At 47.8% G+C, this 275,849-nt stretch overlaps 14 protein-coding genes, 2 long non-coding RNA genes, 1 other non-coding gene and 1 pseudogene across 60 annotated transcripts; 12 read left to right on the top strand and 6 right to left on the bottom strand.

The window, feature by feature from the left end:
* Positions 1 to 2,787: 2,787 nt before the first annotated feature.
* Positions 2,788 to 5,311, bottom strand: LOC111755257 (uncharacterized). Its single transcript, XR_002789831.2, has 2 exons — positions 5,178 to 5,311; positions 2,788 to 5,021 (listed from the first exon to the last, which is right to left on the bottom strand). It is a non-coding gene; the product is annotated as an uncharacterized LOC111755257 (long non-coding RNA).
* LOC101788503 (uncharacterized) lies at positions 5,015 to 16,220 on the top strand. Its single transcript, XR_010046465.1, has 3 exons — positions 5,015 to 5,331; positions 8,550 to 8,640; positions 12,608 to 16,220. It is a non-coding gene; the product is annotated as an uncharacterized LOC101788503 (transcript).
* A 3,071-nt stretch (positions 16,221 to 19,291) lies between these two features.
* On the top strand, positions 19,292 to 36,764 carry Ptprn (protein tyrosine phosphatase receptor type N). 6 transcript variants are annotated; one of them, XM_063245602.1, is made up of 23 exons: positions 19,292 to 19,316; positions 20,799 to 20,849; positions 21,075 to 21,188; positions 24,356 to 24,452; positions 24,802 to 25,060; positions 25,147 to 25,501; positions 25,909 to 26,043; positions 26,756 to 26,790; positions 27,624 to 27,898; positions 28,026 to 28,112; positions 28,389 to 28,468; positions 28,773 to 28,837; positions 29,380 to 29,598; positions 29,983 to 30,186; positions 30,286 to 30,433; positions 30,576 to 30,649; positions 30,863 to 30,940; positions 31,035 to 31,154; positions 32,144 to 32,310; positions 35,046 to 35,099; positions 35,675 to 35,739; positions 35,928 to 36,001; positions 36,228 to 36,764. In XM_063245602.1, exons 3-23 carry the CDS (start codon positions 21,179 to 21,181, stop codon positions 36,297 to 36,299), a joined length of 2,673 nt encoding a protein of 890 aa, XP_063101672.1. In that variant the 5' UTR covers positions 19,292 to 19,316; positions 20,799 to 20,849; positions 21,075 to 21,178; the 3' UTR covers positions 36,300 to 36,764. The 6 variants fall into 6 exon arrangements, with proteins under 6 accessions (XP_063101672.1, XP_005001099.1, XP_005001098.1 ...); XM_005001042.3 differs by lacking the exon at positions 19,292 to 19,316 and adding an exon at positions 19,323 to 19,528 and having other exon boundaries at positions 25,912 to 26,043; XM_005001041.3 differs by lacking the exon at positions 19,292 to 19,316 and adding an exon at positions 19,323 to 19,528.
* Positions 36,765 to 38,736: 1,972 nt separating this feature from the next.
* Positions 38,737 to 45,897, bottom strand: Dnajb2 (DnaJ heat shock protein family (Hsp40) member B2). Of its 4 annotated transcripts, XR_001199908.3 has the most exons (10): positions 45,773 to 45,897; positions 45,365 to 45,457; positions 44,770 to 44,879; positions 43,480 to 43,533; positions 43,189 to 43,311; positions 42,268 to 42,360; positions 41,963 to 42,065; positions 41,749 to 41,819; positions 39,815 to 40,947; positions 38,737 to 39,606 (listed from the first exon to the last, which is right to left on the bottom strand). XR_001199908.3 is itself a non-coding variant. In XM_003463998.5 (9 exons), exons 1-9 carry the CDS (start codon positions 45,427 to 45,429, stop codon positions 39,596 to 39,598), a joined length of 837 nt encoding a protein of 278 aa, XP_003464046.2. In that variant the 5' UTR covers positions 45,430 to 45,766; the 3' UTR covers positions 38,737 to 39,595. The 4 variants fall into 4 exon arrangements, 2 of the variants coding, with proteins under 2 accessions (XP_003464046.2, XP_063101679.1); XR_216175.4 differs by lacking the exon at positions 45,773 to 45,897 and having other exon boundaries at positions 45,365 to 45,766; XM_003463998.5 differs by lacking the exon at positions 45,773 to 45,897 and having other exon boundaries at positions 40,741 to 40,947; positions 45,365 to 45,766.
* Positions 45,898 to 49,582: 3,685 nt separating this feature from the next.
* Positions 49,583 to 56,142, top strand: LOC101788538 (large ribosomal subunit protein eL29-like; annotated as a pseudogene).
* Positions 56,143 to 65,833: 9,691 nt separating this feature from the next.
* On the top strand, positions 65,834 to 70,220 carry LOC100734500 (tubulin alpha-4A chain). The gene is made up of 4 exons (XM_003463999.5): positions 65,834 to 66,005; positions 67,707 to 67,929; positions 68,231 to 68,379; positions 68,635 to 70,220. Exons 1-4 carry the CDS (start codon positions 66,003 to 66,005, stop codon positions 69,604 to 69,606), a joined length of 1,347 nt encoding a protein of 448 aa, XP_003464047.1. The 5' UTR covers positions 65,834 to 66,002; the 3' UTR covers positions 69,607 to 70,220.
* Positions 70,221 to 70,991: 771 nt separating this feature from the next.
* Positions 70,992 to 74,057, bottom strand: Stk16 (serine/threonine kinase 16). 3 transcript variants are annotated; one of them, XM_005001045.4, is made up of 8 exons: positions 73,945 to 74,057; positions 73,457 to 73,696; positions 72,973 to 73,192; positions 72,579 to 72,712; positions 72,287 to 72,407; positions 72,066 to 72,161; positions 71,556 to 71,677; positions 70,992 to 71,440 (listed from the first exon to the last, which is right to left on the bottom strand). In XM_005001045.4, exons 2-8 carry the CDS (start codon positions 73,540 to 73,542, stop codon positions 71,302 to 71,304), a joined length of 918 nt encoding a protein of 305 aa, XP_005001102.1. In that variant the 5' UTR covers positions 73,543 to 73,696; positions 73,945 to 74,057; the 3' UTR covers positions 70,992 to 71,301. The 3 variants fall into 3 exon arrangements, with proteins under 3 accessions (XP_005001102.1, XP_013001616.1, XP_013001617.1); XM_013146162.3 differs by having other exon boundaries at positions 73,457 to 73,645; XM_013146163.3 differs by lacking the exon at positions 72,066 to 72,161.
* Positions 74,058 to 74,113: 56 nt separating this feature from the next.
* Glb1l (galactosidase beta 1 like) lies at positions 74,114 to 84,896 on the top strand. Of its 4 annotated transcripts, XM_005001049.4 has the most exons (18): positions 74,114 to 74,305; positions 74,414 to 74,507; positions 75,566 to 75,702; positions 75,876 to 76,042; positions 76,291 to 76,441; positions 76,615 to 76,675; positions 81,179 to 81,273; positions 81,369 to 81,543; positions 81,632 to 81,690; positions 81,781 to 81,902; positions 82,000 to 82,040; positions 82,220 to 82,338; positions 83,004 to 83,078; positions 83,160 to 83,249; positions 83,370 to 83,483; positions 83,764 to 83,895; positions 84,121 to 84,336; positions 84,481 to 84,896. In XM_005001049.4, exons 3-18 carry the CDS (start codon positions 75,634 to 75,636, stop codon positions 84,745 to 84,747), a joined length of 1,953 nt encoding a protein of 650 aa, XP_005001106.1. In that variant the 5' UTR covers positions 74,114 to 74,305; positions 74,414 to 74,507; positions 75,566 to 75,633; the 3' UTR covers positions 84,748 to 84,896. The 4 variants fall into 4 exon arrangements, with proteins under 4 accessions (XP_005001106.1, XP_023418297.1, XP_003464050.2 ...); XM_023562529.2 differs by having other exon boundaries at positions 74,114 to 74,507; positions 76,348 to 76,441; XM_003464002.5 differs by having other exon boundaries at positions 74,114 to 74,507.
* Positions 84,853 to 92,621, bottom strand: Ankzf1 (ankyrin repeat and zinc finger peptidyl tRNA hydrolase 1). 4 transcript variants are annotated; one of them, XM_003464003.4, is made up of 14 exons: positions 92,472 to 92,621; positions 91,776 to 91,953; positions 90,312 to 90,424; positions 89,963 to 90,065; positions 89,665 to 89,858; positions 88,922 to 89,034; positions 88,673 to 88,820; positions 88,015 to 88,243; positions 87,478 to 87,630; positions 86,223 to 86,715; positions 85,963 to 86,074; positions 85,667 to 85,834; positions 85,346 to 85,431; positions 84,853 to 85,176 (listed from the first exon to the last, which is right to left on the bottom strand). In XM_003464003.4, exons 2-14 carry the CDS (start codon positions 91,921 to 91,923, stop codon positions 85,053 to 85,055), a joined length of 2,184 nt encoding a protein of 727 aa, XP_003464051.2. In that variant the 5' UTR covers positions 91,924 to 91,953; positions 92,472 to 92,621; the 3' UTR covers positions 84,853 to 85,052. The 4 variants fall into 4 exon arrangements, with proteins under 4 accessions (XP_003464051.2, XP_005001105.1, XP_005001104.1 ...); XM_005001048.4 differs by lacking the exon at positions 92,472 to 92,621 and adding an exon at positions 92,273 to 92,427; XM_005001047.4 differs by lacking the exon at positions 92,472 to 92,621 and adding an exon at positions 92,216 to 92,368.
* Atg9a (autophagy related 9A) lies at positions 92,533 to 102,916 on the top strand. Of its 14 annotated transcripts, none has more exons than XM_013146165.3 (16): positions 92,533 to 92,713; positions 93,651 to 93,708; positions 94,121 to 94,252; positions 94,353 to 94,396; positions 94,937 to 95,001; positions 95,867 to 96,028; positions 96,220 to 96,361; positions 97,542 to 98,290; positions 98,372 to 98,525; positions 98,631 to 98,810; positions 99,288 to 99,536; positions 99,723 to 99,901; positions 100,005 to 100,122; positions 101,089 to 101,311; positions 101,452 to 101,597; positions 101,881 to 102,916. In XM_013146165.3, exons 3-16 carry the CDS (start codon positions 94,150 to 94,152, stop codon positions 101,884 to 101,886), a joined length of 2,520 nt encoding a protein of 839 aa, XP_013001619.1. In that variant the 5' UTR covers positions 92,533 to 92,713; positions 93,651 to 93,708; positions 94,121 to 94,149; the 3' UTR covers positions 101,887 to 102,916. The 14 variants fall into 14 exon arrangements, with proteins under 14 accessions (XP_013001619.1, XP_005001110.1, XP_005001114.1 ...); XM_005001053.4 differs by having other exon boundaries at positions 99,999 to 100,122; XM_005001057.3 differs by having other exon boundaries at positions 92,535 to 92,641; positions 93,654 to 93,708; positions 99,999 to 100,122.
* Positions 102,917 to 103,273: 357 nt separating this feature from the next.
* On the top strand, positions 103,274 to 110,425 carry Abcb6 (ATP binding cassette subfamily B member 6 (LAN blood group)). Of its 2 annotated transcripts, XM_003464028.5 has the most exons (19): positions 103,282 to 104,099; positions 104,372 to 104,509; positions 104,870 to 105,050; positions 105,217 to 105,318; positions 105,482 to 105,665; positions 106,441 to 106,562; positions 107,039 to 107,148; positions 107,270 to 107,335; positions 107,505 to 107,630; positions 107,765 to 107,841; positions 107,927 to 107,990; positions 108,074 to 108,159; positions 108,353 to 108,410; positions 108,626 to 108,730; positions 109,112 to 109,286; positions 109,429 to 109,541; positions 109,766 to 109,860; positions 109,943 to 110,011; positions 110,150 to 110,425. In XM_003464028.5, the coding sequence occupies exons 1-19, from the start codon at positions 103,551 to 103,553 to the stop codon at positions 110,259 to 110,261; spliced, it is 2,532 nt and encodes an 843-aa protein (XP_003464076.1). In that variant the 5' UTR covers positions 103,282 to 103,550; the 3' UTR covers positions 110,262 to 110,425. The 2 variants fall into 2 exon arrangements, 1 of the variants encoding a protein (XP_003464076.1); XR_010046445.1 differs by lacking the exons at positions 109,766 to 109,860; positions 109,943 to 110,011; positions 110,150 to 110,425 and having other exon boundaries at positions 103,274 to 104,099; positions 109,066 to 109,286.
* A 97-nt stretch (positions 110,426 to 110,522) lies between these two features.
* Positions 110,523 to 113,860, bottom strand: Zfand2b (zinc finger AN1-type containing 2B). Of its 2 annotated transcripts, none has more exons than XM_003464004.5 (9): positions 113,694 to 113,860; positions 113,337 to 113,431; positions 112,969 to 113,100; positions 112,685 to 112,836; positions 112,373 to 112,462; positions 112,236 to 112,296; positions 111,802 to 111,869; positions 111,116 to 111,188; positions 110,523 to 110,917 (listed from the first exon to the last, which is right to left on the bottom strand). In XM_003464004.5, the coding sequence occupies exons 1-9, from the start codon at positions 113,746 to 113,748 to the stop codon at positions 110,873 to 110,875; spliced, it is 771 nt and encodes a 256-aa protein (XP_003464052.1). In that variant the 5' UTR covers positions 113,749 to 113,860; the 3' UTR covers positions 110,523 to 110,872. The 2 variants fall into 2 exon arrangements, with proteins under 2 accessions (XP_003464052.1, XP_013001622.1); XM_013146168.3 differs by having other exon boundaries at positions 110,523 to 110,813.
* Positions 113,861 to 114,012: 152 nt separating this feature from the next.
* Positions 114,013 to 140,655, top strand: LOC106026298 (uncharacterized). 2 transcript variants are annotated; one of them, XR_001199911.3, is made up of 5 exons: positions 114,013 to 114,151; positions 115,142 to 115,233; positions 120,641 to 120,750; positions 135,676 to 135,793; positions 140,504 to 140,655. It is a non-coding gene; the product is annotated as an uncharacterized LOC106026298 (long non-coding RNA). The 2 variants fall into 2 exon arrangements; XR_001199912.3 differs by lacking the exon at positions 135,676 to 135,793.
* Positions 140,656 to 142,598: 1,943 nt separating this feature from the next.
* Positions 142,599 to 148,014, bottom strand: Retreg2 (reticulophagy regulator family member 2). 2 transcript variants are annotated; one of them, XM_063245534.1, is made up of 9 exons: positions 147,617 to 148,014; positions 147,236 to 147,342; positions 146,347 to 146,377; positions 145,849 to 145,984; positions 145,522 to 145,627; positions 144,959 to 145,102; positions 144,725 to 144,819; positions 144,446 to 144,581; positions 142,599 to 144,247 (listed from the first exon to the last, which is right to left on the bottom strand). In XM_063245534.1, exons 1-9 carry the CDS (start codon positions 147,877 to 147,879, stop codon positions 143,610 to 143,612), a joined length of 1,656 nt encoding a protein of 551 aa, XP_063101604.1. In that variant the 5' UTR covers positions 147,880 to 148,014; the 3' UTR covers positions 142,599 to 143,609. The 2 variants fall into 2 exon arrangements, with proteins under 2 accessions (XP_063101604.1, XP_003464053.1); XM_003464005.5 differs by having other exon boundaries at positions 145,522 to 145,606; positions 147,617 to 148,013.
* A 74-nt stretch (positions 148,015 to 148,088) lies between these two features.
* Positions 148,089 to 153,837, top strand: Cnppd1 (cyclin Pas1/PHO80 domain containing 1). 6 transcript variants are annotated; one of them, XM_003464006.4, is made up of 9 exons: positions 148,089 to 148,267; positions 149,416 to 149,500; positions 149,931 to 150,039; positions 150,647 to 150,728; positions 151,005 to 151,125; positions 151,210 to 151,338; positions 151,854 to 151,915; positions 152,254 to 152,371; positions 152,592 to 153,837. In XM_003464006.4, exons 2-9 carry the CDS (start codon positions 149,435 to 149,437, stop codon positions 153,132 to 153,134), a joined length of 1,230 nt encoding a protein of 409 aa, XP_003464054.1. In that variant the 5' UTR covers positions 148,089 to 148,267; positions 149,416 to 149,434; the 3' UTR covers positions 153,135 to 153,837. The 6 variants fall into 6 exon arrangements, with proteins under 6 accessions (XP_003464054.1, XP_063101633.1, XP_063101630.1 ...); XM_063245563.1 differs by having other exon boundaries at positions 148,160 to 148,267; positions 151,040 to 151,125; XM_063245560.1 differs by lacking the exon at positions 148,089 to 148,267 and adding an exon at positions 148,941 to 149,216 and having other exon boundaries at positions 151,040 to 151,125.
* Positions 153,838 to 154,881: 1,044 nt separating this feature from the next.
* On the top strand, positions 154,882 to 162,405 carry Slc23a3 (solute carrier family 23 member 3). 2 transcript variants are annotated; one of them, XM_013146171.3, is made up of 12 exons: positions 154,882 to 155,657; positions 155,779 to 155,936; positions 156,050 to 156,147; positions 156,353 to 156,426; positions 156,607 to 156,788; positions 157,091 to 157,214; positions 157,348 to 157,462; positions 158,802 to 159,055; positions 159,531 to 159,636; positions 159,912 to 160,079; positions 161,524 to 161,619; positions 161,705 to 162,405. In XM_013146171.3, exons 1-12 carry the CDS (start codon positions 155,541 to 155,543, stop codon positions 161,995 to 161,997), a joined length of 1,785 nt encoding a protein of 594 aa, XP_013001625.1. In that variant the 5' UTR covers positions 154,882 to 155,540; the 3' UTR covers positions 161,998 to 162,405. The 2 variants fall into 2 exon arrangements, with proteins under 2 accessions (XP_013001625.1, XP_063101600.1); XM_063245530.1 differs by having other exon boundaries at positions 155,506 to 155,657; positions 155,741 to 155,936.
* Positions 162,406 to 163,044: 639 nt separating this feature from the next.
* Positions 163,045 to 245,268, top strand: Nhej1 (non-homologous end joining factor 1). Of its 5 annotated transcripts, XM_063245574.1 has the most exons (9): positions 163,086 to 163,183; positions 166,694 to 166,828; positions 167,034 to 167,210; positions 167,856 to 168,068; positions 173,882 to 174,020; positions 174,602 to 174,660; positions 243,479 to 243,596; positions 244,166 to 244,284; positions 244,754 to 245,268. In XM_063245574.1, the coding sequence occupies exons 3-9, from the start codon at positions 167,034 to 167,036 to the stop codon at positions 244,826 to 244,828; spliced, it is 900 nt and encodes a 299-aa protein (XP_063101644.1). In that variant the 5' UTR covers positions 163,086 to 163,183; positions 166,694 to 166,828; the 3' UTR covers positions 244,829 to 245,268. The 5 variants fall into 5 exon arrangements, with proteins under 5 accessions (XP_003464055.1, XP_063101644.1, XP_063101646.1 ...); XM_003464007.5 differs by lacking the exon at positions 166,694 to 166,828 and having other exon boundaries at positions 163,045 to 163,183; XM_063245576.1 differs by lacking the exons at positions 163,086 to 163,183; positions 166,694 to 166,828 and adding an exon at positions 163,249 to 163,782 and having other exon boundaries at positions 167,034 to 167,192.
* Positions 245,269 to 259,892: 14,624 nt separating this feature from the next.
* Ihh (Indian hedgehog signaling molecule) lies at positions 259,893 to 266,352 on the top strand. The gene is made up of 3 exons (XM_003464030.5): positions 259,893 to 260,619; positions 262,949 to 263,210; positions 264,896 to 266,352. Exons 1-3 carry the CDS (start codon positions 260,308 to 260,310, stop codon positions 265,549 to 265,551), a joined length of 1,230 nt encoding a protein of 409 aa, XP_003464078.2. The 5' UTR covers positions 259,893 to 260,307; the 3' UTR covers positions 265,552 to 266,352.
* The last annotated feature ends 9,497 nt before the right edge of the window (positions 266,353 to 275,849 follow it).

The following is a 275,849-nucleotide window of genomic DNA, read 5'->3' as shown; positions in this document are numbered from 1 at the left end:
AGCTCCTTTCTTTCACCACTTTATTTTTTATTTTTTATTTATTTTTTTGGTACCGGGGATCGTACTCACAACCCTGTGCTCTCACCACTTTAAAAATGTTATCATATTTCTTTCTAGTCCCCATGACGTATAAAGAATAATTCAGCCATTCAAATTGTCTTTCCCTTCTTAGTGATGTATTGTTTAAGATCTTTCCTTGTTTTTAGTTTTGAGACGACTGATTATAAAGTGTCATGTGTGGATTTCTTTGGGTTTATCCTCTCGAATCTGTAGGTTGTTCTGGGGTTGTACTATGGTTTGTGTCTGGATGTTCCCCCAAAGCTTCCTGTGGTCACCGGGTGGGGCAAGCTTTTCGGAGGTGGTTACATTTAGAGTTTGCGATTGATTTGTGGGCTCATGGTGGGATTAAGGGCCTGAGTGCTACGCCCACCCTAAGGCAGGAAGACTGTGCAACGTAAAGGACAGAAAGCAGCTCGCTCTCTTCCTGCTTTGCACCACCAAGAACCGTTGCCTCTGCCACGCCACCTGCCTAGAGCCAGCTAATTATGGACTGAGACCTCTGTAAACCGTGAGCTAAGTAAATCTTTCCTCATTTATGCTTGGGTGTTGGGTACTTTATCTCAGCAATGAGAGAAAAGTAACTAAGACAAGTCGGTTTGAGTTTTTGTTTTGTTTTAATTTCAGATTTTGTCTGCTTGTGGTACTAGAAATTAAACCCAGGGTCTTATACTGAGCTACATTCCCAGCCTGGTTTTTTTTAAACTTTTTTTTTAAGTCAGGGTCTCCCTAACTTGCCAAATTGCCCACCTTGGCTTGAATTTGTGATCTTGCTGCCTTGACCTCCCAGAGAGCTGGGATTACAGGTGTGTGTCCCCACCTATGTCTAACTGATAGGTTAACACCTTTCACAAACTTTGGAAAACTTCAGCCATTATTTCTTCAAAAGCTTTTTTGTGTGCTGTATTCTCCCTAATTCTAGAATTCCAGTGACATGAACATTAGACCTTTGGTAGCCCACAGGTCCCTGATGTTCTGTTAACTTTTTTTCTCTAGTGGGTTTTCTTTCTGTTGTTCAGTCATTTTTTTTTCTTGTTGTTCAATCTGAATCATTTTTATTGAGCCATGGCCACATTAATGAACTATTTCTATCTCTCTCTCACCTTCTCTCTCAAAAAAAATCCTACTATTCCCCTGAGATTATCCAGTGAGATTTTACTTTAGTGACTGTGTTTTTTTTTTTAATTTTCTAATTGTTCATTAGAGGAATAAACAGAATAACCCGTGGTAGGAGATAGGTTGGCAAAATAGACCCAGAACTGAACTTTCAGGGTCTTGCATGTAATAGTGGAGAACCCAAAACTTACTGCAAAAATGCAGAAGAAAATCACTGGGGTAACTGGGCATAATGGTACAAGCTTGTAATCCAATCCCGAGCACTTGGGAGGCTGTGGCAGGAGGATTGTTGTGAGTTCAAGACCAGTCTGGGCTACAAAGTGAGCTCAAGGCCAACCTGAACTGCACAACAACACCCTGTCTCAAAAAGACCCCTCCCCACAAAAAGGAAAAGTAATGTCCTGCATGATTTTAAATACTGCCTTAGCACTGTTAGGGCTGAATCCAGAGAGGCAAGAATGCTGTCCATAGCCCTGTGAGGAAGTACTGTTTTGGCTCAAGAAGAGACTTCAGAGACTTGCAGAGACTTCAACTTGGTAATCCCAGCAGTTCTGAGCACCTCTAGTGGGTCCTGAACTCTGCCTGGAAGAGCCTGAATCTGGGTGTGGGGTGGGGGGTTAGCAGGGGTTCCAGATCCTCATGCTTTCCAAAGAAACTGCTTCTGACTCCCGTCACTGAGGCAGCTGGGCTTCCTCCTGGGTTGGTGGCTACGGTGATATCAGCAGTAAGGGATGGATCTCCACAAGAACTGTTTGTCACGCTGCTACTGAGTATAAAAACAAGAATCTGCCATTCTCCTGCAGGTCAGGGTTCTTGAGTAGCTTTACATCTAAGGAAAAAACCAGGAAGCATGTGATCAGGGGAAGCTTGCTGAATCACTGAACCTCAAGATTTGCCCAAGTCTGGGCTGGGGATTTAGCTCAGCGGCATAAGCACCTGCCTTACAAGCAGGCAGTCGTGAGTTCAATCTCTGATGCCGATTAAAAAAAAAAAAAAGATTTGCCCAAGTGGAGACTGCTGTTAAAGCTTCCTGTGTACTGGAGGGGGCATCTCGCAAAGGGGGTCAAATTTGCAATCCCAAATCCAGTTTTGGAGCTTCTTAGAGCTGTTTTCCTTCTCTGAGAAAAACATTGAGCAGATCGAGACTTCCCTGCCCACCCCTTTACCTTTCTTTACCCTACAGGTAGGCAGTGCGAGCACAAACTGCTACCTGATCTTAAAAGTTGGTTTTCATGGAAGCTCTTTATTTGAACGTAAGGGCCTTGCAGATAACAATGAAAGGTCTCAACTTGATGCAAAATGCAGAAGAAAATCACTGGAGACAGAACAGTGGGCTTCAACTGGAATTTCTAATGTTCAATACTCAAAGCCAGAGCAGAGGGGACATTTGAGGAGGGAATAAGGATAGTGTAGCTCTTTGGTGCAGGAGGAGCCCAGGTTCCTAATTCCCTCCTCTCTCCAGATGTCATTAATAACATGAATGCAAGGCCCACAGCTGTGCTATAATCTTTCCCATCAACTTCCCTCTAGTCATACTTCGTGATAGTTTTTTTCCCCTTTGGGGGAAGGAAATTCCTCCTTGTGGATCCTAGGTTCAACAGATTTGAAGACCTATTTGCTTTTCTGAGGGTGTTTCAACATTATTCAATCTTTATTAAATGAGTACCAAGAATAAGGGCATTATTAGTGTGGTACACAAATATCATTTTGATAATTATACCTCTGGTAGACTGAAGTCTTAAATGGAAGTCATGGGCACCCATATTTGTGCTTAACTCACCGAGGGTCCCTTAAGTTCCCTTTTATCTTGGAGCTTTATACTTCTTAAAGCTGCATCACACATACATTATTTCTATAAAGCATTTAAAAATAACACGTGTAGCACACAGTCAGTGATGGTCATATAAGCTTACAATTCCTGGACTTCTGGGGAAATGGCAGAGTGGCAAGCAGAGAAGCAGCCTCTTTGAGATTCGATGTGCAGATGCTGAAATATAGCAGCATGAGGAAGAGAAGTGCACCCTGAGGACCCAGCAAGGACCGGAAAAGGGAAATGAAGCCCACGGGGAAAGCAAAGAAGACGGGTCAACACAGAAGAAGGAGCGACAGGTGTCCCTTTCTCCCTGAGCTCTGACTCATGGTGTGGGAGAGGTCAGCTCAAACCTGCAGACACAGGCCGACTACTGGCAACCCCAGAGGCCTCCATGGAGAAACGCACCAGGAGAATGGACAGCAGATGCAGTGGGCTGCAATGACTGGGTTATTTGGATTCAGATGACCCCCTGGAGAGGGCCATTGGCCAGTAGCCATCTTGGAGAGGGGCCACCCGAACTCTGAACTCTGAGGAGCTATGGGTTGGCTCCATTTGGTGGCTCCCAGTGTCAGGGACACCTAGTGAGGTCCATACTGGACAAGATTTTTCCCTAAAGATATTCTGCAGTCCATTATAGCGTATGGGGGGGGGGGCTTAGTAAGTGGCAGTCTTGCTGGCTGAGAAGCAGAGTTGGGAGTTCAGAAATGTCTGAGCAACCAGAAATTGAGGAAGAAATTTGGGAAATGAGAAATCTAAATCCCCACACATTCCCTTCAAAACATTAGCTATGTTCTAAATACAACTTGCATATGGTGAGGTATCACGTAACCTAATGGGAAAGCCAAATGTCTGAACAGGGATTTTGGCAGCCACTACAGTTTTTGGGGAACCAAGCCTGGAGTTCAGAATCCGCAAAATTAGAGGGCCCTGGTAAACGCTGTTTACACTGAAATCTTCAGAAGACTATACCTTAGATGTTAAGTACCAAGTCCAAGGACTAAGCGGTATAGCCAATGATTAACACAGAAATGAAAGACTCCTGCCTTAGCCAGGCTTCCATAGGGGCACGGATTTCAACAGAAAGCTAATTGTCTGCCAAAACAAACTGGACACTCTTTAAAGAAAAGTGATGATAATGAATGTGGAAAAGCGCAGAGATGCACAATATGTTTTGTGGGTCAGCTCCATATGATTGGAAAAGGTTTCAGTTGTATGGGGATACAATGAACACCAAGAATAATAAAAATCAGCTAAATTCCTTGAGTGCCTACTGCTCTTCACAGTTCACATTTAATTCTTAAATCTGTGAGGTAGGCGCAGTGCCCGCCCACACCTTACATACAGCTCACTTCTCCAAGCTTTGGGACTAGGCTCATGTCAAAAAAGCGGAGGGCCTGAAATTCCAAAAGGTGTGGGTGGAAAGTGGCCTAAGGGAGGGGGAAATTGAGGAGGCGTCCCAGGGGCAGGCCCCGCTGGCTGCTGTCCAATGCGGAGGAGGGCTTTGCAGATCCTGCTAGCCAGCGGGTGGAGAGCGATCGCCCGCACAACCATCCGGCTTCAGTAGCTACGTTCCCAGAGGCCAAGAGAATGCAGCGCCTGCTGTGGCCTGGGAGCTTCGGGGGAGCCTCAGGCTAATCCCCACTTTCCTAATGTCAACAGCTGCCCAGGGGGCTGCAGCGACTTTAGTCTCCACGGTCAGAAGGAAATGGGGGGGGGGGTGCGGGTAGGGTCAGAGAGCATTTGCAGGAGAAGTCGGGGGGCCTCAAGGCTAGGTGTCTACGAGGGAAAATAATGTGTTTGTGGGAATAAGGACAGATGGGGGGCAGCGTCCCGAAGAGGCACAGGTCTCGGCGTAAGTCGTCTGAACCTAGGAGGAACCAGGCAGCGGAAGATTGGATATTCGGGGGAGGACGGAAGCACGAATGGGCAGAGCGCGGCCCCAGGAGAAGCCAGACGCGCTGAGGGTCCCCGGGATGAGAGGGCCGGAGCCAAGAATGCGCAGGGGACGGAGCGCTAGTCTTCCCGCATCTGGGTCCTGGCGGGTGAGAAGAGAAAGGTTAGTTGTGACCCGATTCCTGATAAGGAGAGAAATGCTAGGCTGGAGTAACGCAGAAGAACAGAGTGGAAAGGGGCCACCCTCCTTCCTCCCTCTCCGCCCTGCGCCATCGGGGTTGACCTGGCGCTGACTCACTTCGGAACGGTGGGAGCCGATTGCGCAGGCTCCCGAGTTCCTGCGCCCACCATTGAGGAGCTGAGCGCAAACTCGTGCTCTGACGCCTACTCTCCCCACCAAGTCTTGGGTGCAGACGCCAATGCAGAGGATTCGCAAAGAACTGTGGGAGGAGGTGAGGAGGGGCGGAGGGGACCCGACGGCCACGCCTGGGGGGGAAGGTCCGCGCGCTCTCAGCACCACAGACAGCGCCCCTCCCGTGACCGCTGCCTTTGAGAACTACCCGGCCTCTGCGAGGCTCTTTTTCTTCCCAGCAGAGAGCTGAAACTTCCACTTCTGGAGGGCAGGGAACCATTCACTTCACTAGAGAGAATCTCTTCTTTTTTTGTAGGTGGGGGTACCTGGAATCGAACTCACAGCCTTGTGCTTGTCAGGCAGGCGCTTATGCCTGCTGAGCTATATCCCAGGCCCAGAATTCCCTCTTCTTGAAACCTGCCCAGACTGACAAGTGGTAATTCCACTGCAGAAAAAAATAGACTCTCCTCCAGTCTGGCCCTGTCTATCTGGAACAGGGGAGGTGTGCTTCATAGTAGGGGCCACCTTCCTTGATCCCCACTCTTCCCCTATGTACAGCAGGGCACTGTGGCTTGCAGAAGACCTACCCAGACCCTCAAGCCTTATAAATAACCATACAGTCTGCCTTCTGCGACCACGGTTCCACACGAGGGAGCTCTGTTTCCTCGAGTTCAAGCAATTAAAGATAAAAATATCTGAGATATGTACAGATGTTTTTCCTGTCACGATCTCCTAAACAATACAGGAAACAACTGATAAGATTTACATTGTGTTAGGTGTTATAAATAGTAAGAGATGATCTGAAGTATATGGGAAAATGTTAATAGGTAATATACAAATTACTCAGCTAGTTTGTATAAGGCACTTGAGCACCTTGGATTTTGGTACGGGATGGACAGTCCTGGAACCGTCCCTTGCAGATACTGAAGAGGTGGTGCTTTCTCCTGAGGATTCCAGTCCTGCTCCATGACCCTCCTGGCTTCCAAGTCGTCCCTAAGCTCAGCTCACCTGCTTCCCTGTACTCTGCGGTGTCCATCTGAGTATCCATCCCACGTGGGTAGCTTTCTGAGCCACTGCTCGCCCAAGGTTGGTTCTTACCTGCAAGCTGACACCAAGGGCGAATGGAGGCTCAGAGGCTGACAGGCAGGGCAAGGGACCACAAGGGAAGAATCAAGGATTGGAAGATGGGGAAGGAGCTCAGTGCAGAGAGCTGAGACCGAGGAATCCAGGAGTGCTGGTGAGGCGAAGTTAGCTCCTTTTTTTCAGCTGGGATACAGCAGGTTCTGGCCAAGGTCTTTCTTGAGACCACTGTTTTGTACTTAGATGGCCAGGGCCAAGCAGATTCGGGGCAGCTCTGGCCCCTAAAAGGATTTGCTGCTCCATTCTTCCATCACCTACAAGTCCTACTCCACCAGCTTATATCCCATGGTCAGTAAGGGAGGACAGAGGATGAAGCCTGCTTTAGAGTAGAAGACAGTTGTGAGGAGTGCTCTATTTTGAGGACAGTTTTTTTCTTCTTTGGATGTGTCTACCTGAAACTTTCTTGCCACTCACCTCAGTGGAGAAGGGAGCAAAAGAGGATGGTGCTACAGGCTAGGTAGGCTGTTTGCCCCAAACATGGAAGAGCCCATCAGAAGCTTCTAGAAGAAATCTCTGGAAAAGGCTAGCATCCAACTCCTTGGGGCTAGTCCCAATTCCTGGCACTGTGGAGTGTTTTCAGAGTAGGCACCAATTAAGTTCTCAGCCAGAAGAATATGTACACATCTCAGTCTCTAAGTAGGAAGCTGGGAAAATTTTATGACAAACAGAGGGGAAGAATAAAAGGGAGTGGTGAGTCTATCAGAGACAGATGGCTGAACCTTCCTTAGAGCAGTTTAGTGAATGAGGGGGAGACTTGGATACAAAATCTGCCTCGAGTTCCTGTTCCCACTCCTAATGCCTAATACATGTCCAATGCCTTAGATCACTAATTCTAAAAGAACACCCCCAACAACACCAGTATCAACAGAGAACTTGTTAGAAACATTAATTCTTAGTCTTTACCCCAGACTTACTGAGTCAGAAACTCTGGTTATGGGGAACAATCTGTTTCTACAAGCTTTGCAAAATATTGTAGTGCACACTGGAGCTTGAGAATTGCTGCCTCAGAGTTTTCTGAGCACTTTGCATCTCTGATTTCATTTAATCCTCACCATACCATCAAGTGAATCAGCAGAAACTGTCACCATCATGTGTATTGAATACGACATGCCAAGCACTATGCTAAGCAACTTTCATACACCATCTCATTCAATTATCTCCACAAAATATGATCCTTCATGCACTTGAGCAAGAAGTTGCTTGGGTGTCAACTCGCCCTATTCTTTCATCCTGGAAGTCTGTTCTGGAAAGATGACATCGTTCAACATCTGATGACCCAAAATATGGAGCACATGAGCAGACTCTACGCCCATGATCCATACCTGAAGGGCAGGAAGTCAGTTCTCCCTACTAAAATGTATATGAGGCTTGTAGTTGGTCCGTGCTCTCCGGAAGATGGAACAGGAAAGGAATGAATACAAAAACTGCAAGTCCTTGCTACCAGGAGCACGAAACAGAATGTTTCCAAGGTCCTATCTGGGGTCAGCTGGTACAATTCTGTGATGATCCAGTAAACCTGCTAGTGCATGTGTTAGTAAGTCATCCTGTCTTGTCATCCCTGTTGATAGAACTGTGGAGGGGAGGAAGAGGAGGAGGAGGAGGAGGAGCGGCGGCGGCGGCTGAAAAGATAAGAAGTATAAAATATAAGTAACCTTTATTTTGGGAATGTGGGGAGAGACACCCCCGACCCCCTGGGGCGTGGCATCTCCACCCCAGAGCCGGTGATCTCTCCGTGGAACACGTGGAGTGAGACACATAAGTAGCCTCGGCCTGGGGTGGAACCCAAGGGGCATTAGGGATGCACAGGTAGCCCGTTGGTCTTAGTTTGGTGCCAGAGGTAATTCCTAAGGGTGAGGGGAGATAGGAGCTCCTTGGCTTTCCTGGCTACAGTATCCAGCCTGGGCCAGCAACCCTTTCACCTGTCTCTTCCAGGGTCAAGCAAGAGTAGAAACTTTGGGCCTGGGGATTTAGCTCAGCGGTACAAGCGCCTGCCTTGCAAGCAGGCAGTTGTGAGTTCAATCCCTGGTACCGATTAAAAAAAAAAAAAAAAAGAGTAGAAACTTTGACTTTGCCCAAGGTGGGATTCATGTGTCTTCCCAAGAACTGTGAGGTCCTGATTGTGTAGTTCATTGCTTTCCCTCATTCTTTCCTGCCTCCTTCCTGTTTCTCTCCTCACAGAGCCCAGTGCCCAAGGTGAATAGAGACCAGTGCTTTTTCCTCCAAAGTGAATGCAAAGGTCCTGAAACAAGAGGTGGCCAACACTGCCAAGGTGAGGAGGACTTGCTTTCTCCTGGGAGGGTGGAATCACCAAAGACCTGCTTAAATGAGAGAGGCAGGGATGAAAATGGGAATGGATTCTGTGGTGAGAACAATTAACAGAAGGGTCTTTAAAAAAAAAAAATTTATTAAGAAGAGTCTTTTCTTTCCCAGCCAAAGAGTAACTCTGCTTTCCTGTATCTCACAGAGTATCCATAGGTGTGGGAAACACCTCCAGTGACTCCCCTTGAATGCAAAACAATTACTGTGACTATTTGGAGACTCATTTCCTTATATGGATATGTAAAAAGCTGGCTAGGGTATTTCCTTCTCCTGCAGTTGGCTCTAAGCATTGCAAATAAGGCTAGCCAGGTGCTAACATGCAATCTCTATAACCAACAGAAAGTTCTGTTTCCTCGCATAATCAATACAGATGTGTACAGGATATGAGCATGTGAAATGTTAGAGCAAATAACTCCGGGAATGTCAACTGGGTAAGAGCCTCAAGATAAGAGGCTATGACTCCCCAGGGCACAAGAGTTAACCTATCAGAAACTGAAGTAATAGCCCCCAAAACAATTGCACTGCTACCTTAACTGGATTATGTAAATTGATCATTCTGCATTTCTTTATCTCTGCAATTTACAGAGATGCCAATCTTGCACCTGGCCAGTCAGCTCAAGTTACTCATGTAATTCCCACCATCCTCACTGTCATTCATACCTGAGCCACCCCTTTCTTCACAAGATAATAAATTCTGGGAGAGGCCTAGGATGAATGCCTTTGTCTACATGTCCTCACATGCCCTTAACTTGGAATATGTCTTGGTATCTTTACTCTTGCCATGGGTTGCATTGGTGGTGGTAGATTGGAATTAATTTGCTGGGATTTCAATAATGTCTCAATGAAATTACAAATATAACATTTTGGATTGTGAGGAAACTAGAAAGAGGATTACAATACTTGAATCTTATTCTTGAAACCAAAAAAAAAAAATCCCTAGCACCTTGGAGATCAGAGCTGGAACGGTTAGAAAACAAGAACCAACTGGATAACATTGATAAGTCCCTTGACTCAGTAGGAAGCCAGCCTGGATCCCCAGTTTCCAGAGCTAAGGTAATCCACAGACCGGATGGCAATGGGCCTTAAGTATTATAACAGACAGGATCCGCTAGAGGAACAGAATCAATAGAACACACATGTACAATTATGCAAGGGGTTGTATTGTGCAGGCTTACAGGTTAGAGGTGGGAGAATCCACACTAGTCATCTGCATTCTAGAGAGACACAGAACCCAGTAGTTGCTCCGCCCAGGAAGATGAAAGCCACAGACCCAGGGAGGTCAGTGACACAGCACCAGCAGGAGGTGGAAGGGCTGGCAGCTCTGTAGAGCCACTGGTGCAAGTGACCCTTAAAGGCTGACGAGGAGACCAGTGTCTCCTGGCAATGAAAAGACCATAACCTTTCAGAATTGGTCACACTTCCTTCTTCTTTCCATTTGCATTCCACACAGGCCAGAAGTCTATTGGTTGGAACCACCCACATGTGGGATGAATCTCTGCTCCCCACCCCCCAGACGCACCCAGAACTAGGCTTTACTCTGATCTGCTAGGTATTTCTTTCTTTCTTTCTTTCTTTTTTTTTTTTTTTTTTTTTTGTCTTTTTCCTTTTTATCGGTACCGGGGATCGAACTCATGACTGCCTGCTTGCAAAGCAGGTGCTTATGCCACTGAGCTAAATCCCCAGCCCCTTGCTAGGTGTTTGTTAATCCTTTGAAGGTGACATATTAAGATTGACTGCAAGAGGGGCTGGGGGTTTAGCTTAGCGGCATAAGCACCTGCCTTGCAAGCAGGCAGTCGTGAGTTCGATCCCCAGTACCGATAAAAAGGAAAAAGACCAAAAAAAAAAAAGATTGACTGCAAGGATCTAATGCTGTCTACAGGGTCAATTGTGCTGAACCAAAAGATATATACAAACACTCTAGCAGAAACTGTTCTGAATAGAGGGTAGTCCATGGAGATCTAAAAGCACCACTGTGGTTCTCATGGATACCAGGCGGTGAAGGGAGTGGTGGCTACTGTCTGTTTTATAGTAGTCTAGTGAGATTGTGAACCCACTCTCGAGTTGTTTTCCTCAGTGTCAGACAGTGTGGTGGAAATAGATATAGTTAGCAATTGACGACAGTATGTCCTCTGAGTTTCTGACTGTGGAATAAGTTATTCTGGCAGGAAAGGCCCAGTGAAAACACCTGGTATCTGCCATGGTTTGAATGTGATTTTTCCTTGGTTGAAGACTTGGTCCCCGGCCCCCACCAAAAAAAAAAAAAAGACTTGGTCCCAATTTGGTGATGTTGCTATTGTGGAACCTTTAAGAAGCAGATCCTACTGGAAGCTAATTAAGTCATGAGTTTCCATCCTTATAAATGGATTAAAGGAATCTTTTGGGAGTCAGGTCTCATTGGAATGGATTAGTTCCTGTGAGAGATCAGCTAGTTACAAAAAAGAGCCCCTCCCTGGTGTGTGGCTTCCCTTTTTCCCATGTACCTACTTCCATGTGTGCCTCCACCATCAGGATGCTATCTACATCCCTGTCAAAGCCAAACAGATGCTAGGGTCATGGTCTTGAATCTCCAGAACTGTGAGTTAAACAAACCTTCTCTCTTTATAAAGTATACAACCTTGGGTATTTTGTTATAGAAATGAAAAAATAAGTTAAAATGTTTCCCCTCCAAAAGTATGTATCAAAATTAATTCTGCATCCCTAGAAGAATATTAGAGATTTATAACACCATCAAGGACTTGGAAAAGGTAGCTATTCTTATCATGTCTTCATTGAATTTTCCCATTTATCCTTGAAATGGATGGATCCTATGCAGTTGTGAGTTCAATCCCTGGTACCGATAAAAAAGAAAAAGGAAAAAAAAAAGGGGGGGCTGGGGATTTAGCTCAGCGGCATAAGCACCTGCCTTGCAAGCAGGCAGTTGTGAGTTTGATCCCTGGTACTGATAAAAAAAGAAAAAGGCAAAAAAAAAAAGAAAGAAAAAAGAAATGGATGGATCCTGAAGAATAACTACATGGCCAGTTGATGATGCTAACTACAGTTCTATTTCCTGATGGTCATTATCTAGAGCAATGGAGAACAGCTGGAGGTATAAGAGGATATGACTTTCCTCCAAAATCTCAGATACCTGCACTGTGACAATCTAGCTAGGGCTTGCCAGAGGAGTCTCATGACTTCTTGGTCCCCTTGGTCTGTCCAATACGGTGACCACTAGACACATGTTGGTACTGAGCCCTTGAAAGATGACTAATGTGGGCTGGGGATTCAGCTCAGTGGCATAAGTGTCTGCCTGGCAAGCACGAGGTTTTGAGTTTGATCCCCTGTATGGCCAAAAAAAAAAAAAAAAAAAAAAAAAGATGACTAATGCAAATTAAGATGGGCTGTAAACATAAAATGCACAATAACTCTGATTTCAAACTCTCAGTATTAAAAAATAAATACGTGGGGCTGGGGATTTAGCTCAGCGACATAAGCGCCTGCCTTGCAAGCAGGCAATCGTGAGTTCGATTCCTGGTACCGGTAAAAATACAAAATACCAAAAAAAAAAAAAAAAAAAAAAAAAAAAAAAAATAAATACGAACTACCTCAATAATTTTTTGTAATGAGCATATCTTAAACTATTCTTTTTGCTATTAGGTTAATAAAATATATTGTTAAGATTAATTGCTCCTGGGGCTGGGGATTTAGCTCAGCGGCATAAGTGCCTGCCTTGCAAGCAGGTGGTCGTGAGTTTGATCCCCAGTACTGAAAAAATGAAAAAGACAAAAAAAAAAAAAAAAAAAAGATTAATTGCTCCTAGGGCTGGGGATTTAGCTCAGCAGCATAAGAACCTGCCTTGCAAGTAGGTGGTCGTGAGTTCGATCCCTGGTACTGATAAAAAAAAGATTAATAGCTCCTGTTTCTTTTTAACTTATGACTAGTAAACAATTTTAAGGTACATGTAGAAGACAGAGCGAGAAGAAAAGAATCTTACCACAATTAGAAACAGGCAATATGACCGGCGCAGCCCCCCAATGAGACAGAGGACGCTCTTGTGGGTAACAGGTAACTGCCGCTTTATTTACGCGGGCTCTGGTTTATATATTCGGCCGTGACCAATCACAGGCTGCCACGAGGAAGCAGGGCGGGAATGGGACGCAGGCTCTGGCTAATATATCCAGCTGTGGCCAATCAGGGGTTGCCACAGAGTTGGCACGGGGCGAATACGGAGTGAGCACGAGGTGCGCACAGGGTGGCTAATTTAGAGAGGGACATAACGCATTGCGGAAGCTGACGTGGTCTTATCGTCCCGGGCGGGGTGTGTTGAGCGCCTGCGCCCGACAGCAATACTCTTAGGAAAGAATGGGCCTCCTTAGCTTTTGAGGGAGAGTCTAACACATTTAAATGTGCTACTGTGAGCAGTTTATCAGTAATTCCTCAGGCTCCTAGGTCACCTGAAGGAAGAAAATGTTCTGTAATAGTTCTGTGGGGATCTTGGCGGGAACCTGGCCCAAGATCCCCACTGCCTGTATGAGGGGTACGAAGCCAGTGAAAGGATGAAATAAGAGGCCGAGACAAATTTAGTAATGCATGGAGAGATGGGAGGGTGATCTTCCCGCACACCTGGGTGCTCATCTCATTGGCCGAAAGGATGGTGATTTTCACATTCCAAAACTGGCCCACGAGGCAGATAGGGTGAGGAGAGCCTAAGATGCACTGTGTCAATTTACAATTCACAGCCCCAGCAGACCCAGGTGGCAAAGCATGTGGTCCTCTCATGGCACTGCCATGAATCAGCATTCCCGGTGGCACTGGGAATGTCCTGTGTGGCTCAAGATGATGGATGACTCCTCTGGCATGCCTTAGTAAAATTATAATTTTACTAAGACTGACTGGTGAGTGTGGGAAGGACAGCACAGGGTCTATCACTTGTCCTGGGGCTACAGGTGGGGATATATTTGACTCCACAGCCACTGGGGATGAGCCCAACTCAAAAGTCTGTGAAGAAATTGTTTCTGGAGAGAAATCTTCTCTGCAGGACTTTTTGCTGGTCTGTGTGGTTGTCCACTTAGAATTGAAGAAGAGATGACGTCAGGTGTAGATCTATTTTGGTGCAACTCCTCTGACTAACGGGTTGGTGGCTGATCAGCAGCTTGAGTAGAATATTTGAAGATCTGTGATGAGGTGGTGTGGGATGGACCACTGGGGATGGATCCTGTAAACATAGGGATGGTTTCCTGAGTAAATGGAAGACGGATTACAGAAGACCTGTTCTGCGGGTATCCATCGCTCCTTCTCGCAGAGGTCCTGATGGTTTCTCAGTGGGCCCATGAACTAATGCATACGGTATCACCACGGACACAGCATGCATTTCCCTCTCCAATGGTTACAGCCCCCCTGGAGTTAATTTGCCAATCAAATGGCAGTGTCCAACTCTGAGTACCACACGTCATCAACCTGGCAGCAGATTTCCCCTCTCCGTCCCTTTCACCATGCAAAGGGGCAGTGTTATAGTCTGGATATGGATTTGTCTTTCCTGCCCGTTAGGCTTAGGGCAATCTTCACTTGTCATCACTGAACTTACAGAATTCTTTCTTCATTTTCAAGGGTTCTAGAACCACGGAGTGAAGGGCAGAGTGACCCCTCATTTCATACCTTAGCATGTCTAAAGGATTCCTTTCCATTGCTTTACTGACTAGTTTTCAAGGCCCTCTTGGCTAAAGAAAGTGCCGTCACCACAGTCCTGGGATAGACTGGAAGCCAAGACGACTGCCACTTGGCCACTCGCAGCTCTTTACACCACTGAACCTGTATGCAAATGTGGATGTCATCATGTTAACCGCAGTGACTGACAACAGTTACCAGGCTAGGAAGCTGAGCCATTGCTGTAAAGTGAAGGCAAAGATTTTCACTGCGACTAAAGTGATTCTCCTGAATCCTTTATATTTCCTTTCCTAATGGTACTGGTTCAGTCAGAAAACTACAGTAAAGCCAGGGAGACATCAAATACTCAGGCCTCTCTTTTTTTCATCTCAAATATTTTAATATTTTTATTTGGCAAAGAGAAGGCTAAGAATTTTTGAAAAAACATCTGCAGAGGCAACGCCTTTTGCCATAAAATAAATTTATGTGATTTGGGAGGACAAATCTCAAATGTATGTTTTTGTTTATGTGCCAATTTTATAATTAGTACCAAAATCTTTGTTGAAATATTTTAAAAATGTAAAAACCAATCTAGGCAACATAGTTATACAAGCTTGCTGTAAAAGTACGTGTATCAAATCTGCCCAAAGTATTTTTGCAATATACTAAATTTCATTCCTCAAGTTCCTCTTCACTGCCAGCTGGCTTTTCTACTTTCTGTTGTCTCCATCCTATGTCCATCCTTGAGATCTTGAAGTTCAGGCCTCTCTTACAGAAGCAAAATTTGTCTCAACCCACCAGTTTAAAAATCTCATCCAGTCAAAATGCAGATCAAGGTAAAAAAAGACCATGATAACCCAGGATCAGGATAATCCAAAATCTACCAACAGTCAGTAGTGTATGTTTAGGTTACAAAACCATAAAGAAAAGCAAAGAAACATGATCAACAAAAAAATAGATAGGGCTGGGTATTTAGCTCAGCAGCATAAGCGCCTGCCTGGCAAGCCCAAGGTCATGAGTTCAATCCCTGGTATCCCACCTTAAAAAAAGAAGAATTGTGCTGAAGTGATAAAGATGCCAGCGAGAGTTGTAGAAGGGCAGACAAGACATCCCTGAGTAGATCTTATTATTTAATTTTCAGTTTTGACAAAAACAATTGTTTTTGAATTTTGAATGAAACTCAAAAATAAAATTAGTTAAAAAGCAAACCCTAAAACTGAAAACAAACAAACCTAGTTATATATCAAATCGATAATCATAACTAAAGAAACAAACTGCTTGAAGTGACTTCAGAACATAGTATTTTGTGGTGTGTTCCCAGGCATTATATTCAAGAACAAGAGAAATTCCCAGAAACCTACACTTTACTCTCTGCTTTATTGAGTAGAGCAATATTTGTATCACTACTGTGAACTGTTATCTGTATGCTGTAGGATTAAACACACATGTGCTCCTGTCAGTGTCATCAGGAGCCAAATCTTTCAATATAAGAACATGTATAAAATAAAAAATCCCATTCAATTAAAAACATCCTTAAGTTTTAATTGAGTATCTCATTGTGTGTCTTAATATCCTAGCTCTGTTTACTGAAATCAGCCATTATCATCCCTAATACTCCAGTGATGGTCTCTAAAATTAGTCCTTTACCAATTATCTTAGAAGAAACAGCCACTTCTGTATTTGGACAGTGAATAAAAACAGTGAACCCAGAGCCCGGGGTTTAGCTCAGGGGCATAAGCACCTGCCTGGCAAGCACAAGCCGTGACCTCGATTCCCCCAGGTGAACCTGGTATGTCTTGGGGTGACAGAAAGTCAAGGAGATTTTAATGGTTAATGGGATGTTTCAAAAGGACATTGGAGCCAGTTTAAAGGATGTCTCACTGGATTATTTGGGATAACCTGAATATCAGAAAGAATTGTTACTGGGATTGACATATATATCAGATATATACATACTATACTCAAAGAGGAAAAATTATAAAATTTTTTATTAGATCTATTTGGGCATGTCTATAATCCCAGCCCCTTGGAAAACTAAAGCAGGGAGGTTGCAAATTTCAGGCTAGCCTGATTAAGTTAATGAGATAGTGTTCCAAAATAAAAAATAGGACCAGGGATTTAGCTCAGTGGCATAAGTGCCTGCCTGGCAAGCATGAGGTCATGAGTTCAATCCTCGGTATCTAAATAAATAAATATATAAAAAGAGCTGGGGGTGCATCTTAGTTTGAGGCCCTGGGTTTACCCCGCATATTTACTTATTTGTTTATTTATATATTTATTGAACCAGGGATTGAACTCACAACCTCATACTTGCCAAGCAGGCGTCTGTGCCACTGAGCTAAATCCCCAGCCCTCCCAGCACATTTATTAAACACTACTAAAAATTACTATTACAACTCATTATTTCACAGATAGGTAGAAGATAAATGTAACAAGGCATGAAGGTACAAGCCTGTAATCCCAGCACTTGGGAGGCTGAGGCAGGAGAATCATTGTGAGTTCAAAACCAGACTGGATTACAAAGTGTGCTCAAGGCTTTCCTGAACTTCTGATCCTTCTGCCTCAATCTCCCGAGTGCTGGGATTACAGGTGTGAGCCACCACGCCTGACTCAAGGCATTTTTCTTTAAAAATGTTTAAACCTGACCTAATAAAGATTCAAATGTAACTTTTGGTTTACAGTAAACATAGGAGATGAACCAGCTAAACACACAGGGAATACATCAAGGGGAAGCAATCAGACAAATCTAGAAGGTGGGGAATTCTAAGGAAAAAGTGACCTGGACACTCAACAAGATCATCCTACAAGGTGTGTGTGTGTGTGGGGGGGGTGTCTATGCTAATAACAGAGAATTTTTAAAACATAATTAAGCTCAATGTTATTGTTCATACTGTGTTCTCAGCACTCTGGAAGGCTGTGACACAAGGATCACAAGCTTGAGACCAGCCTGGAAAACTTGGAGAGATTCTGCCTAGAACAAAGTGGGGAGGAGGTGGGAGCTGGGGACATAGCTCAAAAAAATGCTAGGGCTGGGGACACAGTTCAGAGGCACAGCGCCCGCCTGGCAAGTGCAAGGTCATGAGTTTGATTCCCAGTGACAAAATGAATAAATTAAATTAAATTAAACATTTAAATGCTTAAAAAGGCATTTTTGAACCATTTGAGAAATTTAAGTACAACTTTAGCATTAAACTATGGTAGGGATTTATTGTGGTTCTGCCTCATTTCCTGGAGATGCGTACTGAAATATTTATAGAAGCATTATGATATCAACAGTTTTTGTTTAAATACCAAAAAGAACCAAAAATAGCAAAATGTCAATAATTGTTAAGCCTGGATGATGAGTGTATGAGTATTCGCTAAGTGCTTCTTCTGCTTTTTTCTTTTTACTGGAAAGCAAGAGGAAACAATGATCAAATCTGAACCCTAGAAAGCTCGCTTCCTAGTTTATTAAGTGACAAAAGTGGAAGCAAAGACCAGTCCAAAATTACTGAGTGGTCCTGACAGAACCCAGCTTGAAAAGAAAGGGGTTGGGCTGGTTGTGGTGCTGCATGCCGGGCATCCCAGCACTGGCAGGCTGAGGTAGGAAGAGTACAAGTTCACGGCCAGCACAGGCAAGGCAGCAGGACCCTCTGGGTGGGGACTGATGTGAGGCAGACTTTTCAACGGAAACTATAAGATTATTGAAAAACTTTAGAGAGGAGAGAGGAAGAGAGTCAAAACTAATTAACAAAAGTTAACACGTACTGGGGCATGGTGGCACGTGCCTATAATACCAGTACTTGGGAGGCTGAGGCAGGAGGGTCATCACGAGTTCAAGGCAAGCCTGGGCTACTTAGTGAACTCAAGGCCAGCCTCAGTTACACAGCCAGACCCTGTCTCTGTCTCTCTCTATCTCTGTCTCTCTCTTTCTCTCTTTCTCTCTCTCTCTCTCTCTCTCTCTCTCTCTCTCTCTCTCTCTCTGTCTCTGTCTCTCTGTCGCTCTCTATATAGGATACATATAAATATATATATAAAACACTATGTATAGTTAATATGTAGGTGGGTGCAGGAAGAATAACTCATAGCACAGTACAATAGCTACGGTTAACAACGATTAGCTGAATACTTCAAAATAGCTAGAAGAGAGGATTCGGAATGTTCTCAACACAAAGAAAAGATCTCTGAAATGAACTGCCCACTGATTATCCTGACTGATCATTACACATTGCATGCTCGTATGGAAACGTTACAGTGTCCTATAATCGTGTGCAACTACTGTGCATCAATTCAAAGGAAAGAAATATTTAAAAATAAAGAAAAGAGTTGGGGGATGGAGGTTTAGCTCAGCGGCATAAGCGCCTGCCTTGGAAGCAGGCGGTCGTGAGTTCATCCCCGGCACCGATAAAAAGGAAAAAGACAAAAAAAAGAAAAGAAAAGAAAAGAGTGCCAAAAACGAACGCACTGCAAAGAGAAAGCCGAGCCCACGCGTGGAGTGTTTAGGACGTGCCAGCCCACCCTCGTTCCCGTGACGCACAGGGCTCTAACTCACTAGGACTCACAATACCCTACGAGGTTGAGAAGCTCAGGCACACACAGGGCGAGCCGTTGCCCGAGGCTGTGCGCCCAGTGGTGGCACTGGCATCCTTGCTCCCAAGGATGACGCCAGTTCCGTAAGCGAAGACACCTTAAGGGCCCCTGTTCTGTTCACGTCTGTGCTTCGCATCTCAAGGTTATACCCCTCGATCTAGGTGACTTTCCGGACCCCGGGGGGCTGTACCCCTTTTCCCCAACCTTGGGACCAGGAGATAGAAACAGGTCAAAAGCGGCGGGTGCCAAGTGGGAAATCTAGAGAGGCGCCCACTATTCCGCCGAGGAGGAATAGGTTGGGTAGGTCCCCCGCAAAGACGGGGTTCTTACGCCAAGTATGACGCAAATGGGCGCAAGAGCTGGGGGTGGAGATGTCGTCACCGCCCGCCTGCGGTTGGAGGACTCGCGTGGAGAGGGGCGCATAGACCCGCCTCGAAGGTGGGTGGGGAGCGGCAGGCCCCGCCTCGGCTCCGCCGGCTGCTCGGGTCGGCGCCGCTGCGACTCCGGCGGGCAAGGAGCGCTCGGAGCCGGAAGGATGCGGCGCCCGCGTCGGCCCGGGGGCTCCGCGGGAGCCGGGGGGCTCCGGCTGCTCTTCTGCCTCCTGCTGCTGAGCAGCCGCCAGGGGGGCTGCAGCGCCATCAGTGCCCACGGTCAGGAGGAAACTTGGGGGGCGGGGGGACCGGGAGCAAAACCGGCGGGGGGTGGGGAGCGGCGTCCCAAGGTAAGCGCTCAGGTAGAACAGGTGCGTGAGATGAGCGGGAAGGCGCTGGGAGAGCCGGGGAGAGGCGGCCGGCAAGAAGGGAAAGGGGCGTAGGCCGGAGGTGGGGCTGCAAACGGCGGGCGGGACCTGCGAGAAGTAAGATCCGGGTAAGTTGTGGATTCAGCAGGAGGAATGGAGGTGCGTGTGGACCGGGGGACTGAGAGACGGGGTGCATGACTAGGGACAAACCAGTCGGGCCGAGGCGCCAGGGAGGTGGAGGCCCGCGCAGAAGAGCGAGAGGGGAGAGGAGGGGAAGGGAGGGGACCCCAGACCTCGGACAGGAAGGGTCCAGCTCCCAGCAGGGACTGGGCTAAGTGGGGCCAGGTTTCTCTTTTAAGCCTACAGAGGCCAGTTGCTGCGATCTAACAGGGCCACAGCTGGAGGCGGGGACAGAAGACGGAGAGGGGAGGGTCCTCCCTGGTCCCCCTCCCCACAGCTCGGCCTAGTGCTGACTCACATCTGTGCGGACCGAGGCTGTCAGCGCTGACTCACGGGCCGGGGGTGGGGTGGGAGGGGAGCGCGTGGGGGAAGGGGTGCAGCCTCGCCATCTGGCGCCTTCTTTCCCCACCCGGGCTTGGAGGCCAGTGCAGGGAATTTCCTGTGACGCTTTGGGCTAGCCGGCTCGAGTGTAAGGTCCGGTCCCGCGGAGATTTCGCCTCCTGTCCTCCAGTCACCCCTCCTCTCGTAACGGCGAACAAACCCTTGGCCCAGCCGGGCTTTGGCTTCAGCACCGCGGACAGCGCCAGGCTGGGCCCGCGGTGGAGGGGGCGCGGCGTAGATGCCCATTCACACCCCCACCCCTGCTCAGGAGAGGCCAGCTAGTTTTCCCCTCTTCTGAGTTCCACGCTGTTACAGTTAGAATGCTACCGAAGATTTGAAAGTACCCAGGCCAAAACCCCTCCCACAGTCATTCTGAGGTGGAAGCGTAGGCCCCCCAACATTGCTCCCTCCCCTCTTCCACACACCTGTAAAGCTTCTTCTTAACTCTCAGTTAAGCAGATTGTGGCTTTTAAAGCTCCAGATTCTCAGATCTTCCTCCCATGCTTTCTCCCTGAGGCCTTCCTCTTGATGAAGGACTGGGCCTCCTGTTTCCCAGGGTCCAATTCTGGCCTGGCAGTCCTCTGACCTGTCTGCACCTCTGTCCTTCTGTCCCTCTGCAGGCTGTCTGTTTGACCGAAAACTCTGCTCTCACCTCGAAGTCTGCATTCAGGGTGAGTTAGGCCCAAATGTGAGGCTCACAGGATGGAGCACAATACAAAGCAAACAAGGGTCCTACAAGTCAGGAAGGGGGCCAGGCTTGGGAGAAGGGCACTGGCCTGGAGGGGCAGAGCTCTAAGACCAAGAGAGGAAATACACAGAGTGCCGTTCATGTGTGACCTAGATTTTGGACGGCCTCTTGTCCAAGACCCCTGATAACTCCACTTTTGTGCTCTTAGATGGCTTGTTTGGACAGTGCCAGGTGGGAGTGGGGCAGGCCCGGCCCCTTTTGCAAGTCACCTCCCCAGTTCTGCAGCGCTTACAAGCTGTGCTCCGACAACTCATGTCCCAAGGTGAGGTCTGCATGCACTGGAGGACAGAGATGGGGATTTGGTTGGGGGTACGTGGGGAAGAGAGGGCCCGCAGGCCCAAAGTGGGATCACACCCACTGGTGGAACCTCACCTTCCCACTTCTTGCTGGAGGAAGGGACAAGAAGTGGCGGCGGGGGGGGGGGGGATGGGACCCTGGAGATGGGCTGCTCACATTAGGGCACCCTGAAGGGGTCCTGGGGAGGCTACAGATGAAATCTCTGGGGGAGGGCAGCCCGGCTCCCTGCCACTATCTGAGTGTTTCAGAGCCAGGCAGCCTAGGAATCTCAGATAGAACAGCCTACTCATCCAGCTCAGTCATTTAGCAGGTCCTTGTGGAGGACTTCCAGTGTGACAGACATAGTTTTAGGAGCTTGGGATATGTCAGGGCACAAAACAAAGCTCTCCACTTCCTGGCATTTATGTTTGGGGGACAAGAGAGAAAACACTAAGTTAAAAGAGACGTCATATGTTAGAGGATTACAAGTGGTGGGGGATATTACAGCAGGGTCAAGTGACCAAAAATGGTGAGGTGGGACTCTGCAGAATTACATCAGGTGACCAAGGAAGACCTTGGTGAGGCTACAAAAGTTTAATAGACTTGTAGGAAGCAGAGCTCTCCAGGGGGAGGAGTGTTTCAGTAAGACCAAGCAGCTAGGACAAACCAGGGCAAGAGCAGAAGTCTGAGAAACATATAGAGACCAGTGTGACCACAGAGGAGTGATGAGGAGACATATTATACAGTCAGGAAAGTAAAGAGAGGGAGGTGCAGATCACTGTGGGGACCCACGGAGGATGCATGGGTAGTGGCTTTACTCTGAGTAAGACAGGAAACAAGGTTTGGAGCTAAGGATGCATGGTCTAACCTCTATAAAATGATCACTTGCTATTCTGTTAAGACTAGAATGTAAGGAAGCAGGACTGAATCTCAGAGACTGCTCGAAACCACTATGGTACCTCAGATAAGAAATGAGTATAACTAGAGGCTTATGGGGCATGCTTGTATTCCCAGCACTCAGGAGGCTGAGGCAGGAGGATCCCTGTGAGTTCAAGGCCAGCCTGGGCTTGAAAGTGAGTTCAAGGACAGCCTGGACTATGTAGTGAGACCTTTTCTTAAAAAAAGAGAGACAGAGACAGAGAAAAAGACCAAGGTGATGATTTCATGAAATATTGGTTATGGCTATAAAGAGAGTATTCAAAAGTGACACCCAAGTCTCACTGCCTGAATGAAGGAGTCCATGAGATGTCATTAACCATGATAGGAAAAATTTCAAAAGAATCAACTTCAGTGCAGGGCAGGGGTGTTCAGCTTCGAATATGTTGAGTTTAAGATGTCTCTTCAAGTAAAGTAGGTTGTCTGGTATATGAGATTGAATTTGGGGTGGGGATCTGGATTCTTTGGCATATAAATGGTACTAAGGGTCAGGGATATAGTTCAGCACCACAAGCACTTGCCTGATAAGGGAGGGCCAGGTCCCGAGTTTGATTCCTGGTTCCACAAAAATGGCATTAGATCCATAAGGCAAATAACATAACCAGAGGATTGATGTATATGGAAAAGAAGACCAAGGCTTGAACCCAGAGAATTCTAATATCAAGCCAAAGCTTTAGCCCTAGAGAATACCGATATTAAGAGGATAAGGAGAGGAGTCCAGGCACGGTGTCTCATGGGTCTCAGGCCTCAATCCCAGCAGTGTGGGAGGCTGAGGCAGGAGGATTGAAAAGGTTTGAACCCAGCCCAGGCATGTTGGTGATTTAGCAAAACCCTGTCTCAAAATAAAGAATAAAAGGGATTAGGAATGTAGTTCAGTGTGAAGGGTTTCAATCCCCTGTACCAGGAAAGAAAAAAAAAAAGGAGGAAAAGAGAAATGAGAGAAAAGGCCAGTGAGATAGGAGGAAAGAAACCAAATGAAAGTGAATCAAGCAGAAGGGAGTGGCCAGCAGTGTCAAACCAGAGTGGCAGAGTAAAAACAATGAGACCTGAACGTCGACTGCCAGATTTATACGTGCAGAAGTTGCTGGTAATCTTTATGAGAGAAGCTTTGGTAGAGTAGTTGGAAATAAAATACTGAACAGGGTGGATTAAGAGTGGCTGGGATCCTGGGTAACCTCAGCTACTCAGGAGGCTGAGACAGAAGGATAGCAAGTTGCAGGCCAATGCGGGCAACTTAGCAAGAGCCTCTCTCAGAATAAAAATGATAGAAATGGTTAACGGTGTAGCACAGTGGTGCAGCACTTAACTAACACGGGTAAGGTCTGTGGCTCAGTCCCCAGTGCCACAAAAAGAAAGAAAAAAAGAAAGGAAAGAAAGAGAGGGCAAAAAAAGAAACAGACAAGAATGATCCAGGAAGTAGGGGAGAATTATGGGAAAGATGTTCTTGAGTACATGATAACAGACCCTTCATCTGCTGCTAACAGGCAAGATGTTGGCAGATCCCAGAATATAAGGTAAGCAGCACAGATTATAAACCCAGATCAGGGAAGAAGGAAGGGGGTGCAGAGTGAGAGATTCTTTGGGAATAAATAGGTGACTGACCTCTCCAGAGAGCAGCGTTTCATGGGGCTAAGGCCCAAACAGATCTGCCTCAAAGCCAGGCATGGTGGGCCATGTCTCTAATCCCGGCTCTCTTGGAGGCTGAGGCAGGAAGACTGCAAGTTGAAGCCCAACTTGGGTAACTTAATGAGAACCTGCCTCAAAATAAAACTTAAGGGTCAGGGGCATATAGTTTAGTGTTAAGAGATACAGAGAGATATGGATAAAGATATAGATGAGGTTCAGGATCAATGAAAACAATAGTGATGATTATGACAGCATTTATTGGAAGTTCTTTATGTGACAGGCACTATTCTATTTAATATGTCCCATTTTAATTATCACAGTTTTAGGAGGTATGAAATCCCGTCCTGCATGAAAGGGAGTTGAGATGAGAAAATTGAGCCTCAGTTCTCCAGCGGAAGAGGCAGTCTAACTCCAAAAGCTGTCCCTGAAGCTGGGTGGACCAGAGCTCAGATCACCCAGCACATCTTCAGGCCCCTCCATGGCCCCTCTGCCTCTCCAAACCCAATGCCCTGCAGATTGCAAAGCTCACTTCTGATCACTGCCTTGCAGTACTGGCCAAGCCAATCTTACCCTGCCTTTTCCCCTCAACAGGATTGTCCTGGCATGATGACCTCACGCAGTATGTGATCTCCCAGGAGATGGAGCGCATCCCCAGGCTCCGCCCCCCAGAACTCCGCCCAAGAGACAGGTACTAGAGCCTTTCTCAACCATCATAGGGCATTGAGGCTGATAGTCTTGGCCTTCTGGTGGGTGGAAAGAAAGGCACACCAAGGCCAGCAGGCTGGGGCCCAGGTAAAAGAGACTGAGGAACAGGGGACCTAGGGACGCTCACCAAGGAGGCAGATACCTCTGCCCAGGCACGGCCCTCTGGCTGATCTCTCCTGCCCTGAGGCCACCTCAATGCTGAAGAGGTCAGGCCCACTCCAAACGGCTGACCCTGTCTGATCCACACCATCTCTGCTTTGTAAACTGTTGTCCGATGTAACCACTACGCACGCGCGCGCACACACATACTCACGCTTCGCTTTTCTCCCCAGATCTGGCTTGATGCTCAGGAGACCGGTTCCTACTGGGGAGTTGTTTTTACAGGGCATCCCCACCGGCTCCGCCCAGGCTGCTCAAGGGCTTCCCCGACCTGCAGTTGGTGGGGGCGGAGCTGGGGCGGGCTCCCCGCTGTCCTCTCTGCAGGCTGAGCTGCTGCCCGCTCTCCTGGAACATCTGCTGCTGCCCCCGCAGCCTCCTCACCCTGCCCTGAGCTATGAGCCTGCCCTACTGCAGCCCTACCTGTTCCACCAGGTAAACCCTGCTCCCTGGCCCTGCCCCAACCCGAATCCCCCAGGCCTGACTTACTCCTGATCTTACCCGAAACTGGTTTCCTACAGTTTGGCTCCCGAGAAGGCGCCCGGAGCTCAGACAGCTCCCCAGGAATGGTCAGTGTCAGCCCCCTGCCCAAGGCCGAAGCTCCTGTCCTCTTCAGCCGAACCACCTCCAAGGGCACGTTTGGAGCCCACCTGGGTCATCCCTATGGGGACCTACCAGAGCCTTCACCTGCTCAGCTTTTCCAGGACTCAGGGCTGTTGTATCTGGCCCAGGAGTTACCAGTGCCTGGCATGGCCAGGGCACCACAGCTGCCAGAACAAGGGAGCAGTAGTCCGGCAGAGGACTCCTCAGAGGGCTACCAGGAGGAAGCACCAGGGGGACCTGGGGAGAAATCCCCTTCCCCAGCAGAGCAGCCTGGTAACTTTCTTCACCTCCACTGCCCTGCTGTGGGGGCTGCTCTGGGAGTGACTGAATGACTGCATGTGTTTGTTAACTTGTCCCAAAAGCCATTTGTACATTTAATTAAAGTCTGCTGACAGCTGATCCATAAGGCACCAGCATAGGTGGGGGTCCAGTGGGGTATGGAGCTGACAGGACTTTTCTTCAAGTGGGGAACCAAGCTGTTCTAGGTGGGCCTGGAGTTTTGGTCTTGGGCCCAGGGAGTTCTTTCCCCCAAAGGCACAAGGGCTGGGAAGGAGAGAGAGAGCATCCATAGCCTGGCATTTGAGAAGAATATATGCACTAGCACCCCCATCCAGCAATCTGCGTCCCCACAAATCCATCCCACCATCAGCCCTAAGATCTGCCTGTGGCTCTGCTCTCAGCAGATGTGACTCTGCAGAGACTGGCAGCTGTGCTGGCGGGGTACGGGGTGGAGCTGCGCCAACTGACCCCCGAGCAGCTCTCTGCCCTCTTGACCATACTGCAGCTGCTGCCCAAGGGTGCAGGGAGAAACCTAGGTGAGTGCCCAGCAGAGAGACCAGCATCTCCCAGCTCTAGCTCCACTCCTTAACATCATGTGGAGTACCCTGGAGGGGAAGAGTCAGAGTCAAAGTCAAGAAAAGAGATGTTTCGTCTGGTTTCATTTTGGTTTGGTTTGGTTTTTATTTTTGCAATGCTGAGCATAGAATCCAATACCTCACACATGAGAAGTGAGAGCTGTGCCTCTGAGCTACATCCTCAGCCCAAGAGGGCTCTTAGGAGCCACGAGATCAGACAGTGAGCCGAGAGGTAGGCCAGGAAAAGACCAGAGCGCGAGGCACCAGAAAAAACAGCCACCAAAACAACAAAAATGAACAAACAGAAACAACCACCAGAGGGTGTGAGCAGGGAGAAGAGGCATCAAGTGGTGGGGCCGCGCTAATGATGACCCAAGGGGGACATGGCCCATGGGGAGGAGACGTCAGTAACTATGGGCAGAGGACAGACTGCACAGGGAGGAGCATAGAGAGCTGGGCCAGTGACAGGAGCAGTTAAGAACACAAGGCTCTACAGCGGGGACAGAGGAGTGAGGCCGTTCATAGTGGGACCAGAGGCAGGGCCTTGATCACGGAACTAAACAGAGGCCACAGCGAGGGGAAGAAGCCCAGGGCCCTGGCCGATTCGCCCGCTGTACTGTGTGGCCTTGGCCTTGGCCCTGTCCCCAGGTTCCTGTTCTTCGTTTCTTTGCAGGTGGAGTAGGAAATGTTGGAGCCGACATCAAGAAAGTAAGTTCCAGCCCCTTCCCGAGCTGTAATTCCACCGTGGTGGCTCTTTCTTGGAACCTAGATCTTAGGGTTCAGGCCCAGAATCTGTATTCTCCAGACCTTGTTTTTGGGTAACCAAGTCCCCCAGAATCTTCACAGCTTTGCCTGTGCTCTTGCGACAACTTGATGGCACAGCTGGGCGTAGGAATGAGAATTTTCGTTTTCTTTTCTTTTCTCTCTTTGTTTTATTTTTTGGACACAGGATTTCACTATGTAACTCAGGCTGACCTCGAACTCACAGCAGTTCTCTTGTGCCTCAGCCTCCTGAGAGCCAGTTACAAGCATGTGCCACCATAGGCGGCTCTAGAAATCAGAATCTTTGGCTTACCCCTCCGTTCACCGCAGACTTTCTGACCCTGCTCTTACAGCAGGAGAGCGGTGGAGAGCAGTAAGGCTGCTGAGCCCCTGTAGCTGGCAAAGCCCTGCTTCTCTCTGTCTTAGGTGTTGGACTTCTAAGGTGTTTTTGCTGAACAAAAGCCTAGAACCCTTTGCCTCCCCATCTTCCTGTCTCACCTAGCTGTCTGATTCCAGAAGCTTCTCCCACTCCAACGCCATTCTGTGACTTTACAACCTGTGGTTCACTTATTCAGTTGTTCATCCATCCATCCATTCATTCATCTGTTTGGCATACATTTCAGAGCTGTGCTGTCTGTACCCAGCACTGCACTGGACCTTGTGTGTAGAAAGCTAACTAGATTTTAAGCCCCACTGTGGAGCACTCTGAGTCCAGCATAGGCTTTTTCTCCAGCCCCAGCACAGCCAGAAAGCCACACCTCCATTCTCTCTCCTCACAGGCAGTGGAGGAGCAGACCCAGGGCGGAGACACAGCAGAGCCCGCACCTCCTATACCCTCCCTTCCAGGACACCCCACTGCCAACCCCACCTTCAGTAAAGTCCAGCCAGTGCTGAGCCCCGGTCCCTCTCAACCCCCTAAAGCTGCCAGTCCCCCGGCCACACCCATCCTGCTGGAGAAGAAAAGTCCACTGGGCCAGGGCCACCCCACAGTGGTGGGACAGCCTTCATCTCGGCCATCAGCAGAGGAGTATGGCTACATCGTCACTGACCAGAAGTAAGGACTCCAACTGGGAGACCTTCCTGTGCTCCAGGGGTGGGGCCTGGTGGGAAGCAGAGAGTGGAAACCCAGAAGTAAAGGGACGGGGAAAGTGGCTGAGGGTCCCCACTTCCCCTCCCCCCAGGCCCCTGAGCCTGGCCGCGGGCGTGAAGCTGTTGGAGATCCTGGCTGAGCACGTGCACCTGTCCTCAGGCAGCTTCATCAACATCAGGTGGGCTGGCGCCTTGGCGGGCGGCCACGGGGATCTGGAAAGCAGCTCCATGAGGTGGTGGCTGAGGGACTCAGGGGAGGAAAGGAAGACAGCTCGGGGGTCAGAGAGGCTCCAGCTGTATGGAAGGCTTAGTCACACGTAGCCTGTGGCCTGCTCCATGCAGTATCTCCATGCAGTATCTACCTGTCACCAGAAGCCCCTGTACTGTGTCACTGGCTTCTCTGTTACTCTGAGTGTTCTAGGGAGCACAGCAGTAACCCAGCTCCTGTTTGGCAGTGTGGTGGGACCGGCCCTCACCTTCCGCATCCGGCACAACGAACAGAACCTGTCTTTGGCAGATGTGACCCAGCAAGCTGGTAACTGTCGCCCCAAGAATAGGCCTGGTCTATCCTTACTGGCAACCCCAAGTCTGGGCCTGGTCTATCCTTACTGGCAACCCCAAGTCTGGGCCTGGTCTATCCTTACTGGCAACCCCAAGTCTGGGCCTGGTCTATCCTTACTGGCAACCCCAAGTCTGGGCCTGGTCTATCCTTAATGCCCGGGCCTGTCACTGATGCTGCCTTGAAATATTCCCGATCCACATAAACACTGCCAGGGCTAGCATAAGAGGGCGTGGACACCTCATAGGGCTGCAGAGAGTCTGACGTGTCTTCTCTGCAGGGCTGGTGAAGTCTGAACTGGAAGCACAGACAGGGTTCCAGATCTTGCAGACAGGAGTGGGACAGGTATGCACTAACTGGAGAGCCCGCGAAAGCCCCAGAGACCCGACACCACCCGCAGGAGATGGAGGCAAACCTAAGAGGGAAGCCAAGCTGAAACTGGGCCAGCCCCTCCCCTGCAGTTCTCACTTTGACCAGCAGGTGGAGCTAACGGCTCCTCCCCGGGGGACCTGCACTCAGTAAGAAGGGCTGTGCTGGGAAGGACCAGCAGCGATGCTCTTGGCCCCCTGGAGCAGTTTCTGGATTCCAAAGGAAAACCTTGCACAGCAAGGGCGTTATCCTCACAATAGGTTTCCACTCTGCACCCACACTGGTACCTCACACTCTCAGATTCCATCCCTTGGCTTCCTTCTCTATAACATGGAGGTCCTCCACACCCCACAACAATTCTGGCGTTGGAGTTGGTCCAGTGGGAACAAAGGAGAATCGGAACCCTTCTGCCAGTTACTGCTCACAGATCTGCCCTAGATGTTCTAGCAAAGATGGGCCATGGGTCAGGGTGCGGAGAAGCTGCTAAGTCTCCCCCGATTCTGGTGTTGTCTCCACAGAGGGAAGAGGCGGCGGCAGTCCTCTCCCGACCAGCCCACAGCGCTAATCCCATGCGCTCTGTGCTGCTGACTCTGGTGGCCCTGGCAGGTGTCGCTGGGCTGCTAGTGGCTCTGGCAGTGGCTCTGTGTATGCGCCAGCATTCGAGGCAGCGGGACAAGGAGCGCTTGGCAGCTCTGGGACCTGAGGGGGCCCATGCTGACACTACTTTTGAGTATCAGGTGTGCAGCCCCGGAAGCTTGTGAAAGGAGGAAGTGCAGGAGGCTTGTGAATCTGGGTCCTTCACAAGGCGGAGGTGGTAATAGCACGGGGAGCGAGCCCTACCCCTTGGAACATCCAGGCGGAGGGGAGAGAGGCCCCATCTTGGAGGAGCACTTTTGAGTGGATGGAAATAAGGATCAGAGGGTTATTGTGAGTCCTCCCAGTGCTCTGGTCCTGGATTCCAAGGCACTGCCCAGTAGCAGCAAAATTGTCACAAACACCCAGCAGAAGGCCCTGAAAGGGCAGAAGGTCCTGCCCTGGAGGGGATGGGTTCTGTTCAAAGTCAGCCAGGATTGAGCTGAGGGGCCCAGACCCTCAGGCCCCACCTGATTCTCCATCCGCAGGACCTGTGCCGCCAGCACATGGCTACCAAGTCCCTGTTCAACCGGGCTGAGGGTCCCCCACCCGAGCCCTCACGGGTGAGCAGCGTGTCCTCGCAGTTCAGCGACGCTGCCCAGGCCAGCCCCAGCTCCCACAGCAGCACACCGTCCTGGTGTGAGGAGCCTGCCCAGGCCAACATGGACATCTCCACAGGACACATGATTCTGGTCAGAACAGGGCCTGCATCCAGAGTGGGGAGGGGACAGGATGGTGGGAGAAGCAGGACTGGCAGTACGGGCCAGAGCCAGGCTGTGGTGCCCCTGTAGGCGTACATGGAGGACCACCTCCGGAACCGGGACCGCCTGGCCAAGGAGTGGCAGGCCCTGTGTGCCTACCAAGCAGAGCCGAACACCTGCGCCATCGCTCAGGGGGAGGGCAATGTCAAGAAGAACCGCCACCCTGACTTCCTGCCGTGTAAGTGAACCTAGTCGCCAGCCTGCCCCTCCACCTCCCACTGGGGCTCTGGGGGGCCGCAGGGGAAGGGCTAGGTGCCTGTTTCAGGCAGAGTGGCAGAGGTCCCAGAGGCCATCTAGGGTGCGATGTCTGGTCTGTGCAGATGACCATGCCCGCATCAAGCTGAAGGTGGAGAGCAGCCCTTCTCAAAGCGACTACATCAACGCCAGCCCTGTTGTGAGCGGCTCTGACTCCAGCGCCCTCCTTTCCCGCTTTGCGTCCTTCCCTGTGTTCACCCCTCCCCCCAAGGGCCCTGGAATTTGGGGCCTGATATCCTAGCATGGAAATGGGGGCTTCTCAGCCTTCCCTCATCCTGCCCACTGCCCTTTGCTTAGCATCTCCGGCAGGCATTTTGCATTCTGGCTCCTGATGCATCTTCTCTGCTCCCAGATTGAGCATGACCCTCGGATGCCGGCCTACATAGCCACCCAGGGACCGCTGTCCCATACCATTGCAGACTTCTGGCAGGTGGGCTCCTGAAGGGAGGGCTTCCCTAGGGACCAGGGGCCCTCGTGGCCGGGCAGGTCCCACCTAGGCAGCTTACCTGGGTCTCTGTCCCTAGATGGTGTGGGAGAACGGTTGCACCGTCATCGTCATGCTGACCCCACTGGTGGAGGATGGCATCAAGCAGTGTGACCGATACTGGCCAGATGAGGGCTCCTCCCTGTACCATGTGTATGAGGTCAGGAGGACCCTGCAGCAAGGGGACAGCGGGAGCGGGGAAGGTGGTCGATGGTCTAGTTGTTCCTGTGTTTATGTGAATATACACGTGCATAACGCATATATGCATACCCTGTGGGTATTCACCTACCCATGTATGCGTGTGTTCTTGTACATCCCAACTCAGTCACAAAGCATTAGTAAGGACTTAAATGATAAAAGTACAGAAACGAAATCGTAAGACCACTGAAATGCAGATCAGGTAGGCAGCAGGAGTATGTGAGACGGGGAAATAAGTGGGCCCCAAAATGGAGAGTAATATTCCAGTTTTTCTTCAGGCCAGATAAATCTTTCATCTTTTACAAAGTGCAGATTAAGATGTCTTTAACAGAGCATAGCTTAGCTCTGAGTTTCCTGGTGACCAAAGCAAAGAAAGGAATACCAACAGGCACATATGCTGCTGCCTTAAAATAGACGCAAACCTTTTCATTAGGAGGGAAGATGGAGGGGGTGTGCGCTGGCAAAGGCAAGGCTGGGCAAGGAGGGAGAGATTCCAGATAAATGGCAGGTGACCCACCCCCCTGTAAGACAGGAGAGTGTAAGAACCATCAGAAGGGTCTCATCAACACGTGACCCTGGATAGTTAATTCTTTTCATCACCAAGTGAGTACACACTTTCTTTAAAGCTTTTTTATTGATGCTGTTGATGAGTGAAGAAAAAAAATCAAACAAATATTACGGCATGTCATGAGCGTTTAGGGAACATGTAATCCACCTGCATCTGTGAGGAAGAGGAAGGCGACACGACACGGGCGTCTGAGTTGTAAAGCTATCAGGTGTCACAAGCAATAAATAAGCCACACAGATGGCCAGGGTCTTGGGGACAGCTAGGACTGGCGAGGGCGGGTGGGAGGGTGAGGCTCCCCCAGGGCTTAGCTTGGAGGCATCCGGGAGGTGGGGGTCAGCGCGGGCGGCCGCGGGCACGCGCTCAGGCCGGGCTGGTCCGCGCAGGTGAACCTTGTGTCCGAACACATCTGGTGCGAGGACTTCCTGGTGCGCAGCTTCTACCTGAAGAACGTGCAGACCCAGGAGACGCGCACACTCACGCAGTTCCATTTCCTCAGCTGGCCAGCAGAGGGCACCCCGGCCTCCACCCGGCCGCTGCTGGATTTCCGCAGGTGAGCGCGCGGGGGGCGGGGGGGATGAGGGTGCACCCCCACGCCGGCCCCTTAGCTCCTCTTGGGTCGCGGGGTCTGACCTGGGGCCCCGGGATCTGGCAGCTGCCCCCGCCACCTCAGCTGCCCCTGCGCCACCCCGAGTCCCGCGATGGGTCCCGCTCTGCTTTTCCGCCCCGTCCCTGGAGCGCCCACCTTTCTCGTGGCCTCTCCGTGTCAGATCCGCGCGTTCGCAGCTTCCCTGCAGGGGGCGCACTGCATTCCTAGCGCGCTCCCCCTCCTGAGCCCCGGCTCCCAGCCTGCGCGCCGCAGGATCCCGCGCTGCCTCCACGCCCTCCCTCGGTCCCTGCCGCACGGTATCCGTTGCTCTCGCTTTCGTGCTTTTTCCTTTCTTCTCTGTTCTCCCGCCTCCATCTGTTACCCCGGTACTCTTCCTTTTCCCTCCCTATCTGCATGTCTCCCTCCCTCCCACCTTCCTCCTTCTAGCCTCTCCTCACTTTTCTCCACCTCCCGCCCCTCTGCGCCTCTGTCTCTCTGTGCCTCTGTCCCTCTCCTTCCTCTGTCCCGTTGTCCCTTTGTCTCTCCCTCCTGTCTTTCCCACTCCCTCTTCCGTGTTCCTCTCTCCCCACCAGTTTCCCCTCCTCCTCTCCCTTCCTCCCTCACACCTACCAGTGTCATTTTTATCGTCTGCAGCTAACATTCGCATTCCACTTAGGTGGCAGTCACCTAAGTGGTCACTGGCTGGTGTGGCTGCTGCTCAGACAGGACGGGACACGTCGGTGGGGACACCCCCAAAACTACCGGGAGGGCTGGGGGTGTACAGTACAAGACCGAGGCTGTCAGAGGGAGCAAGAGAAGAGCTCTGGGTTCCCAGACCCTTGTGCAGGGTGGGAGCTGGGGCAGAAGCTAACCAGGGACTTAGCCTATGTGACACTGAAATCAAAGCCAGGCCGGGCCTCCAGCCACCTCTCCTTTCCCCACGCAGTCCTTGGGCAGCACCCATGGCGCTGCAGCTGCACCTGCTGCCACTGCTGTGCCCCTTGCCAGGCCGGTCTGGGGTCTCTAGGCAGAGGAGCGCAGCTGGGGGTGGGGACCTGCATGTAGTTTCCAAACCTCAGAATAATATTTGCTAACTGGGGCCTTGGAGCCTGGAGCACATCTTGAATGCAAAGCCAAACTCTTGAATCATATTTTCAAAATTGTCAGAGCCAGGCGTGGCAGCGGTGTATGCCTGTTATCTCTGCTGAGGCAAGATGACCATAAGTGCGAGGCCAGAATGGGCCACTTAGATGCTCCTGTCTCAGATTACTAATATTTTTTAAAGGCTGGAGCTGTAGCTCAGTGATCTGTGGGTTCAACTTCAATACCCACCCCCGTCATGACATGGTAGCTCAGTGCTAGAGACTAACCTAGATGCACAAGGCCCTGAGTTCCATCTCCAGCATCTCACACACACACACACCACATCACAGAAAATAAAAATCCTGACAGAGCTACCATGTAAATGTTTTATATCTCTGCAGGTAAGCTAAAAAGTACTTGTTCTGTAAGCTAAAATTAGATAAATTCAGTTGGATGAGACATCCAGGCAAATTAGTTGTTGTTTAATTAATGCATGTTGGTGAAACTCCTCCAGCAGAAGGCAAATTAATACAAGAGGTCCTAGAAAGTGGCCCAAGCAAGCTCATTTACCTCCCTGTGTTCTGTTGCCTGTGAAATGCAGATGATAATACATCCTCTAGGGGGCTTTTATAAGACTTAATAGACTAAGGCATGGTCTAGTTTCAGTGCCTGCCACACCGCAAGGGCTCAGTTAATTCTAGATACTGCTCATTATCATTATTACTAAATGGCTGCAAACCACCAAATGCTGGGACCACTGCTCAACTCCAGCCCTCAGCTGCACTCACCAGTGTGCTTGCTAAAAAGTCATGCAGATTGCTGTAGCACCAGAGTCATCTGGCCCTCCAGCTAGAGGACCACTAAGCCCGGAGCCTCCCCTGAAACCATCTGATAGCTGCTAAGGTCTTCTCTCGTCCTGGCCCCCAGGAAATAGCAGGACCCTACAGGTGACTCAAACCAGCAGGCATAAAGGACAACGAAAGGGTAGGCAAGGCCACTGAGGGAAGGGGAAATGCCCTGCTCCTTGCTGAGCTCTGGTCAGGGGCAGCAGAGAAAGCCCAGAGGCCCACGTGGCCCCAGGGCTGAATATAACGCAGGCAGTGTCAGCGGCCAATGTGCAGAGCTGGGATGTGGTCCTCCCTGGCAGGACAGCTCTGTGCCCAGCATGAGCTGTGGTCACAGCTGGGAGGACCACCAGGAGCCTGAGCAGGGAGAAGGGCTGGGGTGGTTGTAAAGGCCAGCAGAGGGACAGAGCAGACACACACCTTGAAGTCACCAGAAAGCCCATCCCTCTGGGGCTTAGCATCATTCTTAGCTCCCATCCACTGAGCACCTATGCAAGCCACACATCTTTACAGGGTCTTAACCTTAAGGAAAAGGTTAGTATACCCCTATTTTACAGGGAAGAAGAGTGAGGCTCAAAGCGGGCAAATCAGCTATCCCAGGCACACAGCCGATACCCATGCCAGCTCTGGTTCTTTCCCTCCAGCCCCAACTCCCTTGTTCACCCCTCTCCCCCTCTGCCTTGGCCACATGTGAGAAGGGCAGAAAGCACAGCCGAGGCATGTGTTCAGCCCCCTGGCCTCTCCGGTCCTCACATCCGTTTCTCCTTGCAGGAAGGTGAACAAGTGCTACCGGGGCCGCTCCTGCCCCATCATCGTGCATTGCAGGTGGGTGGGAACTGCAGGTGTCAGGCAGCCCAAGCCAGAGGACCCGGCTGGGCCTTCCTGATCCCACCACTCCTTGGTCCTGCTCCTCTCCCATGCTTACTCCTGGGCATGCTGCCAGCCCAGTCCGTTAGCACTGGCAAATGACATTCCACTGGCCAAATGTGGCATGGCTGGTTTTAATGGCCGCGCTAAGAATGGTTGAAGGAAAAAAATGTGTGACAGAGACTTTCTGTGTCCCACAAAATTGGAAAGATTTACTGTTTGGCCCTTTCTTTAGAAAGTTGACCCAACAAAAGCCTGGCCCAGGATGGAGGGCCATTCCCATTCTGTCCTGCTATGCCCACCACAGGGCTGTCCTTTATGGTCATCTCAGGGCCCAACATCTCAATCCCTGTGAGCTCTGCATGAAGGCCCAAGTCCCCAGGCTGGATGTTGGGCATGTTCTTTCATCCAGGGCTCACACGCCCCGCCCCAGCCAACTTTAGGGATTGACCAGTGCTGTTCCCAGCCCAAACCTCCACGCATCTGCCTCTCTGCTGGCCCTGCACTAAGCCTGCCACCAACTCCTGTTTCAGTGATGGTGCAGGAAGGACTGGCACCTACATCCTCATTGACATGGTATTGAACCGCATGGCAAAAGGTAAGGCCCCTCCCTCCACTACCTGCAGACCCCCAGCCCTTGCTAGAGTTTCCCCACGGCCCAGGGGCCACCAAGGAGCAGGCTGTCACACCTCTAGGCCTTGCTCAGTCACCAAGCAGCCCATCCCAGGATGCACCAAGTCTTCCTCTGGACACCCCTGAACATCCCCCTTCCTGACCCACCTCCAGGGGTGAAGGAGATTGACATTGCTGCTACCCTGGAGCACGTCCGCGACCAGCGTCCTGGCCTCGTCCGCTCCAAGGTGACCATACTTCCCTCTCCTGCCCCCAGCTGCCACCCCTCCCTGGCACCCACTTCTCAGCCACCCTGGGAAACCAGCAGCCCTGCCTCTCCCACCTCCCCGCTGCCTCTGAGAGGTACCCCTCCTTGCAAAGGACCTGCACGGCACCCTGACCCTTGGAAAGTCCCCCTTGGCAGGGGCAGAGGTCAGGCCTTCCCATGACCCTCCTGCCACTTCCCTTCCTTAGGACCAATTTGAATTTGCCCTGACAGCTGTGGCAGAGGAGGTGAACGCCATCCTCAAAGCCCTGCCCCAGTGAGCCCTGGAACCCCACGGTGGGCAGCCCAGCCCGTTCCCACTGCCTGTGTGAGCATCTATTTGTGTACCCGCTCCTCCACACCTGCCTATCACTTTGGTCCCACTTGGACACGCCCAGCCCTTCCAAGAGGGGCGTAAGGAAGTGGGAGCAGCAAGCACAGGCTGAACCAGCCTCCTCACACGTGCGGGAACCCAGGCAACCCATACAGGAGGCGAGGACGGGGCAGCATGACTGCCCAGAGCCTTCGCCTGCCTGGGCTCCCGGCTGCTCTCCGAGGTTCCAGCTGCTCCTCACCTGTCTGTGCCCCTTCGCTTGCCTGCTGTGTGGACAGGCACAGCCCCACCCCAGGCCTTCTCCTGCCATGTGCCACTTAACCCCTCTGCCCTGGCACGAGAGAACATTTCTAGAAAACTCTACTTTTGTATCAATGTGAATAAAGTTAGTGAGTTGTCTGTGCAGCTGCAACCCGCACTCCCACTCTTCTGTCTGCTCTGCCTCCAGCTGCAGTTGCAGCCGCAGCTGCAGCCTGGATGCAAGTGGCCCTGCGGCCCCCTGGATCCAGAGAGCCCTGGCAGAGGGACAGGCCACATGTGGCCTGGGGGCCACCTCCCTCAGGTTCAGGTAGCAGTGCAACAGTGAGGCGGCCCAAGGCACCTTGTGTATATTCACCCATTGAATCCTCACAAAGCCACTACCAATGATTAACCCCATTGTATGATGAAGAGGCCTCAGCCCAGCACACGGCCAGGTCACACACTTTGGAACTGGTGGTTAGGATTTGAACCTGGGCAGCCTGACCTTGACCACCTCTCCGGTCAGTGCTTGGCAGCCGCCTCAGTTCCTTTAGCCTGAGGAGCAACCTTCATATGCAGGATGGCGGCTGGGACCTGTGGAGGTGCCAGCCACACCTCAGGGGACACTACAGCAAACCCGTGATGCCAGGCCTGGTCCACCAGAAAGCACACTTTCTCCCCGTCTGTACCTCTGTCCTTGAGGGTATTCTTCCTCCCAGAAAGAACCTTCATCTGCTGGTAATGAGGTGTCCTGTGACAAAGGGCCACAGAAGCAAAGCTAGAAAAGCCTTGGGCCTTGGCTGCTTGGAGTCATTTACCCATGTGCCTGCCAGCCTCAGCCTCAAAGGAAAAATGAGGTGACTATTATCTGCGGGAGTGGGGAGTGAAGGGACCAGCCAGCCTCCCACGGGCCCCCTACCAGGCACCACTGGAGCCCAGGTCCTGCATGCACAAAATTCCACAGGCTACAACTAGAGAAGACAATTTTTCTGTGAAGTTTCAGCAGCCTCTCTCACACCCTCCCTCTCTGGGAGGGGACAGAAATCCTTCATTCAGGGCAGGCTACTGCTCTGTACTGGAGAGCTGGGTATGGCCACACAAGCCTGCAATCCCAGCACCCTGGGAAGCTGAGCTAGGAGCATCAGTCTTGAGCTCAGCCCAGGAAATTTAGTAACTCTGCAAAACCCTACCTCAAAATTTTAAAAGATGAGGATGAGGATATAGCTCTATCTGAAGGCCCTGGGTTCATTCCCCAGTTAAAAACAAAACCAAAAAGCCACTGTACGCTGGGTATGGTGGCGCATGCCTGTAATCCCAGTACTCAGGAAGCTGAGGCAGGAGGATTTTGGTGAGTTTGAGGCCAATCTGAAATACACAGCAAGACTCTGTCTCAAAAAAACATTGTAGGCTCTTTGGCTACTAACGGTGAGGCCAAGAGCCTGTCCTAGAATCAGCAGATGGCAGGCCACACCATCCTGCAGGACAATGCAAAGACATTTTTCCGTGGCCACAGATACAGGGGGAGTGGCCTGGCTCTTTTCTCCCTAGGCCCTGATGAGCTTGGGGTGTGTGTCCAGCCTGTGGGCTTACTTGTGCTGCAGCCATGTGCCCCTGACTCACCTCTGGCTGCAAGCTGAGATGCTTACTTACTCTAGGAGTCTTTTTTTTTTTGTCTTTTTCGTTTTTATCAATACCAGGGATTGAACTCATGACTGCCTACTTGCAAGGAAGGCGCTTATGCCGCTGAGCTAAACCCCCAGCCCCTACTCTAGTCTTGGGGTACCAACTTTTACCCTGTCCCCAGCTTTCTGCGGTTCTTGTACTACAGTCATCTGAACTCAATCCGGTCCCACCTGTGCTGTGGGGTTGAGGGGAGAGGGTTTTAATGATCTTACGGGCATGAACTGGCTGCTAGGGGAAGGCAGTTATGGGGCCCCCCTGAAGTGAGGGCCAAGAGTGGAAGCCCTTCCTGGGGTTCCATAACATAACTGGGGAGAACAAGCTGGTGAAAAGGGAGACTTCCGCTGCCCAGTGACAGCTGCTTGGGCATAAAGGGAGGTGTTGACGCCTGGCATGTCACCCACTGGTCCTGTAGGGACCCTCCCAAGTTACCCTGAAGAGAGTAGGACAGGGTACCACTGAGCTCTTGCAACTCAAGCTTTATTGAATACCAGTTTCTCCCTTGGTCTGAGCCAAGCCTGGTTGGCTTTGCTAGGTCTCTGGGGCTCTGTGTTCCAGGGATGGGTAACACCCTACTGCACCAGACCCCCTCCCAGACCCTGGGCTCCCCAGGTAGGGAAGAGGAGAGGCAGCTGCCTGTGATGTTGATGAGAGAGAATGGACAGCAGGGTCAGAGACCAAAGAAAGCCATTCAAGCAGCAGCATGCCCTTTGTTTCCAGCACACGCCAGTGCCAGCCACATGCCTCTGTGAGGGGTGGCTTTCCCTTCCAAGCTGTGCCAGCCCACGTCCGTCAGCCTTCCAGGGCCACACCCTGCCTACTCTGTCTGCTGGCCCACAAGAAAAGAACTCCCAGATGTTGCAAGGTCTTGGCCTGCCCAGTCCAACCCTGGAGCTAGCAAGAAGTGTCAGGGGAACCCAGGCTCGGATCATTCCCCCTTCATCCACATCCTTGCTGCTGTGCCAGGGACAAATCAAAAGACAACAACTCTCCATCCAGAGCAAGTGACAGGCTGGTCAGGGCTGGAACTACATATCCCAAGAAGCACAGCTCCATAACCAGGCACCAATTCTCCTGGGTGTGTCCTATCAGAAATTCAGCTGGGTGTATTGCATTATGGGACTTGTAGTCCTCATGAGACAGCAGCAAACACCCAGGGAAGAGTACACCAGCTAAGACTACTGATGCCCCCCACCCACTGCCCAGACCCCAGCTCTACACTCAGCATGGGTGAGGGAGGAATGGAGTATCCCCTCCTATCACATGGGTGAGGGTGCTGTCCTGTTGGAACTGTGAATCGACTCTGCATCCTGGACATCCAGCTCAGAACACATCTGGGGAGAGAGCAGGGGTGGGTGAAAGGAGAGAGGGTCAGCTGCAAGCCATGGAGATGGAGCCAAGCATGCACACCTAGGCTGGCTGTGGGGCCATTCCCTGAACCCTGATGCATGGTGGGGAAGTAGCATGGGATACAGTCCATATCTAGGCCTCCCCCTGGGTTGCCCTGGCCTTAGCCCCCCTCTCCAGGTTAGTCAGCCTCACCTCTGCCTAGTCCTGCAGCTGGGGCAGGCTGAGGCAGCAAGAGGAAGGGAGGAAGAGTAGATCCGGCTCCGAATCTGGATGGCTGAGAGGCTCCCGCCCCACCCAGCTAGCCTCCCCTGAAGACCTCATGGCCCCACCGGCCCCAGCGTCTTCCTGGGAGCATTGAGGCTTCTCGGGGAGAGAAGGAGAAAGGAGTCCTAGCCAGGTGGCAGTGAAAGCAAGCGATGCAGCCTGCAGAGAGCTGCAGAAAGCAGAGTGGGAGGAAGGAGAGCAGCACCAGAAGGGAAGCACAGAGACAGTCAGAGCTCAGCACTGCACAGAATCCAGGGTCTGCAGCTGGACAAGGAGAGTGAAGACTCCACTCAACCTGCACTGCTCCCCAGAGGAGCTGCCAACTCGGGCTCAGAGCATCACACCCCAGGCCAAGTCCTCCTTCCTTGACACCCTTGGTAATTCAGGTGGCAGAGAACCTGAGCACAGAAGTCTCAACCCAAATCACTCATGCCCCTCAGGCGGGTCAGGGCTGGAACTCCCACTCTGCAAAGTGCCTCCAGCTTCCACACACCCCTCCGTGACCCAGACACCCCACCCCCCTCAGGGACCTATCAGCTGCACCCAGGGACCTATCAGCTCTGGCTGAGCACAGAAAATCCAAAGTCCACACTGGAATGTGGCAGGCATGGAAGGGGAACTCGTAGAGGGACTTGGAGTTCAGGCTCCTGCAACTCAGCCTGCTCAGCTCTGAGTCAAGACCTGAATCAGGTCGGGCCGGCCTGGCGTTCAGAGGATGAGGCACCGAGAGACTTTCTCCTCTGGGGACGGGCTGGGTTTCACCGCCTCACCCCGGGACCCTTCGTGGGTTCCCCCAGGACCTTGGTGATGGGCTGTGGGCCGTCCCTGCTGTTGCTGTTGTACCCCCCGCCCACCTGCCGGCTTTTGCCCAGCTGCTTCCATCTCTGATAGGCTGTAGGCCATGGCAAGCTGCAGGTCCTCATCCACCTCAGAGAGGTCGCTGTCGGTGGGGCGCGGAGCAGAGGTCTGCCGCATCTGCATGCCCCCCGACCTGGAGGTGACTGACTGTTGCTGCTCTCGGCGGCTCAGCTCCAAGCCCAGTGCCAGGTCATCTGGGACACCTGCAAGAGCCACAGCCACCCTGAGGCTCCAGATCGAGGCTGAGGCATCCTGCCAGGACACCACACATGAGGACAACCCTGACCACTTACAGCTTCTCTTTGGAACAGACACTCATGTATGAGGCCCCAGGATACGGTTAGGCACCTGGGGACGTATTCAGCTCTAGGAAGTACTGTTCTTTCTCTGTGGACGTTACTCTACCTCCCTACACCTCCCTTCCCTCCCTTTCCTAATCTATGAATAGGACTGACAGTGCCTATACACACCAATCATCCCACTGGTTAAATACATCGACCCATGTAAAGTGGGTCACCACACAGCACTTCATTGTTAGCAACTAAGCAAGGTTAGCCCAAGTGACAATCCTGGGGTGGGTAGTGTGGTGGAAGAGTTCTGGTCCAGGAATCCTGTACCCTGATCTGGATTCCTGGCTTAACTTTACCCCTTAATTGATAGGAAGGACTCTCAAGCCAGGGGCTCTTTGGATGTCAAAGTCATTTAAAATATTAAAATAAAAATGTAAATATTACCTACCTGCATATTCTCTAGATGCTTTAAGAATACAAAGGTTACTAATATGTGCAAGTGCTTTGCAAATGTAAGGACCCCCCACTGACAATGGGGGTGATGGGGTGGCCCTGTGAGACCCCTCTGTTTGCTTCCCCCATGGCCATCCCGATCCTGGCAGGCTGGCTTGCGGCTGCCATTCTGAAGGGCCCACTCCCAAGGGGGTTCAGATGGAAGTGTAGGGAGGGGGCCCAGGGTTCCCCACCGTGGCCCATAGTGGAATCATTACTCACCATTGATTGAAACTGACTTCAGCTGCCCGTCCTCCTCCACTTCCACCCGCTCCTGCCCGTTCTCCATGATTCTGTGGGAGACAGCACAGATCGGTCAATGAGCAGTGACCCAACCAGGCTCCAGCTGCCACAGGGCAGATTTTATATCTAAGCACAGCTCCCACCTCCACCCCTTGCTTCCAGACCCCTCCCGAATGCCCCTAAGAGGCCTCACCTGCGTGTGGTGATGCGATGTCCCTGGACATAAGAGGTGGACGTTGAAACAGAGCGGAAGGCACCAGCTCCGGGACTGAAGGAGAAAGATGAGGAGGAGAAATCTGGCATTGGGACAGAGGAGGTGGAGGAAAGACCATTAGAGGGGGGCTCTGTGCTGCGTCCCAGGCAGCAGAAGTCAGGAGCCTCAGGGTCCCCAACAGAGCTGGCCAGAGGCAGGGTTCCACATAGAGCACACAGGCCTGGAAAAGTGACAAGAGAATCCAGAACTCAGGACTCACAAAAATGCAAAGGGACCGTGCTTACCAGCGTGCCCAGGAAAGGAGGAGGAGAAGGTAAAGAAGGGGCCAGAGTGTCGGGAACCCCGGTTCTGAAGCTCTGAGAAGGGGCCCAGGTCATCTGCAGCAGAAAAGCAGATTCACAATCATCAGTGAAAATACCCCACTCCCTGCCACATGTGAACTTTGTTTTTAACTCTAGAAACATAAGCTGCTGAACAACTGGGTACATTTATGTTTTTGACATTGCTGTCCTTGGCCTTTACACGTTAAATTCATTTTCAGCAGGGCTGGGGATTTAGCTCAGCGGCATAAGCTCCTGCCTTGCAAGCAGGTGTCGTGAGTTTGATCCCTGGTACCAATTAAAAAAAAAAATTTGTTTTCAGCACTGTATGTGAAAATGCCCACAATCAGGAACCAAAGGGGAGACAGACAGAAGGAAGGACAGATGGCCCCTTTCATGGAGGCAGACAGCATGATAGGACCAGCAGGAGAGCAGGCAGCCCTACCTCTGCCATTTGCTTCATGACTCTAAGCAAGTCACCTGTGCCTCAGTTTCCTCATGTGTACATGGGCATTAAAGTTAGTCACCTCTCAGGGCTCACAATACTTGTCAAATACTTGACAGAGGATCATTCTAAAGCCGGGCATATGTCATTATGTGTACCACGACCACTCCTGTCACGTGGTGCTTTGAGTCTTGCTCTCATGGCTGTTTTTGTGGAGCTCTAACAATGTGGTATTGTTGCTGTCACTTAACAAGGCCAGTCTGTAAAGTGACACTGGCAGGTCATGTGTGAGGTTCCATCCCAGCGCTCACTGCACCCACACACACCCACAAAATCTTCCGCCTGTGGATCCCATGCCCTTCTCAGCCTCCTGTGCAAAGGCCTCCCTGAGAATGGAGGACAGGCCCAAAGTGGGGAGCTGAGCCCCTAAGTCCACTCACCAAAGAGCTCCGCAAAAGGGTCTCCGCTCCCAAAGAATTCCCGGAAGACTTCCTCAGGGCTGCGGAAGCTGAAGGTGAAGCCAGGCCCACCACCACCAGCTTCTGCCCGAGAGGGGCCGGCTCCTAGAGGAGAGGCAGGATGAGAGGGGCCCTGGGGCGTCCATCTCGCCTGAGCCAGGTGATCCACCTAAGGCACTGCCAGGAGCCTCAGAGAAAGCAGCCGCAACAAGGACCTGCCTTGCCAACTCTGCCCTGGCCCACTTCCATCCTGGGGCCCTGCCGTCCACCTACCTGCCCCAGTCAGCCCTTCCCGGCCGTATCGGTCATAGATCTCCCGCTTATGCTCTGAAAAGAGAGATCCGGTCATTTCTCCCTCCCTCTGACACATGGGTGTCCCCTCCCAGGCTAGGCCAACCCTCAGAGGACAGCCTAGAGCCTGATACTGGGGCACAGCAGGGTGTTCAGGGGACACAGACTGGGTTTTAGTAGCTGCTACGCCCTTCACTTGGCTGGTTTTTCCTCATCTGTAAAATGGACATAGTAAGGGCTGGGGATTTAGCTCAGCAGCCTAAGAGCCTGCCTAGCAAGTGAAAGGTCATGAGTTCGATCCCCAATACCAAAAAAAAAAAAAAAAAAAAAAAAAGACACCACAACAACAGCCACATCATAGAACACCACAAGGATTAAATGAAATAATCTACATAAACTGCTTAGCAGCGCAGCTGGCACATGATGTTTGGTAAACACGAGCTGGGGGTGTAAATCAGCCGCAGAGGCCTTACCTGCCGTGCACAAAGCCCTAGGTTCAATCCTCAAATAAATGAATTATGTTAGCTAATCATGGTCTATTATTAACCAGGGCTTGTCTCTGAGGGACTTTCTATAACCACCAAAGCCAAATCGGATGCCTAGTATTCCCTGTCAAACCTCCCTGTTCCTCTAACCCTGTCACAATCTGACAGCTCTATGCGTTACCTGGTTAGTGCCCACCTTCCCCACTAGAGCAGGATAAAAACAATGTCTGCTTGTTCTCCACTGCTTCACCAGCATCCAACAGATGCCTGGCACTATAACCATTCAATAGCTACTTCCTGCATCAATGAATCAATGAATGAATGAATGCAGAAGACACAGACCTGGGATGGAGGCTGCAGTTCAGCGGTGGAGCACTTGGCTAACACATGCAGGGCCCCGGGTCCAATGCCCAGCACCACAAAACAAACAAACAAAAAAGGCAGACTCTGATGCATCATCCAGCTCTGTAGGGTCTCTCAGCCTCAGTTTCCTTGCCCATACAATGGGGGCGATAACACTTTCCTCACAGGAAGGCTTGAAGGAGATTACTAAGGTCTGGCACAAGGGAACTGAATACACATTTGTTCCTGCCCTGCTCCCTTCCCTTGTCTGAACCCACACTGCTCTGCAGACCCTGGGGGGCAGCGCTGTCCCTGTGGAAGAGGGCATTTAAATGCCAGGCTGAAGAAAGCATGGGGATGCTGGTGGAGGTTCGGCTCTGGGGAGAAGTGAGACAGGGCATGACCCCGGAGATGTGTTGCGCCCTGCATCGACCCCGGGCCTTACTGTCAGACAGCACTTCATAGGCCTCTGCCACCTCCTTAAACTTCTTCTCAGCAAACTCTTTGTTATCGGGGTTCTTGTCTGGGTGCCACTGTAGAGCCTTTTTTCGGTACCTGCAGGAAGGCGAGTACGGAGGGAGGGTCAGGGGACAAATGCTGTCTCGTCTCACCAGGAAACCAGGCCACCCATTCTGCCCTGGCCCACCACTGTCCTTTCACGGGCAGACCCGCCCACCCCAGATGCTGGGGCTGCTCTCGGGCTGCTCTTTTCGTGGGACTCTTCTCTCTTCCCTCTGCACCAGGGCTAGGACTAACCTAGGGGCCCACAGTGACCCCACTGTCAGAACGCTCCCATCCAGGCCACATGTGGCCACAGAGGGTACAGGGACCCTGGCCTCCCCCTCGCAGGGCTCAGACATCTTTGTGTTGCGTGTAGAGAAAGCCCGCGTCTAGGGGGCTGGCAAGGCCCCACGGGACAGCTCCCGGCATTGCCTCTTCCTTCCGTCTCTGGATTTGCTCTTTCTCCAGGGCATCTTTCCCCCCTACAGGCATCACTTTTCTTGGGAGCAGAGGGTGACAGGTCTCCTGGCGGCACTTACGCCTTCTTGATGTCATCGGCAGACGCGCTGGGCGGCACGTCCAGAATCTCGTAGTAGGATGCCATGGCGGGCGGCGGGCGGGCCTCCTAGGGGCTGCAGGGCAGAAGCGGTCAGGCCCCGGGAACCAGCAGCCCCTCCTAGCGGCTGGAGACCCCTAGAGGAAGGGAGGCGCTCCCGGCGGGAGCCGCGCCGGGCCGTGCTCGTAGCAGGTGATTGGACTTCCTGCGCAGCCTTATCTCTCCCAGCAGGCCGGGGCCCCGGGCTATCTCGGCGCACACGCCCGGGGAGCCCGACCGGAACCCCCTGACTCCAGCAGCCCGACCCGGAGCCCCCAGCCTGACTCGGGCCCGGCCGCACCGCCTCCGCCGGGAGTCCCGCCCCTGCCCCCCGACGGGAACGGTCCGGCACCCGCAGCCCCAGCTCGCGGCTGCTGCGTAGGACGCGCCGGCCCAGCTGGGCGCTCAGGCGTGCGTCGGCGGCACGGAAACTACTAGAGAGCAGGAGAAGGCCGGCTCCGCCCGGCACCCCAAGGGGGAGGGGGACAGCAGGGGCTGCTGGGAGATGGGGGCGGAGCCGGCTATTTCGGGATTGCACCCCGGCGACGTCACTTCAGGTGGCACCTGCGAGACCCGGGCCCGCTGCGTCGGTCCAGGCGTGACGCACTAGCGTAAACAAGATGCTCTCCGGTCAGCATGACTCATGGTACTCACCCGGAGGTACTCATCGCCACCCCGACCGAGGTCCGGCCCATTCCACTCTGGATCTAACTCCTCCCTTCTGCAGCCCCTGGTCCTTAAAAAAGGCTGCCCTAGCTTCCCGGAGTAGGTCACACTTGCCTTTTATAGAATCTCGTGGCTTTCTTTCCTCACACTTGTCACAGCCACAAATTAGCATTGGTTGGTCTGCTTATTTGATTACTATTAACCTCCCCCGCTAAACTGTAAATCCCTTTTTTCAGTAGTATATATAGGACAGTAGCCAAAATACCCATTGGATGATTAAATATTAAACAGATGCAAACCTCTTGGTGACAGTTTTGACACATTGGGAGGGGTGGGATTAAATAGGACAGTAAAGGGAAATTCCCTGGATTCAAGGCTTTTCTTCCCAAGTTGATCCTGAGTAGGCCCACACCTCAAAATGGTTCTGAGTTCAGCTCTCCTAAGAGAACTTACTCAGTACGGTCCATCCAATCCACATGACTAGTTTAGTACTGTCCACATTACACGTGACCGGGATATATAAGGAAGAATGCCAGGCCTGGAGGACATGACCCAGTGCTACCTAGCATGTGTGGGGCCTTGGGTTCAATCTCCATTACCTCAAAAAAATGAAAAACACAAGAAAAGAAGACTCTTAACCCCTGACTTTCCTGAGCTAGAATTTGAAAAGAGACCCACTGGGAAACCTTCAGTCCTGCCCCTTTGGAAACAGACCTGGGTTTGCAACCCGGCCCCACTGGAGGACTTGGGGAAACTTCTGAGGACTTGGTTTCTTCTCCCTGAATGCTGTATAGACCATGCTGTTGGGAAGCCATAGGAGACAGGGTCTGTAACAGGAGTTTTTAGTATAAACCTCTCCAGCATCCCATTTGGCCCAGGGGAAGCAATAGTTATGTGAGTCTAGAATGGTTGGCCCGGGAACCTGTCCATAGACACGAAGTCTGGAGTGGGGCATGTGCGCAGAAGGCGGTGTGATTTGTCCAGCTGTCCTGGTTGCGCACAATCTGAGCCTGCGGCCTCCATTTGGGTAATTCCCGCCTACTTTTGGGGAATTTACATACCATGGGCTCCAACGGGAGGCAGGCCATCTGCCACAAAGCCTTAACACTTGCGGTTGACACTCCTCGAAACTTCTAGCTCTAAGGGTGCAAAGAAATGGCATAAGCACTGCCAATCAGGTGCAGCTGCTGGGCCTGAATCTGGGGCAAGTCCCTGAGAAGGTGTAGAGATCCTCAGAATCCTCCTCGGGTGGTGGTGGCAGCCATGGGGGCCTGCAGCGGCCTCTAGTGTCTGAGGGAGGAAACGCCAGGCTCTATGACGGCACTGTGGCAGGATAGTTACTGCGGGGTGGGGCTGGGGTCAAGGGAACCAGGGTCTCCAACATAGGCTGCTCCGTGCCCCAAGCTTGACCGCCAAGCATCCTGTAGTGTCTTCCTGTTTGCTCACCTTTGCGTTGGCTCTGTGTGCCAGTCTTTATCTCGCTAGTTGAAGGACAGGGCGTTGTTTTTGTTGTTTTGTTTGCTCTTTAAATTTGGCTGAAGTTCATTTCTGCTATTTACCCTGAGTCTTGACTGAGGTTAAATTGGGTTTCAGGGGAACACTAGATTAGGTTAGGTTAGGTCAACTCCAAAACCTTCCAAGTCTCTGCCTTTTTCTTCGTACTTCTTTCATCTCAGCAGACGTCTGCTAGCACCGCCTGTGTATGTGGTATTATATTAAGGATAGAGACACAAAGAGGTTTAAGTTCCATTTAAGTTCTAACTGGTATTTTATTTCAAGGAAATAAAATCTAGTTGAGACATAAGCAAATGAAAACTGAGGGAAATCTTACAGAGCATATATTTATCAGACTAAGAATTAGTTTCCTTTGTCCACAAAATAAATCAAAAAAAAAATTAGTAAGGCAAACAATGCAATTTTTTCAGTGCTGGCAATGGAACTCAGGGTCTCGAGAATCCTGGGCAAGTGCTTTACCCTCAGCCCGCAGTGTAGTTTTTTAAATGGGCAAAAGGTCCAGACAGCTCATAGAAAAGGAAATACTGACTCAGAAACACATGTAAATATGTTCAGTCTCACCCACATCGAGACATGTAAACAAAAGCTGCAGAAAAACATTTTCAATTAGTGAGTGATTGATAAGGATCAAAAAGTTTTATTACTATTATTATTATTTGATCTTTTGAGACAGGGTTTCACCATGCAGTTCAGGTTGGCCTTGAACTCACTTGATAGCCTAGGCTGGAACTCACAGCAATTTTCCTGCCTCAGCCTCCCACACTGGAATCACATCGTGGACCGCCGTGCTTGACACTGGATCAGAAGGTTTGATACATCATCAGGGCAAGGCTGTAGGCCCATGTTCTCATACATTAGTAGTGGCAGGGGCAGCTAATTTGGTATTATTTCTAAAGAGAGAAATATGCAATGCAACAGAATGTACACAGCCTTTGACCCAGCAATTCTAGTTCTAAAAATTTGTGATTGTATATTTATATATAGGCAGAGAAGTATGTGTGGAGTTGCAAAAGCATTCATCTTCTCCACCCCTACACTGGAGACAGAATCTCAGCCTCTGCCACTGAGCTATAACCTCAATCACAGCGTCCTTTTAAAAAGCATACATGACTGTAATGCCAGCACTCTGGGCGGCTGAGGCAAGAGGGCTGCAAGTTTCAGTCACCTAAGTAGTTTAGTAACTTAGTGAGACCTGGCCTCAAAATAAAAAATAAAAATACAAAGGGCTGGATGTAGCGCAGTGCAAAGGCGTTGCGTTCAATCCACAATGCCACATGAAGGAGAAAGAAAAGGAGAAGAAAAAGACTGATAGAGGGGGGAGAAGAGGGGAGGGGGAAGAAAAGGGAGAAGAGGGAAGGGAAGGAAAGGGGAAGGGAAGGGAAGGGAAGGGAAAGAAAAGAAAAGAAAAGAGCCCAAACACCAATTAATAGCCGACTGGTTAAATAAGCCATGGTACACTATACGTGATGGGATATTGTCATCAAAGAGAATGTGCTGATGAGGACCATTTTTAGATTGAAAGTTAAATTTAAAAGTGAAATTCAAATGGGAAAGGAAGAAAGGGGGAAAAAACAAGATAAGATAGTTATACAGCTAGTTTCTCTTAGTTCATTGGAAAGAAAGATTTGTGCTAATATTGTTTGGATGCAATATCATGGCTGTATCTTTTTTTTTTTTTTTATCGGTACCAGGGATCTAATTCATGACCGCACACTGGCAAGGCAGGCGCTTATGCTGCTGAGCTAAATCCGTAGCCCCTCATGCCTGTATCTTGTACTCTGAATAACTACTATAAAAACAATCTGCAATGTATTAATTAATGTAACTCCAAATAACTTGTTTTGAAACTGTTTTTTTGTTATTTTTATTTTTCTCTCTTTTAAAAAAATGAGGTGCAAAACAGGGTGTATATTAAAAATATATGGGCACACATTAACATCTAAGATGTCTCTAAAAGAAAACACTGACAAAGAGACTTAACAGCGGTACCTGTTGAGCGGAGAGCACGATGATGAAGATTTATCTCTGCTGTTCGCACGTTATTGAGTACATTTAGGACCCTGAAGCGTGTGCCGGTAACAGCTGTGCAAATACACGTTAAAAAGTGCTGAGGCCTAGTTGGGCCCTAGGACATTTCCCAGAAGCCATGTGCTACTGTACAAGGCAGCCCCTGCCAAGTGCCAGATGAGTGACAGAGGTGGATGGGAATCCAGAGGAGGGAGCCCTGCCACACGGCAGCGGGTGGCTTCAGGAAGGCTGTGACCTCAGCAGGAAGGAATGGCAACTTTGGGACAGCAGAGCCATGGCTTGCAGAGAGAGAAAATGCTGAGAGCACGGCTTCGGGGGCGGGCACACTCCTGACACAGCAGAGGTGAGGGAATGAGCTTGTTACGTGGCACTCAAGGCTGGGAAGCTGTCTCCCTGCCCGCAGGAGGTAATTGTGCCCTGGCTGTAGAAGCATCAGAGATGAAAGGATTGTCCTGCGCAGAGGAGGAAGCCCCCAGGAGCTGGACTAGGTGCCACACCCAGCCGCCCCCAGAAATCTGGGTTTCCACCTCCCCTACCTGTACCCAGTCCAACCTACAGGTGTCTACCAGCAGGGCAGACCCCGTGGGGCCTGGGTGGAGATGAAGATACAGCACCCAGGGAGGGCTGGCTGGAGTAGCATGGGAGAGGGACTGGCCACCTCTCGGGATGCCTAGCCGTCCTGGCAGGTGACATTCCCACCCCTTTCTCTCATAGAACATGTCAGGAGAACCTTTCAAAGGGCAGCGATGCCAAACAGGGATGTGTCAAGCGTCAAGCCCTGGGGGCACCTGAGTCACTGTCTGGGCTTTGCTTACCTGTTCTGCTGAAAGAGATGGTGTCTGGAGGAGTGCCTAGAACATCGTGGGCAGGAGGGTGGGGCCAGTTTCAGCTCAGGGGCCCCCCACCCTGGCTTGGAGCCCGGCTCCCCCATTCCCTGTGCAAGTCACATGGCTTCTTCACACTGGACTCCACATCTATGAAATAGGCAATAATGGAATGAGTTCCCTCAATAAACGCTGGGTGTTTAATGTACCAGGTAACATGCAAAGTGCTGAGGGGAGGACCGTGAGGAACGAGGCCTTGTTCCCAAGGAGCTCCTGTTCCAATGGGTACCATAGCTATATAAAGCTCAGATATGCACAGGTGGGCACCACTAGGGTTGGTGGTGCCCACCTGTAAACCAAGCAAGAAGATTGTGGGATTGACCCCAGCCTGGGCAATTTAGCAACAGCAAGACCTTGTTTAAAAAAAATTAAAAAAGGAGTTAGGGAGTTCAGGGCTAGAGGAAGAGAGGGGCCCAGGGGCTCTCTCTCTGTGTCTCTCCCGCCCTCCATCCCTTCATCCCTCTCATCACACAGTACTTGAGTCTTCTCTCTGTCTCTAATTCCTGCTTAATGTCCCTCCCTCCTTGGTCCCACCTGCTGTGGTCCTGGGTCCAAGTCTTAGTTCAGTGCAAGGGCCCTGGGTTCAATCCCTAGCATTCAAAACAAAACACAGTGAAACCAAAAAAAAGAAGAAGAAAAATAAACAAACCCAGGTACTTGGGAGTGGGAGGCAGGAGCATCGAAAGTTCAGGGCCAGCCTGAACAATTTAGCGAGATCAGATACAAAAATCAAGAAAAAGAGGCTGGAGATAGAGCTCAGCAGTAGTGTGCTTGCCTAGCAGGTGTAAGACTATGGGCTCAATCCTTAGAAATAAAAAAAAAAAATTTAAAGAAAAGGGAAAGGTGGAGGGAAAAATAGATAACAATATGCACACATAAACTCACACACAGTAGATTCTTGTTACATTACAACAATTTCTTGGGGTTTTAAGTGGTCCCAAAGTAACCCCTCTCCCCTTCCCCTGGTTTCTCACCAAATGAAGGAGAGAAAGATGCAGAAATCAGACAAGTGGAGATTTAAAACTCAGCCCATTTAGTGCATTTATTGGGGAAAGACAGTGGATTGAGGAAATCGCTGAGCTAATCAGCAAAAATGAGCTTCTGAAATACTCTCCAAATTAAGTTGCTTATGCTCTACGAAACACACATGTACACATGTGCTCACATACATGCACACCTGGGACAGAGCTCATGAAGCATAAATCCTCAAAGAAGAGGAGAATACTTTCTGTCTAAATAAATAATTCCCAGAGGAAGAAGCTGCTGGGTGCGCATGCCCAGCATCTCCTCCATCCTGTTGCTTTCACTCCATCTTCTATTTTCTACAAAGTTCTTGGGACAAGTGTGACAGGGACAGGTGTGGTGGGGACCAGATGAGGGGCCCTCTGTGAATGGCATCCTAGCACTGGACTAGTGGGGTGGATAGTGGTGCTTTGCTGGCCTTCTCTAAGGCCCACTCCCCTCCTGCTCTGCCCTCTTCTGTCTCACAGAGCTACAGGCCCTCTGTCCTGGACTCCTTTGCCAGCTGTCTTGTGCCAAGGCTCAGCTGATGAGAGCCACCACCGGAGACTGAGGGTAAGAGCAAGAAGCCAGGGAATTTCTCCCTCTCTCAATCAGGTGGTTTCCCAGACTGCAGCTGTGTCTCCTCCCTGGCTCTGATATCTGCCAAATGTTCCTCCTAGGTTCCACCTGCCCACCCTGGGTAGCTCTGCTGTGGGTCCAGCTCCACGGCACTGTATCACATCTCAGCTCCAGGGCTGACAGCAGCTTCCTGGTGTTGCTAACTCTGGGGTTGTCATTTCAGTCCCCCATCTTGGGAAAGCACAGGGAAAAGGGGACTGAGGGGAGCTGTGAGAATTCAGCCTCTGCTGGGTTGCGGTGGGGTTGGCCCTAGTTCTGGCACTTGTAATGGTTAAAGCATTCCTCAGTCCAGCAGGGGCTCCAGGAAGTTCCTGTGAAAGGACTTTAGGGCCACCATTGGGCTGACAGTGGAGCTTGAAGCTGTGCTGGCTTCACACATGACATCGAATTGAGAAAGGGTCACTGCCTTCATGAGCAGTGGTGAGTGCTGAAGAGGCCACTGAGAGGCAAGCGCCCCTCTGCTTTTCCCTCTTTGTTGCTGCCCCTGCCATGTTATCATCTTACTGGAGCTTCTAGAGTCTCTGTACCCTAACTCCTGCCTGAAGAAGACAAGTTCTCAGACTGGGGCGGGGAGTCTGGGGAGCACCAACCACTGCAATGCATCACTTTGGTTCTCTAGCTGCCCAGTCTCCTCTGATCAACTTCACAGTGGACACCTTCACGGCCCCATCCCACAGCTTCCTACTGACTCTGCAGTGCAAGTGTGAATGACCCAGAAGACAAAAGGACTTGGTGCTTGATCAGGCAAGAATAGAGCCAGTGTGTGAGCTACCACACCTGTCCACTCACCCAGGGATTGCCCTGAGATGCCCTGTGTTATAGCTTGTATCTAGAGGTCCCCTCAAGCTTCATGCTGTCATTACTGGGGCTTTTTGGAGGTGGATGGATCTAAGATTGTGATGGTGGGACTAATGGTTCCCTGCGCTGGGTGTGAATGTTACCCAGTCTAAGGCCAGGGAGCCTGCACAGAATATAGTAAATCTCCAAAACTATCCACACCACCTCATAATCCTTCTCCAAGGCAGCCATATCTTCCCAGGCCTCTGAGAACTCACCCTCCTCCATGCCCTCTCCCACATACCAGTGCACTAAAGCCCTCTTGGCATACATCAGGTCGAACTTGTGGTCCAGGCGAGCCCAGGCCTCTGCGATGATGGTCGTGTTGCTCAGCACGCACATGGCTTGCTGCACCATGCCCCATGCATTGGTCCAGCTATTTGGGAAGAGGAAGTGAAGTGAATGGTGTGAAGCACAGCTGATAAACAGGAAAGATGCAAAAGCAGAAAAGATGTAAGGCTTTTTCAAGAGAAGGGCATAGGGAGGGCCCCTCTTTCTCCAGCCTGTCCTTCCTCTCTACAGTCTCCTGAGGCCTTTCACACCTAGCTCTCTTGAATCTAGTAACAATCATCTTTGTTATCACAACTTGCCAACTCCCTCCCCACCTTCACACCCATGTGCCCTGATTTAACTTCAGATGTTCTGCAGGGCTCCTGTACTGTGATCAGCAACCCAGGAACATCTTTAGTGGAAACCAAAGTCTGTCACAGAGCCTTGGCCTAGCACTCTCGAGACACCTGATTTTTGTGGAGACTTCTGGTCATGTCCCCGCAACATAAGGCATATTCTGGTAATGCTTATGGACCTCCATCCCTTAGCCAGGCAAGCCATCAATCTGTTTATACCTGGGGTTATTCTCCTAACAGTGATGTGGAAGATAAGATGATACTGGCTTAGGATGGACCTACAATAGGCTTCTTGGACAGAATTCAAGGCCCTTCCTCGATGGGCCTAATCTGCATCCTCACTTCAGAGCTTCTCCTGGGGGCTGATGCTGCCATACCTCTCTGTTCCCTAGAAATAGAGACCCAGATTCCCTTGCCTGGGATTCAGTCTTCCCTCACCAGCTTCCAAATCCAGTCCAGCACCAGGTCGATGAGCTTTCCAGTGGCAGAGGGGCCCCAGGCACAGTTATTGACAGCATCTTCTTTGCCTTTGATGAGCTGCTCTGGGTGGATGAACAGGGTGAAAATGCCTGTCTGAACTTCATCTGCCATGGGCAGAGTTTTGGGTCCCACCTCCCTTACAGTCCAGTTCCCAACCCCCCAGGGCACCCGAGGACATGGGGTCACCAGGCCCCAGATTTTACCCTAGGGGAACTGCATCCAGTGACATGGAAAGGAATGCAAAAGAGCTTTGGAGCGAGTGACAGTGATTCCACTCACTGCCTTAGATTCCAGCTGCAGCACAAACTCCAGTGCTTTCCAGTTCTGAAGTAAGATCTTTCTGTACACAGGAACAAGGCTATGACAGAGATGAACTGATCACAGAGGGCTCCAGACACTGCCCGGGGCACATGTTTCCCAGTTCCAGTTTCACTGAAGAAAGTGTTGAGGGAGTCATGTGCCACCCAAAGGTCTTGCCACTGGCCATCTACCCATATGGCTGGATCCCAGTTCTAAGCAGCACAGCTCCAGCAAGCACTGCCATCTGTGTACCAGCCAGCCTCACGTGGGCTGAGATGCATTCGTGCTGAGGGGGCAAGACAGAGAACAGCCTTGGAAGGAAGGTCGCTATCAGACCCTGACACGGTTCCTGCCCCCTTTCCTCCAGTGGTTCTCTGGCCGAGCATCAAGTTTCCTGGACTCTGCTCCTTGCCCAGCCTCCTGTGTCTAAGCACGTACTGCTGTCACTGAGGAGCCACAGGCGTTGACCGTAGGAGCAGGGACAAAACTCTTGGGGGAAGCAGATGTGGGCAGATCAAAGGTTACAGAGCTTTGTTTAATGACTAAGCATCTTAATTAAGGAACATGTAGTGTGGGAAAGTGTGATAGTCAACCTTGCCATGCAAAGAAAGAATGGATGTCATTGGTGAAGGAAACAGGATGACAGTACAGAGATACAGGAAGCAAGGGGTGCTGGAGCATGGTCTTCCATGCCTGTAAGCCAGTGCTCTAAGGCAGAGAACAATCACCTGGGCTACATAATGATTTCCAGGCTGGCCTGAGCTATAGAGCTGAGACTTTGGCCCATAAAACTAAAAAGAAAAAAAGCAGCAAGGGAAAAACATTCACACACACACACACACACACACACACACACACACACACACACCAAATTTGGAATAATGGTTCTCTCTGACAGTGGATGCAGTCAGAAGGATTCTATTCATCAAAATTGTTAACAGATGTTCACTCTATTATTGTTATACCTTTCTGGATCTCTGCAGTTCAATAAGGATGGTTTCTCCATAAATTTAACACATCGCTGACTTTTTAAAAATACATGAAATGCTTTTTTCTTTTCTTCTGGTTCCAGGCACTTGACAGCCGTGCTTTACAGTGCAGACATGGCCAAGTCCAAGAACCACACCACGCACAGCCAGTGCTGAAAATGGCACAGAAATAGCATCAAGAAACCCTGATTGCAAAGATATGACTCTCTGAAGAGTCATATCTCGTAAATCCCAAGTTCCTGAGGAATATGCATTTTTCCAAGAAGCACAACAAGAAGGGCTTCAAGAAAATGCAGGCCCCCAATGCCAAGGCCATGGATGCACGTGCGGAGCCTATTGAGACCCTCCTGGAGCCCAGGGAGGTCAAGCCCAAGATCCCAATGGGTGTGAACCACAAGCTCATTCAATTTGCCTATATCACGCACCCCAAGCTTGGGAAATGTATCCATGTCTTCATCTGCATTGCCAAGGGTCGCAGATTTTGCCAGCCAAATGCCTGGGATTTAGTTAAAGGCCAGACTCCAACCAAGGCCCAGGCTCAGGTTGCTGCTCCAACTTCTGTTCCAGCTCAGGCTCCAAAAAGTTGCCCAGGCCCCTGTGAAGGCTCCCCAGTAAATCCTGTAACTGCCAATGTGAGGACAGAAGGACTGGCGTGACCCCTAGGCTGCCATGCAGGGGGAGAGGGCTGGCGTCCTTCTGTGTTCATCGTACAAATAAACCCAAGGCAGGAAAAAAAATAAAAAATACATAAAACAGGCTAGGCGTGGTGATGTACCCTATAATCCCAGCACTCAAGAGACTGAGGCAGGAGGATTGCTGAAGTTCAAGGCCAGCCTGGGCTACATAGTGAGTTCAGGACCAGCCTGAACTACTTAGAGAGACCCAGCTTAGGGTTATGAGCAAAAGCAGGCATTTTCAGGGTGGGGATAGCCTGGTTCCAACCATGTGCTGAACTGGTTCTTCTGTCCTACATGACCGGGGACTGCAGCACAGCGCAGCAGCTCCAGACAGAAGAAATCCCCCGCTTCCTTCCTCTGCCCCCATGTCCCTCCCACTCTTCCCCTCCTCCTCCCTCTCCCACTGCTCCATGACTGAAACAAGGTTCAGACAGAGGTGCAGTAGATGGGCAGGACCACATTGGGGAAACCCATGAGCAGCAACTGCTATGCGAGCTAACCTGCCCACAGCTAGGAGGGTCCAGAGCCTAGCAGCAAACCTGCAACACGCAAGGGGGTCATCTTTGGGGGCTACAGTCTCATCTGGATGCCTCTCTAGATCTCCCTGCTCCCCATCTCCCTGTGCACTATAGCCCCATGAACACCAGGACCCACAGGGTGCCCTCGAACCAACCCCATGGCCACTGGGCCCCACCCCTGCTCAGCACACTGCCTTCTTTCTGTGTGTCTGTGCACGCTGGGTAAGAGGCAGGGATGCAGCTGGGAGAGATCAGGGCTGAGGCCTCCTCACTCTCTGGCCTGGTGGCTGGGGGAGGGGAAATGGCCTGCTGACTTGGTTACAGAGCAGTGGGCAGGTGCTCAACCAGGGCCCAAACTGGGGAGTCTGGTGAACTGGGAAGAGGAGGAGCCAGGACTAGAGACCCCACCCAGGTATCCAGCCTCCAGGGTCTCTGGAGTCTACTGCCCAGCACATTTTCGTGGCAGTCTGGCCTTCACAAGTGGGAGAGGGTTTAGAATTGAAGCCCCCAGAACTCCAACACTACCCCCACCCCCACCCCTGGGGCTGGTGAGGACTGAAAGTGGGGAGTGGGTGGGACTAGGGAGATCTGCAGTGATCCAGAAATAATGAGCCCTTGGGCTAGAAAGCAGGCCCAGGGGATTCTGGGTAAAAACTTAGAATATTTTAGAATATACGGAACCCCAGGTCTTAATACCTACAAGCATTTAACGTACTTTGGATAGAACCCTAGAGCACTTTAGCAATGAGCTACAGCCCCAGCCCTTTTCTTTCTTTCTTTTTATTTTTCTTTTTAAATTTTTAGACAGAGTCACTAAATTGCCTGGGCTGGGCTTGAATTTGTAATCCTCATGCCTCAGCCTCCCCAGTAGCTGGGATTACAGGCATGTGGTACCTTGACTGGCAGTGCTTAACTTTTTTAGGAGGCCTCAGTTTTCTCATCTGTAGAATGGGAAGGAGCAATTTGTGAGGCTCAAAGATAAACCTTCTTAAGTACTTAGGGTGGCCTTAAGTACTTAGGGTGCAAAGAAAACTGGTGAGGGTCTCAGGAAGACATTACAGAGATACAGGGGTGCTCCTAAATGTTTCCCCCAGGTTCATTACAAGTCACAGCTGCACCAGCCTCCCTTTTTGTCCCCAAAGGAGCCTCCCTATGTCCTTAGGCAAAATTCTGAAATAAAAACGCTAATCCCTAGCATCAGAGTTCTTCAGGCAGCTTCGATCCTTATCTCTCCATCAGCAACTTTGTGAGGTAGGCAAGGTGGGGACCCGTTCCCATGATGAGGTCCCCAGTGCCTGGCCCAGGCTCACATATGGGGCTTCATTAGCTGTAGAATTAAGAATCATCTAGACTCAGGCTCTGCTCCTCCTTCCACTCAGCAGAGTGTGCACCGTTCCAAAGCCCCTTGAAGATCTTCATCTCCTGGCTCCCAGGGTTAACTCCATAGCCAGCCAGGACTTTGCACAGCCCTCACCTCTCTCACCTCCCTCTAGCCTCAGCATCTTTCTTTGACCACCCTGCCCAAATCTGCTTCTTCACCAATTCTATGCCTGTTTTCTCCCAACTGCACACAGTGGCTGTAGAAAAAGCCAGAACATACAAGTACATGCCTATAATCCTGGCACTCAGGCTGAGGCAGGAGGATCACAAGTTTGAGGCAAGCCTGAGCTACATACCGAGACTCAAAAAATAAAAAAGAGTTGGGTGTGATGGTGCATGTCTGTAACCCCGACACATTTGAGGTCCACATAGGCTACATAGTAAGTTGAAGGCCAGCCTGAACTACATAGTGAGACCGGGTCTCAAAAAAAAAAGGAGAGAAGAAAGAAAGAGAAAGAAAAAAAGAAAGAAAGAAAGAAAGAAAGAAAGAAAGAAAGAAAGAAAGAAAGAAAGAAAGAAAGAAAGAAAGAGAAAGAAAGAAAGAAAGAAAGAAAGAAAGAAAGAAAAGAAAAGAAAATAACCCAGCCCCAGAAATACACTGAGAGCTGACTTCAGATAGATGACTACGAGCCTCCAGGGGACCTAATGCCATCTGAAAGCCATATAAGGTATCTCCACTCCCTCCTCCAGGAACAGGGGAGCCAAACTGAGCCACTAAAAGTAATTCATGTAGCAGTTCTATCCAGGAAGCAGTTGCTAATGTGAAATTTCAGCTACTGTGGCCAACCATAGGCAAGTGATTTTGAGATGGGGGACTTCTCAGAACCTGGCTCATCTTCCATGTGACAGAATGGCCCAGAATCTCCAGATGGCTAACTCTGGCTTTGGCTATGAACTCATACCTTCAAAGCCAAAACTCCTCTCTCCCCCGTCTGGAACTAGGAGACCCAGAGAAGACAGAACCAACCAACCCATCGAAAGTAAGCAAACCAAGTCTCCAACTGGGTGGGGGCATGGGTTCAGAGACCTCAGGAATTATCTGGATGGAGAGATCTGGGGTCTCATGGCTGTGGACCCGTAGCTCTCTGGTTCAGCCCTTAAACATCTTCTTACAGGTCCTTGGAGTTGGGTATCTCCGAGTTGGTCAGGGCATCACCAGTTCTACCACCCACAAGGCAAGTGAATATCTTGTACAAAACAGTTTAAAGAGACCGAGTTTTTAAAAGGAAAGAGGAAAAAAGGAAGAAACATACCTATATATAACATAAAATAAAAAGCAATTGATACTCTTACATTCTTCAATGAATATTTAATTTTTTTTTTATCTTTTTCCTTTTTATCGGTACCAGGGATCGAACTCATGACTGCCTGCTTGCAAGGCAGGTGCTTATGCCGCTGAGCTAAATCCCCAGCCCCAATGAATATTTATTAAGTGCCTGTTACATTCCATGCACTGGCCCAGGTGCCGAGTACAGAGTAGGAGACCATAAAAAGATCCCCTTAAGGAGTTTACATTTTTGTGAGGAAGGAAGATAACAAACAATAACATTCCAGGCAGTAATAATAGCACATGGAGAAAATAAGACAAGTTAGGGAGGAAGACGTGGGGTTAGCTACTCCTTGAAACCGGACAGAGAAGGATCCATTTTCTATTTGAACTGACAGCTGAATGAGGAAACAGTCACAGCAAGACCTGCAGGACAGTGCTCCAGGCAGAGGGCACGGAAGGGTAAAGGCTCACGGGCAGGAGCTGGGCCTGTGTGTTCCATGGAGCTCAGCGAGGGACTGACAGAGCTGTGCGAGGGGAGATCACAGAAGGTAAGGGCTACTGGAAAAGAAGTGACATTATTGTAAGTGCAGTGGAGGGTTCCAAGAAAGCATCATTGCCTAGGTTGTACTCTAGGGAGATTCTTGCACCTGCTGTGTGAAGAAGGCATCATAGCCGTGCAGGAGTAGGTGCAGAAGCTGGGTATGTTGGTGCACGCTTGTAACCCCGGCATTTGGGAGGCCGAAGCAGGAGGAACATCGTGAGTTTGAGGCCAGCCTAGACTACACGGCAAGATCCTGTCTCAAAAAACTGAAAGAAAACAAAACCCTAAACAAAGAGTAGGTGCAGCTGATTCAGAGAAACACAGGAAAATGTCGAGACATAGGCGCAAAATACCTCAGATCTCTGGTTCACACCAAACAAGTTCAGAAGACACAGAGTAGAAATTAGAAATCACATACCTGACTTTTCTGAAAAGATAACTAAAGTAAAGAAGAAACTTAGTTCTTGTGTGGCTTGATTAATTTTATATGCTTATGTCTGATGGTACGGGCAGCTCTTTTGAAGATAACAAGAGCATTATGGTAGCCATTGCTTATTTTCCTGTTTTGAAATCCTGTCCCACTTTCATTGTTTTGTCTTGATTGACTTTATTCTGTTTGATTTGATTTGATTTGGTTTTATCTTCTTTAAAATTCAAAAAAAAAATTAAAAATAAAAAGATTAAAAAATAAAACAGGTTGGGAGCTGACTCCTACAGGCATCCAGGAGTGAGAAGAGGGTGGCTCACACCAAGGGGCAGGGGCTGGGGAGAAGTGGCTGGGTTTGAAGTAAAGCAAAGGATCCACTAAGGCGGGGTGATGCCGCCCCAGCCTTGCCTACCTCAGCCCCCCTCACTGGCAAGAGCCTGAGTTCCTTGTTGATGTATTCAGCCTTCTTCTGGCTCAAGGAAGATGGGTTTCCACAGACCCGGGGTGAGCAGAGATCAGTGTAAACCATTCCTGGTAACTATTTCCGCCTTCCGGGGATTGGTTTAGGCATGGGTAGGTAGACATCCCTGAGAGTGTTTTCTCTTTCTTCCTTTCCCTTCTTTTCCCTCCCCTTTTCTTCCCTTTCATTTTTGTCTTTCTCTTTTCTCTCTCCTTCTGCCTTCCTTCCTTTTTTCTTTCTTTTTTTTAACCTTTTTTTTGGAGGGTAGAGTTCTTTAAAGAAAGCTCCCTCCCCCTGCCATAAAGAGATGTGGGAAGAAACTCTCTTTCCCTGCTATAAGACCGTGCCATGCGAGGACATGATAATGATACTGCGGCAGCCAGTTTGTGATCATGAGGGAAAATGTCACCATCTCCCTGAGGATGCCAGAGCAGAAAGCTGGAAATACCAGAGCTATTGATGACATCACCAAATCAACCCTAGAACTGCCCTCTGCTTTGATTTCTAATGGGATAATGAATATCCCCATTGTTTAAGCTACAATTGGTTATCATTTACAGCCAAAATGTTCTAATGAAAGAGAAGGAAGAGAGAGAAAGAGAAATATGATCCTAGGTTTTAAATTCAAGCACTTTGGTGCAGGTTTGGCAGAGAATACAGTAAGAATAGAAAATTGAGACTGTGTTGAGGGTGTGCGACTTTTTTTTTTTTTTAAGTGGAGATGTCAAGAGCACAAATAGCACTCTGGAGGCTGAGGCAGGAGGATTGCTGTAAATTCAAAAGCAGTCTGGACTACATACTGAGATTCTAATTTTTTTTTAAAAAAAGCTGGGTCGGGGCTGGGGATTTAGCTCAGCAGCATAAGCACCTGCCTTACAAGCAGGCAGTCATGAGTTCGATCCCTGGTACCGAAGAAAAAAAAAAGAAAAAAAAAAAAAAGCTGGGTGTGGTGGCACACACCTGTAATCACAGTACTTGGGAGACTGAGGCAAGAGGATTGTTGCAAACTAGATAGAGACCAGCCTGGGCTACAAAATGAGCTCAAAGCCAGCTTGAACTGCATAGTGACACCCTGTCTCAAAAACACACACACACACACACAAAGATAGATTCCAGCTCTGCCTTCCCTAGATGACAGTTTAAACTTTGAGGCCCTTGCTGTCTTGCCTCAAAAGGGAGATTCAATCCTGGGAAGGGTTTAGAAAGACAGAGGGAATAAGCAGTTAGAAGGGGGGAGACCCCAAAGAGACAGTGTGGCCAGATGGACAACCATATAGAGCTGATGTACTGAGAGGCATTTTAAGGAAAGGGTGGGAGAAAGGTGGGCCAGGAATTTAGCTCAGCAACACCAGCACCTGATAAGCACAAAGTCATGAGTTCAGTCTCAGTGGGAAGCAGAGTCTACTTAGCATTTCACTAACGTGTGCCTTGGCTACAGTGTCCTGCACCCGGTCTACTCAGGTTGTAAACTTCTACTGCAGGGTGACATAAATGTGTGATGTGCGCTGAACATATGAAGTTAAATGGCAACAGCACTTGGCATCAGCGTCAGTGTTAGGGAGACACTGCAAATGACAAGGACTGAGATGAACAGCAGGGAGCCTGCCAGTCCTGAGGTAGCACTGTCCACTGCATTTATTCATGTACTAGTTTCTCACCGCTGCTGTAACAAAGTGCCACTTGCAACTTAGTGGTTAAATAACACAAATTTATCATCTTACAGTACTCAGGATCAGAAGAAAAAAAATGGGTCTTATGGAGCTAAGAAAAAAAAATTAGGATGTTGCCATGGTTACCTTCCTTCTGGAGATTCATGAGAACTGTCCCTTGTCTTTCCCATCTTTTAGAAGCTGCTGTCGTTCCTATCTCGTGGCCTCTAGCCATCTTCCAAGCACATAATCACGTCACTCCTGTCGCTGTTTTGGATCTCTTGTTTCCTGACTCTGACCCTCGTCTCCCCCTCTCACATTTGTGGATCCTCATGGGGTTGGTGGTGTAGCGCAGTAGCAGGAGACTGCCCTAGTGTGTGCAAGGCCCTGGGTCCATTTCTAGCATTCAAAAGAGAAGGCCTTTGTGATCATCTTGGGCCTACCTGACAGTCCAGACTAATCTCAAGGTCCTCACCTTAAAGTCACATCTGCAAAGTTCTTTTGTCATGTATGGTAACATAGCAATGATTAGAATTTAGCAACTTAGCAACCTAAATTGCTAAATGAGAACACAGGCTTCTAATTCTCTTCAATATCTCTCTCCAGATATCTGGAATTACTGGAGAGGGGGATTAGACCCAGGGGCTTTACTGTTCTTTTAGTTTGAGACAGGGTCTCACTAATGCCCTACGTCATCCAGGCTGCCCTCCAACTTGGGATCCTCCTGTATCAGTCTCTTGAGTAGCTGGGATCATAGCTGCCAGTCAACATCTGGGATTTCATATGACTGCAGAAAAGAGTTAACACAGCTGGCCTAAGAGTGCTGGCATTTGGTGTCTGGGGACCTGGTTCTTAGAGTGTCTCCAATCATACTGATGAACAAGCAACATGGCCTGCTTTTCTTCTAGGAGTCTGGACTTGGCATGTGCTAGACAGAGATGCCTGTGTGACAAGCCGCCAGTTCAATGTCAACTGCCAAGTCTCCAGTGGGCTTCTTTGGGTGGAAACATGGCAGAGAAATGTGGCTGTGTCTATTCTGAAGGAAGAGTATGCTGTGTGTGAATCCTGTACACCTTTCCTACATTGAAGCAATAAAACGTAGCTGAAAGCACAACTCTATGCACGTCCAGCAAATCTCCTATCATGGTCTGGGAGAGGTTTCCACACAGTCATTCCTGACCTTCTCATCTTCTAAACACTATTAACAACGTAAAGACCCAAGAAAATGCTTCTGAGAAGGAAGTTAGGCTCTGGGGTGCCAATGTGTGCTTCTTAGAGTTATACCTTAGCTTTGCTCCATGTCTGAAGAGAATCAACCTGCTCCATATGCAGTCAGCAAAACTTAGCTTGTACGCTAAGCACCAGGTTAGCAACTGAGGACACAAAGATGACACAACACAGTCTGCACCTTCAGCAAGCTCTCTGGTAAGATAGACATTGGCACAAATAGCCACAGCACTTTACACTGAAGTAAATGTGAACAAAATGCTCCAAGAACCCTGGCAGCTACTTACCAGTGCACTGTTGGGTGTGTGTGTGTGTTCACAAGTCCATCTGGTCTTCCCGATCCAAAGCAGTTATTCCATTTTCACAAAGGAAGAACTGCACAGCTGGATCACGAGGGAAAACCCAACAGGCTTAGGGTTTTACCTACAATGGCTCAGATCTCTTATACTATACTCATTCTGCTGAAAAGAAGGTGTGCCAGAGAAAATCAGGATGAGGGAAAAGGTGCAGGGGACCAAGAGTCCTATAATCACCAAGGCTCCTTCCACCACAGTGACCATCAGCACACTTCCCAGAGCATTCTTGTTACATTCCCTTATCCGTTTTCTTCATATGAGTGAGTTTCATTCTCCCAATCTGATGGCAAATCTACTAGAAAGTCCTTGTCACATGACACTCCTTGTATTTCTATCGCTTGCCTAAATCAAATGCCAATGAATTGATAGAAAATTGCCATTAGGGGTCTGGGGATTTAGCTCAGCGGCATAAGCACCTACCTTGCAAGCAGGCAGTCGTGAGTTCGGTCCCTGGTACTGATAAAACGAAAAAAGATTAAAAAAAAAAAAAAAAGAAAAGAAAAGAAAAGAAAATTGCCATTAAACTGGGTGTCGCACGGCATGCCTGTAATCCCAGCTCTTGGAAGGCTGAGGCAGGATAGTGATTTTTAAGGCCAGCCTAAACTACACAGTAACCCTTTCCCCCCCCCAAAAAATACCTGAGAGACACAGAGACAGAGACAGAGACAGCGACAGGGAAAGGTAGGGGAAGGAAGAGGGAGAGGCAGAATCACTCATTATTTTATGGTATTGTGTTGTGTAGAACAGTTTTGGAGAAACAGGACGAGAGGAAAGGCATATGAAACTTTTCCAAGTGGTAACTAGCCTGGGTTACAGGTTACTTATCACCTGCAGATTTCCCCAGTGCAGAGAGACACCTAGCTAGAAAAAGTAAAACAACTCAGGGGTTAGCAGAAATAACTTGAAAAGACCACCCTTCCTTTAAGTATTGAAAATAAAGCTGGGCACAGTGGCACACGTCCTTAATCCCAGCACTGGACAGACAGGCTGAAATAGGAGGATCACCTTGAGTTCAAGGCCAGCCTGGGCTACATAAGTCAGTGAGTTCAAAGCCAGTCTGAACTACAGAGCGAGATACTGTGAAAAAAGAAAAAGAAAGAAAGAAAGATACGTGGAAAGAAGGAATGAATGAGGACTGGGGATTTAGCTCACTGGCTCCAGCGCTTGCCTGGTAAGCACAAGGTCGAGTTTGATCTCCAGTACCAAACAAACAAACAAAACACCGGGAACGAAGGGAATGGCTTTTGTTGGCAGTACCCAGGACTCGGATTAAATCACTCGACCCAGTTGTCCAGCGCAGACGGAATTCAATTCTAGGTCCCCAGAGCTGCGGGCCCAGCGCCCCGCGATTCTGACCGCAGGAAAGCGTTGAGGTGGCCAGGCCAGGACCCACTAATAGTGACGGCGCCGATGACGGGGCCGCAGGGCCGAGGGTGGCCGGCGAGCGCGGCAGATGCCCGGCTCAGCTCTGCGCGAGACTCGCGGATGGGCACCCTGGGACTCCGACTCTGCGGATCTGCGTCCGCGGCCGCCCACAAGCGCGCGCAAAGGCACGCAGTCCCGGCCGAGGACCAGCAGGCGGCGCGCGACTGGAAGGGTGACCCCGGCGACCCTCAAGAGTCGTGCGGGCCGCCCGATCCCCCCGAGACGCGGTGCGGGGAGGGCGCGGGAGATGGCCGCCCGCAGCCAACCTGGAAGGAGGACTTCGGCAGCGCCCAGCCCAAATCAGAGCACCCGGACAGCCGCACCTCACACGACACAGGTGTAAGCGAAACCTGGTGTGTCACCCCCCCTTGCGTCCGCGCTTCGGATCTCAAGAGCCGAGGGCGTCGGCTCCGAACGCGGAACGAAGGGTCAAAGCCCGGGACCCCACTCCTAACCCCAACCAGACAGGTGAGGGCCTCGGCGTCGCGGCTGGTGGCGATCCAGCCTGGCACCACCCCTCAGGGACGCTTGGGGGCGTGGTCTCAGGGTGCCCGCCCAGAGTGGGTGGGCAGACCGCACGGGCCACGCCCCCCAGCATATAAGGGCGGTGCGGCACTGCAGCTAGCGCAGTTCTCACCGAGACCCGTCACCCCGACTCTACGTGAGACGCACCACCCGGACTCACCATGGTGAGTGAGGTCCACTGGGGCCGCTGCTGTGCCCTAACTGCCCCTCTCCTTGCGGGGGACCTCCCTCCAGAAATGCTCGGGACTCTTCACCCAGCGTTTGGGTTCTCTAGGAGATGCAAAGGTTGTGCACTCCCCCAACCCCCTCCTGGTGACTTTGGCGTGGTGCATTGTCCGCCTTTGGGAGCTAGGCATAGGGGCTGGGGGATTCTTCACTTGCAGAGAACTCTTCTGCTAATCCCCTCTGCCCTCCTAAGCGTTTGTGCCCAGCCCTCCTGGAGTGGGGGAGTCACGCGGTCTGGCGCCCAGTGCCTTCAGCGGGCGGAGGAAGACCTGCTTGGATGCCCCCTATCCTTACCCCGGGGAGTCCCTAGAACTGACCAAACACGTGCTTGGCGCCAGAAGGTGGAGGGAGTCAAGTTACTTGGTGTCGCATCCCCTTTTCCTGTGTGTGTTCGTCCCTCCCACCTCGAATTCCCCCCCCCCCCCCGTGACTCAGCACCCCGCTTCTGAGCCGGGAGGGAAGGCGGGAATGGGGTTCGGTCTCGTGAGGCAAGCTGGCCCCATCCTGCGTGAGCGCGGGTGCGCAGAGGACAGGCAGAGACAGCTGGCGCTGAGCGACAGCGCCGGCCGAGGCCAGGTTGGGGGGAGGAGAAGAGGTGTGTGTAGGGGGATGGTATTTATAGCCCAGGAGCGGGGGCCGAAACCCAATCCCGGCTTTCGGCTGGGATGAATCTGGAAAGGTTCCAAAGGAGAGCGGATGTAGCCCTGGGTGCAGGATGGCGCTCGCCTTGCTGGGGCAAAGCAGGTTACCTCAGGGGGCCTTACCGCAGGTTCCGCTTCCTTCTCTGGGTTTGGAAACCATCACCCTGCTTTTCGTTGTGGGAAGGAAGGTGCACCGTCCTGCAGGCTCTGCTGCTTCAGGGGTTAATGTTGGACTGGCAGGGACTGAGCCCAAAGCAAAAAGCGACCCAGGGCCCACAACTTCTCACTGCCAGCCCTGCCGTCTGCCCTTACTAGCATTATCCCTGTTTGTGGAGGCTGGCACGGTGGGATGAAGGTGATAAAGACGCAGAGTGCGGGGGTGGAGAGGGGAAACCAGATGGGATGGATCCCCAGCGCCAGATGGGATTTAAAGGTGGGGGGTGAGGGCATCCTGATGACCAGTGTGGTCAGCTGATGCCAGATGGGAAGGCCGAGACACCTCTTCACTCACAGGAATGAAGGGGAGACGGTTATAGCAAATTGTAGTTATTCTTCATCAAAGAAGCAAGTGTGAGGCCTGTGGCTACAAACGCCTCTTCTTGTCGGGCTCTCAAGAAGCTGGGTGTGTGGGCTGCAGGAGCAGCTGGAAAGTCTCTTCTCTCCTGGGTCACTGCGGTGTCTGCCTGTCTTTATGCATGTGCCCTCTCTGTCCTCCTTGAGTGTCCTGTGAATGTGGCAGGGCATGAGCCACTGCAGCTCTCATTTGACAGATTTCCCACTGAGAAGTAGGCTAAGGGATTGGCCTGCCCTACTGGGTGCCTTTTCCTATGCAAGGGTGCCTGGGGAGGCTGCCAGCTTCCTCTCACCTCTGCCAGCTTGAAGCCTCCCCACTTGCCAACTGAGTCATCCTGGCTGGTAGGTGATAAAGTGGGAGAAAGGCTCGTGAGGTAGGTACTTAAGGATGTGGTGCTTATGCTGTGATCCCTCTCTGTCCCTCAGCGTGAATGCATCTCAGTCCATGTGGGGCAGGCAGGTGTCCAGATGGGCAATGCCTGCTGGGAGCTCTACTGCCTGGAACATGGGATCCAACCTGATGGGCAGATGCCCAGTGACAAGACCATCGGTGGAGGAGATGACTCCTTCACAACCTTCTTCTGTGAAACTGGTGCTGGAAAACATGTGCCCCGGGCAGTTTTTGTGGATCTGGAACCCACTGTAATTGGTAAGCAGACGAGGGCGCAAATTTGAGGGAGGTGGATAGTCTGAGGAGAGGGTATCTAGTCTTGGCTTCCTGGCTCTGAAAAACTCCCAGCCCTAACTGAAGATAAAGCAGGGGAGCTGATCGCAGCCTGGCATGGACCACAGCAGGTCTGGGTTTCTCCCACACTGATATCTTGGGTTGGCAGAAGGATGAGCTAGCTCTTCCATCTGTCTGGCAGCAGATATCACACTGGAGGGAGGAAGGCCCCAGCTGAGCATAGCCTTGTGGTTTTAGCTCAGTAGTGTGGTTTATGCCCTTCCAGATGAGATCCGAAATGGGCCATATCGACAGCTCTTCCACCCAGAGCAGCTCATCACTGGGAAAGAAGATGCTGCGAACAACTATGCCCGGGGCCACTACACCATTGGCAAGGAGATCATTGACCCTGTGCTGGACCGGATCCGAAAACTGGTAAGAATTGGCATGGAAGGAAAGGAACATCTGTGACTAAGCAAATGGGTAGGAAAAAGCTTTTTTCAGATCCGTATCAGGAGGTCATCTCTAGCTATATGTTCTAGAATGCGATGCCACTGTGAGTCTCTCATTAGTCCCTAACTTTCAAGATATTTGAGAGTTCATGGAGCTAGAAAAGTTCCTCAGCTCCCCCCACTTGCCTCCCCACCTTCCACCCTTGTGACATGGCTCTTTCTTTTTCTCTACTTTCAGTCTGACCAGTGCACAGGACTTCAGGGCTTCCTGGTATTCCACAGCTTTGGAGGGGGCACCGGCTCTGGCTTCACCTCCCTCCTGATGGAGCGGCTCTCCGTTGACTATGGCAAGAAGTCCAAGCTGGAGTTCTCCATCTACCCAGCTCCCCAGGTGTCCACAGCTGTGGTCGAGCCCTACAACTCCATCCTGACCACCCACACCACCCTGGAGCACTCAGACTGTGCCTTCATGGTGGACAATGAAGCCATCTACGACATCTGCCGCCGCAACCTGGACATCGAGCGCCCCACCTACACCAACCTCAACCGCCTCATCAGCCAGATTGTGTCCTCCATCACCGCCTCCCTGCGCTTTGATGGGGCCCTCAATGTGGACCTGACTGAGTTCCAGACCAACCTGGTGCCCTACCCTCGCATCCATTTCCCGCTGGCCACCTATGCACCAGTCATCTCTGCCGAGAAGGCCTACCACGAGCAGCTGTCAGTGGCAGAGATCACCAATGCCTGCTTCGAGCCTGCCAACCAGATGGTGAAGTGCGACCCCCGGCACGGCAAGTACATGGCCTGCTGCCTGCTGTACCGCGGAGATGTGGTACCCAAGGATGTCAATGCTGCCATCGCGGCCATCAAGACGAAGCGCAGCATCCAGTTTGTGGACTGGTGCCCCACGGGCTTCAAGGTTGGTATCAACTACCAGCCACCCACGGTGGTGCCTGGGGGCGACCTGGCCAAGGTGCAGCGTGCCGTGTGCATGCTAAGCAACACAACCGCCATCGCAGAGGCCTGGGCCCGCCTGGACCACAAGTTCGACCTGATGTATGCCAAGAGGGCTTTTGTACACTGGTATGTAGGAGAGGGCATGGAGGAGGGTGAGTTCTCAGAGGCCCGGGAGGATATGGCTGCCCTGGAGAAGGATTATGAAGAAGTGGGCATCGACTCCTATGAGGATGAGGATGAGGGAGAAGAATAGCCCAGCTGCCTGAAGCCTGTTCACTATGTCTATTGCAAAATTCTTTCGAAATAAACAGTCTCCTTGCACGGTTTCTTGTCCCTCTGTGAGTGCTTGAGCTTCCGCTGCTGCTGCTGTTGCTGCCCTCACTAGATGCTGCTCATGACCCTCTTCCATTCCATGGCTGTAGGTGAAGCAGGCCCACAAAACAGGACCACAGGGACGGTGATACCAGGTCCCTAGGGACACTCAGGATAGGGAGGAAAATGAAGACCAAATCCAGCCACAAACTGTTAAAGGATACAAATCTTTACTTCTTTCCAACCAGGAGTTTATGTCCAGTAGTTTCTGTATTCGAGATTTGGACTGCTACCCTATTTCTCCTGCTGCTTCTACATTTACCAACTCTGGAACAAGCCTTGGCCCAGGCTCCAGTGTGCACTGAGGGCTTGGGAATGGGGCTGGGCTGGCCCGAAGTTCCTGGGCACAAAGCCCTGTCATAAGCCTGGGGGATGGGAAAGGGTAGTCTCCTAGAGTTGTTTGTGCCATTGCACCTCTCAGCTTTGCATAGCTTATTGTCTGTCTTGCTGCTTTGTTGGGGCTGGGGCTATGCCATTAAAAGTCCTGTCCTCTCCTGTCTGTTTGAGCTTTTTGCCTCAGCCTCCTTGCTAGCTGGTGGGACCTCTTCCCACGGCCCTGGGGAAGAATTCAGCTTTACTAATAGGCACCCTAGGACCCACAATGACGTCAGCTGGTTGGGAATGGTCTTCACTCTCAGGAGCAGGAGATGCCAATTCTGCCCTTACCGCCCCTCCCTGGTGACTCAGGGACACAATGCCCTTCCCTAGGGAACATTCAAGCCTAGTAAAGCAGGGCCCCTGTTTACTCAGCATAACAGCCAGGAAGTAGCTGCTGGATACTGCCACACCACATTAGCCTCGTTAATTATTAATCATATGTAAGCTTTGATAATCAGGGAGACATTGCCAAAAAGGCAGTCGCTCCACCCCCTCCCCCAGGCTAAGGATGGGAGACCTGTTGTGTAGCTGTCCCAAGCTTCCTCAGGTGTCTCCACCCAGAAGTCCTTGGCCTGGCAAACCGGCTGAGCTGCTTTGGCTAAGCTACCCACCCCTGGGAGTGAAGGAAGGAAAGAACTTGTGTACTTTTAGGGGGCCTAGTCCCCATTCTTGGCACAAGCTGAAGCCAGCTCAGGCCAAAGCAGCTTCAAGTTTTTGACTAAGATAAGCTACAATTTCGGACTGCTCACCAGCCAGATCCTACACCTATCTCCTTAGGTGGAATGACACCCACTTTGCCAGTTCTTTTCCCAGGCTGTTACCTTGGAAATGGCAGCCAGACTTTGCCCTTGTACCTCTTCTTGCCCTCCAGAGACACAGAGACTAAGATCCACAGTAACCTGCTTTCACTTTATTCTGCTTCCAGATTTGGAAGCTGACCATGATACATGCCCAGCAGTCCAGCTCAGAGCCATGTATCACATTTTCTCAGTTTCACCCTGGCCCAGCTCCACTCAGACCCCTTACCTGGATACTGGGGGTAAGAGCAGAAGAGGACTGAGAAATAGGACAGGGATAATAGTCCCCCCACTCTCTCCCCAACTGTAGCAGTCCTGACAGAATGGGTAGAGATCCAATGAGGGATGAAAGCCTCTTTCCAAGGCACAACGGGTGGTCCTCAAGTTGTCCACTGGTTTCTTCAGATCTGAGTAGTGTGCTGGCCAGGAGCTGCAGGCTGCAGAGCCTCCAACTGACTGAGGAGGTGAGGAATGTGAGGGCGCTCCTGGGGGTCCACAGTCATCATGGAGGCCAGCAACTGCCGCACTGCTGAGGAATGCCTGTGGCGGAAAGAAGGCAGGGTGAGTGGAGGACGCCTCTGCTCCTTCCCGAGGCTCAAACTCAGCTAACCCTAGGGAAGAATGTGAACACCTTGATGCCTCTCTTATTGCTCACCTGGAACTTTGTGGAATGATCAGTTGGTTCTGCACAGCAAGAGCCACACTGTCACCCTTCTGGAACACCATGTCATAAGGACCTTCCCCAAACATCATGGCATAGAGCACACAACCTAGGGACTGAGCAGAACTTGGTAAGTCCCTAGAAGAGGACCAACAGAGATGACATCTCTCCTTGTATGTATTGTCTGTGGTGAAAAGAGACTACATTAGCAAAAATACACCCCTCCCCCAGGGCCGAGATAAACTCCCAATTAGCTGCAGCCCTTGCTTAGCCTCCACCTTAAGCACTGACACTGAGCTGTACCCACCCAATTCAGGGGCAAGGATCACACCACTTCCTGAGCAACTGAGTGCAGTATCAAGTAACAGTTTCCAGAAAGGAAGTTGAGGGGTATGGGGACATATTGTGGTTTCTGGGGCCCCACACAACACAAACCAAAGACCTATTCCCGCTACTCCACACTAGGTGCAGAGCTGCCCTGCTCCCCACCCCCAAGCTCCTCACCCAGACATCAGTCCGCTCATCAATGACACACTGGCTCTGCACAGAGAAGAGCTCCGGGGCACGGTAGGAGATGGTGCACCGCTGTGCTGCCCAGTCCTGGAACAGTGGCCCCAGAGTGCAAAAGTGGGACACAAGCCACAGTCAGGTGACCAAATTAGAGAATGCACTAGAAAGGAATTGGGGATGGGAATGGATGAGCAAAGGAACCTGGAGATTCTTACCTGCAGGGTCAGGGCCTGTCGGGAACCCTCCACATGGATACGTGCTTGATTCATGGAACCTAAGTCCATTAGGACTGGCTGCCCCTCATCCCCAAGCAAGATATTGGTGGGCTTCAGGTCCCTAGAGGGAAGTGAAAATGACCCATAAACATCCCAGGACAGGGAGGCTGGAATCCCAGGGAGTGAAAGAAACATGGGAACTTTCTTTGGGAGGAAGGTAGAGACAGACCCCATTCTCTTAGGGAACCTCTTTCTCTTGGCCCCTCCAAGTATACAGGGTCTTTCCACTGACCTGTGGGCATAACCTTTGGCATGAATGGCTTCAAGGCCCCTGCAGATACCCAGCAGCAGCCAAAGAATTTGATCCTCAGACAAGAAGTTGCCTTTGTCCTTCAGCCTTTCTATCTCACTCCACAGCGTGCCTCTCTGCAATACAAGTTTCCCCACATTGAGATGCTTGTGGATTCTCTGTTCCCTAGGCCTGATACCCTCCCTGAATCAACCCCATCAACCCTTTCCTTACACATATCTCAAACCCCAAAATCCCACCTGGACTTTTTGAAACCCCAAGCCAAACTGATCAGATCCAGGACACAATACTCGCTCCCTAACATGACTGACTGCTCGCACAGCCTTTGGTAGGTGGTTCTGTTGCAACCCCTTTCCTACACAGGAGACTTTCTGACCTTGTAGAAGGGTAGAAGGAGCCAGGCCTCATGCTTTGAGCCCCACTCTTTCAAACAGTAAGCCACAAGGCGAAGGATGTTGGGATGATGGAAGAGGCGATGCATGTCTGCTTCTCTCTGGGCCTCCTCCTGGTCCTGCTGCTCATGACACAGGATTCGCTTCAGGGCGTAGAAGTGTCCATCATGTAACCCCTCCACTAGGTCCACATAGCTGAACCCACTGTGGGCCAAAGGGGTCAGTGAAGGACCATAACTATCTCCCATAAGGCTTGGACCCAGAAAAACTCCCATTCGGAGAGTACTTGTCGAATTGAACAGAAACTCCCCCAAGAATCCAGAATCCACTTCCTCAACCCACTCAGCTAAGGTTCTATACGATGAGGTAGAGGACAGAGACAAACCCTTGTGTTCTTGTCATACACAGAGCATTGTCCCTCAGTGACCATAACCCTGGGGACTAGCTGAATGATTTCCAAACACTCACCCCTCCCCAAGTTTCTGGATGAACAGGTAACGCTTATTGTCAATAATGACAGTTCCCCGAGAGCAGACACACAGTGCGTGGCCCATAATGTCTCACGCATTCTCCTCAAGGACCATCTCTGGCTGCTGAGGGTTCGGCCAGGACGAATGGGTTGTTCCAGGAGATGCGCTGGGGACCCAGCGGATCATGCTGGGAAGAAACCAATGGCAAGTCACGGGTCCGACACAATCCAGATGGCCCCTGAAGTATCAATAGGGAGAGCTAAGGCTCAGGTCTGGGAATCTAGAGTCCCGTCTACAGAAAACAGGCCCTGGAGACGTCGGCTCCAAGAGGGCTGGAATTAGGCTGCTCAAAGCCTCAGGCCGCGCTGTAACTATCAGGCCGCTTCCACTCCGGCCCACCTCGGGGCGAGCCCCGCTCCTGCGCCCATCAGATCTCAAAGATAAGGCACAGAGTAGCTCTGGAGGAGGTGTGATGCTCGCGCCCACCTCTGGCAAAGAACACCCTACGCCTCGAGGCGCTCAGCTAAGGTCCGCCACCCGGCACAGCCCACAGGCCTTGCTTCTGCCGAAGCGACGCGTCAGAGACCGGAAGCGTCGACACGTCATCTGTCTGCGCCGGAGTAACGGCCCCCAGTATCCTAGCAACTGCTGGGCTGCTCGAGGATGTGGGCGCTCAGAGTGAAGAAGCCGGGGGCGGGCTAGACCTGGAGGTGAACGGGTCCCAGGACCCGGGTGAGGGTTCCCCATTTGGCCTTTAGTACGGGTCAAGACTCAAACACTTGAGCCAAAGGGGAGCAAAGCCGGGCTCGACCTGAAGCCCAAGGACCTCCATCTCCCAATGTCGAGGGTAGGAGGCCTCATACTTCTGCCTGCTACAGCACAACCCAAAGTGGGATCTAGGGAGGAACAGGGACGGCCGGCCTGGACTCGGGAGTACCACCTGTATCCTCTTCAGGGCCCTGGAGTCAGTGGATAAGAGTTTAGACTCTTGAACCAGTCTACTAGCTTCTAAATGTGGTCCTAAGAACCTCCCACCCGTGTGACCTCCGGTAAGTTACTTAACATTTAAAATCTTCACTTTTCCTAGCTATAAAATGGACATATTAGTATCTAAGGTTAAACCCATGAATCATAAGGCCAAACTGAGCCGGGTATGGTGGCCCAAGGCTGTAATCCCCACACTCTGGAAGATGAGACAGGAGAATCGCTGTGAGCCTGGCCTACACAGTGAGTTCAAGGCCAGTCCGAGCTACAAAGCGAGACTTTGTCCCCCCAAAATAAAATAAAGCCACACTGACTAGTTCCAAATCCCAGCTCTGTTAAATAAGTCATCCCACTACTGGCTATTTAGTATTTTCATCCTTCAGTTTTCCTTTATATAAAAGGAGAATAATTATTTCATGGAGTGTTTTGAAGATTAAATGAGATGTAAAGTGCTTAGCACACTGTCTGGCACAAAACCCTCAATGACTATCAATAGAAGTGAAAATAGTCATCACTAGTCACCTTGGTCATCTGGACTGTGAAAGCAGAAGGGATGGACATTCACAAGTCCTCAAGCCTTAGAAACAAGCAGTGCCCTTGACATCTCTTGCTCAGATAGACATGAATAAGTTGGAGTGGGGTGACCCTCATTTGCTGTAACAAGACTTTCCAGGGAAAAGATCCATCTTGTGACCTGTCCCCCGACTTCTGCATCCCTATCACCATCAATATTTTTCTACAGATTCCCTTGTTTCTGAACCTATTTTTTAGCCCTTGGTTCTGACATCAAGTCATTTGGATTTCACCTGCTTTGTCCCAGACCCCATTCTAAATGCAGGAAAATTTAAGATGGACAAAGTACTTCCCGCCGTGCTCAGGCTCTCCTGGGAATCTGTTAAAGTACAAATTCTGATTCTATAGATCTAAAGTAGGACCTGAGATTCTGCATTTTTAACGAGCCCCAGGTCATGCTGATTGAGCTGAGTGGTGAACTAAACTTTGAGTAGCAAGATGGAAAGGATTTTTAAAATGATTAGATCAGTGAGCCGCTGCAGGCTAGAAACAAAGTCCCAGTTAAGCGCCGGAAAACTTGAGGTGGTCTCCGCCCCCTTGTTCCCCGAAGTTCCCTCCCAGGAATCTGACACGTGACGTCGGGCCCACAGCTCAGAGGAGAGGAGTCTTGTGAGCGCCATGGCTTGCAAGAAACCGCCCTGCCTTCTCTCCTGGCTGGTGCAGCTCCTCACACTCCTGCAGCCCCAGGTACGATAAGAGGGCTGTACTATCTGACCGGGTACGGTGAGTGAGAACAGTTCGGGCGGATGAGGGAGAGTCAACCACCGAACAGCTTGCCGAGCATCTCCTCTGCTCCTGGTGGACGCTGACCCTTTTCTGCAGAACTCTGCTGAGCACAGGCTCTTCTCTTTGCTTTGCAGGCAGACTCTCGGTCGTTCGTTGTAGACTGGGAACAGGACAGGTTTCTGCTGGATGGGGTCCCGTTCCGCTATGTATCTGGCAGTCTACACTACTTTCGGGTACCAAGGGTACTTTGGGCAGACCGGCTTTTTAAGATGCGATTGAGCGGCCTCAACGCTGTACAGCTGTAAGAAGCACTCAGGGGAGCCTTGATTTATTCTTCCTACTGTCCCCCTAGGAAGTGGGTCTGCACTGGGAGACAGATTCTGATAGGGATTAGCACTGCAAGGCCCTTGGGCAAGGGAGGTCTTTCGGGGAGGGAGGGCCAGAACCTTCTTCCAGCTGCTTCCTGGAGTTTCCTTGCAAGACCAGAGCCCTTAGGGCCCTGCCTAGGACCTTCCCACCTCTGGTCTTGTTCACCTCTTCCTTTCTCAGTTACGTGCCCTGGAACTACCATGAGCCACAGCCTGGCGTTTATATTTTTAATGGCAGCCGTGACCTCCTTGCCTTTTTGAATGAGGCAGCTATAGCAAACCTGTTGGTCATACTAAGACCAGGACCTTACATCTGTGCAGAGTGGGAGATGGTGAGTTGGTTTGAGAAGGGACTGAACCAAAGGCGCCCACAGTGGTTTTTCTCTGCGTAAACTCTAGAGCCACTTGCAGTACTATACTCAACTCTCTCCCTTCTTAATTCCTCACTGGACACCCAAAACAGCAAAGCTTACATGCTCCTTTGTGGTTTTTATGTTTGTTCCAGGGGGGTCTGCCGTCCTGGTTGCTTCGAAAACCTAAAATTCATCTGAGAACCTCAGATCCAGGTGGGTTGAGATAAAGGATTTCAGATAGAAAAAAGCACACAACAAAAAGATGGATGCTTGGGTGTTTCAACCAGAAAAGACCATCCTCAACTTGGAGATCATTTACTAAAATATTTATTATTGTTTCCTTCTTGCCCAGCAGGGTGTCAAAAACTAGAACCAGACAGACCCAGTCCCTATGCAATAGGCTTTATAATGGATAAGACAGTTTTAAAACAAAAACAAAACAACCCTGTTCTATTCCTAGTATTTCTGTAGGCTGAGGCAAGAGGATCTCAAGTTCAAGCCCAGAGTTGGCAACTTAGTAAGACCTGTCCAAAAAATTTTAAAAATTGAGGCACATAGGTAATTCTAGCATTCAGAAGGCTGAGGCAGGAGGATTACCTTGAGGTATTGGGACCAGCCTGGCTGCATAGTGAGTTCAAAGCAAAGCCCTGTCTAAAATGAGAAAGAGAGAAGAGAGAGAAAGAGAGAAAGAGAAAAGAAAAAGTAAAAGGTAAAAGGACTGGGGAATATAGTTCAGAATGAAGGTCTCGGATTCAGACCCCAGTTCACAAGCACACAAAAAAAATTACAGCCTGTAAACATACTTTAGTGGTTGCACTAGTCTATGCTCCCACACAAAAAATATATAAACAAGGAGTTAAGAGAGAGCCTCTTTTGAGAGTGCAATCAGGAAAGAGTTTTCTGGAAAGGTGAGGTTTCATAGGACTTCTAGGGAAGAAAAGCACTGGTCATGTGATGAGTACAACAAGAACATTTCAGCTCAGAGATAGGAAAGGTGGTAGGATTTAGGAATGCAAACCATCAAGGCTGGAGAGGGGAGACAGTAATGAGAGTGGAGCTGAGATTGACAGTTGCCATTGGCCATTGTATGCCATTTGTAGTTTATGCCAAATACAATAGAAATCCACAGAAAATATTTAATTCGAGTGTGACATACCTGGTTCGTTTCACTCGTATGTTAGCCTGGCTGTACAGAATGGACTGAGGGGTACCAGGGCGGAGAACTGAAACTGGGACTGTGCCTGGAGGAAGGCAGTGGAAGCAAAAATGAAAGAGACCAGATTTGAGATGTGACTTGGAGATAAAAATCACCAGGACTGGCTGAGGTTTTAGGTCGGTGGCATAAGCACCTGCCTTGCAAGCATGTGGTTGTGAGTTTGATCCCCGGTACCAAAAAAAAAAAAATCACCAGAACTTGTTGGTATACTTCGGAAGGCGAGAGGTGGGGCTTTTTTTTTGAGGGGAAGGGAACCGGGGATCAAACTCACAACATTGTGCTTGCCAGGCAGGTGCTGACACTGCTGAGCTAAATCCTTGGTCCAAGAGGTGGAGTTTTATAAAAATAGAAAGGGCAGAGGAGAATAGAAAGGGTCAGTACAGGTGGTGGCAGGGTCTACTGACATGGGGGAGAGGACACTTGGGGTGCTGGAAAACATCCTGCACCTTAGAGCATGTCCCAACCCTGGCTGTGAAACACGACACCAACACACAGTCTCTTAGCAGCGAGCTCCATGTAAAATCCATGGGGCCCTCAGGCCTCCTCCTGCTCCTCTGCCAGCCCAGCCTGGAGCACTCAGTGTGGTTGGTGGGTCCCCGTCTTGGAGTTTGTTTGGAGTTCTAGCAGGGGAGTGCAGCTACTCGTGTGCACTTGGCTGAAGAGCCATTCCTCATTGGAAGGTTGTTCTCTTCCTCTGAGCGTGCAGCCTTGGAGGAAACACGGGGAGTGAATGGTGAGGGAGGAAGGGGACAAGCTAGCCAGATCAGCCAAATCAGCCTTGGTTATCAGTGCGGTGACAGAAGTCCCAGCTGGATCACCTGCATCTGTTGCTTTTTTTTTTTTTTTTTTTTTTTTTTTTTTGAGAAAGGAACTTGCTATGTAGTTCAGGCTGGCTTTGAACTCACTGTGTGGCCCAAGCTGGCCTCAAACTTGCCTTGACCTTCCTGCCTCAGCCTCCTGAGTGCTGGGATTTACAGCTATGCACCACCATCCCCAGCTACATCTTCTTTTGAAGTGGGCTCTTCTGTCATCTACCATATGACCTCTGACCTAATCTCTGTTCCCCTCCCAGGCTGTCTGACCACTTGACATCAGTGTCTTCCTGACCCTTTTCTGTTTTCTTTTCCTCTGAATACTAGAGAGTATCAGTGTTCAGTCCCTGAATATTTCTAAAATCTATCTTCGTTGCCTAGGTGATGCCATCCATTTACACGACTGAATCACAATCCACTATAAGCTAATGACTCTTAACAACTCTATGGCCAGGATCTTTCCCATGGGTCCGTTATGTGTGCTCAACTCCCTGTGTGAGTTTTCCATCTGAACAGGTGGAAGACGTAGAGATACAGCTAAGCTGCTGGCATTGTCCCCCCAGCCAGCTGTTCCTACCGTCTCCCATCTCCGTGTTCCAGCTGAGCAGCTCAGATACTGTGGTGTAACCCCTCACTCCTGCCTTCCCGCACACTGCCTTCAGTGCATCAGAAAACTGTGTCAGCTTTACCCCAGCAGCGCTGATCCAACCACTTTCTGTCAGTCCACTGCCACAAACTGCCTCTCAGCTTGCTCATCACAGTAGCTTCCTAACTGGATTCCCTTGTTTGCCTCTCCCATGTAGTCTTCTCAGTTAACAGCAGTCAGCATGACAGTGGGATTCTGTTAAAAGTTTAATACATATCTCAGATCATGTCATTTCTCTGCTTAAACCACCCCAGTAAGTTCTCATCTTATTCAGAATATGAACCATGGGTTCCTTAAAACAGTCTGCCAGGTCCTGCAGAATTGGCCTTAGTGACCTCCCTGGCATCTACTCTTCTCCCCCTTTTCACTGTGCCCCATTGGTGGTGTTCGACCCCACCAGCCTCTGGTGTGGAAGCCGCTGCATGTGGTGATCCCTCTGCCTCCCTGCAGATCTCCCACTCTACCATTTAGTATCTCCTTCCCTGCCTCAGTCTTGGCACTAAAAGACACTATATATTTTCCCTTATTTAATTTTTTGACTCCCTCCATCACTAGAAAGGAAATTCCAAGAGGGCAGAGATCTTTATCCATAACACCTACAACAGTGCCTGGTGTATGTTAAGCATCTATAAATACTTGTTGAATAAATCAGTGTGATCTAAAATAAGTTTTGGTTAATGGGAGAGGGACTTAGAGATGAGAGGAGGGCCGGTGAGTATAAAAAAGATTAAGATACTCCCCAGTATGAATGTAATCATGGTGTACTGCAAACGTACTAATAAAAATAACAATTTACAAAATGTATGTTTGGCTTAAAAGAGGCAGTACAAGCCAGGCATGGGGGTGCACACCTGTAGTGCCAGCATGCAGGAGTCTAAGAGGCCAGCCAGGGCTACATAGTATGTTCAAGGCCAGCCTGAACTACATAGTGAGACCCTGTCTCAAAAAAATAAAACAAAAATTCAAAAAAATAGGCAGAATAGGTTGCAAGTTTGAGACCAGCCTGGGCTACAAAATGAGCTCAAGGCCAGCCTGAACTGCATAGTGAGACCCAGTCTCAAAAAATAAAATAAAATAAAATAAATAGAAGTTCAGAAAATAGTTGAAGAATTGAAAAGCATCTTCAATTGACTCCCCTCTGAGAGTCCATGGTCTGCTAGGTTGTTTCATGCTTAATGACAGAGAAGCTTCCTGCTCCCCAGTTGAAGACATTAGCAAGAAACCTTTCCATAGGCACAGATGCTTGATTATAATTTAAGTACCTAATAGAGAAGTGTGAAGTACAGTGAGAGTATGGAACACAGCAGGAGCTCTCTTAGTCTAGGATGTCAGTGATTTTCTCAGAGAAATGAAATGCGAGGTAAGAACTGACACATGAGTCGGAACTGGCTAAGTGTAGGCAGATAGGAAGAAAAAGGTCAGAGGAAACCATACCCATGAAGACCTTGAGGGTGAACTACAGAAATCACAAGCAGGAGTCGAAGGTTTAAGGCATGATATCTGAGTTGCTGACTTAAACCACTGGAATGTTAGTTCCTTGAGAGTGCATGTCAGACTCTACCTGGGAGTTCCCCCATGGTATATCACAGGTAAACACTGATTACTGTAATAACTCAATCATGTGCTTAGCCTTTTTATTACATGGGGCTTGGGGAGGCAGTGCTGGAGAATGAATCCAGGAAGCATTGAACTAGATCCCCAGTCCTTTTTATTGTGAAACAGTCTCATAAAATGGCCCAGGTTGGCCTTGAACTTGCAGTTCTCCTGCCTCAGCCTCTTGAATATTTGGGATTACAGGCATGAGCCACGACATCCAGCTCTTGTACTTTTAAGAAACATTAAGGTCCTACATTGAAATTCCATTGAGAAGCAAATTTCTAAGTGTTCAGGGTCGCAGGTTTCTTCTAAGGGTCAGTGCTTCCCAGAGTTAGTTGTGGGCAAGTGGGATGCAAGCTGCAGTTGCTGCCGTAGCAAGGATGCCAGGGAAGGGGCTGCAGAGGTGGTGGAGACCCCTGATGAGGAGAGTGCTGCTCCTTCCTTAGACTTCCTGGAAGCAGTGGACTCCTGGTTCAATGTCTTGCTGCCCAAGATCTATCCATTTCTCTACCACAATGGGGGCAACATCATTAGCATTCAGGTACATCGGGGAGGTGGCCGGGCAAGGGAAGGAGGTGCCAGGGGCCCTTAGCCTTCACCTCGTAGCTGGGCCTTGCATTCCCTTTGTTCTGGCAGGTGGAGAATGAATACGGTAGTTACAAGGCCTGCGACTACGGCTACATGCGACACCTGGCTGGACTCTTCCGTGCGCTACTAGGAGATGAGATCTTGCTTTTCACCACAGATGGGCCCGAAGGACTTAAGTGTGGTTCCCTCCCTGGACTCTATACCACTGTGGACTTCGGGCCAGGTCTCCTAAATACAGGCTAGGAGTGGCGCCTCGGGAAGGGGGAGCTTTTCTGTGATACTCATTTTCTATCCCTGCCTCCTCTCTGCAGCTGACAACATGACCAGAGTCTTTAGCATGCTTCGGAAGTATGAACCTCGTGGGCCACTGGTGAGAGGCCAGAGGGGAAAGGAATCAAAGCAAGAGTCAGGCTTCTGCCCAGTCCCTACCTCACTCACGGCTCCTTCCATTTCACACTAGGTGAACTCCGAGTACTACACAGGCTGGCTGGATTACTGGGGCCACAATCACTCCACTCGGTCGACCTCAGCAGTGACCAAAGGACTTGAGGAAATGCTTCAGTTGGGAGCCAGTGTAAACATGTAACTGGAGACAATACGTATCCATTCCTTGGAGTAGGGACGAATGTTCAGATTCCCTTGATCAGCTTTTACCTTCCCCCCGCCCTCCCCACTCCAGGTATATGTTCCACGGAGGCACCAACTTTGGATACTGGAATGGTGAGCACAGGTGGCCCCTGGGCAGAGCAGTGCAATAATGGAATTAGGTCTAAGGGGTGGGTGCATTAGCATGTCTAGAAGCTGACTACGGGCAGCAGTGCCCTCGCGTGGCATAACTCTCTGCATGAAGTTCTTTGCCTAGAACACCTTGTGAATTAATGACATCTGTTCTACCCCAGGTGCTGATGAGAAGGGACGCTTCCTTCCAATTACTACCAGCTATGACTATGATGCACCCATATCTGAAGCAGGAGATGCCATGCCTAAGCTTTTGGCTCTTCGAAATGTCATCAGCAAGGTGCCCCCTTTTATTAATTTTAGAGAAGGGCATGCCCAGGTCATAAAGGGATCCCATAAATTGGTGGTGGCTCTCTGGGCCAGAGCCTTTTGAGCATCCTGTAGGAGCATTTCTTGTTCACTCAAATGGGACTATGTGGGGAGCTATATTTGTCTGTGCAAAATTAGAGAGCCTTTATGGTCTCTGAAACCCTCCCATAAGCCCCAGGACAAGAAATTTGCTGTAAGCCAGGCATAGTAAAATATATCTATAACCCCAGCACTCTGGGAGGCTGAAGCAGAAGGATCTCAAGTTTGAGACCTGCCTAGTAACTTAGCAAGACCTTGTCTCAAAATAAAAAATAAAGCCGGGCATCGTGGCATATACCTGTAATCCCAGCACTATGAGAACTGAGGTAAGACTGTAAGTTCAAGCCAACTAGGCAATCTAGTTTCTTAGCAACACTCAAAAATTAAAAAATAAAATAAAGGTGGGAGAGGCTGAGTGTGTAGCTCAGTGTGGAAGCCCTGGGATTAATCACCAGTACTACAATCAACCAATCAATGGCTGGGGATGTAGCTTATTGTGTTCCATCACTACTACCACCAAAAAACCTTGCTGTAGGGCATTGAAATAGGGGTTGTTCCTGTTATTTTCCTATGGCTGTTGAGACCATTTGGGTTCAGTTCCAGGAAATTCCCTTGGGACCTTTACCTCTCCCCAGTCGCAAGATGGCACTTGGACCTTTCACCCTGTATCCGGTAGGTTTCTGTAATAGCCTATCCTACCTTGTCTTCGGTCGAGAAATCTCTTATTCTGATTCTTGCCACTTATTCTAATAGGAAGGAGGATTGCTGAATTTCCTAGATGTTCTCTGCCCCCAGGGACCTATCAGTTCAGTCTTGCCAATGACCTTTGAAGCTGTTAAACAGGTGAGGCAGAAGCCTATCCAATAGGGAAGGCAGATTCCCAGAACAGATGCAATATTGTAACCAAAAGTTCCTTCTAGCTATCAATCTTCTTCAGTTTTTCTTTCCCCCCTTCTGTATCAGGACCGTGGCTTTGTGCTATACCGCACCTATCTGCCTTACACGGTTTTTGAACCAACACCATTCTGGGTGCCAAATAATGGAGTCCATGACCGTGCCTATGTGATGGTGGATGGGGTGAGAACCCAATTCCAGGCCGCCTTCCTCCTTTCCCCAACACCATGTAGCCTTATGTCGTCCGTCTCTACCCTTTCCTGCTTGGCTGTTCACATCTCTAGAGGGTCCTGGGTTATAAACTGGACTGAGGATGAGTCTAAGAGTTCCAAAATGGGTGGGTGAGTGAAAGACGGATGTGTTCTTCTTGCCCTCAACTAATTATTCTAAGGTGGCTTCCCATACAGTGGCCAAGAGGCAGATGCTAAGCCCTTCCTTTCACAGAGCCTTCTCCTATCCACAGGTGTTCCAGGGTGTTCTGGAACGAAGTATGAAGCACAAACTGCTTTTGATGGGAAAAATAGGAACCCAACTGGATATCTTGCTGGAGAACATGGGGAGGCTGAGTTTTGGGTCTAACCACAGTGACTTCAAGGTAAGCTGCCTCCGCCTACGCTCTTTCCTATTACTCTCTGTGACTATCTTCCTTAAAAAGATAGGGCCCTAAAGGAAGCTCCATGATAGCTGTGCCCTGAGGAGTTAAAAGAGGGAAGTAATGACTTGTGTGTCTATGACTACCACTTACCTCTCAGGGCTTATGATTAGGTGGGTATGGCCTTTAAGCAGAGTGAATGATGACCTCTCATTTGCTTTCCCCCAGGGTCTGTTAGAGCCACCAATGCTGGGGCAAACAGTCCTTACCCAGTGGATGATGTTCCCGCTGAAAATCGATAATCTTGTAAAGTGGTGGTTTCCCCTCCAGTGGAAGAAAAGAGGAGTGCCTCCAGCTCCCTCTGGTCCTACGTTCTACTCTGCAAATTTTCCAATTTTAGGCTTAGTTGGGGATACATTTCTCTATCTACCTGGATGGACCAAGGTATTGCTACTGGTTGTGGTTGGCAGGATGGGGGTGATAAAAGAAGAATCATGTAGAGAAAGGGGACATATCAGAAAAACAAAATGGGGTCATTCTACCCCTTGGAAAGCTGACCCCTTCATTTCCCTGTTCTCTGTCCCATAGGGTCAAGTGTGGATCAATGGGTTTAACCTGGGCCGGTACTGGACAACTCGGGGACCACAACAGACCCTTTATGTGCCAAGACCCCTGCTGTTTCCTGATGGAGCCATCAACAAAATCACATTGCTGGAACTAGAGAAAGTACCTCATCATCGCCAAGTCCAGTTTTTGGACAAGCCTATCCTCAATAGCACCTTGCACACGACATACACTGATATTCTCTCAGACACACAAAGTGCCAATGAACAAATGCAGTTAAGTGGGCATTGAAAAAAGATGACCCTAGGACCTGGGACACAGAGTGGGCAGGACCCTTTGGTCCTGGCCATGGTGACCGGAAGGCCAGAATACCTCTGAATGTAAGTACAAATGCAATTCCCTTGCCAAACTTTATTGTGATTAAAGATCCAGAGACAGTACCAGTTCCACATGCCTCTGTGGCCCTGTCTCTGCCCTGGTTCCTGCAAGTTTCTTACCCTGCTCTTCCAAATACTGTCTGGCATCATGGGGAAGAGGAACTTGGGGCTGGTGTAAATGTGTCCTCTCAAGGCCTAGGGCTGGCCCCAGGTGGAAGATCAGGAAGCAGGCTTCCCTGCCCGAGAGCGATGATCCCGGAGGCAACGTGTGGAGCAGAAAGAGAAGTCGAGGTAGTGAAAGGGAACGAGGCCTTGGAGCGATGCCCCACAATTGCAGCAGCGTCTGAAGAGGAAGAAACATAGCTGGATAGGTGTCCCAGAAACTTTCCAATCCAAGCTGCCCCCAGCCCTCTGAGGTTACCGGGTACTTCAAATCCCCTCAGCACTTCAGCTGAACACCAGGTCCCCACAACACTAGAGTCCCCACCTTCACTCGGTCCCTGGCCCCATACCGAGTATTGGTGATCTCACAGTCCAGGACTGGAGGGGCAGGGACCCCTGACTGGGCAGCAAGGCGGCGCTCTGCAGCCAGGGCTCTCTGAGAAACAGAGAAGCTGTGTTAGGTCCGAGGCCCCCCTGACAGAGTTTACCCAGGAAGTGACAGGTAGCCTCTGGGAAGGGACAAGACTGCTAAAGAAGCCTTGGATACTGTGTTCTCTCTTGAAGGGTGGCTCAGACTCTCTTTGCAGAGCCTGTTTCTTTTTCTACTTTTCATAAAACATTGCTGGTGTTAAAGGAAGAAAGCCTTGCTCTGGCAAACTCTGCAGCTTCACCTTCTCTCGGTCACTGAGGGCAGCAAATCGGCGCTGCTCTTCTTGTTCCCGCTCTTCCTGTTCCTGCTGCTTCCGCTGCTGCTCCTCTCGCTGCCGCCGGGCTGCCTTCTGCTCCCTCTTCCGTGTAGCCTGCCGTGCTTCCATTTCTGGGGTCAGTGGTCCTGGCACCTGGGGGGTTTCAAAGGTATTAGGTAGGATCCACACACATTCACTCTGGTAAGACTACAGGTAAAGAAGTATCTAGCCAGAATCTACAGTGCCTTCCCGCTCTGCCTCTTTTTCCTTTTCCAGCGGACCTGAGCCTTGTCATAATCGTAGGCATCTGGATTCTTTCCCATGAACCTTCGGAACTCATTTCGTGTTGATTTGTCAGCTGCAACAGTGTAAGGTGGCCGGGCTCGGGAGTCCCTAGGTACAAAAACTCAAAAATGGGTTCAGTTTGCCTCCTACCTTGCCCAATGTCACCCAGTCAGACAAAAGGTAAACAGTAAGTGGCCAGGACCACAAATTATCCTCTCCATACCCAGAGTGTCCCAGCAGGGGGACCCTTACTTACTGCACGGTGGGGTCAGCTCCTGCTTCCAGCAACAGCCGAACCACTGCACCTCTTCCAGCTGCAGCTGCTGCATGCAGAAGGGTAAAGCCACCAGAGCCCATGGGGGCACTGAGTAGAGACATAAGTTCAGTGTCTGCAACTCCAGCACTCAGCTGGAGCTTCAGCTGTCCAATGTCTCCAGCTCGGCAAGCAGCTAGAAGTATATCCCAGAGTTCTAGCTCACCAGGGGCCTCTGATACCTCCACTGAAGACCCCAAGGGGGCTGCAACCACCTGGGCTGACTGAGCAGATGAAACAGGCTCATCCTCTTGGGGTTGCTGGTTAACAGTCATATGTGCACCCACATCATGGTCTTGTGTTTTCTCCTTCTTATTCCTTTTTCTCTTCCTCCTCTTGGGCAATACCTCAAATTCACGAAAATCCAGGGTCCCCAGGGTCAGCTCCACCAATTCCAACTCTACCTGGGATCCATCCTCATCTTCTGAACCTGAACCTAGAGAGAAATCTGCCATGATAGATCCGTCTAAGACATAAGCAGACCGTGGAAGGGATGTGGGCTAATTGAGCATGTCTATGAAGAGGTATTTCATATTTCATTTGGAAATGAAATTGTTTTTATTTTGTCTTTGGATTTTCCCTATGAGCAGCCTTAGGATGTGCACAGTAGAGGAAAACATGGAAGCAGACCTACCTCCTGACCACAGCATCTAATAGTGTAGGACTTGTGCCACTCTTTTTTTTTTTTTTTTTTTTTTTTGGTATCAGGAATTGAACTCGACCTTATGCTTGCCAGGCAGGTGCTTATACTGCTGAGCTATATCCTTGGCCCTTTTTTTTGTTTTACTGAGACAGAATCTTGCTCTATAGTTCAGGCTGGCCTTGTACTCACTACGTAGGCTAGGCTGGTCTCAAACTTGCAGTGATCCTCCTGCCTCAGCCTTCCAAGTGCTGGGATTACAAGAGTACACCACCACACATGCCCATACTTTGAAGCATCTACTCCATGCTAGGACTTTTCTAAGCATGGGGATATATCCATAAATAAGAGAATAACAGATTGGAAAAGTCACTAAACACATCCCGGTAATTGCTCTGAGATACCCCATTTACAAGGAGACACTGGAGGATGTGTGAATGTGTGTATGGTATGAGCCCACCTATCATTTGGGATAAGTTATGATAAGAGGACATGTGTCACAGCATTTCTAGGACAGACACCCAGACAGATCTGACAGTTGCCAGATAATGCTCAAACCCTGTTTAGATGATTTGCCATTCCGTCCAAGCTCCTCATTTTCACTGCTCGAGACCCTTTTTCTTTCTTCCTCAGTAGGCTTCTGCCTCTCCTTTCTCATTGTCTTCCAGTGTGTCTGGGGTGAGTGCAATCTGACTGTTTCCGGAGAGTTTTCTGCCATAAAACAAAAGATCTTTCTCAAACTTCTCAGAAGAGAAGTCAGCCCAAGTTTCTCTCAATGAAAACATAGTCAGGGCTGGGCATGATGGTGCATGACTGAAACCCACTTGGGAGGCTGAGGCAGGAAGATCACCATGAGTTGGAGGCCAGCCTGGGCTACAGAGTGAGTTCAAAGCCAGCCTAAACTACTTGGCAAGAATCTGTCTCAAAAAACAAAAGACAACAAAAAACAATAGAAACCATCCCAAAACCATAATCAGGCCTCAAGCTTCAGTTAAGAGGGCTAGAAAATCCCTGGATGTATAGATGAGAACCAAGGCTTGAGCTACAGAGTACCCTAAGGCATAAAAAGTCTTGGGACCTGCATCCAAGGCTCACCATAAACATGGAGGGTGGTCAGCTTATGGAACACACGCTGGAGCTCGCGGAAGGTAGGTCTGCGGGTAGTGAGGGGGATATCCCAAAGTCGGGGATCCTCCCTTTGCAGGGGTGCCCCATGGCCTCCAAAGAACAAGGACCGGCCAGAACGGGGGGCACGCAACAGAACTATGCTGGCCTCCTGCAAAGCTTCAGCCCAGCCTGGCCCTGTCAGCAGGTCACGAACATCCTAGAAAAGAAAAGAACTCTACCTGGCATGTCCTTACTTGCTATTTTAAAAATCTAACCAGCCGCTGTGGTGACACACACCTATAAACCCAGAACTCAGGAGGCTGAGGCAGAAGGATCACTGCAAATTTAAAGCCAGCCTGGCCTACATACTTAGCAAGACCTTGCCTCAAATAAATAAAAATAAAACACAATCTCGAACCAAAAGTTGGCCCACAGATCATTTGCAGAGAGTCAGAGAATAATACAAAAAGAAAAAGATGACCTAGGCATCCCTACTTTACTTTGTCTACCTAGGAATAATGAAAACTGAAAGGATGAATCCCAAACCTCCCCATTATAACATGTAATGAGTTGAAAGGAGGGATAAAAGGATAAAAGTAGACAAGGAGTAAGTGATAGGATCACCACACTAGGAGGTCCAACTCACCTTATACAGCGAGGCTTCATTGTAACGCCTCAGGTTGGCTCCGGCAGAGCGTGATGGCCTACCCTGGGCATCCCGAAGGCCCTGGGCGCTACCCCGCTTGGCCCGCACAGTATAGCGGTGAAAGGTTTTATGTGTCACCACATCTCTTCTGTAGATAGCACAGACTTGGTATTATAGACAAGAAGGTGCTCTAGGACTAACAGAATTCCTGAATTCCTGCCGTCCTCACCTCATGTAGCACCCTCTTACCCTTGAAAAATGCCAGCAGCAAAGTGCCCTGCTGCAGCCATGAGCACCACACAGTGTCTGCGACCTCCATTTTGCAGGCTCTGTAGTAGCAGTTTTGCGTCATCTGGAGGAACCTATATGACAGACAAAAACATTCTATGTGCTAACTCATTGGGAGCAAGAAAGCGAGTGCCATGGGAAGTGCTTCACACATGCTCTCATTTACTACAGTCATCCTGAGCCTTGTTTTTATTTTACAAAGCAAGCAAGCTGAGCCAGGTGTGGTGGCTCACGCCTGTAATCCCAGAACTTGGGAGGCTGAGGTAGGAGGATCATTGTGAGTTCAAGACCAGCCTGGGCTACAAAGTGAGCTCAAAGCCAGCCTGAACTGCATAGCGGGACCCCGTCTCAAAAAAGACAAAGACAAGGAGCTGGGGCGAGCAGCATAAGCTCCTGCCTTGCAAGCAGGCAGTCGTGAGTTCGATCCCCGGTACCGATAAAAAGGAAAAAGACAAAAAATAAAAAAGACAAGACAAGATCAAGAGGCAGAACCACAACTCAAATGGAGAATGGTCTGTTTCCAAACAATTCCATTAGACTTGACACTTTCAAGATTTAGGCCAGTTTCAGTCCTGACTGTGCTGTCAAGTGTGACACCTACACCCAAAAGGAGGAAGGGAAGCAGTGACATACGGATTGGCAAAGGAGAAATGTGGTCTAAAAGTACAAGCTGAGTTGACCATACAATCTGTGCTGCTACTTGCCTGGTGAGGGCCTAGGACACAGCGGTAGGCATGAAGAAATTGGCCCTGGGCATTCTGGAAAAGAACCCGATGGGGGAAAAAGCCTTGGGGTCGGTTAGGCCTCTCACATTCAGCCCTTTCTTTGCCTAGTGTTGGTAAATCCTCTTCACTGGCCGAGTCTGACTCTTCTGATCCTGAGATGCTGGACAGATCTCCTGCAGACAATAGGACACACAAATCTGGTACCCTGTCTTTGACCTCTCCTCAAAACTTTTTAGGGATCCCTCCTACCCCAGGACCCTACTCTCAGCGGGATCACCTGTGCAGCTCTGCTTTTCAAAGTCCAAGGCAGATAGGAGAGGCTTGTCCTTGAGACGTTGCTTCAGATTAAATCGATGCCAGTCAAGCTTATAGTGTTCTCTCTGGTACAAAGGCAAAGAAGCAGAAGACAAAAATGTACCCACCTGACCTTATCTAGTAGTGAAGGCCACTCACAGAATTCCCCAGGAAGTATGACCAGGTAACACCAACTGCTTTTAGGAGGCATAGGCAACTGCTTTAGACAAGCAATAACTTAAGACAAATCAATTATCTATCTCTCCCTACTCACATCATACTTTTCTTAATACCTAGTCCCAGATAGCCTAGATGTTATAATGGCCATTTACCTGTTCCTGGTGGTTCTGGAAGCTCTGGTTACAGGCTGAACAAAATAACTTCTCTGAAATATCCAGAGGACCCTGGAGTACTTTTTTTTCTGGGCTTGCTTTCTTCCCTGAATCTAAAGAAAGGGTAATTGGAGGTAAAAAGTGTGGGTAAATCCACAGTGCCTGGAATTATGTTAATTATGTTAATACAAAGAAGAAAGTGACAGCATGACCTTGCCTTCAAGGGATTTACAATCCAGTAATCATAAAGGTATAGACCAGGCGTGGTGACACACGCCTGTAATCCCAGCACTCAGGAGGCTAAGGCAGGAGAATCACTTCGAATTCAAGACCAACCTGTGCTACAAAGTGAGCCCAAGGCCAGTCTGAACAGCACAGCAATACCCTATCTCAAAAAAGACAAAAAAAAAATTAAAAAGAAAGAGTAAACGACCATAAGTGAGTTTTTTTTTTCTTTTTCCTTTTTATCGGTACCGGGGATCAAACTCACGACTGCCTGCTTGCAAGGCAGACGCTTATGCCGCTGAGCTAAATCCCCAGCCCCTTTTTTTTATCAATCAGAAAAGTGTTTCCTTAATCAGTGTTCTCCAAACCCTCTGACACAGTTAACAATTAATTCCAGAGTTCTCTTTCCAGCAAACTCCAGTGATACAAAGGACAACTTTCCTTCTCTTCATTAGTGAACTTGCAGATGCACCTGCCCAACAGCCACTCCCAAGATGAGTGGAAATGTTCCCATGAAGACAAGGCCTGGGAGAATTTCAAACATCTTTGCTTTGCTTCCAGGCCCCTGAAAGGTGTCTGAGTTTCACCTCCTTTTGCAGTAAGCTATAACATTATTTTATTGTTATATTTTTTGCAGTGCTGAAGATCCAGTCCAGAAAAAGGTAAGCACTTTATTACTGACTTACACCCCGACTCCTTTATTTTAATGGTACAAACCACTTCCTAAATGTCATTTTAAAGCCCAGGGATTTAGCTCAGATGGCTTAAGCACCTGCCTGGCAAGCGCAAGGTTCTGAGTTTGCTCCCCGGTACCAAAAAAAAAAAAAAAAAAAAAAAAAGCTTACAATTCCAACTAATCTAAAGAGAAATGTAAGAAAGCAGTACCCAAAAGAATAAAGTTTTACAAAACCAATAATAAACTTTTATGGAATGGTTTCCCTGGAGTCCACTTAAATTTGGACTATATCAAGGAATTGTAAAGTGTTTTTGAAGGCCGTGGTGTTAATGTAATGAAGCACAGCAATATCCAAAGACTTGCTTGGATATTGGAGACAACTCAGGGGCCTGTGCTGAAAACTACCCGGAGATTAAATGCATTTTTAGAAAAACTGTATCCTGCAGGAAAAAAGTCAATTGGGCCCCTGAGCTTGTAAATACCAGTAAGAGTGTTCCTCGGAAAAGTGTTATGCTCCAATGAACCCTATTCCTCATGGATCCACCCCCAATCTTCTCGGATACCTGGACAGGAAGTAGGCAGAGGCCGGACCATAGCCTCCTCGGGAGCCTGGCTCACCAGGCTCAGGCCCCGAAGGAGTGGAGCATCCGCAGTGAGGTCAAACAGGGAGACCGACGCAGGAACTGGTGGGGCAGCTGGAGCCGGCGACATGTCTGAACCGGAATTACTCAAAAGCAGCTCCTGGAGCAGAATGGGAGTTAGAACTCACCAGGGCGAGATCCTACTGCCACGTCTCCTGCTTGCCTGCCTTAGTTTCCCCCAACCTACAAGACTCCTTGGCTTTCAACCTGCCATTAGGGTCAGCTCCGCGATAAATAGGTAGTCCCGCCTCATTTTCTCAAATGGACTCAAACCCCGAAAGTGTAATGGGGGAGCGTCCAGATCCAAATTGTGACCCACAGAGTTGACTCACAGAGTTGGTCACTGATGTTGCCTAACTGACCTTCGTTACTCGAGGGATAAAGATCCGGCAACGACTAAATCACACATTCGCCCCTACCCTCAGAAACTGCAACAAACTTCCCGAGGATCGGAGAGGAAAGCTTTATTCGAAAGCCAGATTTCTGCAACTCAACAATCCCGTCACTACGGGGTCGCGAAGAGGACAAACAGCTTCGCCGGCACCCGAGCCCCGCCCCGTCCAGAGTATATGATTGGTCTTCTGACGTTCAAACCCCGCCCCTAGCCTTTTGTCCCACCTTCTAGGCCGAGAATTGGCTGTCGTGTCTCCACCCCTCATGTTCATAGGCCAGGCTAGCTGCGGGTCACAGTGAGTGGCAGACGCCGGGCCTAGCGCTCGGGATCCTGCCGAGCCGAGCTGAGCCGAAGAGACCGAGAGTCTGGAATCCGAGGGGTCGCGGTTCGTGAGGTGACACGCGAGATTTGAGTACTGAAATCCCGGGCCCAGGCCGGACCTAGCCAGGTTGTCCCCGGAGACCAAGTGAGCTGGCCGCCAGCAGCAGGGAAAAGGGCGCCTCGGGCGGGGTGGGGGGCGCGCAGCCAGAATGTTTTGATAGCGTGCGCGCGGGGGCGGGGGCGCGCATGGGCGGCGGGACCGCGCACGAGGTAGACCGCTGTTGGAAGCCAAACCCTACCCGGCTTGGGGCTGGGCGACCCTAGGGCGCCCTGAGCTCGGTCCCGGTGGCTGGGTGTGGGAAAGCAAACCCAGCCCACCGCGGGAATCGACCTCCAGCATCCGCAGGAATCCATGAACCAGGCCCTGACTGCCGGGGATCCCTGGGCCCGGGGTCTACCCTGACCTGGTGAGTGGTGGATTTCTTGAGAGACAGGGCTCTCACTAGCCCGGGAAATACCAATTGGGCCCTGTGAGGCCAAAACCAGGGTCCTCAGGGTCTGCAGTGTCTGAGTGAGTACCACCTTGACCCTGTCTGGCTCTAGCGATCGAGGCAACCCACAGAGTCACTCAGTATCTGGAGCTACACAGATTTGGAATTTCCTATGCAGATCGTTTCTGTTGGGTCTTTGGTTTTAAAAAAAAAAAAAAAGGAAAGACAAGAACAGTGGAAGAGGTGGACCCTCTTCAAAAAATACTCTTTGGGGTTTTGTGGACCCTAAGAGGCATGTCTGATTTCTGAAACTGGAGTGGGGCAATGAAGACAGTCCAGAGGGCCACCCAGTCTCCAGCCTGTACTGACTCAGGCTCCACAGGGGCACTAAGTTACCTCCTGGTATCCTAGATGTGGATAGCTGGCCCTGTGTAGTATAGCCAGAGGAGGGGTCTCACAGTCCTAGGCTGGAGAACGCCTCTTCTTCACTGTAGCCTTCCTGCCCTCCTGCTCCTGGTATTTGGGTGGGCGGGAGGGTTGGGGTTCTGTCCCCACTCATGGCTCTCTGGGGCCTGACACCTTCTCCTCCAGCAGCTGTCAAGCCAGGGCATCGAGGGCTGGAGTGGAGCAGACACTGTCCATGGAGCTGGTAGGGCCATGTGCTTGTCTTAAACCTTTGTTTACAAAATACTTTCAAACTGCTAGTCTCTGGGGAGACCAGGGTTTCCAGGAGGGGAAGGGGGGTAGTTTCCTTCCATTGAATAGAAGACACAAAAAAGCTCACCACCCCCCCAAAGGGGCAGATTCTGGCTGCAGGCTAGGGAGGCATTAGCACTCACCCGATAAAGGCTCTGGGAATGACTGACCGGAATCAAGGGTCTCCTGACCCCGAGGCTTACTACTCTCCTTGGCCAGTAACTCCTGCTCTGCCTTTGGGCCAAGGAAACTAGTGGTAAAGCCAAAGCCCAAGGATTTGTTCTCACCTCTGCTCTAGTAGGAAGAGCAGCAGGTAAACAGCATCTGATTCTGAACCAAGATTTCTTCTTCCTCATCACTGGCAGGTGGACCAGGTGGACTGGGGGCTGCGGTGATGGCGCAGTTTGACACCGAATATCAACGCCTAGAGGCCTCCTATAGCGATTCACCCCCTGGGGAGGAGGACCTGTTGGTGCACGTTGCTGAGGGGAGCAAGTGTGAGTTGCTGGGACACAGAGACAGTTGGTGGAAGGACATTGAGGGAGCAAGGCTCTGACATTTCTGTTCAGGCTCTTGACATTTCTGTTCTGTTTACAGCACCTTGGCACCATATTGAAAACCTTGACCTATTCTTCTCCCGAATATCCTTTATGTCCCTGTGATGGTACTCTGGGACCCTTAGCCCCTCGCTGAGTCAGGTCCCTGAGGGAAAGTGTGGGTAGGTTGAATTCTCATCCCTGTAAGGGGAAATGACATCCTGAGGCTGAAAGAGAATGAAATAGTGATCATTAAAAATAATGATACCCCACACTTACACCACAAAAGGCATACAGGCCCTGTATGCCTTTTGTGGTGTTGATTTATATGCTGCCTTTCTAAGAGTGATCCTCCTTTCTGATGGGATTTTAATCATGGTACTAATTAATGTCTTTTGACTCGTTCTTTGTCAGTTCTGTGTCAGATACTCTTCATGGATTTTCTTGGACCTAGTAATCCTATAATAAAACAGGTATTACTATCTCTAATTTACCACTATTGACAAAAACTTAAGAGAGGTTAAGTAACTTGCTTAAAATCCTATTCTAGAGAGTCACAGAGCTAGCACCTAAGCTCGGGTGTGTGACATCAACGTCTGTGTTCTCAATTGCTTTTTACGAATCATTTTTTCTTAACATGTATACGTTTATAACCTACACCAGAAGAATGGCTTCACGTGTATGCTCATTGGGGAGATCTTTGAGCTCATGTAAGTATGTGAAAGGGAAGAGACAGATGATGTGGTGAAGGAATGCATCTCAGTCTTTCTACTCCTCCTGCCAATATCTGGTTCCACTGGCCTTATTACTCAGACCCAGGCTCAAAACTGCAAAACCTCTATAGTTCTGGACCCTGTGTAGCACCAAAACGTACAGCCTCCCCTTTTACAGAACAGCTTTCCAAGTCCTCTCTCTTCCAAGAGAACTTACATATGTGCTGAACATTTTGTTAGAACTTCAGCAGGATGTGTGTGGTCTAGCTAGGTGCTCAGATATGGTAGCCCTTTATTTGAAGAAAGAGCCTCTATGCTGCTTTGGTTGTATCTTACGCCTGCCTGTTGCTGGCAGCCTTCTAGTTGGGAGAAATTTTATGGTGTTGCCAAAGGGGAAAGAGTTGGGAAGCCCTTCCTTAATGAGAAAAGAGTTCCTATCTGAAAGGGCTTCTGACTACAATCTCAAGAGGATCAGAGGCCAGGGGTTTAGCTCAGCAGTGTAAGTGCCTGCTAGGCAAATAAAAAAAAAAAAAAGGGATCAGAAAGGAGAGACCAGAGACCACAATCATGAAACCTCTAAAAGTTAAATCCAGTGGTGGTGGTGGGAGTGGCAGATTCCCATGAAGTGATGAAAACCAGCTGATACCAAGGTGTCTGAGGCTAAGAGCAAAAACTAGGGACTGATATGGGCTGGAAAAGGTTCTTTGGGACTAAACAATCCCAGAGAAGGCCTTTTGGGATTGCTCCACCCCCTTCGATTTCCCATTCTGTTTGGCTGTTTCTAGGTTCTTCTGTTGTCCCACTTTATTTCATTGATGCCTCTCTGAGTCTTGGGCTGTACTCCTTCTTCCCAACTCCCTAGGCAGTTCCTTTTTGTGGTTGCCTTCACCACCTTCCTGGTTAGCTGTGTGGACTACGACATCCTATTTGCCAACAAGATGGTGAACCACAGTCTACATCCTACTGAACCTGTCAAGGTCACTCTGCCAGACGCCTTCTTGCCTGCCCAAGTCTGTAGTGCCAGGTAAGGCTGTAGGTCACAGGGCACTGGAGTCTAGTTTTGCTGACAGGTGAGCAAGGGAGCATGAGGCAGGAACTCATGCCCCAGAACACAGACTTAGGCTTAAGCTAGAGGAATCCTTTGGAATAGCAGCATGTCTTAAAGAGCCCTTCCTTAATAAAGGGCCACCCCCCATCTCCTTTGCCCCTCACCAGGATTCAGGAAAATGGCTCCCTTATCACCATCCTGGTCATTGCTGGTGTCTTCTGGATCCACCGGCTTATCAAGTTCATCTATAACATTTGCTGCTATTGGGAGATCCACTCCTTCTACCTGCATGCTCTGCGCATCCCCATGGTAAGATGGAAGTGGGGTATTAGCACCACGCCCTAAGATGTCTTGGGAAAAATGAGGTGTCTTCCTGAGCATTACCCACTGATACCCATCACTGGCAATGTGCTGGTCACCTTTCCATTACCGTGACGCAATAGCCAAGATAATCAGCTTGTAAAGAGGGAAGGTCTATTTTGGCTTACAGTTTTAGAGGTTGCACTCCACACTTGGTTCCCCCATTTGCTTTTGGGCCTGCAGGAGGCACTATATCATGGCAGAAGCATGCAACAGAGGATCTGTTTATCTCATGGCAGCCAAGAAATAAAAATAAAAACAGGAACTGGCCAGGGTTTCAAGTCCCAATATGCCCTTCAAAAGCATGCCCCTGATCATCTGACTTCCTCCCATTAGACCTCTTTCTTTCTTTCTTTCTCACTCTCTCTTTTTTTTTTTTTTTTGCATTTGAAAAAACTTTGTTGATACATTTTAGGTATATATAATGATGACATTGTATCTGTACATAATATATCTTGCTGCTTTTATTCTCATTACCATCCCCTGCCTTGAACCCTTTTTCTTCTTATTTATAAAAGTTTTGTTTCCATTTTTTATACTTCTATTCTCTTTTTATCTTTTCCTTTCTCCCCTCCCCACCTTTGTTTCTCTTTGAACATTTTCTTCCCATTTCCTAATATCATACATTTTGGCCTTTATTTATACTTTCAGTTCTCTTCCCAGAGAAACAATGCAGTATTTAAACATTTTATGTGCAATTTATTTCTCTTAAAGAGTATGGTCTCAAGGTGCATCATTTAATTAGAAGTGCCTCAAGCTTCCTTCTTTCTGGCTAAGCCTACTTCTTTTTTTTTTTTTTTTTTTTTGTCTTTTTCATTTTTATCGGTACCGGGGATCAAACTCATGACAGCTTGCTTGCAAGGCAGGTGCTTATGCCGCTGAGCTAAACCCCCAGCCCCCAAGGCCTACTTCTTAAACATACCACCACCTTCCCAGAGCATCCTCAGCTGGTGACCAAGCCATCAACACCTGGGGTTTTGGGGGACATTTGAGATTCAAACTAGCAGGAGGTCAGGGAGCAACTGCTGAAAGGCTCCACTCAGCTGAGCATGTGACCCCTGAGCCTCTTTGTGCAGGGCAAGGGGATCAGGTAATGACCAGGGCTGTCCTTTCCCCACCTACTCCACAGTCTGCACTTCCATACTGCACGTGGCAGGAAGTGCAGGCCCGGATTGTGCAGACCCAGAAAGAGCACCAGATCTGCATCCACAAGCGAGAGCTGACAGAACTGGACATCTACCATCGCATCCTCCGTTTCCAGAACTACATGGTGGCACTGGTGAACAAGTCCCTGCTGCCTCTGCGTTTCCGCCTGCCTGGCCTCGGGGAGGTCGTGTTTTTCACCCGTGGCCTCAAGTACAACTTTGAGCTGATCCTCTTCTGGGGACCTGGCTCTCTGTTTCTCAATGAATGGAGCCTCAAAGCTGAGTACAAACGTGGCGGGCAGCGGCTAGAGCTGGCCCAGCGCCTCAGCAACCGCATCCTGTGGATTGGCATCGCCAACTTCCTGCTGTGCCCCCTCATCCTCATCTGGCAGATCCTCTACGCCTTCTTCAGCTATGCCGAGGTGCTCAAGCGGGAGCCAGGGGCCCTGGGAGCACGCTGCTGGTCGCTCTATGGCCGCTGCTACCTCCGCCACTTCAACGAGCTGGAGCACGAGCTGCAGTCCCGCCTCAACCGTGGCTATAAGCCCGCCTCCAAGTACATGAATTGCTTCTTGTCACCTCTGCTGACATTGCTGGCCAAGAACGGTGCTTTCTTTGCTGGCTCCATCTTGGCTGTGCTTATTGCCCTCACCATCTACGATGAAGACGTGTTGGCTGTGGAGCATGTCCTCACCACCGTCACACTGCTGGGGGTCACCGTGACTGTGTGCAGGTGGGCTGGGGAGCAGGTGGGAGTGAGCAGACTGGCACTGCAAGGAGGGCTTCCAGTTCACCGTGGCTCTGATTCTACCAGGTCCTTCATCCCGGATCAGCACATGGTGTTCTGCCCTGAGCAGCTGCTCCGCGTGATCCTCGCTCACATCCACTACATGCCTGACCACTGGCAGGGTAATGCCCACCGCTCGCAGACCCGGGACGAGTTTGCCCAGCTCTTCCAGTACAAGGCAGTGAGTGGAGTTGGAGTTAGGGCCTGCTAGAGACTGGCTGGTAGCTTGGCGGTCATGGCTAAGGTCCTTCTTGCTTGCTTGTGACCTTGGTCCCCTCTCTTTTAGGTATTTATCTTGGAAGAGTTGCTGAGCCCCATTGTCACACCCCTCATCCTCATCTTCTGCCTTCGTCCACGGGCCCTAGAGATCATAGACTTCTTCCGCAACTTCACCGTGGAGGTCGTTGGTGTTGGGGATACCTGTTCCTTTGCTCAGATGGATGTTCGTCAGCATGGTCATCCCCAGGTACTGGGACTGGAGGGAGGAAGATAGCCAGGGATGATGCTGGCACATGGTGTCTTTGTGCAAATTGCAAAAAGCTACGCTTTGTGAGCCAGCAAGTCACAAAAAGGCAGCCGTGCCTCTTCTGGGCAGCCCTGTTTGGTAACCAGGAGCCAGGGCTACATTTTGGCCCTAATTTGCACTGCTGGCCAAGCTCCCTTAAGAAAGGCACAATACAAACAAGTGGCCTGGGATGGAACTCTGGGCAATGGACAATATATTACATTGCAGTCCTTGTGCTCCAGGACAGCACATCTCCTGTACCAGGAAAGACTCCTGTAAGAAATCTGCTTACTGGGGCTGGGGGTTTAGCTCAGCGGCATAAGCACCTGCCTTGCAAGCAGGCAGTCATGAGTTCCATCCCTGGTACCGATAAAAATGAAAAAGAAAAAAAAAAAAAAAAAAAGAAAGAAATCTGCTTACTGTGTTTTGCTTGTGCAGTGGCTGTCTGGTGGACAGACCGAGGCCTCGGTATACCAGCAAGCTGAAGATGGGAAGACAGAATTATCACTCATGCACTTTGCCATCACCAACCCTGGCTGGCAACCACCTCGTGAGAGCACAGCTTTCCTGGGTTTCCTGAAAGAGCAGGTTCAGCGGGATGGAGCAGCTGCTGGCCTTGCTCAAGGGGGTCTGCTCCCCGAAAATGCCCTCTTCACATCTATCCAGTCCTTACAGTCAGAGACTGAGGTGTGTTCCCGGGGACCGGAGAGGATGGGCAGGAGCAGGAAGCCAAGGACAGGACATGGGATGGAAAGTTTGGAGGGACAGGGCCAGTCTGCCCAATCTGTGCACCAGGTCCAGAGGTAAAGAATGCTAGTGGGCCAGAGACCTTTCCTGTGCCCTGAGAATTCTGCCCACTCCTTTTTCTCACAGCCTCTGAGCCTTATTGCAAATGTGGTAGCTGGCTCATCCTGCCGGGGGCCCCCACTGCCCAGAGACCTGCAGGGCTCCAGGCACAGGGCCGAAGTTGCCTCCGCCCTACGCTCCTTCTCCCCCCTGCAGCCTGGGCAGGCCCCTGTGGGCCGTGCACCCAGCACCATGACAGGCTCTGGGTGAGTAGAGGTGGGCCAAGATGGGAGGGCACAGCAGCAGCCCCCAACAACTTGTATGGGTTTGGAAAGTATTGACAGCTGCTGTCTGTGCTTGGAGGGACAGGGTGGATGCCAGGACAGCGAGCTCTGGGAGCAGCGTGTGGGAAGGACAGCTGCAGAGCCTGGTGCTGTCGGAATACGCATCCACCGAGATGAGCCTGCACGCCCTCTACATGCACCAGGTGAGCGGCAGCTGAACAGTGGAACCGAGGGCTGCAGATGTAAAGGACATGGATTCCAATCCCCTGCCTTTTTTTTCTTACCTGCTTTGTGATCTCCATTCTCATACACCTTCTTTACAGCCTCTTTACCAAACATACTGTCATTCAGGGCCTTCGTATTTTCCATCCTCCTCCTTAGAGTCCACATCCTGAGACACTCAGTCCTCCTCCTCCTATTCATGAGACTTTCTCTGAAAGTACTCAGTAAGTCTTCCTTGCCCATCCTCTGACCCTTCCTGTTCTGTTTTTCCCCACAGCATTTGGCACCATATATTCATTCCTTTCTCTACCTTCTTCTTCCTCCTCATCTTCTGTCCTCTCCTTTTTTTTCTCCTCCTTTTTCTTCTTCTCACTCTCTCTCTCTGCCTTGTACTGCCTTGAACCACTGAACCCAGGACCTTCACACTGAGCTATATCCCTAGCCCCCACTCCTCTTTTTAAGACAAGGTCTAACTAAGTTGCTAAGTTGCCCAGGCAGGACTTGAACTGTCAGTCCTCCTGTCTCAGCCTCCCACACTGTGGGATTAAAGGTGTGCACCTCTGTGCCCAGCTTGTCTCTTTTTATTTAATTGTTCACTATCTGTCTTTTCCCCTAGTCACTACCAGGAGTGCATAAGCCCCCTTCGTGCTGGCATTTTTGTCTGTTTTGTTCACTGTGATGTTACCCTGCAATTAAGAGTGCCTGGCACTTAAACCCTGATCACTTTGTTCTTGAATGGGTAAAAGGAGGGCCCTTATACCTGTACACAGGCTCCTTCAAGGAGTCTGCTGGGAATGTAATCATAGAGCATCAGACATCTGTTGTATACTGCTAACACAGTAAGAGCTCTGGGTGAGGGATTCTTGGTATGAGGTTGAGTGTGAATGGGCTGATACCTTGGTGGGGTTAGCTGTTGAGACACCCTCTGTTCTCCTTCATTTCTCCAGCTCCACAAGCAGCAGACCCAAGCTGAACCCGAGCGGCATGTGTGGCATCGCCGGGAGAGTGATGAGAGTGGGGAGAGTGCCCCTGAAGAGGGCGGAGAGGGCAGCCGGGCTTCCCAACCTATCCCCCGCTCTGCCAGCTATCCTTGTGCTGTACCCCGGCCTGGGGCACCGGAGACTACTGCCCTACACGGAGGTTTCCAGAGGCGCTATGGAGGCATCACAGGTATCCACCAAGGCATCCAGGTGACAGCTGCTGGGAAGGGTTAGTTCCTTAGGAGAGGAAAGAAGTCAGCGTTATGCAGCCCAAGGACATTAACCCCCGGAGCACTCCCAACTCTCTCCTTCTTTCTTGTGTCTCTCTAGATCCTGGCACAGTGCCTCGCATGCCCTCTCACTTCTCCCGGCTGCCTCTTGGAGGGTGGGCTGAAGATGGGCAGCCAGCATCAAGGCATCCTGAACCTGTGCCTGAAGAGGGCTCCGAGGACGAGCTGCCCCCTCAGGTGCACAAGGTAAGTGCTCCAGGGCCTCTTAGGAACTGCCAGAAGAAGTAACTTGCAAGTGGAGTAACAGCTTCCCAGGTGAAGGAAGATGACCCCACCCCTATAGAGGTACTGCCCTGTCCCTTCCAAATACCCTGCCCTTCCTTCACTCAACTGCTCTGAAGTGCAAGGCTAGGTTTTCCTTCGTGTACTCCCTAGGAATCAGGCTTCCCTTTTCCTGTGTCTCTGGGCTCCTGTGGGGCAAGCCGATACCTGATGACATATCACCACTACCATGTGCTTCTCCCCACAGGTATAGACAAGATAGAGGAGTGTTCTCATGCCCCAGGATGGAGGCTACCGCTGCCCTGCCATCCCATCTGCCCACCATGGAAGGCTCCTTGGAGTGCTGCCTGGTTCCACATGTGTGGTGTTTGTGTGTCTGTGCCTGGCCTAGGGAGGTGCCAACAGTGGGCTTGAGGCAGCCCCAGGAAAAGAATTTGGGGCCTAGGAAGCCGGGGTGCACAAGACTTCAGCCTCATCCCCAGGACTCCCTTGGCTCAGAGTGTGGTGCTAGAAACTGGTCCCGGCCCAGCCCCAGTACTGCCACCTTCGCATCCACCCCTGCAAGTCTCCAGAGAGGGCTGCCCGTGACAGAAGCTGCCAAGCAGGGAGATCCTGTGCCAACTGTGGAGTCGGGGGGTCAGGCCTACCCCACTCTGATCAGGACAGATGAGCAGCTAAGGCTGTGGCCCTTACCTCACCCCAGTTCTCATCCAGTGCTGCAGCCAGCTCACCTCTCTTCTGCCTCCTGCACATCACCGGCATGTGTGTGCCTCCTGCCCCCCCCCCCTTCTGTTCGCTTGCTGCCCTTCTGTTTGCCTTTTGCTTTATGTTCTGGTGGAGGCCTTTGCCCCCAGCTCCCTTCACACCATCTTTTGACACTAAGGAGGAAGATTTCTAAATTGCAGGATCAGAAAGGAAATTCTTTACTGCCCTCTCCAACTTTTAGGGTAGGTCCATGGGAGACAGACCTTCCTGGGCCCCCATTGCTGCTTATTATGCCCCCATCATATGGAATGCACAGGGAGGGAGTGTGACTTGACCGTCTGCTTCCCAGCAAGAGAGCTCTGGACCGCAGCGTGCTGTCCAGGGGAGCCAGGGCTGCTTCCTGGGCTTTGAGCTGATGCATTGCATGCTGGGACTGAGCTCCTACCCTCTGGCCCACTCCTCACCCAGCTCTGGTCCACTGCAGAAGAGTGGTGAACTGTTCGACCTGAGTTCACAGCAGAGAAGGGTGAGGGCCATGTACAGCTTGATAACCCTTAATAAAAAAGGGATTTTGACCAGATCATGACTGTTTCCTGAAGCGAGGATCCTAGAAACAACAGGAGTGGGTGGGTGTTATTTCTCTTTCCCCAAGTTCCTGAAGACGGGCTGGGGGAACCGAGAGGATTTATGTCGGCTCTCGGATATCCAGCTAGCTGGCTAGCAAAAGGGCTGTTTCCGAGCTACACTTCTTGGAGGTCAAGGTTTCCCGCCTTGAGCACGGGACTAGATCTAGGGGACTCTATTTTGCCAGGCTGTGTGTGTGCACCCTTCCCCCCGCCCCTCCGAAGACATCTGTCCAATGGGGACCCTGGGTATGGGTGGCGGGCCCGCCTCCGGGCGGCGCCGTACTATGGAGGGCGGTGCGCGCTCAGCGCCTGCCTTAAGGCTGCGTCGCCCTCGGCCAGAGGGTCGCCGTCCGGCGAGCGGAGCAAGCCGCGGGGAGACAGCAGCGTACGTGCCCTGCGTGAGTGCGTGGCGGCGGCGCGTGCGCGAAGCGAGGGGGCGGTGTGGCAGGGTCCACGTGCGTCCTTCCCCGCGCCCCCAGCGGCTCAGCGACCCCGGCTCCATGACCTGAGACACCCAGCCCGTGGCCGTCCCGGAGCGGCTCGGCCGTTTCTCCCGCAGGCTGGAGCAGCAGCCACCAGTGTCACTATGGTGGCTGTAGGCAACTACTGCGAGGCCGAAGGGCCCATGGTTCCGGCGTGGGCTCAGAATGGCCTAAGTCCCTGCTTCTTCTTCACGCTCGTGCCCTCGCTGCAGATGACCCTGGGGGCCCTGGCCGTGGTGCTGGCTCTTCCCTGCAAGCGTCGAGAGAGGCCCACTGGCGCTGACGCACTGTCCTGGGGCACCGGGCCGCGCGTCGCTCCCTATGGGCTGCAGCTGCTTCTGGCCATGCTTCAGGTGGTGCTGCCCCTGGCTGGCCTAGTTGGCCGGGTGGGCACCGCCCGAGGGGCCCCGCTGCCAGGCTACCTGCTGCTGGCGTGTGTGCTGGAAAGCCTGGCTAGCTTCTGTGGACTGTGGCTGCTTGTGGTGGAAAGGAACCAGGCACGGCAGAGGCTGGCAATGGGCGTTTGGATCAAGTTCAGGCACAGCCTGGGTCTCCTACTTCTCTGGACAGTGACCTTTGCAGCTGAGAACTTAGCCCTAGTGTCATGGAACAGCCCGCAGTGGTGGTGGGCACGGGCTGACCTGGGCCAGCAGGTGAGGAATCTGTGGGGAGGAGGGGAAGCACAGATGCTGGGAGGTGCTGTGTCTGGACTTAGTGGCTCCCTGCTTTCAGATGACTCTTAGGCAAAAGGAAGGAGTGGCTGGCGCCACCTGGAAGCTGATTACCAGCTGGTGGGGTGTGTCACTGCTGAGTCACTGTGGGTTCTTTATGTGTGTGTGTGCTGGGGCCCTGCAGAAGTCTTGGGTGTATTGAGAGACAGTGGGATCACGGCCTTCTTTCAAACCTTCTGCACATTTTGTCCCAGGTGCAGTTTGGCCTGTGGGTCCTGAGATATGTGGTTTCTGGAGGGCTGTTTGTCCTGGGGCTCTGGGCCCCTGGACTTCGTCCCCAGTCCTACACCCTCCAGGTTCAGGAAGAGGACCAAGACATAGAAAGGAACCAGGTATACCTCATTCTCTGAGTGTCGGGGTATGTCCATGTTGCATGTCTGTGTGCACAGGCTTTGAGTTGGAACCCAGGGCACTGTGAATTCTAAGCATGTTTAGCTGTATCCCAGTACTTATAAACCCAGGGGCCTCTCTTGCTTTCATTCTTTCTTATGCTTACTGCCCATTATCAATTACTGCCGTTCTTCCCCAAAACTCAGTTTGTGACCTGGTAACTTTTCTGACTCCATCAGGGTTCACCTGTGAGCCTCAGATACCTGGCAGTTGTGGCCCCATATTCTTTCCTGAGGGTTTCTGGTTCGCACGCTTCTTTTTGATTTCTGAATTTCCCTCCCTTCGGTTGGTCATTATCCTAGGCTCAGTCAACAGACCAACGATCTACCTGGCGAGATCTTGGCAGGAAGCTGCGCCTACTGAGTGGCTACCTGTGGCCTCGAGGGAGTCCCATTCTGCAGCTGGTTGTGCTCTTCTGCCTGGCCCTCATGGGATTGGACCGAGCACTCAATTTGTTGGTCCCCATCTTCTATAGGGATATTGGTGAGGGAGAGCAGTTGAGCCCAGCCTGCTGGTTCTTCATTGAATTGGTGATGGGGTGCCCTTTACACAGTTGGGAACCTGTGTCAGAGAGGCCATGGCTGGTGCCTGGAGAGGTTTTGCCTGAAGAGAACACTGACTGAAGTGAACCCTGACTCTTTCTCCACAGTGAACTTGTTGACTGAGAAGGCGCCTTGGAACTCTCTGGCCTCAACTGTTACGATCTATGTCCTCCTCAAGTTCCTCCAGGGCGGTGGCACAGGCAGTACAGGTATGAGGTTATTACCAGCTCCTCCCGTGGGCCTTTGCTCACCATCTCCCTCTCTGAGCTTTGCTCTGCCAGCCCCTCCATGCTTGCACACCTTTCACATCCTGCCAGAGGGCCAGTGTCCCTTCGTGCCCAAGCCGTACTGTGGCACTGCTATCTCCCCCAGGCTTCGTGAGCAATCTGCGCACATTCCTGTGGATCCGGGTGCAGCAATTCACGTCGCGGCACATGGAGTTGCGCCTCTTCTCCCACCTGCACGAGCTCTCACTGCGCTGGCACTTGGGCCGCCGCACAGGGGAGGTGCTGCGGATCGTGGACCGGGGAACGTCCAGTGTCACAGGGCTGCTCAGGTACCATATGAATGGAAAGGGCATGAGAGGGTGGGGCTGAGAATCGCAGATAGAGGAGCTGTCAGGAAAATAGACCCACCCTGAATCACCACCACGCCCAGCCTATGTGTTCTGCTTCTTCCATACATTACAGGAGTAAGGTTCCTATGGTGTTATTATGCCAGTAATGCAGACAGAGAATAAGTGGCTTTTGAACTCCACTCCTCCAGAGTTTTCCTGTTCTGTTTAGTGTATTCAATTCTGCTTTATTACACATCTTTATACGGTTCTTTTAGACTTGTGGTTTTATAGGAGGGTTTTTTTGTTGTTGTTGTTGTTGTTTTTTCCAAGACAGAATCTTGCTATGCAGTTCAGGCTGGCCTTGAACTCATTATGTTGCCTGGGCTGGCCTCAAACTCACAACAGTGCTCCTGCCTCAGCCTTCTGAGTGCTGGGATTACAGGTGTGTGCCACCACAAGCAGTTTATGGAAGTTTGATTTTTTTTTTAATTATGTGTTTTCTAAGACAAGTTAAGTTCCAGAATAGGCATAATTTTCATAGTTGCTTAGCAAAACCTTAGGGAAAACCTTATCTTTGTAAGAAGGGAAATATATTTCCATCTTGTTCATGATAACTGATAGGGTTCTAGTCCCCCACCTCTTAAGGGGTGTCTAGATTGGTTCCAGGCTGTTCCTGTTGAAAATGAAGCACTACATTGAAGTTCTTCAAGGTAAGGTTGGTGACTCTCTGTCCACAAACCTCTGTCTCTTGTCTCGCCCTGGTCTTGTCTCGCAGCTACCTGGTCTTCAACATCATCCCCACGCTGGCTGACATCATCATCGGCATCGTCTACTTCAGCTCGTTCTTCAATGCCTGGTTTGGCCTCATTGTGTTCGTGTGCATGAGTCTTTACCTCAGTAAGTGCTGCCTAGTGAAACCATCTCCCTGCTCTGTCTGGGGACTCCCTTGGACATGAGCCATGCCCACCACTCGGGTAACCCTCCTTCAGGAGGCTGAGAATTGGTGGACTTGATTATGCTCCCACTGCACCTGGTGTAATAAGCAGGTGTCCTCAATCCAGCTGAACCTTAGCTCAACCTGCAGGGAGAGCCAGGGAAGGCATCTTTGTTACATCAGGTTCCTTCTGTGGTCTCAGGTGAAGGGAAATCCTCATTTGTATAGTAAGATATCTATATTAACCCAGAGTGTTTTCTGGACTCAAGTCTTTGTGCAGTCTGCAAACATGCCTACACATGGCTTCTTCCCTCGGTGAGCTTTTGGCTTCTCCCTCTGGAGTCTTGGTCCACTTTTGGTTATGTGGCAGGCAGCGGGCACAGTCTCTGCTCTTTAGGCTGATGTTCTGTTCTCTCTCCTACTTCTTGTTGTGCTCCAGTCCTGACCATCGTGGTCACTGAGTGGAGAGCCAAGTTTCGCCGTGCTATGAACACACAGGAGAACGCCACCCGGGCGCGAGCTGTGGACTCCCTGCTAAACTTTGAGACGGTAATGGGGACCTGAGCAACAGTGGCGGGCTGATGAGGCGCTTCAGGGGTGATAGAAGGAAGGAGGGATCAGGAATTCAGAGGGAAGGAGCCATGAGCCTTACACTGTTTGAATTCATCAGGTGAAGTACTACAATGCCGAGGGTTATGAAGTAGACCGGTATCGAGAGGCCATCATCAAGTATCAGGTGAGGATGTGAATGTGTGACCTGAGCATGGAGCTGGCCTATAGCTTGGCCAGAGCAGAGAGGAGGAAGAAATCCAGAGACTGAATTTGAGGGGCCTGGGCCCAGGGTGGGATTCAGTGATGTCTGTCTGCATATGGGACCTTTTTCCCTCCCGTGTCATTGCCTTCAGGATTTGGAGTGGAAGTCAAACGCTTCACTGGTTTTGCTGAATCAGACCCAGAACTTTGTGATTGGACTCGGGCTCCTCGCTGGCTCTCTGCTCTGTGCATACTTTGTCAGTGAGCAGAAGCTCCAGGTGAAGCAGAGTGACAGATGAAGGGGTGTAGGGAAGAGGGTCTGGAGCCTAGCTCTGAGCAGCAGCCTCCTGGAGGGGAAGTAGGTTTGAAGAGCAGGCCCCTGGCACACACCAGCTTCTTTTGGTCTCTGCAGGTTGGGGACTTTGTGCTCTTTGGCACTTACATCATCCAACTGTATATGCCTCTCAACTGGTTTGGCACCTACTACAGGTAACCTGATGGCAGGTCCTCACCTGTCGGGGTGCATTGTTATTTTCTGGCTCCTAAGAGGAGCCCAAGTGTCACCTTTTTGCAGGATGATCCAGACCAACTTCATTGACATGGAGAACATGTTTGACCTGCTGAAAGAGCAGCCAGAAGTGAGGAGAGAGAAGAGTGGGGCTTGGGGAGGGGGCTGTGTCCCCAGACCTGCAGTAGCAGTGCATTGGCTGTGTTCTCCCAGGTCAAAGACCTCCCTGGAGCAAGGCCCCTTCACTTTCGGAAGGGCCAGATTGAGTTTGAGAATGTGCACTTCGGCTACACTGATGGGTGAGCCCACACCTTTTGCCTTCTTTGTATTCCCTTTCCCACTGGCATACTACCTTCCTGCACTGAACCCCAGCTCTGCAGCCCACTTCCACCTGGGCCTTATGCCGAAGCTGGGAGGAGCGGGAAGCGGAGGGCCCAGTAGTAGCTTTGGTGATAGCAGGGGTCTGCGGACCCTGCCCACCCTTTCTTGCAGGAGAGAGACCCTGCAGGACGTGTCCTTTACAGTGATGCCTGGACAGACACTGGCCCTGGTGAGACGAGACCTAGCCACTTAGCCTTTACTCCTCGAGTTCCCCTCTTTCAGTATCCATGCCGGCTCATAGCCCAGGCTGGGGAATCAGAGCTCCGTCTTGAGGACCAGTTGGATTGAATGTGGCAGCTGTTGGGGGTGTTGGTGGCTTTTGGAAAGAGAGACAGAAAAGCCAGTGCGCCTGAGAATTTACCGCTTTTATTTCCAATGCAATAGGTGGGCCCATCGGGGGCAGGAAAGAGCACGGTGTTGCGTCTGCTATTTCGCTTCTATAACATCAACTCTGGCTGCATCCGAATAGACGGGCAGGATATTTCACAGGTGAGGGTGCTGGCAGAGCAGCTATAATTCAGGGGTCTAAGTGGACAGATAGCAGGGTATGGGCATCCAAAGTGAGTGTAGAAAATGCCACCTCTACAGAATTCTGGGGGCCTTCCTAGCACCACATGACCTGCTAAGAAAATAGTCATGGAACTTAGCACCACACTAAGAAAATAGAGATTTGCTCTAGTTCTGTCCAAGGTACAGCACTTCTGCAGCGGCCCAGTGAAGCAGGCAGACAGTATGTTACCTTTTGATGGACTGGAAAACAGACTTGGAGAGGTGGAGTCATTTGCCCACCCAGCTGGGATTTGCTAGTCCTTCCTACCTCCCAGGGGCGAGAGGATCTTACAGGCAAGCTGACTGGTCTCCTGGCCCCAGGTGACCCAGATATCTCTGCGCTCTCACATTGGAGTCGTGCCCCAAGACACTGTCCTCTTCAATGACACCATTGCCAACAACATCCGCTATGGCCGTGTCACAGCTAGGAACGATGAGGTGGAGGCTGCTGCTCAGGCTGCAGGCATCCATGACGCCATTCTGACTTTCCCTGAAGGTGGAGTTCCTCCTCCAAGAGTCCCCTCCCGTCTGTCACCGTCCTTTAATCTCTCTGACCTGTTTGATCCCTTCCTTGCCCACCTGGTCACAGAAACCAAGCTTATTATGTGTGATTTGAGGGAGGTGGGCGATATCCGCAGGGTACGAGACACAGGTGGGGGAGCGAGGACTGAAGCTGAGCGGGGGAGAGAAACAGCGAGTTGCCATCGCACGCACCATTCTCAAAGCCCCAGACATCATTCTGCTGGACGAGGTGAGGCCTGGGCAGCCTTCTCCCCTCGGTCCTCCCTGTCTGTGCCCGTGCCACTTCTACCCGGCCATTTCCCGCCTAGCACAAGTATCACCAGTCCATGTTTCACTAAACCCTTTACCCTTCTCAAACCCCAACTGTGCATTCCCGAGCCCTCGCTAGCAGCTGGCATCTTCCTGTTGAGGTCTTTGGGTAGCAGGGGCATTTTACCCAGACCCTCTCTGTAGGCAACATCAGCCCTGGATACATCTAACGAGAGGGCCATCCAAGCTTCGCTAGCCAAAGTCTGCGCCAACCGCACCACCATTGTGGTGGCACACAGGTACGACACTACAGGAGGGGCTGGGTGGCAGCGTTGGCCACATCTGGTGGTACAGCAGGTAACGGATCTCTTGACTTCTCAGGCTGTCCACTGTAGTCAATGCTGACCAGATCCTTGTCATAAAGGATGGCTGCATTGTGGAAAGAGGACGGTGAGATGCGCAGGATGAACAGGGCAGGGGCTTTGGTGGGGGGAGGATCCCCCTCACCTGTTCCCCCTTAGTGGTCCAGTGGCAAGACCTCCAAGGTGCACCTGATGAGTGGCGCTTACACTTGCCTTCTTGCCCCAGGCACGAGGCACTGTTGTCTCGAGGTGGGGTGTATGCCAACATGTGGCAGCTGCAGCAGCAGGGACAAGAAGAAGTCTCTGAAGACATCAAACCTCAGCCCGAGGCACAGTGACAAGCCGTGGCCTCTTCCCTCTAAAAAACTAACTCGGGACGAAGACACAGCCTTTTCCCTGCCTGATTTCATCCTGGCATAAGGGTGTGGTGCTAGCTGTCTGAGGGAAAAGGACCTCTCTAAAAAGCACTTCCTGGGAAAATAAAAGTGTACTTACTACTCAAGGATCACATTAGCTTTGTTCCGTGGGGCACGGGCCCTCCACCCTTAAGACACGACTTTGCTGTTTTGTGTTGGAAAGAGAAACAGCACTCGTATGTCTTACTGTCTGCCGAGATCTTTATTCTTTCCAGCCCCTCCCTGCCCACTGCATGTCGGGGCAGCCCTAGGGTAAGAGGGGTACATGATGAAGGGGGTTGAGAGTGGGGCCTGGGTAGCCCCCACCGAGGGCCAGCAGTTCCCAGCCACTCTCTCCCTGCAGCCAGAGAGCCAGCAGGGCCTTTCTAGGCTCAGTTTGTCAAGCTCTCTGCTGATGCTCCAGGAGTGGCCTCTGCCTCACTGCTGCTCATCTTTGTCCTCCAAGCTGCTCTGCACCTCCTTTCCCTGTGTACCCTGGAGATGTGAGGGCCACAGTCCTTCTCAGCCGAGCCTCCCTCCCCAAGCCCAGGACCCTAGCACAGGCTGCAGTTGGATGGCTTCAAGCTGCGGCTCTGCGCCTGGAGCAGAAGAGAGGGAGGAGATGGTGCCAAGTCAAGGAAAAGAGAGGGCAGGCCTTGTTTCAGAGTTCAGTGTAGGCTGCTCTCACAGTGCAAGCCAAAAGAACCGCCATCCCAGTGCTCCACCACTCGGCAAAACCCTTTGCCCAGTTCTTACTGCTCGCTCAGGCTCCTGTCTCCACCCCACCATCCTCATACCTGCTGCCGTTGGTACTCTGCCTCACTGGCGGAGAGGGCCTGAGCTAAAGCCAAGTCTTCTTCCTCCTGAGAACTGGAGAGAGGAACTTAAGTTGGCCTACGATACTAAAACATTTGAGCATGTGTTCTGTCAGGTCTCCCTGTCCTGAGCCCCTCTGGGCCTGACCTCATGGTCAGTGTTAGCATTTTTCTGAACAAATAGAGAATGTTAGTTTCTTGTGGGTTAAAGAGTTTGTCAGAGGTCATATAGCTCATTTTAATTTTTTTTGTCAGGACCTCCCTTTGAGAGTTTGATGAAAAGTTCTATCAGGGGAGCACAGCTACTCGTATACCCTGACTGAGGAAATGGTCCTCCTCTATAGGGAGTGGCCACCTTTGATGGACTGAGGCACTTTGGGAGGGGTGTGGGAGGAAGGAGAAATAGGCTCACCAGCTTGATCAGCCAGATGTTACAGCCTGACTGCCTTCACATCCCAGGGCCTCACTTTGTAATACAGGTTGGCCTTGAACTAATGGTGATCCTCTTGCCTCAGCCTCCCAAAAGTACTGGGATTATAGCCATACACTACAATGCCTGGATCGTTCATCTTAATCTTGAGCCCAAATTCCTGTATCTTGCTTTGGGTCGATGTCTCCAAAGTGAGCCCTTGCCCACATCCTACCTTCCTTTCTATCAGAGTAGATACCTTGGGACCTGGGATTTGGTCTCTGCCAGGGATAATTCCAGGGCACGTTGCAGTGCTTCATCTTCACTCTGTGAAGGGGGAGAGGAACACACTGCTTTGGACTTTACACTCTTGTGGGTTTGTTCATTTAAATTTTGGGGGTTTTTTTTGAGTCAGGACCTCACTTTGAGAGCTTGATTAAAAGTTCTAGCTTCTAATTGTTCTCCTCAAAAACAAAAAAAAAGTTCTAGCAGGGGAGCACAGCTACTTGTATACCCTGACCGAGGAAATGGTCCTCCTCTATAGGGAGTGGTCACCTTTGACCAACTGTGCAGCTTTGGGAGGGGTGTGGAGGAAGGAAACACCCGGCTCACCAGCCTGATCAGCCAAATAACCTGGCGATCAGTGGGGTGACAGACCACTCTTTATGTCCATCCAACCTCTGCCCAACTCACCAAGCCATTCTGCAAAGCAATCACTGGAGGGGCTGCCTGGGATGGAGACTGGGTTGTGGCTCTATGGAAGATATTCAAGAGGCTGAGGTCAGAGGCGTAAAGGGGTAGATGGGGAAAGGCACAGTGGCCAGGCCTACCTGCTGGGAGAGGTGGACGGTAAGGTCCGACTAGGGCTGGGGACGGTGCTTGTGGAAGCCAGGCTTTGTGCTCTCGAGATGGCAGCAAGTCTGTAGGGGAGAGAGACTCTTGGCATGTCTCCAAAAGCATGACTTACCCAGGAGTCAGGAGACTCCTCCCGACAGTGTGGAAAACCACATACTTCAAAACTTAAAAAGACTCCCCTGGCCAATGGGGACTGGCTGCCTCCCAATTTGTAAGCACAAAGGCTGAACTGGCTTCAAAAGAATGGGAAGTTCCCAAAGGTGAGGAGGAGACCTGGCGGCAATTACCCTGCCCGGCTGGTTGGGTATCCCTGCCCAGTACAGTCATGGTCCAATGGGTGACGGTGCTTGATACAAAAGTTTCGGCCACAGCGTTCACACGTCAGTTTCATCATCTCGCGCTGCCGGCACCCAGAGCGTTCACACCTATTGGTGAAGATCTGAAGTAAAGAGGAGAGAGGTTTGTAACTGAGTTGCTAGCCCTTTTCCAGCCCTGTCGCTGGAGTCAGATGTTTAGGTTTCCAGGCATCTACAGTCCCAGCTGGGCTGTGACAAATTCTACTATCACTCACCTTGCGTTTTTGCTGTGCTGGATCAGAGCGACAGTCTCTGTCAATGTGCTCTCCCACGGCCCGGTCAGGGGGCTCCCCTCTGGCCACAGGAACAGGTACATTACAGAGAGGACATACTGGTACCTGGATATCCTATAGTCAAACGACAGGGATCAGTCTGTGGCCCACTCCCATCCAACAAGCCTCTGATCCTGAATTTGGATACACCCCCCTCCATCACCACCACCACAAATGTGCAAGAAACACAGTGTTCCCCAGTACTGAGCCTCAGGAAGGCAATAATAGGGGAAATGAGAAGCGGACAGATGCTAAGGATTCTGCATACATCTGCCCTCCACTGCCTTTTACCCTCAGGAACGCCCCCTCACCTTTTGGTAAGCAGATCCACAGTGATGCTGGGCATAGGCCACATGGTCTGCGCAGAAAATGCCCGAGCAGGCATCGCACTTGAGCGGCAGAAAATCTGCAGGGACAGTCGGATTGCAGGTCCGTCCACTGGGACCTGGCTGCCCTTCCCTCTCAAGGATGCTACTTGGAAAGGAAAACACACCCCATCTACAGCCCTCCCCAGTACACACTCCCTCGCCACGCCTACTAGCCACCGCCCCCAACTTCTAGGCCCGCCCTCCTCGGCATTTCCAGCCCGGAAGCCCACCCTCCTCGCCGGATCGGAGACCCAAACCCCTTGCCTCCCTGCTCAGCACCGCACGCGCTCCGCCTCTCACCCAGGCGCTGACAGCTCGGCTCGGAACAGTGAGCCCCGAGGTCCGGAAACTCCATCGCTGGGCCAGATAGGGGTGCTGGGGAAAGAAATCAGTCCTGAGAGTCCCTAGGGCTCCCGCTCCGGATCCAGACAGCGACCCTGCACTCGGTGGGCTCCCCGCCCCGCCCCTTCCTCTCCCCCGCCCAGCCCGAGTTACTGGGGCGCTGGCGCCTGCGGCCGCAGCTCCCACCCCTCCCTGTGCGCGCGCGGGCGCACTGATGTCACCACGCAGGCGGGCGCGTCCGGCGCAGTCTCCGGCCTCAGGCAGGGCGTCGGGGCTGCCGAGCCGCGCCCTCCTCCGCGCAGCGCCGGCCGAGTGGCTGTCCCCAGGCTGGGGCGGCGGCGGCGGCGGCGCGGCTGTGCAGTCCTGGGCGAGCGCCCAGTGCCGCGATCGGTCGTTGTGAGAATTCAGGGGTGAGGGTAAGGTCCAGGGAAGGTGAACACGGGTGGTATCGGAGATTAGCGCTGCCTGTGGATTGGAAATTTCCACAGTTCGACTTTTGGTCGGCTTCTCACTCATCGCCCTTCCCAGGCACACGTGTGTTCGTCGCCAAGGCTGCACTTTCTCTCTCCGAGCTGAGAAAACGCCCATGTTTCTCAGTAGTACAGACTCAGCTCCCGAGCTGGAGAACCCTCCAGAGTTCAGCTTTGAATGGGGCCCGCTTTGCTTAGGAGCCCTGGTGAAGCTCTAGCACATTTTACTGTTCACAGACTCCTGAGCCCTCCTGCCTGGGCGTGATGGCTTTTTTTCTTATCTTCCCTGAAATGTAGATGTGGGGACAAGTAAACAAAGAAATAAATAGACTTTCAGTATCCTCCAATGTCCTCCTTTTGAAAACAGGCCAGTCTCTCCCTCTCAGTGTTCCTAATACAGGTAGAACGATGGGTGTTGAGTTCACCCCTCCACCTGCCTGAGCTCCGGCAGCACCTTAAGACTGTTCTGTATAACACCGAATCAAAGCACCTGCTTCCTCTCTCGCTTTTGAGCCTGAAAGCCCATTTCTCTGCTCATGAACAATAAATGTAACTTTTTTCCCACCATCGGGGGTATGCTTTGCAATTCTTTGCTTGCCTTACCCAAGAGCTTGGAGTGTAACTTTCTCCTCCTCCACTTTTGGTTTTGTTTCCCTGAGTCTGCTTCTTACATTTTCACAGCCCTAAGGCCAGTGGGAATTAAGATTTTTGTTTCCTGGTTCTTCAGGCAGAAGTCCTAGTCCCAGCTCCACTGCACCCAGTTGCCTTGGCTTGGGTCACCTGCCAAGTGACTTGCATGGTGACTTCCCATGTGCCTGCTACACACATGCACATTGATTGAACTACAGAGGCTTTAAGAAAATCCTAGGACAGAAATCCTGAGTGTGGGCTTGGAGGTGAAAACCCATCGGAGCTCACAGGAACTCTCCCATGCAGCTATCACTGGAATCAGAGATGGGCCCAGCAGATGTGGTACAGGAACAGTTGCTGTGTTTGGTCAGTTCTTTCCTGGGAATTTGGAACCAAAGGTAAGACACTCAGCATTGAGAATATAGTTGAGCATGTAACATACAAACCTTGAAATAACCATCTGCCACATTGCCATACTGTCCTACTGAGGGGGCAATAAAAGAGACTGTTACTGGTAATACCTGACTAATGTGGCATGATGAGCTAGCTCCATAAAAAGAGGTTGGTCCCAGCCAGGCGTGGTGGTGCACCCCTATAATCCCAGTGCTCCGATGTTAAAGCCATATCATTGCCCAAGTCCTGTCTGCTCCCTAAGTCTATAACCCCAGCAAAGCTCTAGCTAAGTGCCCTTACTCCACTGTTTTCACCTTTGTCTCTTTTGAGATAGTTACAGGTGATCCCCCATCAGAATCAACATATTGCATAACATGTTTGGAAAAATCTCTAGTCACAACCAAGTGAATGACACACTGGAGACTGGATCCAGGTGTGTGTAAGGGCCTGTGCCATGGGGATTCAGCTTTGGCATTGGTCCTTCAGAATGACAATTACCAAAGACCTTGCCATGCCAGGGATTTAGCTTAGTGGCATAAGTGCCTGCTGCACAAGGTACAAGGTCAGGAGCTCAATCCCTGGTACCAAAAAAAAACAACAACAAAGACCTTGCCATTTGTGAATTCCAGAGCCACCATGTGATAGTTTTATCTTGCAACATGAAATTGCTAATATTTGACTTGTCTTAAACTTACAAAACAACAGTCTCATATTGTCTAATCTTTTTTTTTTTTTTTTGAGGCAGGATCTTACATGTAATTCAGGATGGTCTCGAACTCACTATGTAGCCCATGTTGGCCTTAAACTCACTGCAGTCTTCCTGCATTAGCCTCCCAAGTGCTAGGATCCTAGACATGTACCACCATGCCTAACTTCATAGGTTTAAACTATTCTAAGCAGCACATGTCACTGGCAAGAATTATTTTTCTCTGCTCCTCTGTCAAATTATCAGGGTGTGCCTTTCACAACCTAGACACAAAAACTCACTGTGGGAGTATGGTTTAAAATCCATGCACCTTAAAATTAGACATGCTAGGTGTGGAGGCACATAGTCGTGATAACAGCACTTAGGAGCCCGAGGCAGGAGAATCACTGTGAGTTTGAGGCCAGCCTGAGCTACACAGTTGAGTTCAAGGTCAACCTAAACTATAGAGTGAGACCCTGTGTCAAAACAAGCAAACGGGCCAGCGGTTTAGTGGCATAAGCAGCTGCCTGGCAAGTGCAACGTCATGACTTTGATCCCTGGTACCAAAAATAAAAAGCAAACAGAATTTCAAATTTGCCAAATATCTGTGTGCATTTGTTCTCAGACGTCCACTATTTTCAGCTAATAGAGTAGAAGAGAATACTAGGTAGGAAATGGGTTAAGCTGCTATAAAAGAGACTCAAAATAACAGTAGCATAAATAAAAAGGAGTTTTGTGCCTTGCTTGTGTAATAATCCAAGACTGGCATAACAGCCAGGGTCCCAGATGCCTCCTGTTTTATTTGCTCTTATCATTCCTAACATGTTGCTTTGTTTGTGTGGTCCCAGATGAGTCCTTCCAGGAAGCGTCATGTAGAGGGAGAAAAGGATACATGTTCCTGTCATTTAAGGATCTGAGCCTGAATCCATGTGTATTGCTTCTGTGTACACATGCCCTCGCCAGACCTAGTCACATGATCATACCTGGCTCCAGGGAAGCTGGGAAATGTAGTCTTTATCTGGGTGGCCATTTGCCTAGATAAAAATTCAATTATTAAAAAAAAAAGTTTTCAGAGGGCTGGGGATTTAGCTCAGCGGCATAAGTGCCTGCCTTGTAAGCATGCAGTCGTGAGTTCGATCCCCGGTACCTATAAAAAGAAAGAAAGAAAAAAAAAAGTTTTCAGTTATGTCAATGAAGGAGAACAGATAGTTGGGAAATAACTAGTGTCACAAAAGGAAATAGAGGATGACTCTCACAATATTTAGCCCATTTAAGTTTGATGTAATAAGGCAGGAATTAGGTCATTTAAAGTCACAAAGCAACCAAGATCATGTAACCCATTTACCCCAGCTCCTGGGTTTTGAGAATGAGAACAATAGAATTTAGTGCTACTTTGTCAGTCTCTTACTGTAGGAAACTCAGTTTGTCTCCCCAACAACCACTCTTCTATTCTCCTAAGGGCACAACCTTGATTTTAAGCATCATAGTCCAAGCAACTGTGTATGTGTTTTGTTTTTTTGTATTGGGGATCGAACTCAATACCTTGCACTTGCGCAGCAGACACTTGTGCTGCTGAGTTAAATCCCTAGCCCAGGCAACTATGTTTTGCACAAGTCTTTTGTGCAGCCCCAGGGTGAATCTTCAGTGGTCTAAATCAGTATTTTTTGGACTTTTTAACGATTACCATGATAGGAACTATATTTTATACCCAAAATGAGGAAGGGCCAGTCACCACACTATTCCACTTTATTCATCTCTCATTCCATGTTTTCTTTCTTCTTCTTCTTCTTCTTCATTTTTGTTTTTTTGTACCAGAAATCTGAACTCAGGACCTTGTGCTTGCCAGGCAGGCACTATGCTACTGAGGTATTTTCTGGGCCCTCTATTTGTTTCTTTAACTGTTTTCTTGTAGGCCACTCTCTTCTGCAGTCCCTCTTGAGTGCAGGAGTGACAGATCAGATCAGTAGACATCTGTATAACAAGGAAATGAAACTACTCCAAGTAACGGCGAGCCAAGCAGGGGCATCCATCCCATACAGGAATCAAGGCTCCCCGCACCCCACCCCACCTCCTGCAGGAACACTCACTCTATAGCATGAACAAAGGTTTCCCCTAAACGTGAGCCTGGAATTGTGCCTTGAGTGATGGTGGCTTTCCCAGAGCCAGCAGTACCTGCCCTGCCTGCTATACAACCCCTCAGCTGTCTCCAGCCCTTTTCTCTAATTCACCAAAGCTTCAATCTTCCCCCAAAGGTGGATCTGGAACCTTTTTAGCTGTGCTCCCTGGCATGGCCACGTTGATCAGAGTTCCTTCCCTGCCCTTCGAAACTGTTTGATAGCACACTGGCATTTTAGAGTGGCGGAGCCTGCTCTGTGGGAAACCCTGAGCCAGAGCTTTTGCCCTAAAACTCCAATAACAAACACACACAGGGTACAACCTTGATGCCTGATCTTCTGTTTGATATACTCATACTCTACTCAATTCTGTTTCATTTTTTTTAAAAAGTTCTGGTTGGCATTATTAACTTATGTCCTCCCATTCCATTAATTAACTGCAACCTGAAGTTTGAGAAAAGACTCAGCTGCTTTGAGTCAGTTCATTATTCTCATTCCTTTTAGGTAAGGCATGTAGTTTAGTCTGTGTATGAAACAAAAATTTATCCTAAAATTCTAAAAAACCAAAATCCTAATTGTTCTTTTATTATTGTTGTTCATAATGGGGATCGGGCCTCCCTCACCCTTTCTGTTTTAGACAAGGTCTCACTGTATAGTTCAGGCCAATCTTGAATTCGATGTATACCCCAGGCTGGCCTCAAGCTTGTTCACAAAAATCTTCCTGCCTCAGCCTCCTGAGTGGGATTTCAGGCATGTACCACTTCACTCAGTTCTTTTTTCTTTCCTTCTGGTTTTTTTTTTTTTTTTTTTTTTTGGTACCGGGGATCCAACTCACGACCTCACGCTTGTCAGGCAGGTGCTTGCACTACTGAGCCAAATCCCAGCCCTTAGTTCTTTTTTCTTTTGAGACAAGTTCTCATTAAGTCATTACATTGCTTGGTTTGGGCTCACACTCCCAATCCTCCTGCTTCAGCCTCCTGAATGCTGGGATTATAGGCATGGCAACTGCTTCCCTTTCACTGTGTGGTTCTTTGTTTTGCTTTATTTTCACAATAACTAGGAAACAAACATAAGGCCTTATGTATATGACAAGTGCTGTACCACTGAGTAATAGCCCAGTCCTCCTTTTTTTTAAATACAATTTTAGAGGTTTTTAAATAAACCTACTTCATCCTTGTCTGATACCCTTGAGAATCATAACTGTCATCATAGAATATTTGAGTAAAAACTTATGACTTATAAAAGCAGAATTTATAGCTCTATAATGTCAGCCTGCAGAAATTGATATTATGTTATTCTTATATGGCTCTGAAGAGACCCCCAAATGTATTACAGGTTTTATTATTGTTCTTTTTTCCCCTGTAGAATGTCAATCAACTTGGCATTTAAACTACTAATTCTTTTCTTTCATTTTTTTGGAATGTATATTTCTTTCTTGAAAATGCTCAGAGAACGTTTTATGTGCTTTACTAGTTTTCTCATTGCTGACTGACTTTAATAAAATGCTTGCATGTGCCTAACATCTATTTGGATGATTATTTCTGTGCTGAAAATTACCTGCAACATTCGCATGCAGCCATTTTGTAACCATGAGTGGAAGCAGACAGAACAAGAAAAGAAAAGTGGAAAATACCCAGGGCCATTGATGAATTCACAGCCTTGGATAGCACAACTGTATTCTTATAACGCAAGAGCAGATATCATCATTAGCAAGGTTTCATAGTCTGCAACCTAAAACTTCTTTTCAGATGCAACTATCCTAGCAGCTCAGTCTTATTAAAAATGAACATTTCAGGTTTGGGGATGCAGCTCAGTGCCAAAGCACTCACCTAGCATGAGCAAGGCCCTGGGTTCAATTCCCAATGCTACTGAAAACAAATACAAAGCAAATCACCAAAAGTAAAGCAGGATAGAAACAAGCATTCGACTAGACCCATTGGACTTATTGCCTGATCACTGAGCTTCCCAACCAACCTTAAGACCTTCCCCTTACAGATCTGCAAAGACCCCGATACAGTGATATTATATTACATTCATATTCTGTTTGCTGGTTTTTGGTTGGGGAAGATGGCTTGTTTTGTCGGAATTGAACCCAGGGTCTTGTGCAACTACTAAGTGACACCCCAACCCTCTTATTTTTTTGTTAATACAGTACTAGAGTTTTTAAAATAAGCTTACTTGACCTTGGTCTGATACTCTTGAAAATCATAACTGTTGTCACAAAATATTTGACTAAGAAGCGATTACTGCTAGAAGCTCTGAGCTGATAGCGTGTTTACGTCAACCTGCAGAAATTGATAGGAGGTTGTGCTAAGCAAGCACTCTTATCATTGCCCGACATCCCCAGCCCAATGGTCTTTATTTTAAATGACTTTTCACACTTTCCAGATGCTTTCACTCATTTACTGTTTCTCTTGGTGCTGGGTATTGAACCTGGAGCCTTACATAGGCTAAGTATAGGCTGCACCACTGAGTTTCACCTCCAGACCCTTTGTATTAATAAATGTCAGATTTTCAATAATTGTTTTCAAGTTGAACAATAATCAGTTGGTTTCAAGCATTACATTTCTTCGTTTTACTGTTTGTATTTGTTGGTGTGTTTATTCTTTTTAGAATTGTAGGCTTCCTGTTGGAGGGACCTTGAACAGCACCAAAAAAAAAGAAAAGAAAAAAGAATGCTGTCTGTTTCCCATTCCCACTGCACAAATGTGAAATAACCAAAGGTACAAAGAACACAGGAATCAAATCTTCAGAGCTGTACCTTGAGCATCTACCAGAATGGTCTGTGCGTGTGTGTGTGTGTGTGTGTGTGTGTGTGTGTGTGGGGTTATTGCTGCTGCATTTGTGATGATGGGGGTTGAACCTGGGGCTTTGAACAGCTCCCTCATGATAAGCAAATGCTCTGCCAATGAATTCCACCCCTCGCCCTCATGGGATGTATTAACTGCATACCAGGCTTACCGCAGAGATTGTGCAACCCCAAGAGAGAAGGCATTTCTCCTGCTATCCCTTCTCAGGCACAACATTTCCCACCATTTATTTCCCAGACAACCGTGTGTGCCAGTTAGCATCGCAGGGGCTCTCTACTGGCTGGTCCTGTCTTCTTGAGATTTGAAAAGAATGATGCAGGAACCAAAGTTACCACTCCCTCTGCGTCATTTGGCCATAGGCTCCTTACTTCCTGAATAAAGGAATGGAGAACACTGAGAGACATACCAACAGCATTTTGCAGCCCATACAGCTGTTTCAGAAGGTATCAATTAACAGACGAACAAAGCACACTGAGACCTGCTAAGCAGCTCTGTGCACCAACTCAGAGTAACTCAGAGCTGCAGCCTCTCTAGGGAAGAGCAGGCATCGCCTCCATCACAAATGAGCCCTTGTGCCTGACTTCAGCTTCAGCAGGTTTAACACAGGCATGGTCAAAGGGAGGGCATCCAAGAACACTGTCTTGGCTTTGATTCTGTGTAAACAGGTTAACAGAGACTAAGTTACTTACTGATGGAGACAAGATCTGGACCCAGATGTTTATGTTGCCTTTGGTCTTATGTTCTTTCCATTATACAAAATCCTTTTCTATAAGTTTACTGTATTCCCAGTCGTGATGGTGCAGCCTGTGGTCCTAGCACTCAGGAGACTGAAGCAAGAGGATCAACAGTTCAGGGCCAGCCTGGACCACATATCCAGACCCTGCAACCCAAAACAAAAAACTACAGTCTCCTTAGGAACTGGAAAGAGAATTTCTCCCTCTCCTTCCCCTTCTCTTTCCTCTTCATCATCATCTTCACCATCATCATCATTACTGGTGGAACTGGGAATTGCTGAGGTACTTCCTCAGCCCTTTCAAAAACAGTTTTGGAAGATAAGATCTCCTGGGGGCTGGAGACTTAGCTCAGCAGCTTAAGTACCTGCCTGGTGAGCACAAGGTCCTGAGTTCAATTCCTGGTATAAAAAAAAGATACGTTCTCATTAAGTTGCCCAGCCTGGCCTTGAATTTGCAATCTTTCTGCCCCTGCCTTCACCGTAGCTGGGATTACAGGCATGCACCACCATGCTGAGCTAAAAAAAGGGATCTTAAGTGATGTTTTCTTTTGTGGTGTTTATGGAAATTTGCTTCATGATTTGTTAATAATCAAACATTTATTAGCACCAAGTACTCAAATATCTAATCAAGATAATCAGGATAGGGAAGCTCTTGGAGTGGAGCAGGCTTCTAGCCCCAGGAGATGAGCAGGTTAGTATCTCTACCTCTGCTGAGGTTTGCCTTGGTCTCTCAGGTGTGTGATATACAGTATTTGTGACAATACCCAGTCACTTGTCCTCATGTGTCCCAGCTCCCTGGGGAGTTAATTTTAAACTCCTAGTTTAAACAAATACTATAGTTCAAATTCATGGCTTTACAGATTGCTAAGTGATTTCATACACAGAAGATTTAATTCAGTCTACTAAATTTTGACTGAGTCTTGTCAGATCTTGTACCAAAACCTGGCTAGTGAAGGCAGGTAACTGATGATCTTTACCCCCAAACTGTGCAGAGTTTGGTAGTAAAGACACCGTGAACGGGCAGGCATGGTGTTGTACATTGTAATCCCAGCACCCTGGAGGCTGAGGCAGGAGGATCATTGCAAGTTTGAGACCAGTGTGGGCTACAAAGTAAGCTCAAGGCCAGCCTGAACTGCATAGTGAGACCCTGTCTCAAAAAGACAAAAAAAAAAAAAAACACATGAGCAACTAGCTGAAAGAGAAAAGTGTCAAATGTGGGGGTCTCAAACATTTTCAGCCTGACTCATAGTAAGAAATACAGTTTACAATGAGCCACCCATGTATATGTAAAATAGAGAATAATGTTGTTTAAGGTCCACCAGGGGATTTCACGAACCCTTAGTTTAAAAGCTATGTTCTAATGGACGCACAGAAGGCCATGGGACATGAAATGGAAAGTAGAATAGCTCAGGAGCGGGGAAGAATGCGGATGGGAAGGAGCGAGTGCTCTTTATTTGTTTTGTTTTTTGAGGCAGGGTCTCTCTGTGAAGCCCACACTGACCCTGAACTAGGTATGTAGTCCAGGCTGGCCTTAACTCACAGTGATCCTCCTGTCTCAGCCTCCTGAGTGCTAGGATTATGGGCGTACCACCCCACACCCAGTGCAGTATTCTGTGCCCAATGCAGTGTTCTGTAAGAAACAAGCCAAAAATTCTAGTTAGAGCAAGGATGTGGGGGAACTTTGCAAATATGGTCAATTAGCCTCACCAAAGTGGCACAGAGGAGCCCAAATCCAGGGCTCAGAAAGACTGGGCATTGTGGCACCCGCCTATAACGTCAGCATCCTGCGAGCTCAAGTGCAGCAAGGGCAAATGAGTGACACAGTGAGACCTCTCTCAAAATTTAAAAAAGGATGGGTGCTGAGTACGTAGCTTAGCATAGAAGACCTGGTTTGAATCCATAGACACACACACACGCATCAGGAAGGTCTGGACTTCCTGATGAGTGCTATCAAATAAAAGTGCACATTTATATTTGCTTCCTTCCCAAATCCTGCTAAAACAACAGGCAGTAAGCAGAGCAAGGGGAAAGGAATTCAGAGGGAGAGGACATTTTGGAAGCTTGGAGAGCTAATGGAAAAGGACTGGGGCTCCAAGCAAGCTGAAACCTAAGTACAGATCACAGGGATGCATCCGGCTGGTGCGGACCCGGGGCGAGAGGAAGCCTCTGAGCTCAGAGCCCCGTGAGGTTGCGGCTGGGAACAGACGGTAAATTATAAACAGGTTTATTTTGGTTTGTGGTTCTCAGCCAAGGGTGAGGGCCTGCATCTGTTGATGGTCTTCCTGCTGGCAGAGTCCCAAGGCTGCAGGAAAAAGGAAGCACAGGAAAGACCTGGCCAAGCTGACTTTTATAACAGACCGCTTTCAAGATATTCAAGATAACCCTTTAACCCTTAGCATGAATTGATGGGTCCATTCATGAAGACAGAGCACTCATCTGCTCTTCAAGGTGGTGCCTGGCTCCTCTTCTAATATCTCATGATGGGGATTATGTTTCTCTTTTCTTTCTTTCCAGTACTGAGGATCAAATCTCAGGCCTCGCTGTTTTTTGTGTTTTGGTTTTTTTTTTTTTTTTTAAAGGCCCTAGGTTCCATCACCAGTACTGGGGCCCTTACTGGGGATGGAACCCAGGACTTTTGCATTCCTAGCCCTTTTTTATTTTGAGACAGAGTCTTTCTAAGTCGCTAAACTGCCCTGAGGCTGGGCTCAAACTTGCAGTCCTCCTGCCTCAGCTGCTGAGAGTGCTGGTTTGCAGGCGTGGGGCACCACACCAGCTTTCACCTTGGCCTTGAAGAGTGAGTCAGGGTCAGCCAGGGGGAAAGTAGAGATGCATGTTTCAGACAAAGCCGAAAATGTCAGGGAATAAGGGTGAAGACAAAAAATCACAGATCCTGCACTCGTTCTGTTCGCAATACCTCATTGGGGTGGAGATCGTGATATTAAGTTGAATGGTCTGATGACTGTCATTATTTTGAAATTTAATGCTTAGGGATGTCTGTCTGCACAAGTGGCAAGACGAACTGAAAACTCACCTCTTGATTCCAAGTTTACTACTTTGTCCATGCAGCCAAAGGGCAGTTTAATTTAGACCAGTGACTCTTAACGGGGGCGGTTTTGCTTCCAGGGGACATTTGGCAATGTCCAGAGGGCACCTTGGTTGTCACCTGGGGGTTGGGGTGGGAAGGTAGGGTGGGGAGGAGGGCATCACTGAATCTCAAGTAGAGTCGGCAGCTAAGGCCCTAGGAGAAGGTTCTATAATGAACCAGAAGCCACTACTGCCAAAGAATTGTCTGGCCCAAAAGGTCAACAGAACTGAAGTTGAGAAAACTGATTAAGGTTGCAGTTTAAAAACAAAGCTTTTCTAGCTGGTTGTGGTGGTGCACGCCTGTCATCCCAGCACTCAGGAGGCTGAGGCAGGAGGATCCCTGTGAGTCAGAAGCAAGCCTGGGCTACATGGTGAGACCCTGTCTCAAACACCTCCCCCACTGGAGTGTTTTTTTTTTCCTTAAGCAAACCCAGTTTATTTACATGACACATATTTTGCCTTGCTGCTTACTGAAATGTAGTCAGTGTAGTAAACAAAGGCAAGCACTATCTTGCTATTCAAAAATATCTTTCTATGCCTAGAAAAAGTTGTTTTTTAAAGAGTTAACTAGATGGAACCTGAAAGAAGTGCTGGAGGGGAAGGGCCCCTGGGACTCCTTGGGATTCCAGCTATCCCATTTCCCAGCTCCACCTCCCTGCTCATTGCCTCCCTGATGTTGGGGACCACACTCATAGCCAAAGGCACCCCAGAGTCCTCTGTGTCTGCTCTCCTCAGTCTTGCACTTATCTAATACTCCAGCTAACTCAGCTTCCAGGTGGGAAACCAGGGAACCAGAGGACAGTTCTTGTCCTCCTCCCAAAGCTGGGGGGTAACTATAACCCTATAAATCACTATGATTTAAAACAGCCATAGGTAATTTTTAAATGTACTTGTAAAATCTGCAGACAAAGACCTTTTATTGTTTACAGATAGGCAAAATTAAAAGCTAGTTTAATTAAAAGTGTTTTAGTGCTGTAGCTGGACATCATACTTCTAATCTTTTTTTGTTTGTTTGTTTGTCTTTTTGAGACAGGGTCTCCCTATGCAATTCAGGCTGGCCTTAGGCTTACTTTGTAGCCCAGGCTGGTGTGGAATTTGCCACAATCCGCCTGCCTCAGCCTCCCAAATGCTGGGATTACAGGAGTGGATCACGGCGCCTGGTTTCTTAATCTTATTCTAATAAACTGAGAAAATGATAATAAATATATATCATTTCAAGGCTCAGATTGGTAGATAACTTTCAAAATCCCTTACTATGAATAATATCTTAAAAATTTTACAAGTTGTGCTGTGCAGTGGGTGGCAGATAAAATGCTGACATACAGAAGTGTTTGTAGTGGAGGGCAATCCCCATTCATCCATTCATTCCTTACTTTATAATACATCATTGTGAAGATAAAAATGAACAAAGTAGCTTTCTCACAATATTTAACACTTTTATAAAACATTGAAATATTTATGCAGGATTATTCTGCCTACAGTCAGACCTCTATGCCTTCCTTTCAAATTCAAAGAAATAGTAATTTTAAAACATTGTGTGTGCTTTTTATGCATTAATCAGGTGGAAAGTGTTACAGAGTCTCATAGTGTGACAAAAAACAAGAATTTCAAAAATTGAAACAAAGTAAAACTCAAGACACAATGGGTTTTTTTTTTCATTTTGAGAAGATTTTTAAAAAATGTTTTCAAACCTAAAGTAACTGAACTTCCCCTTATTTATTTGTTTGTTTGTTTGTTTGTTTACTTAATTTTGGTACCGGGGATCAAACTCATGGCCAGGAAGGCACTTGTGCTATATCCCCAGCCCCCTTCCTTCATTTTTAAACTTGGTATATTAACTATGTGGTGTATTTTGGCCAAAATGGCAAGATGTTTACTTAAGAGCAATGTCATATACCCCAGTAAGCAACCTTTAGGGGAACTGCATCCTACAGCCACACCAAAAGGTCCTAACATTTAATCTATAAATCAAATCTGTAGCTTATGAGGCACGACAGCCATTTTCAAATAGCAGTTCATGATCACCAAGGTATGACAGTGAACCCTTGCTGAACTACGAGGGGAAATTATGTTCCACGAAAGGCCAGTATGGGAATATATATCCTAAAAATCCTACAGTGGAAAGAAACACATTTTACAGTTGTATAAACTGAGATACATGAAAGTTATTTTCCTAATACTAGATATACAAAAGGCTGTTTTTTTGTACCAGGGATCAAACTCATGACCTTGCACTTGCCAGGCACATGCTTTATGCCCCTGAGCTAAAACCCCGGCCAAAAGGTTTTTTGTAATAAGCTTCAACACCAATCAGCATTTCTTCTGATATTCAGTTAATGCTACCATTAAAATATATAACACCCAATAGAACAACTTGTCGACTGACTAAGAAACTTGCGTATATTCCAGTAACCAACAAAAGTTTACAAATATCTGCTTGAAGGGATTTAACTTATGTATGTGAAAAAAACCAAAGAACATCCTACTTGGTATGATATGGCAATAACGTATTTTTTAGGTATGAATACTAAAGGGTAAGTTTAAAGCTTTGGGTACAAAATTTACATAGTGTTTGTGAATACTGAGTTATCAATATAAAGCTTTTTTTTTGTTGTTGTTTTTGAGACAAAATCTTTCTGTGTAGTTCAGACTGGCCTTGAACTCACTATGTAGCCCAGGATGGCCTCAAATCTCGAAGTGATCCTCCATCCTCAGCTGAGATTACAGACATGTGCCACCACACCTTCCCTCAATGTAATGCTAATACATTCATAAACAGAAAACTGGGACATGGGAGAATAATCTCATCAAATGGGGCACCTCCATGAGTTTGTACTAAGGCTTTTCACTTCAAGGTCAAGACAGAGCTATCTGGATCCTCTGGCCTTACAAGTAGTACCCACAGAGCTGGGAACCCCTGCAACATGACAGACTGCAGATTTAGAAAGGTGAAAGCTCTTCTGAAGTCCTGCATCAAAATCTGCAATCTACTGTCAAGAACTCAGTTATTACATGGGATCAAATAATACCTAGAATGAAAAGGCTTAGCTGTCTAATGATTTGGTTATGAGACCACAGCATTTGTCACCAATAAGCTAGAGCTTTTCTAAAGCTGGAAGCTTGTTTGATGGCAGAGTGCTTGCCTAGCTTGTGCAAGACCCTGTGTATGATCTGCAGCATTGTTTTGAAGTTAACCTAGACTGGAGCTGGGGATTTAGCTCAGTGGCATAAACGCCTTCCTTGCAAGCATGCAGTTTTGAGTTTGATCCACAGTACAAGAAAACCCAAAAAACAAAACAAAAAAAACTAGACTTGTTCTAGCCAGGCACACTGACTCTTAAACTGAGTCACTCTGGAGGCTAAAGTGGGAAGATTCCTTGGGTCCAGGAGTTCAAGACCAGTCTGGGAAACTAAAAAGAACTTATCTCAAAAAACCAAAAATGAAAACAAAAAAGGAGCCATTCTGAGTTCAAATCCCAGTGTCAATAATTATTAGCTGATAGAGATTGAAAGATCAGAGCACATTGACTTTATTGGTATCTCAATATGTATTTCACATAAAACGGTTTTTATTTTTCTTTTTTTAGGGCTGGGGAGTTAGCTCAGTGGCATAAGCACCTGCCTTGCAAGCAGCGGGTCATGAGTTCAATCCCCAGTACCGATAAAAAGGAAAAAGACAAAAAAAAAAAAAAGGAAAGAAAGAAAAAGACAAAAAAAAATTATTTTTCTTTTTTCAGACAGGATTAGCAAACACTCTCCTCCTGTGCCACCTGTCCAGCACAGTAATTTAATTTCAAAGCCATATATTCAGCATTTAAAAAGTAAAATTAGTGGGCCGGGGATTTTTAGCTCAGTGGCATAAGCGCCTGCTTGGCAAGCGCGAGGTCGTGAGTTCAATCCCTGGTACCTCAGAGAACTAGGCGTGAGAACTAGGCGTGGTGGCTCACGCCTGTAATCCCAGCATTGGGAAGGCTGAGGTGGCCTGTAATCCCAGCACTAGGGAGGCTGAGGTGGCCTATAATCCCAGCACTCTGGAGGCTAAGGTGGGAGGATCGAGACCAGCCTGGGCTACAAAGTGAGCTCAAGACCAGCCGGAACTGCATAGGGAGACCCCATCTCAAAAAGACAAAAAAAAAAAAAAAGTTAAATTAGCAGCCTGTGGTACAGATCTGCAGTCAAAGCACTTTTGGAGGCTGAGACAGGAAGATCAAAAGTTGAAACCTGGTCTGGGATACTTACCAATTTAGATACTATTTCAAGATTTAAAAAAAAAAAGGGCTGGGAATGTAGCATAGTGTGAAAGCCCTGGATTCAAATTCCCAATACACAAAAAGAATGTAAAATTGTTTAATACCTTTGAAATACAAATGTTAGCCAGATGTGGTGGTACATGCCTTTTATTACAACACTTGAGAGGCTGAGGCAGGAGGATCACTTCAAGGTTCAAAGTCAGACTGAGCTATATAGTGAGTTCAAGGCCACCCTGAGATCCTGTCTGAAAAAGGAATGGGGACTGGAGATTTAGCTCAGTGGCACAAGCGCCTGCCTGGCAAGTGTGAGGTCATGAGTTCAAACCCCAGTACCAAAAAAAAGAAAGAAAAGAAATATAAATTTATATATAGTTATATATATATAACTAAATGTAACAATATATATTTAAATCTGAATAGCAACCCTACATTACTTTAATATAAATGTTTAGCATATATAATGATAAAATTATGAGATTAGACACTGAAAAATATAAAGATATAAATAAGTGAAAATAAAATTACTTGCTCTTTAAAAATAAGATCTCAGAGCTAGGCGTGGTGGCTCATGCCTATAATCCCAGCACTTGGGAGGCTGAGGCAAGACAATCATGATAAATTCCAGACCAGCCTGGGCTACAAAGTGAGCTCAAGGCCAGCCTGAACAGCATAGTGAAACCCCTCAAAATAAATAAATAAATAAAAGACAAACTCCCTTAGGGGAAATTATACCTATAAAGTTGTCTTTTTTGTACACAAGTTTCTTGTATCTCTATATGGATATGATTTTGTTTTTCTTTTTTTTTTTTAAATTTTGAAAGTATACAACAGAACAAGTCAGAATAAAGCCAACTAAGATCATACAGTGAAATTGGTACAGAACTTCACAGCAAGTTAACGAGATAACAGTAATAGGTATCACAGTATATTTTGTTATATTTTATAATAGTTGTTCTTTCAGTCATGTATATCAAAATGAGATGAAATATAGAACACTATAGAACTAATCAAAACAGAATATTGAATAGAGCAGTACCATTAATTAGAAAAGAGCAAAACAGTAATGAAAATATTTGCCTTCAAAGAAATGGTAGAAGGAAGTCCCCCTTATTTGCTATGGTCAACCTGCCAGGAGATGCTCAGATTTCTGGTTCCCCGCTAATGGGGTGGGGGTCAGGGGATAGGGGAAATGGGATATTTGACTCTAGGCTATGTAGCAGTAGGTTCACTATTGCTAAGCAGGGAGGCAGAATGGTCATTTGTTTTCACAGCATACTCAGTTCCAACATGGCGTGGATCTCAGGAGACACTGCTGGTTCTCCCCTTGGAAGGGCTGCAGTGGGCCACACTGCTGCCGCTTACCAGGGAGGGGAGGTGCTTGCTTGGCTTCCCAGAATCCTAAGTTCCAACATGGCCAGATTTTGTTTTTCTTTAAAACCCTTTTTTTTTCTGACAAGCTCTTGCTATGTAGTCCAGATTGGCCTCAAACCTGTGATCCTCCTGCCTTGGTCTCCTGAATGCTAAGATTACAAATGTTCTTGGCGGCCTTTTTTGCTTTACATTTTTGGTGACTTTTAGTTTTTGTTTCAAAGAGAACATTTTTTTTTAATTGGTACTAGGGATCAAATTCACGACTGCCTGCTTGCAAGGCAGGTGCTTATGCCACTGAGCTAAATCCCCAGCCCCCAAAAAGAACATTTTTTACATCATCATTTACAATTTCATTTGGGTACAGATTGGGGTTCTGATGCAGAGAACCCAGATTAATTTTAGTGTCCTACTGTTCCTAAGTCTACTTGTTTTAAGAGTTTTGGACTAAAATAACTACTCTTGCAATAAAAGCTTTTTCTTTTCTTTCTTTTTTTTTTTATTTTTTTTTTAAGACAGGGGCCTTCATGTAGTTCAGGCTGGCATTGAACTCACCATATAGCCTAGGCTGGCCTTGAATTCATCATGGTCCTCCTACCTCAAGTTCCAGAATGCTGATATTACAGGCCTGTTCCACCAAGCCTGGCAAAAACTTCTTTTATCTAGTGGCATTTTTTTTTTTTTTTTTTTTGGTCTTTTTTCCTTTTTACCAGTACCGGGGATTGAACTTACGACTGCCTGCTTCCCAGGCAGGTGCTTATGCCGCTGAGCTGCCCCTAGTGGCATTTTTCTTGAAGTCTGTAGCCTATACCGCATAGGTTTAGGCTATCCAAACCTATGCAGTTTCCATGGAGACTGAGGATGGCGTGCAATTCCTGGACACCTTCAAGAATGCCATCTTCAGTGGCTCAGAGCTGCTGCTGGAGTGCTCACCCTAGCTGCTTTCTCCGGTGTGGACAAGATTTGAAGTGCACACACGATTCAGCCCTAGGCCCATCAGGCTGACACCACACCTGCTCCAGCACTTTTGCCCCATCCCTGAGAAAGGGTGGGTGGTGCTTGCCTGGGAAAGGTCATGTGGCTTTTCATCAGCACCGACACCAGGGCATCCAGCCCAAAGAGGCTGGTGGGCACCATCTTCTAGACCAGGACCATCAGCAGAGAGACTGCTCTATGCCACTACAGGGAGGGCAGGCTGTTCTGCCCTCTGAGTGACAGTCACTGGCAGACTTCAAGTCGTCCTCTTTCATCACCGAGCAGAGCTTCTGTGGACATCAGGGATCCATATAGGCAGTGCCACACCTGTCCTGCGAGAACAAGGAGAGCATCAGGGTGGTGGCACCTGAGAGGATATGAAAGCCCCTTTGCCATTCCTCTTTGAGGCTGACCTCTGGGACCTTTGTAGGAGTGCAGTGTTATTTTTCTACTCTGATCACAAAGCAAACACTTTTATAATAAATGTGTATTTTCTTTAAAAAAAAAAGCCAAAAAAATCCTATGGGTGTTCAAACATTTTATATAGTATTACATTACCTATAAATGATCCAAATTTTAGATTTCTTTTTTTAATATTAAAAGAATGACTTTACCTTGAATAAAATTCTATTTTGGAGCTAAGTGGGATGGAGCATGTCTATAATCCCAGCCTAGGATACCTCAGAGAGGCTGAGGCAGGAAGATCACAAATTTAAGCCCAGCCTGGACAATTTAGTGACTTGATGAGACTCTGTCTTAAGATAAAAAAATAAAATAAAATATTAGGTGGGGATAAAGTGAGAAAGTCCTAAGTAACATATCCAGTACCACAATACATACATACTAAACATATAAAAAAATTTTAAAAGGGGGCATAGGGGATGCAATTCAATTTGATGGCCTGGGTTCAATCCCCCATATTGAAAAACAAAAACAGAAACACTTGTGATCCCAGCACTAGGGAGGCTGAGGCAGGAGGATCACAGCAAGTTTGAGGCCATACTGGGTTACACAATGAGTTCAAGGCCAGTCTGAACTACACAGTGAGATCCTGTTTCCAGAAAAACAAAAAAGCACGACACATCTGGTCATTTTCCATGTATTTATATTGTTTATACTAGTTAGCTTTTTGTGCTTGAGACAAAACACACATGACCTGAGCAGAGATTTCTAGCTCATGGTTTCCAAGGTTTTGGACCATGGTCAGCTGGATCCAAGGTAGAAATAACGTGGTGGTGGGGCACGTCCAGGGGACAGCAGCTTACCTTGAAGCAACTGAAAGCAGAAAGCAGGAAGTGGGCCTGAGAGGAAGGGACCAAGGACAGAATGTAGACCCCCAGGCTACAGTCCCTGGTGACCTGCTGCTTCTCCCTGGGCCTCACTCCCACTGTGAACTCAGCAGCAGATTAACCCATTGGCCAGCAAGTGTCTCACAATCCAATCACCTCACAGGAATCTTTTAATCCAGGCTGGCTGATAGTCAGGATTAGCTGGCATTAAACCAAGTGTGGCCATGCAGCCTGTAATTTTAGCACTCCAGAGGTCGGAGGCATAAGAATCACCTGGAGTTTGAGGACAGCCTGCCCCACACAGGGAGACCCTGTCTCACCCACAAACAAAACAAAACAACAAAATATTAACTGGCATATCATCATACTGGAGTTTTTTTTGTTGTTGTTGTTGTTACCAGGGATTGAACTCATGACCTTGAGTTTATCAAGTAAGCACTTATGCCATTGAGCTAAATCTCCAGCCCATTTGTATGTTTTTTGAGATAGTCTCAGGTAGTTCAGGCTAGACTTGAACTCATGTAACTCAGGCTGGCTGCAGGCTGAAATAAATCCTCCTGCCTCATTCTCTCAAGTGTTGAAATTACATTCACCACTACACCTGGCTCTTTATTATTATTGTTATTATTATATTTTACTTTTTTGTTTGTTTTTAGAGTCAGGGTCTTACTATGTAGCCCAGAATGGCTCTGAACTCACGACCATCCTCCTGCCTCAGCTTCCTGAATGCTAGAATTACAGGCATAAATCACCACACCCAGATTTATTATAGTTTTGGGTTTTTTTCTTTTTGAGACCCAGTTTCCCAATGAAGTTTGGGCAGGCCTTGAGCTCACTTTGTAGCCCAAGCTGGCCTCAAACTTACAATGATCCTCCTGTCTCAGCCTCCTGAGTGCTGGGATTCCAGGCATGTACCATACACCTAGCTTTTATTACTATTTTTTTAATGTGTAGATCATCAGTCTAAATTCTCTAATATCATTTAATATAATTTCCAAGTAAACTTGGTGTGGTGATTTAAAAATATGCTCATAAAACTGGATGCAGTAACATACTCTTACACAAGTTCAAGGCCAGCCTCGGCAACTGAACAAGACTGTCTCAGCCAGGCATGATGGCACATACCTGGAATCCCAGCACTTGAAAGGCTGAGACAAGAGGATTGCTGTGAGTGCAAGGTTAACCTGAACTATGTAGCAGGACCCTGTCTCCAAAAAACCCAGAACAAACCAACAAAGTCTCTGTCTCAAAACATAAATAAGGGGCTGGGGATTTAGCTTAGCGGCATAAGCACCTGCCTTGCAAGTGAGTCGTGAGTTTGTGCAGCCATGAGTTCGATCCCCAGTACCTATTTAAATAAATAAATAAATAAAAAGAGGGTGGGGTCTAGCTCAGTGCTCCCTAGATTCAGTTCCCAATAACACACATACACATACACACACACACACACACACACACACACACACACACACACACACACGAAATCTACAAATTCTTGGATATAGAGGAGCTTAGGGCTGGGATGTAGCATCCTGCTAAGGTACTTGCCTAGAACACAGTGGGGCTTGAGTTGAACTCTACTAGAGCCAAAAGAAAAAAAAAGGTGGAGTTTAATTCTCCTCCCCTTCTGTAGGAGCTGGACTCCCAACTTGATTCTGTGTCTAAAGTGCTGGAGGGCAACTTGGTCCCAGAAAGCTTGTGGCTCCCCTGTTGCTGCCCTCTGGATGGCTTGCTCAGGGGAAGGTAGCTGTTATGCTGTGATGACCCCAGCACCCCTATGGCATGGTGAGGTTACTGAGATGAGGAACCCAGGCCTCCTGCTAACAGCAAGTGAGAACTGTGGCATATGGCCAGTCACCACTTGAGGGAGCTGGCTCGGCTGCTGCTCCCCCTGAGCAGGCGAGAGTGAACCCCAGGTGACAGCCACTCTGCAATGCCCCAGAAGCCCTTGAACCAGACTCACGAAGCTAAGCCTCTAGATTCCTGATCCTCAGAAATGGAGGGTTGATGGGCCAGGGATTTAGCTCAGTGGTATAAGCGCCTGCCTGGCAAGTGCAAGGTCATGAGTTTGATCCACAATACAAAAAAAAAAAAAAAAAAAAAAAAAAAGGAAGAAAGAAAGAAAGAAATGGAGGGCTGAGGATGTAGCTTGGTGGTAGAACACATGCTTAGCATTTGTGAGGGCCTGGATTTGGTTTTCAACACTGCCAAAAAAGTATGAGGTAATGCTTTTTTTAAAAAAATGCTTACTTTAGACTACTAAAGTTTGGAATAATTTATTATATAATAGAGACAGTTGGTATATTGACACATTTTACGGAAGCACTGTCCTATCTGTTTTGGCATCTATATCAAAGTAACTATGGCTGGGTAATTTATAAACAATCAAAATTTACTGCTTATAATTCTACAAGTTGAGAAGTCCAAAATCCAGAGTCCAGTAAGCATGGTATCTGGTGAGAGCTGTGACCTCACCTAGTATAGGAACAAATAGGAGTCTTTGAGCCCTTTTTTTGTATTTTTGTTGTTGTTTTGGAGACAGGGTCTCGCTATGTACCCCCAGGCTGGCCTCAAACTCATGACAATCCTTCTGCCTCTGCCTCCCTAGTGCTAGGATGATAAGTATGTACCACCACACCCAGTTCCATTTTAGGTTGATTTTTCACTGATTCATGGCAGTCCAGATCGGCCTCGGATTTGTGGTGCTTCTCTGTCTCAGCTTCCCAAAATGCTGGGATTGTAGGCGTGTGCCACCATGTTTGGTTTTTTGTTTGTTTTGTTTTTTGTTATCAGGGCTCAAACTCAAGACCATGCACTTGCCAGACAGATGCTGGTACCGCTGAGCTAAATCCCCAACCCTAATGCTTGGTTTTTTAAACTCTTTTATATAAAGGCAAGAATCCCGTTCACTAGGGCTCTGCCCTCGGCCCTGATCACTAGGTTCCTAAAGGCCTCACCTCCTAATGCTCTCACACCAGGGATTACATTTCCACTTGCAATGCTGCAGGAAGCTGTGGGGAACGCATGCCCTTGGGATATATGTGTTGAAGTCGGACCCCACACAGTGATGTTAAGAGCTGGGGGTTCTCGGAGGTGTGAATTATAAAGTGGAGCCTCCATGAATGATTTTACAATATAGGTATGAAACTGTTCCACTTGTGAGGACAAGGTGACTCGTCTTTACCTTGGAGTCAGAGACCTCATCACACACTCCACCTACTGATGTCCTGATCTCAGACTTCCCAGCTCCCATGACTGTGAGTAATAATTTTTTTCGTAGTTTATAAATTGCCCAATCTCAGCCGGGTGTGGTGGCTCACGCCTGTAATCCCAGCACTCAAGGGCCTGAGGCAGGAGGATTGTTGCAAATTCTAGACCAGCCTGGGCTGCAAAGTGAGCCAAGTGTTTTCTTTTTTGGTTCTTTGAGATAGTGTCTCACTATGTAGTCCAGGCTAGCCTTGAACTCACTATGCAACACAGGTTGGGTCTGCATTCTTGGTGATCCTCCTGCTCAGTCTCCCCAGTACTGGGAGTACTGGGACTACAGGCATGCGTGACCACACTCAGCAGCTGTTTTCTTACGGTAGCATAAATAGACTAAAACGAGGAGATACAAACATCGGGACCACAGCAAGAGTAATACTCATGTAGAAATGAGGACTAGCAATGAATTCTCACAAATTCAATGTTCCCACATAATCAGTAACCAGATCGAGAAATGAAACAGAGCTGAGAGTGGTGAGGCACACCTGTAATCTCAGCTACTCCAGAAGCTGAGGCAGGAGGATCTCTACGTCAAGGCCAGCCTGGGCAATGTAGTGAGATTTTGTCTCAAGATAAAATGGGAAGGAAGATACACACACACACACACACACACACACACACACACACACACACACACACAGAGACAGAGACAGAGATAGAGACAGATGAAGTGGGTTGTTTAGTGATAGATTGCTTGGTCATAGAGCACTTGCCTAGCATGGAGTTCAATTCCTAGCACTGAGGGAAGAAAAAAATAACATCAAGGCCAAATTTCTTAAATTTAATTACTGAGCTATAGTTATGTACAAGATTATAATGTTATACCAACATTCTCTTTTTTTTTTTTTTTGTCTTTTTCATTTTTTATCGGTACCAAGGATTGAACTCATGACTGCCTGCTTGCAAGGCAGGTGCTTATGCCACTGAGCTAAATCCCCAGCCCCTATACCAACATTCTCAAGACCTGGGTTCAATCCCCAGCACCATATGCAAAGAAAAGAGGATTCTATAACCCCAAAGACCTCTCTAGTCATTACTCCTCTACTGCCAAGAATACATGCTAACATTTCTCTTCTTCTTGAGATGGTTTTGCCTCAGCCTCCTGAGTGCTGGCATTACAGGCATGCACCACCATGCCTGGAAAAACGCTAACTTCACTGCATTATATTTACCTATGTATTTTCTTTACATGTGATCACATGATTTCACATTGTTATTCTCTTTACACACACCACATATTCACATATTCATTCTTATTTGGATAAAATTTGCAAAGAACCATGCCTTTCAACTATTCAGCATATGAATTCTAAAAACAAGTATAATCTTCTACATAACTATAGCTCAGTGATTAAATTTAAGAAATTTGGCCTCTTCCCTCAGTGCTGGGGATTGAACTCCGTGCTAGGCAAGTGCTTTATGACACAGCCACACCTACAGCCCAAATGAGCTTTTATCTAGTATGATGTCCCACCAGCACCTTTATAGTAATCCCCCCAGTCCAATCCAAGATCAAGTGCATTTGTTGTCATGTCTCTATTTCCTCTTTGATCTTAAAAAGTTCCTCAGCTCAAAAAAAAAAAAAGTTCCTCAGCTCTTCATGATGTTATGCAATTAACATTTTTAAAATGGATTTAACTCACTTTCTATACTTAAAAAACAAACCAACCCAGCTGGGTGTGGTGGTGCATTCCTACAATCCCAGCTATTCAGGAGGGTGAAGCTGGAGGGGCAGAAGTTTGAGGATGATTAGTGAGACCTTGTGTCGAAATTTAAAGGAAAAATAAAAAGGTCAAGGGTAGAGTGCTTCTGAGTTTGACCTGCAGTACCAAGAAAACAAGAAAAAAAACAAAATGAAAATCAAAAAAAGCAACCCAGACTTCTTTGATCTTAACCATTACTTCAGAACACCAGGTCATTTCTTCAAACAAGAGCTAATTCATGAAATTGGAATTTTTTTCTTTTCACAGTTCTGGGGATTAAATCTAGGGTCTTACACACACCAGACAAGTGCTCTACCACTGAGGTCCTTATAATATGATTTGTTTTGTTTTGTATTTGAGACAGGTTCCTCCTAAGTAGTTCTGACTGGCCTTGAATTCACTGTGTAGCCCAAGCTGGTCTCAAACTTGCAGTGATCCTCCTGCTTCAGCATCTCAAGCATAACTGGATTTTTTGTTCAAAGTATTTAGTTGAATCTAAATATGTTAGTCACAGTTGCTTCCCAAATAACATGATAACTATAGCTAGGTGTGGAGGTGGGTGCCAATAATCCCAGAACTCTAGGAGGCTGAGGTGGAAGATCACAAGTTCAAACTCAGCCTGGGACCCCATTATTCAAGGCTGAAGCAGGAGGATCGCTGTGAGTTCAAGGTCAGCCTGGGATATTTAGTGGGCTTAAAATCAGCCTGCACTACAAAGTGAGATGCTGCATCAAAAAAACAATCTACAAACAAACAAAACAACAACAAAAGCCCAAAACCAAACCCAGTCTGGGGAACCTAGAGACTTAATGAGACTGTCTCAAGATAAAAAAAGAGTTGGGGAAATAGCTCACTGTGAAGTCCCTGGGCTCAATCTCCACTACTGAAAAAAAAAAAAAAAAAAAAAAAAAAAAGACAATTAAGTAGCCGGGCGTGGTGGCTCACACCTGTAATCCCAGCACTTGGGAGGCTGAGGCAGGAGGATTGTTGAGAATTTGAGACCAGCCTGGGCTACAAAGTGTGCTCAAGGCCAGCCTGAACTGCATAGTGAGACCCTGTCTCAAAAAGACCAAAAAAAAAAAAAAAAAAAGATAATTACATACAATCTCAGAAGATTAAGCTAGCTGGGCATGGTGGCGCAACCTGTAATCCCAGCACTCAGGAGGCTGAGGCAGGAAGATCCTTGCAAGTTTGAGACCAGCCTGGGCTACAAAATGAGCTCAAGTTCAGCCTGAAAATTGCATAGTAAGATCCTGTCTCAAAAAACAAACAAACAAAAAGATTAACTGAGTTGGACAACTTTACCTTTTACTCAGAAAAACTTTTGCTCCAGAACTCGCCTCACTACTTCCTGCCTCAGTCTCCTGAGTGCATGTGCCACCATGCCTGGCTACTACTTCCATTTAGTTAGCATACATTTCCTGAGCCTCTAGTGCATGCTAAACACTATGCCAGGCTCTGGGGATTTTCAGGTGAATAAGAGTCTTTGCCTTCAAGAATAAGGAATGTAAGCCAGATGTGTACTCCTTGCATTCAGGAGGCTGAGACAGGAGGACTGCTATCAGTTTGAAGCCAGTCTGTGTTACATAGTGAGTTCCAGTCCAGTCTGAACTACACAGCAAGACTGCCTCAAAACAAACAAACAAACAAACAAAAATGTACAGAGGAGGCTGTACATACATATACAGTTACAGAAAGCATATGTGGATACCATGTCATATGTGAGAAGACTGATACCATGGGAGCAAGAAAAGGACAAGACCGATATGGGGGCTGGCAGAGGTTCTTCGATGAGGCATGACCTGAGGACTTCTTAAAAGATACCTGAGGTGTTTTCCCAGGAGCAGCACATAGCGTATGTGCGTTGGGCAGGGGTGGGCTGGGTAGTATGGTGGGCTGTAGGCAGGACTACCTGTATGAGGTTTGCTGATGCTCCAAGATAGGGCAGGGTTTCCTTACATGTTCTACAAGAGGCTTTGTTTCAAATTAAAAGCAGAAAGTCCACAGAATCAGTGCAGTCTTTTAAAATCACCCAGGGTTTGGGGGTGTAGTTCAGCTGTAGACTGCAAGCTGAGGATGCTCAAGGCTCTGGGTTCAATCTTTGGCACCAAAATAATAACAATATTACCTAGGGTGTTTTATTGAGCGAATCCCAAGTGGGGGAAGAGAAGTGGGCAGAAGCTGTTAAGAGATGAGGAGAGAGCAAATTAGGGGTGTGACAGAGGAGGCGGGGTGAAGAAATGATTAAGATACCAAACTGGCAGCAACTGGAGCCCCGCAAGGTACTGGAAGTGGAGAGTTAGGCTAGCATGGTTGGAGGCGCCAATAAGCAAATGGTAAGTACGCAGAAAGCCTTCCATTTGGGAGAAGTGGAGAGTGGGGTGCAGGGTGGAAAGAGAATGAGTTCAGCTTTGGTCTCTTGAGCATCAGGTGCTCATGGGGCATTGAAGTGGAAATGGCTCCTTGGAAGACCTGGGAAAGTCAGGAGCGTAGGAGTGGGAACCAAATGGGTGCGTTCACTAGAGTAGGAGAATACACAAAGAGGAAACGCCTATTGATGCAGCAGCATTTCAGGGAGCCAGCAGAGAAGCTGAGGCAGGAGGACTGCTGTGAATTCAAGGCCAGCTTGAACTACGTAGCAAGATCCTGTCTCCAAAAAACGAAAAAACGCAATGTGGTGATATATAGCTCTTCCACAATAAAGACTAGGCTTACATTTACTGGTCTTGATTATTGCACTTTTAGAGGTCACTTGGAGGCCAGGAGTATAGCTCAGAGCGCTTGCCCTGGGTTTGATCCCCAGCACTGCAAAACAAAGAAAACCAAACCAAACCATGTAGAAATCTAAAACAAACAAAAGCCAACAACAAAACTTAAACCAAGAAATCATTTTTCTATTGTAGTATCTCTTGACTAGAAAATTAAATTCTATTTAGCTCAATTATCAACCCAAGGGTACTCAAAGATTAAATTTAACTTCTGCTCTTGGATGTCCTACAGGTTTCTTCAACTTTGAAGGCGCCCAACATGTCTCAACTCAGATTTCTTCTGGGATTAAACATCCAATTCCTCTGATGATAATTTCTAGACTTCTCCAATGGTCTTCTGAGAATGCTTCAATTTGTCAATAAACATAGCATATGATGACAGTCTCTAACTTGTGCACAGTATTCTAACTGGCTATACTACATTGTTTTAAAGACCTTGTTTCCAAGCTACTGGGGATTGGACATACAGTATTACACGTTAGACAAGTAGTCTACCCATGAGCTACATCCTTGGCCCTTTACAAGACTGTCTTAGATGTTCCAGATGGCCTGGAATTTATTATTCTCTTGCCTCATCCTCCCAAGCAGCTGAGATGTTTACAGGTCTGAGTCTAGAGATATTTTATTATTTTTTTCTTTTCAAGATAGAGTCTCAATACATAGTTCAATCTGACCTCAAACTCAAATTTACAGGAACCCTTCCATCTAAACCTCATGAGTGCTGGGATTACAGCGGTGTACAGGCAACCAGGCCAGGGTGAAGACATTTCCATAATTTAGGCATGCTACAACTCTACACTGTTAGCTGTCAGGATACATAGTTACTGAAGTACATTGCCTTTCCTTCCAATAGTAACTTGTAACCAACTCTTCTCCCACCTGCTTCTGTGGTTGATTCTTTTTAGCTTATATGTACCTTTCACATTTGTGCTTTTTTTCATTGGTTCATAGCAAAAGCTTTATTCTTGGGGTTTTATGGGGCTAAAATGGCCAGGACACCTGATAATAGAAAAAATCAAATGTGGAGCAACTGTCAAGGTGAACGGACCCTTCAGGAACTCCAAATTTGCTTTAGTGCTTTGATTTAGCTACAGGTTTCTAGTTTTTCCTAAAACTGAAAGTTTAATCTAGAATTAGATTAAGGTTTTTATTTTTTAAATCTATTTTTTGAGACAGGGTCTGACCATGTAGTTCAGGCTGGTCTTGAACCTTGCAGCCCAGGCTGACCTCAGACATGCTGTGATCCTCTTCCTACCTCAGCCTGCCAAGTGCTGAGATTTTGTGTGTGCCACCATGTCTGTCAATCATTTTCTGACTAGTTAATTCTATTTATTTTTTGGAACCGGGAATTGAATTTATGACCTTGTGTTTGCCAGGCAGGTGCTGTGCCACCGAGCTAATTCCCTGATTTTTTTTTTTTTTTTTTTTTTGAGAGGCAGTCTCATTATGTAGCCCAAGCAGGCCTTGAACTGGTACCAATCCTCCTGCCTGTCTTCTGAGCGCTGGGATTAACCAGTGTCCATCACCATGCCTGGTTCATTCTCTTCTGGGAATTTTTTTTTCCAGGAGTCAACTCAGCACCTTTTGCTTGCCAGGAAGGCACTTATGCCACGGAGCTGTATCCCAGCTCCATTCTCTACTAAAACCTCAAGAGGACTAGTTCAGGTTCCTTCAATGACAGAGGACATAGCCTCGACTAACCCCTAGACTCTCTTAAGCAAATGTGAACCAAATAGAAAACTCACACTGAAGAGGTAGGACACGGAGGTCAATCTCAAGAGACAAAAGAGACAGGCAGTATAACCACATGGTACGAGAAACTTAAGGCTGAGGACCTGAATGTGTAACGGAGACCATATGCTCAGTTTGGGCTTCGCTTCTCACAAGGGGGAGGACTGCTCGGAGTCCACCATTCCTGAAGCTAAGTTACTGGACTGGTTCTCTACCATTCCTTCATTCAGGACCATCTTCCAGTTTGTGTCCCATCAATAGGCAGGGGCTGACAGTTCAAGTGGATTTGCTGAAGCCAAACTACCTGGGTTTGGATATTGTCTCCACCATTTACTGGGCCATGTTAATGTGTCTGTAAAATGGAACTGGATCTTAAAACTTGTGAGGGAAAAACATGTAAATATAAATCACCTGGAACATGGTCAAGCACATCTTAGGAACACTGTTTCTTTGCATGCTCTCTGGCCTGAAAAGTTCTAACACCTACATTGCTTACTTGGCCTGTCTGGTGTAGATAAATGGAGGCTGACTGCTAACAACATGGCAGAAGACAATTACTTAAACCCAAGTTTCTATTGAGTGGGAAGACAAGGTAGTTTCCTCCTGCATACACTTTATTCACACATGCTGTCTCACTAAACATACCACAGTCTCAGAAGGCAGCTGAGGGGCAGTTAGGGCTGGCAGGGCAATCCTTGCTTCTAGCCTTGCTCAAAAGCCAGGAGCAAGAGGGGGCGCGAGAGGCAAGGGTGAGGACGAGGCAGTGCGCAGGGCGTGGGAGGCAGCTCGAGTGAGGCAGGCAGGCACCAGTTCTAGCCAATTGACACTTTATTTTTCTACCTGACACTTGCACAGATGTTACTATCCATTTCCTGACCCTAGCAAGGGGCTCCGCCCACAACCCAAAGGAGCACGTTTCCTTCCTTGTCCCCATGACAGCACCCAGCGCAGGCACATGTGCCGTGGGACCTGTTCTCCTACACTGAGAAAGGGCTGAGCTTGTAAAAGGGTGTGGTGCAAGTTACCGAGGCTACAGTAACCTGTGTGGGGGCACTACTGGCCTGACCACCCACCACCAGGGGTTTATTCTTCCCAGATCAAGAGCTGCCCTAAAGCTTGGCCAGTGTATGTGGGAAGAAGCTGGCAAAGGGTATGGTTACGCTGCTATGGATAGGACATGGCAAGGAAATAAAGCCAAGAACACAGGACAGGAGAGGAAAATCATAAAGTGCCTCAACTAAACAACCAAGTGGGACATGAGGGCAGAGCAGCACAGGTCCCTGAGGATAGGAAGAAAAAGAAAGGGCTAGACCAGCAGGCTTGGGACACAGTGGAATGAGGAGAAAGATGAGGCGAGGAGGCAAGTGCAGGCTGTGGGAAGGACCTCCCCAGTCCTGTTCACATGGAAAATTATTTACAAACTCAAAACTAATCCTAGGCACAAGTGCTGCACCAGGCCCAGGACAGCAGGCAGAGGGTGGGCTGGCTACTGTCTGACAGCTGGCCTCCCCACCTGGTGCCCCTCCGGAGGGTGGCAGGGAAAGGAGGAGACAGTGACAGCTCTAGCTAGGAAGCCTTACTCTGCCTGCAGCTCCTTCTATCATGGCTCATGGTTCCACCACAGCCCCGGCCTCTTGGTCTGACTGTACCAGGGAATGGGTGTCTGGCCCCAGGGGAGGAGGAGGTGGAACATCAGGGGGCTTTGGGGGTGTCTCTAGTCCCAAGCCCAGCTCTGCATTCAGCTGCTCCAGTTCCCCCTGATCCAGCAACTCAAAGTCCTCAGTGGTGAGTGCCTCTTCTTCTTCAGGGGCAGGCAGGGGCTGGGGTGAGTCCTGGGGAATAGGTAGGGGGAGGGAGGAGGAGGGGGAAGGGAAGGGGACTGGGTCACTTTCGCCATGGCAACATGGGGGTGACAGGGAGCTGGGTGGAGCCGCAAGGTCACCACTCACTAACTCTGGACTCTGTGTCTCCACTGGTTCTCCAGGGGAGCACTCCACTCCATCCTGGGGGGTCCCTGCCCCATTGAAGTGTGTGTTCACAAAGTGCAGAGGAGACGAGAGCCGAAGCAAAGTTTCCTTGGCTGTCACATCTTCCTCTTCCTCCTCTGAGTCCAGGGCCTGCCTTGAGAGGGCCTGAGGGGGGCCTAGCAGGTCTTCAGGGGGTGCCAGCTCTGCCTCGTCTGCCTCCCCCAGCTCCCGGCCCAGGGCCTCCTCTGGCTCACTTGGTAGGCTCTGCTGGTCCAAATCTGCAGAAAGGACAAAGTTAGGAATGGGCCTGCTGCTCTGATGTGTCATAACAGCCACTCAGTTCAAGGATGAGAACTTAGATGTGACAGGTTTTAGGGCTAAGTCAGTTCCCTAGAGGAATAGGAAGTCAGGGAGCATAACCAGCACCCCACCAACAGGGAGCAGAAAGATCGGGATAGGTGAGGAGCTCCCCATACCTTCAGAGACATCTGTCAGTTGTGGAGTCGTGGCTCGAGATACAGAGAAGCCGCCACTCTCCAAGATCGAAGCTTCTTCATCTGACAACTCTGAATCAGTAATGGCCAAGGCCAGTGCTGTTTTTTTCACATCCACCTGCCGAAGAAACAGAAAGAACACAACGGGTAAAGCGGTAAGACCAACCTAGCTCCAAACCACCTAGCTCTACTCCTTTGAAATGAAGCACCTCTAAAACAGATCTCTGTGTACCCCCAACCCCCATCTCCCCTGAACCTCACCACTGGGGAGAAGCCAGCCAGCTCTGCCTCACTTTCACTCTCTGTCTCTGCCAGTGGCTCATCACCTCCTGGGGGTGTGTTCTTCCCTTGCCGCTCTAGAGGATAGCAATAAGGCAGTGACCAAACAAAGACACGGCCACGGAACTGGAGATTATCTAATGCCGGGGCACATCATGAGCAGTAAGCCAAGGCCCTCCCTCACTTTCCCTCTTTCAGGTTAAGAGAGGCCCTTACTCCTCTTGTCATGTTTGTGATGCAGGGCATCAGCTTCCGCCTTCATGCTGTAGTCCAGCTGCATGAGCAAGGGCTCAAGGCGCGTGTACATCCTCTGAATCAGCTCATGATAAACCACCAGGGGCCACAGCAGGATACTCAGCACTGTTGGTTAGAAAATCCACTTAGAGGGACTAGAGATTTAGCTCAGCGGCATAAGCGCCTGCCTTGCAAGCAGGCAGTCGTAAGTTCGATACCCGGTACCAAAGGAAAAAGACAAAAAAAAAAAAAAAATCCACTTAGAGCTCCCTATACAAATTTCCTAAGAGTTCTCATTTATCTGGCCCCTAAACACGAAGGGCTGAAGTCCTTTTCCGAGGCAACACTACCCTCTTCCCTCCTCCCATACCTACTGCCCTCCCATGGGCTGATTCTTCTGTTAGCAAGGGTGTTCTACAGCAGCCCTGGAGATCTCCACAAAAGGGTAACTGTGCAGGCAGATAGAACACAGGCCTCCCTCCAATCAGTCCAGGAAACAGGAAGAGCAGAGAGGTTTAGGAAGGGCAGGGCTAGACTCTACTCACAGACAATGTAGGAAATCATAATCCCTGGAACATAGTGTCCCAGCACTGCCAGCACAGCACACCCAGAGCAGACTCGAGCACAGAACTGCAGAGAACAGCACAAGGTCTATGAAAAAGTGGGTGGGGTTATATGCCTCATTCATTTAAGTAAAAAACTGCTTAGCTTAAGAAAAAATCGACATTTCCTCTAGGAATTCATTCTAATCAAGAAGATGCCTCACAGCTCCAGTACAGGAAGTATGCACTAGGTCCTGCTCACAACACTGCTCCCTCCAATCCTACAGGAACTGTGGCTCCAGAATCTGCTGTAGGAGCTAAGAAGCTTACCTGAGCTGGATTCTGCCTCTTGTACTGCAGCAGCTCTTGCAGGTGAATCTGGAAGGTGAGCCAGCTCTCAGCCAGGCATCTGCACAACTCGGGCACACTCAGCAGGTGCGGCCGGGCGCCTGACCCCGAACCCTCACTGGGGAGACACGACATGGCCCTGGAGGCCTCAGACACCAGCTTCCTAGGCACTCAAATTCCTCTGAGATTGCTGATCATGAATCTAAAATAGAAAACTCCACCTCCCACAGGAAGGCCATCCTGATCCTGCAAAGCAAAAGCCCAGGGCACCCAACCAACCCTCTGCCTCAAAACAAGCAGGTATATAAACACCTACATAGGAATTTAGCACCAAGAAGACTGTGGCTTGTGGCCAGTTCCTTCACTATGCTGGGACCTGTGCTACAGAAGCTGCATTTGTTGCCCCTCTTTGCACTGAAATTGCACCAGTAAGCAAAACTGGATTTGGGGAGCCATCCTCAAGAGATGGTTGATACTCACCTGTCAGAGTGTGGCTCCTCAGGGGATGATGCTACAGAGAGAGGAGAAAGACAAATTACTGAGTGGTAGGGGTACTGGGAGACACCCTGGAAGGCAGAAACAGTTGCTGCTCCTTTGCAGCCATACAGCACTTTCTTCAGACATCAACAGAAGTAACAGTACATGCCTTTTTTGTATGTGTTTCTTTTTTTTCTCTTTAGTACCTCAGACTGAACCCAGATAATTGTACTTTTTAAATTCTGAGACAGGATGTTGCTGAGTTGAGCAGGCTGGACTTAAACTTGCAATTTTCTTGCCCCAGCCTCTTCAACAGTTAGAACTACAAGTATGCACTAGTGTACCCAGCCTGCCTCCTCCTATTCGTGTTTATATCCCAAGTAATTCAGCCTTATCCCTACTTGCTCCAAACTGCACATTAACACATAGAAAACATGAACACTGAACTAATATGTGTAATTCTTACCATGATCAACACACTAACATAACCATATGACATGTATTGACTTATTTAGTCCTCACATCTCCATATACTACTTTTCCATCCACTGCTTTAGTTAAGAAAACTGAGGCAGACACTGAGAGGGTGTGTTTACAGGATCACACACACACACTCACAAACACAGATATACACATGGAAAGTGTTGCAGAGTAAGGCACGGAACCTAAGTAATCTGGTTGCAGACTTCTCGGTCTTGCCCAACTGACACATGAACATTCAATTTGGAAAACCAATTCTGGTTTTAGTCAATTTCTTAAAACAGCGGAGTGGGGTGGGGAGTGGGCTCGGAGGCAAGTGGACTCCTCTACATTCCTCTCACTGTTCAACCCCACTCACTGAGGTCAAGCACAAAGAGCACAAGGGGTGCTTGCTGAATGAAGAAAGACTCACCTGAGACATCGGGGAGGAAGCGAGGCTGCCAGAGATCCAGCAAAAAATAGGCCAAAATTGAGATGCTGAGAAGGAAGATTGGCCGGAAAGACGATGAAGACAGTAGCCTTCGGGAGAAACAGGAATCTCAGCAGAAAGTGGGTGCAAGGCCCCTTGCGTGCATCGCAAAAGCGCTCACTAATGCGGGATCAGCACCTTCAGGCCTAACTCTCCACGCGGAAATAAGAGGAATTGAGCACCCTGAGGGCAAGTCAAAACCTAGAGGATGGATTTTTCCTACAGGCCAAGTGACAGCCCAGAAAGAGAACCCCAGAGCCCCGCTCCACCCGCCCCCGCTCTCCCCGCGTTGACCGGCCCCGCCCCCTCCTCCGCGGCCGTTACCAGAAGAGGCCGTTGATCGCGGCCGCCGTGACCAGGCTGTGCAGTGGCTTCTCCCAAACCAGCAGCCGCTGAGCCGCCGCCAGCACCGCCTCCCAGCCGCGAAGCCGCAGCCACAGCGTCGTGGCCAGGCGGCCCACCGCCTCTGCCGTGGCCGCCTCGTCCTCCGCCTCGCCGGTGGTCTCACCCATGCCGAGACTCAGGCCCAGCCCCAGGCCCAGCCCCGCACCCCCACTCGAGCCGGTGTTACCACCGCCACTCGCCATAGCCCCGCCGCAGCCGCCGCCCGAGCCCGCAAGGAGCCAGGGCTGCGCGGCCGCCGCCGGGGGCGCTTCAGGCGGAAGGGGGCGCACGCCAAGGAGTGCTGGGGCTGCGGGCGCGCGTCATGTGACGGTGCAGCGCTGAGCTCGTCACGTGACGCGGCCTAACAGCCCGGATGCGGCGGCTCGCGCTTGCGCGTAGGGAGCTGCGTGACCCTGGACGTACGCGTTTGCGTGTTTTGGATTGTTGGAGTCGTGACGCTGGGCCAGGTTTTGCGCGTTCAGCTTCGTTTCTCACGGTGCTTATAATGGGGTAGCTACGGAGCCTGGGCTGGCTCGTGTTCCCGGTGTGACCGCGACGGAAGGGGCAGGAAGTGGCCTTCTGGTGCCCCAGGTGGGACCTACAGCTGTACTATGAGGGCGTCGGCCGTCGCATTACTCAACCTCGACCCACTGGTCCTCCTGGCTCCTGTCCCTTCGCGTGTAAACAGACACCCGCGCGTGTCTGGCGGACTCGAAAACAGCTTCACCCATTTAGAAAAGTTGCTTCTTCTTTTTCCGTACATCGTCTTCGCGCCTCCACGCATAGGCGCCACCCCAGTCCTCTATAATGTGAGATTGGTGGCGGGAAGTGAGTTGGAAGACAAAACCTTGTTTAAATGCTGTTCTCTCTGGGGGCCGCGCGGGGTGGCGCATGACAGTAACCCAAACACTCAGCTGGTTTAGGAGGATCACTCTGAGTTCTACGCCAGCCTGAACTGCACAGTGTGACTCAGTCCAAAAGAAATTCTCAGATGATCCAAGGGACACGATAACATGTTCGGCCGCTTCATATTCCCTTGAGGTTATTTACTTGTTGCAGCGATCCGGCAAAACACAGTATATATTGAATGTGATTTAGCATGTCAAGCTCCTAAAAAATAGTGAAAAGTTTCCCTTCCACTTGGTTCACAGTTTTCCCACTGGTAAATTTCCGACGCCTTACGTTCACTGCTAACTGGTCATTTTCCCTTAAAAAAAAAAACACACAAAAACTAGGAGTAACTTGCTGTGCTCCCTCCTCCTTTTATTCATATTAGCATCTACACCAATTCCAAGAGGTCTGCCCAGCTCGTTCGCGCTCCGAGTGGCGCGTTCCCCTAGGAGCTGTCCCCGTTTCTCAGATGAGGCCCCTGGGGCTCGGCTCAGTGGCTCAGTGAGGCTTGGAGTTAGGTGCCGCCCTTCCCAGACCGGGTCGGGCGGGGGACACTTCCTGCGGGCGACACGCCCGCGGCTTGTAAACGCGGGGTGGACGCGGCGCGGGCACAGCACAAGCCTGGCCGCCGGTGTCCCCACTTGGCGAGGTGAGAGCGACGCTTGGTGCCCTGGGCGGAACAGGAAGACGCGCCCGCCTCGCGGCCCCGCCTGCCGCAGCCGGCGCGAGGGGAGGGGGCTGCGAGGGAGGCGGCCTGCGGCGGGGAGGCAGGCGGGCAGGTGGGCCGGAGGGCGGGGACGGCCCCGTGAGCCCCTTACCACTCCGTCCCTTAACCTCCACCTTCGCAGGACTGTGGCAGGCGGCGCGATGGACTTGGCCGGGCTTCTGGACGAAGAAGGCACCTTCTCCCTCACTGGCTTTCAAGACTTCACGGTGAGCGCGCAGCCCCCTGCTTACCCTAACGCCCGCGCCTAGCCGCTGCACTCCCTCCCGGCCCAAGAAAGGTAGCTGGCTCGCTTGATGGTCTTGCCCTGGCCTGGGCACCAGCCGCTGAAACAACATCTACTTGAGGCCTGGGCTCCTTAGGCCCTGAAGCAGAACCGCGGGGTGTAGGGAGGGAGGTAGGGCTGACAATAGTGGGGCTCATTTAGGAGACCCTCTCCAGGAAGCCCTTAGTGGGAGCCACATATCTTTTTCCCCACGTGGAAGAAGCTGCCGAAGCTGCCATGGGCAAACAATCCGGAGAACTCTGAGCTGGGTGGGGCTCGGGCCCCTGGCAGTCGCAGCCTCCAGCCAGGAGCCTGGATCTCCATCATACCCTTCCCTGCCCTTCACCCTCTACTACCCCTCTACCATGTTTCAGTTCCTCCCAGGACACCAGAAACTGAGTGCCCGGATCAGAAAGCGACTGTACTATGGCTGGGACTGGGAGGCCGACTGCAGCCTGGAGGAACTCTCCAGCCCCGTGGCAGGTTAGGCGGTGTTGTGCAACTGGGCAAATTAGAAACTTAAGAATGGGGTCACCCATATATGCCTCCAGGGTTGCCTTCTGAACTGTATTGCCTCTTCATAGTTAGCTTATTGTACTTGGTTCAAGAATGCAGGTTGTGTTTCACATTGGCTTAGCTCTCTTGAGCAAATCTCATGAACTGGTATGAGAGTTGTTTGTTTTTGTGGTGTGGGCTTTGAACCCAGGGCCTGCCTCATACATGGTAGGCAAGTAATCTATCACTGAGTTACATCTCCAGCTCTGTTTTGATTGGTATTCCAGAAATTTTAATTTTTCTAAGAATATTCATTGTATGATTTTCAAGTAAACAAGGCATGTTTACTTTTGATAGTGACAGTAAAAGACAAAAGTGGATACTTTCAAGCGACAAGGAAATAAATCTTCCTGCTGGAAAGAGCTGATATTTAAATTTGGAATGGGCTTTTGGCTTGGCTTGGGAGAATTTGATCTCTGTTTTGTTACTATGGACCTGTCCTTAGATAATCAGACCTGAGTCTTTGCTGGTAGCGCTTGGAGACCTTGGGGGTTGGGAGGAGCCTTGCTTCACTCTGCTGTCCTGTCCTCTGCAGACATTGCTGTGGAACTGCTCCAGAAGGCAGCCCCCAGCCCTATTCGCCGGCTCCAAAAGAAATACGTGGCTCATGTGTCCAGGTGAGCCTGGAATTGAGGGGATAGGATGAGAGTTTGGGCCCTAGAGTGGACAGGACTGGCTCTCTCTAAAGAGAAGACAGAGAGAAAGGGGGAGGGGAGGAGAATGTGAAAGGGCTAAGACTTGATACATATACATACACTTGATACATGTATTCATTATATGTCACAAACATACACTAAAATTATAAGGAGAAGATACAAACAAGGTGAACATTGCAAGAGCTGTGAAAGCTAAAGGACTCTTGGGTTTAATTATGGAACCTTTCCACCTCCCAGAGAAGCATGCATTTCCCCCTGTGCTATGATGCTAGCTCTGGTGTACATTGAACGGCTCCGGCACCGAAACCCAGATTACCTGCAGCACGTGTCCTCTTCCGACTTGTTCCTGATCTCCATGGTAAGGCAGCCCCTCCCCTCTTCTCCCTAGTGAGCCAGGAGCCTGATGTGAGTTCTACCAGTACCCTTTTTGGTTCCTCTGCAGATGGTGGCCAGCAAGTACCTCTATGATGAAGGGGAGGAAGAGGAAGTCTTCAATGATGAATGGGGAGCTGCTGGGGGTGTGGCTGTGCCTACTCTCAATGCCTTGGAGAGGGGCTTCCTGAGTGCCATGGTGAATAGCTGTCCTCTGTCTTGTTCTGTTTCCCTGCTTCATCTTTACCTTCCTTTGATCCTTAGTCTCCCTCAGCCTTCTGTTGTTTCCTCATTTCCCTTCCTGTGTATCCTCCTATGCCTTTTTGTTGTGGCTTCCCTGCCTATCCTTTTAGGACTAACTGCTGGGAGGTGAGGCCAGGAGTGGAGCACTTCCTCTCCTCCTGTGTTCCCACAGGGTTTCACAGGCACTGAGTATTTCCTGCCAAACTTTCTCTACCCCTATGCTCTGGGCTCTTTTTGGACATGGGCCATTCTCAGGATTATTTTCTCCCCTTGCCCTGATGGAGGGTGTGATATGAAACCAGGTAGGTGCTGATTATTTGACTTAATACACAGAAGCTTGTGGGATAGTATCTGACATGTAGTGAGTGCCAGGCATCAGTCGTGGAGGTTGTGGTCGCCGCTGTGGCTCTGTTCTCAGGTGACTGTGGCACACATCTGAGTGGCGTTTGGTCTCTTCTCTCTTACTCACAGGACTGGCGTCTCTACACTGAGCCTCGTGAGATCTTTGAGGTACTGAGCTGGCTGGAGAGCTGGTACGTTCTAGGAATCAAGAAGAAGAGCTCTAGGAATTTAGAGGCTGAGGCCTAGCTTATAGGAGCAAGAGATAAGGGTATGTGTGATTGGGGGGAGGGAGGACACAAGAAGGAAAATTACTCAAGGTGGTGGCACCCAAGCCCATCCACCTGCTGTCCTTTGGGAGGGTGGGAGCAGTTGATTTAAAATATAGATAGCGGTTTCAGGCTCAGTTTCTAGCCCGAGAACTTGGACACTTCAAGTTCCCCAGTGCTTTCTGCAGGGTGCCAAGGGATGTGAGGTGCCCCTGAGCTGGCAGCAGGAGAGCTGCAGTTTCCCACCGCCTCTCTCCCTGTAGTGTGGCTGAGCAGCAGGGACGACGGCGGGGCTGGTACACCTACACAGATCTGTGTGTGCTGCTGGAGCAGCCGGCCTGGCAGCTGGCCTTGGGCTCCCTCTGCCAGAGACTGGTAAAGGTGAGGATTTGGAAAGGAGAGAGGGCTTGAGTGGGCTGGCGTGGGGGATGGGAGAGCATAAAGCAGTACTGAAAGACTCAGTACATGGAATTTGAGAGCAGATGGGTGGAGGAGGCACAGGGGGGCAGCAGAGAGCTGGAGATGAGGTTTCTGGAGATAAGGTGGGGTGTGCGTTTTTTAAAGCCAGTTAGCACTGCTTTCTTAATTTTCTCTCCTGCAGCTGTCCTGCCTGTTAGCCATGGCATACATGAGCAGTGTGGCCCTGGCTGTGGCATCGGTGGCTGTAATACACCAGTCCTTAGGGCTGTCCTGCAGCCCCTCACCTGGTCCTCCCGACCTTGGCCTGGCCTCTAAGGGTCTTTTGGAGCCCTGTATTCCTTCTTCAGTACCACAGTGCCTGATGTCTTCTAACATCTCCAGCTGCGTGGAAGGTGACGCAGGGCTGCGTTCACTCTGGGACAGTCTTCTGGCCTCGCTGACTCCCCCACCATTGCCTCCTCCAGAGCCCCCTTCCCTGCCCTCTCTTTTACATAAGTGCCCCCTTTGTCAGAAGCTCCAGAGAGACCCCCCAACCTGCCGAGCCTGTCACCACCTCAACTATACGGTACCCCCTGGGCCTCCCAGCCCCTGGTACCACACCCATGGCCTGGCTCCAACTTGGCCCTTGGGCCTGGTGGCCCCTCCGCTTCCCCAGCCCCAGCAGTGTTCCCTTTTCAGCGTGATGGAGCTGGCTCGCCTCAAGTCATTCATTTTCCCAGGCTAGGGAGGACCCCAAGGTATGCAGTGAGAGAGGATTTGGGAGTCTCTGAGAACCTGAAAGAGGGAAGCTTGATTTAGATCCTTGCTGTCTCTCTGGGTCCTTGGCTGGTCCCTGTCCTCCTGGGTAAGCGCTTAAGGGGTTGTGGGGCAGAAAGGCTGAAGGTCATTTGCTCTCCTAGATCTCAGTGGCCAGCTGCTTGGCCAGGGGAGTGATGGTGCCAGGAAAAGCTTCACTGGGTGAAAGGGGTCACAGATGACAGGAAACGCCCCATCCCTCTTTGCGCAGGGCTCTTCTAGACTTTTGCTTTTGACTTTCCTAGGATGGAAGGGTAAAAATGGAAGGTGGGGAGTGGTAAGGTAAAGGGAGGAAGTAAACAATAGTGATACAGTCCTGTGTGATGTCTGAGGCAAGAGGACCAGGGAGTGACAGGGCTCGGTGGGAGCTGCTGAGGGAAAGCAGGGTGAAGCAGGAAAGCTTTTCTATACCTATCCCATGGCTGCAGTCTTAGTGGAGCCAAGGGCTGACTTCTGGGACCTTCGACCTCGGCCTTTTGTCTTCCAGCCTTCTTAATATCCTGCTCCAAGGCTTCCCTGTCTTCTGGTTCCTCTTTGGGTATTCTCTTCCCAGGCCTTTCTGGCCACCGCTTTGTATCTGAGTTTTTCATGCTTTTGTAGAACTAAGATTTCAATAAACAGTTTCAGTTGCATGGCCTCGACTTTTCCTTCTTGTGGCAGCCCTTGAAGAGCTTTCCTCCTTACATCTGCCTTCCAAGCCTCCCCGCTTTCTCATCCTGTTGTCTTGTAAGCCTTTCTCTGAGCCCCACTTTAGAACCTCCCAGTCATTCAATAGTCATAGTTCCCATTTCGAACTTCCCCTTGGCCCTATTCCCAGCACCTTGGGCCCTGGCACTGCTCAGCTTGGGTTGCCACAGGACCCAAATGGTGACTTTTCCATGCCTGGGGGTGGCCTTGTTTGTTGTGTTTTCTGGGTGAGCATTTTCTATGGGGCCAAACCACATATCCATAGTGCTCTGAAACACCTTCAACACGAGCCCAGAGGATCCCTCTCTGCTGACCTCCCCAGACTGACGCCCAGCAGTGCTGTCATGCTCGAAAGAACACTTAAGCCAAGTCCTTACTGCAAGAATGGACTAGGCTGCCTCCCCTGGACGCTGGAGATCATCCACAGTAGGGGTGTCATTGCCCCCTGGAGGACATTTTGGAGATGTGTTGGCTGTTTTCTGTGGTCTCAAGGATTTGGGGGGATGCTGCTGGCTGGCATTTATTCAGTGTGGGCCCAATGCTAATCATCCTAAAATACTCAACACCTCCCTCACAGTGAAGGATTCTCAGGACAAATTTTGAATGACTAGCTGCTCTTGTATGTGAAAATCCTGTTTGTCTGAGCCTGGAATGACTTTTCATGTGCAAGTGTGAAACCATTTTTGCACTTTGAAAGACTGAGTTTTGTAGAAATGGTCTTTCACATAAATCTGTACTTTGTTTTGTTCTGTACTTTTTGAGGAGTTTGTTTCCTCCTTTTGGAAAATTGGATCACCAATGCCAGCCAGTACTGCTTGTTGCCAATAAAGTGCCATTTATCTTCTGCAGTTAAACATATGTGTATGGGGATTGGACTGTTGTCCTTTGGTTTATTTGCACCTAACTTTTCATTTATTGAATTAATGTGTCATAAGTTACCTGTATTTCTCCTTTACAGTGTGTAAGTATATCATGTGGTCATGGTCACTGTTACGCAGGGTCTGGGGTGTATTATTTGTGAGTTTCCTTTCAGAGTGGTCCAGGGGGCCTAAAAGACTTGAGAAGTGAGGACCTAATGAGCATAGTTCTAAATGCTGGTGGGAGGGAAAGTTTTTTTTTTTTTTTTTGTCTTTTTGAGACAGGGTCTCTATGCAGTTCAGGCTGGCCTTGAACTCTGTAGCCCAGGCTGGTCTCGAACTCGCAATGATCCTCCTGCTTCAGCCTCCTGAGTGCTGGGATTACAAGTGTGAGCCACCACACCCTGCTGGGAGGGAATGATTTACAAAATCTCCATGCTCTTTTGAGAGGCCTCTTCGCCATCCCTCTTACTTTGCAGAGCCTGGTCTAGGACCAGGGGATCTGAGTAAAGATTCGTGGGGGAGGGGTCCAGAACTCAGCTCCAGGTTAATGGCTGATGGAATTTGCACAGGAGCTGGGCAAAGGTGAAAGGGCCATATCCTGCCCCCAAACCTTCATCCCTCGCTCCGCTTCGTTAACACCTCCACTCCTTTCCCACTACGGGCAGCTAGCTTCACCCAAACTCTGACCTCTTACTCTCCCCACTTACCTCCAGCCTACAGCAGCCAAGAGAGGACAAAGGCAGGGCAGCACGAGCAGGTCTCCTCTGCATCCCATCCCCCTGCTATCTATGGGCTCCCCAGGCGTCCTGGCTCCCCTACCACCACGGCCCAGTCTCTCCTCCCATGCTTGGGCCTCTCGATGTGGGTCTCTCACCTGGGGACTCAGCTGTCTTCTGGCTCTGCAGGTAGGGTGCAGAGGTGCAGGAATTGGTGCTGGCTGAAGGGGGTGTTCGGGGGAGTTCCTGTGGCAGGAGTAACCTAGAAACAGGTATCATTGCCTGTTTCTCCCTGTTCTGCCACCTGCAGCATTTCCTGGTCCTGGCTTCCCTGCTCTGTGCCTTCCACCTGCTTCTGCTTTGCAGTCTTCCCCCAGGAGCGCCATCTTACTCCCCTGCTCAGCTCCTGGCCTCCAGCTTCTTTGCATGCGGTATGTCTACAGTCCTGCAAACCTGGACTGGCAGCAGGTGAGCGGAACTCCCCAGAGAGAGGGGCCAGGATCCCAGTGTGGAGGAGAAGCTTGGGGAGCCTTGCTGGCCCTCACATGTTTCCACACCTGCTGGGGCTGCTGTTCCTACAGGCTGCCTCTTATCCAGGCTCCATCCTTGGAGTTCATTATCCCCGCTCTGGTGCTGACCAGCCAGAAGCTGCCCATGGCCATCCAGACATCTGGAAATGGTGAATATAGAGAAGGGCAGGCAGAGGAGGGGCTGGGTGTTCAACATCTGAGTACAGGCAGATATGGGTGCAGGACTGAGGCTGGGCAGTGCTGGAACTGTCAGGTACTGTAGGCATCTTGAGGCCATGTCGGGCACCAGTCAGGATGGAGTGCAATGGTTCTCCATCCTGCTTACCTTCTCTCCATGCCCCAAACTCTTCCCAGCTTCCCTCACCATGCACCAGTGTAGGGGACCTGGCTGCCATGGCCTGGAGCTCTGGAACACTTCTCTCCGAGAGGCAAGTACCTGCATCTAGGGCAGTGCAGGCTCTGGGAGGCTCTTATTTCCCACACACAGAGACTGAGATGCTCTGGGGGAAGGAGCCAGGAGGTACTGTCCTTGGAATTTCTTAGGAAGTCTAACCTCAGATCAATTTAAGCAGAACATTTTCTCTCCATCCTCTCCTCTACCCTACCAGGTTTCTGGGGCAGTGGTGGTGTCCGGACTGCTGCAAGGCATGCTGGGACTGCTGGGGGCACCTGGCCGTGTGTTTGTCCACTGTGGACCCCTGGTGCTGGCCCCCAGCCTGTTTGTGGCAGGGCTCTCTGCCCACAGAGAGGTGGCCCAGTTGTGCTCTGCTCACTGGGGCCTGGCCGTTATGTACGTGAGTCCTTTGGGGGCATGGGATGTGCCCAGTGGAGTGTGCAACACCGGGCGGAGGGCAGAGCACTGGTCCTGTCAGATCCAGCTGCCATCTGGGCAGGGATAACACTTTCTAGATTGCGAATCCAAAGCTTTGCCTTGATTCACTCTCCTGACATTCACAATGTCTCTTGTTGTATCCACGGAGCCCCTTCCTAATCCTGCCATGTGGGAGGTGTCACCTCTGGGACCTCCCTCTACCACCGCCATTGGTCAAGACTCTGCTACCTCTTGGCCGGAACGCTCCATCTCTCTCCTAGGCTTATCCTGCTCATGGTGGTCTGTTCGCAGCACCTGGGCTCCCGCCGGGTACCCCTATGCCCTTGGAAGTCAGCCTCAACTTCTTCAGCTCACTTTCACACCCCTGCCTTCCGGTTCCTCTCGGTATGTGGGGGTCTGGGAGCTTGAGGTTAGAGCTCAGCCCCCTGCTTTAGGCTCTGCCCCACCAAGCCTGGCTCACAAGGTGCTGGGGTAGGGTGAGGCAAGAACGTGTTTCCATCTCGGTTCCGCCCCTCAGGTGCTGATCCCTGTGGCCTGTGTGTGGGTCACTGCTGTCCCTCTGGGTCTCAGCGCTGTCCCCCTGCAGCTAGCTGCTGCTGCTGAGGCACCATGGTTTTGGCTGCCTCACCCAGGTAGGTTTCCTTGCTCAAATCAAGGTATCTATTTCTTTGAGCTCAAGACTTAATGGGCTGGGTGTGGTGGCACATGCCTATAGTAACAGCATTTGGGAGGCTCAGGCAGGAGGATCATTGTGAGTTCAAGACCAGCCTGGGCTACAAAGTGAGCTCAAGGCCAGCATGAACTGCATAGCGAGATCCTGTCTCAAGGGGGGGAAAAAAGACAGTGGATTTAATGGATTTCATTTCTGAGTTAAGTCCCATGATTTCTCAAAGCACACAGGAAAGAGAAATTGCCAAGCTCAAGCTGAGGTACAATTCCAGTGCCTTATCACAGGTGTTTTATTGGAGTCAGTGTTCAGAGACAGATACTTATTATGCTCACTCCAAGGCCTCCATTTACATGTTTATGTTAGTGATCCCGGGCTGGGGATTTAGCTCAGCGGTTCAAGCACTTGCTTGGTAAGTGCAAACTCGTGAGTTTGATTCCTAGTACAAAAAACAAAAACAACAACAACAAAAAACCCCCACAAATGTTAGTGATCCCCGTGGGGTAGACTCTGTTGAAGGCATTGCATGTGAAATTTGCTCACTCATCTATTATTTGTTAGTTAATGAATTTTGGGGCATTGGGAATTGAATCTAGGACCTTTGTAGTGAGCTATATCCCTTTTAAAATTTTTTTTTCTTTTTTTTTTTTTAGACAGAGTCTTGCTAAGAGGTTAAGTTGCCTGGCTGGGCTAAAACTTGTGATCCTCCTTTCTCAGCCTCCCAGAGTGCTGGGCTTACAGAAATGTGCCAGCATGACCAGCCAGAAATTTATTCCTGATAAAGTAGTCATTGAGCTGAGATGTGAGAGATGAATAGCACTAACTGGACAGGAGGCAGGAGAGAAGAGCATTCTAGATGGAAAAACAGCACATGCAAAGGGTCTGTGGCAGCTGAAGGTACAGCAGGTCCATGGCCTAAAGACCAGTATTTGTAGAGGGAAGTAAGAGTGTGGCAGATAAACTGGAGAGAGAAGTAAAGGTCAGACCAAAGAAACTCACGTAGACATTGTTAAAAGAGTTAGGTCGGTCTTCAGTGAATCCAGTGATTTTGTCCCAAGACATTATCTTTAGATCCACTGGGGGCCTTTAGGATTCTTTTTTTTTTTTTTTGGTCTTTTTCATTTTTATCGGTACCGGAGATCGAACCCACGACCGCCTGCTTGCAAGGCAGGTGCTTATGCCGCTGAGCTAAACCCCCAGTCCTAGGATTCTTATAAAACAGCCACTGGGGGCAGAAGGAAGTGCAGAGTCAACCTCAACCTCATGCCAGACTCAACCTCAGGTGGCTCTTTCTCCCTCCCCAGGCGATTGGAACTGGCCCTTGTTGACACCCAGGGCTCTGGCTGCAGGCATTTCCATGGCCCTGGCAGCCTCTACCAGCTCCCTGGGCTGCTACGCCCTGTGCCATCAGCTGCTGCATTGGCCTCCCCCACCTGCACATGCCTGCAATCGAGGGCTGAGCCTGGAGGGGCTGGGCAGTGTGCTGGCTGGACTGCTGGGGAGCCCCCTGGGCACAGTGTCAAGCTTCCCTAATGTGGGCACAGTGAGCCTTTTCCAGGTACGTGGCCTGGGACTGGGTGGGGAACTGGATGGAGTTGCAGGGAAGGGATGGGAACTCACACTGCTTGGTGGCCAGCCATGGCCAACAGGCAGGCAGGTCACTCAATAGTCACACTTGGGGAGGCGCCCAGAAGAGGTGAGAAGGAGGCTAGGAAGACAGCAGGTCCCCAGAGCAGGCGCATCAGGTGCTCTGCCGAGGCTGGGGTTCCAGTAAAGAACAAGTCAGATGAAGTCCTGCTCTCTTGGGGACCTCACAGAGGGAAGAAAAGAAAAGAGAAATAATTTTAGAGCATGATTAAGTGCTGGTAAGAAAACAAACAGTGAGGCAGTGGCTGATTAAAGGAAGCACCTTTAGATAGAGTGGCCAGGATGCTTCTTAGAAGAACAGCATTTCAGTTGGGATCCAAGTGATGAGAAGCAGCAAAGGCCTGGAACGGTGCAGGGTGGTGGCTGTGCTTTCTGTCTTCACACAGGCTGGATCTCGGCGCGTGGCGCACTTAGTGGGGCTGCTCAGCTTGGCACTTGGCTTCTGCCCCGGGCTGGTGCAGCTCCTCACCACCATCCCACTGCCTGTGCTTGGTAAGTGCACAGATGGTGGGCCTGGGTTCTCTGCACCTCCATGCAGTGGGGTCCAGGTGGTTGGACTGGTACCCTTTCTCACTAAAAGACCTCCCCGGATGAAAGAATACACACATGGTCTGCTGGCCTCACTTTCTCAACCTGACATCGTGGCCTCTTGACTGGGCTTTTGGCAGAATCATTGGTGCCTGCATCACAGTCTGCCTTCTTTGCCTTCCCTGCAGTCCCTGTGCCATGCTGTACCCTACACCCTTGATTTCTCCTATCCGAGACAGGTGGGGTGCTGGGGGTGACCCAGGCTGTGGTTCTGTCTGCCGGCTTCTCCAGCTTCCATCTGACTGACATTGACTCTGGCCGCAATGTCTTCATTATGGGCTTCTCCATCTTCATGGCCCTGCTGCTGCCCAGGTGGCTTCGGGAAGCCCCAGTCCTCCTCAGCACAGGTGGGTGGGGAGGAAAGAAAAGAGGCGCTCAGTAGTGGGAAAGCAAGGGGTTGAGGCTTCAGGCTTTCCAGATTTTTGGACCCACATCCTTCTCTAAGTTTTAGTATAAATAGTACATCATTTGTTTAAAAAACTTTGAGTGCCGTTCTAGCTACTTGGAGTACAAAGGTGCTTCATAGGTATTAGAGTCTAGCAAAAGAGATGAAGTCTATAGGAAAACATAGCAACAGAGGAATTAGTAAGGAGCTGTGGTGTTCACTGGTAAGAGAAATGCCTTCTGTTTGAGGTGACCCAATAACACTGAACTGGCCCTTACCAGTAGTCAGGAGGCTGAGGCAGGAGGATCACCATGAGTTTGAGGCCTGGGCTACATAGTGAGTTCAGGGCCAGCTTGAACTGCATGGTAAGACCCTGTCTCAAAAAACCAAATAGATAAAAATAAATAAATGTTTAAAAAAATTAAAAGGTAAAATTAAAGATTTTTGTGAGAAGGTGGTTATTTTTGATGGATTATAAAAGATGGAAAAGTAGAAGTCATAGGATATCTCCAGAGAGCAGCAAATACCTCAGTTTGTCAAGAGCAGTTTTCAAATGGATGTGATTTTTGCTTCCATAGGAGATGTCCTGCTGTGTCTGAAGACATTGTTTTGGGTTACAAATAGGGAAGAAAGCCAGGCATGGTGTCACATGCTCATAATTACAGAACTCTAAGGCTGAGTGAGGTAGGAGGATTGCTGCAAGTTCGAGGCAAGCCTGAATTACATGGCAAAACCTTGTCTCAAAAACTGGCCCCCTGCAAAAAACAAAACAAAACAACAAACCAGGAGGGGAGGGAAGGGAGGAGTGTTACTGGAATTTAGTAAGTAAAGAGATGTTGCTAAATATCTTACAATGCACAGGACAGCCCCTTAGGACAAAGAGTTTCAAAACGTCAGTAGTACTGAGGTTGAGAGACTCCTGCTATGGCATAGAAGTTAAGAAGGGTTGGGCTTTTATTTTTTTATTTAGTGGTATTAAGGATTGAACTTAGAGCCTTCAGGCTAAAATACACCCCCATCTCTTTTTACTTAGTCTCATGGACTAAGTTGCCTGGTCTAGGCTTGAGTTTTGGATCCTTCTGTCTCAGGCTCTTAGAGGTTGTAGGTGTGTACCACCATGTCAGGCTAAATCAGTGATTTTAATATCAAACTTTCTAGAGAAAAGGAAACGAACGAAGTATATCAGGAAGACATGTGGGTGCTCAGAAGATAAGATGATGAATAGGAATCTCATGGGAATGGCTTGAGTGTGATGCAGAATAGTGGGACAAAGGAAAGGAAGACAGAATGACAACTCAGAAAGCTCTGTCCTTAGTCTGAGACTTGGGTTTAGATTTGGAAGGACAGACTTCCTGACTTCCGTTAGCCTCAGAGCTGCCTTTCTGCTTGGTCCCGACACCCTGTAGGCTGGAGCCCCTCGGATGTGTTACTTCGCTCACTGCTAGCACAGCCCATCTTTATGGCTGGACTCCTGAGTTTCCTCCTGGAGAACACAGTTTCTGGTAAGTTGAGGCCAGCTCCTAGCAGACTGGGGAGTGTCAGAAAGTCACACTCCCTGGGTTAGCCACTGACTGTCCTTTCTTGTAGGTTCATGGCTTGAGCGAGGCCTCAGTCAAGGACTGCCATCTTCTCTCCCTGCCCAAGAAGTTCAAAAGCCTCAGAAGTCCACGGAAAAGGCTGTGCAAGAGTATGGGCTTCCTGACCCTATCCAAAGCCTGTGTTCCCGCATCCCCCAGCCCCTCCGTTGCTTCTGCCCAATGCCCGAAGACCCTGTGGATTTAGAAGCAGGACCCTCTGAGCCAGGAGAGACAGCAGACTTATTGCCTGGCTCTGGGGAGCCCTGCCTTGCCGCTAGCACAGAAGGGCTTAGGTCCTTGTAATTACCAGGAGTCTTATTTCTGCCCTGTTAGTTTAGCCCTAATTTGCAGCTTGCTGGAGAGTCAGTGCCCTGGCTCTACTTTGTCCTGGAGAGAGGGGTGTATATAACTTCTGTATATGTGTGTGTACACACCATTGGCCCACTTAGAGACCCCATTCCCAACAGGACTGGGTCATCTTTCCTCCCACACAGCAGGGGACATGGTTTAGTGGTCACGAATGAATGAATGAAGTTTTTCCTGGAAACTATCAGTGCCACTTGACCTAGCATTCACTTAACAAATATTTATTTATATGGGTATGACAGGGTCCCTATCCTCATCAGCCACTTAGGATTTAAAAAGACCTTTGTAATAAGTAAAATGCACCACAGAAGGCACTGTGTAATAAAGATGGAAATTATGCCATGAGAGCTGAGGAAGAAGCGATTCATTTTGATAGGGGAAAGTGGGAAATGCTTTATGTTTTTGTTGTTGTTACCGGGGATCAAACTTATGACCTCGCACTTGCCAGGTAAGCGCAGGGCTAAATCCGGAGTTCCTGGAAATGCTTTATGAAAGTCACAACACTGAGGATAGCCTTGACAAGGGAGAATTTGGGTTTTTGTAAAATGGATGGGGAGAAATTTTTTAGGCTCAGAGATCCAGCTTGAGAAAAATCATGAGTTGTGTAAACTACAAGGAGTAGGGGGGGTTCTGAGTCTCAGCAGTGAGACATCGTAAGAATGGAGGCACAAGGAGGGAGAAATAGGTGCGAGTCTAGAGGTAGTGAGGATCCTAGACATTATACAGGGAAACTCAATCCTTTCACTGAAAAGGCTAGACCCTTAGAGGAGGAGAGAGAAGTCACTTGAATTTGACAAACTCTAACCCGGGTAAGTCTGTTCAACATCTCGTCCGTCTACCTCCTTTGCTAGGTGTCTCCGGGAAGCGCCTCTCCTGTTGAGCTTCCCTGTGAGCCCGCGCACCTCTTCTAGCTCACAGGGGAGTGCAGCTCCCCAACTCTGCTTGCGCAGTGATTTCCAGCAGCTCTGTGGTTCCTGAAGCTCCGCCCACACCCGGCCTGGACCCCGCCCCCCGCAGCTCAAGGCTCCGCCCCGTGGGGGGAGATTGGCCTGTATTCTAGGCTTCTCAGTTTGAGCACGTGGGCCTGCTGCGAGGAGGGTGGGGATTTTCTTGGCTGCTGACGGTAGGTGGGTCAGGCTTGTATGGGGTCAGGACCAGGGCCGGGCTGAGCACCGAGGAGTTGTGCGTAGCCGGTGGGTCGGGCCGGCGCGGATATTTCCTCCCAGAAGGGACCGCGCGCTACTGGGGTTTGTGGGGCCGACCGACCTCGGGAGGGGGCGGGGCCGCGCGTGCGCAGTCCGCTTCTGGAGCCTGCGAGGCGCGCGGGCTTCAGTGGGACTTTTCTTGGGTGCATAGCTCGTGGTGGTGGTCGTCTTTGTTACACCTCAGCTGCCTCTTGGTGCGGCCAATGCTGTAGAAGTGAAAAGGCGGACGGCGAGGCTTTTCTAGGGAAGGCAGATGGAAACTGGACGCTGGGCGCGGCTCCGGTGTCCGTGTACTGTGGTAGTGGACCGAAGCTTCGTTTCCGTCCAGGCGTGGCCCATCCTGGACGGTGTCTAGGGCTTTGCTGCCCTCTTCAGGGGTTGGGGAACAGCCACAAGAGGCGGAGCGGTAGCTCTTGGTGCAAATACCATTTCTCGGGGAACTCCATGCCTGCTGTTGCCCTTCGCGTGCCGGTTTTTCAGGAATCCTAGAACTTGGCGCATGTGGTTAACGTGAATGGTAAAGGCAGTCTTGAACGCAAAAAGTGAAATTTAAAGGCCTCAGATTTAGAACGGACTTTAGAAGTCAGAACGGGGTGGAAGCAACCAGCCTGGGTCTGGTGCTGAATTTTGCAGACGGTTATCGCGGTACTGGCGATTGAACCCAGGACATTTGCGTTCTTATTTTGAAACAAGGTCTTTTTTTTTTTTTTTTTTTAAAGCCAGTCAAATTTAGCAGTGTGTGGGGGGTTGGTATACCAACTTTAGGGACACTAATGTTAATAAGTTCTGATAAAAACAAGGTCTTTCAAAGTCACCAAGTTGCCCAATCTTGGTTTGAATTTGGAATCTTCTGCCTTAGCCTCCCAGAATACTGCGATTACAGGTGTCAGCCACAACCCTCGGCCTTTTGGAACTTTTCATACCATTTTCCTCTGGCAAAAGTTTCAACTACTCTCTTCCCCTAAATGAAAGCCATCAGTTTGAGGATTCTAACCTTTAATACTTTCCCAAAAGAGGGGCTAGGATAAACCTCTCAGGGCACCCTGGAGAGCGCCTTTGAGGGAAATGAAAGGGTTTGGCAGCTTCATTTACTGTGTGATCTTTGGCAGTGAGGAGCTTTTGTCTAGGGAAGACTAGTCTAGCTGCCACTTCCACCGTGTAGGAACAGTGTGTGTGAAATGTAACGGAAATGCCATCCCCAAACCAAGGTTTGGAGGCAGCAGCAAGTGACAACCAGCACGGTGTCACTTAAGATGGAGCTGTTTCTCCTTGTATGGATTCCAGAGCAAGTGAACGTACTAGTTGCACAGTGCAAAACTATTTAATCGCTCCACTTGGGGAGAATGGGAATTATTTTACCAGAGTCATAACCTGCCTACGTATGAGCAGAAACACATCCCATAGATCTGCATAAAGTTGTTTTTAGTTGCCAAAGGAAGACAGTAAAAGGGAGAACTGTCAGTATGGGCGCACATAGAGTATGTGATGCAAACTAAGACAGTTGTATCACTGGACGATACAGTCTGTGGGATGACTCTTGTCTATGCAGTGTTCTTATTGGCTGAAATACCGTCATGCTGCACATCTTTGTGTGTATTTCAGCTGTCTAGTCACAAGTCAGTAGTCACTAATTACAAAATATCAGAAGGCCACACCTTCAAAACTAGGTTATAGTTGGAAGAACAATAGTTTAGACTGATTTAGAAATGATTGCATTAATCAGACTTAATTTCATTATCTTTATATCCTAAATTTTCACCTTTTGGTACTTTGCTTCATTTTTGTGTATTGACGAAAATAATGAAAGAAATTATATGTTATTGTTTTTAACCCACAGGAAAAATAATCCAATTGTCAAGCAGCCCTAGTTACTGAATATTTATTAGGTTAAAACTGCTAGGGTAGCAGTTCAAGCAGAAAATTTTCCAGAAGTTTCTAGCTGCATAGAGGACATGTTATCATTGGTGGCTGTGCCCTGAGGTGGGGACATGAAGGATAAAAGTTAATTCTCTTCCTCTTTATGTGTTGTACTTTATGTTTATGACTTTTTGGTCATTTGCTGAAAGAGGATTTGGGTTTTCATTTGCTTCTGGCTGCAGAATTTACTAGCTTGTGTGTGTGTGTGTGTGTGTGTGTGTGTGTGTGTGATTCATCCTTTTAAGAATTTGGTGGGGCTGGAGACTTAGCTTAGTGGTATAAGTGCTTTCCTGGCAAGCTCAAGATTGAGAGTTCGCTCTCTCCTCCCACTGTACTTACCCCCAAAGAGAAAAGAAAAACAGAAATTAGTGAAAACTGGATGTGGTGGCACACACCTGTAATCCTAGCCCCCTGGAAGGCTGAGGCAGGAGAATCACCATGAGTTTGAGGCCAGACTGGGTTACATAACAAGTCCAAGACCAGCCTGGATTGCATAGCAAGACCCTGGTTTTTTGTTTATTTGTTTGTTTTGGAAGACCCTGTTTTTAAAAAATAAAACCAGGGCTGGAGATTTAGCTCAGTGGCATACACGCCTGTCTGGTGAGTGCCAAACCAAAAGATCAGCAGGAAAAAAAAAAAAACCTAGACAAAACAAAACAAAAGAATTTGGTGACAGCCATGAATCTCTGATGTATATGCATATATGCACAAAACTTTTCTCTTCCCTTCCCTTCCCTTCTCTTCCCTTCCCTTCCCTTCCCTTCTGGTCCTTTCCTTTCTCCTTCCTTCCTTTCCTGGGGATTGAACTCAGGGCCTTTATTGAACTACAGCTATAGCTATTTTGTTGTTATTGTTTTTTGAGACACTATCTCTTATGTAGTTTGGGCTGGCCTTGAACTCAGTATGTATACCAGACTGGCCTCTAACTTACAGAAATCTACTTGCCTCAGCCTTCCAAGTGCTGGGATTACAGGTGTGTGCCACCATGATATCCACAACCATTGTTATTTTATAATTTGAGACAGGGTCTTGCTAAATTGCCCCGGCTGGGTTCAAACTCTCAATCCTCCTACTTTAGACTGTCAGAGAGCTGGGATTATAGGTGTGCACCACCGTGCCTGGTGAAATATATATATATATATATATATATATATATACATACATATACACATATATATATATACGTATATATATTCATATATATATTCTATTTTCTCCTTTCCTCCCTCTCCTCCCCTCCCTTTCCTTTCCCTCATTACTAGAGGTTAAATGGTTAAATCCAGGGTATTAACACTAATCTATATCACCAGCTCTTTTATCTTTTATTTTGAGATGTAGTCTAAATTGCCTGGGCTAGGCTCAAATTTCTGATCCTTTTGTTTCAGCCTCCCAGAGTACTGGGATGCACCTCCATGTGCGCAGCCAAAAAAGAGATACTTTATTATTTTTGTTTGTTTGTTTGTTTTGTCTTTTTTTCCTCTCTCTGTTTTTGTTTTTGTTTTTTGAGACAGGGTTTTGATGTGTGGTTTACGCTGGCCTTGAGCTCACTTTGTAGCCCACGCTGGTATCAAACTTGCAACAATCCTCCTGCCTCAGCCTGCCAAGTGCTGGGATTACAGACCTGTGCCAACACACTAGGCTAAGAGGTATTTTATTTTCTTTTAATGTGGAAAAAACATGAGTGGCCAGTATTGGTGCTCCACTGGTTTGAAAAAGGGGAGACTCTGACTCCATACTTTCTGTATTATCAAGGAGAATTTTCACAAGACCTTAGCCATAGGGTTGTCTGTGTGATGCCCTCCCAAGCCTGTTGTCCTGGAGACACTTTGCTGAATTAGACTTTTCCTGCAGATGGAGGAACTAGAACAAGGCCTGTTGGTGCAGCCATGGGCATGGCTGCAGCTCCCTGAGAACTCCCTCCTGGCCAAGGCTTATGTCACCAAGCAGGGCTATGCCTTGCTGCTTTCAGATCTTCAACAGGTGTGGCACGAACGGATGGATACTGGTGAGGTGAGCCAGCGAGCCAAGGTAAGTGTGAGAAGAAGCAGTGCTGTGGGGTGGGGTGGGGTAGGATTCTTTCTGAGCAAGGGCCAGAGGCATTGACATCAACCAGCTTGATTGCCTGCAAGTTGGCAAGGAAAGATTGGATTGGACTGGCACAATTCCACTTAACAACCTGAATTCCAAAATGTTACAAAATGGAAAATTTTTAAGACTTAGCACTCAAAAAGTTTCAAATTTTGGAGCATTCAGGTTTTAGATTTTGGGAATAGGATTGATCGGCTGGTACAATCTATGCATATATTCCAAAATCCAGAAAACTCTGAAATCCAAAGCACTTTTGGTCCCAAGTGTTTCAGATAGGGGATATTCAGCCTGTCAAGTCTTACACTTCTACTTGCAGACCTAGGATCTTTTCCAGTGTATGTGTGACAAAGCATAATGTGAGCTTTATTACTTACTTATACAGACCTTCTGTAAATTGATCTTGCCAAGATAGAATTGTGAAGTACGTCAGTTATCTATCTTTGTGATTCCTTCTTTCCTGTTCTGATGTTTTTCTCTGCCTCTTGTCCTTTCATGTCCACATTAACCAGGGCCTTTCTTTGTTGTTGCTCGCCAGCAGTCAGTTTCTTTTAGCACCCTCATTGTGTACAAATGCTCTCTCTTTAGGAGCTGAACAAGCGCCTGACCGCACCCTCTGCAGCTTTCCTCTCTCATTTGGATAATCTGCTTCGTCCTTTGTTGAAAGATGGTATCCAGCCTGACGAAGCTGCCTTCTCCTGTGAGCGTGTGGCAGAGGCACTGATCCTCCGGGTGCGGAGCGAGCTCTCCGGTCTCCCCTTCTATTGGCACTTCCACTGCAGCCTGGCTAGTCCTTCCGTGGTAAGTGCAGTTCAGAGAGAGGGCAGAATTGCTGCTTGAGAAGAAGCCTATTTGCAGTTGTTCTCCAATGAGAAAACTGTCCTTGACTATGCAGGATACAAAAGGATTCTTGACTGGTATATCCTTTCTTTGCAAAGGCACAGAGTTTGAATCTACATACTTTGTTAGATGACTCTATTCATTAATTTATTTACTGACATTTATGAAGCATCAGCCATATGCTAATTTTTGGGCATCCTGACATGAAATAATGTGGTCTCTTCCTGGAGTTTATAACCTAGTAAGGTGGCATATGGGAAATTCTGATTTAGTGTGCTAAGTTCCTTCACTGAGGAAGGCCCATGCCGGCTAGAGGAACAGAGAAAACCTCTGAATAGTTTCTCTCTTTCTTTCTTTCTTTTTTGTTTTTGAGACAGTCTCATCACATAGCCCAGGTTGATCTCAAACCTACCATCTTCCTGCCTCAGCCTTCCAAGTGCTGGAATTACAGGCATATAGTACCATGCATGGCTTGAGGAGAGAATTTCTGAGCTAAGTTTTGACAATGAGTAGAAATTAGTTGGGAGAAAATAAAGAGAAGAATCATTGTAGGCAACAAGCTTGGAGGTGTGTAAGTATAGGACAAATTCAGAAACTTCACTACAGAACAGGTAGGAAGACATGAGCTATGAGGTAGGAGGTGGCCAGGTCATGAAGGATTCAGTGAATTTGGATTTTATCTCACAAGCAATAGAGATTCACTGAAAAATTTAAAGCAGGGGTTTAACGTGATCCAATTTGTGTTTCTCAAAAACACTGGGGAAAAAAAAAACAGGGAGAAAAGAACATGGTAGCAGCAGGAGGCAGGGATGTGTGCCAGTGACTCTAAGCATTGTCCCATCTTGTGGTCCTTGTGACTTTCCTGCAAGGTGTTTATTACTATCATCATTTTTCCAAGCAAAGTGACATTGAAGGTAGCTTTGTCCAAAGTCATCTTGTTTATAAATGAATGAGCTGAATTCGAGCTCTGGCTTGGTCTAGTCTGAAAGCCCATGCTCAGGGATTAGGAGGATCATGTCTTGTACTGACTTATAGCTTTAGTGCCCAGGTGCTTTTATGAGAACCGAAGAGTGGGAACTGTGAAATAGTTTCAGGATGTAGCGCTTAGAGGCCAGAAGTCTCTGTGGGAGCCTAGGGGTCCGGATTTATCAGCAGACAGGGCTATAGAAAGTGACCATCTTTTCCAAGATCCTGTCTTCAGGTCCTTTGGCATCTCTGCATGAAACAAAGAATGGGACAGAGGACCTGTAGAGAAACTATTTGCTGGTGCTTATTTTTATCTGAAACCTCATGGAGGTAGATTAGAATGCTGAGGGAACTACTGCTCATTCATTCTGAACTCCTAAGGCCTGTCCCCAGTGCCTGGCATAGAGTCGTTTGTTAATTTTAATTGATTTAATTTGTCATAAAATCTTTCATCCTGCTTTTTTTTTCATTTTGCTTTTGATAGAGAATTTCACTCTAAATCCCTAGGACTCTTTCTAAGTGACACTAGGGGGCACTATTCCCCTAGTAATGTTTATTCTAAGCTGCACACCTTGGGCAGCTTTTGGGAATCCCTGGTAGTGGAGAGTCTCATTTTACAGCACACAGCTGTAGAAATTCCAAATACTGTGACTGCAGAGGCATCTCTCAATGAAATCTAAAATTTCTTCTTTGAAAAGAATAATAGTGTGCTGAGAGTGTCTTAAGCATAGAGTACTTGGCTAGTATGTGTCAGGTCCTGGGTTTGATCTCCAGCACTGAAAAGAGAAATATAGTAGAGAGTACTTGTATAATAATATTTTTCATAAAATAATGTTTTGTATTTACTTATTTTTTTTGGAGCAGGGCCTCTTTATGCAATTCAGGCTGGGCTTAAACTAATTCTCTTGCCTCAGCCTCCCGAATACTGGGATTACAGGCGTGCACCACCATTCCTGGCTGTATAATAAGTTACAGTTGAAGAGCAGTGTAAAGTAAGACTCGCTGCTCTGCTGCATTCTTCTAAGTGAGGAGCTATCATAAGGCAAGTTGCAGAAGTATTTAGAGAAGGATGAGTCTTGATTGGCCATGGGAAGGCAATGGCTTTGAAAGTTACTGTCCTTTGAATGAAAATAAAATACTTATCATTAAAAAAGGAAGACTGTCATGCTAGGGAAACCCCAAAGCCAAGGAAGCTTTGTGGGAAAAAGTTAGAGCCCTGAACACTGGGGAGGATGTAGGCGGATACTATTTCAGCTTGTGTATGTGTCTGTGAAATCACACTGTTATAATTTTTGTTTGTTTCTCATTCTTGTCATAGTTTTCATTACTTTTTTTTTCTGAATGGGCAATTCCTGCCAAAGGCAAACATTTCAGACAGCATTTAAAGGTATACAGTGAAAAAACCAGATCTTTTTGTTTGCTTCTGTAGTCTCTCATTTTCCTTCTCTAGAGCAACTGTAATACCTGCTTTGTGTGGCTTCTTAAAACAAGTTATGTACAGGGTGTGTCTATGTGTGAGTTAGGAGGCTGGGCTTGGTGGCACATGCCTGTATTCCCAGCTCTTGGGAAGCTGAGCCAGGAGGATCGCTGTGAATTTGAAGCCAGCCTGGGCTACAAAGTGAGTTCAAGACCAGCCTGAACTACATAGTGAAACCCTGTCTCAAAAAGACCAAAAAAAAAAAAAAAAAAGTGACTTAGGCATAAACTCAAACAATCAAACACATATCTACATATACATACCTAGTTTTACATATGGTCTCATGTTGTACCCACTGCCCTGTGCCTTGTCTTTTCTACTTATAGAGTTTAGAGATCATTCATATCAATATATTCACAAGACCTACGTTAACATCTTTAGTAGCAACATGGTATTTTATGTAATGGTTGTATTAATATGTATTAATTGTTCTCCTTTGTGTGCTAAATAGTAATTACCCTGGTGTTCACTTCTATGTGTAAAAGTGGGGATAAATTCCTGGAAGTTAACATCGAGGGCAAGAAATGTTTGTGTCTTTAATGTGTTCACTTTGTCCCACATTATCTTTTGGAGACATTCGCAGTTAACTCTATATGGGTTAATAGGAAAATATGTGCTTCCCCACAGCTTCTACCACATAGTGTATGCATATTCTGAGTTTAATGGTTAAGTCTCTGCATGATATTAAGAGATGTATAAGGTTTTGAGTCTCTGGGTCTCTGCTCTTTTTGTTTGCCTATTTTTGAGAAGGGTTTGGTTACACTATGTAGTCCAGGCTGGCTTTGACCTCACTGTGTATAGCACAGGCTGGCCCTAGATTTCGTGATCCTTTCAAGTGCTGGGAAGTAGGAGTCTCTGTTTGATACCTCTGAGCCCATTTTGACTTCTCTTCATCTATTCTTCCTTCCTATTGTCCGATCTTTCTAAGTATCTACTATAATTTTTGATTTTCCATGTTTTGACTTTCAAATTTGTCACTCTGTTGGCTTATTTTTTTTTGTCTTTTTGAGACAGGGTCTCGCTATGCAGTTCAGGCTGGCCTTGAGCTCACTTTGTAGGCCAGGCTGGTCTCGAACTAGCAACAATCCTCCTGCCTCAGCCTTCTGAGTGCTGGGAATTACAGGCGTGAGCCACCACGCCCGGCTTTGTTGGCTGCTTTTTGATATCTAGGAATTACATCCCAGATTCCTCAGTGGTAGAATGATCTCAGGCTTGGAACTGGCAGACCTGATTTTGTAATTAGCCCCACTACTTTGAGACTTTTACTGCCTTGGATACCTATGGAAGCTTTACAATTCAGTCTCTTCACCTGTGAAATGGAGATACCACTTACAACCTTACTATGGACTTACAAGGATTAAATAAGGGTATTTGTAACATTATAATTATAGTGGAATTGCAACCTTCCAGCTCCCTGTTATTTCTTTTTGAAAGAGAAAAGGTCCTTGAGAGTGGTTGGGGTGAAGCCCTTTTCATATCAAGGTGCTTCCAGAGCCAGGACTAAATCTGTTGCTTAATCGCAGCCCATTCTCCTGTTCCACTGCGTCAGTCGATATAATTCATCTGGGGATCTATAACTGCTGTTCTGTCTCCTGCCAAAGATGTGAACATTTCTATGGGAAATCAGAAGATTTGGGGGGAAGCTGTGTTTTCTTTGGAAAAGACTGAAAGTGCTGCTGCTTTATCCGCAGTACTTTCTGACCCCTGTAACCGTTGTGGCTCTTTGAGGATCAGGGTCTCAGAGCACATATTAATTGCTCAGTAGGTGTGGGTCAAACTGACTTGGGGACTGTGTTGCATCTTTTGCTAGCTGTCCTGGGGACCTGCTGCCCTAGAACTCTCTCGGGATAGTACAAGGTTGGGATATGCTGTGTGACAGAAAGAAGTGGCAAGAAGCTACTCCTGGACTCCATTTCAGGGTTTCTACTGTGTGCCAGCACCCTGTGTTTCTTGGGTCCTGGTGCTGGTACAAAAGTTGCTGGCGCCAGCCCCATCTCTCAGCCCACCTCCTCCTATCCAGTCTTTTCTAGATAAATGTGATAAAAAGTCTTTTCCTTTCCTGATCCTGATCCAGATGAGTGTGGCTTCCACACCTTATGGGACATTTCAGTCCCTTCCTTCAAATCCCTTGGGGTGTCTTGGCACCTTTTTTGATCTAGGGCAGGGGTTGGCGTACTGTGGCCAGCGGGCCACATCTGGCTCACTGCCTGTTTTTGTAAAGTTGTGTTGGAACACAGCCACCTCACTTGTTTACATATTGTCTGTGGCTGCCTTCGCGTGCCACAAGAGCAACATTGAGTAGTTGCAGCGGGGACTATATGGGTCACAGAGCTGAAAATATTGACTTTCTGACTCGTTCTGAAGACAGCCTGCTGATGCTCATCTAGGGCTTTTCTTAGTGTCTGCTTTAGTTCATCTCCTTGGGGGAAGGGAAAAGAGCTCTGATAACATCCCCTAGCCATAGACAGGCTGTTGATTTTAGTTCTTTTCTTTGTGAGGCTAATGAGTACATTACATGGGTGAATGAAATGATTATCCATTGTCTGATAGCATTGCCCTGGCTGCTCTGTAGTGTGGCTCTCCTTGTAATTCTTTTTTTTTTTTTTTTAAGTTTTTTTTCTTATCAGTACCGGGGATCGAACTCGAGACCACCTGCCTGCAGGGCAGGTGGTTACACCGCTGAGCTAAATCTCCAGCCCCTCTCCTTGTATTCTTAATGCTTGTTAAAAGTAAGGTTTGTATGGGGCCTGCTTTATTTCTTCCTAGGCTACTCTCTTGGTAACTGGCTTGGTCCTATTGCAACAGTAATTGGAGAATTTGCTACATGGGTGGGAGCAGCTGAATCTTGGGGCTCATTTGGTGCTATCATCAGCTCTGAAATGGCTTTTAATAAATGTCTGAATCTAAGTTAACTTCCAACACTACTTTCTGTTGACTTCTCCCTTCAGTTATGCTGCTAAAATACTCTGGATTAGCTGTATCTACCTTCTTGAAGGTTACTTAGGTTTGCTTTTATCTCTCAGCATCTCTTGAGGGTTGTATCAACATTTTCCTCTTCTTAACTGTGTCACTTCTGTCTCTTTACATCACAGTTCTGTATCCATACTTTCTTTGGACCATACAGAAAATCTTTGAGCCTCTTTAATGTTAATATACTTAATTATTACATTAGAATTTATGTTCATGTGAATGGACTGCTTGCCTGTGAAACTGTAAGCTCCTGTGACAACATTTATTCTTAAGTATTTTTTTATTTCCTCCTACCTAATGCTGAGTTAGGGAGTACTTTATGAGAATCTGTTGGCTAACTGAAATCTCTTCTCCGTCGTAGGTCTCCCAACATTTGATCCGTCCTCTGATGGGCATGAGTCTGGCATTGCAGTGCCAGGTGAGGGAGCTAGCAACATTGCTTCGGATGAAAGATCTAGAGATCCAGGACTACCAGGAGAGTGGGGCTACACTGAGCAGAGGTGAGGGGACATTCTTGGGGGAATTGAGTGGGGAGGGGAGCAGGTAGAAAAGCTGGAGGCTCATTTGCATTTGAAAAGTGCTTCCCCCAGGGTGGGTGCTGGGTACTGACTAGGAACTAGAGGCAGGACACTAAATGCCACTTCTCTGGCTGGAGTACCTGGCGGGGCCCCAAGTGGCAGTAGAAGCTATAAGACTCCAGACGTGTCCTAGGCAATGACAAGGAAAGACTGGAAAAGGGCCAACAGCTATCCTAAATTGTACTAGGGCAACATGAACTTGGGAGTGTATAAGGTTGCATAGCTCCAACTTGAGTCTAAAAATTCCTTTTGACCTTTATCTTTGTGGCAGGAAAATCTCTTACAACAGATGCTGTTCCTGACCTGCCATTTGTTGCCAGCTGCCCTCTCTTCCTCCTGTTGGCCCACATTCTCTCCCATTTTCTTCTCCCATGAGGTTAGGGCTGTCTGCAGGTTGCATCTTTCTACTCTTCCCCAAGGAATCCTGGGCTCTGCCCTTTGCATCTCACAGGCAGGAGGCCTATCTTCAAACTCATATTTCTTCTCCATCCTTCTTATTATAGGTCGGTTGAAGACTGAGCCATTTGAAGAAAATTGTTTCTTGGACAAATTTTTGGTAGAGGTAACATATTTATTTTCTTTCCTTTTCTACAAATCAGAGCACTCAAAAGTACCTGGGTGTGACTTGCACTTTGGGTACTTGGTAACTTGTGTGATCCAAAAGTCTCTTGGAAAAGCTGCCTATGGAACGCCTGATGAAAGTCCCTTGAAAAAGCTGCCTATAGAAAGCCTAATAAGTATGAGATGTACAGGAAAACAGAGGAAGGAAGGGGGAAAGAGTCCCTTCAGCATCCAGTGCAGAGGAAGGTACAAAGCTCAGGACTGTCTTGTGCGCACCGCAGGGTGTGGAAAATCACAGTGTTTATGCAAGGGCACTGGCAGAGGAATGAATGGGGAGTAGATAATTGTGGCCTGTCACACACTTCTGCCTAGGTTTCCCTTCTAAGGATTGAGCTTGGCCAACAGAAATATCTACTGAAGCCAAAGAGTGGGAGTATTAATAATAGTGACCTTTGATAATACCAGTCAATATTGATTTTGCCTTCTCTACCTCTTTTGGGACTTGTTGGTTATATAGTTAGTACCTTAGTATTATTGCCCCATTTTCTAATTTTACATGTTACCCAAGTTGGTACTTTCTTATGTAAGTAAATGATGCTACTATAATATTGTGTCACATGTTATTTGTATTTCTTTTGTTTTTAAAATTAAATTTAATTAATTGGTTTATTTTTGAGCAGGATCTCACTATGTGGCCCATGCTGGCCTCAAACTCACTAGTCCTCCTGCCTCAGCCTCCTGAGTGTTGGGATTACAGGCAGGTTATTCTTTTTTCTGTCTTGTCCTCTACACTTACTTTAAGCTTCTCATGGACAAGGTTTGTGTTTTGTACCCAGATTAGCACTTTTCAGAGGGCTAGGCATTAAGCAGGTGTTCTTGATTTGGAAAACTTCTCCCCCTGCCCTGAGCTAGCATTGTCAGGGCGTCCTGCTAAGGGCAAAATGTGTGAGGTGAGTCTCTGTCCACGTACTGAAGCCACTGTAACTCTGGCAGAGAAGGAAGTGGGTATTGCTAAGTCCTGAAGCAAGTCTTTAGGAGGTACCAAGTCTTTAGGAGGGGAAGAGGGTTTTAAGCCAGAACTGTGACTCTTTTCTCTCACATAGCTCCTTGCATCTCTAAACTTCAGCATTAAGGGAGGTGACACAGCAGCCCCGGGCTGACACATCAGTGTCCTGCCTCGGCCCCTTTGTAAAAGCAGTGCTAGGTTACTTCTTACCCCTATCTGCTGATCCAGCACCTCCTGCCTATCTGACTTCCCTTCACTTCTGGACTTTTCTTTCTGTCTTTTTGCTTCAGCTACATGAAGTAACTTCTAATTTCTCCAAAGCTGTTTTCTCTTGCCTCTAGGTCTTTGTATACATTCTTTCCTTTATCTTGAGTGTTCAAGGCCCTGGCCTTATCTACCTCGTAAACTTTTTTTTGCAAGGTACTGGGGGTTGAACTCAGGAAGTGCTGAGCTACATCTCCAGCCATTCCTACTTTTTATTTTGAGACAGCATCTTGCTAAGTTCTCCAAGTGGGACTCAAATTTGTGATCTTCCTGCTTTGGCCTTCCAGGTATCTGGGATTACAGGTGCACACCACTGCACTTGCTTCTATTTGTCTTGTGATACTAGCTTTAGTTTCTGTGGGAGAGCTTTTTGGACTTTGCTTGTAAAGATAATCTTTCATCCCTGCTATTGTAACTTGGTTTATACCTCTGTTTTATTACTTGAGACACTGTGGTATCCTGTTTTTATGTCTGCAAGACCACAGCTTTTCTTCTATACTAATGTATGGAATCTTAGCAAGGAGTATGTTAAATGCATTCTGTATGCCCAGCAAGGACTGGTCAGAACAGGTAAATGTGTGCATGAATATTTTGATAAATCTGTTTAGGGCAGTTTAGTGAAAAATTGTGGTCATGTGACTTGTTGATAAATTGTTGCTTGTTAGATCTGTGTTCGAGGACTTCTCTTATTCTCATGGTTTACTTTACAGCTTTGGAAAAAAGCACTTCTCTCAGAGCCACTATTTTCTCATTTGTAAAACTGGTGGCTCATCATCTTCATGCTGTTGGGAGGGGAGGACCCAGCAGAATGCAATGAGGAGGTGTATAGAACCCAGGTGCTAGCCAAGGGTGAGTGTTGGTGTTTTAGGATTATTTCAACAGCTCTGGTCCTCCAGGTTCCAAGTGTAGAATTTTATAATACTTGGAAAGGATCTGAGAGAGCGGTAGCATAGCTTTCCACTTTACAGATGAAGACTTTGATCTGGGGAGGTCAACTGACGTGCCTAAGGTCTATGCTGAGGACATCCCATGTTTCTCAATTTACAGTCTAGGAATTGTTCCTGATTTGTTTTACTGCTTCAGCTTGATTGTACACACCAGCTGGGGAAGCAAAGACTGGGGTAGTGTGAATTCTTGTGGTTTTTTGGGTCACTACACAGTCCTCAGAAATGGCTTGCATAGCTACAAGAACTGAAAGGTCTACCAGTGCTGTGGAGTTTCTCATGGCTACTGCAGCTTCACAGTTACAGTGCTTGCCTAGGGTCCTACAAACAGGACACAGAGGGTCATGGGGTCACTCAAGACTGAACTGAGAGGATGTACCATCAAAATAAGCAACGTGGGATAGGAAGATAAACAAACGAAGGAGACAGCTTGGAACGAAGACGCAGAGGCCAGGTCGATGTCAGAGGGCCATGCGGTCAGTGCCTGGGGCCACTATTTCCTAGTCTTATTAGGTCTACTGCAAGACCAGAGTCATGGACCAGGGCATGAGGCACAGTAGCAGAGGGGGGGTTTCTAGGATACCAAGGCTAAGAAAAATATTGAAGAATGGCACAGGGCTTACTTCCTCATATTTGGTCGTTTTGTTTTTCTTCTCTTCATAGGAACCTCTGATTTTTTTAATTTGTAAGAATCCCAAGGGGGTAATCAATAACAGCCTAAGTAGAGGAGGAAGACTAGCAATGTTGATTCAACTCAAGGCTGGGCAGGGTGGCTGTTTGCGTGATCCTCACATCGGGCAAAGTCCCCTTCCAGAGGATTTCCCAGGACCAAAGGCCGAGAGGCACCTTTAGAAGAGGGGGAAAAAGTTTAGGAGTTGGGGACTGATGTGACTGGCAGTAGGAACTGTGCCAAAGAGAAAGTTTAGGATAATGGCCTGGCATAGCCCACTCTCAGTCAAGTCCACTGGAGGGAGTTCCTTACCTTGGCCCTGCTCAGCCCCCCCCCCCCCCAATCTGGTTGCTATCAGCCTGTGCGGCTGCTGGCAGGCTCGTTATTTATTTATCCCAGTGTAATGGGGTGAGGAGGGAGCTGGCCTAAGGCTGGCATTCCGAGGCCATGCCACTGAGCCACAGGCGGTTTGCATGGGTGTGTGAGTCACTGGGGCTGCACGCTGCTCAAACCAGACGCGGCTGGGCTTGGGGACAGCAGGCAGCCTAAAATAGAGCCCCGCCCTCTGCAGCTGGCAAGCTTTGGCGAGGCATCAGCCCTTGACACCAAAACCTGGGCAGTCGTATGAAGTTGGCTTCCTCTGGGTGGGGTCCCTCAGCAGAGATAGAGATTTTGCAGTTCTTTTGTTCTCTGTCTTCATAAGAGGAAGATGTTCACCCAATGATCACGCTATTGCTGTATTCTGAATGCCTTGTAAGAGTTACATAAACTGTTCTGTATAATACATTAACCAAGAAGTCGGGGGGCTACAGTTAACATTGATTTGACTCAGCATCCTAAATGTAGCAATAATCATTGTCTCCTGTCTAGTTTTGGTTACTATCTTCGTTCCTATCTGGTTGCAGTCTAATTCTAAAGCAGATATCATGTGATGAAGATATTTATTGCTGCTCCTATGGAACTGGAGATCATATCAGAGTCACCTGGGAGAGATGAGACCTTAACCTGAAAGTTGCTATCTTGTTAAGTTCATTCATGGAAGATTCTACCCGGTTTCTATGGCTGACTCTCTATCCTTTACCTGTCTCATAAATATTAGTGTCATCCAGGGTGTGTTCTTGATTCTTTTGCCCTTCACACTCCTTTCTTCTGATTGTCTTATTCACACACCAGTGTTAAAAGTATCAGTGCACCACTGAGTACCAGCTTGGTATCTCCTCTGTGTGTAAAGCTTGTATATCTTTATGTATCCTTGATATTTCTTTCTTTTTTGTCCTTCTGAGACAGGGTCTCGCGGTATCTCCTCTGTGTGTAAAGCTTGTATATCTTTAGGCATCCTTGATATTTCTTTCTTTTTTGTCCTTCTGAAACAGGGTCTCGCTATGTAGTTCAGGCTGGCCTTGAGCTCATTTTGTAGCCCAGACTGGTCTCAAACTTGCAACAATCCTCTTGCCTCAGTCTCCCGAGTGCTGGAATTACAGATGTGCGCCACCCTGCCCAGCTTTATCCTTGATATGTCTACCTGGATATCTCACGTATATCATACCCTAAAACATGTTCAAAATTAATTAGGTAGGGGATTTAGCTCAGTGGCACAAGCACTTGCATGGTAAGTGTGAGGTCATGAATTCAATCCCTGGTTAAAAAAAACGGGGGGGCTGGGGATTTAGCTCAGCGGCATAAGCGCCTGCCTTGCAAGCAGGCAGTCGTGAATTCAATCCCCAGTACCAATAAAAAAGAAAAAAAGAAAGAAAGAAAATTGGGTGCTTGCCTAAACCTTTCTCTTTCTTTATTCTTTATCTTGGAAGATTGTGCATTAATGTGTGTTTTCTGAGCTAGAAATTTGCAAGTTGCTCACTTTCTTCTTTGTGCTTGTGTCCAAAATTTAACTTACCAGCTGTCTTAGAATTCACTTTTCTCTGTTCCAGCTTCCATTGCGCTGAGTTAACCAGCACCCTTCTTGGCTTGACCATGCCGTAGCCACCTGTCCTGTCTCTTCTTCGGTCCTTTCTCTTGATGTTTTGTTATGGAGGGATGCTAGAACCTGTTTTTTTCAGAGGAAGTTAAGAGGTCAATACCTAACAACCAAGGAGAATCAGAACTGGGAATACAATTAGTCAGAGAGCCCCCCGGGCTCTACCTCCAAGGTTAGAAAGGTTGCCCTGCGCCCAATGCAGAGGAAGGCAAGGATTATGAGTATGTCTTTTTTATTTTTTTTTTTAATGATGTGTTCACTTTTGTAAGAGTATGTCTTTTTTAGTAGGTCCTTTGGACATAATGAAGAAGGGTATATCTAGATGAATGGAAAAAAATGTCCTGCCATTATGCAAGTTCTGATTTGTAGAAACATGCAGTTAATTCATTTTTTCCTCACTTATCAGTGTGCAGATATTCTATAACAAGCCCCCTGAGCACAGAGGGTACTGAATTGTCTTCAGTGGATCATGGTGCTTAATGAGTGACAGTAAGGGCCATGGCAATGAAGTAATTTGAAAATTCTTTCTGTAAAAGGCAGACTTGATAAGCCCGGCTTGGGGGTGCTTTTCTATATTTCCAGCACATGGGAAGCTGAGGCAGGAGGATCGCCATGAGTCCAAGGCCAGCTTGGGCCACCTAGTAGGTTCAAAGCCAATCTGAACAATGTAGAAAGACAGACTTGAACTGAACTTTAATGGCTGGTTCATGTTTTGATATGGAAGACATGAGCAAGAGGTGAAAAATAATAAGAGTGGGGGAGAATTAGTAGAAAGTGAAGTCAGCAAGATAATAAGGATAGATTGTGGGGGCCTTAACTGCTGAGCTGGAAGGGTTGGTGTTTTATTTGAAGGTGTCTCTCAGCGTTTTTTTCCTGGGGTACTGTCTTTTGGTTTGTTTCTGTCCTAGCAATGGAACTCAGGGCCTTGAACATACTGAGCCACACCCTCCACCCCTCTAATACATTTCGCCCATTTTAATACCATTATTAACACCTGTTGCCCATGCACTGCTTCTCAAACCAGAGTACATCTTTTAGAAAGGAGATGCAGCACTTTCCCCTAGCAGTTATTAAAGTTCTGACTGGAAAACTGACCCAGGGAGTTGATGTTTTAGAAACATCAGGCCGCCTGTGGTTTGCCTGTGTGATCTGAAGAGTAGCAGTGCCACGGACAGGCTGGGAAAATCATGGGTGGGGCACAGTCAAATCTAACGTGGGGCCTAGGAAGAAACGATTTTCTTTGCTTCAAACACAAATCCAGCAGTGTTTGCTCTATGGAGTGGAGAATCTCTGGAGGGGGCGGGACGGCTGCACATGTTTCTCATCTGTATTTCTTCTGACTTTTGCCTTTTCTTTGGAGTTTTCTCACTGTGATTTTGTAGTAACCATTTAGCTCACCTACCAGAGGCCACCATGTCTTTTCTTTTTGGCCTAAGAATGGATAAAAATGCCTCTTTCTTTGTTTTCCTTTAATAAAGCTTTTAAAGGTTTATATTTTTGAAAGTAAATTGAGGGGCTAATTTTAGAAGAAAGGAAATCAATATACAAATGAGATAAAATTACCTACTTCCAAAGAATGAGTTTCTAATTCTAATAATCTCAATAGTGAGGTTCTCTCTAGTACTCCAAATTATCTTATTCTAAAAAACTCAAAACCAGGTATTACAAACTTAGATACCTATTAGGGCCAGTTATGTGACACAAATATGTATGTCAGGCCAAATATCAGACAACAGAGAGTTGTAAGAGCCTGAAAATGGAATAATGTGTGCTGGTGTAGCTAACCCAGATGGGCTAGCATGGTTTAGCAGAAACCACACCAGGGCGGTGTGGATCTTATTTCATTCAATGAAAGTTACCGACTCTTCTAAAATGAAAGCTGTTTGTTTTTTTTCCCTTTGTTTACTCCTACCAAATCCACTGTTAATCTTTCACTTGATTTAAATCCCCTGCCTGAAACACCCATTTAGTTCAGATTTGATTTGTGAGATTGAGATGGTTGATGTCTTTTTTCTGGCAGGTTTCTTTAGAACTCTCATTGGACAGGCCCTATCTACAAGGTTAGCTTATATTTCTAACTTGTAGCTTTATGCATCTCCAGAGCAATTTGTAATAATTCACGCAGCTGAGTCTCCCTCCTCTTTCCCCTACTGGAAGAAGCGTTTCATGAAAGTCCACTCAAGCCAGGCATAGTGGAACACACAGCTATCATTCCAGTACTCTGGAAGGCTGAGACAGGAGGATTGCAAGTTCAGGACCATTCTGAGTAATTTAGCAATTTATCAAGACCCTATCTCACATCAAAAAAAAAAAAAAAAGAAAAGGCCTGTGGATGTAGCTCAGTATGGAGGCTCTATATTCAGACTACATTATCGGAGAGAAAGAAGTACATTTGTTTGACTATTGTCTTTTAAAAGCCTAGCCTATTAAAAAAATCAATGGCTTTTTAATAGTTAATTGTAAACATAAGATTAATATCTTTTCTTATTCACCTTGAATTTAAAGTGGGAATGCTCAGGAAGGAGTTGAAAGTATAAGGTTGAAAAGGCTTAGAGAAACAGATTTGGGGAGTCTTCTGTAAAGGAGTGATAGGGCTTTTTTTTTTTTTTTTTGTCTTTTTCCTTTTTATCGGTACCAGGGATCGAACTCACGACTGCCTGCTTCCAAGGCAGGTGCTTACGCCGCTGAGCTAAATCCCCAGCCCAATAGGGCTTTTTTAAAGGAAGATTTTATTTATTGCTACATCTTGTAATACTGATTATATTCAGTATGGGAAGTTGGCACATATACATGACATACCTTTTTTCTTTCTTTGCCTTTTTTGAGACAAGGTCTTGCTCTGCAGTCCAGGCTGGCCTTCAGCTCACTTTGTAGTCCAATCTGGTCTTTAACTTGCAACAATTCTCCTGCCTCCGCTTCCTGAGTGCTAGGATTACAGGCATGTTGCCACCATGCCTGGTTTATGTGACATATATTAATTTTTTTTATCTCCTTCCTCTTCTCTCCTTCTCCCTCTTGTATCTCTTAGAGCCCTTCTCATATCATATATATATTTTTTTTCTTTAAAAATACACATTTGCAGTACATAATGATCACATTCCTCATAGTGCATGTTCTCAATACTTTGTAATCTCCTTCTTTTAAAAATCTCATTTCCCTCCATTTTCTCCTCCCTCTCAAAGAGCAATATTTGAAGCCATGAGAATGGATGCATGTTTTTCAGGAAGAGCATGGAGAAAGAATAAAGACTTAATGGTTGAGATTTGGGGAATCATTATAATGGTGGAGGAACAGGAGGGTGAAGGAAGTGTGACACGGGGAGTCCGGTAGAGCAGTGAATTAGCTAAGTGGGTGGAACTCACCAGTAGAAAGTACATACTGTGCCTGTGCTAGATACCAGACTAGGTGCTTTATCAAGGTTAGAACTTTTAATCCTTACAGCAAACCTAGGAGCTAAGTGATATTATCACCACTTTAAAGATAAGGAAGCAGAGGCTCAGGGGTCAAAAAATTTGTTTAATGCTATTCAGCTAATTTACCTGTATTTGTTTTAACTCAGATCCCATGCTCTTTAAAGCTTTCACCAAGAAGGGTAACCCATGGTATCACACGTAGGAGAGAGACTGGAGAGAATGGGTGACCCTCAGAAGAAAGATGTCAGGCAACTAGTGATTTCAAGCAGTCTCAGTAGATTGCAAGGATCTGTTGATAGGCGACTGATAAACCAGCTGGTGCAGAACTCTCATCAAGGAGGTTTCACAACAAAAGGAAATGAAGGATAGCTGGAGAGCCAGAAGTGGCTTAAGCAAAATACAGTGGGAAGATATATGTGTGTTGGAAGGCAAAGGAGAAGCCAGGGGAGGAGAAGTGGATGATGGTGAAAGGGACAGTGTAAAGGGACAAGGGTCTGTGGCTGAGAAGGGAAGGAGCCATCCTTCCTCTGGGATTGTGGATGCAAAAAGGATGGGTGACAGTTTGAAGACAGGTGACTTGGGGGCTGGGGATTTAGCTCAGCGGCATAAGCGCCTGCCTTGCAAGCAGGCCGTCGTGAGTTCGATCCCTGGTACCGATAAAAACGAAAAAGACAAAAAAAAAAAAAAAAAAAAAAAGACAGGTGACTTGATTTCTGTATACTTTCGTCTTCTTTCCTCTAGGAGGTACAGTCCTTCCACCCAAGAATTTTTTTGGTCTTTTTTTCACTTTTATCAGTACCAGGGATCGAACTCACGACCGCCTGCTTGTAAGGCAGGTGCTTGTGCCACTGAGCTAAATCCCCAGCCCCTTCCACCCAAGAATTTTAAGTCCTTTCAGTGAGTGTTCAGCTACCCTTTCTTAAAAACGGGGAAATGTAGAAGCCCTGGGTTTAATCCTAGGCACAGTCAATGAACCCTCAGCACCACCAATAAATAAATAAATGAATGAATAAATAAATAATTGCATAAATAAATAAATAAATGGAGAAATGATGCTAGGACTTTCCTGTTATGGCAGAAATAGTAAATATGTTATTTTCTTCTGAATTTTTACAATGTGTTGTATCTTTTCTGTGTTGCTCTTGCTTTCTATAATAAGAATTTCTGTGCTTATTTTTCCTGTTAGCTTATAGGACAGAATGGTTTAGCTCATGTTTCCTTTTCTGAACCTAGTGCAGTACCCTGTGGATAGAGGCACACAATTAGTGGTTATAGTTTAAAGGTCTTGGCATTAGAGGATTTTCTCACATTCATTGGTACATGTTGTCTCTGGCTGTAGAAATAAGAGAAAACAAAAGTATCAAGCCTTTAAGTTTTGCCTGTCTGTGGGCTTCATAACTTTACCCTTATACCTCAAGTGGTCTCTCATGTCCTTCATTTAGTGGTTATGTTTGTCTTGGATAGTGGCCACACTGAAAAAGTGAGTGTTCTATGAAGATTGAGCCCTGTGCATTGACAGTGTTGCTGTCCGATACTTATGTACTGTGACTTTATGATTCATGGATATCCTTTCTATCCCCCATCAGTGAATTCATCCAGGAAGAAATTTCCAGAAGGTTGCAGGGAATGTGTATATCATGTGTTGGAGATATATTTGTTTTTCTGGTTAGAAGTTTAAATTCTATGTAGATAGTACTTACTGGGCCCCACTGAAAATATTAAACATGATGGAATCATACTGAAAAGTATGATATTTTTTCTTTCCCTTGAAAGATGGGCTTTTGAGGGAGATTGGACCATTAGAATTTACCTATCTACATAGATACAAAAGAAGTTAGAAGCTGCACAACGGAAAATTTTGAAATGATAGCAACTGAAGGAAAGAAACGACTTAGTGCTTATATTATTTGATTAACTTTGCATCACTGTTTCTGTAGTCTGAGCAACTATTTAGAGGATAACATGTGCAGTATAGTAACTATTGTTGACTTCCTGCTGTCTTGTTTTTGAAATCCAACCTTGTTCTCATTGTTTTATTCTCTTTAAAATAAAAAAGGAATGGGGGCTGGAGATTTAGCTCAGCGTCATAAGCGCCTGCCTTGCAAGCAGGCAGTTGTGAGTTCGATCCTCGGTACCGATAAAAAGGCAAAAGACAAATAAATAAATAAATACATAAATAATAAAAAAATTTATGTATCTATAAAGAGTATTTTAATACATAGTACATATCTTACCTGAGAGGAGGAAGAAACACTCATTGGGATAGGATCTGGGGTTTACACCAGGCTGTTTTGGATAAGATGTTTCTGGAAAAAGTGAATTTTTTTGTCGTGTTTTTCAGACAGGATCTTTATGTGTAGACCAGACTAGTCTCAGCCTTGTTACCCTCTGGCCTCAGCCTCCCCTGTGCTGGCGTTCATTGTTCACCATCATGTCCAGCTTCAGGGCGAGTCGTGAGCTACACGTGGAGGGTTTGTGTAGTGAACGCTGCCGAGGGAAAAGACATAGCTAGGTACTTTTTACGCTTACGTCATCTGAGGGCATTTCCCTGAATCTGGTGGTCTGAGGGAATCCTTCAAAAGCTCTTTGGCTTCTGTTAGTCTTATGCTTAAAACTTCAGCAATTTTGATTCTGTACATTGTCTTCTTAGAATCTTGTACTCCAAAGAACCCCTTCAGCGTGGGGGTTGAGGCAGCACCTGTCGCAGTGCTGAGAACACCTCTCGGTCCGAAGATGGAGGCATTGGTGGGCACTGAGCAACTTCCCCCCGCCGGAAGGTAGGGAAGAGCAGAGTAAAATCGCTGAGTTTAGTGAGGACACAATGAGTTCCCAGTCTCAAGCAGATTATCCCCCCAAAATACCGGCTCATGTGTCATACTCAGCTAAGAATTAATATAAATTGGATGGAGTTAGCTGTCTGCAAAAGTGGTCCCTTCCATCCAGTGATTTATAAGTATTTTGCTTATGGGATCAATTTGTGAGGCAAGTACCTCAATAAAGGAGACTGCAGCATCTTAGATATGGCCAGGCGTGGTAGTGCACATCTGTAGTCCTAGTCCTTGGGCGGCTAAGGGAGGAGGATCACTGTGAGTTCCAGACCAGCCTGGGCTACATAGTGAGTTCAAGGTCAGCCTCAACTACATAGCAAGACCCTGTCTCAAAAAAAAATTTTTTTTGAGAGAGAGCCATAGAATTTTATGAATTTGAAAGGACTTTATGAATCTAAAGATTTGTTAAACCACCTTGTTATACTTATGTGTAAGTTAAAGTCTACAAATATAAAAGACTTTATGTTTAGACAGTTTAGAATTTTGTTTTGTTATGTTTTGCTATGTTTTTTGGTTTTTTGATACAGGGTTTTTCTGTGTAGTCCAGGTTGACCTTGAACTCGAAGTGATCCTTTTGCCTCAGTCTCCCAAGACCTGGGGTTACAGGTGTGTGCCACCATGCCCAGCTGACAGTTTAAGAGTTTGGCAGTGGTACTCAAGCATCTGAGCTTCCCATCTAGTATATTTCTATCATATTCCAAGGCCTTGCCATGTTGGAACTTTATATGAAAAAGAAGGCAAGTCTGAGACCAAGTTGTGAGCAGTGTAGATATCTCACTCAACTAAAAGATGGAGACTAAAAGAAATCTTTATACTGGGATTACTCTTTCCTTTCTTAATCCACATCTTCTTCTGCAACTCTTGGTCTTGGGTACCTCAAGTCCTTATAAGCAATTTAAGAAAAACTGCTATGTAATTAATTTATGATGTACTAGCAGAGGAATAGAGTTATATAGAATCCAAAAGAAGAAAAACCAAAAAGTATAAATTTTTAAATGTCTCCTAGTGCCAAAGCAATGATGCAGCCATGCATGGTGGCACATGCCTGTATTCCCAGCACTTAGGAGGCTAAGGCAGGAGGCCAGCCTGGGCTACAAAGTGAGTTCAAGGCCAGCCTGAACTACATAATGAAACCGCATCTCAAAAATACAATAATAAATAAACAAAACAAAACAAAAACCACAAAGCAATGATGCAGTAGAACAGAATACTATAGCTCTAGCAGGCATAATGTCTATGAACTCTCTTAAAGCCATTTGCCAGTTTTTGCTCTTTTCTTTGTATTCCAAGTAAACAGTGTTTATTCAGTTTCCCAGGAAAAAAGCAGCCACATCACTCACCAAAAGAATCTTAAGTTCCACCTTGTAAACTAATAAATGGGCATTTTGGCTTCTAAATTAGTTTCTTATGACTTTTGTTAGTATCAGTCATTTCGCTGGAGTGTAATCATTCCTAAATGATGAGAGATACCGGGTCTTTGGTAAACCCTGCAGCATGTAGACACCTCATGAGGTGCTGCCTGAAAGATCAGGCAGGGTCTTTGAACCCATGAGTCTCTTTCAGTCTCTCAACTTTTCTTTCTTTCTATCATTTGTCAGGGGGTCACAGGTTGCACAGGCTAGCTTTGAACTCCTGGACTCAGATGATCCTATTGTCTCAGCCTCTCAAGCAGCTGGGACTGCAGGCGTGCGCCGTTGTGCCTGGCTTCCCTGATGTTTCTTATTGAAAACTCTGAATACTGAGTGCTCCTCTAACACACCATCTTGGAGTATGAAGCTGGGTTGAAAAGTGTCCCAACAAATATTTGGAGGTTCAGTATTGGATGCCCTTCGTGGATTACAGTACCAGACTGGGCCACACAATCCCTTTTATAGAACCTCATGCATACAGTGTGACACCCTCCCTTCTGGGGCTTTGCCTGTCTGCAGAAGCCCTTTGGACTGTGAGTGGGAGTTGGGAAGTTCTCTCTCTAAACTCTCTTCACTCACAACTTCCTTTCTTTAACTGTATTGGCCAGTAAAGGAGGGAAGTATCTGTGCCCTTTGCCTCTCTTCATTTTCTTATCGCCATTTTAGTGCCAGAGGACTTTCAGGAGTTTGGTCTCCCTCATCTGGACCGAGAGTCCGTCTCTCTTGGAACTACTTCAGAGGCCTGGGAGCCTGAATCAAATGCCCATTGTACCAGCCTTGTTTTGGGGCTCAGAATGCCAGTGTTCAGCTTGTCCTTATATATAAATATAGGTCTCTCTAGATATAAAAAAGTGAGAGAGCCTGTAAGTTGCTTTTTTTTTCTATACCTCCTTTCATGGGGCAAGCTAATGAGATGCATATCATTAAAGGCCTGATGTTTTGTGGGACGGAGCCTTTTAAAGCTAAGCCTGGATGTGCCTGGCTTAGTTATGGCAAATATTTACCAAAAAAAAAAAAAAAAAGAAAGGGACATACCATATAAAATTAGAGTTCTGAAAATAGTACCGAGAGAGGGAGAAAGAAAAAAAAAAAAACAGGACAGAAAATACAGGCTAGTCTGTTTGGGGAAAAGGGAAAAAGAGATAAAATGAGAGAAACCTCGGCAGTAAAAACAGCATCTTGGTAAACAGACTATAAAAAAAATTGTGACCTGCTTTCTGGCAACCCCGGCGGCTGCTGAGCAGAGAAGGTGGCGGAGCTGGCGTCTGTGCGGACACACGGTGCCCAGGGCTCACGGCTCCCCTGGCCACGCAGGGCGTTAAATTTAGCCACATAATGACGGGCCTGAGGAGCAGCCTCTTGTTGACCACACCGTAATTACTACTTCGCTTTATGAATTTTATTTTGCTTATTTTGTTTCCTCCTTCTTTGGCACTAAAGAGGCCTGGAGTGGGGGGAGACCCGCCCCCACACCCTTCCTCACTGGACAAACGAGTCTTCATGTCTTCATAGAAATGTAGGCTCTTGAGCCATCAGGGTAAAAAATATGCTCCCTTGATTAATCAGTCAGCAGGGGAGGCTTGTTGGTCCATAAGTTCATTAATGTGCTGGCCCTCTTTCTCCGATTTCTAGAAGAAAATGTCATACAGTCTTTGGGTGACACTTTGGTCAGTCTAGGAGGTTGAGACTCTTACTCAAGGGCAGAGCTCCCAGGGGTTGTTGAATTTTTGGCCTTCAGTCCCGTGCTCTCTAGCTAACTATTTGGAAGTTTAGTTTTGCTAGCATTCTGCATCATGAAGGTGCATTATTTATGCATTTGAGTCATAATGACAACTGGGTCCTGGAAGATGAGAATCTAATGTAATCAAGTGATCCTTCAGGTGACATAAAAATAAGTGCTTGGAAGGTTGTGTTGAAACCTCAAGTACTGACCTTCTTGGGCACTTGGATAGATGTTGACCTTGGGTTTAGTTTGCTGGAGCATACCATGGCCTTTGTCAGAGTGGTGCCCTGCGACATATCCTCACCTGCAACTCCAGGGAAGTGGCCAGAAGTCCTTGGCCTCAGACCAGAAGTCTCATCCTGGGGAGAGAAGGCAGGTTTTAAGGGCATCAGAAGAGGTGGACGGACTAGGTGCTGGGTCACTGGGGGTGAAGTTCTTGAATGTGACCTAGGCTGGCAGCTACCTGTGGCCCCAGAGTGGCCCTCCAGCTGAGGAAGTGGTGGAAAAGGAAAAGCAAACAGGAGTTGTGGTCAGGGTGCTGGCTTGTCCATCACTGGCCAAAACTGTCCTATTTGTGTGTCGGGTGGTTGGGCTTCTCCCGAGGCCAGGAGAAAACGTGTGTAGGAGAAGTTTCTTGCAGCTCTTGTTTTCCCAAAACAAAGGAAGCTCCTTGCATTGCTGGAAGTTGCGTGCTTGGATGCTGAGTTTGTTATTGCCTGATAACCTGGCCACCAACTCCTGGCCTCCCCTTCACCCCATACCACCAGCAGCTTTGGGGGAGCAGCTTCCTGTTCTTAATTCTAGGCAACGGATTCACTATTGAACCCAGAAATGGTAAAAAAGAGAAGAGCTAACCCTCCTATCCCAGGACCTACTAATATATCTTCCAGTGGAAATCTTCTGGTTTTTGAAGTGATCTCAGGCATGGTCTTACTGTATGTAAATATGCAGTTTGTGCCATGTGACTTATCACAGCTCAATAAACCCCAATGGGTGTCTCCCCTGGTCATGGAAATGAATCCTCTGAATGCATGCTTAGGGGCTATGGAAATGTCAGGTTACTACAAAAATTTTTAAATGCTTATATTCAGTAGCTATAATTATCTCATTGTGGGTTCCTAACAAAGGAATCATGGACCAGCACCAGTTTTCTGATTATATTTTGTCTGCATTTTTGTTTGAGATGTTGTCTTGCTTTGTAGCACAGACGGGCCTCAAACTCAAGATGTCTATGCCCCAGCCTCCCAAGTAGATGTGTCCTCTTAGGAGATTACAGGCTTGTGCCACCATGCTGGATTTCTGATCATTCTTTGAATAGCATTATTCTAGAACTTTACGACCTTTTGAGTTGAACTATTCTTTATTGGACCTAGTTGTCCTACTCTAAATCTGTTCATGGAACCAGGTGTAGTGGTACATTTGGCACTTGGGAGGATGAGGCAGGAGCATTGCTACAAGTTCAAGGCTAGCCTGAACCAAATAATGAGACACTGTCTGAAAAAAAAGTCTGTTCCTGGTGATAAATAGGAAAATAAATTCTTTTTTTCAGGGGTGGGGGGAGAGAATCTTACTATGTAATGCGACTGGCCTTGACCTTGCTTATATAGCCCAGGCTGGCCTCGAGCGCAGGCAGTCCTCTTGCCTCAGCCACCCAAGTGCTGGGATTACAGGAGTACACCACCATACCTGGTGGAAAAGAATTCTTAAGAAAATCTGAGGCAGTGAGAAGTACTGAATTTCCTTTGCCATATGATATTGAAGAGCTCTAACAGTGAAGCAAAAGACCAGATTAAAGAGTTTTTCCCCAGTGCCAAGGTTCTGTGACTCCAAGATTAAGTGGTATGAGGCTCCAAGATAATGTGAATGACCATGATGCTTTTTCTGCAAGGTATGGATTCCAAACCTTAAGCCACATTCTGGGTGAATTAATCATGTAGGGAAGAAAGAAAAGGAGTGGATATTTTCCTGTAGTTAATTTTCTAGTCTGTCATTATCATCTAGATAGAGGTTTAATGCAGACTGGTTACATGTTTGGTCAGTATTATCTTAGTCTTCTATTAAGAGGCCACCAAATTGTTTCTAGAGGTTGAGAGATCTAGGATGGAGGAGAAAAGTAAATATTGGCAGAGTTGGTGGAATTCAAGTGGGAGATAAGAAATGGGCTTTGGATTAGAAATGTGGATTATTGGCAGGGTTGCTTGACAGCTCTATTTGGGGTGTGGTGATAGTAGGAAATACTCAAGAAAGGAGGCTAAAAGCCTTTGGAAAGGATTTGCCACATAATCAAAGATGTAACACACACACATACAGAGAGAGAGAGAGAGAGAGAGAGAGAGAGAGAGAGAGAGAGAGAGAGAGATTGGAGACTGAGAGGGAACCTTGTCTGGAAAGTAAAGCAGTAATTTAAAGGAATGGAGAATCTTGTGAGGAAGGATGTGGAAACCTACTGGATTCCACCCTTGCTAAAGGATGAAAAGCAAAGAAGTAAGCCCAGCCCGAGCTTCTGCTTCTTTTCTAATATTCCACTGACTCAGAGTACTACAGTCAGGACAAAAGAGCAAATGAAAGTAAATCTGATGGTGTGTCCCTGCTTACAATTGTTAAATGGCTTCCTGTTGTCCTTAGGATAAAGTTCAGACTCCCTAATCAAACCATCAAATTGCTGTCAGCTCCTAACCTAGGGCCCCTCATTCTCTTATCTCTTGTCCTTGGTACATACTGTTCCCCTTGGAACCTCCTAGCTGCCACCAGCAGAGCTTTTCACCTAGACTCCTGTTCTGTTTATGGATTGATGGGTGGATGGACGGAGCCCAGGGCCTTTACCGAGCTGCAGGCCAACCTGTTCATTATTTGGATTCCGGTGAAGATGTTACTTCCTTTAGAGAACACCCTCTGGCCTTCTGAGTTCAGTTTAGTTATGTGCTCTTCTGTTTGCTCTGTTGTAGACACTGTACTGTAATTACTGGCTTTTTTGGCTTTCTCCCTACATGGTAAGTTCCCTGAGAGCAGGGATAGTATATATTAATTTGTCTTATCCATTGAAATCACTCAGTACATTTCTGTGCTGCTGTATGTTTGTTTATTTGTTTGTTTGTTTTGCACCAGGAACTGAGCTCATGACCTTGAGCTTGTCAGGCAGGCACTGTGCCACTGAGCTATATCCCTGGCCCTGTGCTGCTATATATTCTGCAGAAGACTTTTGGCTTCATGATTTTATTTGACTTTTGTAACTACCTGGTGAGGCATGTACGCTTCATCGCGTCAAATTTAGTGCAAGTACATGGATCACCTACTTATACAAAAAGAAAAACAAAAATGAAGAACAGATTTACATGGTTATGGTTTTTTTTTTAAACTGTCTAGCATCACTTAAGGCTGAGGAGATATAATGGACTGGCTTTGAAAAATTGAGTGACCCTGAGTCCCACAAGTAATTGTGGTAGAAACCAGAACCTCATCCTTCAACTTTCTAGTACAAAGCTTTGCCCACTTTTCCACACTGTCTGAGGCCCTGCTCTAGGGAAATGTATTGGAGAAAGCAGATGCAGGGAGTAAGAAAGCATACCTGTACTTGATCGTAAACCTGTCCCTGAAGCACAGGCTCTAAAATTATAGAAAATGGCCAAGCACCTGGTGGATTATCTCTGCCTGTGAATGTTAGAACCATGCAGCATAGAAGTGATCAGAGAAAGAGTTGGAGGGAATCCTCTGTGCTGGAGAAGGACATGCTGACATTTATAGCTGCCACATGTTTTCCCGAGGCCTCCCCTGCAAACAGACTGGTCAAGAGGGGTGAAAACAGGACTGGGGCAGTACTTGCAGGCCCTCTAGCAGTTCTGTAGCCTTTGAACAAGGAAGGTGGAGGAACTAGAATGTGTGGGGCTTCTTCTCAGCTTGTTTTATTCCTCAGCTCTTGGGAGCTGGAGTCAATGGATATCACCCAACTCAGTGGAAACATAGTCTGTAGGTAGGTCTGGCCGCAAGGCCAGGTTCAAAACTACTCCTGTGCCCTGCCTCTGGGCAGAGGAAAGTGTGGCCCTGGTTTTCTTACCAGCAGGGATCAGTAAATTCTAGCCATCCAGGACCCAGACACTCTTTGTCCAGCTGTGTTTTCCCAGTGTCTCCTGGGGAGTGATTCAGGCCAAGGTGACAGTGGGTTTGGAACCCAGATGAAAGGATCGTGGGGACCACAAGACAAGATCCCTTGTGTGGTGGCTGCTGGAAAGAGGAGGGAGTGAGTGTGTGTGGAGGTCAGTGACGCAATTGCCCTGGCTTGCAGGCACGGAGGAGGAGAAGGCTCGTGGTGTGTCTCCTTATAAAGAGGGCTTCGCCACAAGAAGCCCAGGGTGAAGGTGATACCATTGTGAGTCACCTAGGAAGGGACGCCGTGTGCCCATAGCCCAGAGGAGAGGACTTGTGGATTTCCCAGTTTTTCCTTCTATGATTTTATGCGTAATATGGGTTGCTTTAGTCACTTAAGCTATACTGCTTCTCATTTGTCTTACCTGCTCTCTCTTTTTCTGTCATGTCCCTGATGTGGATTTTAAATCTATCAGTTTTTTTTTTATTTATCAGAGTTTTTTCCCCCTGAAATTTGGAATCTATTGATTTCAAGAAACTCAAACCATACTAATTGTGTTTGCCTTTGAGAAGATGGCCTGATGACTCTTTGCCAAGCATTCTTAGATTGTGTTTGCTTTCTTCCTTATCTCCAGCCAAGGCAGGCATCACATCCTGGACTGGAATCTGGAGGGATTGTAGGATGCCCCTGGATCCAATTGCTCCTCCATAGAAGACAGCTATAGTCTGGCCTTTATTGAGGTCTGGGACTGCAGAGAGCTTGGGGAGTATCCCTGTAATCAGCCAGCCACCAACCCCACACTGCCTTGTAATAAAGCAGCTCTATATTTGTTCTGTTTATAGTCTCCTCTGTAATAATGCCACAGCCTTCACTTCTTTCTCTCCCTCTCTCTCCATCTTTCCCTCTCTCTCTTTCTCTCTTTCTCTGGAGATTTTCTGGATAATAGTAACATTTGAAATGTTAAAAAAGGTTGCAGATTGAGAAAATGTTTTTATGTGGATTGTGCCTTCTATAGGAAGATACTCAGTTGGGTGGGCAGTCTGCCCTTAGGATGGAATGTGCAGTAGTGAGTGTGGTGTGTGTGTGTGTGTGTGTGTGTGTGTGTGTGTGTGCATGCGTGTGTGCCGTGGCCATGAGGACTGTCCATGGGGGAAGCTGGGGATGTGTGCTGTGTGGTTGTTGTAGGTGTGGGATGCACCCTCTTGTGGCAGTAGCCAGTGGAGAGGGAGAAGTGTGCATGCAAAAAGGTCAAGCACGCCAGAGAAAAAACCCTTTTTGGCAGATTGCAAAACCGGCAGGTATGTTAGATGGTGTGAGCTTGAAGCCAGCTTAGAATGTAGCCTTTTAAAGTGGACATTCCATTCAGTTTTGGGAATGATGTCCCTTTGCTCTGCTTCCCAGTCTTTTGAGGTCCCCACCTCACAGTTTTGTGTTTTTCTTTTTTCTTTTTTTTGTACTGAGGATCAAACTCATGACCTCACACTTTCCAGGCAGGCACTTACACTGCTGAGGAAAATCACCCCCCCCCAGCCCACAGTTTTGCTGGTATCCCTGCATATTCTTCCTACTTCCCATCTCATTCTTTGTGAGCCAGGAGGAAGTCAGAGACAGCCTAATGGTGAGGGAGTGAATGTGAGCCACCTTGGCCTTTGAAAGCTGGAGGCCAGGCAGCCCAGCTGAAGGCTATGCAGTCTACCTGCATGGTCTAATACTCGGAGCCGTTGTTTCCATGTTACTGGTTAACAATTCTAATTCTTCCTATTTCCCTCCCCACTCTACCTTTGCCCACCGCCCTCAGATTCTATAAATACTTTATTATACGGCTCTAGTAAAACTTCAAGTATTTCTTTTTATTAGAGCCACATAGTATGGTAATTGTGTGACAGAACACAGCTCCCGTGAGCAGCCCCACTCTCTTCCTAGGTGTGGCTCTCACTACCTCAGCTTGGGCCAGGCCCACAGACCCCTCTATTCCTCCTGAGTGTGCTTGGGGGGGCCAGGTCCACTTTTCAGGGAGAGCTAAAAGGTCAAGGCTTTTGAATAGGATAAGGATACAGGAATTAAGACACACTTTGCTAGTTTTAAGAGAGTCTATTTCATCTTGTAAGTGCAGCTACAGTCTCATTAGCATCAATTCCAACCCCTGCATGGGCCACTGAACCTGACTTTTTTTTAAAAAGCACTGTCATGTGGCATAGAAGTAAGCTTTGAACTTAGACCGAGGATTAGAAGTACGTGGGTTTCTTTGGTTGATTCTGATTCATAGTACAACTTGTTTGTTCAATTTTTTTTTTAATTTTAAAGAGAAAAAAACAGAAAAATCAAGAAGCAAACAAACAAAAGCACAGTGAAAACAACGGCAACAGTGATACAGGATTTCAAACCAAGATGATAGGAATTTAACAATGGTTGTTATATTGTATATTGTTATCTTCAAAATAGTTGTTTGGGTTACCAGACACAGGCATGCAAATTGATTGGGAATAGTGTATTTTCCCTTGAATCACATGTAATTATGGTTTATTTCACTTATGAGTATGGTTTCTAGTTGCATCCATTTGTTCAATTTTTAATAATGATCATTATTCTTTCTAATGTCTCCAGGATTCAGAATATGTTTGTCTGTCTGTGTCTGCCTGTCTCTGTCTCTGTGTCCCTCCCTCCCTTCCTCCTCTCCTTCCTCTTCCCCTTCCTCTCCCTCTCTCTGTCTCTCTTTATTTATTTATTTATAGCTCTATTTCTCTGTATCGCTCATACGTTTTGTGGTACTCAGGACCATGCATGCTAGGCAGGTGCTCTACCACTCAGCTGTACCCGCAGCTTTAAGTGTAGACAGAAATTGACCCTTTCTATCTCTTACTGCTTCAAACCTAGAACATCTTTCCTCTTTAACCTGTCATTGTTTCTTTTGCTACTGCTAGAGTATACTGCAGTAACTCCACAGTTTATAGCTCTTTCATTACTGTTAATGTGAGAGCTGAAAAAAAGTATTTTGGTGCTCGATTGTGTCTTACGATTTCATTCTGGTTTCTGTCATGTGATCTGACTTCGAACTTTCCTTACCCCTTTGGCTGTAGCAACTGGAATAGGTCAGTGTATCCCTACCAGTGATTTTCTGAATTGCATATGATTTATTTCTGCATCCTAACTTCTGCAAACTTGAGAATTGGGGATTTCTGCCCAAGTAGCAACTAACAGAGCCCCCAGTGCCAGGGACATGGGGCACAATGTTTAGTTTTTCTTAACTGTCCACGTGCCAGTGTTTGCACAGGGGCCAGCCCTAAACTGGCCTCTGTTGTCCACCCATTGGTCCTTATGGGGATGTATGGCCTTATGCTCTTCCCACCTTTGGGCCCAGCCAAGGTTAATATTAGACCTTCTAGCTGGGCTGCTATTCCCGAAAGCCACAGGGTGTTGTTAATATTCATGTGACCACAGGGATTCATCAATATTCATGAGGTATCTACTACAGTCTCCCTTCAGGCCTTTAACTTGGAGAAAACAGGGATGATTAGAGTTTCTAGAACTTAAAACTACCCCTATTTCCTGGAGTCTCCTGAAGAGGAGGCAAACCTTAAGAGTAAATGTCTGAGCCAACAAAAAAAAGGAGTTTTCATGCTAGTATCCTAAACTGGTCTGACAACCTAGTGGAGGTGCTGGACAACTGCTGTTAATGTTATCATCTTTATCCCGTGTTTACTGCAGACCAGTGGGTTTAGGTACTGAGGAGTAGGGAACTGGCATTTAGAAGTTCTTACCGAGTGCAAGGGACACAAAGATAGACTCACAGAACTCTCCCAAGAAGCAAGGGTCTGACTCAGAAGGGGAGACAGGTGTACTCTCACTCAGAGTCTAAGGAGGCACACCCACCCCCCCCGAGAAAGGGACAAAGTACCCTATAGGATACATGAGGAAGTCCCTCTTTGGGGAAGTTGGTGCAGGAGTCCCAGGAGCTCTTGTGAGGGAGTGGATCTCAGGACAGGAAAGTGTGCTTTTCTGTGACATCTTTGATGGTTAAGGTATGAAACCCATATAAATGCCCCTTCTGGGCTCCCTGCTTGTCAGCTTTGGCTGCTGTTGCCTTTGTCAGATGCATTAGCTATCCTTAGGCCTTGTATTGTGGAACTTTTTTGCTATCCATAGAAACAAATGGGAAATGCTCCCCATTCCCCCGTTTAACTAGAAAGTGTGCTCAGCTGTACTTTTTTTGGTGTAATTTGGGTACTTAGAGATGATGCAATCTTAGCCTGTATAATTGAAGCCTTGGCTTTTAGAATTTTTGTATTGGGTTTGAAAGCTGTATGGGACATTAGCATTCATAGGGAGATCAGGACAATAATAAAAGGGATGAGCATGCAATAAAAAAGAACAAAGACAGTGGGCTTTTTTTTTGTTTGTTTGTTTTGTTTTTGGTACCAGGGATTGAACTCATGACTTTGTATTTACCAGGCAAGCGCTTGAGCCACTGAGCTAAATCCCCAGCGAATGGACGTATTTAATTCAGATAGTAGATTGGATGGTAGCATATTCTTTTTTTTGGTAACATATTCTTTTAAATGTGAAAAATGAGCCCAGGTAGGATGAGGAATAGCTTGTGTGCTTTGCATTCAAGATGATCTAAAAAGGGACAGTTTGGATTGTAACAATAAGGATAGAGTTGAAGAAGAAGAATTTTTCACCTGACTGCAATATGTTATCAGGGAATCTTTGGAAACTCCTTTGCTAGAACTCTTTAAGATTCGTTCTGTGAACTATAATCCAGGCTACTCAGGAGGCCAAGTCAAGGGAATTACAGTTTGTGACCAGCCTTGGCAACTTAAGGAGACCCTTCCTCTGAATAAAATATAAAAGAGCTGGGATGTAGCTCAGTGTAGAGTGCTTGCCTAATGTGTACACAGCCCTATGTTCAAACCCTCAGCACCACAGAAGAGGAACAAGAAAAAGATTCTTTCTCTAATGACAAGTGTTACATGATCCTACCTGGGAACAGTTGGAGAGAGAGACTGGGAGAAACCATGGGTGTCATAAGATTCTAAGGCTGACTTTGATTTTCTGGCTCATAGTAGTGCCTGTCAGAAACTTCTCTGTCTCCTATAAGATGACAGTATTTTTCATGAAGTTGCACCTGTTTCTTGTGATGACATTTAGAAAATACTTGCCAGTCATTGAAGCTGTCTTTCCCAGGTTTTGATTAGTGTCACCTTTCCTCCATGTCAGTCCACTGAAGACCTGTAAGTTTCAAGATCTGAGGAGGCTGACCTTGGAAGCTGGGGCACAGTTGCTAGAGTGTGGCTGTATGTAAAATTTAGCTTGAAAAAATTAATCTTTTTGTATGCCCATCCATTGCCCCCTAGCATCTCTTCTACTTCTTTAACTACAAAATCTGTTTGTATTTTTGCTTCAAGCTTGACTATTTACACAGGTATTCCTTAAGGTGAGTGAGGAAAGCCAGAAACTGGATATGTACCTATAATCCCAGCACTTGGAAGACTGAAGCAGGAGGACTGTGAATTTGGAGCTATCTTGGGTTATGTAGTGAGTTGAAGGCCAGCCTGGAATACATAGACCGTGTCTCAAAAGCAAAGCAAACAAAAGAGTGAGGAATTGCCATACTACCTAAACAAGACAGAGAAAAGATACTAGAATGTAGCCTCTATGAGAGTGTAAACCCTGTATATCTTACCCTGTACCTCCGCTTTGTGCCTGGTCCATTGTAGGTGCTAGAGAAGTATTTGATGAGTGAACAAATGTCTCTGTGAGATGAACTAACTTCCCAAGGAGCTCATTGTGTATTAGAATGTTTGCCCAGAGTGAGGGTCAAAGGAATTACCATTAAAATACTTAGTCATTGGGTGACAAATATTACAGCAAGTCATCTAATAGCAAAATTAGAATTTCTAACTAAAAGTAAGAAAATCAAAGTAATATATTAGAGAAATAATTGAAAAATAAATAGACTCTATAAACTATAGGAATGCTGTCCTCAGATCCTCAAGACTCTTGGAAAAGGAACCTCTCTTGGTTTATGATAAATTAAGGAAAGTATGCTTTGAGGCCCATCCAGCTGGAGGGTCCAGTATACACATCTGTCAGTAAGGGACAGCAGGTGGCGCCAAAACATTGACATACCCGTGCTGACAGGGGAAAGGTTTGGGATTGAGAGAGGGAGGGATTCTCTTCTGCACTGGGAGTGGTGGGTAGGGGATCAGTTCCCCTGCTGGCTCAGGTAAGAAACCCTTCTGGCCTCTGTGTCTTGGGCCATCATCCAGACCGTGTGTCTTAACATTCTGCTTTGGCAGGAAGATCACTGGGGAGGGGGAATTCTCAGCAGAGCAGAGCTGGGTCACTTTCTGTCCCCAGCAGAACTGTTTCCTTTAGGGCCCTGTTCTACCAGATGCCTTGATTTCTGAGGCTCTGGCCTCATTTTGTGAGCTGTCATTTCCTTTCTGTGAATTTGTTTCTATCTTTTGACAGATTCTCATTTTGAGAGCTTTTCTGGTTTCAGGACACTTCCTTATGGACACTTTTTTTTTTTTTTTTCCAGCTTCCCCTAACTCCAGTTTCTGTGGGAGGCTGGGAATGGGGTGAGGAATGGTGCACCCTGACCCCTGGACTAACTTAAGCCAGGGTGCTCCTGAGGAGAGCGAGGAAGCCGGGGAGAGCAGGTCTCTTAGGGCTCTGTGGTCCTGAGAAGGATGCAGAGCACTATCAAGACTGCAGGACACCAAGCAGACTGTCCCAGCCGCCCCAGCTCCCAGCTTCCAAAGCCACAAACGGGGCTACTTTAGCATCCCTGAGCTGGAGCAGGTCCACCAACCCCCATCTCGTCCTCTTCCCCCATTGATTCCCACAGCCTGGGCTTCAGCTCCCTCCTAGCATTGTCTCTGACACCCCTAATTTCCCCACTCCCTTGGCAAACCCGCCGGGCTGTCTCCATCCTTCATTCCTGGAGCTTGTTCTCCGGCCTCCCCCTTCCCTGGGGCGGGTTTAAGAGCTGGGCGGAGCTGTCCGCCTGAATTCCCTGTGGCCCCTTTGGTTCCTGGTTCTATATATATCCCTGTCCTCCTCTGCTCGGGGTTTGATATGGCTTTATGGGCATTTCCATCCGCTTTACAGACACAGTCACCACAGAGGCCTGTTTCACCCGAGAAACCTCAGCGGAGCCTGTCCTGTAAGCGGAGTCAGTCTGGCCCCCTGAATGGCTCTCTTCTCTTCCTGCCTTCCTGGCCTTTCCCGCCCTCCATCTCCCCACTGCTGACCCCCAAGTGAACAGTAGAGCTCTGGGGAGCACTCAGCTTCATTGGCAGAGCATTCTGGACCCACAGAGACCTATGGAGAACGCTTCTGTGCCTGTTCTCTACCAAGCACCTGGGGAAGGTGTGACCCTGACTTCTGGCTTACCCTCTGTGGGACTAGGGCATTTCAGGAGGAGAACTGAATCTAGTGGGTGCTAGTAGCAGGTTCTCTGGAAGGATATGAAGGGAAAGAACTCTCCACACTTGATCTCAGCCAAAAGGCCGAGAAGTGGTAGGAAAGAACTCTGTACTGAAGCTGGAGCTGCCAGTGGGGACCCACTGAAAAGGGTCAGGAGCAGAACTAAATTTCGTGAGCTCAGAGTGCTGCAGGTCCAGGTTACTCAAGATAGTGGGGAAGAAAGACGATTCCCCTATTCCCTATTCCTTTGACTCACTCTGGTTGGATCAAAAGGTGAAATCTGGGCTGGGTGTTTTGGTGCTTGAGATGCTGAGGCAGGAGGATCACAGAGTTCAAGGCCATCCTGAGCTGCATAGTGTGTTCACAACCATCCCAAAGTACTCTGTGTCAAAAATTCAAAACCAATCAATAAAGTAGATAGTGAAATCTGGTCTAGAAGAAGAGAGTTTGCATGGAATAAAGAAGAAATCTGTTTAAAAAGCTAAGTTTTAAAAAGCTTTTGGATATCTAACACCCTCAATATCTAACACAGCAGCTACCATCTTGTATACCTATTCAGTGTCAGGCACTCAGGCTTACACTGATCTCCACAGTCTTTTTATGAATTGGTATCTTCCTATATTACAGAAGTTATTTAACATTTCGCATTTCCACAGGGTTCTCTAAACCTAACACCTGTGTTTGCTTGTGAGTTTCCCTGACAGTCTGGATGATTCTTTGAACCTGGGAATTCCTAGGGCACTGGGATGCCTGGCTGTGCCCCATAAAGGATTGGCACATCTGTGTGTGCATCTCCTTGTTGGTGCCCAGTTGAATCCAGGCAAGGAGGCAGCTCGCTGTTGTTTCCCTGAAGCCTTCATCTTTGGCCGAGAGACATCAGTCCATTTGTGACTTTGCTGTCCAGAGTGGCCTGGCTTGGTGTTTTCTTTTCCCTGAGATGTTTACTGTTCTTTCGTGGGATTTCAGATTTCCATGATGGCGGGAGGCTTATAAAATGAAGAGGTGGGGAAGGGTTACTGTGGCAGGAGCCTGAGCCAGGCCAGGCCAGGTCGAGCCAGCTGCACAGACATCTTTTATAATGGTGTGCAGGGCTGGGAGACTTGTAAAGGCGACGCAGGCAGATAGGGGGATAAATCATGTAAGAGTGGGCAGGGTGGTGAGGCCGAGGTTAGGAATTAACTTTGTGTTGGACGGAGCCCAGGTTGTGGGATGGGAAGAGAGGCCTCTCTTCTTTTCCTCTCCTCTCTGCTCTGTTCTTTGCCTCTTCTTTCTGTTGGCCTTATTCACGGCAGGCTGTGACATGTTTGCCCCAGCCCTTCCTGTCCCTCCTCCAAGTGGCCTGACCTAAATCAACAAGGGAGAGGGTACCCCAGAGCAGGGGAAAGAAAGTATTCCCTGCTTCTACCAATCCATCTGCTTTATTGCAAATTGGGAATGGAACCAGCTGACTCCTTCCTTCCTCTCACCATATATGAAGGTGCCCACCACTGGTTCCCTTCTACTCATTCTTTCATATGAAGGCTTTTACACAGGAAATAAGCCTGAGTTCCTTGGGATAATAAAGTGGAAAGTACCTCTTCAGCCACTCTGAGATTCATCTTGATGTAGTACTTCAGCCTGCCTGAGGTTACAGGCTTTGATTTGGCTTCTTTTGAAGCCTAGGACAAAGCTAGATCTCTTTGTTCAGGAATTATATTTAATGATAGCATCTTTGTCTCGGGAGGTCTGAGTGTGTCATACATGGAAATGAGTAGAGAGCTGGGAGAAATTCAGAGGGCGGCCATCGTAGTTTTCAGAGTGGACTTTGTTATATGAAAAGAAGTCCAGGTTGAATTTCCTCTGAAGACTCGTGCATGTCAGTGCTAAGTGGTGGGTCTAGAGACAGGAACAGTGTTCTACAACTCTCCAGATCAGAGTGATGGCTGCTGTGCACTTTATTTGTCCTTGTGCTCTCTGTGATGCATTGCAAATGGTGACTGATCAACACATATTTTCAATTGTTTGTTTTTTTGTTTTTTTGATACAGGCTTTTGCTATGTATTCCAGGCTGGCCTTGAACTCACTATGTAGTGCAGGCTGGCCTCAAACTCAAGGCGATCCTCTTGCCTCGGCCTCATGAATGAGTGTTGGATTACAGCTGTGCACCACTATGCCCAGCTATGTGCTTTTGACTATCTGCTCTTGTCCTTGACTTGGTGATCAGCCAGCACCGGGCTGTCTTCTTTCACTCCTCCCTTCCCCACCACTATCCTCACCATAAATTGTTCCTCTAATCATCACAGCTTTCAAGTGGATGGTGCAGCCCAATCGAAAGTCATTTCTTCTCCCCCAGATCTGTCATAGTGCTGCCACTTTTCTTTCTAGTTAGACCCTAATTGAAAACCGGTTGCATTTGGACTTCTTTTTTGGCTTTTTAGTTCTAGTGGTGGAAAAACATTAAGCTGAGGTTTGGCCCCCTCCACTTTTTTCTTCTCTGCCTCACTCTCTTTTTAAAATATGGTGGGATTCTGCTGGAAAAGCTGTCCCCAGCCTGTTGGAGCCCCGCTCCCAAACCCCAGCCTTCTCCTAGAAGACGGGTCTTTTCAAGTGGTTTGCGTTGAACACGTCGGAGGCCCCCAATGCCTGTGACAGTTTCTGTTAATTATAGAGGCTCTTTCCCCCTCTCACATTCGTCAAAGGAGTTTTGTGTGTTTTAACAGCATTTTCCTTTGGCCTGAATAAGACTCTGTTCAGACTCTGTTTCCTGGGCTGGTGAGTCGGCAGCGCTCACTGGTACCTAGTAGCAGTGTTTCCTTATTTGCTTCTCTTGGGCTTCAAAGATTGCAGTGGAGAGGTGCTTCCTACTACGCTGGAAATGTAGTCGCTTCTGGGTTGCAGAGTTCTTATACCACCAAAAACTGCAGCATCTGGGCTTCGGATGTAAAATAGATGGGCATTTCTGAATGGCTGTGTCCTCAGGTCTCTGCTTTCACTCTGTCTAGGTCTTGTCTGGTCTTTATGTAAGAGTCTTCTTGTTCATTCTGTAGTTGGGCCACATCTGAGAATTTTCTGTGACTCTGGCTTCCATATTCTTTCTCAGGCCTGCATAGGCATTACTGCTTATAGATTTCTGTAATATTTGCATTGCTCTCACTTTCAGTGTTAAAGTGCCCTTCTGTTTTGAAGCCCCTAGAAAGGTTAATTCTTGTTTCAGCCAAGAGATTCACAATAGGGATCAGCCCTGGCACAGGACTAGCTTAGGGACTTCTCTGAGAGATCAGTCTACCAACATGGCCAGGAGAGAGCAGGAGATCACTGAACCAAACAGAATGCAGCTAGAAATCCTGTGTGAGGAGGCAGCTTGTGGAGTTGTGTTGAGGGGAGCAGCAGAGTCCCACAGACAGAGCTGTGGGCAGAGAGTCAGAGAGACCCCTCTTGGGCAAAATGTCCTTGGATGTGTCACATCTGTTTACTGGATGGTGATCACTTAATGCTGCTGTTGGCTTTTTGTTCTTTTTAGATATTTACTTAAATTTAGATAACTTACTTAAAGCCCCAACTTTCTCTTTAAGAATATTTTGCTTTTAAAGACTCGTTTTCAGGCTTGCCCCACTCTAGCTTGCCTAGAACCTCCCTGGCTGAGCCAGGCACTTTCTTGGCACACAAATATTGTGGGAAGAGGATCCTGGAGAGTGGTAGGCTGAGTTCGGTCTAGTGCTGTCCCTGATAGTTGAGAGAGGTAGACTTCATTTTGTTTTAGAATATTAAATAGGTGGCAGTCCTAATTACAGCAACTTCCATTTCTCCTTTTCAAGAAGTATGGAAGACCTTGAAACACTATCAATTCTGGCTATAGCCTATTAGGTTTGGCAGAAAAAAATCTTTTATTTTAAAAAAAACCAACAATACATTAATTTATTACCAAGAGAAAAAAAAAAAAAAACAGAACATCACCAAGAACAAAGATGGATACATTAGTTTTAGAGCATCACCCTAGGCTGGCAGAATCCAATAGCTCAAACACTTTCAGTACTATGAGTATTTAAGATATAGAGAGATGGCCTACAATAGTTATGAAAACATCTTTTATTCTAAAAAAATTTTATCATTCTGCATGAGAAATGTCCAGTGTAAAACATTTCTTCTCAGGTGCTGTGCTTCAAATAATAAGTTGAAAGGAGACTTTATTTTACCCTCTACCCTAGATGCATTCCCTATCCTTCACCCTTTTACTACCCAATACAGTTCCTTTTTTTCTTTCTTCTCAGTAATAGGTAAAAGAAATTTTTAAAAAAATTTTATTTAAGGAGAAAAAGAAAAAAAGCAGAGAAAGGGTACAAGTTATACAGATTTACAGAAAAAAATAAACAGTAGGAAATCACTAGTTAATGGATTACATATTGTCATCTTAGAAATAATTGTTCAAGTTACAAAATTAAAGCTTATAAAGTGGACATTCCAACAGTGAGACTGCAAACAGTTCTGTTCAATGATCCAACAAAACTCAGTAATACCATCATCTATCTTATACACTTAAATATACATGCAGTTATATCGTTTAGAGCACTTTCTTTTCCTCTCTTTTGTACAATGACAATTACACATTTTGGGTTTTGTTGCTCCCACAGTTCTTGTTACTTTTTTTGGAAGAGAGTAGAACCAAATGTGACATAACAGAACAAAGTCAGTCAAATCAAAAGGGTGGACATAATAGATAATGTAAAAGCATAATACAAGGTGATCAACAATGGTTACCATAATGTCTCCCTCTATCTCTAATAGAATTGCCTATATCATCAGTTATAATAAAATTGAACAAAACAGTAAAGAACAAAACCAACAAAACCAAAACATTGGAGACATTATAGGTCTTCAAAAGTAGATAATAGTCAACCAGAATGGGCATCATAATGAATCCCACTATCTTCACAGCTGTTGCCTAAACTTTCGAACCTGGTACTATCAAGCAAACCAGAATAGAGGGACATCAGTCAAAACAAGATGGTGAGAGCAATACAGGGCTTTAAATCAAGATAATGGAAAGTCAAAGTGGGTCACTATAATATATCCTGCTATTTTTAAATTTATTTTTTCCTTAAAGGATAAAAATAAAAAAGTAAATAATAAAATGGAGATTGAGATAAAAGAGGGCATAACAGCAAAACAGCGCAGATCAAAACATAACCATTTAAGCAAAAGTGTTTCACCACAAGATAATCCCGACATAAAGGTTACCATATTGTCTCTTTCCTTGAAATCTTTGAGTATAACTTCGTATACTGTAGCATCAAATATATCAAAACAATGTAAAACCATTTAAGAGAATGACAGTATTACAGGGTATTTAGAATCAACTAACAGAAAATGAACAATGGTTTCTGTATAATCTCCTTGTCTATAAAAGTTTTTGCTTATACTATCATATATACTAAAATCCAATAAGATACAACCTGTTTAGACCAATGGAGACAGAAGAACAAAAGCTTGATGAGACTTCAAAACAAGATGATACTAAATCAGTATTACCTATTAAAATGTCATTTTCTCCAAAATAGTTGTTCCTATCATCCAATCTTCTCTGCCTCATTTCTGTTGAGCTCTTTTTCTGTCATTAGTTGTCAGTTTGTCTTCTTCATTTTGTTTTCTGCTCCATTCATTGTGGCCTCTCTGCCACTATTTCTGGATTCTTCGTATTTTTCTTTTTTAGAATATCTTGCAGTATTCTCTGTACAGTTGAATTGGTGGTTGCATATTCCCCTAGTTCCTCTTTATGCTGAAGCACCTTGTTTTTCCGTCAATTTCCAGGGATAGTTGTGCAGGATATATCAGTCTTGGCTGGAGATTATTATCTTTCAAAGCTTGAATTATTTCCCCCCACGCTCTTCGTGATTTGATGGTTTGTGCCGAGAAGTCTGCTGTAATTCTGATGGGTGTTCCCTTGTAAATGATCTGTTTCTTGTCTCTGACGGCTTTTAATATTCTGTTCTTGTATTGGATTTCTGGAATTTTAATTATTATATGCCTGGGTGTTGCTCTGTTTGGGTTGTAGGTGGCTGGGGTCCTGTATGCTTCATACAACTGAGTATCTTTACCTTTTGCTAAATTAGGAAAATTCTCCTGGATTATTTCTGTGAGTAGCTTTTGTAGTTCATTTGTTTGTGCCCCTACTTCTTCTTTTATGTTCTTAATTCTTAAGTTATAGATCCTCTTATCATCTTCTAGTCTTTGTATTATTGTTGTTTGTTTCTTTGTTATTTTTAAGAAGTTTTTCATTTCATGCTCCCATATTACAAATCTGCCCTCCAGTTCAGATAATCTGTCCTTAGTTTCTTTCAAGCTGTTATGTCAGTTTTCGATAGAGTTTTTAGTTTCCTGGTAATCTCTTTGAACCTGCTTCACGTATTCTATGCTTTCTCTATTTTCTCCATCAAACAATTCTCCCCTCTTTTTCTGTTCTTCCATTCCACCATCTCTTTTTTCTTGGGTGGTGCTTAGCATTTCTCTAACTATTCTGCTTATGTCTAGCTTCAGGACATTAATAACTTCATTCCTGAACTTGTCTATGAGGCTCTGGAGATAGTGCTTTATATCTATTGGTGCTGTGTCTGCTATTGCCTCTTTCTCAGGATTGGGGGCCGAGGACCCTTTCTTGTTGCTGCCTCTTCCCATATTCTTTGTTCCTTATATATGCAAGCTTATGTAGGAGGCCCAGCTTCCTTCCCTGTTGGTCACAGTCTGATTGAATTGCACCGGCTAGGTGTTCCCACCCACTGCAGTGCACCAGGAAGTTGCAGACCAGGCAGCCTATGCGGGGCTCGCCCCTCCAGGTCAGTCTACCTTCAGGCACTGGGACCTAGGTTGTTCTAGTCTACTGGGTCTCAGCCAGCAGCGTCACGTAGGCTAGGCACTGCTCACCAGTCCCGCTTGTGAGGGGGATACGTGACTGAAGTCACTGCAGCGCCCTGTTCCTGCAAGTCTGCCCGTTCCCAGAATGTCCTCTGTTGGAGTCTCCTAGACCGTGGAAGAGTCCCAGTTTCTCTCACTAACTGCAGGTCAATGCACAGCTCCCTGCCCTTCCTGCTTTCAACTCCGTTCACCGATTCCCATTCTCAGAGCTTTCGTGCATCTCACTTCCTGCCAAGCCAAGGTAGATGCAGCAGCAGTGGCGGGAAACCCAAATCGCGGCTTCCAATGGCGCGGGCTCCATCTTCCACACTGAGGCTTTTCTGTTCCTGTTATAGCACCAGGATTGCATTCTCAGTTGGTTTCTCTCAGCCCAGTTCGTTCTTGGGTCAGCAGGGCATATCTCCTCTTGCTTATGATTCCTTACTCCGCACCATTCCTGAATTCTAAGCTGGGTCTTTCAGAGAGCCTCCATAGCTGCTGCTATCTGTCCGCCATGTTCTCCCGGAAGTCCTAAAAGAAATTTTTTACATAAAAGTCGGTGTCTTTAAATATGATTAATATTCAGCAAGTACAATTCTAAAAAAATAAAATTGTGTTAATCAAAAAATTGTGTTAATTAAATATATTCTCACTATATTAATACTTATCAGAATAAATATTTAGGAAATCAGTGAATTAGAGCAATGTTAAAATAGACTTCACATGTTTTCTGAGATAAGAGAAGTTTTTCTCAATGTCAGCACTGAGACCATTCTTAAAACCTGTTTTCTGTGGTATACTAAATATGGCTTTACTTCACCTTCTCCAGTATTCCGTTTCAGGAAAGGAACTGAGAAGGCTGGTAAGAGAATCCCCATTCTCAGACAGAGAATTTGCTCCCTGATGCATATTAACTCCTCTAAGCCTTCATCTGCAAAATGGGGGTGATCCTGAGAACCTTGTGGCACTGTTGTGAGGTTTCAGTGAAATGAGATTAGAGCAGCTAGCAGAGTACCTGGAACACAGCAGGCTTTAGCTCTGTCACCTCCCTGCTCCTTCCTTTTGAATAATCTGACTTAATTCTCAGTTCATAATTACTGATCTCTTTTAGCAAGGGATGTGAGGCTCATCTCATACAAGGAGGTCAGCTTCTTCTACTTCTCTGTACCAGTAGTTTGTTTTTCTTTCTTTTTATTTGGTACTAGGGATCGAATTCTCAACCTTGTGTTTGCCAGGCAGGCGCTTAGGCCACTGAGCTAAATCCCCAGCCCTACCAGCAGTTTGTACAAGAGAGATCTAAGATCTATGGAGGGGGAATCAACCCCTCATAGGAGAGACAAGGGTGGAATAAGGAAAAGAGCTCTCAGTAAAAGGAGACTGGAGTGGAAATATCAGTAATCTGGAGCCCGTGGACAAGGGCACAGTCATGGAGGTTATGGGGATTAATAATGTTTACTTGGATTTTGCTATGTAGTTCAGGCTGGCCTTGAACTCACTATGTAACCCAGGCAGGCCTCAAACATGTGTCAGTCCTCCTGCCTCAGCCTCCTGAGTGCTGGGATTACAGGAATGTGCCACCATGCCTGGCTCAATAATATTAACATTTTAAGATATATTCTTAGGTCAGGATCTGAGGAAGCTGTGTCTCCACCTGGAGTATAATGTCCCCATTTTCCTCCCCCTTATCTGTCCCTGCCCAATTTGCTTTGGGTCTGTGCTTCGTCACGTATTTGGTACAGCAAATGCAAAACATCTTCTTGCCCTGTGACCACAGAGAATGCAGCGTTAGAAATTCTTCTTGAATTGCTGACATGGTTCTGTGGGACGTTGTTTATGTTTTATGACACACGTTCCACAATATAAACTGTAATATATTAAGGTAAAACATTGAACAAGCGAAGCAGAGTTAAAAGATACTAGAGGCTGCATTTGCCTAACACCTGAGGAGGTAAAGGACTTTGGCTTAGGCACACTGCCTTTTTCACATGCACAGGAGACAGTACCTGTCTGCCCCATTGTTTAAGACACATAATATAAAGACATATAACATAAACGGTGTACCACATATTACCCAGGAACATCTGTAAAACTGGATGACTAATTTTGGCAAAATATCTTCATGTATTTTTCTTTGAAATTCTTTTCAGAATTGGGATTCACTGTCACACAAGTAGGGCTGGGGAAAGGTGGAGTGATCTATACAGAGAAGGATCTAGACTTTTTATGCTTATTATTATTGCTCATGAAAGTCATGAGCATAAAGGAGAGCATACCGAGGCTTAGGCAGCAGAGGTTTGGAGCAGAAGTAAGCTTCCCAGTATCTGTGATTCCTGTTCCTGAAAAACCTTAGATTGCCAGAGACGAGGCTAAGGGAATTTGTATCAATGAGACCTTCCTTCTCCTTCGTGTATGGACATTTGGTAGCTTTGAGTCTGGTTTTGGGGGCGCTGTTTTAGCAGGCCAGCCTACCTGCTATCCTACTATCCTGCAGCAAGGCAGGAGTCCATATGGCCTTTAGGAGGGCAAACTCAAGCTCTCCTTTCTAGCCCTGTGCCTGTTGGTCAGTTTGGAGTACAGACACGCAAGTAGCTGAGACAGAAGTAATAATAATAGTGATTTCTATCTTTGTGGGCTTTGTGATTGGCCAAGTGCTTCCACTTATTCTCTTCTTTTGGTTCTGGTCTTTGTGAGCTAGGGCAATATTTTTCTATTACTATCCTTGTTTTACTGATGAGGAAACTAGAGGTCCTGGAGTTTCCCCAGGATACATAGCAGGTAAGCAGCAGAGCCAAGACCCAGACCAGGGCGGTTTAGATTGTTCCATTAGGTTACTGCAGTTGGTCATCTGGTCTTGTACCTTGTAACTCTTGGTTTGATCGAGGGCCAGGGTTCAAAAGGATAAATGCCCCAGCGTTCTCTCTATTTTGTTTCAATCTCTGTTATGCTTCTCATCTTTGTAGCAGATTTTCTCTTGCGGATATATTCTTTTTCCTTTCAATTCCTATTTCTCTGAGCCCCACTTTCAGAGACTGCCTTATTTGCTTTCCTAGAAATTCCACTTTTAAGACTTTAGGGAACTTTGACCTACCAGTAGTAAGTACATTTTAGAGAGTGTTTAAAATGTCTCTTGCCCCTCTCCATTCACCCCCCACCCCCAAAGCACAGCCTCGCCCCATCCTGCCATCATGCTGGCCAAGCGCGTGGGGCAGCTGTGGTCAGTCCCATTTATAAAGCTGGTAAATATGGGACCGGTTTCTGTCCCCTCCAAAGGTCAATATTTGTGTAGAGTTTAATTTTAACTTAACAAGCAGTTGTTTTCTGCAGCTGCCTTGGTGTGTTGTGTCGTGTGTGCTTTCCTTTCCCTTCCTCCCCACTGACTGTACATGTCCGTGTGTGTGTGTGTGTGTGTGTGTGTGTGTGTGTCTGTACTTACGCTACAGACTTGGTTTTGGTCTTCAGAACCTGCACCCATGGTTTGGGTAACGTTTATTTCCTGGAGGACATTTGGGCCTGAAAGGAGCTGAGCTAAAGGTAGTAGGCCTGGGACAGGGAATAACCAGACTTTTTCCAGGGGTCGGGTGACAGTGGACACCGTTTAGTCTTCTGTGATCCTGAAGTCATCACCATGTCTTGCAGGAGAGTTTCTAGTATGCAGGATTTGAAAGAACTGGTCCTTTCTTCCAAAAACTGTGCCATCCCCTTGCTTTGCTTTTTAAGGAGCGTTAACCCCTTAGCCAGGAAAGCAGGACTCTAATTCTGGCAGCTGCTTCTTGAGTAAAGTGAAAGGAAAAGGTTAAAAGATAATTTGCTTTTCAGCTTTTAATATTCTGACTTTGTTAATAATAGACCATTGGACTAGGTAACAAGAACGAATCATATTCCAGATCTAGCTTTATAATCATTTTACAAGGATGCCCTTCTCTTATAGGTCCTTGGTTAAGGAATATAACTTTTGTTCTTTACAAGGATTTTGTGAGGATGGATGAGATTTTATTTAAAGGAACTTTGAGCTGTTTAAAGCTCATCTTTACCTTCCCGTGTCCCCTTCCACCAAGCTGTTTCATTTCTTTCTGCCGATTAGCATGTCTAGCAGGCAGCCCGTGCATACTGCTGGAGCCATAGGATCTGAGACAGAGGAGGAGCTCTGTAATAACCAATGGCACGCAGGCTCCAGCACCTTGGACGCCTCCTTACACCAGTGTGTCTGGTGACACTCTGGACATGTGCCCCACCTTCGGACCTTCACACTTGCCTTGCTGTTCCCACTGCTGAGAATGCACTTTTCCCAGAAGCCTGCATGGCTCATTCTCTCTTCACTTGGGGCTCTTTTCAAATGCTGCACTGCTATGCTGTGATTAAGGACTTCCTGTACACCCTAAGACTTCAGCCCCACACCCGCACCCTACCAGCACTGCCTCTCCCTGTCCATATTTACCACAACCCGTATTCCACAGATCCTTTTTCATTATATTGCTTTTGTTCCCTGTGAAAGCCTGGATTCTCAGTGAGGGCAAGGATGTTTGTCTGTGTGTTCAATACTGTCTCCGCAGTGTCCCTAAAACAATGCCTGGCGCATAGAAACACTCCATATGTATTTGCTGAATACCTGGAAGGAAGGAAGGAAGGAAGGAAGGAAGGAAGGAAGGAAGGAAGGAAGGAAGGGAGGAAAGAAGGAAGAAATGAAGGAAAGGAAAACTAAGTTCCCTAAATTCAGATTTTTTCCTAGGGGACACCTATTTAGAATGACTTGTAGACCTTACCAAGCTATTTATACTTTTGCATTAAAAAAACTTTATGGGCTGGGGATTTAGCTCAGTGGCACAAGCACCTGCCTGGCATACACAAGGTCATGAATTCAATCCCTAGGACCAAAAATAACTAAATAAATAAAAATAAAAGCTTTATATATAGATATATGATAGTTAAGAATCATTCTGTAATGACCCACAGTTATTGATGGAAGTCTGTGGTGTGTGCATTGGATGGAAAAAAGTTGAGAACCACTGTCCTAAGCATTGTGACAGGTTTGTCCCCTCCTGGCCTGAGACTTGCAACAGCTCTCCTGCTTGGAGATTTGTTGTTTTTCTCCCCTTTCCCACATTTCCCTACCTCACAGATACCCGCACTCCACACCTCTCTGCCCCCCCCCCCACTTCACAGCCGACACACAGAGGCAGCCCACATTGCGAGTCATTGTAGTTGGGACACAGAGGGCCCTTGAGGGCTACAAGCGTGTCTTGTGACATCAGCTGTGTGGCTTTAGAGGGAAGGCTGTGGCTTCAGGTCCTGGGAGGGGTAGTGGGGCTGTTTTTCTCTTTCTGATCATTCACATTGGTGCCCGTCTGACTTATAAACTTTAATGGCCAGTTTTAAAGGTTACTGCCATGGGGCACCTTTTTTGCTAGTTTTAGTTTTTTAATTTGGAAACTTTTCCCTCTTGTGGTCTTGGGAGGAAAGATTTGGGCCCATTTGAGACTGGGAATTGGTATTTGTGGGTGATGATGAGATAGCAAAGTAACATTCTGGTTTGGGCTCCAATAACCAGAATCCCTGGCCTCTTATCCAGTGGCCCAAACGAACCCCAAAACAAGAATGAGCAGACCAACATTGAATGGGTGGTGCTGGGCAGCACTAGTCAAGGCTGTCAAGGGTTGGAATTTGCAACTGCCTGGGAAGAATAAAGACAACTCACTTTTATTCAAAGTTGTGTCTCAGGCCCAGTTCTTCATTCTGAAGATGAATGTCATTGACAGTGGCCAAGTTTAATTGGAACAGGACCAAGGGCTCAGATGTAGAACTTATGTAGGAGACGGTGGCCCATTGGTGGTCACCCCTGTGCAGTGCAGTGTGGGTACAGATCTAATAGGGAAAGCCTCACCAAGTCTTTGTGCCAGAGCTTTTGGCCATTTCCTCCTGTTGCTCATTAACAGCCACCATCACCACCACTCTTTATTCACTCAGGATAACTTTAGCAAACCCTATGTGCCAAAAAATGGTCATTGCCCATTTTAGTAATTTTGTCTTGAGCAAGGAAATAGAATTATAGAATAAGATTCAAATAATAGCGTCTTGGAATCAGAGGAAATTATTTGCAGTATTTACATAAAATTCATATTCAAGGCTTCTATCTGAAAGTAAGAATGTTGGGAGTTTCAAATGTATTCCTTTTAGTGCTAGAAAAAAATCTGAGGGAGATGATTCTGCAGATGAAACTCAAGGGTTTCCTCACTGAGCCATGTCTCTAGCTCCTTTTTAAAAAATTTTTTTTTTTGATACAGGATCTTGCTGTGCAGTTCAGACCGGTTTTAAACTCACTATGTATCTTAGGCTGGCCTCAGACTCACAGTGAACCTCCCTGCCTCATCCTCCCAAGTGCTAGAATTTACAGGCAGCAGCCACCATACCCAGTTTGAGAGAGGATCTTGCTAAATCACTCTAGTCCAGGTTGGGCTCAGACTTGTGATTCTCCTAGTGCAGAATTCTGGGATTACAGGCATGCACCACCTTGTGGAAATAGGAAAGAATTTTTGAGGAGTTTTTGAGCATCCCTCCTCCCTAGTTACTTATCTTATGGATACTTAGAGTATGAATCCAAATAAGTGAATGGATATACTAACAGACTGAGCTCAAGAGGAAGCAAATATATAAATACATGGGCACTTACTCAAAGAGATAAACTCTTTGTTTTGTTTTTTGTTTTTTGGTACTGGGGATTGAACTCACGACCTCACACTTGCCAGGCAGGCGCTTATGCCGCTGAGCTAAATCTCTAGCCCCAAGAGATAAACTCTTAACTGAATTGTTGGGTGGTGTCCTTGCTAGCCAAACATGTGCCTCCCCTCTCTAGTGCCCTGCTGTCTGTTTTTTTCTTTGTAGGGAATTACTGAACCTAGGACCTTGTACATGCTAGACAAGCACCATTGAACTGCTATATATCACAGCCCTTTTCCTTATTTTATTTGAGGAAGAGTCTTGCTCAGGAGCCCAGGCTGCCCTTGAATTTGTAATCCTCTCATGTTAGCTTCCCGAATCTTGGGAATTACAGGCATGCACTGTGCCCAGTGCACCTTAGTGTCATAATGGGTTAGATTGATTTAAGTTTGGATGAATTTAAAGGACTTCAGAAGGGGAGCCTGCTATAGAAAGAGAGGACAGCTTGAGTCTCCAGAATATGCAGCATGGAGAAGAGACCCTCCTAGACAGCTTTGATAACCTCCACAAGACGCATAACACAGGGTCCTGGAGGCAGATCTTACTCCTGGCTGGTCTTCTTGTTTGGACAAAGTTGGATTTGCTTCTTGTTCCCTGTGTTGCAGGGCAGGGGAGGAGGTGTGGGGGTTGGCTCAGGGCTGGGCCACAATTAGTGACCTGGAAGCTGGGCTGGGCACCCAGAGTCTATAAATAGCTGTCATGGAGCAGTCACTGAACGAACTGGAAGCCCAGCCAGACTAGCCGCGTTTCAAGTGGTCTGGGTGGGATTTTTTTTTTCTCTCTCTCTCTGTTAACCATTTGTACATCTGGTTTCCTCAGCAATGGTAGGGGCGAAGTTGGAGGGTGGGGCGGGGAGCAGAACCAGAAATTCGTATGTGGAGGAACTCCTGTTAGTTTTGCCATATGTGTGTCTTGGCCTTTCTAGGGCCCTCAACACTGGTAAAGTGTCTGAGGGAGAGTGTAGTGGCCCTTGGGAGGATAGTAAGGCCTACAGCAGGGGATTGGGCTGGGGAATACTGACTTCCTGCAGGGCCCCTGCTGCTGATTTATTGTGGATGTTACTGCAGAGAGAGAGAGCCACTAAGATTATTTGGGAGTAGAGGGGGTGACCTATTTCTCATTACTCTATGAATTGGTCCCTCTGTCTCAGCCAAGCCCTTCTGCTCACCTTCCTTATAGGTGTTTCTTGCCTTTCTGCATTTGTTTCTGTCATCTGCTCTGGATTTGAAATCAGAACACTTCGATTTGAATTCCAGTTTGTCCACTTTTGTGACTTGTTACTTGGCCATATTAATTAACCTCCCTGGTTTCTGTTTAATTCATCTGTCAAAAGCGCAATTTTGACAGAGTACACCCGAAGGCCCTTTCTAGCTTTTGTAAACTGTGACCTTACTTTAGTCAATCCATGTCTGCCCTCCTTCTTCAGGAAGGAGCTCAGTGTGTGCCAGGAAGCCCTCCCTGAATCAACAGTTCAACCGTATCTCCCCCACACTCAGAGTAGTGATATAAATAGCTTATCCTATTGTCTCTTGTGTATATCATGCTTCTGTGCTTTTTCTTGATGTTTTTGCATATTTATATTTTATCGCTGGGCAGATTACAAATTCTTTAAAGCAGGACACCTTGTCTTCCAAATCTAAATCACAGTACTCACCAAAGCCCCTGCTAGAAGCCAGGCAGGCCAAGTGGAGTGGAGTGGGGAGTAGGAAGGAAGGTGTGTTTTCAGTTTGAGAGATTTTACCTGTTTTACCAACAGGCAGTTCCAGTTCCACTGCTATAGTTTCTTCCCTCATCTTCTCTGAAGGCACTTTTACCTGTGGGTACAGCTGGAATCAGTGGGTCCCTACACACTACTTGTATAGCGCTGTTGTGGGGTTATATTTTTTGTAATGGGAAAAGAACTCTGTGCAAGCATAGGCTCTTTGCATTAGGTTGCTGTCTTCTGGCTTTAGTAGTAATCTCTTTGTAGACCTCCTGATGCCTGGCAGTGAGGACAGTAGCATGTGTTGTCATGTGTGAAAACGTGTATGGCATTATTTTCTTAGAGTCCAAGGAGAGCAGTGTCTCTGGGCTGGCTCGCCTGTCCAGGGGCTTTGATCTTCCTCCCTGGTTTCATCCTTTATCCTGCTTTGAGCTCATTGGACCCGGCTAAACAATTCCTCCCCTCTTGGATGTTTACATTGTTCCAATGCTAGCAGAAGATTATCGTGTCTACTCCAGACATCACTTAGGCCTGCCTGGCCTGAGCCCCTAATTGCTGCTTTCTCATCCTTTCCTCCCCCATCCCAAGTCAGTTGTGTTACTCTTGCTGGAACTCCCTCGAACTTATCTCTACAGCTTTGGTGCCAGATTTCCCAACACTAAGGACAGGAACCAAGCAAAGGCCTCCTGAGAGCCAGAGAAAAGAGCATTTTCCTGTCTTCAAGGAATGATACCTCCTAGCCCTGGGATTTGAGGCAATTTAGTTGTGTTGATATTATCTTTCTTTCAGTTCATTCACGTAATAAACATTTTTGTGCCTAGTATATGCTGTCACCTTATTAAGGGTATATTCTATTTTAGGATATTAAGGGTATAATTCTATTTTATTAAACCTAATATTTACTATTATTTTAGAAGATAGAAGTTCCAGAATAACTAGAACCAGAACCATGCCCTTAGGGATCTTACAAGCCAATGGAAGAGTTCGACATATAAATATTAAAGCACAATTCAAGATAAAAGGGAATGAGAAGCCTAAGAAAGGTGCTATAGGGAAAAGAATAAAGGTGATTTAATTCTGACTTTTTAAAGGAGGCAAGGTTGTGGGCAGCAAGAAGGGATGGGATTTTGAGAAGAGAAGAAATCTAAGCTAGACCTTGAAGGATGAGAATTTCCCTAATTAAAATGGGAAAAAAGTATATTTGACAGAGTAAACAGCATTCATTATTTCAAGTATTTCTGAAATGATGGGGAAAGGGCATGTTGAGTAGAACAGTGTATAATCCTGTAAGGAAGCAGGAATGCAACAGTGATCCAAAGTGTCTTTCACTGCTCTCATTCTACTGAATTGTCAAAATAAGTGCCCCTGCCCATTGCTGTTATTATTTACTCTATCACTTATTCTGCTAAATCCTTTGAACAACATAGCAGAAGTCTCTTTCCTGTCTGGGCATTGTCATCCCCTGACTTGGCTGCCACCTACATCTTTCTGGATATTTCTTTGTAATTAGTTCTTTGACAAGTCAGTAACTAAGACCAAATTTCTGCACAAACAGTGATAATTGATCTTCTTGATGAACTGTGAACATCATGTTTTTGGTAGATCATGTGAGGTGTTATATTTTAGTGTTATTTTTATTTTATAAAATGCATTTTAATTCTTTGAAATTTGGTAATCTGTACAAGAAACAGATGGTAAATACTAACCTGGAAAATGTTATTAACCAGAATATCCCCTTCTGAATCAAGCAGTGATCAGTACTCAGCTATGATCATATTATCTTCATGTGAATCTTCTCTGTTTTCTTCAGTCTGAGCCGATTCTCAGGGCCTGTCTTCCGCCCTAGCTGATGTATGTTTCTGCTTTACCCATGGTCTCTTCATGGCTTTAGGCCATTTTAATTTGGTCAAGTTAAGCCTTTCTTCCGAAGTCTGCAATTGCCTTTGCCTCAATTCTAAGAGAGACTGACAGTAGGAATGAATCCAAAATTCCATTCATTTTCTATTCGCCACATCTGGGTTTCTTTTAGCATCAGTTTCTCCCTTGAGAACATTTTCAACATTTTCCTAACTTTCTGTTTTTTTTTTTTTTTTTTTTTTTTTTTTTGAGGGGAGTGGCTTTTGGAAGATTACTGAGAAGTTCCAGGATGATTGTCTAGCTTTGAGATGTTTATGTATACCCCCTTCTCTACTACCTTCTGTTATGTAACAAAAGCCATTTTTCTGTGTGCTCTACATTTATCGTGTAGGTATCCTCTTCATGAGACCTGAGTTGTAGGTGATTCTTATCCTGTGTTCCCTTGTTTCCTAGGGAGTCAATGATTCTTCAAAGAGCAGTCTTGATAGATCTTGCCTTCTTGTAAGGGAACACACTAGGCGGAGAAAACAGCAGTGAAAGTTTGCACGGTCCTGATTTTCACCTGTGTATTCACCTAGTTCTCTGCTCCATAGCTCTAGCTAGATTTTTGCACTTATCAATATTATTATTAACCACTAGGGGGTACTATTTCACCCTTAGTTTGTTTGCCCAGCTGTGGGCAAGACTTTCCTTTTTCCTTTAGGTGTTCAGTATTTGCTCCTGGGCCACCATGTTGAGCCTGATAGGCTGCGTACTGCATAACTCTAGTTTCAGTCACATACACTATGTGCTCCTAGAACAATACAATGCAGGGCCTTGCCTGTAGTTCCAGGGTGCATGCTCACTTGCTCTCTCTCTCCTTCCGCTCCTTCCTTCCTTCCTGCCTGCTGCCTGCCTGCCTTCCTTCCTTAATAAAAACAGATCCTAAAATACCAAAACCCAAAAAGGTTTGGATAATAACAAATTCTTCCCAGGACTATGATATTATTATTCATTCAACTAATATAAATTCTACCAAGTAAATGCCTTACATACTGAATCCTGACTGGATTGCTTACTTGCTGTTCCACTGTGGTCAAGCAAATTGCTTAAGGGTCAAGTGGGGTCCAAAAGCTGTGACTTGGAGAGAATTATTTAACCTATCTGGTTTCAGATTCTGTTTGTGTAATATGGTAATAAGGCTCTCTATAGAACGATGAGAGCTCAAAAAGTTAACGTACCAGAGTAAATTTCATAGTGTTGGGCACATTATAAGCATTGGAAAGTAATGATTATTTTGTATACTCAGGTTCCTTTTCATTTACTAATCAGTCTGTTTAGTAAAAATGGTATCTTCTCTTGGTTCAGGGTTCATGCAGCATAGAAATAAACTTGAAAACTATTGGTATTATTCTTAAACCAACATGTTCTCCACTCATCAAAACAAAGTTCACATTAGAACAAGAATGGATCCTCTTCTATCAGTTTGCAAACACTGGAAGAGTATGGGGAATTGAGTACTATATAATTTTGTTGGGAAGGCAAATTGGTACATTTCTTGGAGGGTATTTCTTGGAGGGAAGTATCTGTTTTATTCCTTAACAATTCTGAATGTAATCTATAGAATTGTTAATGTGCAAAACAGCTCACAAGGAAGCTCAAAGCAGTATTGTTTATAATACAGGAAATTAGAAACAAATATATATTTATGGAAATATGAATAAATTATGGTTTATTCATAAAATATAATACAATGAAGCCACGAAAAGGAATGGGATAGACCCACCAGTGCCAGTAGCACCTTTCAAATAGTGAGAACCTACAGTGTCTGCACACACTGCCAAATGTTCCCTGTTAGCAAAACCTTCCTTTGCTGAGAACCACCGCATCAATGAAGGAAGCAGAGTGACCTGATGCGTAAGAATCGATGTACTGTGACTCTGCTTGGAGGAGAGGGGTTCACCTGTGTGTGCAAGGGTTTATACTAGAACAGGAAAAAGACTGGATTCCCTATAAAGAGTGGGTTGGAGATAAAAAGAAATCATTTGTTTATATACTTCTGTAGTGTTTAAACTTGAATCAGTATTTTTTTGGTAATTTTTCTAAAATGTCCCTAAAGAAAGAAATATCAATGGCTGATTTTACCCAACATTAATTTCTTACCTTGATCTAGTTTTTTTCTTTTTCTTTTGCCATTTCTTAGCTCAATCATCTTGATCTGCATTCGCTACTCCAAGCCCCTCTCCTCACTCATCTCTAGTTTGGTGAGATTCTTGATGTGTCTGGGAATCTGTATTTCACTGCTCTTGCAGAGTGTGTAAGCACTAGATCACATTTTAGATACTTGTCCAGATTTCATTCTTCTTCAGAGCCACTCTGCCCACCATGGATCAACTTCTGATCCTCTGTTGGAAAGGCACTTTCCTAACTGGCCCTAAGGACTCTATCTGCTTAGGCCCTGTTGCCTATTTGTGCTGACTTCACACAAACCTTTCATGGGGGTTTCCTTCCCTCCTAAGCCCTTGAAAATCCAGTTTACACTTGGGATAGATTTATATCTGTTTGGTTGACTTCCTAATATTAAAGTTGGCTAAGTGGAAACAACTATGCATTTGTTCTAGACTAGCTATAGCCTAGGACTGGAAATAACAGTGTGATTCCTGGTGGCATATGTCATACTCCAGACGACTTGTACCTTGTGTCCATCTTCTTGCCAAAATGACAGAATGCTTCCTTCTTTTGTTTTAAAGATCTGCCTCTACTATACCATTCATCCCCTGAGGGACCTCCCACTGGCTCCCATTTCCCTGTTAGAGGAATACACTTTACTCTTCCCTTTCTGTCCTCTTCTCTGGCCTCCCCCAGTTTCTGCGCCCTTGAACTATATCTTCTGAATTCGTGGTTCATTACCAGCAGAGTCTTTTTCTTCAGTCCCTCCTCTGAGTATTACTTTCTCTTTGGTAAGAAACCTGGCTTAGCTCCAAGGATGCTTCTTTCTCTGTGGCCCTGTCACACAGTGGCTGTTTCTTCTTACCACTGAGTATGGAGTAGGACACATGGCCAGTCTGTTTCTAGTTGCTGCTTCCTGGTCATCCCCCTGTCCTCCTCCCTAAAAAGCCCCAGTTTGGATCTCATATCATCAGATTACACCATCCAGTCCTCTTTGCTGTTCCTGTAGTGCACTGACCAAATCATTTCCACTCCTTTCATGACGACTTTAGCCCCTGACTCATGGCCACTTTCTCTTGTATGTATCTAATTGCTCTGCTTGTTCAGTGATTTTGCTGGACAAACTCTAGAGCAGTGGTTGTCACTGGAGAGGTGCTCCTGGCACTAGTGTGGTGGGTGAGTTCAGGGACATTGCTCAGCATCCTAAGACTGCACAGGACAGCCCCCACAGTGAAGAATTGTCCAGTCCTATATGTCAGTATCCCTCTGTGGAGAAAACGTGCTATAGCGTCTTCTCTAAACCTTGTCATTAACAGTGATTGCAACCCTTCTATAATCTCGTGTATTATCTCTGTACACCCTCCTTGTGAGCATTTCTCTTCCTATCTTTCCATTCTCTTCCTCTACCTTGACTTGGCTTTCCTTTAATCCCACAGAGGGATCCAGGCCATGGATGTTACCTTCCTTTTCATTGTCCTGACTCCTGTGATATCCTCCCTTCCATACACAGCTTCCATGGTCAATCATTTTTTAAGACCCTCCCCTTGTATATTTTCCTGATTCTGTAGACCGTCTCTTGAGTTGCATACTGTTAAACTCTATTTTCCTACCTCCTCCGTATCTGCTTCTGCAGCTGACTAAAACCTACAACTGTGGCCGGGAATTTAACTCAGCAAGATGTAAGTGCCTGCCTGGCAAATATGAGATAGTGAGTTTAATCCCCAGTACAAAGGAAAAAAAAAAAAAAACCTACAGCCATGATGCCTAGTTCTGATGGTACTTTGTGTGTGTGTGTGTGTGTGTGTGTGTGTGTGTGTGTGTGTGTTACCAGGGATCGAACTCACGACCTCATGCTTGCCAGATGTTTACACTGCTGAGCCAAATCCCTGGCCCTGTGCCGCCTAGTTTTGATTTAAATTCTTGACCAATCCTCTCAAATGTATCTTTAATACAGTCAGTGATATTGTATTTCCCCAATCTATTCACTCCTGCATAATTTTAGATGACTTTTCTATGCACGTCTTTACCCACAATCCCCTATCACCTTGGCCTTCCTCCCTGTTTTTCTCGAAGCAGGGCAGGAAGAATCAGAAATGAACTTTTGTACCACTTCTACTTGCTGCACTTGCCTTTTTACCTGTTTACAAAGATAAAAATATCCATGCCTGCATCTAAAAGGTGTCCCCCTCCATCTATTCACTAGATTCTATCTCATCTATCAAGGAAATTGCTCCAAATTGCCATGCCTGTTCCCCCATAACCTTTTTCTCAGTCAGTGGCAACTTCATCCCTTTACTTGTTCAGATTAAAAATCTTGGCATGGCATTTGACTTGTCTTTCTCTCAGAACTATATTCAACCCATCAAGCGATTCATTAACTCTTCTTTCAAACTAAATATAGAACCTCTCTGTCCTTCAGTTTTTGTTTTTGGTACGTTAATCCTGTTGGCATGTAAATGTGCTATTATTTTTCCACCTTCAAAATCCTACTTGGGATACCCTACTTTGCTCAGCAGTTAACACCCTACTTCTTAGCTCCTATGAGCTGTAAAACTCTTGACAAGAGTTGTCTTCTTTGAGGCAAAAAATAAAAAAAGCTGTCTATTTTCACTCTGTTGGCTCCCAGTTCTCTTCTTAAACCATTTCAGTGGGGTTTTGGTCCCCATAACTCCATTGAAACTTTTTGTGAAAGACTCACTACTGACTTTGTCATTGGAAAATTCAACAAATCCTTCTCATTTTGCATCTTGCATTTGATGCAGTGGTCACATCTGTTCATCTTGGTACCCTTTCCTTGTTGCCTACCAGAGCCACACATTTTCCTGACTTTGTCTTCTATTTGATCAGTTGCCTCTTTGTAACCTTCTTAGCTGATTCCTTCTCTTCTGCACTGCCTCTGAGGCTGAGTCCTTGGTTCTTCTTTTTGCCACCTGCATTTGCTGTGCCAGTGATCACGTTTAATCTCATGGCTTTTAAAACTCCATCTTTATACCTTTATCACACATCTCAGTTCTTCCCCCAGACTTGTGTATCCTACAGCTTGCTCAGCCTTTCAACTTGGAAGTCTAATAGACATGTCAAAGTCAATGTATTAAAACTGAATTATTTACACACATATGCACATGCACACACCAAGTATGTTTCCCCCGTAACCTTCTCCTCCTTAATGGTGACTCTATCCTTTTACTTACTCAGGTTAAAAACCTTGGAGTTATGTTTGACTCATTTTTCTCTCAAACTTAACCTCCAGTCCGTCAGGAGATTCTGTTAACTCTTCTTTCAAAATAAATACAAAATCTGCCTGTGCTTCTACCATCTTGATCTGAGCCATCATTATTTTTTGGTTTAATTGACTGCAGTGGCCTCCTCACTAGCCCCTGGTAGGCCTCCACCCTTGCCTCCAGAAGTGTTTTCCTCCACATGGAAGTTCATGATCCATTAAAGTTCTAAGTCAGCCCATGTCAGTGTGCTCAGAAACCATGCCATGGATTCCATCTAACCCCAACAATGGCAGTGCTCGTGATGGCTTACAAGGCCCTCCTCACTGAACCCTTATGATCTCTCTGACCTCTTCTACAGTCTTTTCCTTATTTCACTCTAGCATTGCTCATCATATTTTCCTTTGAACACGCTGAGTACCCTCTTGGCTTAGGGCTTTTGCACAAACTGGACCCTCTGCCAACAATGGTCCCCAAGATGACCATGCACTAACTCTCCCACCTCCTCCAAATCTTTGCTCAAATGTCATCTCATCAAATCCTGCCCTGACCATCCTATTTAAAACTGCTATACACCCTCCTGTCTTTGCATTCCCAACCCCTTGTTCTATGCTGCTTTTTCTCTTTTCCCCCCCAGACTTCCACCACTAAAATGTAAGCTCCGTAAGTGTGTGGGTTTTGTGTCTCAGTAGCCAAAAATAGTACTTAGGACATAGCAGGCTCTCAATGGGTACATGTTGAATTAATACTCATTTAATTGTATTTATGGTTACAGAGCACAGATGGAAACAAGTCCATCAAGAAGTTATTTCAAAGATCTCTGTAGAGCCTGAGAGCTACAGGTTCTTCCCCAGCTATTACAGACTTTTTTTACCTGCTTCATCAGGTGTTCTCCTCCTAGGAGATTCATCTTGCAAAATACTGTCAGCCTTATACTTTAAAAGTCCAGAGTTTAAAAAAAGATGTAAATATTGTAAAATAGGTCCTCTCACTTTCCTTATGCCCCGAATTACTTAGAATATATCCTTTCTTCAAATGGTCTTGACTCCTGATTTCTAGGCTTTGAGCTCAGTTTCGGGAAATGTTTCTGAGTAAGACAGAATGCTATAGACCAGGGCCCCTAAATAAGTGAGTATCCATATCCTCCCCAATCTAAATTGTGGTTTATGGAGCCTCTTGCTGTTTGCTTAGGACTAGCTCTGCTGTAGTGGTTTTTTTTTTTTTTTTTTTTTTGCTTGTTTTTTTGTTTTGCTGTGCTGGGAATAGAACACAGAGCCTCACACACAGCCAGAAAGTGCCCTGCCCTCCTCCCATAATGTAGTCTGATAAGTTTATTGCTTCTCCCAGCATTTACCTGGGTTTCTGCCATCAGTCCTCCTTATTACCTCATTGAAAATGTTTCTGGCTTCCTGTTTACCTTGAAACCTGCCCTTTAGTTCTCTGATCGTGTTTGTCATGCTGCTCACACCCCACCTCTTGGAACTAGATCCCATCGTCTTAGGGATTTGGTCTAGAAACTAATCCCTGCTGTATGTGATATATCCCTCCTGAGCATTAATTCTTAGTCATGTGGTAAGGGCTTTTCTGAACCACGGCAAGCATTGGCACTAGAAATTGGTAGAGATTAAGGAATCTAACAATCAAAGGTTTATATTATAGGAGAGGATGATGAGGCAGGAAGAAGATGGCTCTTAAGTAACAGTGACACCAGATGTAAAGTATTGCAGTACATCATCCAGAAACACATGCAAAGAGCTGGTGGTGGGATCTTTGAACAGCTAGGACCACTGAAAAGGAAACCAGTCACCTTTTAGTGAAAAATACCCTCCTCAATCCAGGGATGCCTGTAATCCCAGAATGAGAGGCCAATGCAGGGAAATCATGAGTGCAAGGCCAACCTGGGTTACATAGTGAGACTGTATCTCAGAAAATAAATAAATAAAATAAAATAAAAGATAAAGAGAAACACCCCTCAAAGTGAGACTTGTCATCTTGCAGCTAGAACTCTACTCACTGTATTGCATGGTGGGCTTTTATTTCCATTCTCTATCCTACCATATTTTCCCATATATTTTACAAAAGCCACTTTGACTGTTAGGTTTCTCCCATATCCATTGCCCACTTTCCCTTTTTGAAAGGAGCCAACAGAGTCCTTCATACCCAGAAGTCCTCTTCTGGCGTGCTCTTCTTCCCTAGATAGTGACTTTGAGGTAGATTGGGGGTGGTTGTTGGCTGGAGTGAGAATCAGAGGACATAAAATTCCTCTCCCACTCTCTCCCTGTGTTTTGGTGGGTTGGAGGGCCAAGGCTTTGACAGAGAGTGTTTTATTGTCAGCAGGTGTTCTAGATGCCCTGTAACCAGAGCCTAGATCTGGTCTTTCCTTCAGCCCCCCACCTGGAGATGAACCCTGAGGGAGCAGCTCTGTTGCCCAGGGTCAGCCGGGTGTCAAGCTGCCTGCTTTGCCTCTAAAGTGAGCCTGGGAATGGGAGTTAGAATCCGCAAGAAAGGAAGTGGAGAGTATTAGTTAGGAAATGTCACATTCAATAACTAGGGCATTCTTTTCTCCTCAGTGAAACCTAGATCCAAAAGAATGAGAGGTACTACATCAGGTCAGAAGTGATTGGGGTGTTTTATAGTACCTGGACTGGAACCAGGAATGAGAACAGGGATGCAGAAATTTTGAACCAAAGAACTAGATGGAAGTCTCAGGAAGTAGCTCGTAGCGTCAAGCCTGATCATGTCCACTTCGAAAAGTTTTCTCCTAAGCTGGCCTGTCTTGACTGCTCTGCAGATTCAGTTTCCTTCTTCTACACAACTTCGCCCAGGACCCACCCACAATTTCCCCGAAGTACTTACTGCCACACTCCTTTTCTAAATTGAGATCTGAATTGAAATCACATTGTGCATAACAACAGTTCAGTCCACAATGGCCCACATATACAATGGTGATCCCATAAGATTGTATCACTTGGTGACGTTGTAACCATCTCAGTTTGTGTAAGTAGTCTCTGTAACATTCATACAATGATGAAATCGCCTAACGACACATTTCTGAGAAGTGTGTCTTCATCCTCATTGCTAAGTAACACACAATTGTGTATCTGTAACCTTTACTTTTTTCTTCCAATATTCAGTTTTTCTGGGAGTTCTTTAATGCTTAGTTAGGCCCGTTTAATTTTTCCCTAGGCACAGAATTTAGGGATTAACAGCAGAAGAAATAGCAGCTAAGGAGCCTCGAGGGTGATCCTTTTCCTACAGAATTGTGGTAGTCAGGGTTAGCAAGGAGAACAGTTTAATACAGGACACATAATTATAGAATTATTTTATAATAATCATCCAAAGAGTCAAACATAAAAAGTGCAGGAAATCTGTCCACACACTAAAGACCCCAAAGAATCCAGCTGAGGGCCTGGATCCCATGGCAATATCTTGCTGAAGACCTAGAACCCACAACCATGACTCATGCAAGTGTGTTTCATGGATCTACGCTAGGAAGGCCCAAAGGTCAGTGGGGAAAGCCAGAAAGTCAGTGCTAGTGCAGTGAAGGATCTGTGCCAATAGGCTGAGGGATCTGCACTGGAGTCAGGAAGCGACACTCAAAGTAAGGACCAGAGCTCCCCCAAAAAGTACCACAGGCATGCTCCGTGACAACAATGTCCCGAGCTCCTCCTCTGATGAGAACAGCCAAGTTCATATCAGGAAAGAAGCTCGACGAGCTCCCCCAGGAGAACCCACAGCAACAGGAGAACCAACAACAACCAGAAGAACCAACAACAGCACCACTTTTCTGTAGTCCTCCCTTTTTTGTTGGCAGCAACCCTCAGGTGGGCCATCCACACCCAGCACTATGCTGGTTCAGTTGAGCTGGTATTACAAGTTGACCACCAGTTGTCTGTCCACCACAGGAAGTAACTCCAGGGTTACGTCAGTTAGTGGGAGTTCAGGCATTGAACAGTCCATGTTTCTTTTGTAATAAGGACATGTTCAGGGTACCGTTTAGCCACATTGGTTTTTCTCTCATAATAAAATAAAAAATTACACAATACACATTTTCCAAGCAACCTCTGGCAGCTTTGGTTTCTCCCCTTGCCCTGGTCTTCCTTAACCTAGAGTTCTACAACAATTCTGATGGTACTGTAACTTTGTCTTCAATTGTTCATCCTGCTCCATTTGTCTGGCTCCTGCTGCATTTGTCTGGCTCCTATGAGCTAAGTTTCTCTCTCTCTTTGTAGATAAACTGCCCATCTGCCACATGTCACCACACAGGCAGAGGAGAGGCAGCATTCCCTCTTCCTCTGGACTATTTGACCAGTTAGTGTCTTCGATAGTAGGCTCCTGGAAATCAGGAGCTACGGCTTTACAGAACTGAGAAGGTGGGTACTTTGAAATCATAGCATCTTAGTAATCTAATAGGATGCTTTTGGATTAGCTTCCCTAATCCAAAAATCCAAAACCCTTTAATAGCTGAGTTTTGAAGCACTGACCTGAAACCACAGCTGGCAGATTCCATACGTAACCTCATCTCAGCTCCAATGCAGACAACTAAACATACTGTGTAAAACTTTCAGGCAATGTGCATAGTATATGTACAAAACAAATGAATCTTCTATTGAAAATTGGGTCCTATCCCTAAGGTATCTTATTATCTATCTCTAGATATGCTAAAACTTAAAAGATACTGAAATCTAAAGCATTTCTGCTTCCAAGCATTTTGGATAAGGGACACTCAAACTGTATACACAAATATACATAATACATTATAAACATGTTTGATTGAACACATTTGTTTAAAGTATTGTCTCAGCAATTAACTAAGGAAGAAATTCTCTTGAATTCATTTAATTGAGAAGATTTACTAAAAAGGTACAGAGAGATCTTTCAGTCCCTAATTTCAGAATGTCTGTCCAGGCCCCACAGGACCTGGGAAGGCAGTGGATCTCTTGTTTCTGCTCCTCACAGACAGTTCGTCTCTGCTCTTACAACCATTGACTAACTTGTGGCTTTAGCTTGCCTGATCTCTAACTCTAAGCCAGCTCTATGTGTTCTTTCTAAGTAAGCATCCACGACTATCCATGGAGTTTTCACAGCAGGAGTTTTCACCCTGGGGTTCATGGATTCTTTGGGAATCAGTGATTAGAGTTCAGGGTTTCATAAATTGAATGGGGGAAATTGCATCCTTTCCTTCATTAACCTGTTACTGAATTAGTATTTCCTTCAACTATAAACATAAGCAAAAAAGCCACTGTGAATCAACAGTATTATTTTGTCACCAGTAGAAGTCATAGATATTTTCCTATCCTTTAATACTTGCTTCAGATACCCTGAAATGCAGTTTATACTTGTTACTACCTGAAATGCTAGCTATAAGACCCATATGAAATTATGGTAGTTATTAGGTCTTATAATTTAACGTGTTAATATCATAAATGTGTTTTTAGTATTTAAATGACAGCATGCTGGGCTGTGGCAGTGGATGCCTATCAGTATGAGTTAGAGGCCAGCCCTGACTGCATATGCACACGGAGAACCTGACTCAGGTTTAAAAAAACAATGTCCCCTGCCTTTGCCAGATTCTATGATTTCATGGCACAGAAAATGGTTAGATGTGCTTATACATACCCTGTGGTTTTTGGGTCAGTGTACCTGATGGAGAAAATTTGATTGGTTTAGGACTTGGATTCTTTTATATCAAGTGTCTGCCTTGATGTAAATTAGCTGGGATCAAGGAATTGATGTCACAGATACAGCTTTGCTCCCCCTCATCTTGTTTTGTCAGGGGAGCTATTGGAGAATATACCCGAAGGACTGTCTTAGTTTACTTTGTAGCCACTGTATTTGATATCAAAAGTTTCCTTCTTTAGTCATATTGTATCCTCCATCCAGAAAATATGTCTTCAAAGGAAATAGACACTGGATTATGGGTGGTCAGTATGAGTCGGAAGAAGCATTACTGACAGTACTAGGTAGCCTCATACTATTATTATTATTATTATTATTATTATTATTATTATTATTATTGTCTTTTTGAGGCAGGGTCTCCCTGTGCAGTTCAGGCTGGCCTTGAGCTCACTTTGTAGCCCAGGCTGATCCGAAACTCGAAACGAACCTCCTGCCTCAGCCTCCTGAGTGCTGGGATTACAGGGGTGAGCCACCACGCCCGGCTAACATCACAAAATTTTGATGCTGAATGAAAAAGGCTTATTTTCCTCCTAGCATCCCTGGGTCCTTGGAGAGCTACTATTCTCCACATCTATTTTCTCCAAATTATAGCATATTCCAGGAAAAAATCTGTCATGGATGGGCTTCTATGTTTTTGTAGACTATTCAAAGTCCTTGCACCTGGAGAACAGCATAATACTTAACTCCCTGCTCATAGAGGAGCGAGGGAGATTAGAGGACATATGTTCATGTCATCTGAGGGTGTTAGGAATTTGAGTACAGTGGTTTAACTTTCCTGAGACAAGCTACAGATTTACAGAGAATTTAACTTTACTGAGACAAGCTACAGATTTACCTGTGCAGTGTGTCTCTCACATGGCCCTGTTCTCCTTGCTGTCATCCCTGCAGTCACATCAGTAATTCTGGGGGTCATTTGCAGCGGTGCTTTGGGTCAGGTCTGCTAGTTGGCTGGTTCCAGTGAATTTCCTTCTTCTTTCTAGTTCAGTATGCTGTTTTGATTTGGTGGCCATGCCTTCCCTCCACCCCATCCTGCAGAAGCCCATCTTGGCATTCCTTCTGTTCATCTCTAGTGTAGTCAAAGAGCAGGGAGTCATGCAGCGGGACTGAGAAACTCCTGACAGGGTTGAAAAATCTTTGTGCTTCTTTTTCTTCCCTCAAAGCAGGTGGTGCATGGCTCTGTATCATAGAACTACACATATTTTGCTGAACCTACAATCACTCATTTATTTCTTTGTACCTAGAACAGTCTGGCTCAGAGAAGGTGCCAAGTAAATGGTTCTTGAATGAATAAATGTGTTTGTGTCTGTGGCTTGAGACTCTGTCTCTGGTTCTGCTTTCAGGACAGTATTTCCTGCTATTAAGCAAGGACTTATTCATTAATTTTGCATAAACACATTCATGTATACACACACTGTTGTTCATTTAACAAAGTATTTGAAGCAGCTGTGTTCAACAATCCTTTGAATTTTATTATCTGCCACTCGTGGAAAAGTATTCCCCTGGTCAGTCTCCAGAGAGTCTGCAGCAGCACATATGACTGGGGGTCTAACTCAGCAACCCTAGACCTCGGGCTGGCTTATAGGGAGACAGCCTCTAGGGTGAAGTCAGACTCCATGGAAGAGAAGCTCAGGCTGTAGGAAGCAGATGTCTGAGAACCTAGGACACTGGATTTGAAAGATGCTGGGAGCTGAGTCTTCTTAGGCTTTTATTTCATCTCCTAGGTAGGCCTTAGGGAGACCCTTGTCCCATAACCCCCATACTACCACCCCTTCTACCTCAGCCACTGTGTCCCTTGCCTTATGCCCACCATACTTGCTCTTATTAGACTGCTCCTGTGGATAGGTTTGTAAGGAAAGAGCTTACAGAAGTGGCTCACAGATTGTGCCATTTGCCCTTGTTTAAACTCTGCTGTAAACATGGGCATCCAGGGCTTCAGGATGAGGGACTCAGACAGTGATTGGCAGCCGAGGGCGTATATCCAATGGGGGTGGTTAGAAATGGGATAAACTGCACTCCCAAAGCATGGCTCTGAAGCTTCGTGAGGGCAGTGGCCTCTTCTCCTCCCCCAGCCAGAATGCCTAGCACCCATCTCAGGTCCTGGCACATAGTAGGTAGTAGCATATATTCTCTGGATGAATGGTCTCTGGACTCCAGAAGCTCACAGGCTAGTGGGGAGATAGAAAATAAGGCAAGTAACTGAAAATTGTAATTGTTTTAAGAAGCAAGGAAAAAGTACTATAAGAGCAAATACACTAGAGATGATATGGTCAGGGGCCAGAAATGACATTAAAACAGATCTGGAAGAGAAGGAACCAGCCACTTGGAGAATAGAGGGCAGCAGAAATAAAAGAGATGCCCTTCAGCCCTGGAGAGTTAGTGGTAATGCCAGGGAGGAAGTCTGCACGCCTATTTATCTAGATTTTTATAGGCAATTTGTAGAGAAAGAAGGGTCTACTGTTGACTCAGGGTTAGTCTGTTCAATGCTGCCCCGCCTTCTGCTCCTTACATATCCAACTTTGTTTCTGAATGCCTCAGACGGGTGCTATTGACTGGGAATCAAAGACTGCAGTGTGTGGCTGGCCATGAAGAATATTTGTTTGTTTACATGTCTGATTCCCTAACCAGACTATGAGCTCCTTGAGGGTAGTGAACCCTGTTTTATCCTTAGGACACAGCATATTATCTGGCGTACTTGTCAGTTTTGCTTACTGATTGAATAATGGGTAATATTTATTGAGCTCTGCTTATATGCCAAACACTATAGTGAGCATTTACCATGCATCATCTCATTTAATCCTCATACTACCTCTTAATGCAGGTGATATTATTACCCCTGTTATATAGTTGGAGAAACTAAGGCCTTAAAAGATTAAACAGTAAACCTAGGGACTTGAATGTTAGATATTTAAACTGCAGAGCCCAGGTTGGAGGTTTTTTGTGTGTGTTTTTTTTGTTTGACACAGAGCACAGGCTAGCTTTGAACTTGCAGCTACCCTCCTACCTCAGCCTCCCAAATGCTGAAATTACTGGCATGCACCACCACACCCAGCAAGAGCCTGTGCTGTCTTGCTGAAATAAAATATTTTTGCCAGTTGCCTTCAAGTAGCTGGGATTGCTTGAAACTCTCAAGGGAACAGAATTAACGTTATTTACTTGATCTCATTTAACTACCCTTGTGACAGCCCTCACGGTTAGGAATTATTTTACTCATTTTATAGTGAAAAAATTGAGACTCAAAGAAATTAAGTTGGTTCTCGGTACCAAAATAAATAAATAAATAAAGTTTCCTGGCCAAGATCATAAAATAAATATGTAAATGGTAGATTCATTTTCAAAACTAGGTCTTTCTGCTTGTAGGTCCTGTGGTCTTTCACCATTCCTCGTTAATTCCGGTGGCTCAGTCAGTGGGCAGGCATCTGCTCCACTGATGTCCTTTAAAAGTTACTCAGGCCCTAAAGGAGGGAACAGCATGGAGAATGGGCAAAGGAGAATTGGAAAGGAAAGACTTCATCTTTTTTAATCCTTTTAAAATATTGAGCTATCATCTACATGTCATAAAATGTCCTGAAACACAAATGCCAAAAGTATTGGTGGTTTTAGTATAGACAGAGGGTTGTCAATCGTAACAACTGTCTAATTCCAGTTATCACCCTGAAAGAAACTCTTTTGCCATTTGCAGTTATTTTTTATTCAATCCTCACCCTAGGCCCTGGAAATCACTAGTCTATTTTCTGTTCCTGTGGACTTGTCTGTTTTGTGCATTTCATACAGATAGAATTCTACTGTATGTGCTCTTTTGTGCAGCTTCTTTCACTTAACATTATGCTATCAGTAGTTCATTCCTTTTTATAGCAGAACAATATGCCATTGCATGGAATACCATGTTGTTGTTTATGCATTCATCTGTGGGTGGATGTTTGGGTTGTCTTCATCGTTTGGCTCTTATGAATAATGCTGATATGAACATTTGTGTACTTTTGTGTATGTATGCATATGTGGTGCTGAAGGTTGAACCCAGAGCCTTGCACATGCCACTGATCTGTATCCCTAGCCCTTATGCATACATTTTGCATGAATACACACTTCAGGTCTCGGGTGTATACCTGGCAGTAGAATTAATGGACCATATAATAACTTTTCTGAGCAACTGCCTGTTTTCTATAGTGGTTATGGTAGTTTGCTTTCTATTAATAAATTTTTGTAGAGCTAAAAGCCTTATACATATTAGACAAGTGCTCTACCACTGAGCTACATCCTTAGCCATTTCATTAGTTAAAAAAAAAAAAAAGGTTTTTTTTGCAGTACTCGGAATTTAACTCAAGCTTTATGCATGCTATGCACACTTTCACCAAGTTACAGCCTCAGACCTGCATAAAATTTTATTTTGAGCCAAAGTCTCAGTAAGTTTCCCAGGAGGACCTCAAACTTGTGATCCTCCTGCCTCAGCCTCCTGAATTGCTGCAACTACAAGTGTGTGCAACTATGGCAGCTTTGTTAGCAAACTCTTAAAGTCAGAATTTAGGGTAGATGTAGAAAAGTGCTTATATTGTAAGTCTCGAAGAATTATTGCCAATGCAAAGTTTTATAACCAGCACCCAAATCAAGAACTAGAAAATTTCCAGTGCTCAGAAACATTTTCCTTTTCCCTTCCAGTATCTCTCACCTGACTTCTAATGTGATTGTTAATTTTGCTTATTTTTAAATGTCATACAAATGGAATATATGGAGTATGTTTGCTGTGTTTGACTTCTTTCACTCAACAAAATGTTTGTGAAATTTTCCTATGTTGCTGTATGTAGCCATATTTTTTATTAATTTTCACTCCTGTATGATGTGCTACTATAAGACCTATGTATGTCACTATATACCACACTTTGTCCATTTGTGTTGAAATAGACATAGTGAATTGGAATGGCTGAGTCACAGATATTGGATTCTTCGATTGATTGAGTAATTGATTGTTTTTTAGTCTTTTTGAGACAGGGGCATACTATACAGTTCAGGCTGGCATTAAGCTCACTTTGCGACCCAAGCTGGTCTTGATTCACAACTGTCCTCCTGACTCAGCCTCCTCAGTGCTAGGATTACAAGTGTGCACCACCATACCTAGCTTTGATACTTTGATTTAGTGGAGACTACCAAGCCCTTTTCCAAAGTGATCATACCAGTTTGTACTCACACAAGCAACACATGAGAGTTTGAGTTGTACCACATCTTTTCTAATATTTGATATTTTTGCTTTCTCCCTTTTAGCCATTATAGTGACATATGAGGTTCTGTACAGTTTCATGATATTTATGGTTATTTGGATACAGCCAAGGCTTTTGCCAATTTTTGTTGGGTTATTTACTTATTTATTTATTACTGATTTTAGGAATTGTTCATATGTTTTGGAAGTGAGTCCACTTGTTGGTTATATATATTGCACATATTGTCTCCTCTATAACTTGCTTTTTGCTCTCTTTTTTTTTTTTGTCTTTTTGAGACAGGGTCTCGCTATACAGTTCAGGCTGGCCTTGAGCTCACTGGTAGCCCAGGCTGGTCTCAAACTCGAAACAATCCTCCTGCCTCAGCCTCCCGAGTGCTGGGATTACAGGTGTGAGCCACCGTGCCCTGCCTTTTTTGCTCTCTTAATTGTACCTTTCAATAACCAGAAATTCCTAATTTTAATATAATGCAATATTATCAGTCTTTTTATGATTTGTGTCCCATGAAGAAATTTTTACCTACCCAAGTTCATGAAGATCAGACTCTTGTCACATGTGTGCATGTGCATGAATGTGTATGTGTATGCACGTGCGTGCATGCGTGTGTGTGTGTGTGTGTGTGTGTGTGTGTGTGTGTGTGTGTGTGTTTGGGGAAGCAGTGCCTCACCCTATGGAGTAAGATTTCTCAGAGCAGAGAGGACCCTATGTCACCCTACAGAGAACAGGCAGCCGGTGACTGGGTGCAGGGAGCCCTCGAACCCTGTTGGGGTTGTGTCCCCAGCTGTCCAGCGTGTGATCTAAAGTGAAAGAGAAGCTCCTGGGCAACGGAGATCCTGCAGCACACACTGCTGGGTCCTCTAAATTCCCTCTGGACCTGCAGACCCAGCCACTAGGGCAGGAAGAAAGTGAACTACACACAGAACCAAGAGCTTTCCAGGTGCCTGCCTCAGAGCCATGGTTTTCTGTTGTTAAATCTGATGCTTTTTCTTTCCGATTTCTACCACATTGTTTCATCTCCATTTGAAGAAAAGGATGTTGGGATGGCAGAATTGAGAGAGGTGTAAACTACCCTTCAGACTGACTGTCCCCCTGCTGGGCGGGGCAGAGGGACAGGGCCCGCTTGTTCTGGAGGAAGAAATGGGAGCAGAGAAGAGAGCGAATGAGAGTCGCCACTGCACTTTTGGAGGGGCTCTGTGGCCTCGTCCCCCCAGGAAACCACTTTCATCCCGAGAGCCCCTCCGCTGCTGTTAGCTGCTTGCCGGACTAGAAAGCCTCGGTGTGTGCTGGGGCTGGGTGGGGCTCCCGGGACAGTTTGGGCTCCAGCCTTCCGAAGGGGAGGGGCGGTTAGGGAGTGAGCAGAGGGTCACAACTCGGTCTGTGCCATTTGCTTGTCACCTTGAGAAGTTCCACCTTGTCTAGCAAAACCTCCTTTCAGAGGCAGCCACCACAAAGGGCTCTTATGAGAGCAGCTGCCCCGCCCCCACCCCCACTTCCACTCCCTCTGCCATTATTTTTCTTTGGGGGCAGAGCCGAGGGGCCTTCCTGCAATGACTCGGAGGGGCTGTGCTGTTTTTAAAAGGAGATTCAAAGTCTGAAGCCTCCGGGTACTGGAGATTCATATTTTTGATTTTCTGGTACCCTTGGAGGTCTTTCCTCTCTCTCAGCCTCTTGGGCCATTTGGAGATGTAATATAGGTGGCAAGAGCTTTCCTAGAACCACAAGGCCTCAGAACAGGGAGAAGCCTCTTTAGAGGGGCGGGGCAGGAGGGAGAAATGGATGTATGTTTGTAGTGCGGGTTCTGGAGTTCACCCTCCTGGTCTTCTGCTTTCCCATCCCAAAGTGACCTTGGTTGAGTTACTTAGCTCTTTGAGGCTTCGTTTTCTCATATATGAAATGAGAATGATTATAGTGCCTAGCCTGGAGAGTGACTATAGAAGTCAGTTGAAATAATGTAATAAAGATGCTCACATAGTAGCTGGCATGTAGAAAGTGTTAAAAACTGGTTAATCTTTGGCTGAGGTTCAGTGGCAGAGCACGTGCTTAGTGTACATGAGGCCCTGGGTCCAATCCCTGACACCACATTAAAACAAAAGTAACTCCTATGACTATTATCCAAGCCTTTATCTGAACTTCTCTTTACAGTCTTTCATCTCCCTTCTCTTCTGACTAGGGAACTAGGTAGGCCTCAAGCTCAACCAGAAAATCTGAGTAATAATAGTAAGATCTGGTCTGTTCCTCCAGCTATTTAGATTCTTTCAGCCATCTGAGTCTCTATTTTAATTCCAAAATCATGGCAGAACTCCCAGTTTAAAGGAAGGTCACAAAGAAACTGATTTGCTAGTGACATGACTAGATTACACACATGTTAGATTACATCTTACGTGCTTGCATGTATGATGCACACATCCCTTCATTTTCCCACTTTGTTTTAAAATAGATGCAGGCCAACGTAGACTATTATCTAATTAATGTGCAAGATCCCTGAGCTGTAATTAATTTGGAAGGTTCCTAAGCACAAGATTATAGTCAAGCCTGTCTGTGTTCTCTTTCCATCCAGTGCTGGGTGGCTGCTCAGGAGTGAGACTAGCTGTAGAGGTCAGCAGCAGCAGGGCAGAATGGCCAGGGAAGGTGTCTTCCAGACGCAGACCCAAACAAAGCTGAAGCAGACCAAACAGCAGTGTCCTCCGTCTCGCCGATTGCACAGGCAGACCTGAGGGGGCAAGGTGGTTTGTACGCTTAGGGTATTGTGTTCTCTCCCAAATCACCAAGGTTTCTCATCAGTGAGTTGATAGAAGGATAGTCTGCGGGAGACAAAATAGAGGCCCCCCTCCTGGTTGCACTTTGACTGAAATTCAGTAACTGTTCATCCAAGATTAGGAGAGAGGAGAAGCCAGGGAGATGGCTCAGCGGCACAGTACCTTCCTTGCAAGCACAAGGTCCTGAGTTCAGTTCCCGGTGACTTGGACATCTCTACTGTACATCTGTTTTTCTGTGCTATTCCTAGTTTTTTTTCTTTCAGACTCTGAGGGAACTGAGACTAATCCCATCAAAAACCATCCAGCTATGGTTGGGTGATTTATCTGCAGGTCATGTTTTTCTGTCTTCCAAACAGCCCTGCAGAATGCATATTACTTAAAAAATGAGACTGATGTCACAGTAAAAAATAAATAAATAAAAATAAAACCAAGCTGGGAAAAACACAGCAGAGCCTCATTAGGAAGCAGGAGACAGTGATGGGGAAAGAGTTCCAGGCCGGCGTTGTTGGCCACCCTATGCGGATGCCTTTGGCTGAAGTGTGCTCCTGTGCTCCCAGAGAGAGGTGGAGCTTCGCTCTCCAATGTTATGCCCCCCTGCCCCACTGAGGAGGGTGAAGAGAATGAGGGTGAAACCACGGCCTCTTGGGCAGGTCTGATGGAGTGGGAGACTGAAGGAGATCTCGGAGAAGCAGCAAGAGCTGACGTGATGAGAGGGGAGACATAGGAATAATGCACAGGAGCCCTTTCCAAATACCTCATGGAATCCTCCCATCACTGACACAGAGGTGGATATTAGTCCATTTTTCTGGTGGGGGAACAGAGGCTAAAAGGGGCTGACACAGCTGACAACTGGCGACTCTGGGATTTAAATCCAGGCCATGCTGTCTTGGTCTCTGCTGAGGACTATGGGATGGGCTCATGTGGTGGTGGTGGGCAGTGGTGGGTAGTCTACCCACAGCCCACAAGCCGGGATTCCGTGCATGTCTCCCTGATCTGGGCTTTGATTATTCCCTAAATGTTTTGAAGAGCCTATGCTTTGGGATGACAGTGAAGAAAAGCTAATCATGGGACCAGAACACACTCTCACTATGTACATGATCATTAGGGCATTTCTGGAGCCAACTAAGCCCAGGAGTAGGGCCGGGCACAAGTTTCTGTGCCTTGCAAAGAGAAAGAGGAGCGTTCCAGGTATGTGGCTCCTCCCTCCTTTAACCTTTACACGCTGCCTCCCTCCTCCCTTTCTGGTCCCTCAACAACTCTGCTTTGTCTCTCTTTTCTGTGTCTTCACCTCTTCCTTTTCCCATCCCTTTCCCTCTCCTCTCCTTTTCCAAAATAAGACATTAAGTATAGTCACTTTCCCAAAGAATCACAGCTAGTAAAGTGAATAGGTATAGATCCAAATATTTTAGGCTCTAAAGCCAGAACTTAAAGGTTGTTTCCACTTTTCTTTCTTCCACCAATCTCTATTTCTCTGTTCTGTCTCTCTCTCCCAAGGTAATCTTGCTTCCTCTTTTTTGAGTGAGAAACCACTTTAGGCTTTCTCTTTTAATGCTGATGCTTCCCTGGGCACTGGGCTCACCTCCTCTTCTGACTCTCATGCTTTTCCTCTGAAGCTAGGCATGTATATATTGTGCACTGGGGCCATGTCAGATTGTCTTTGACTTAGGAATTCCATTTTAGTTTCTAGGTCATCCATCTGTAACATCTGCCTTGTGCCTGACCCCGCTCAGGAGCTACCACCCGGTCCACCGGCTTGGCCATCCCTTCAGATTAATCTCAGTGCTCTCATCACCAGCTCTGCTACACCCTGCCTAATTTAGGGTAGCGATCTCTCTCCCACCTGCTTAGTGTAGCAGCCTCTTGCTTGGTCCATCTGCTGCTTCTCTTGTCCTTTTACACTCAGAGTAAAATCAGATCACATCACTTTTCTGCCCCTAAGCTCTGGTAGCCTCCCACCTTACAGAACAAAAAGTAATTTACGGTATTGCCTCATAATTTCAATTAAACACAAACACATATCTATGCATCTGCCATGCTTCTCTTCTGATATTAGGTAGCCATCTCATTTATTGTTCAAATTAAGACTCTTTTTTTTTTTGTCTTTTTTTCATTTTTATCGGTACCAGGGATCGAATTCACGACTGCCTGCTTGCAAGGCAGGTACTTACGCCACTGAGCTAAATCCCCAGCCCCAAATTAAGACTCTTAAGAGGGAAACAAGGGTCTATTAATAATTAAATGGTACAGTAAGCATAAACTGGGACTGACATAAGTAAACTGGAAATCTGGGTACTTGGCTCATATAGCCACATGGATCACTTTCTAACTTCTACTTAAGTTTTTTCAATATCACTCTTTATGATGCCTTCACTGACCTCTGTTTAAAATTGCATCACATTCCACAATGCCTTGGTTGATTTATTTTTTCCCCATGATGCTATCACTACTGACAGAGTGTGAGTTTTAGCTAGCAGTTACATTGGTTATTGATCTCCCTTCTAAAACAAAAACTTCAACAGGTCAGGGGTTTCATTTCTTTGGTACACTCAATTGTAACCTCAGTGTCCACAGAACCCTCAACACCATAGTAAGTAGTTCTTAAACTTGAATGTGTTGGCAGAGGGGAGAGTCATGTTTCTTGAAGTCTTTCTCATTAGTGCTCTCTTCTTAAATCCTTTTCTTTTCTTTACTTTAATTTGGTGAACCTTTTGGCAGTTGAGACCTTAGCAGGATTTTCTAATGTGCTCTTTCTTATCCCTAAGAGAAGCTAATAATGACCATTGCCATGATTCCCTAAACTGGGACTTGGCTCCCTAGAGAGGGAAATTTGTATCCAGAATTTGCCACATTGCTGCTGGAAGGAGAGGGCTTCCTATCCTTAGAGGGCTCCCGTGTTGGAACTGACCCGGCAGCTGTGGAACTGTGGGGGTCAATGCCATGGCCTTGGGGCTGGGCCAGCTCTGGTTCTGGTGTAGGGACCAAAGATCCGCTGAGAGGGGACTGTTGGAGAGCTCCAGTGAGCTTGTTATCTCTTTTTCTTCTGTCTGTTAACTCTGCCCTCAGACTGAGGCCCACATTCACAGAATGAGGAGTATGTCAGGGTTGAGCCTTACCAGTGTCTTAAAGGTTTCTGAAACAGTTCTGGCAGGAAAAAAAGGATAAAAAGGAATGAGAAGGGAAGACCTTGCGTATCTGGTGGAGAGTGGCCTTTGGGATCTCCACCAATAAATTCACTGGGAGTCTTAGAATTTCTGTACCACTGGGAGTGGGTTTTGGCCTGGCAAAGATGGCAGTTACTGCGAAAGAGGGGCGTCCAGGCCCTCAGAGCCTAGGTAGGCTGCAGTAAGGATGAGAAGGGAAAATAAAACTCCCACAGCGTTTCTGTAACATTGGTTTCCCCAAAGCGTCTTAAATGATTGTAAACAAGAGCCACAGCCTTAGTGAGTTGGAAACGGGAGTAAACTAGGTCTTGAAGAGCAGAGGAGAATACAGCTATTGTGGTCATTGAAAAGTCACAGTTCTAGAAGTCAGTGGTGAAGCAGTACTAAGAGAGTTTAAGTACATGTAGCCAAGAACCTAAAAAGGAAACCTAGAGAAAGCTTCTAAACCTGTTCATTGTTTTTTAGTGTTAGTTTGAGCCAAGGAAACGTTGGCAAATGGTTATGTAGTAGAGAAAGTCATTTTGTGAAACACAAGGAAATTCCCATGGGCATGACCTTAATTCAGAAAGCACAGTCCTTTGCAGCCTGAGGAACATGAACTGAGCCTTCTGGCCACATTTCCTGTGAGGTACACCTATCATTTCACACCATCGTACCTCACAATTTCTGCCAAACTCAGAGAATAACTTCACAAGGCTACCTTGCAGCCACCGCTTCTAACGCAGTCTGCAGCACCGGCAGACTTGGAATTCATCCCTTTGTTTTTCTCTGGGTTCCTATTGCCCTTTGTTTATAACTGTTATAAACAGATTGCTTGAGAAACCAAACCAAACCAAACAGTGGATACCTGTCTGTCTCCTGCACGCGAATGTGACCTCAGAAGCAGGAGTCCTGTTTGTCACTGTGTTAGCTCAGACCTGTTCCGAAGAGGGAAGGGCTGATGGTCTGTTGCCCACCCCCAGTCCTGCAGTGGCCGGCATGTGGAATCCCAGTGATCATTGCTGGCTAGAATTGACTCTGGGTTAATCAGATGAATGAGGTATACAGAAGGCTGACTTTATTCTTCTTTCTTTCCCTCTCTGGGCAGTGACCCGCTTTGTGGCTGGTACACTGTGCTCCTGGCTCAGACATACTTACAGCAGGGGACACTTTTCTTGACTCAATCCTGATTCCAACCTTCTCCCTTTGATCTCTGGGCCGGCCCCTCCCCGCCCCCACCATTGTCCTGCTCTGGGAGCTAATATTTCTCCTCCCCAGTGCAGGCCTCACCACCACTCTTCCCTGTCACATTGTGAGATGTTGCCCAGGGAGTCAGTTGTGCAGGGGACCAGCTGGAATGGGAGAAGGTTATGTCCTCTCAGCTGCGAAAGGCTCCAGCCTGCTTTTTATCTGCTCATTTTTTTTCTTGTTGCCCTAGGTTTAACAGATAAACTATAACATGAGGTTGTGATGCTAGAAGGGACTGGATTGTGATTTTTGACTAAAATTCTGCTGTTCAGGGAAGTAAATAGAGTAGTAGTTTTATGTGGGGGCACCGACACCAGACTGCATGTGTTCTAGTCCTGCTCCAACTGCTTACTAGTTCTGATTAACTCTCTCATCTACATGGGGCCATATCCCCGTGCCTACCATATCATTCATTCATAATTTGTTAGTCAGCTCCTACCATGGGCTAGGGATTCTTCTAGATGCTAGAAAAATAGTAGTGAAAACAAAAACGCATTAATACCTTTATAGTACTTAGCACAATAGCTAGTATATAGTAAATATTCAGTATTTAGCAGTATTCTGTTCCCAGTAGTTTTCTGAGACTTTATTAACTTGGGAGGGATAACCTTTGGCAGTAGCTGTGGGACAGATAGAGGAAGGGCTAAGGTTAAGTTCTAGATTTGGACTTAGGTTCAGGGCAGCACTGACTTGCATGACCTTTCACTTTTGGTATTCATTTTGAAGTTAAATACATAAGCTGGAAAAGATCACCCTGGAAAATTTGAGTCACTATAGTTCCGTGGGGAGGGCAGGAGGAGACCGTAGGCTGCCTAGTGTCTGCCTAGTCCCTTTGTTCAGACAGCATGGGCCCATGAAGCTGTGTACAAGTGACCCTGTGAGAGGCAGTATGTCTGGGGTCTTAAGGAAGGAGGGCATTGCTTGGCTCTTCACTTCTCAGGCTCTCTGCCTATGGAGTAGAGAGAGGGCTTTGTAGGAGGAGCTGGCTTAAGAAGTAGAGAGCTGAAGGGGCTGGAGATTTAGCTCAGTGACATAAGCACCTGCCTGGAAAGTGCGAGGTCATGAGTTTGATCCCAAGCACAAAAAAAAAAAAAAGAGTTACAGAGAGAGTGAGGTGGATAGAGGAGGCATGGCCTGGTAGTTTGCCTTCTAGGTCATTCCAATGGGAGTATTGCTAGAGATGATCAGTGTGATAACACATGGTGTGATTACTACTAGAGGCAAAGTTTAGACTCAGTGCTCTTGAATCATAGACTGTGGTTTCCAGTGAAAGTCCAAGCCTAGCTGATACCTGATTTGACATTGCAATTAAAAGAAAGAAAGAAAGAAAAAATCCAAGTCTGAGATAGCATTTCTGGAGGTAAGAAATGAGTAGGCTGCTCCATGGCAGTTGGTGAATTCTCCAGCTGCCCCTCGGAGGACAAAACTCTGTGACCCTGACTATAGGTTAGTAGGCTCGGCACCTCCCTCATGCTTGTCACACTGTCTCTTCCACCCACTCACAGGGGTTTTTCAGAACTGAATGCCTGTACCACACAGAAAAGGCACCCTTGACGTGTAAGATAATAGGCCAGTCTCATGGGCCGTGGGTTCTTAGGTTGGCTCCCATGTGAGTTGCTGGCATGGCTGCCCTTGGGGACCTGCTAACATGGCTGAGAACCGTGAGGATTGGCACGCATGGGGACCGATGATGTAGCTCTGGGCCTGTTCCAGGGTTTGAAGTGTAACAGTTTTGGATACCACTCTTACATTTCATTTTTATTGCACTTTGTTCAGTCTTCTCCCATTACTTCAGCTCAGTTCAGCCAAGTACATGGAGCTAGAACAAGGCAAAGTATTTTGCTGTGGATATAAACATACTCCATAGTGAAGTAATCATAGCACTGTTTCTTTTTTTCACTACCACCTCCCTAAGATACTTTAAAAGACATTTTTTCCCTAACCACTCCCCCTCAAGAAATTATAATGGTACAGAAACACCAAAAATCTGTTTATGTATGATATATATATATGTATTATACTTTAAAAGAGTAGCTTTTTTTTTTTCTTTTTTACCTTCAGAAACCAATTTTCACCACTGTGGGGGAATTATCACCCCATTAAGGGTACGTTGGTCATACAATAGAATTACAGTAGGCAGGAGGACCTCAGTATCTTTGTTAATCTTCTTTCCTGTCTGTGGAAGTTTAGGAGTAAAGTTAGTTAAAGTAGTAATCTGTACAGCTCAGGGACAACTTAGAAACAATAACTTTCTGAAATAAACCTCTGAAAGCTCGTCCCTGTGGAAGAAAGCGTGACGAGACCTGTAGAGCACTCACGGGAAAACACAAGAGACCTAAGAATCACAGGACATAGAGGTGCACCTCTGGGGCTGCCTTTCCGAGGATTCCAAGAGGTCTTATGGCAGTCCCTGAGGGCTTGGCAGTGGAGTTAACCACTTTAAAGAAATGTGTTTAAGGTTGTTGCCACTTCTACCAGTGGAATATCAGATCACTTTTCTCAGGCCAGTCAGTATAACCACAGCATTGCCTGTCCTCTGTAGAAACTACCAGAGGCATGCGACGTCGGCGATGGAAAGTCCTTTGTCATCAGTCTGCAGAGTCTGTATGTGGCAGTCACCAAACAGGAACTCCAAGTGGGACAGAAGCATCAAGGAGCTGGTGAGGAACCACAGACACACCTGGTCCACCTGGGGTGAAAGTCTGTGTTTGTGCTGTCCCATCGCTCTAGCCACATGTGGCTATTTAAGTTTAAATTAATGAAAAATAATTTAGTTCTAAAATTAGAAATCTATTTCCTCATTTGTGTTAGTCACATTTCAGCAACCACATATGGCTGGTGGCTACCAGGTTGGACAGTGAAGATATAGGAGATGTCCCTTGTTCTAGAAAGTTCCTGTAGATGGCACAGGCCTTGGGTGCCCCAGAATTCAGCTTCCTTGAATGGGGAGAGCAAAAAGCCTCCTCTCCCTAGAGGCCTGAGGGCACATGCAGAGAGGCTCTGTGAGTCAAGGGATCTCTCTGCTGGCATGGCTTGAGAACAAGCTCGAGGCATCTTCATAGAAACACGGCTTTCTGAAGAGCAGCTCAAAGTTGGATTTGTGGCTGCTTCTGTCTGTTCATTTATTTAGTATCGAGTTCTGGCCTGTATCTGAGTTCTGGGTAAATGCTGGTGTCTTCCTCGTAAGAAAGCATTTTCTCACAGTCTTCTCTGATCTTTCCCATCGCAGGAGGTCCTGAGGCCTCAAGCAGCGCCTCCCATGGAGGAACTGATAGCCAGCTTCTGAGCCAGTCAGCACAGCCGGGCTCCTCAGAAGTGTCTTCCTCAGCGCCCGAGACAGGACCCACGGTGAGTCTTGGAGGCTTCCTGGGGGAGTGCTGAGCAGAGAGGAGTCAGTGCCTGTAACCCCAGCCAGTGGGCCCTGCAGTCGCTGCCCAGTCGGTGCTGCCCAGCAATAGCGAGGGACATTTGTGAACAAGCCTGCAAACTGTGCAGAATCCTGGTCTTTCCTGTGTTCCGTTGCTGTCTCCTCTCTGCCTTTCTTACACTGAGTGATGAGCCCTGAGTCCCTTTTCCTCTTATCCCAGTTGCAGTGGGGACTCATGAGTTGCTCCCTGGGGGAAACAGAAAATACATGTGCATCTCCCGTTTTGGAGTCTTAGGTCACACCTGCCCCCTGACATAGACTTCAGAACACCCATGTCAGATACTTCATGGCCTCATCCTAGCCAAGAGCCACAAGAGGGAGAAAGTTCCTTTCCTGCTCTAAGTGCCTCCATTTCAAAGCCTCTATTAACTTGGGTTCCTCTTTTCCTAGGGTACTGCAGGCCTTACGCAGAGACCTCAGATCTCAAAGGCCAAGCGGAAGAAGCCAAGGGGGCTCTTCAGTTAGGCTGTCACGGTCTCAGCGGCTGGAATGGACCAGAGGAGCTTCTAGGCGTTGCTGGGAAAGGAGCTGTGGGATGAGTGTCTCTCAGGCAGACTCAGGGTCAGAGGCCACAGTTGGGGCAAGAGGACAAAGTTCATGTCAACAGGCCACAGAACGGGACAGTTAACCAAGCAAAGCTCGGTTCCAGCCAACCTGGCCTTCCCTGTTTGGGCAGAAGCCCGTCTCCAGGAGTCTCATACTTTCCTCGCTTTTGGTGGAGGTTCTTCAGACCCAGGACCCTACCTCAGTGTACCTTTGGTGTATACAGCCAGTCTGCAAACAAGTACAACGCGCTCGGGAAGCCTTGCCTGCCTTTCTTTAGTTCCTAGTCAGTCCCGGATGCTCCTGGAGACCTACGTGTCTCCCTGGCACAGAATAAAACCACTTACAGTGCCTGCCTTCAAGATTATTTGTCTGTGGACCTCCTTCCCCGCCTCAGCTCACTGAGCCCTGTTGTCCCGGGTGAGGTCTGAGCCCGCACCCAAGTCCTTCAGGGTCCTCTTCTCTGCTATGGCCCGAGCCACAGCTTCGGGAACTTTGATCTCAAGACCTGCACCGTGGGGTCTCAAGACTGACAGCTGCTCTTTTTTTGCCAACCCGGGTGTGTTTTCCTTTTGCTTCCAAGGCATAGATAACAGGGTGGTTACAATATGGACTCAAAATGGCAAAGAGCTTCAAGCACTAGGGTCAAAGCAGGTTCCCCTGGGTGGCAGCAAAGGGAACTTGACTTTCTCGTTTTCCACTCCACTTCAGATAACATAGCAAGCAGAAGAACTAGGGGAGCAGGAAACAGGAAATGACCCCGTGAGTTCGAGAGGTACAAAATCGGCTTCTAGAACTAAATATTCATGCCTAGCAGGAAAAAAGAATAAAAGCTGTGTGAAAAGGGAAGAATTTGAGATGGTGACCTCACGGGCATTCCAGAGCTGTCACAGTCCCTCAGTCTCAGCCGGAGTCTCCTCTGTAGTGAGACCATGAGGAACTTTCTCTTGGAGGAATAGAGTGAAAGTAGAGCTCAGGTGTTTGGGGGAACTTGGAGGGAGAGGGAGGGTCAGGAGCAGAGTGCAGAGACGTGTGTCTATACTTTTGATGGCCTCCTCACCAGTGTCCTCCCTGGTGGGGACTCATGTTTCGGGACTGATGCTAAACCATGGGGAGAGGAGCACTCAAGAAATAATAAAGTGCTCATTGTTATAATTGGGACAACAGTACCTGGTGCAGGGGCGCAGCCCCAATCCCAGCCACTTGGGAGGCTGAGGAGAAAAATGGCACGGGCTGCCCGGGCAACTCAGTGAGACCTTGTCTCAAAAATTTTAACAAAAAAGGTCTGGGAGTGTAGCTCAGTGGGAAAGGCATGGCTGTCATACATGCGGCCCTGACTTCAATCCCCAGTGCTGGAAGGAGAAGGAGGGGTGGGGGAGGAAGGGATGAGGAAATGAGAAAACACCACCAAAACAGAACAGCGGTAATAAACCACTCTTGTTAATGAGTGGTTCATGTGTGTCAGGTGGCCTGGCCAGTGAGGGCCTCATAGCAAATCCTCGCCGTACTGTCTGAGGAAGATACCACTAGCCCACTGGGAAAGTGGTTGTTCAGGCATTTGAGTGGCTTAGCAAAGGTCACTCAGCTAATGTTTGAGGCCAGACAACTGACTTCTTTTTTTATATTTTTTTTTTTGTCTTTTTCGTTTTTTTTTTTATCGGTACCAGGGATCAAACTCACGACTGCCTGCTTGCAAGGCAGGCGCTTATGCCGCTGAGCTAAATCCCCAGCCCGACAACTGACTTCTTAAAAGCATGACTACACATATTGCCAAACTGCTGGGTCCTCTTCTGTTCTTCCCTGGCACCTTTACTGCATGACCCTGCTCGTTTTGGAAGCCGCTCTCCTCCCGGGGGGGGGGGGGGCAGCCATCCTCTGGGACTCCGGAACTCACTCCCTTTCCTTTTTTTGCAGGAGAAACCCACTAGGGATGGTCCCTGTCATTGCTGACCTTTCTTTACCTGCAGAGCACAGTGCTCTGTGTACCCCCCCCCCCGGTGAGAGTGACTGTCATCCAGGAGAACTGTGACAACTGTCCACTCGCTGGCTCACTGTGTTCTTTGGTTTCTTTCTGGCAAAATTTAGACAGCCAGGTTTCGGGGGCTACATGACATGGGACCACATAGAAAACAGAAAAGCTTCCCCATCCAGCTTGGAGAAAATGGGGTTCTTTACTCTGGATAACCCCTCCTTCTTCAAGTGGGAACCTTTAATCAGAGAAACCAGAGGCCCAGGGATCCCCTAAAATGATAAGGAAACTACTAAGAGCATAACTTTGTTCTTATTCTCGTAAGACTGTGTGTGACTTTTTCTGAAGGTTAATAATAAACTGGGTGCGGTAGCACACACCTGTAGCCTGTAATTCCCGCACTCTGGGAGGCTGAGGCGGAAAGGTTGCAAATTCAAGCCCAGCCTGCAACTTAGTGATTTACTTGAGACCATCCCAAAATAATAAATACGGAAAAGTGCTGGGGACATAGCTGTTTGAAGGCCCTGGGTTCAGTCCTCAGTACTAGGTCACGCAGGCTGGGAGTGGGGTCCTAAGACTATAACTAGTGACCTTTCTGTCCCCCTCCTGCTGTAGCCCCAAGGTGGCTCTCTCTGTGGGGTGTTGCTTAATACATCCTAGGGAACCAGTGCAGCCAGAGGCCCTGCCTCAGGCATTCTTGCCCTGCATCCTTCACCCCGAAGCAAGTAGCGGTGGTTGAGAATCATTCATCCCAGGGCAACGCCAGGGAAATCCCTGCTTTGACAAATTGAGGGAGCCAGGCTGTATTCCAGCCCTGCCCCCTGGCTTGGGCCCCTCCCGGAGGCCCCCAGCCTAGCCCAACCCCCACTCCACATGCACATAAAAGGGTCGAATTCTCGTGGCTGCTCCATAAATTTTATTCCGTAAATATTAGTTTTCCCTGTGTTTAATAAAGCAGTGGCCCACCTCCCCGCCTACCCACCCGCTCCCCGGGGCCGGGGCTGGGGCCAGGGCTGGCTGGTGGGAGAAGGGACTCTTTCAATTGCTTTGGAGTATTTTTAGAAAAAAAAATATAAGGTGGTTTACACGAGCAATCCAGCAAACCAGGAGCAGGACTTGGGACCTCGAGGAAGTTCCTGCAGTAAGTTGACCAAAAAGTAGAGAAATAGCGCCACCTAGGTTGCAAGGCCTACTTGACCTTGCTGGCTGGTGCCCTGGCAGTCAGCTGAGACCGTGCAGCAGCTAGGACCAAGGCTGTTTGCTCAGAGAGAAATCCTCACCTCTGCACTGCATTTGGGTAGCACCTCCTTATCTCATGCCGCAGCCCGTACTTTCCCAGAGGCGCTTAAAAGCAGAACCCAAGTGGGGTCCTGGAAAATCCCTCCAGAGCCATTCTTTTCCCGTTCACCAATGTCCCTGATCAAGGACTGTTTCTGAGGCATACGCTGACTCCCAAGACGCTGGCTCTGGAATTCCTAGAGCACCTGGTGGTGGGGACGGAGGTCTGTACTCCTGTGCTCTGGACTGGCAGAGCCCAACTTGGTCAGACTAAGATCCTTCCTAGGCTGCTGCAGCCATGGATTCAGGCCGTGGGGACAGGAGAGATGCCACCCATTCTGATGCTCAGCCCCACCGCTTGTTTTCACCCTGGGGTAATGTGGTCTCCTTTCCTTGCTGTTCTCTTAAACTCCCATTTCCAAACATGTGCCTAGGCTGGGACTCTTGGGAGCTGCAGGAGCCCCTTGGATGATGCAAGAAGCCGTACCACTCCTCTAGGCCTGGATTCGCTCCCTGTCCCGATTTTATCACCAGGGTGACTTTTTCCCTCCACCTGTTTTGTCCCTCACTATCTCCTACTTACAAAACTAGGAAGATCTGTTCCAAAGAATGCAGGGCCCAGCTGAATCCTCCTAACAACCCTTCTGAACTTAATTGATTTGATTACTTACCTTTCAGCATTGTGCTAGTAACATAGGCTGTTAATAGATATACTCCGCACTTCCCCCGTGCTTGTTTTCTTCCTTTCATGAGGTTCAACTCCATGGGAAGAGGGTCAGTTTTTAACCCTAACCTAGAAAATGTCACCATTGTGATACACTTGTGTTACCTCGAATATGTTTTTCTAAGCTTTGCCCTGGAGAAATCTGTGTTCTACTTTTCCTGAAGAAACTTTCAAAAGGAGTGACATGCTGTAAGGAAGCCACTGAACTGAGCTCAAGAATGGTGGATGCTAATCCCTATTACCAACATCCATACACACTCATGGCCCAGCAAAGTATAGTAGGTTATCATAGGCCCTTAGGTACCTGTACTGAGGGCCGCACAGGAGGAGGGAGCCCACATGTTGGGGGCCCCTCAGGAAGCCCCTACTGCATAGTCTAGTCCTGGGCTCGTTATTGCCCCAGGTCTCTTTCTTGTTCTCCTGGCCAGGGCCTCTGAAGGCCCCCCTGGGGGGAGCATACTGGTCACTGTCTGTGTCAGGGATAGGAGTTGTGGGGGACCCATCTCTATTTGAGAAACTGGGAGCCTGTCTATCATTTCATCTCAGAACACTTGGGGATGTTTTTCCATCCTTCGAGACTTTATGGTATCCTGTATGCATCCTCTCAGTTCTGAGCTCCTATTTGTCTCTCCTGGCCATAGATGTCATCTGGTAGAACCAGAGTATTCAAGTAAATACTCTCCCAGGCTGGTAAGTTAAGTCCCACCCCGTTTTTCTATGTGGAGCCCAATAGATCTTTTGCCATCTTCCACACCCTTGGACCCCTTTGAATGAGCGCTGGCCTCTGGGCACTCAACTCTCATAGATTCCTGACAATCTGGACCAGCCTCCTAGGGGAACCCGGAAGAGGCATTGAAAGAACTCCAGGGTGTGGGGAGCACACTGCCATTGACTCACCTGGGAAGATTGTGCCAGGATTACTTGTCCTGCTGGGCCAAGGGCCAGTAGTTAAAGGAGCATGCAGTGCTACACTCTTCCTTCTCGCACTTTGGGGCCCAAATAGTGGTGGGGCTGGAAGTGGGGAGTGGGGCTTGGGGGCTGCTGGGAGTCCCTTCTGAAATCTGGGTGTTCTGTTTACTCTTTCATATTGGCAGCTGGAAGGGGAAGCCCATCCCAGCTCAGCATTGTTGTCTAACATGGTTAATCAGATCCTATAATCCTGCTGTGGAAATATTGGGCCTCACTCAAAACAATAGAGACCAAGAATATTGTGGTTAAATTTCAACCAACTGCCTCCCTGGCCTGTTTGCCTAACCCCTACCCCCCTCTCCCGGGCCAGAGTCCTCCTAGCTTTATGGACCCCTGATAGGATCCACGACCAGTCAGAAATCGTGACAGGAGAGGGGAGAATGGAGTAGGGGAAGGACAGTCCTCTTGACTGCCTCTCCATTCTGCCTTTTTCCTCCCTTCCCAGGCCTTGAGGGAGAACAGAGGGTGATGAGAGGGACTGGAGCTGGTAGGAAGCTCCGCATGTGTGGGTCTTTGGTCAAGAATCATGAGTGGTAAAGAAATCGCCTATTCGAGGCAGGAAAAGACCACTGCATGTGAGGAGAGCCTGCCAGTTTCATTTATTACTGTTGCCTGGTGTTCAAAAAGCAATCCCAGTTATCCCCTGTCACACATGGGAGGAACGAGAAGGTACTGTATGGGGGAAGTGGAGCTGGTCATAAAGATTTTCTCTTTTATTGGAACCTAACGTAGCAGCAATATCAGTGCTAATCCTGCGATGGTACATGAAGGTGAAGCTGAGGCCCAGCGTGAGTGGTTTTCTGCTACCGCTGCCGCTGCTGTGCATTATGTTGTCCTCTTTAAGAGGTATGATTTAATGTGGATATTTGGCCTGATTAGAAAAGCGGACAAAAGGAAGAATATGCGGCACAATTCTGAATCTACAAAGGAAAAGATGCAGTGCCTGGGTTGTGCTACGGGGGCCTGTCATGCGGTGATGTGTTCAGCGGGAGGCCGAGAAGGACTGGGCCACCCAGATTCCCAGATTGTGCAGTGGCCAACGACGCCCAGTGTGTGCCTTGCATCCCAGGGGCTCCAGGCCCAGGTCACAGTGACACTGCTTTTGGAGGTGTCACCATCGATGAGGTGAAGTACAGTGAGGCCCAGCTGCAGCCCCGTGGACTACTGAACGGTCAAAGTGCGTGTATATTTTTAGAATTTGAAGAATGAAAATAGAAGAACGGTGCCAAGCGAAACTCTATCAGCCTAGTCATATAGGGTTGGGGTGGGACAAGAACAGAGAGCCCTTGGGGATGTTTCTCACCGAAGGCGATGACCCAGGGATGGCATGGTGCCTGTGGGCTGATTATCTTTCTACAGTAAGGTTTGCTGTGGAGTTCAGGCTGGCCTTCAACTCACTTTGTAGCCCAGTCTGACCTGGAACTCACAGCAATCCTCCTTTTTTTTTCTTTTTGGTACTGGAAATCGAACTCACAACTGCACTTGCAAGGCAGGCGTTTATGCCACTGAGCTAAATCCCTGTGTGGGCTGATTATCAAAACCACCATGAAGCCAGGACTATGGGATGGAGCTGGGCTTCCACCAGAAGCCATTTGGGAAGTAGTTCCTGCAAGTGACAGTCTGAGACACACACACACTTCTGGACGTGAACCTCAAAATCTCAATCATCATCAACTGAAGCAGGTAGAGAAGCTGACGCTAACAGTATCTTAAGATGATGGAAAGCATTTCGACAACTTCAGCAATTTGAAGAACTAATGGGAAGAATTCGATACAAGAAAGATCACCTTGGATGCTCTAGAGAATGATGGGGCTGTGTTCTTGGCCAGGAAGTGGCATGAGGAGCTACATTGGTTATAAGCCTTATGTTCACAGACCAGAACTGCAAACTGGAAAACACTCCAGATCACTAAAAACAAATGCAAAGGAACAGCACAGGTTTGTGGGCAAGGTGTTGGGAATTGATAGAAAAACTACATTCAGCAAGAAATAGGAAAAATTAAACACATGTTAGCTCAAATTCTATATTGAGTGCTTATTTGCTAGCATCCCCACCAACAGGGATTGTGTTCCTTGATGTATGGCCATAAAGACATATTCCCCAGTTTCAACAAGTCTACAGTCCAAAGCTGATAGTTAATGGATTTTTCCTCCCAAATGTTGTTCAAATGTATGAAACAGAAAATACAAGTCATGGCCAGGCATGGTGGACTACTCCTGTGATCCCAGCACTTTGAGAGGCTGAGATAGGATTGCAAAGTTGTGCACAGCCTGGGAAATTTAGCAATTTTGTGAGATTTTGCCTCCAAATTAAAAATATAATGTCCAGGGGATATAGCTCAGTGCAAAGACCTTCGGTTCCATCACTAGTACCAGAGAAAATGAAGGAAACAGACAGACAGACAGATAGGTCAGAGAGACCCAGAGACAGAGAGACAGAGAGAAAATGACATGGTTTTTTCCTCACCCGTTTCCCCCTTAACTTTGTCTTCTTCAGTAACAATCATTTCTTTGCTTTTTATCGCTATCATGACGTCAGGGTCCTACACTGTTCTGTCGGTCCGAATATCCTTCCCTCGCCACCCACTGGGGCAAATCTCACCTCTGGCACATCTTTGCTGAAGCTGCCCTTCTTGGTGGTTACCTCAACAGCTCCACTGGAAGGAGCCAGCTGCCCACTGCCCTTGCTGCCCAGCAGACTGCCCCAGTCCTTTCCCCTTTTCTGTGTGTCTTGCTCACTGTCCTCCCTTATTCCCTTCTAAGATGTTATATATATTTTATTTTTGTTTTTCATTGTCTGTCTTCCCAGTGAGTCCCCTGTAGAATAAAGCAGGGATTTTTTCTTTCTCTTTTTGATAATTTTTTGTCACATCCCAAACACCCAGAACAAAGGTAGTAAGTGCTCAAAATTTTATCATTGAGTGAATAGATCAAGAAATAGAGCCAGGCATGGTGGTGCATGCCTGTAATTCCTGCACTTGGGAGGTTGAGGCAGAAGGGTTGCTGGGAGTTCAAGGCTAGCCTAAGCTACAGACTGAGTTCAAGACCCGCCTGCGCTGTACAGTGAGACTATATTTTTAAAAACACATAAAAAGCTGGGTGTAGTGGCACACACCTGTAATCCTAGCACTCAGGAGGCTAAGGCAGGAGGATCACTGTGAGTGTAGGGCCAGCTTGCACTACAATTTAGAGGCCCTGTTTCATAAAAAACACACATACCCAAAAGAAAGATAAGAAATATTAATGTATCACCACACATACCCCTTTTTCTATGAGCAGTATGTTAGGCAAATTTAGTGATAAATCTGCCTCATCTGTGGATATAAGCCAATGCAGTGCAGCCTTTTTGTCTGACTGGTTTTGTTTGGGGTAACCTATTGTAGGATGAGAAAGGGGCTTGGTACTATTTGTTGGCTATAATCATAATGTAATGAACTTGTTATTTTGTGGAAACTAAGAATATAAGTTATTAAAAAGCAGGTTATTAGTCAAGTATGGTGGCCCATGTCTGTAACCCTCGCACTCTAGGAAGCTAAGGCAGGAAGATTGAAAGTTCAAGCCCAGCATGGGCAACTTAGCAAATCAGTGAGATCCTATCTCAAACTAAAATAATAGAAAAGAATAAAGGACTTGCAATATATCTCCGTACGAAGACCCTGAGAGAAATCCCCAGTAACACACGAGTAAAGTGAGCGTACACGTGCATGCGGGCACACGTACACACACATACACAGAGCAAGCGATCACATACATTTTGGGGTTCTTTGGCTTTTGATCCCCAGAATATGTAAGGAGCCATCTGTACCAGGAGGGACTTGGTCACATGCATGGACTCATACAATCCCAGTTATAGAAAACTAATATTTGAGGGGCTGGGGATTTAGCTCAGTGGCATAAGTGCCTGCTTGGCGAGTGCAAGGTCATGAGTTCAATCGTTGGTACAAGAAAGAAAGAAAACTAATAGTTGATTATTTGAGTATTAAAAGAACAATAGTTACCTCCTCCTTTTGAACATTCACTGAACTATTTTCCAAGATTTTCTATTATGCAAATAGTTACTTTCCCAGTGAAGACACTGGAGTAGAATTAAAACCCATTAGTAAACTTGTATACAGATATATATATCCCATTGTTATAACTTGTATATATATATATATTTTTTTTTCTGCAAATGTTTTGAGATAAGAATTTCTCACCATCTTTAGTTTCTAACTTGGGCAAACACTCCTTCTGTAACTAATTCTGTTGCCTTTCTCTACCTTTTCAAAGTCATCAAAGCAAAGTCCTTAATGCCTGGCTCTCTCTTTCTCTCTCTAAAGTGCCATGTAATGAGCTTATTGTTTGGGAAAGGTAACGTGACATTCCCATTTCTAATCAATAGCTCGCTTTCAAAGCATTGTTAGTTCTGAGTGGCTTTAATTGGATCTCTAACCATGTTCTGGACTGACCTGAGGCTTGAAAGACAAGCATGCTCCCATATGGGCCAAATTTGTTGGAGTTGCTAACCTCTTCAAAAAACCAACATTAGAAGTCAAAATGACCCAAGCAGGTGGGAAAATGATCAGAGTCCAAGCATTCAAAAGCCCAAAAAAGGCAGGGTGTGGTGGCGCATGCCTGTAATTCCAGCACCTGAGAGACTGAGGCAGGAGGATTATTGCAAATTTGAGATCAGCCGAGGCTATGGCCTGGGCTACAAAGTGAGCTCAAGATCAGCCTGAACTGCATAGGGAGACCCTGTCTCAAAAGAAAAAAAAAAGCCCCCCAAAGCAACAACTCTTACAGGGAAAAGCAGTTCACCTAGATTTCAAAGAGAAAATGATTGACTTGAGCAGAGGTCAGCAACCTGGCATGCCTGCCCTAGGAGTCACCAAGGAACCGTTGCCTCACGCAGGCTTGGATTCCCAACTCCTTACTCCCTCACGTGCAAGTTGTGAGCTGTGCAACATTTTACAGATGGTAAAATTAAGTGAACGGTGTCGGTCCTGGAAGGCTTGCGTGATGGCTTGGGAAATGGCACTAGGGTCCCCCTTTACAAGGCCGCCTCACCCAACTTCTCATCCTACTAGCCGCACCCCTTCCTGAGGAGCCCCATCATTCCTTTCCCTCAAATCTGTTTTCATCCCCAGGTTTCTAATCCCAGGCTAATTGTTTCTCAATTCCCTATGCTTAATCAAGTCTATCGTATCTATTTATCTACTCTTCTGTACTCATTTATGAGTGGTGTTGTCTGTAAGGTTAAATAGCAAATGTTCCAAGGACAGTAACTGCATCTTCTACTTTGCCTGTGGCATTCTCTTTCTCTGTGCGCTCTTACTTGTCCAGGAAGACGCTCCTTGAATAGAAAGATGGGGTTCTCCACGTCACCTCTGCTGGCTGGGGGCACACACACCTAAACTTCCGGATGTTTGTCCACCAGGCAGGTAATAGAAATCAGGACTACTACCACTGCTGGTCCAGCAGAGAATTTTCTTTTTTTGATAGAAATGGTAATTTAAAAACCTTGCCTAACTCAAAATATCTTTAAAGATGTATTTCTAACAAGTTCCTTTCTCAGACTTTCAGAAGTCCGCTTAACCTGTGCATCCCAGCAGAGAATTAAAAAGTGACCTTGCTGTGACTTCAGTACTTGGTGATTTGTATTCTTTGCTCTCTCCAGAGCCCTGTGAGGCAGGCAATACTGTTTTTCATTTTGCAGATGAGAAAACTGAAATTCAGAGAGGTCATGTGTTTTCCTAAAGTCCCACAGGTAGAAGGTAGCAAAGTTGTGTTCAGGCACAAGTCTGCCACCTCAGGGTCTAGTGCAGTTTCTGCCAACTTAGGGCTGCTGCCACTGACAATGGAGGGCATCTGACTGACCGTGTTCCTAAAACTTGTCCAGTGTAACCTAAGGCTCTGCACTCTTGGGTTAAGAGCTGGATCCCTTTGATCAAGTGATACAATTAGGCGAAAAAAGACTACCTGGCATAGAAATATGGCTATGCAGTGTGTGTGTGTGTGTGTGTATGTGTGTGTGTGTGTGTGAATACATACATACATGCTCACATACATGAATATATAAGTTATCTTTTTGCTTTGGCTGTCTCAGTTATCTATTGTAAGTACATACCATTTGTACCGTAGTGTTAAATTCAGATTGATTAAAAGCATGGTAGTCTAGTGAACATGTAATCATCAGGTCCAATTCATATTTCTCCCCTTTTTCAATGCTCACGTTTATAATCAAAATGAATATTATGAAAGAAATAACTTTTTTGTTTTGTCTTGAGACAAGACAGCATGGCCTTGAACTTACTGTGTAGCACAGGTTGGCCTCAAACTCACCTGGATCCTCCTGCCTCAACCTCCCGAGTGCTGGAGTGCACCCTGCCTTCTTTGTTCTTTTTAGAACATTTGATGAAAGAGTTCTAAAGGCAAGAGAAAAAAATGATTTCACCAACAGACTCTGCACTCAGATGTGAGGAGACTGGGTGAGCTCTGTCACTCCTGATGATAGGGTCAGGAGATGCCCTGCGCCATTGGTGCTTCTAGAGAGGCTCAGTTCAGGTCCAGTTTTCCTGTTAGCAGTGATCAGAAGAGTCTGTCTTTGCTAAGTCCAAGGAATCGATGCCATTCAAAAGCTACCCTAGGCTGGGGATTTAGCTCAGCAGGCATAAGCGCCTGCCTTGCAAGCAGGCAGTCGTGAGTTCAATCCCCAGTACTGATAAAAAGGAAAAAGACCAAAAAAAAAAAGAAAAGAAAAACTACCCTATATCTACCAAGAGGCTAGGAACATAGGCAGCCAAAGCTCTGAGGCCCTGACTGGGACTGAGTGTGGCAGATCATGGCTGGACAAGTGATAATGCTTCTCACCTTCCTTCCTCCCTTCTTCCTCTGGGAAGGGTGAACTGATGCTGATCTACATTTGAGATACAGATCTCAAAGGACTGCTGTTTTTTTTTTTAAAAGAAAAATAGCATTGCTTCATTGTCCTCAGTGAATTTACTATTTAACGTTCAGATGAACCATTAAAATAAAAGGCAATTCCAAGGCCACAAACACCACTCATAAACAAATACAGAAGAGCAGGTAAGATGGATGTGATCTAGGAAAATAAGGAATTAAGACATGATTACTGCAGTTCTCGGTGTTGGACCACAGGCAAAGTTACTTTACCCTAAAGCTTAGAAGTATAGATTTTTAAAAGGAGAATAAAAATTGCCAGGCAAGGGGCTGAAGATGTAGTTTGGTGGTAGAGCTTAGCCCTGGGCTCAATCCCTATCTCTCTCTCTCTCTCTCTCTCTCTCTCTCACACACACACACACACACACACACACACACACACACACACACAACCAATGGCACACAGGGTAATTGTGGAGATTTGCTAGTGGGCAAAGCACCTCGGGCAAGACTTGGTTCTTCCATCTCCTAGGTATTTCTTCCAGTGCACACCTTGAAAATTGCTCTGGAGTCATCAGCCTGGCAGAGAGGATCCAAGTGGAGCCCAATCCCAGCCCTGGAGGTGGCACTCTGCAGCTGCAGAATCCCATCTGACACCCAGTTTAGCTGCATTGCCTACTATAGTTTGTGTCTAGATGTCCCCAAGGCCTCATGTGCTCCTAGGTGGGGCTTTGGGCCACCAGCAGGGAATTGGTAGGGGTATGATACTGTTCAGTAAATCAGTCCACTGCTGATTTACAGCTAAGTCGGAAGTTGGAAGGAGGAGTTTGGTGCAAGGAGGGAGTCCCTGGGGTCCTGACCTGGCAGAGTTTAGCTCCTTCAGCCTGGACTGCTGCCACACTGCCCTACCTTGAGCAGCTCTCCTCTGTCATGCCCCACTGCCACACTGCCCTGCCTTGGAGCCAGCTGATGGTGGAGCAAAACCTCTATAAAGTGTGAGCCACAAGAAACGTTTCCTCCTTCACACTGTGGGTGTCAGGTGTTGTGTCTCAGCAATAAAGTGACTAAGACACTGTGTATATTATTCTTATTTGACACTAATCAGATCTTTTCAGATTTGTTTCAGAAGGAGAAGAATCACAGTTTAAGAGAGTAGAAAGAAGAGGACAAGTGACAAAACTAATAAGTGGTTACAAATCAGAATCTCTGAGAGAAGAGTGTACGATGTGGTCTTTCATTGGAGAAAAGAAGATTGAAAGTGAATTCTAAGACCATGCTTATGGGATACTAAACAGGATAATGGCCCTAATCTCTAAGGTCAGAAGAAGAGGGAAAGAGTTTGCATTAGAGAGAGAGGGAGAGAGAAAGAGTGGATATAAGGCCACACTTCTGTAGAAAATTATTAAAATAGACAGATGACCCCAGAAGCCTATGGGGTTTTCTCTTTGGAGCTCCATTAAAACAGAGAGCTCCTGTGTGGTTTGGGAGGTACTGACCTGTTAAGCACTGGACTACAGAAATCTAAGCAAAGGGGAAGGGGATGAGAACCCTGCAAATGACAAGTTAAAGCACTTGGAGCAATTTCAAGGGAAAGGAGTGACATTCCTGGGTGATTGGGAACATAGGAAAGACATAGTGCAGGTAGGGGGGAGTTAGGGGAGGAGAGGATGCTATCTGTTCACTTTCCAAGTTACTGGTACTTCCCCACTCCTGATGGAGCCATCTGAAATTTCCTTCTGTGACCCTCAGTTTCCTTTTCGATAATACCAAGTGCTTGGATTTTGAATTCCTTCCAATCTTGAATTAGTGTCCACAAAATGGATCCTGAACAGGTGAGTAAACCTATGCAAAGCTATTGCAGCCCCCAACCAGGGCTTTGCTGGAAGGATGAAACCTGTGTGGAGAAAGGAATCCAAGTCTTTGCCTTGGTTCCAGGGAGTCTCAAGCCTGCTCCCCAGGACTTCATATCCTTCCCGAAATAGGGATAATAGTTTACTTGGCTGTTGCAAGCTTAGGTTAGATAACACAAACAGGGCATACTATGATATCTAATTGTGCCCATGTTGTAGGTTCATATGTACCAGTAAAATGCATTAACATTGGAATAGTAACAATTTTAAAACTTCTATTTTCTCATCCTTTCATTTCTCTTTATTGACTATAGAGGCTACCCTGCAATCAAAACATACAGTTTGGTATTGTGATGGTGGCTTTTGCTTGTTTTTAACACTTGCCTTTTCTTGTTTCCGCAGAAACGATCTTAATTCATTCAGCTTTCCTGAATGTCCTCCCTAAAATACACAACCTACTTCACTTCCATAGCTGCCTCTCCATTTTCTCTGTCCTTTTTTATTTGTAAAGTAAGGCTAAGAGTGAAATTATTTGTCACAGAGAGCCGTAGGCGTATGGCTTTGGCTCCTTAGCGAGCTGGTGCCCCTGAGAGTTGGGCAGCCCCGGGCTCCAGCACGCTCTGCGGATGTCCGCATTGTAGACGCTCTTCTCTTTGCAACTCCCGGTATTGCTCCTTATAAAGATTTCCAGCTCAGAAACCCTACTCAACTCTTCAAAAGGCCCAACTGCCCACCCTATTTCATAGCCGGGCGCGGTGGGATGTGCACCGGGTTGATGTAAAGCCCAGCTCCAGGGTGGAGCACCAGGTTAGGAGCGGCCTCCTGTCTTTTGGGTTTGCTTCCCCGCAGGGGACACCGTGGGCGGCTGTGCGATTCGGCCACTGCTCCCCCCACCCCGCCCCTTGCGTCCGGCCGCGCCGTGGGTTGCGGTCTCCGTGGGGGTGGCAGCTCCTGTCCAGGAGGTTTGAGCCTGGCGGGGCACCCCGGAGCCACGAGGAACCAGAAGGCGAGGCCGGGGCAGGGTGGGGCGCGTCGGGACGGGGAGGGCGAACGCAGGCAGTGCAGGGGGCGCAGAGGGCAGCTGGCGGGTGGACGCGCGGCGAGGAGCGCGCGCGGGGCCGGGGCTGGCCGGCGTCGGGGCCGCCCGCCCGAGGGGGAGGAGGCTGAGCCGCCCTTGCTGCAGGTTCGCTGTCGAGCGCGCAGGAGGCAGGGACATGGGTAGGGTGCGGTCTGCGCGGGGGCCTGAGCCCGGATCTCTTCCATTTCCCCTTTCACTCGACCCCGGGCTGCGCTGCAGACGGCAGCAGCTCCCGCTCCGCCCGAGCTGCCTGACCGCCGGGCCGGGGTGCTAACCGCGGGTCCCTCCAGCCCGCCGGCCCGGCCAGCCCAGCCCAGCCCGGCGGCCCGCAGCCCCGCCGCCCGCCGCCCCCCGCCGCCGCCGCGTTGCCAAAACAAACGGGCCGGCCTATTTATTGGCGGCGGGCGAGCCGGGCAGCTCAGAGTCGAGGCGCCGAGGGGGACAGCGCGCCGCCACCAGCCAGGGCCCCGGGCCCCCGCCCCGCACCTGAGTCCCGCCGGCCTTGAGCCGCGCCGCGCCGCGCCGCCCATGGCGCCCCCGCCTGGAGCCCCCCGGAGCCACCCGGACGCCTGAGTCCCCGCAGCGCTCCCGCCGACCCGCCCACCCATCAGCCCACCAGGCGCCTTCGCCCGTCGCTCTCCCGGGCTCCCGGCCATGTCTCCCGCCCGGCTCCGGCCCCGACCGCTGTTCTGCCTTCTCCTGCTACTGCTACTGGTGCCCGCGGCGCGGGGTTGCGGGCCGGGCCGGGTGGTGGGTGGCCGCCGGCGGCCGCCGCGCAAGCTCGTGCCCCTCGCCTACAAGCAGTTCAGCCCCAACGTGCCGGAGAAGACCCTCGGCGCCAGCGGGCGCTATGAAGGCAAGATCGCGCGCAGCTCCGAGCGCTTCAAGGAGCTCACCCCCAACTACAACCCCGACATCATCTTCAAGGACGAGGAGAACACGGGTGCCGACCGCCTCATGACCCAGGTGAGCGCGATCCACCTCCCGGCGCGCCGCTGAAGCAAGGCCACCTGCCCCCTGGCACCTTTGCTCCACTGCCTGGCACGCCCCCTGGCACCTGCCCCTCTCGCCAAGCCCAGCTGCTTTCTGCCCAACGCGGCCCGCCCAGGGGTCCAGGCGGGCACAGCGGCATCCCTGTGCCCGAGCCCGGAGTCGGTGAGAAGAGCTTCCCGCTGCCCAGCCCCACCGCCCAGTGGGCAGCGAGGGCGCCCCCTCCGCCCGGGAGCGCTGGGCACCCGGAGGTGCCTCAACCCCACAGCCGCCTGTGCCTCTGCGGCCCATGAGGTCCCTCCCGGCCTAATCTTCCTCTCGGCGGCGTCCTTTTCAATTCGAAGCCATTTGGCACCCTCGAGGAGAAGACGCTCCCGGTGTGAGGGGCCCCAGGGCCCTTCCTCCCCGCGCGCCCTTAGTTCCTTGCAGCTCCCCTTGGAGCAGGGTCCAAACTGGGTCTGGGATTAAGGAACCGCGGGTAACAGTTGAGTAGAGAGGCGGAGGTGGGCAAGGGAACCACCGGGCAAGCCCACGTGTCTGTCCCGAGAGCTAAGCGGCTGGCTGCGGTTAAAGGGCGGGGTGCCCGGCCTTTGGGCTCTGTGACCGAACTTGGTGGGGGGAGGTCCCTGGGCTTGGCAGAGGGGACAGGAAGAATTGGAAGAGAGAGGAAGGGATGGCCTTGGGAGGCTGGAGGCCGAGCTATAATCTCGGCGCGCGTGGAGCGCCGGGTCACAAACACCCTTCCCTGCTGCCGCGTGCACAAGGATAGGGACTTACGCTCCCTTCCTCTAGGGTCTCCCAGCTCTTTCCCCGCTAACTTGAGGCAACTAACTTTAGGAAGATCAGCTAAACCATGGTCTTAAGCATGCGCCCTGGCGCCGAGGCCGGCCGGCCGCTGTCGGGGCCGAAGGTTGGCTGGTGGCCGGGCCGGGCCGGGCGCCGAGGAATGCAGATAAGGATCCGGGCCACAGGCTGGGCAATCATTGACAGCAAGCGCCCAGGCTGTGCACCCGAGGGAGGGGGTGGTAGGGGCCAGAGGGGCGGGGAGCTGGGATCGCGGGGCGGACACCGGTTGGGGGCTAGAATCGGGGCATCAAGGACCTGGAAGAGCACGTGGAGCTCCTCTCTGGGCAGGGACCGCCTCAAGCCAGGCTGTGCACCTGGAGGACCAGCCCGGCCTTAGTTTTCAGCTCCTGGGAGGCCGAGTCCAAGGGTCTGTGGGGCCCACACTCTGGGGCAGGGGTAGATTGAGACAAGGGCTGCCCGCACTGGGCGGGGCCTCACACCTGGTTCACGGAGACTGCTGTAAGGTCCCCTCCTGGATTTCTGCGCCCACTTCCCTCAGCTGCATGGGCCTTCGGGCTCAGAGGCCCTCTGCACATGGTGAGGGAGCAGCTACAGGATTTTCGCCCCTCTGTTCCCTAGCACACAGCTCTACCCTCACCGCAGGAGGGGAGGCTCGGGAGGATGTGGAGCCGGCTCCCTGAGATCAAGGAATCGATTTCTCAGGTCGCTTCACAAACAGGGGCCGCGCACAGGCTCGGGGAGGCGGAGGGCTGCAAGACTGTCAACCATGCAGGCCCCTCGCACAGAGGACGCTCCACGTCGCCGTCCCCGAGCTGGTGGGCACTAGCTAGCCTGCCAGCTTCTGGTTTTCTGTCCGAGTATTTCCTGCTCCCAGTGCCAGAGGGCTGAGGTCCTCGGAGAGTCCTAGCAGGAACGTTCTGTGGCACTCGAGGGATCCCCGGCCAGGCTGGGATTCCCCTCCAATGACACACTGTCCGGGCCTTGCTGCGGTGACACTCGGCACCTGCCGTGCCTCCAGGGCTGGTCGTCCCCGAGCCTCAGGCCTGAGGCTGCGGTGACACCTACTGGGGACCGAGCGCCTTGCATGCCTGGCAGGCCAGCCGCAGGCTGTGGGCCGCGCGAACTGCTTGCTCCCGCTCCGACTCCTTTGCGGCCCGCCCTTGGGCCACGGCGCGTCACAGACACCCAGAGCTAGAAAAGTTTAGTCCCATCTATGGCGGGCCTCATTGAATTCAGAGGGGAGCGGAGCTGCGCCTGCCGGAGGCTGTGTGCTCCGCGCCCCCTCCGGATTCGCGGTGCCACCGTGCGGCCCGGTTCGCTGGGGCTTCTGGACGCTAGAATGGGAGGGGACGCGCTCCGGCCCTCTGCTCCCAAGAGGGAAGGACACAGACGCTCCTCGGTTTTCCCACCCGCACGGGTGCGGTGGGGGAGTGCGCGGTCCTCGCCCCCGCGCCGCAGCGGGCTCCTCGGCTAATACCGCCGCGTGTTCCCCCCTCAGCGCTGCAAGGACCGCCTGAACTCGCTGGCCATCTCCGTCATGAATCAGTGGCCCGGCGTGAAGCTGCGCGTGACCGAAGGCTGGGATGAGGACGGCCATCATTCAGAGGAGTCCTTGCACTACGAGGGCCGCGCCGTGGACATCACCACCTCGGACCGCGACCGCAACAAGTACGGACTGCTGGCGCGCCTGGCAGTGGAGGCCGGCTTCGACTGGGTGTACTACGAGTCCAAGGCCCACGTGCACTGCTCCGTCAAGTCCGGTGAGCCGCTGCCGGGGGGCTGGGCCCGGGGCCGGGGCCGCAGGGAGTGGGCGGTCAGTACAGTGCCCGCCTGGGCCAAGAAGGTGAAGATGTCTGCTAGGGGATGGAGGCGGGGATCCCGGGGAAGAGGACGACGTCGGTGGTGCTCCCCGCAGCAGCTGCTCACTGCCTCCTGTGCCTCCCAGACCTGGTAGTGTTCTGATCCGATTTGATTCGAGCCTAGGGAGACAGGGTCTGTCCCATTGCGGCTTCTCCTTGACCTGGGGGTTCACAGTCCAGAGCCTGACACAGGACGTGCAAGACAGCCCGAGCTGGACAGATGGAGGAAGCCAGGCTGGCAGGCACCACCTCCCCTCCCAACAGACGGCATGGTGCGGCTCTGGTGGCACCAGGGGCCTGTGTATGCTCAGACACCAGTATGCCTGACCTGGAGCCCTGAGGTTCACAGTCCTCATCCAGCTGCAGGTCAGGCCTCCCAGGGGGCGCAGGCGTCCCTATCCTTCCTCCCAGAGCCCTGAAGCTGGACGTTTGGGGGCAGAGCTAGCCAAGAAAGCCAAAATAAAGTGGACTCAATAAAGTGGATTTTCCCAGATTGGCCGCCTTGTTGATCAGAATTGACAAGCACAGGAGGCTTACCCTGTCCTAAGGTCTCCCCAGGTCCTTGCTGCCCACACTGAACCCAGTTGCAGATGCTCCCTGTGGTTCCTCTGTGGGTCCCCTCCAGCCCCACTTGGCCACAGGCTTAACCCTCCTCACTGGTCCGGTGTGGACATTGCACTCACAGACTGACAACAGACTGGACTTGCTTTTTGGTAATCTTGATTTTGCCTGGGCTCACTGTGGTCATCCCACACTGACCTCCAGCTACAGCCTGACCCTCTTGCTCCACACCTCCTCTACCATGGTGCTGCTTGGAATCACAACTACCCTTCACCTGCAAACACTGGCCCAGGGCGGCTCCCCTAGTGGCCTCTTGTGATCATTACTCTTGACTCAAATACCACTGTCTCCTACCTGCTGCTGCCACTGTGTTCTGTCCCTGCACCAGGGCTGGAGACATGAAGTGAATCAGATGGTGACTGACCCATCCCTGACCATTCCCTGCCCAGGACCCTGGGTTTGCCCCTTGAGCTCGCCTTCCTCTCCCTTCCTTAGATGCTAAGGACCAGCTCCATCACAGTATTAGCCTGTGGGTGTGGTGTGCATTTTTTAAAAAGAAGCATCTGAGCAAGGGGTGAGCAATAACAGGACATTTAGACCCCAGAGGAGCTAAGTGACCTCCCTCTCTGTGAGGCTGCAGCTTTCCTAGGGTCCAGCCACAGCTGACTAATGCCTGGCTCAGCTGTCCTGTGGTCTCTGACAGCTTCACGGAGTCGTGCAGATGTGAACAGATGGGGGCGCCACCTGGGCTTCAAGAGGGCCTCTCCCTCTCACCCACTGGGTCCTGGAGCCCCAGTGGGCGTCTCTCATTGGCAAGTTGTCGGGTTGGGCAGGGGGCAGAAAACTATATTGCGGGTGGGTTCAAACCTGTGTGGGAAATGGGAAACAGCAGTTGGGATATGGAGATGGGGTATCTTAGGGAGCAAGAGAAGTTCTGGCTGGGGCAGGGTGGCCAGGGGAGGGGTGCTGAGCCTGGGGATGCCAGCTCCCCAGTAGTAATCCCTCCCTGTCCCTTCTTCCCACAGAGCACTCTGCTGCAGCCAAGACGGGTGGCTGCTTCCCCGCTGGAGCCCAAGTGCACCTAGAGAGCGGGGCCCGAGTGGCCCTCTCAGCAGTAAGGCCAGGAGATCGGGTGCTGGCCATGGGGGAGGATGGGAGCCCCACCTTCAGCGACGTGCTCATTTTCCTGGACCGTGAGCCAGACAGGCTGAGGGTTTTCCAGGTCATTGAGACCCTGGACCCCCCACGCCGCTTGTCACTCACCCCTGCCCACCTGCTCTTCACTGCTGACAATCACACAGAACCAGCCCACTTCCGGGCCACATTCGCCAGCCACGTGCAGCCTGGCCAGTATGTGCTGGTGGCAGGGGTGCCAGGCTTGCAGCCTGCACGAGTGGCAGCTGTCTCCACACACGTGGCCCTCGGGGCCTATGCTCCACTCACAAGGCATGGGACACTGGTGGTGGAGGATGTGGTGGCTTCCTGCTTTGCAGCTGTGGCTGACCACCACCTGGCTCAGATGGCCTTCTGGCCCCTGCGACTGTTTCCCAGCTTGGCGTGGGGTAGCTGGACCCTGGGAGAGGGTGTGCACTGGTACCCTCAGCTGCTCTACCGACTGGGGCGTCTCTTGCTGGAAGAAAGCAGTTTCCATCCACTGGGCATGTCTGGGGCAGGGAGCTGAGAGGACCTGATCACAGCCCTCCTGAAACTGCCATGCTGGGTCCAAAGGCCTTCCCACCAGAAGCACTCTGGTTCTAGAAGAGACTTGAGCTGAGCTCCATCATCTCCTCCACAGTGGTCACACACCACTGAGACTTGACTGGATGATGCCAGCGTCTCTGTTCTCATCTTGGTACAGTGAGCTGGCAGAGGTAGGATATCCTTCTGTCCTAGAGACCTTGAGACCCAACCATCACTACAACTTTCACACCCTCCCTCCCACTGTGAGGAGGGCCTGTATCAGCCATCTTTGGACTGCTTACTCCAGTCTTTCTTGGGGTCTGGGTTTCTGACTTCACTGTTGGTAATAGACCGCAGTAGCAAAAGATTCTGCCCATAGGTGGGCTTGCACCTCAGTTGATGCTGCTAGATTCCCTGGGAGCCAGCAGGGAGCTGGCTGGACTCATTACTGCCAGGATTGAGAAGGCCACAGGGTGGGGCAGCCAACCCGCCACTCCAAGGCATGTCCTCCCCTCTGGCCACACTCCTCCAGACACACGCCAAGGCTGTCACTGTCAGTGGGCAGGGTTGTGTGTTCTGGCCAATGTGACCATAGCATCTGGGCCAGAGGAGGGGAGGCTGGATGTCCTTGCCACTGCTGCCCAAGTTAAGCTCCATTTTCTGCTGAACCATGACCCCCACCCCTCCTCCGATCAGTCTCCCCCACCTTATTTATTGTCACAGAGGGGGAAGCCCATGGGAGAATTTGGGGGATGTTTTGGTTTTTCTTCTTTTTGTAATAAAAATTATTTAAGTTGTTAGAGCCACGGAGTCCAGGATACTAATTGGGCTGATACACAGAGTCTGGAGGAAGACGTGGGGCTTGCTTTTCTCCTTAGCATCTAGGAGCTTGCTTTCCTTTTCTGTGCCTGCCTCCAAAGACAAACCTCCAGTGCTCCCACTCTGCCTGCAAGCTCTTTCTCACCCAGTAGCTCTGCAGAATCTTGGCAGAAAACTGGGCTCTGCACTGGGAAGGGATTTGCACGCAGATCCCAAGTTTGGTTGGATCCGAGAGAACTGACATAGCTGGTCTGTGGCTCCTTCCCATACCAAGAACCATGTCAGTGTGCCTTACTCAGGGTGGTTTTCCTGCTTGCTCGTGTTGGGGGCTGGCCTTTTTCACTCTTCTCTGTTGTGTGGTATGAAAAGACTCTGGAGAATTCACATTTATCTGGTGGTACATTCTGACTTTTTGGCTAAGTTGGAGATCCGTAACAGGGTGGGGAGTTGTCAAACCTCAGAATTCCCAGCCTGGGAGTTGGGCAGCTTGTTTAACAGTGATTCCTGCCTTCGTTTCTAGGATACTGTTTTAATAGATCCAGTGTGAGACCCAGAGACTTCCTTCATAAACACCTCGAGTGTGGCAGGCGGGGTGTGAACTACATTTTAAGAAACGTTGCTTAGTCTGGAGAAGGCCCAGTTTCTTGCCAACACACCTTTCACTTTCTCAGTCCTTTGATCTCAAGGTGAATTTTCCCATACTACTGTGTATCATCCAGTATGCTGGGTGAAGTCAGTTCAAATAGGCCAGGGGGACCACGGAGTACTGTGGGAGTCGGCCAGTGCTACCTACAAGTTCTCCCTAACCTGCCTGCCAAGGGGAGCCAGTTGAAGCGTGAGTGGCTCAGGCTCTATCCTTTTACAGAGAGTGCTGTGAGGGGGATGAATCTTTACCTGCCTTCCACCTCCACAGACAAAAGTTCAGAGAAAACAGCACTGCCCGGGGCTTGTGCCATCTGGGGAAATAGGTCCCTACCAGCTTTGATGCTAACTACTCCCCCTTAATGAAGACTAGTCATTTCTGGGCATCTTTCTAGATCTTTATGCTTAGTAACCTGTGTCTCTCATGACAGTCTCATGTGGTATGCACTTAAACGTTAACCGTTTTCCACATAGAAGCATACCTGAGGTTATATAGCAAGTGACCGAGGCAGGACTGGAATCCTTCCAGCTGGGCTCTTGGGTCTGTACTTTACCACAAACTGGTTCCTCAGTGAGGCTGGATCCTCTCTGGAAGGTCACACTCAGCATTTCAGGTCTGAAAATCTGCTTTGTCAGCACATGTAGGGAGGACCCATCTTTCTACAGCAGACCCTCACTGACCGGACCAAAATGTCCATGAACTCTTTTGTTGGAAAAAATCAAGTGAAGGTCAGGATGTTCTTGTCTACCCATTTCTCTTCCTGTAGACTTTCTGGCTTGGACATCAGATTGTCATTGGCTGTTGGTGAGCGGGGATGCATGGGGTGGGTGACTCTCTAGTGGCAGGGAGAGGAGAGACTTGCTCTCCTATTAAGGGCAGCAGCAGACTCAAGGCCATTTGGTGTCGCCAGATCTTTCACCTCCTCAGGTAACATACTCAGACAGAGAAGGTTACAAAGATTCAGTAAAAATAAAACAAAACAAAACAACCTTGAATTCAGGCTCTCAAAAGATCAATCTCAGAAAAAACACAAAGGAGACCAGGGATGCAGCTCAGCGGTAGAGCACTTGCCTAGCACAGATGAAGCCCTAGGTTTGATCCTCGACATTGAGGTAGGAGGGAACAAAAAGAAAAAGGAAAAGACTGTGGTGGAGTGGGGACCTACAGATGTTCAAGGGCTCCCATGCCCCTTATCTGAGGGGACAGAGACAGGGACATGAGGAGCGGCAGTCTGGAAAAGCATCCTTTGCCGCTGCAGAGGAGGTTCCCTGACAGCCCACGGGGACAGGTAGCTACTGACCCAAAGGGCTAGCTCAGCCCCAGAGCTGCCGAAGCCACTGCCACTTACCGAACACCCTGCTGGCGGGCCCCTGCATCTGAGAGGAGAAAGAGGCACCGCTGCCCCCCATGAACTCAGGTGGGGAAGGAGGAGGGAGGGAGGCAGGGCGGCCACATCATTTGCTAAATGCTATGAGTGACGCCCTGGAGTGGGGGTTGAGGAGCACTGGGAAGTGGCTGGGAGCTAGAAAGCCTTCCTGAAGGTGAGGGTGCCACAGCTGGGGCAAAGAAGTCGGCCTGGCAGGTAGGAAGGAGGAGGAGACATAGTGGCGCACACCAGTAATCCCAGCACTCCGGGAAGCTGAGGCAGAAAGATTGCAAATGCAAGCCCAGCCTGAGAAACTTAGCATCTTGGGGAGAACCTGTCTCCTAAGAGAACATTTTTTAAAAGGAGGGGTCAGGGTCAGCTCAGTGGGAAGGTCCTGGGTTCACTGGGGGGTGGGCTGAGCATGTGACTCAGTGGGAGCGCTTGCTTAGTGTATGTGACATTCAATCCAGTACTGAAAACAAACAAGCAAACAAATGTAGCTTAAGGTTTGGAGGCCTGAGTTGACGAGCATTGCAAAACCCTGAGCAGGTGTGTGACTCGGGGAAAACTGCAATGGAAGTGTGGAAGGGCTGGGATGACACAGAGATTGGGTTCTGCAAATGTGGCCTCAATGCTGAGCACCTGAGACAGTGATGGTGAGCCGTTTAGAGACCCAGTGCCCAAACCACAACCCAAGGCTCACTTACTTATCACACAGTGCCAAGGCTCAATCCAACCTGAATACTGGGGCTTCCATTTAGAGAAAAACAACTGTTCTCTGCTGCTCAGCTGCTGAGGTGGCTCGGCACCCACAAGTGTTGACCCCAGTTTTGCCCCCACCGACCTGGGAGCACGTGGAGGGCTCACGGGGCAGAGGCTCAAGACTTGAGAGTGTCTGAAAGCTTCCCTGGCCACTGTATGGAGGTCAGCAGAGGGCAAAATATGGAAGTAGGACCCCATTAACAGGGAAAGAAGAAGGTGGAAAGAAAACTTGGTCTGAGGAGGTGGCCGTGGGGTCAGAAACAAGGCAGCAGACTGTAAGACAACAGAATTGAACGGAATTGTAAGACAACAGCCAGGATTGAAGCTTGGATGTGCAGTAAGGGCAGAGAAAAGCCCCAGTCAACTTTGGAGTTTCTAAGCAGCGAGACCCAGATCTCAGCAGCCTTGACCTCCATTCCTCTTTAGTGCCCACACCTGCCAGCGTGCTGTCCAGGGCTTTCCCCTATAGATAACCAGTCTCCTTGTTGCCAAAGGCTCCTCTGCCTGGGTTCAAGGGACTCTCCTGGCCCCTGCTTACTCTGCCTGCCCTGCCCCATCCCCTTCTTTGCCTATTTAGCACTGCTGACCCAGAGTGCTGTGCACTGGAGGGTTTATAAAGGAAAGACATTTATTGTATTTCTCACAGTTCTGGAGGCTGGGGTGTCCAATATTGAGGTACCAGCATCTAGAGAAGACTGCGCTGGGTAAGTTTCCAGCACATAACTTTGGGGGACATACTCAACCAGAGCACCCTCCCAGCATTTCAGAAGTACATGGGAAGAAGCCCAGAGTAGCCCCTTGATAGCTGAGTGAAGGCCTAGACCAAAGTGCACAGGTCCTGGATGAGGCCTGGGGGTTAGTATGCAGGAGACACAGTAGAAGAACTTCCCCAGGGAGTTCTCCAGCTGCCAGGGTGGACTTCCCTCAACCAAGGGTACTCTGTGGACTGCGTTCCTCCAAGCCACCCTCACAGTCTCCTCTCTCTTGCTTGGAAAGCCTCAGTCACTGCACCCTTCTCCCCAGCAGGTACCTCAGGGCACTACTTGCAGGAGGTCTTCTGCCAGAAAGTGGCCCAGTGTTGAGCTGTACCCAAGCAGTAGTCTTTTAGGCACCAAGTCTCCTGCTAGCACCTGGGGCCCCTGGGATGGAACTCAAAATAGTTGCCCTCCATTGAAAAACTTTGGGCAGGGTCTTCAGGGGTGTCAGTAATTTGGGAAACAGAAGGTGAGTGGATCATTAGAAACAGGTGTACAGAGGGAATGTTCTGGACATGTTTGACAACTGGATCCAGTACCATCAGGACCAGATGTGTCAGAAGGAGAAACTAAGTCACCCAGGTGATGGGGAGGGGAGGCCCTGCAGCAGGGTCGGGGCCATAGTTCTTGTGCCACCCTTGGAGGAGAGGGCATGGGTCCCTCTTACCACCTCACAGGGTGCCCTTGGTGAGGGAAATGTTCCCAGTCGCTGCAACTCTCTCACCCTGTGCCCTCTGACCCTGGGATGGCTGCACCTCCTGGGGCTCGGCCCCATGTCCCACACCCACACACGGTTCTCAAAGCCTCTTTGTTCCCCAGGCCAAGTTTAGCCAGCCCCATCTGATAAACCCCAGCAGAGTAGATAGCAGCCGCACCCTGCACGCAGCCCTGCCCTCAGCCGCTCCTGCTGGCTTTGCATGCACGCACGCACGCACACACACGCACCCACTGTCCCAGCTAGGCACAGGTCAGGGGCCCTTCCTGAGCAGGTGGGGACAGAGTTTGATCCCATCTGCCGCTCATTTATGACCTCTCTCGTCTCCCGGGGCAGCAGGATAGAAGAATTATTATCCCCATTTCAAGGACAAATAAATCAAGTTCCCAAGGAAAACAATTTACCCACACTCACTGTCACCTTCTGGACCATCTAGCATGGGCCAAGCATGCTGGACATGTGCTTATGTGCATCTTTTTCATTCTTAAAAGTCTGGGAGGTGAGGTTGTTCCTAAATTTTACCTTGCACATGAAGAAATTGAGGCCCAGAAATGTGTAGTCATTTTCCCAAAATCTTACCTTAGCAGAAACCAGACCAGAGCCCAGATTCCCTGCAGCAGCAAACCCATAGAGGTAGGAAGTGATAACCCCCTACCCCCCAGGAATCGGAGGAGGGTACTCCCACCCCTCACAAGGCTGGGAATGGCCAGACCCTGAGAGAGAAAGTGTCCCTGGAGGAATAATGTCCCAGGCTCTTTAAGGGAATCAAGGATAGAGTGTACTATGGCTAAAACATGTCCACAGATACTTTGGCAGCATCTGCCTCGAATTTAGTCTGAGACCAGGTGGGAAAGAACCAGACAGTTTTTGTTTGGTTCTATCTACCCTGAGACTGTGTCCAGCTTATAGACAGGTGCTCTGGTCCACAGCCCAGCCAACAGGCAACATCCACAGTCAGCCCCAGAAGGGCACTAGAGCTTTGGACAGCTAGGCCAGGCAAGCCTGCAGATGGCCAGCATCATATTGCAGCTGTGCAAGGGACCCTGGAGCTAGAACTGCCTGACCAAGGCCTGATCTCCTGACCTACAAAACCCTAAGAAAAATGAAATAGCTGTTTGGAAAGTTGACCCTTTGGAGTAATTTCTCACATAGCACAAATAACCAGATGGAGAACAAATAGAAAAAGTCACTCCTGAGACTTTCCAAAAGCCTGTAGCAGAATTTGCTACAGGGGCTATTTAGAAAGAGAGGAGCTGTGAAGCTGGAGGAGATGAGACATGCTCTCATCACCTGAAGGGTGATGAGAAATGAGGTATGAGAAGACAGAACTGGAATACAGCACATCCAGGGCAGATGGAGATGGAGATAAAGGGAGGGTTTCAGGAATGCATCTCTCCACACTCAGTACAGGCGAGAAAATGTACATGCTCTTCTGGTGGGATGTCTGAGGGGGTAGCAAACTCTTGAGCAGAAGTGAAGAGCCCTGAGGTTCTGGAAAGAAGAGATGTTGGGAGGGAGGAGTTATACATAGAAAATGGGAAGAAACATTACTAGAGAGTTAAGAAATCCATATGTTAAATGTTGAAGAAAGTGCTTAGAGGTTTGGTCAGATCTGGGAAAGAGGTTGGCCATTCCTGAGAGGAGCTGCTGGCCACGTTTTCCCAGAGAGCTCCTGCAGAGAGCAAATGCAGGGCCCTTGCAAGAAGTTCTGTGGAGATGAACCAGGAAGCACTTTTGCCCTAATAAATCCAGATTTTTCTGTATCTGGCTTCTCCATGACTTCTGAATGCTGGATTTAAGAAAACTCAGAGCCAGGAGGTAGAAAAGAATAAGTGTGGCTTGGGGTATGGTTGGGAGTACAAGAGGCAGGGGTTAGGGGACAGGTTTCTTGGTTTCTGCTTCTTAATCTTTGATCAAAATTAACAAATAGGGGAAATAGCAACTCTATAGTGGAGAATCCTGGCAGATTCAAATTTATCTAAGTAATCAAGATTATAGTAATGTGTGCTAACACCTTCTGCCCTCTGCTATGATGCTCAGAAAGGACCACATCACCTCTGTGTTGCAAACCTTACTCTAATCACAAGGAACCATGAGGTAAATGCAGATTGAGAAAATGTTCCACAAAACAACTGACAATATTCTTCAAGAGAATCAAGATCATGAAAGGCAAAGACTTAAGAAATGCCCCCGAGTGGAGGATACTAAAGAGGCACAACTACTACATGAGATCCTGAATTAGACACTGGGGAAGGAAAAGGACATTCGTGGGCAAACTTGTGAAAGCTTAAATTCTGTAATTCCAGCAGTAGTGTTTAGTGCACTAAGGTTAATTTCTTTTCTTCCTTTCTTTCTTTTTTTCTTTTTTTGGTACTGGGCATCAAAAAGGTTAATTTCTTAATGTTGGTAAACATTCTATGGTCATTGTAAGACATTAATCCAAGGGGAAACTGGGAGAAGTGTTCATGAGAAATTGTTTTTGTAACTTTTGTACATCTAAAATTAAGTTGAATAAAGTGTTTTTGTTTTTTGAGACAGGGTCTTGCTACGTAGTTCAGGTTGGCTTTGAACTTAGCTTGTAATCAATGCTAGCCTGGAATTTGTGGCAATTCTCATACCTTAGCCTCCCGAGTGCTAGGGATTACAGGTGTGTGCCTGGCTCTCAAAAATTTTTAAATGTTAAAAACACCTAGTGAAGCTGGGTGTGGTGGCACAGGCCTGTAATCCCAGCACTCGGAGGTTGAGGCAGGTGGATCACTGTGTTTGATGCCAGCCTGGGCTACATAATGAGACTCTGTCTCAAACATAAAAAATCTAGTTATGACAAAATTTCACAGACCAGCCAAAGGTGGGCTCCCTTATCATACCTGAGTCCAAGCAGTGGTTATCCCTTTACTCAACGCCTGGCAGAAATGGACAGTGTTCAGCTGATTGGAACTTGAAGCCAGTGTGATGACTCCAGGGTTCTTTCCCAACCACCTCACTGAGCTGCCTTTCCAAGATGTCTTCATTTACTTTATGCTGCTGCGTTTCTGGGCTGGGGGTGATTCAGGGAAGAGAACAGAAGCCAGAGAGGAGACAGGCTGGGCTGGAGCTGTCCGTGGTGCTGGCGCCTCTCCACACAGTCGCAGAGGTGGAGGGTAGGAGATGATGGGGTGAGGCCAGCAGGCAAAGTTACACAGAGACAGGGCCTGCTCAGACAGGAATGAAATAAGCAGCTAGGTGTGGCGACAGATCCTCCACTGACGAGCTCAATCAAGAGTCAGACACTTCGAGTTTGGGAGGCTTCATGTTGAACTAAAGAACCGTGCCAGTACCTAGTGAGGCAGGGATTTGTCCACACATCTTACCTGTAACTAGCATACTATAGCTATGCTGGCCACTAATATCTGGGAAGAGATACTAGTTGGTATCAATCAGTAAACATTAACTGAACTCCCCCACTGCTACTGTTGCCTTCCCAGGCCTGTCTCTGTACCCAGAATTTCTCATGACCAAGAACTACAGTGTGAAGGACTCACACAGTGCATACTCCCAAGACAGTGCTCTGGCTCTAAGGCTGGCTGGTGCCCATTTTCATAAGTCGATGCCTGTACTTTATCCACTGCTAAGTATTTTTAATCCCTTTTCGTTTCCATTTTACAGATGAGGAAACTGAGATTTGCTTGGCATACTTTTTAAAAGCTGGAACCAGGGCTTGACTGTAAATCTTCTGAGATCAAACTCCATCTCTTTTTGCCTTCACTCCCTTGCTATTGACCTGTGTGTTTTTTTACCCTGTGGTAGAGACAATGAATACAGAGCAAAAGTGGTCTAGGGAGGCTGAAGTTGCAAAAGATAAAATTCTATGCTGTTCCCAGACAAGTTGGAATCATTTTCTTTGAATCCAGGCATGGTGGCACATTCCTGTAATCCCAGCACTCGGGAGACTGAGGCAGGAGGATTGTCATGGGTTTGAGGCCAACCTGGGCTACATACTCAAGTTCAAGACCAGCCTGCACTACACAGTGAGACCTTCTATCAAAAAAAATTATTTTCTTTGAATTCTACTGCCATCGGTCTGTCTACCTTCAAGTCTCTGCCAGTTTTGTTCTCCAGCATCTCTTTCAGGCTGAAAGTGCCACTAATCTCTAGATTCTTGTACTCTAGCAGTCACAGAGGGACCTGGCCTCTAGTTCACGCTCGGGGTTCCAGGCCTCAGTTACCCCAGTGGTCCTCTAAGCTTCGGCCTTCTCTCACTCTCCATTGCAGGCTGGACTGCAAAGGCTAACCCCACCCAGTTTTCTTTTTCTTTTAACTTTATTTTAAAGAGAATAAAACCAAACAAAATGAAACAGGATAAAGTCAATCAAAACAAAACAATGAGAGCGATAAAGGACTTCAAAACAAGATAATAGAAAACCAACAATGGCTACCATAATGCCTCATGTTATCTTCCTTTTTTTTTTTTTTTATCCATACCAGGGATCGAACTCACGACTGCCTGCTTGCAAGGCAGGTGCTTATGCCGCTGAGCTAAATCTCCAGCCCCTCCTCATGTTATCTTCAAAATAGTTGCCCGTACATCAGACGTATAGAATCTAACAAAATGAAACAGAATAAGGCCAAACCAAACAAAGCAATGAAAATAAAACAGGACTTCAAAACAAGGTAATTGGGAATTAACAGTGGCTACCACTTCCTTTTTTAGACATTTCCTCCCCTTTCACCTTCACAATACCTATTGTACATTTTGGATCCCACTAGCTTCTTTACTTTTTTCTCTGTAATTTTAAAGGGAATAAAACAGAGCAATAAAATGAATCAAAACAGTGATAATACAGCAGGAAATCAATAATGATGACTGTATTGCATATTGTTCTCTAAATAGTTGCTGGGTTTTAGCCTTGCAAAATCCAACAATATAGTTCCTCAGAAGCCGCTAGTTGCTCACCTGGGGTGCGAGGTGGCTGTTCACCCCTCCCCAGCTGGAGCTCTAGTGGGGGCTTAGCTTTCTTCCTTGTTCTCCCAGTCTGCACTCCGAAGGGCTCCCCGCCCCATTTCTGGGGCCAGGAGCCTCTGTGTCAGGGCTCTCACCTCCTCACTTCCTTCCCCCAGTACATCCTGGATGCAGACCTGGTTCCACAGTCAATAATCAAAATGCAGCCAGAATCTCAAGGTGAAAGGAAGAGAGAGAAAATGCTATAAATGCTGGAGCCAGGGGAACCTGACCACTGGAGAGCAGACCACCACTGCAGCA

Source organism: Cavia porcellus, unplaced genomic scaffold (assembly GCF_034190915.1).
Source record: "Cavia porcellus strain 051 isolate PalLab524CR breed Dunkin Hartley unplaced genomic scaffold, mCavPor4.1 scaffold_1, whole genome shotgun sequence".
NCBI lineage: Eukaryota > Metazoa > Chordata > Mammalia > Rodentia > Caviidae > Cavia > Cavia porcellus.
This window is presented reverse-complemented; position numbering and strand designations above follow the sequence as displayed.

Coding starts and splice junctions, on each gene's coding strand:
- Ptprn (XM_005001041.3), top strand. CDS start 19,414: ATGCGGCGCCCGCGTCGGCCCGGGGGCTCCGCGGGAGCCGGGGGGCTC. Junction 24,453..24,801: donor GAACTCCGCCCAAGAGACAG/GTACTAGAGCCT, acceptor TTTTCTCCCCAG/ATCTGGCTTGATGCTCAGGA. Junction 25,061..25,146: donor AGCCCTACCTGTTCCACCAG/GTAAACCCTGCT, acceptor GGTTTCCTACAG/TTTGGCTCCCGAGAAGGCGC.
- Dnajb2 (XM_063245609.1), bottom strand. CDS start 45,429: ATGGCATCCTACTACGAGATTCTGGACGTGCCGCCCAGCGCGTCTGCC. Junction 43,312..43,479: donor GGAAGGGCTGACTGGGGCAG/GTAGGTGGACGG, acceptor CCTCTCCTCTAG/GAGCCGGCCCCTCTCGGGCA. Junction 42,204..43,188: donor CCCTTTTGCGGAGCTCTTTG/GTGAGTGGACTT, acceptor TCACTTTTCCAG/GCCTGTGTGCTCTATGTGGA.
- LOC100734500 (XM_003463999.5), top strand. Junction 67,930..68,230: donor TCTGGAACCCACTGTAATTG/GTAAGCAGACGA, acceptor ATGCCCTTCCAG/ATGAGATCCGAAATGGGCCA. Junction 68,380..68,634: donor TGGACCGGATCCGAAAACTG/GTAAGAATTGGC, acceptor CTCTACTTTCAG/TCTGACCAGTGCACAGGACT.
- Stk16 (XM_005001045.4), bottom strand. CDS start 73,542: ATGGGCCACGCACTGTGTGTCTGCTCTCGGGGAACTGTCATTATTGAC. Junction 72,408..72,578: donor GCCAAAGGTTATGCCCACAG/GTCAGTGGAAAG, acceptor ACTTCCCTCTAG/GGACCTGAAGCCCACCAATA. Junction 71,678..72,065: donor ATGAGCGGACTGATGTCTGG/GTGAGGAGCTTG, acceptor AGTTCTGCTCAG/TCCCTAGGTTGTGTGCTCTA.
- Glb1l (XM_005001049.4), top strand. CDS start 75,634: ATGGCTTGCAAGAAACCGCCCTGCCTTCTCTCCTGGCTGGTGCAGCTC. Junction 76,043..76,290: donor GGCCTCAACGCTGTACAGCT/GTAAGAAGCACT, acceptor TTCCTTTCTCAG/TTACGTGCCCTGGAACTACC. Junction 81,691..81,780: donor ATGAACCTCGTGGGCCACTG/GTGAGAGGCCAG, acceptor ATTTCACACTAG/GTGAACTCCGAGTACTACAC.
- Ankzf1 (XM_003464003.4), bottom strand. CDS start 91,923: ATGTCGCCGGCTCCAGCTGCCCCACCAGTTCCTGCGTCGGTCTCCCTG. Junction 90,066..90,311: donor TCCAGAACCACCAGGAACAG/GTAAATGGCCAT, acceptor CCTTTGTACCAG/AGAGAACACTATAAGCTTGA. Junction 89,859..89,962: donor TGAAAAGCAGAGCTGCACAG/GTGATCCCGCTG, acceptor TATTGTCTGCAG/GAGATCTGTCCAGCATCTCA.
- Atg9a (XM_005001053.4), top strand. CDS start 94,150: ATGGCGCAGTTTGACACCGAATATCAACGCCTAGAGGCCTCCTATAGC. Junction 96,029..96,219: donor GCCCAAGTCTGTAGTGCCAG/GTAAGGCTGTAG, acceptor GCCCCTCACCAG/GATTCAGGAAAATGGCTCCC. Junction 99,902..99,998: donor AGCACCATGACAGGCTCTGG/GTGAGTAGAGGT, acceptor CTGTGCTTGGAG/GGACAGGGTGGATGCCAGGA.
- Abcb6 (XM_003464028.5), top strand. CDS start 103,551: ATGGTGGCTGTAGGCAACTACTGCGAGGCCGAAGGGCCCATGGTTCCG. Junction 105,666..106,440: donor AGTGTCACAGGGCTGCTCAG/GTACCATATGAA, acceptor CTTGTCTCGCAG/CTACCTGGTCTTCAACATCA. Junction 109,542..109,765: donor ACATCATTCTGCTGGACGAG/GTGAGGCCTGGG, acceptor CCCTCTCTGTAG/GCAACATCAGCCCTGGATAC.
- Zfand2b (XM_013146168.3), bottom strand. CDS start 113,748: ATGGAGTTTCCGGACCTCGGGGCTCACTGTTCCGAGCCGAGCTGTCAG. Junction 113,432..113,693: donor GCCGAGCTGTCAGCGCCTGG/GTGAGAGGCGGA, acceptor CTGTCCCTGCAG/ATTTTCTGCCGCTCAAGTGC. Junction 112,297..112,372: donor CCGTCCACCTCTCCCAGCAG/GTAGGCCTGGCC, acceptor TATCTTCCATAG/AGCCACAACCCAGTCTCCAT.
- Retreg2 (XM_063245534.1), bottom strand. CDS start 147,879: ATGGCGAGTGGCGGTGGTAACACCGGCTCGAGTGGGGGTGCGGGGCTG. Junction 145,103..145,521: donor TATGATTTCCTACATTGTCT/GTGAGTAGAGTC, acceptor TCTAACCAACAG/TGCTGAGTATCCTGCTGTGG. Junction 144,248..144,445: donor ACTGACAGATGTCTCTGAAG/GTATGGGGAGCT, acceptor TCCTTTCTGCAG/ATTTGGACCAGCAGAGCCTA.
- Cnppd1 (XM_003464006.4), top strand. CDS start 149,435: ATGGACTTGGCCGGGCTTCTGGACGAAGAAGGCACCTTCTCCCTCACT. Junction 150,729..151,004: donor TACGTGGCTCATGTGTCCAG/GTGAGCCTGGAA, acceptor TCCACCTCCCAG/AGAAGCATGCATTTCCCCCT. Junction 151,126..151,209: donor ACTTGTTCCTGATCTCCATG/GTAAGGCAGCCC, acceptor GTTCCTCTGCAG/ATGGTGGCCAGCAAGTACCT.
- Slc23a3 (XM_013146171.3), top strand. CDS start 155,541: ATGGGCTCCCCAGGCGTCCTGGCTCCCCTACCACCACGGCCCAGTCTC. Junction 156,789..157,090: donor CACTGGGGCCTGGCCGTTAT/GTACGTGAGTCC, acceptor TCTCTCTCCTAG/GCTTATCCTGCTCATGGTGG. Junction 159,056..159,530: donor GCACAGTGAGCCTTTTCCAG/GTACGTGGCCTG, acceptor GTCTTCACACAG/GCTGGATCTCGGCGCGTGGC.
- Nhej1 (XM_013146173.3), top strand. Junction 174,661..243,478: donor TGGACAAATTTTTGGTAGAG/GTAACATATTTA, acceptor TGTCCTCTGTAG/AAACTACCAGAGGCATGCGA. Junction 244,285..244,753: donor CGCCCGAGACAGGACCCACG/GTGAGTCTTGGA, acceptor CTCTTTTCCTAG/GGTACTGCAGGCCTTACGCA.
- Ihh (XM_003464030.5), top strand. CDS start 260,308: ATGTCTCCCGCCCGGCTCCGGCCCCGACCGCTGTTCTGCCTTCTCCTG. Junction 260,620..262,948: donor CCGACCGCCTCATGACCCAG/GTGAGCGCGATC, acceptor TTCCCCCCTCAG/CGCTGCAAGGACCGCCTGAA. Junction 263,211..264,895: donor GCACTGCTCCGTCAAGTCCG/GTGAGCCGCTGC, acceptor TTCTTCCCACAG/AGCACTCTGCTGCAGCCAAG.